General features: G+C 41.0%; 6 protein-coding genes and 1 pseudogene across 14 annotated transcripts; 4 read left to right on the forward strand and 3 right to left on the reverse strand.

Moving 5' to 3' along the window:
• The first annotated feature begins 667 nt into the window (after window positions 1-667).
• Window positions 668-57,970, forward strand: rnf103 (ring finger protein 103). Of its 4 annotated transcripts, XM_054791287.1 has the most exons (7): window positions 668-1,262; window positions 28,378-28,526; window positions 34,748-34,863; window positions 37,458-37,880; window positions 37,955-38,087; window positions 45,295-45,381; window positions 56,799-57,970. In XM_054791287.1, exons 1-7 carry the CDS (start codon window positions 1,037-1,039, stop codon window positions 57,738-57,740), a joined length of 2,076 nt encoding a protein of 691 aa, XP_054647262.1. In that variant the 5' UTR covers window positions 668-1,036; the 3' UTR covers window positions 57,741-57,970. The 4 variants fall into 4 exon arrangements, 3 of the variants coding, with proteins under 3 accessions (XP_054647262.1, XP_054647263.1, XP_054647264.1); XR_008572815.1 differs by lacking the exons at window positions 45,295-45,381; window positions 56,799-57,970 and adding an exon at window positions 44,290-45,285 and having other exon boundaries at window positions 37,955-42,505; XM_054791288.1 differs by lacking the exon at window positions 45,295-45,381.
• A 145-nt stretch (window positions 57,971-58,115) lies between these two features.
• On the forward strand, window positions 58,116-65,310 carry LOC129189526 (uncharacterized). The gene is made up of 2 exons (XM_054791286.1): window positions 58,116-60,117; window positions 60,488-65,310. The coding sequence occupies exon 2, from the start codon at window positions 63,087-63,089 to the stop codon at window positions 65,304-65,306; it is 2,220 nt and encodes a 739-aa protein (XP_054647261.1). The 5' UTR covers window positions 58,116-60,117; window positions 60,488-63,086; the 3' UTR covers window positions 65,307-65,310.
• LOC129189528 (uncharacterized) lies at window positions 65,310-66,522 on the forward strand (annotated as a pseudogene).
• Window positions 66,523-73,432: 6,910 nt separating this feature from the next.
• atoh8 (atonal bHLH transcription factor 8) lies at window positions 73,433-89,347 on the forward strand. 2 transcript variants are annotated; one of them, XM_054792375.1, is made up of 4 exons: window positions 73,433-74,946; window positions 75,102-75,257; window positions 78,232-78,423; window positions 78,857-83,622. In XM_054792375.1, the coding sequence occupies exons 1-4, from the start codon at window positions 74,389-74,391 to the stop codon at window positions 78,866-78,868; spliced, it is 918 nt and encodes a 305-aa protein (XP_054648350.1). In that variant the 5' UTR covers window positions 73,433-74,388; the 3' UTR covers window positions 78,869-83,622. The 2 variants fall into 2 exon arrangements, with proteins under 2 accessions (XP_054648350.1, XP_054648349.1); XM_054792374.1 differs by lacking the exon at window positions 78,857-83,622 and adding an exon at window positions 87,548-89,347 and having other exon boundaries at window positions 73,550-74,946.
• Window positions 88,850-98,450, reverse strand: tmem129 (transmembrane protein 129, E3 ubiquitin protein ligase). 2 transcript variants are annotated; one of them, XM_054792372.1, is made up of 7 exons: window positions 98,175-98,450; window positions 94,524-94,582; window positions 91,968-92,225; window positions 91,733-91,893; window positions 91,516-91,675; window positions 91,373-91,445; window positions 88,850-90,448 (listed from the first exon to the last, which is right to left on the reverse strand). In XM_054792372.1, exons 1-7 carry the CDS (start codon window positions 98,377-98,379, stop codon window positions 90,264-90,266), a joined length of 1,101 nt encoding a protein of 366 aa, XP_054648347.1. In that variant the 5' UTR covers window positions 98,380-98,450; the 3' UTR covers window positions 88,850-90,263. The 2 variants fall into 2 exon arrangements, with proteins under 2 accessions (XP_054648347.1, XP_054648348.1); XM_054792373.1 differs by lacking the exon at window positions 91,516-91,675 and having other exon boundaries at window positions 90,304-90,448.
• Window positions 98,451-107,484: 9,034 nt separating this feature from the next.
• LOC129190282 (magnesium transporter protein 1-like) lies at window positions 107,485-124,791 on the reverse strand. Its single transcript, XM_054792851.1, has 10 exons — window positions 124,663-124,791; window positions 119,031-119,200; window positions 118,655-118,772; window positions 113,819-113,959; window positions 113,267-113,407; window positions 112,045-112,134; window positions 111,913-111,976; window positions 111,730-111,804; window positions 109,253-109,343; window positions 107,485-109,172 (listed from the first exon to the last, which is right to left on the reverse strand). Exons 1-10 carry the CDS (start codon window positions 124,741-124,743, stop codon window positions 109,157-109,159), a joined length of 987 nt encoding a protein of 328 aa, XP_054648826.1. The 5' UTR covers window positions 124,744-124,791; the 3' UTR covers window positions 107,485-109,156.
• A 7,809-nt stretch (window positions 124,792-132,600) lies between these two features.
• Window positions 132,601-188,520, reverse strand: fbxo38 (F-box protein 38). Of its 4 annotated transcripts, none has more exons than XM_054791700.1 (21): window positions 188,246-188,517; window positions 184,432-184,652; window positions 175,802-175,935; window positions 175,045-175,208; window positions 170,815-170,980; window positions 170,104-170,196; window positions 166,442-166,535; window positions 166,107-166,237; window positions 165,431-165,601; window positions 163,337-163,479; window positions 162,843-163,044; window positions 158,414-158,563; window positions 157,688-157,843; window positions 152,088-152,750; window positions 149,706-149,806; window positions 143,121-143,223; window positions 141,345-141,511; window positions 139,675-139,820; window positions 136,301-136,404; window positions 133,519-133,632; window positions 132,601-133,434 (listed from the first exon to the last, which is right to left on the reverse strand). In XM_054791700.1, the coding sequence occupies exons 2-21, from the start codon at window positions 184,563-184,565 to the stop codon at window positions 133,256-133,258; spliced, it is 3,315 nt and encodes a 1,104-aa protein (XP_054647675.1). In that variant the 5' UTR covers window positions 184,566-184,652; window positions 188,246-188,517; the 3' UTR covers window positions 132,601-133,255. The 4 variants fall into 4 exon arrangements, 3 of the variants coding, with proteins under 3 accessions (XP_054647675.1, XP_054647674.1, XP_054647677.1); XM_054791699.1 differs by having other exon boundaries at window positions 170,104-170,379; XM_054791702.1 differs by lacking the exon at window positions 170,104-170,196 and having other exon boundaries at window positions 188,246-188,516.
• Between the last annotated feature and the right edge of the window lie 99,838 nt (window positions 188,521-288,358).

Consider the following 288,358-nt stretch of genomic DNA (forward strand, 5'->3'; position numbering starts at 1 on the left):
TGAGGAGAATGAGAAGTGGCAGAGTACACTTATTCTTTACGGTTATGTCGTTAAGACCATGATAACCTGGGTGTTAGGTGCGTGTGCTCTGTGAACCAGTACCCTCTTAACATACTCAGAAGGAGGTGAAACACATAGATCCCCTTTGGTGGGTCGATCCCGAAACGCAAATGGAAAAGACAAAGACAAAAGAGGAAAAGCGACGCCAAAATGGAAAAAACAAAGACAATACAGAAATCATTCTTTCGTCTTTGTCATTACTAAATGCAATGACAAAAAGCAAATGGAAAAGACAAATACAAAACAGGAAAAACAACGGCAAATTGGAAAAAACAAAGACAATACAGAAAAATAATGACAAAATGGAAAATAATATATAATATATAATATTTATTATTGACTCTCTTTGTATTTCCACACGTATTTCCTTTTAATTTTGGCACTCCTGTGATTCCATATGGTGATTTGGTGCAGTAAATAATAAAAAAGTTCATGGAGCGAAAGGGAACAGCACATAGAAATAATCATTTTTAAATACTTACTAAACTTATACTATTACAACTATGACACTTTTTTCTTGAAATTATTTTTTTAAATTAACACTATCTGATTTAATTACATCCTGTGTTTTATTTTGAAACGCGTTTATGCAACTGTGTCGCCACCATGACGTCACATTTCCAACGCCAGCTCATCAGAGCAATGTGGTATCTGTAATCGTACTGAGTTTATCGAACAGCTTTGGACCTTCTGTGTCGATCCCACTGCTGCATCTGTCACGTGACACTGCCGATTTGTTTTGGTTGTTACATCAGCTGGGCCTGAAATGATCTGGCGTGCTAAACTAATTGGCTAGCTGTTGACAGCGAACAGGCTTCGTGCTGCAGTGACTGCTGGCCAGGGAATATCGAGGCATAGTTGTCTTGAAGCTAATATTCCACTGCTCAAAGGAGGAATTGTAGCTCATGTCTGGAAGTCTACGCGATTTGACAGCGGAATTGTCTAGCTTTCAGCGCCATCGTCGTCCATCTGTGCGATGTGGCTCAAGTTGTTTTTTTTGCTCCTGTATTTCATCGTGTTGTTTATGCTAGCGAGGATATTTGAAGCGGTAGTTTGGTATGAGACTGGCGTGTTCGCAACACAGCTAGTCGACCCTGTGTCTCTCAGCTACAAGAAACTCAAGACCATCCTGGAGTGTCGAGGGCTGGCATACACTGGGCTGGCTGAGAAGAAGGATGTCAGCCAGCTGGTGGAGAAATCAGGTAACCATTCTTATGAGCTACTTCATGCATGAGTTGTGTACTCTCCCAACCACACATTTGACCAATCCTCCTCACCCCTTCAGGAGGAATTGTTTTTGGTCAGAAAATTATTATTTTTCATTAGCTTACTGATGAGTCAATATTGGAGGTTAGAGGCCGTTTTATTGTCTATGTTGCTGTCAGCTCACCACTTATTCAACTTTAACCTGATTATGCTGTGGAATTTCAGCAGCGACACAATGTCTATGCCGTGCTATTCTGACTTTAGCAAGCATTGTGTCCATGGAAATGATGTGTTATGAAGATTTGTATCAAAAATGCTGTATAGCAGAGATAGTGAGTGATGTTCATAAACCTGGCCAAAATGTAACATGAAGCACTCAATGTAAACTGTATGCAGGTTCGAAATAAATTAAACCATAACCATAAATAGGGAAATGCACCTTTTTATATTGTAATTAACACTGTGTTCTCGAGGTGTCACGAGATTAAAACGTGATGATATTTCTCATTGAAGAGAAAACCTGTACTGAGGGAACAGGGCAGGCACGTAATATGGAAGTGGCAGTGCGCAAATCAGGATTGGAATCGCAGATTAAGCGCTTTACGCACGCTATAAACCTTGCAACCCAACCTCCTCGGAATGCCTGTCACAATAACAAGTTATGTTGGACGACAATTGTCCTACTAATTATTGCTGCTAAATGATATTCTTAACATTATTTTTAGACCATTTTTTTTCATTAATGTAATGATAACATATGGCATAATAATGCGAGTGCACCATGTCAAAAGCAATAAACGTTAATTTCTCAAGAGTATTGAACATTGTCATTGGAATGTTCATGTTCACCAAACCCCCCCCCCCCCCCCCAAAAAAAAATGTGAAGAGCTTTTGAATAAAATAAATTAAAAACAAACATAATAACATAAAAAAAACAAAGAAAATAAAATGGACTGTCTCTTTTAGCAAAAAATGCGCTTAAAGAAAAATCAATCATAACCAAAAACAATAAAAAATAGACCTTGGGGGTATTCTGCAAAGTTAGTTTAGTGGGTTAGCAAGCTGTGTTGAGTGGAAAGCCGGACTTGCCTGCTGAGCGAAGGTAGCTCTCTTTTCAAGCAGCTGGATCACCATGGTAACGTAGGCTAAACTCATGACCTGGTCCTGACCAGGTTATGTCCAGGCTTTCATCTTAAAATCGGCTAAGTGCCACTGTTTCATTGTTTAACGAATTCGGAGATGGGGTCACCATTTATTTAGACCCTACGAGGTTGTAAATAAATACAAGGAGGAAAAAAAACAACATTCGCTGATGATATTGTCCATCTTGATGCGAGACAGATATGCTCACACAAGCACCAGGAATAAAATGCAATATGAAATATAAATAATAATAATGATAATTATTATTATAACAAATATGCCAATTTTAACAGATGTAAATGTCACAGCAGTCCTTGCGTGAGTACTCACGTCAACACTGCCATTGATTGGTCACATTGAGATACAATAAGAAGACATATTTCAAACATTACAAAAATAAGTTGTTGCTCCAATTTTTTATTTTGGAAATGGATAAGTGTTAAAATGTCAAAGTTGTGCAATGTTGAGCGTTGGTAAATGAAAAGACTAGTAGGGTATAGTTAGTATAATAAATCAGTGTTAACTTGCGCATTACATGCTCAGCATTAATCTGTCAGTGGTCGTCCCTTGCTCTATTGGCGGCAACAGTGTTGCTTTTAGCAGTCATAATCTTTTGGGAACTCCTCATCACGCTCCAGGATAATTACATTACATTACATTTTTCGTCAAATACACCAGCTGGGATGGCTACATGTTTGAGCGTAAGTCGAATAGTATGACATCATACACCCCCATTATTATTGAACACGCACATAGCACAAAGCCGAAAACCGGACTTGACAAAGTTAGTTGTGAACCACTGTTGCAGTACCATTTCATTCTGTTTGGGGAATTTGTTTTGTTGAGCTGCATCTTGAGCACAAAAGCTGGGTTGGTTGGGCAACTGTCGCAGAATACCACCCTTGTCTCTGTTAGGAAAAAAACACCTCAATAAAAACCACACACAACCATAAAAACAATAAATAAAAAGGGATATCAAGTGTGTGTAAACAAAATTGCACTTCAATGTAGTTGAAGTGTTGTTCAATGCATTGTTAGTTAGCACAAGAGTAACACTTCACCTTCAGTGGAAACATGATCTAAAACAATAGTTCCCCAAAGTATATTGATTGGAAAAAATTGATCAGGAAAAAATAGAAACATAGCGCATATCATGGACACTAGACCATTTTACTGATTTTTTAATTCGTGTCACTTTTGTTATTGTCTGAATATGGACAAAAAAACTGAGAAATAACTTGTCAGCTCATTTGCATATACACTTCCTTGATTTGCATGCAGCATTTGTGTGTGGAATACCCTGTTTAGATTTAATGAGATGTAACGTTTTGGTCAAACTACATGTTTTGGATGTAGCAAAATGCGTTTGGTGCACATTGAGGTGTTATACTTACATGAATCACGCAACTGAAACGTAAGTTCCACCGTTTTGTATTACTTATTTAATTGTCTATGTCACAAACATTATCATGTCACAAAATGACAATGGCTGAAATTGACATCAGATTGTGTTTATAACAGGCCTACGACACACACTCATTAGCGCCCCACCTCTCCCCACTGGGACAAAGAGACTGAATGACTGACAGGAGGGTCACTCACTCGTGTGGCTGCTTTTTTTTTTAACAGCTGCAGTGGTGTTAATATCCAAGCAAAATCTGTAGTAAGTTTACATTTGATCAGAATTACTTAACATTTGTCACATCAAAACACGATCACTGCATGTGACTCCTATCAAAACTTGATTAGTACCGTCTATTTTGGAAATTCACGGCTTCCTTTTAGGAACTGGAGTTCTTTTAGCATAAACAAAAACTCATCTACTGCAATCAGTTTTACATGTGTCTTTACTAGGGCTGTCTTTGACTAAGGATTTTCATAGTCAAATCTGATTCGTTAGATTTTGTTCATAGTCGGCTAAAATACGAATGGTCTTTTTCTTCTTTTTTTTTTAACAGCTAATGGAGATCCTTTTTCCACCTCAGAGAAACAGGCTAAAACATTCACATGAACAAATAAACATGGTAGGTGAGCAACAACAGTACCCTTATTTATGTAGTGATGCTGAAAGCAAGACAAACAAAACAGGAACATGGTCATTGCTGGCACACATCAGAAAAGTGCACAGAGAATAAGACAACATCGCTTGAAAAACAACAGCTTGCCAAAAACTCTGCCAGCAACTAGCAGCCTAGTTTCTTGCATTACAATTCACTGTCGGGATATAAAATTAAGTTTTTGAGGATGTTTTAAATGATATTCAATGATGTTCAATGTAGAGCTGCAACGATTAATCGATGATTCATCGATTATCCAATTAATCAACTATTTTGGTAATTGATTAATCATTTAATTAAAAAATGTACTGTAAATATCCTGAGTTCAGCCTCTCATATGTGACTATTTTTTAATTTCCTTAGTCATCCATGAAAGCAGACCTATTATCTTTGTGTTTCAGGTAAAAGTCACACACATCAGCTTTGACTTTGGAAAAGAGCAATCAACATTTTTGCCTCTTTCTGATATCTTGCAAAGCAAACCACTGCAGAGATGTACATAGAGCATGCATTAGCATGTGTAAGGATATTCCCACGCATTTATCCACTTGTACTTGTGCGTAGGAAAATGCATGCATTCATGCACAACTTTTACCATACGAAGATACAAAACTAGTAAAACTAGTAGTAAAACTATAAATAGCTATGGTTGTGCCTGTCCAGCGCAGGCCATATCATCTTCATCTACATCAGCTACGTGCTTCACAACTTGCACGTCAAACAAGGCACCACACTTCCCCCCAGAGCAGACGAGCAGATGCCAAACGCAAAGCCCGCTCCTAAAGTGTATTTATTTGTTATTTCTTATTTATTAATTGGTGATGCACATGTAGCAGTCTGTGCTGTGAGTGTTTGTGGTGTTTGTCAGTTGATTGTTTATACTTCTGTACTTAATTTTGGTGTCGGAGAAATTCCCCTTCCTCGCCCTTTTTGCAATGATTTTGGGGAGGGGAAAAAGTCCATTCATGCATTCAGGCGGAAATAAAAAATGTGGTGTTTTTTTACAAAATTTGATTCATTGATTAATCAAAACAATAATCTACCTATTAATCGGTTATTAAAATCATCGTTAGTTGCAGCCCTAGTTCAATGATGGTGATTGTTGTGTGACATGTAATAAGCTGCTGACACAAGTTACACTTCACTTTCTGAAATCATCTCTAACCTTTTCTTCCACACTTTGGATGTTTTTTTTAGTAGACATTATGAGCCAGTAAGTCAGTTGATGTCTTCCTAACATTCAAAGCTAGTGCTTGCATTGTGCCACTGAGCCACACAAGCGGGTGATTTTATGTAAGCGTGGTATGAATAAGTCTTCTGTTAAACACACACGTCACTTTCAATTGTTTATTAGCACAAATTCTGTTGTTTTTGTATCAAAATAGGCTGTAACAAAAACATTTTTTGTAAAAATGTATGCTCAGCAGCAGCCGTTGCACCCCCCCCCCCATGTAGTCAGTATGGGCTTGATCACATGACAATTTTATATGATTCGATTGCGAGAGTGATAGTCCACATAGTTAGTTGACTATTCTAAGACACCCCGAGTCTTTTTTTGTCACTTCAATTTCCACTGACATCTTTCCATCCATCCATCCATTTTCCATCCAGCCCATCCATCACGCAAACCTCCTCCACCATCGCAGTCCACCGCTCCTGTGGAGGGGCATCCCCACCCCCTCCCGACCCCCCTGCAATAGCCCCTTTGCCTGCCACCAACAGAATCCCCACCAGACATCCGTCCTTCTCCTGTACGTTCTCTGCATTTAGATTTCCCAAATATATAGTCGTGCAAGACAAAGGTATCGGATATCCAAGTACTTCCTTTGTATACCTGCCAACATTTTCCAAAATTGCAATATCTTATCACATTTCCAAAACATCTGTGAATGTTCTGCATCCATAGATCCACATCCCCTCCAACAAGGCACTGATATATGTTACTGCTTGCCCTTAACCATTGGTGTAACGAAAAAACGTATGATATTCTTCCAGGAGAACTCCCTGTAGGTCTGCGAACTGGTGGATGTACAGTATAGTGCGTTGTCAACATGCTTAACCACTCTTACTTTGCAGTTTTGATTTTAAATTCTTTTTCCCATTTCTCTTTTATATACTCAGCAGAGTGCCCATTGGCTGCTAATGCTCTGTATAGTTCAGAAATAATTCTAGTTCCGGCCTCTTTGTAGGATTTCGATATGATTCGTATCACACCAGTTGCTTCCCAGGAGGGGCCTACCTTCATCTCCTTTAAATATAGCCCCTGAGTTGCAGGTATCGCTGCCCCCCCTTCAACAGTAAACAGCACACTGTGATTCCATTAGTTACCCACCTTTTGAATCCTTCCTTTATCATATTTAATTGGTTTGAAACTACGATTGTATGCTATCCATCGTACCACTTTAATCCTTTCCTGTCCATACCCCTGCGGGTTCGGGGTGTAGAATAGGCCCGCTGTACTCCCAGCAGGTCGTAAGAGGCGACTAAGTGGGACGGTCTGTTTGCCGTGGACTGCGACTCGTGTCGGTGGAGAAAGGGATCCTGGTGATTGAGTGGATGGTGAGACTGCGGCCCTCCTGAAGCAACACATCACTTTGGCCCTGGATTCATCTAGTCGGGTGGTTATATAGGCCTGGATATAACCAACTGGCTGGTGGTGTTTAGCCCTAAAATACAACTAAAGTAACATAATTAATATTAATTAATATTTACATTACTTCGTAATCTACATAACTGTGAATTAACCATCTTTATCTAGATTTGTATTTTAGAAGGCAGCTGCTCAATCAGGTCAATCTGGGTGTAACTTATTACGTTCAGAGTATAGTACTGTTGTATCCCTGTCGTCAGTATAAGATGTTTTTCCTTATATATATGGCGTCCCCTTGTTGGGCTCGGTGGTGGGTGGGGAGCAATGGTACTGAATCCTAAATCATTCAATATGGCATCTAAAACAAAACAAATGAAGAGAAGTAGATCAAGTGACTCTAACGAGGACCAGAAATCTTTCCCAAGATTCCTGGTCATTCAGGGTAGCGATCCGAACCAGCCACTCTAATTGTCGCCTTTTGCGATTAACAAAGGCATTGAGGGGCTGGCCGGATCTGTTAGGACAATATCCTGCCTAAGATCTGGGGATATACTGGTGGAAGTGGACAGGATGGCACAAGCACATAATTTATCGAAGGTAGAGACATTTGTAAATATACCGGTAAAGGTGTCTACACACAAAACTCTGAACTCCTGTAAGGGAGTTATCCGTTGCCCTGAACTCGTAGACTGTGATAACGACGAAATTTTAGATGAGCTTTCAGACCAAGATGTTGCCGACGTTTTTAGAGTAACTACTAATCAGAGCGGCGTGAGGAAACCAACGAACACGCTGTGCTTGACATTTGGAAAACCAGATCTCCCAGCATTTATCAAAGTTGGGTATCTGAGAGTGAAAGTAGACCCATACATTCCAAATCCGATCCGGTGCTTCAAATGTCAAAGGTTTGGACATTTCAAAACATATTGTAAAAGTCCGGAGTGCTGTGTGAAATGTGGCGAAGAAGGACATGTGGCTTCCGACTGTAGAGGCCAACCTAAATGCGTAAACTGCGGTGAATCTCATTCGGCTGACACGAGAAATTGTGCAAAGTGGGTAGAGGAAAGAAAAATTCAAGAAATAAAGACCTTAAACCATCTTTCTTACCCCGAAGCTCGCAAGTGCCTTCAGACACAACACAATTGCGGCACCACCTATGCAGATAGGGCAGGGTTGGCCCCTCCAGTGGGACCCCAGAAAGTGACAGGTGGACCCCGTTCTGATACAGTTGCACAGACGGAGCTTACCTGGGTAACGGGTAGTACTCCGGTCCCGATCAAGAAAAACTCTTCTACAATTACTACAAAGGCCATTCCCCAAATTACAAACAGGGATCACCAAAAAAAAGGGACAGACGAAAACAAATGAAAATCGTAGAAGTTGAAGCCTGTCACGAGATCCTCCTGCCAGAAGTGCTTCTGGTAGTCGTGCAGCTCGCAATGGCCAACAAACGAAAAAGCAAACAGATAAAGTAAAAAGTGTTAAGCCAAAGCTTAATGTGCCACAAAGTTTAACGACTAAAAATAAATATGAAGTTCTATCAATTGAGGGGGAAGATGATATGGATGTGAATACCCCCACCACGCAGACGTCCAAAATACAAGTTGTCAAAAAGAAAGACAATACTTAAATGGGTAATGATAAAGAAATACCCGTCATTCAATGGAATTGCCATGGTCTGAAACCAAATTATGAGGAAATAGAGCGTCTTTTGTATGATCACAACCCTTCTGTTATTTGTTTACAGGAAACATTCCTGAGGTTATCTGACAATATATCATTTCAGAATTATAACATTTTTAACACCTTCAGTAATTCTGTGGTAGATGGTAGACCTATCGGAGGCTCATCTCTTTTAATAAAAAAGGGAATTCCACAAAGCAAAGCTGCGGGGGTGGACGAGTTTCGCCCTGAATTCCTCAAGGCTCTGGATGTTGCGGGACTGTCTTGACTGACACGTCTCTTCAACATTGCGTGGAAGTCTGGAACAGTACCTCTGGATTGACAGACTGGGGTGGTGCTCCCCCTTTTCAAGAAGGGTGACCGGAGGGTGTGTTCCAACTATAGGGGGATCACACTCCTCAGCCTCTCCGGGAAAGTCTATTCCAGGGTGCTGGAGAGAAGGGTACGACCGTTAATCGAACCTCGGCTACAGGAGGTGCAATGTGGTTTTCGTCCTGGTCGCGGAACACTGGACCAGCTCTACACCCTTGCAAGGGTCCTGGACGGTACTTGGGAGTTTGCCCAACCAGTCTACATGTGCTTTGTGGACCTGGAAAAGGCATTCGACCGTGTCCCTCGTGGTGTCCTGTGGGGGGTGCTCCGGGAGTATGGGATTGGTGGCGCGCTACTACGTGCCATTCAGTCCTTGTACAACCGGAGCAGGACCCTGGTTCGCATTGCCAGTAGTAAGTCAAGCCTGTTTCCGGTGAACGTTGGCCTCCGCCAAGGCTGCCCTTTGTCACCGATTCTGTTTATAATTTTCATGGACAGAATTTCTAGGCGCAGCCAAGGTGTCGAGGGAGTCCAGTTCGGGGGCACTAGGATCTCATCTCTGCTATTTGCAGACGATGTGGTCCTGATGGCCTCATTGGGCTGTGACCTGCAGCGTTTACTGGGACGGTTTGCATCTGAGTGTGAAGCTTCTGGGATGAGACTCAGCACCTCCAAATCGGAGGCCTTGGTTCTCAGTCGGAAAAGGGTGGATTGCTCCATCCGGGTTGGCAATGAGGTCCTGCCCCAGGTGGAGGAGTTCAAGTATCTCGGGGTCTTGTTCACGAGTGAGGGAAGGTTGAAGCGTGAGGTCGATAGGCGGATCGGCGCAGCGTCTGCAGTAATGCGGTTGCTGTACCGGACCGTCGTGGTGAAGAGAGAGCTGAGCCGGAAGGCAAAGCTCTCAATTTACCGTTCGATCTATGTTCCCACCCTCACCTATGGTCATGAGCTTTGGGTCATGACCGAAAGAACGAGATCGCGGATACAAGCGGCTGAAATGAGTTTTCTTCATAGGGTAGTGGGACTCACCCTAAGAAACAGGGTGAGGAGCTTGGTTATCTGGGAGGAGCTCAGAGTAGAGCCGCTGCTCCTTCACATTGAGAGGAGCCAGTTGAGGTGGCTCGGGCATCTAGTCCGGATGCCTCCCGGACGCCTCCCTGGTGAGGTGTTTCGGGCATGCCCAGCCGGGAGAAGGCCCCGGGGAAGACCTAGGACACGCTGGAGGGATTATGTCTCACAGCTGGCCTGGGAACGCCTTGGTGTCCTCCCGGTGGAGCTGGAGGAGGTGGTCGGGGACCGGGAAGTCTGGGCTTCCCTACTGAGACTGCTGCCCCCGTTACCCGGACCCGGATAAGCGGAGGAAAATGGAATGGAATTCCACATGAAATTGTGGATATTCAAAGCAATCTCCAAGCTATCACAGCTCAGGTAACACTGCATTGCACCTGTACTATATGTTCAGTGTATATTCCACCCAGATTTCAACTTTCTCAAACAGAAATGGATAGTCTGGTTGACCAGCTTTCAGAACCCTTTTTATTAGTTGGTGATTTTAATGCCCACAATCCCCTCTGGGGTAGTCAAAATGTAAACAGATTTGGTAATATTGTTGAACGGACGATTGAACATTTTGATTTATGCCTTTTGAACGATAAGTCTGCTACTTACTTCCACCCGGCCTCTGGCTCAATGACGGCTATTGATTTGTCTATTTGCTCTCCAACAATTTTTATGGATTTTCAGTGGAGTGTACATAGTGATCAATGTGGCAGTGATCACGTTCCTATTTTTATGAAACTAGTAAAGTGTTTACCAGGAGAAAGATTTCCAAATTGGCAACTCCACAGAGCCAACTGGAATGCTTTTTCAGAACAATGTTTACTAAATATAAATCATGACAAACTCAGAGATATAGAAGATCCACTTAACTTTCTTTCTCATTCATTACTTAACATAGCTACTAGCACAATACCAAAATCAAGTTGTTCCCCTCGTAGACACAATCCTTGGTTTAATACTGAATGCAAGGAAGCTGTAAAAAAACGTAAAAAAGCACTGAGGACATTTTAAAAAACACCCGAATAATGATAATTTACAAAAGTATAAGCGGATACGCGCTAAAGCTCGCAACATCATTAAAAAAGCAAAAAGACAGTCTTGGCAGAATTATATTTCTAAATTGAATATTCATACATCTATTCACAAAGTATGGGAAATGATTAGAAAAATAAGTGGAAAGTACATAAGTCATTCTGTTTCCTATTTAACAAAAGCAGATGGAAATAAATGTACAGAAAGGCCCGACATTGTGAATTTGCTAGCACAGGAATTTGAAAATAACTCATCAACTGACCACTATTCCCCAACATTTAGAATTTATAAGGATGAAGCTGAAAGTCAGGATCTTAATTTTCTATCAAACAATGAGGAAGATTACAACATCCCATTTAGCATTGCCGAATTGAGAGATTCAATCAAGAAATCTCACGATACGGCAACTGGTCCATATGATATTCATTATCAGTTTTTAAAGCATTTACCTGATGTGTCTCTTTCAGTTGTATTGGATATTTTTAATAGAATTTGGAGAACGGGTGTTTTTCCCGTTTCTTGGCGGGAGGCTATCATTATTCCAATCCCAAAGCCTGGAAAAGATGCATCAAAACCAACAAATTATCGGCCTATCTCTTTGACCAGCTGCCTCTGCAAGACAATGGAGAGAATGATCAATACTCGGTTGGTTTGGTTTTTAGAAAGGAAAAGATTACTAACCAAATTTCAGAGTGGCTTTTGACAAAATCGAAGTACTGTTGATCAGCTTATTCGACTAGAGACTTTTATTCGTAATGGCACTATTTGAGGTCATCATTTGGTGTCTGTCTTCTTTGATCTTGAGAAGGCATATGACACCACCTGGAAGTATGGTATTCTGAGAGATCTTCATAATGTTGGGTTAAGAGGCAGACTGTCGATTTTCATTAAAAACTTCCTCAGTAATAGAGTGTTCCGAGTTCGCCTTGGATCGAGCCTCTCAAAATTATACAATCAAGAAATGGGAGTTCCTCAGGGTAGCATACTTTCTGTTACTTTGTTTTTGTTAAAGATCAACAACATTGTGGATGTTGTCACTCCTCGGTTGGACAGATCATTGTTTGTGGACGACTTTTGTATTTCTTGCTCTTTGGAGAATATGCTGACCATAGAAACAATTTTACAAAACTGCCTAAATAGAATTGAAAAGTGGGCTGATGAAAATGGTTTTCGCTTCTCAAGAACAAAGACGGTATGCATTCACTTCTGCAATAAAAGGTCTTTACACTCTGATCTGGAAGTTAAAATAAGTGGTTCTGTCATCCTGGTTACTCAACAAACAAAATATCTTGGCCTGGTATTTGATAACAAGCTAACCTTTAAGGCTCATATTGATCATGTGAGACAAAAATGCCATAAAGCCTTAAACCTTTTAAAGGTAGTATCTAAAATGGATTGGGGTGCGGATCGCATTGTTCTGCTACGTCTCTATTGGTCTTTAGTCAGATCAAAACTTGATTATGGCTGTGCAGTTTATAGCTCTGCTCGAAAGTCCTACCTTGATAAGTTAAAAACAATAGAAAATCAAGGACTTAGAATTTGCCTTGGAGCTTTTCGTACTTCTCCAATGGAAAGCTTGTATGTGGAGGCAAATGAGCCTCCACTGCATTTAAGATATCAAAAACTATCTCTTAACTATGCAATCAAATTAAGAATAACCCATTAAATCCAACGTATGAACATACCTTCAGACCACAATACCGGGTTTTTTACGACCTTAAACCATCTTCCATCAAACTGTTTGGCTTTCGTGTTCGAGAAGCTCTAATGCAAGTTCTTGGTACCACTGATGTTTCTCCATCTTTAGTACCCAATATTCCTCCTTGGGTGATCAGCGAACCTTTAATAAACTTGACATTAGCAACATTCAAAAAGGGCGTTACAAGTGATCTGGTCTACCTGGATAGGTTTGGAGAAATAAGACACAAATATAGGAACTACTATGCTATCTATACAGATGTATCAAAAGATCACAATAAAGTAGGATCAGCCTGTATTAGTGGCACAATAAAAGAACAGGTTAGATTACCAGACAGTGCTTCCATATACACTGCCGAGTTGTTGGCTTTGAAAATGGCTTTGGGTATAATACAAAACACTGATGGAAAACAATTTGTTATTTTCACAAACTATCTATCTAATCTAGTGTCTTTACAATGTAGAGATCTTAAACATCCCTATATTGTACAGTTACTAGAATCATTATACAAAGTCGGTGTATTATCTAAACTGGCATTTTTTGTTTGGATACCAAGCCATATAGGTATCAAAGGGAATGAAAAAGCTGATATGTTAGCAAAAGAGGCACTTAATACGGCTGTAACAGAAATGAAGATACCCTATACAGACTTAAAACCAAAGATTAATGAATACATAAAAATAAAGTGGCAAATGTCATGAGATTTAAATCCCGGTAACAAACTCTACCAACATCAGCCTATAATCGAACCACATACTACAATCCCGTTATCTAAGCGACGGGAAGACGCTGTGCAAACTCGTATTTGAATTGGTCATTCTCGCTTATCACACTCCTATTTACTTGCAGCAGAAAATCCTCCCCGTTGTATATCATGTAATAGTACACTCTCAGTTAAACATATTCTTCTGGAATGCATTGAGTTTGCTCACATCCGTGTCAATTTTTATAATGTACCTGATCTGAAAACCTTGTTCAGCGAAGTTCCGCGATCATGCATCATAGAGTTTCTTAAAGAAACAAATCTTTTTATTAGGTTTTAGATAATGGAAAAAGGCCTTTTGGCAGGCCATTTTATTCAGTATCTAGTTTTACAGAGGAGACTTTAAGCCGCCGTCCCGTATAAAGAAAAGCCACACCATTTGAACATTAAAGAACCTACTTCACTGTTCGAAAAGAGTAGGGAATTTTTCCCGGTAAAGTAGATCACAGTTTCTATCTTACAAGCTCTACTCCATAATTAAATTGATAGATTACACTCCTGAGAAACAGGTTTTGTCATTAATAACTTCACATATTAAGGTCCAGACACTTACATGACACTTTGTGTTGATAGTGTCGTTAAACTTTAATCAATCAATCCTTTCCTGTCCAGTGTGAACCTTGTAATTTGATCAATTTGATTTTTGATCTCTTTGAATACCTCCTGGTCCCCCACAACACTCTTCACTGGGTACTCTCCACAGTATTTTTTCATCTCTTTATAGTTTGCAATATAATTTGGTTTATACCAACATACTAGAAATCTCAATTGTGCTGCGTGGTAATGCCTTTCCAGATCTGGGAGTCCCATCCCTCCATCTTCTTTCGGCAGCCGGAGAGTCTCTATCCTTACCCTAGGCCAGTGGTCACCAACGTTTTTCCTTGTGAGAGCTACTTTTACAAAATGAAAATTTTGCCAAAGCTACTCATTTTTGTAACATTTATTTTCAGAGCTTATTTTAAACCCAAACAAAGCGAATATGCTTGTTTTACCAGAACATTAACAAAATGCTGGTGTCCACAACTCACATTTTGTATTTCAGAATGCATTTCTTTCTACTGTTCTTTCATTATTAACTGAAAACCTGAATGAAAAGCAGGCTTGCGGGCACTCCGTGTAGTCGTGGGGGGCTACCTGGTGCCCGCGGGCACCACGTTGGTGACCCCTGCCCTAGGCCTTCTGCCATCCCATATAAACCTTGATATTGTTCTATTCCAGCTTACAAATTGGGCCTGTGGGACCTCTATTGGTAGGGACTGGAACAGGTACTGGAGCCTTGGTAGGATGTTCATCCTAATTATTTGAATTCCTGAACTCAAATCCAGTGTTAGCGTGGACCATCTATCGATATCTCTTTGTATGTCCTGATTTATCCTGCTATAATTTGCTTTCTATAACTTAGATATTCCCTTTGTAACCATAACCCCCAAATATTCAATTTTCTTATGTCCCCAGTCCAAGTTAAACATTTCTTGCATATCATGCGAGGGGCTATAGTTGATCCTCAGTATCTGTGTCTTTGTGACATTTATTTTATACGCTGACAAATTTCCAAACAATTCCAAAAGTTTTGTCAATAGGGGTAATGATTTATCTGGGTCGTTAAGATAGGCTATGACGTCATCCACCGAGTCCCAATTTATGTTCGGTACCGTTCACCTCCACTCCTCTAATCTCAGTATTTTGTCTCACTGCTTGCGTGACCGGTTCAATAAAGAGAGCGAATAAGGTGGGTGATAAGCAGCAGCCTTGTCTCATCGACCTCTGCGATGTTATTCTGTCTGTCAGGCTGCCATTAATTTTTATTCTTGCCGTTCGTTGTTGGTAGAGCGTCTTAATACACTGTACTGCCTTATTGTTGAATCCAAATCATTGTAAAACTGTGAATACAAATTTCCAATTAACACAGTCGAATGCTTTTTCGGCATCGACACTCAGAGGTATTTTATTGTTCTGGAAGGTCCCATTTGAAGGAGGTGAGGAGGACCGGAGTTAGCTCTTCTATAAACATCTTATACCACTCCGCTGGAAACCCATCACTTCCCGGTGACTTATGATTTTTTTGGGCATTTATTGCCTCTTTCACCTCCTTTGTTGTAATTTCAGCCGTAAGCCTATCATTCTGTCTGGTCCCTACTGAGGGTAGGTCTAGCCCCTCCAGAAAAACCTTCATTTCCTCTCCTTTTGCTGATGTGGGTTGTGTATATAACTCTTGATAGTACTCTTGGAAAATTCTTTCAATGTCTTCTGGAGTGGTTAGTATGTCTTCAGAGTGTGGGGCTTTAATTTTATTTATGTTGTTTTTTATTTGTTGTTTTCGTATACGTTTTGCCACTAATTTTGTGGCTTTTGGACCTACTTCGTAATAGCCCTGCTTAAAAAATGTGGTCCCTTTTTCGATTTCATCTAATAACATCATTAATTATACTCCTGGACTCTTTAATTTCTTGATATACCTTGGGATTTTGTGTCCTCTGATAGTCCTGTTCCAGTTCCCTTAATTTTTCGATATTTACTCTATACGCTTTAGCTTTAAGATTTTTTGCATGTGCTGTTTCAGCTATTAGTTTCCCTCTGAAACTGCCTTCATCGCATCCCAGAATATTGTTGGGTCTACCTCTCCGTTGTCGTTCTCCTCAATGTATCTTATTATCTCTGTTTTTACTTTAGCCTTTGTCTGATCATTGTTTAATATTCCCAAGTTAAGTCTCCATATTGTTTTCGTTTTCCTGTTGTTAAGATTTATTAACAGATAAACTTGGTTGTGATCAGATACATCTGCACCCCCAATCTGACATTCCTTCACTCTATAGTAGTCCTCCATGTTCATGAAAAAATTGTCGATTCTTGAGTGCACTTTGTGTACCGCTGAATAGTGTGTAAAATGTCTTTCGAGGGGGTGCATATTCCTCCATACATCTACCATCCCCATCTCTTCCAAAGATACGTTCAAAAACCTTGTAAGTTGCATTCTGTTTCCTTTAAGGGTGGTTGTATCTACTTTATGATCTCTAATGACATTCAGGTCTCCTCCACATATCAAAATACCGCACATTTCTGTTGCAATAGCATCAAATAGGCACTTGAAATTTTTTTTTATCACTCTCCGTTGGCATATATACACTTACTAATGTCAGCTGCTTATTTTCTAACTTCTCTCTTACTAAAACATACCTTCCCTCCTTGTCTCTAATTTTATTTCTCAAGTTCAAATTCAATCATGTTTGATACCAAGATTACCACTCCTCGTCTGCAACTTCCCCCAAAAGAGCTGTGGTACAATTTCCTGTAGCCATATTTTTTTAGTTTACCGTGCTCTGACTGCGACAGGTGGGTCTCCTGAAGTAAAATTATTTGTGCTTTCTCCTTTTTGATTTTTGTCATGACCTTATTTCTTTTTAGCGGGTTGTTTAGGCCATTAACATTCAGCGACATTATCCTAACATCATTCAACATTCTTGTATTTTACCATTCTTCGATCATGTTCTCCCAAACAAATCCTAACTAGGCACAAACATACAAAATGGCTTTCAACTGTGGTGTAGTTCAACCCTTCCCCACAAGGTGGTGGGTAGAGGAGAAATCCTCATCTCTAAGAGGGCTCTTCTCTAGACTTAAATTGGTTCCGGTTCTGGAAACTCTACAAAAGACCTAGGTATGTCCAACTGAATAATATACTAACATCAGCAGTCCCCAGCCGAGTAGAACTATTGTTTTGAATTACGTCTTTGTTAATGAACCCGTAAATCTGCCTCTCTCTTCCCGCACTCATTCAGATTCTCTTGACGAAGTCTTGTAGCTTTTCCCTCACCCGCATCACCATTCCGCATCAAGTGTTTCCCCTCCGGACAACCCGCCACTCAGCTGCTCCTTGCTCCTTTCCTGCCACCACCGTCACGCTGTCGTCTCCTGGGATGTCCACCGCGTAGCCACTCACTCTCATCTCCTGTGCTGCTGTCGTATGTCTTCATTCCATCACTCCAGTGGATTCGGTTTCTAGTCAATGGTATCAATGGTGGAACCGAATTCCTCTCTCCTTCAGCACCTTTTTAATGCTCATATAGGCTTTTCGTTTTTGGACGACTTCGGCTGGATAGTCGTGATAAAAAAAAAGACTTGCTTGTTTCCCATATACACCTTCCTCTTCCACGCCGTCTTCAAAATTACTTCTTTCGTCTCAAACTTAAGAAAGTTGACAATAATGGATCTGGGTGCGGCATTTTTTTGTGTGAGAGCACGGTGGGCTTGCTGGATATGCAGCTCGAGGTCCTCGGGTAGCTCTAGCTCTGTTTTTAGCCACTGTTCAATGAATCTGCCCGACGCCGAAGATACAGATGTTGTTCCTCCTGGATCTTCTTTCTATGTCAGTCAGTTTTTCTTGCATCCGATCCACTTGCTCAAACATTTCTATTATCGCCTCCCCGGCGCCTGTCTTCCACTCTGTTCATGTAGCTCGTTTCAGCTAGCTGTTAGCTTGCGCTCGATGTCGTGTTGTAGTGCACCAATTTCTTCCTTCATCTCCTGTTTTAGCGTGTGTATATCGTGCCGGAGGTATTTTATATCTTTGCTGATAGTGGCCAGCCCAGTTCGCACAGCCTCGTTGTGATTCTGCTCATCCATTCTTCCCGTGTTATCCTCGTGCTTGCTCGCGTGTTCGCTAGCTTCACTTTCGGTGTGTTCCCCGGATGCTGCACGGGTTCGGTTCTGCTCCTAGTTTGCTTTCCTGGTTCTTCTTTTGTTTCCCCCACCCATATCAATCCTTGTTGCCATTGAGTTAAGTCTTTTGGTGGGTTTAGTGATGCCCGGCCAGGGAGAGTTGACGACTACACGTCTGCTCTCGCCGCCATGTTACCGGAAGTCTGACACCCCTAGTCTTTACATAACTACACATCACAATAAATGATTAGTAGTAGCAGCTACAACTGCTGTTATTATTTTAATTTTAAGTTTTTGTTTTAATTTGTGGAAAGAAGTTCAGCAGTTAAAAGCATAATGCTTCGGTCATGCCTGCAGTTATAAAACATTTCAAAATTTACCTGCATCGTTTTGTGACTCAGTTAAATAAAAACATTTGTTTGTCCAGTCCTATATTTTGTCATTGTAGTTTTCTAAAAAGTATTTTAAAAATATCTCTTTGTCTTGTTTTCGTGAACCCAATATCAATATTGTCTCATGAGCTGAGTGTATCGTGACACCCCTACTTTGTTCACACTGCAGGGTATAATGTCAGATTTGGATTTTCAAATTTTATGTAGTTGTACGCATTACCAAAAAAGTAAATATGAACGCAATGCATCCAGGAAGTGACGTGCATTCGCACAAAACGCAACGTCACCGTGCTGTGTGCGTATGGAAGTTAACATGGCCCCTCCTGGCACATTTGTGGCAATTTAAAGGATTTTGTGCAACCGAAGTCAACATTTTCTGAACCAAATTACTTCACATAGGAGATTCAGAAGCAGGAGGGCAAGACTTTTGGCTATGGTACAGTAGTTTGTGTGGAACTTGCTTCGACGTCTGTTCCAAAGACCATTTGTGTGGGTGTATAATGGAGACGAGTGGTGGAACATCAACATGAGCCGCTTCACTGACACAGATTTTTAAAGTAATTTTCGGATGACAAGAAGAACTTTTGCCTATGTCTGTGAGTACCTTTCCAGCTGGCATACATAGGCCTTCAGGACAAAGGGGCTAATGCCTTCCCGGGGTGAAGTCTCTACAACTCTTTCCTCACCTGGTCAGCAATGATGTTAAGAATGGCTGTGCTGTCAGAGGGTGTGGCAGAATCACAATATGGAATAGAATAGAATACATTACAATACAAAAGTTTTAATTGTCATTGCACAGTTTGACACAACAAACTTGTGGGATACTCCTCCATGGCAGTGCACATTGATAAAATACAAAAACAGTCAGTTAAAAGGACCATGGTGAATAAAAAAAACACTTTAGGAAATCAAAAAGTCCAAATAAAAACAAATTTTGCAGCGTCACTAGCAGTGCAACACCAAAGAGGATGTGGATATCAACAGGAGAGAAAGGACAGGATAAATAGAAAGGGAAAAGGAAAGGAAACGGAGGAAAAAATGGGAAAAAAAACCTTTCTTTTTTTTTTTTTTAGCATTTGTGTACCTGTATATATGTGCGTACTTGTGTCGGTGCAGATGTAAGTGTATATATATGTATGCGAGTGTTCGTATGTACACACATGTATGTAGCAATTGATGTGCTACGAAGGGGGGGTAGGATTAAATAAGCTCTGCTTCTTCCTACTCCTTTTCGGACATATGCGTGTTCGAAATAAATTAAACCAAACCAAACCAAAGTCTACACACGACGGCTTCATTGATTGAAAAACGCAACTTTTTCGTGCATGAAGCTTCTACTTGAGTCGGTAATTTGGCCGCTATATGCGGTCAGATATTGACGAAGGGAGACAAAACGGGTGGCTGCTGGCCGCGTTAGACAGGTGACTGCTATACACAGGGTCTATAACGTGTAAATTTGCTGCGGGGGATTTTTCAGTGGCTGCTATAGGCAGGTGGCCTTTCTATAAAGGTGGCCGCTAAGACAGGTTTGACTGTACTTTTATTTCCTTATTTCCTTTCTGTTTTGCAGCAGCATGTTCTGACGCTATTTCATTCTGGGAATTTACTTGAAAGTGATGCCACATTTGCTGTATATGTATACTTTTGTCTAAATAAAAAATGTAAATAAAAAAAAAAAATCTAATCCGAAAAAAACAGCCATCTTCTGGTCCCTTCGGCATCACTCAGGCAAACTTGTCCTAACACTTTCTTTATTGGATAAGCCTGGCCTGCCGTCGCTGTGTCGTGCCTCTGCTGCGTCTGCCATTTAAAAAAAAAAAAAAAAAAAAAAAAAAAAAGTCTTATTTATTTACTTTTGGGGGGGTGCTTTTCTCAAAAAGCAACAGAACTGAACTAAACATTGCAAACTGTTTAATGGCAAAATTGGTGAGAGCACTTAAAGGAATCTAAAATGTCGAGCCTCAAGCTATACTGTATATGTATTAATATATATTCATTCATTCATTCAAAATTTGACTTAAAATTGTTTTCAAGTTTTAAAAAATTATTAATAATTTTAATATTATTTATAATAATATACTATTATTTTTAATAGTATTAATAATTTTTAAGGTGTAGTGGCTTTTATTTTGTAGTGGCAGGCCATCAAGATCAATTACATATAAGGAAACCCTGAAAAAGAAAAAATCTCACCCAGATTAAACTCTTGTTCTTCTGTTCCCACATATTCCGACAGCCAGTCCACCTTAAAGACTTAATTTAAGACTTAACTCCGCTGCACCAGTAGCTATACGCTAACCTGCAAAACAGCAGCAGGCACTACGTAACATGCTGTTAATGAATTGATTGGCTGCGTAAGTAAATATGTACCAACAGGATCTCATCATTGGATGGACAGGGTTCGTCATTGTGTTGTCGCCTGTCACTCGCAGAATTGCATTGCAAAGTAGTACAGAATAAATTGTTATGTGTTTATTTTTGATGTGGATTTTATTTTGTTCTGCTTCAAGGATTTGCTGTGCGCCGAGAACACAAGATCAGTGCGCGATTGCGCACGTGCGCAGTTCAGATGGAACGTTGAGTTGAAGTACACTCCTGATCAAAATCTTAAGTCTAGAATTTAGCTAGAATTTGCATTTTGAACATTTGGTTCTTAATGAGGTTTTAAGTAGAGCTACAATATGCAAAAGCAAGAAGGGGGAGTGAGACAAAAAACACTTTGAAAACGTAATTTTTTAAAAACAACAATTAAACTGAAATCGGCTGTTTATCAGCTGATCAAAACTTTAAGACCATCGCTCAAAAAATAACAAAAAATTCTCCAACTCTCTAACTCTCCAGTAATGAGTAGCTCCACCGTTCTTGTTAATCACTTCAAAAATTGCTTTGGGCATGCTTGATGCGAGTGTTCCCAGGAGGCTAGTGGGAACATTGGGCCTCATTCACGAATATCTTCTTAAAAGTCTTCTTAAGAAGTGTACTTAAGAAGGCGCGGGTTGGAAACTGCGCCGCATTCACGACACGTTCTTAAGTAGGGATAATCGTAATCGTGTTCTTAGGTTGATGAATGCCAACTGCGATGCCCGTGCATGTGAGCCCTAATTTGCATAGGTCACCGCCTATTATTTCCTATATAAGGTAAAAAATGTGCCGTGCGCAACAGGCAGCTGGAGGCGGAGATGGCAACGCGCAAGGGCAAGACTGAGGAGCAGCTGGACAACAAACGAAAGAAAAACTTCAATTCTACTGAAATAGAGGTGCTTTTACAAGGAGTGAGCGAACACAAGACCACCTTATTTTCACGTGTATCCACCGGTCATCAGGCCATCCAAAAAGAGTCGGCATGGAGCACCATTGCAGGAAACATAAATGCTGTTTCCACGGAGAAACGCACCACCGCAGACGTTAAAAAGAACTGTTTTGACTTAAAATAGACTCAAAAAAAGATTGGACTGCACCGGAGGGATCTGGAGGAAACGGGAGGTGGGCCATCAGTCAGAAACCAAACCATTTCGGAAACTCTAGAAAATATTTACACAATCATGATGGAAAAATAAAGTAAAAATACATAGTTTGTGTGTGACAATTTATTTTTTATGTGGTCACATTTGATTAGACGCTGCCTAATTAATACAGCAGCCCCGTGCTCTGGCTCAAGACGTGGCTGGGGGCGCATGTCGTTATCTGGGGGTGCTCCGTGCGCAATAGACACACTACGTTTCATTGCGATGTTATTCTGATGATCCTGAACACCTGCAAAAACAGAGAGGGAAGCCTGAAGCAGGACCTCAAATATTCGTGGCTTTCAGCAAATAAATCTACATGGTCCCTTTACATTCTCTCTCTGCGCACCGCACGTCCAGACAGCCTTTTTTTTTTTTTTTGATGAATTGGGATTTGAATATATATTTATCGATGGAGTATATTTTAGTTGTTTTGATGATAAATAATTGTTGGGATATTTTATTTGCACTACATTTTTTGGGATCAGGTTGCAAAATCCATCATGAGGGCGATTGCGCATTGAAAGTGCAAGCTTTGCTTGTGCGTAAGAGTCCTCCTGAGCGTTCGTAGAATTTGTTCTTAGATCTAAGAACTGTGAGTTAAGAACACATTTCATGAATGCCAAAAATCTTCGTAAGAAGGCTTTAAGAACAGATTTGTGCGTAAGAACGTTTCGTGAATGAGGCCCATTGCTCCTAGTGGTGAAGATGGCTTCACGAAGGACATCAACTGTCTGGAACTGATGGCCATTTTTATAAACTTCCTTTGCCATCCATCCGGTTTATATCGTAATCGGAAATTCAGAGTTGGACAATATTGGTTTTCGGCAAAAAAGCCAATATCGGAAATCCCTAGAAAAAACGTCTTCAAAGGCCTCGTCTCCTTCAACCACAAAATTGCCCATTTGGAATTTGCACAAGAGCACCAAACATGAGACTTTGTAAGGTGGAAGAAAGTTTTATTCTCTGATGAGGAAAAAAAATTAACCTTGATGGTCCTGATGGCTTCCAACATTACTGGCATGACAAGTTGATCCCACCTGAGATGTTTTACATACGGCACAGTGGAGGGGGTGCCGTCATGATCTGGGGTGCTTTTTCCTTCAATGGAACATGCTGGCTATGTGGAGATGTTGCAGGGGGCATTCCTCATGACTGAAGCCCCTCGTTTGTGTGGTAACAACTGGGTTTTTCAACAGGACAACAAAGCAGTTTACAGTGCTCGCCTGATAGGACGTCTTCTAGAGGAATAAGGTCACTCTTTTGGACCATCCTGTGTGTTCCTTTGAACTAAATCCAATTGCGAATATTTAAGGATGGATGGCAAGGGAAGTTTACAAAAATGGTGTTGACCATATTTGTAAACTCTTAGACAGTAGATGCTCTCTGTGATATTTCCACTACCTGGATTAACATTCCCACTAGCCTTCTGGAAACACTGGCAATAAGAATGGCACAGCTAGTCATTACTGAGTCCTTTTTTGAACATTTTATTTCTATATGAGGGGGTTTTCACGTTTTTTTTTGTTTTTTTTTTAGCTATAGTCTTCAACTTCTGATCAGCTAATAAACAGCCTATTTCAGTTGAATGGTTGTTTGCAATAATTGCTTACTCAAAAAATATTTTGCCTCACTCCCATTTCTTCTTTTTTGCAATTTTAAGCTCTATTTAGAACTTCCTTAAGATCCAGCCATCCATTTTCTGTGCCGCCTATCCTCACTAGGGTCGCGGATATGCTGTAGCCTATCCCAGCTGACTTCGGGCGAGAGGCCGGGTACCCCCTGGACTGGTCGCCATATAGACAAACAACCATTCACACTCACATTCATACCTGTGGACAGTTTTAGGGTCTCCAATTAACCTAACATGCATGTTTTTGGAATGTGGGAGGAAACCGGAGTACCCGGAGAAAACACACGCACGCACGGGGAGATGCCCAACGGCAATTCGAACTTCTTCCCGATCTCCTGACTGTGTGGCCAACATGCTAACAACTAGACCACCTTGCGGCCGTCCTTAAGATCCACCAGTGCAAAATGTAAATTCTTGCAATTTTTCAACTGGTCTTAAAATTTTAATCAGGAGTGTATTAATATCCATATACATGACATGTAAATATGTCAGATTCTATCCAAAGGCCGACTTCTGTCTGTTGTCCCTGGACAGGTTGATGTTGAAATACAGTAAGACATAGTTAAAACACTATAAAACACCAATCGTAAGTGTTGAATTGTAAAAATAGGTGGATTGAACAAATAAATATGTTGGATTGCATTGCACATGGCCCTTCCAACACAACACAAAAAAACTCAACCTGCCAACTTGTGCACATTTTTTGGACTTTAAATGCATTTTTATCCTTAATTTATGTTTGCACGCTTTGCTGCTCTCTAGTTAATCATTTTGTTGCATTTCACGCTTTCAGTTTGGAGTTGCCATGATAATGTGCGTGTACAGTAGTTGGAGTGACCAGCTCTTGGCGATTCAGAGCGGCCCCTCTATATTTGCCTCCTGCAGCTGCCACTCTTAGCAAGTGCTACGCGGGGTTCACTTCAATTCAATCAATGACTCAAAGCCAACAGGAAGTACCATCACCTCTGCTGATATTCGACTACATGTACATACCTTGTTGTCCATCAACACAAGCAGTATTTAAAAGGTAAAATGAAGATGATGTTTACCTGGCGGTGTTGTTAGCCACTTGTCAAAATCCCATTCATCTATTTGATGTGTGTGTTAAAGTATTGTACAGTCGCGCCCTGACAGTCACACAGAGACTGACATTCTTCAGTTTCAACACAGCATGCTGCTCAGCTTGCACACACACCTCTGCCTCACTCACAACAATGCAAGAGACACAACTCTCCCTATCCACCTGCAACATTCACAGGCGAGGTGTATTCACCAACACCACAAATGGTTGTTACAGGTTGTTGCAATGTGTAGTAGACTAACCTCCACGTTTCCCCAAGTCTGTAAGTTACATGTTACATGTGTTACGTGCCATGGCAAGACATGGCCATGGCTCATCATTTCCAGCGTGTCTAATCATTCATTCTGCATCGTGTACAATATTTGTTAAGTTAGCGTTCGCTGACATGGAACCCAGGAATCATTGCTTGTGCGCGTTATAAGGCGCCTAAACTCCAAAAAGCACAGGATTTCAACTAATGTAACAAAATTTTCTTTATTTTTTACATGACTGTGAATATTTTCATTTATCCAGGTCATTGTATTCTAAGAGCATTCGATCGATCTCGACTGGACTGTTGTCTTAGAAGATGTTTTGCCCCTCATCCGAGCAGGCTTCATCACTTGCAGTTAATACTCAAAGACTAGGTGGGACAGACACCTGTCAGACGAGATAGGACAGCTCTAGTCTAGTTTATGCTCAAAGACTAGGTGAGACACACACCAGTCAGACAAGATAGGTAAGCTCTATTCTGAGAACCTGGTGCAAGATCCAATTTAACCAAGTTTAATTTTTTAACATTGACAGTAATTTAGCAGTCCCCTCTAAAAAAAACCTCGCATACACATTCTCTACCTGCACAGTTGTTGAAAATGGAAAGTGTAGCAAAAGCGTAAAACTCAAGTGCAAGGAGACTTTGGATGTGCGAGTACATTGGTGGCACTTGGCGAACTCTGTGTCTTCCACTGGTGAGAAGGGCTGGTCATCTCGTCCGATTAATTCACCTTTTTTTCGGGTTATTAGCTTAGGATTCCGATTGTCACGCACATGTGCATGATTGTGTGCCACATGGCTGCGTTAGCTGCTGTTTCACTGATGATCACACGTGAGCCTCGAAAACTCACCATTCTCCGTCAGTTGTTTGTTCTTGGCATGTGTTGACAGTTTTCATGGGACCCAGAATTCCTGGCTGCATCCATGGTACTGGCTTGTTAGACATTACTTAGGTCAAGACACTACACTCCACGAAAGGATCGCAGCGAGGGCTGCAACAGTGCTACCACAGGTGATGGACTTTTGTGATCGGTGTTTTGAAGGCATGAAGGCATTTATCGGCATATGCTAATCTTGTAATTTTTCACGGAAATTGGCCGAGACTGATCGATGGCCGATCGATTGCCACACTCGTATAGAAATTACTAGGCTGGACGAAAATTAAAAATTATTGTCGATAATTGATATGATTGACAACATTTTTTGAGACAATTTTTTTCATTAATCATATGGCATAATAATGTGAGTACGTCTTATCAAAAGCAATAAACTTTAATTTCTCAAGATTTAACATTGTAACTGGAATGTCATTAGTGTTTAAATAAAATTAATTAAACAACATAATAAATTTAACAAACAAAAAGACAAAAAAAACAAATTAAAATAAAATGGACTCCGTCTCTTTTAGCAAAAATTGCACTTAAATAAAAATCACAATCATAACAACACAATTAAACACAATAAAAAAAAATAGACCGTGTCTCTGTTACGAAAAAAAATACTCACACACACACACACACACACACACAGAGTGTAGTGTATTGTGTATTTTTAAACGAATGTAGGGGTCATATTTGAGCTGGGTAAAATATCTGTGGTGGCGGTGGAGTAAAATGCAATGTTTCTGATGTCCTTCAACACGTCTTCTTTCACTCGGTTATACGGTTCAGGAATTGCTGTTTGTGACAAGTCACAAACAGCAATTCATACGTTCTCCCAGGCAATTCTTACTGTCTGTCAAACATTTATAACATTTCCTGAAATGTTGGCTTTTCAACCGTACTGAGGTTGCATTTCTTTTGCAGTGTAGTGAGCAACACTGTGAGCGTGGACCATTTTGCACTGTTTACAGTACTTTGCCGACCAAACGCCTCAGTAAGTGACGAAAGCTTTGCTGCACCTCTGCTGCTAACTTGCTGCTAGCACTCTGTGTATCCACTCACGAGTAGCCCCGCTTACACGTACTGGGACCAACAGGCTGAATGGGTGACAGGAGGGTTCACTTTCCCCGGTCATTCCACTATAGAACCAATGTACACAGACATATGCGGAGCGAGCCCTCTTGTCCTCCACCCTGTGTGGGTGCAGAGAGACGAGGAAAACAAACAGGCTTACATACACATGTCAATTTAATGAGGCCGGCAAAATTATCAACTTTTAATTATGGATATATTGATTTTCGCGACAGGCCTAACTTCAATTAATAATGAAATTTGGGTATTATTCCTTAACAGGTAAACAAAAAAGTGCAGAGTAGCCACAGGCCACATGCAAATCTGTAGCCACTTATTTTGACAGATTACAAGCAAGGAACACCAACATGTTGACGTTGTGCGGTTTAAGGCGGGATCTCTCTGGAGTAGCAATGTTACCAGTTGTGCTCAACATTCTCTCAGAGCTGGTGCTTGTTGCACAAGGAATTGATGTTTGTGACATGTACATTCTCTCAGGCAATTCGTACTGTCTGTCTAACATTTCCCGAAATGTTGGCTTTTCAACCGCATTGAAAGGTTGTATTTCTTTTGTGACACAATCTGTAAGCATGCGCCATTTTGCGCTGTTTGTTTATATTTACTTTGCCGACCAAACGCCTCAGTAAGCGTTGACTGTCGGAAAGAAGGCTCTGCTGCACCTCCATTTTTTTTTCCCCAGTTGTGAAAATTGGACAGGATGGTTGTGTTTGAGGTGTGCATACAAGTTGGTTGTATTGCCCTTCTACCTTGTCACTACTTTCGAACAAATGCGACATACCTTTTCTTCTGTGTTCATGTGCTCACCTTGTTCATTCTGTTTAAAACTGAAATATTCCCACACTGGGGCAATGACAGTCACCGTAGAAACCATCGCTTTTGTGCCTTCATTCACATTAGTCTATGCTCGCTCATGAGGGTAACTAGCTGCTACCACTCAGTAGTAGCCTCGCCTCCACCTACTGGGAAAAAGAGGCTAAATGTCTGAGAGGAGAGTTCACTTTCTGTTCATTCCACTGTTGCACCAACGCACACAGACAGATGCAGAGTGAACTCTCTTGTCATCCAGCCTGTGTGGTAAATGAGACGAGGAAAACAAACACGCATGCAAGCACATGTCAATTTATTGAGGCTAGCAAAATTATCCATTTCGTTTTTTTTATCGTTTGATTGATCCATTTATCGATTATCATGACAGGCCTAGATAATACAGTACATTTCAAAATGATTGTTTGTTTTCACACAAAGACATACTTCTCATACTTCTCATACTTCTCTCTCCAAAGGAGAGCTGACACATGGAGAGCTGTACTCTGCCATCAAGAAAGAGAAGGAGCAAACAGAGGCAGAAGAAGTCAGCAGCACACACTTCAGTGGAGAGACTCACTTCTATGAATTAGTGGAGGACACTAAAGATGGGATCTGGTTGGTTCAGGTAATCTTTCAATTGACTATTCACTCTTTTACAGGGTTGAGATAATATTTCTGTTGCATTGTCTTCAGGCCTTTAAATAATAGCACATGTACTATGGATGGATGGAAGGAAGGAAGTCCAGTGCAGTGAGGAATGCACCAAGATTTTACATTGGGGAAACTAAGCAGGCACATGGCGCAACACAGACGGGCTATCTCTTCAGGTCAAGACCTTTCTCCCACATACAGTGCTGCCCTTTCATCCCTTCCTAAAAGACTCAGTCATTTAGCCTCTAACAAATAAACAAGGCATAGCCACCTTGGTTTCAGATGGGTGTATGACCATCATTACATCTGAATGGGATGCTATCGAAGGTGATACCACCCATACGACCATTGTTGGTGGGCAGAGGCCCCACTCCATTGTATCCTAACAATCATCATTTGACACCACTAAAGAGCCACCCATTCCTGTCTGGACCTGCCTCTTCCTTTAGAGGATAAATACAGTAGATGGAATGTTGCACCAGGCTCTCCGACTAGAGCTGTTCTATCTAGTCTGTGTCTAGTCTGTGTGTGTGTGTCTCACCTAGTCCTTGCGCATGAAATGATGACGCCTGCTCGGATGAGAGGCGGAACGTCTTGACTGCCTGAACAATGACCTGAATAAATTAGAATATTCACAGGCAGATAGGTATACTTTATTCTTATCCGAGAGAAGAGGTAAGCCAACGTCGTCAGCAAAGACGACAAAGGAATCTGTCCATGCATAATTAACCTCTCTATTTTCTTCTTAAATGTTGATTGTTTTGGGCATTCATGACTTTCTTACCACGGGGGAAAATAGATGTCTCACTAGTAGATGACTGTATGCAAGCAGGCTTCCGCTCCCTTTACCACACTCATCCAATCACCACTCAGAACTCAGCCAGGATGCATTCACGGCTTTACGGAGAGTCGGATATTTAAAATTATTTTCAAAGTGATTTCCCCCTAAACCTAATAACTGGTTGGGCCACCCATAGCAGCAACACCTACTATCAAGCGTTAGCAATAACAATGCATTGAGTCTCCAACAGCGCTGTGGAGGAATTTTGGCCTGCTCATCTTTGCAGAATTGTTGTAATTCAGCCACATTGGAGGGTTTTCCGGCATGAAGCACCTTTTTAAGGTCCTGCCACAGCATCTCAATAGGACTCAAGTCAGGACGTTGACTAGGCCACTCCAAAGCCTTCATTTTGTTTTTCTTCAGCCATTCAGAGGTGGAATTGCTGGTGTGTTTTGGATCATTGTCCTGCTGCAGAACCCAAGTTGGTTTCAGCTTGAGATCCCGAAAAGAGGGCCGGATATTCTCCTTCAGGATTTTTTGGTATACAGCAAAATTCATGGTTCCATTTCTCACTGCAAGTCTTCCAGGTCCTAAAGCAGCAAAACAGCCCCAGACCACACTACCACCACCATATTTTACTTTTGATATCATGTTCTTTGTTTGAAATGCGGCGTTACTTTTACACCAGATGCAGTGGACACACAATTTTCAAAAAGTTCAACTTTTGTCTCGTCAGAGCATAAAGTATTTTCCCAAAGGTCTTGGGGATCATCCAGATGTTTTCTTGAAAATTTGAGATGAGCTTTAGGCTGAATCCCAATTATACCCGTTACCCCTTCCCCTCCGTCTTACCCCTTCCCCTACCCCTTAAAACTAGGAGTGTAAAGATTTGTTTTACTTATTATGTAATTCGTATGACGATTCGTGGTTGCCAATACGATTCAAGGACGAGATTGCTTTATTTAGTATGATGAGATCTGAAACGATCCAGAAATTTTAAATCAATTCAGTAACTTTTTAGCCAAAAATTCAACCAGTCTGACTTTAAATAAATACCTGGATGCTGGGTGGTGCAGGTGAAGTTTTTTAGATTCCCATTGTTTTTCGTTTTTGTTTTTTGTGAGAGAATCAGGTATAAATTGATTATGGATATAAGCAAACAAGTAAACAACGATTAATGGCAAATGCATTCACATTTTATTTAAATAAAGTGCAGGTTGAATTAAATCAAGTCTTCTATCTGATAAAATGACTTGAATTTGATTTGATTAATTTGATACCTCATTCATTTTTCTACCCCAAGTATTAAAGAAGTTAGAGCAAATTTCATGCCGCAGTGTAGCAGCACACTGTATTCGTTTCCATGGCACACTACAAATTGCATGCACACAATAATTCCGCGGCAAAATTAATATATTTCGCAACACCAGATTAAAATACAAAAATATTAATATAATAAAAAAATAAAATAAAATATAAACACAACACTTTTGTTTTTGGTCCCATTTTTTATGAGATGAACTCAAAGATCTAAAACTTTTTCCACATACACAATATCACCATTTCTCTCAAATATTGTTCACAAATCTGTCACAAAGTGAAGAAGCCACTAACAAATGGGACAACACTTGATTCTCATTTCATCATCACTCTTCACTGCTTTCTGACTGTGACATAGGCAGATGAGATAATTAAATGGTTCATAATAAATATTTCCTACCATAAAGTATGGCAACTTACATTTCTACATTATTTCAGTGTTATATAGCCTACCTCAGAACACCCTTTTACAAACTGTGACATTTATTACAAAACAACTCTTAATAGCACCTTACAACCAGGCCTGTAACAACTTTCATAACAAATAGAAAATGTGTCAAATATACATATGAAATAGAAATAACAAACATACACAATAACAAACATAATAACAAACTTTATCAACAAATGTACAAACCTTATCAAGCATCATTTCAAGGTTTAAAAACCTCTCTGTTTTGGCCTCGTTGTCCTGCTGTCGTTTATGTTCTCCCTCATATTCTTTTGTAAGGAAGTCCAGAATAATATTTTGTTGCATTTGACTTTTTCATACTCGGATTCCAGTTTTGAATGGTCCTGGAATGCTGTATTGTTTCTCAGAGGGCTGATTTCACTTGGCTCAGCATCTCTTGCAGGAGTAATTGATGGGATACAACTATTAACTCATTGTAAATACAATAATAATAGTAACAGTAGTATTGTATTAGTGTGCTGAAAACAAATATAGGGTGATGGTTAAAAAAATGGGATAATGTTCCAAAAGTTGATAAAAGTTATAATAATGCATATATAATAACAATGGTACCAGCAACGCATTCATTGGAGGACAAGCAGCACGAAAAGTGAATGGATGGCGCTCTGTCCACCAGAGGGAGCCCGAGCCCAGAGAGAGGCTGATGTCATTGCAGCACCCCAACTAATGTGTTGCTTAGATGCAATGCACTATGGGAAAAGGGGGGGATTTTGAACTCGTATTGGTACATGTTTATATATTTCCTATGTGGTGAGTTTAGTGTTATTTTTAAGATGACACCGTGAGCCAGACTGTTATATTGTTGTACTATTATATACAGACCCTTTTCAAAAAATTTGAATGTCATGGAAAAGTTGTTTAATTTCCATAATTCCATTCAAAAAGTTAAACTTTCATAGATTATGATTCAGGGCTCACAATTTAAACGATTTCAAGTATTTATTTGTTTATTTTTACATAATTTGGGCTTCCAGCTCATAAAACCCACGAAAACAGGAATTCCAAAAATTAGAATACTGTGAAGAAGTCAGCCCAAATTTTGCAGGGCATGAATGTTTTAAACTGAGTGTCACACACTAATCATCTACTAAACTCAAATCACCTGCACAGGCTTCCCCAGGTGTCATTAAATTGCTTCAGTTTGGTTCAATTGTCTCAGTTGGGTTCAATATGGGGAAGACTGCAGACATGACAACTGGCCAGAAGACCATCATTGATACCCTCCATAGGATGGGTAAGCCACAAAAGTTCAGAGCTAAGGAGGCTGGTTGTTCAGAGTGCTGTGTCCAAGCATATCAATGGAAAGTCTAGAGGAAGGGCAAAATGTGGCAGGAGAAGATGCACCAGCAAAAGAGATGACCGTGGGCTTCAGCGGATTATCAAACAGGGAAGATTCAAGAATCCGGCAGAGATCCAGAAAGAGTGGAATGAGGCATTCAGACGCATCCGGGAGATGGGCTACAACTGTCGAGTTCCTCGGGTCAAGCCACTTCTGAACCTGAGCCAACGTAGGAAGCGTCTCCACTGGGCCAAGGAGAAGGACTGGACTGTTGGCCAGTGGTCCAAGGTCCTTTTTCCGATGAAAGTAAAGTGTGCCTTTCATTTGGGAATCAAGGTCCAAGGGTTTGGAGGAAGACGGGTGAGGAACAGAACCCAAGCTGCCTGAGGTCCAGTGTGAAATATCCACAGTCCGTCATGATTTGGGGTGCAATGTCCGGTGCAGGTGTTGGTAAACTGTTTCTTAAATCCAAGGTCACCGCAACAGTCTACCAGAATGTTTTAGAGGATCTGTATGGAGATGCAGATTTCATCTTCCAGCAGGACCTGGCCCCTGCCCATACCGCCAGAAGCACCAAAACCTGGTTTGATGCCCATGCCATCACAGTGCTTGACTGGCCAGCCAACTCACCAGACCTAAACCCCATTGAGAATCTATGGGGTATTCTCAAGAGGAAAATGAGGGGCACCAGACCCAACAACAAAGAAGACTTGACAGCAAGCATCAAGGAAATCTGGGCTTCCATAACTCCCAGGCAATGCCACAGGCTGATTGCTTCAATGCCACGTCGCATCGAGGCAGTGATTAAGGCAAAGGGATTCCTAACCAAGGATTGAAGATTGACATATCGTTTTGAAAGTACCATATTTTGATTGATTTGATGTGATCCTAATTTCTTTCTTTTTTTTCCTGCAAAAACTGAGAAGTAAATGGTGATTTCTTCACAGTATTCAATTTTTTTTAATTCCTGTTTTCGTGGGTTTAATGAGCTGGAAGCCCAAATTACGTAAAAATAAACAAATAAACACTTGAAATCGTTTAAATTGTGGGCCCTGAATCTATAATCTATGAAAGTTTTACTTTTTGAATGGAATTATGGAAATTAAACAACTTTTCCTTGACATTCAAATTTTTTGGAAAGGGTCTGTATACTGACCTCCTGCAATTTCAAATGGGTTAACAAGCTTGTTCTGAGTGCACTGATAGCTTGTGATTCACTCCTGCCAAAGAAAGAGGTACCGTCGACTCGACTATGTATTTATCGACTCTTCTAAGACACCCCTACTGTATTTTATTCACAAAAAGATGACAAGACAGATAATGACAAGATCCGATATATATTTGTATTAACAGCTCCAAATGAAATGAAAATCATTTAAATCAAGCTAAAAGGTACCACATATATGTCTGAAAATCTATTTACTTATAGTAGCGGAACATTTTAGTCACACTTCAACCATGTTATTATGATTTGTCTGTGAGTGAGGGTTGTGTTCAAAGACACCTCTTAATTTAAGTTGAATTCCCATTTTGAGTGTATTTTCTGGGATTTTGAAGCACACTTAAATGCTGATAAGAATAGCCACTTTTTTTTTGCTTTGTTTATTTAGACCACACAAACACACATAATAAAGATGTTGTGATGTTCAGAGTGCGGTGTTTGTGAATGCACCTCGAGAATGACAAGTAAGGAACAGTTCCCAAGGCAAATGGTAGACGTGCTATTTGGAGATACATATATGGTGTCGGAAGTGCACTGCTGTTGGTTTGTTCAGGTCAAGAATAAAGTTATAGACTAGATTCTGTGTGACTGTGGGGACTGTACACTATGCCTCCGGCTGCCGTCATAAAAGAGAGGTGTGGGGTGCCATAATTCGCATGCGTTTATTCCACTAAAAATTTTACAGTAACTATTGAAATAAATTAGTTACCACCGTTAACACACATGATTTTTGACAGCCCTAATAAAACTACAATTACAATATGAGTTCGCTTTCACTTTCTACTACTTTTCGTACTTTTCGTTCCAACAGCTGGAAGCAGCTGCTGGAAGCACTGTAGTCCTCTGAGCTGTGTAGTTCTTTTGGGTTTCATTACAGTGACCCTATTGGAAAAACTACGTAATGGTGGTGCCTGTCCTATCTTTTTTTTTCTTTTTTTTTTTTCTTTTGGTTGGTTCCCGCTCCTGTTTGATCCCGGTAACTTTTTATCCTTTACCACCCCACGTGATGCGTAGTGTGTGGAATTCGCAAAGCAATGTCAGGCAATGTTAAGTACCAGATGTATAGTGCGTATAAGCCGTTTACCTCTTTGTCCCTGTCATATGTCTGTCTGTTGATGCAGGTCATTGCCCAGGACCGAGAAGCTCTGCTCGATAAGTCAAACTGGGGGAAGATGGTGCAGAAGGTATCTCAGTTTGGAATTCGAACTGGAACATTTAACTGCTCTCATGACAAAAGGTAGGAAAAAGGGCCTTTACTTATTACTGCAATACAAAAAATGTGCTGAGCTCTGACTGCATTTTGGATTACATTTTATGAAGAGTTAAATATAATATCACAATTCTGTTGAAAATGTTACACAGCTTCTTGAATGTTGAGGAAAGGAAGGAAACAACATGGCTACATAGGCATTTGGGGGGCGGGTGCTTGGCAGGGTGTGGTGAGTACGAGGCTCGTGATGTGATCATTGGTCAGGCGGCGGCTAAAGTAACCAAAATGCTGGACACTTGTGTGTGGGGGACCTGCTGGAGCGTGAGTTGTGCTCACATTCAAATTCTCCTTGGAGAAGGCACCTGATCCTCTAAGGTTCAACAGTGATTTTGAAGAAGTGTGTGTGTGTGTGTGTGTGTGTGTGTGTGTGTATATGCAGCAGCACACTGTATTTGTTTCCACGCCACACTAGAAATTGCATGTACACAGTAATCCCGGGGCAAAATGAACATGTTTCTCACCATCAGATTTTAATGAAGTTTGATCTGCAGATAGATATTAAAGTGAATTTACATCCTCCATACCTTTTATCTTGTCCCGAAGCGCCGATCCATAAGTTTGAAAGGCGTAAAGTTGGACTTGACTTTCGAAGCACTCGTATGACTCGATGTGGTCCAACATTCAGTATAAATCAGAAATGACGAATGAAAATACACTCAATATCATATGAAAAAGATGCATTTTCACAGACGTCCCCAAGCTAATCAAGCGTGCACGCACACTGTCAGATTTTACCGTCGCTTACTTTCGGGGGATTGTAACATTCCTACAACCGCACTGTAACCACAAGTCGCCTTTACATGATGTCATCCGTGCGCCCCACTCAACAGGCATGTCGAATCAGCGTAACGCAAAATCTAACTAATACAAGAGTAACGTTTAACGTCTTTATCATTAAAATTGCAAAAAACAACAAACACATCCAAGTATTAATGCAATCGATTGATTATCTTTTAAACTATGTTGGATCGATATATGTCGTCCGGGTTGGCAACTTAGATTGATGTAGTTGGGTCATACGAATTTAAATCGATGCCTCGATGTAGTGGATGAATTGTTACACCCCTAATATACAGTACATACTGTACATACATACATGATGCCTCCTACGTCCCTGAGTCCTGTGTCGGGGGTCGGGCACGGGGTGGCAGGCTGGGCTCAGGGGGTGGCGTGGGGGGGCTGGCGCTTCTGCTGTGGGCGGGCTCTATTTGCCCCCAAATGCTGCTATGTTCCCATTGACTCTTGACTGGTGCCTTTATCTTTTATGGGGTTCACATTGACCTTGGCTTAGTAATATACACTTTACTGTAACGGCGCTGACTAGTCTAGGGCAACTTCTTTGGTCGACCATGGAGAGGCCTGTTCTGAGTGGAACCTGTGATGTTAAACCGCTGTATGGTCTTGGCCACCGTGTTGCTGCTCAGTTTCAGAGTGTTGGCAATCTTCTTATAGCCTAAGCCATCTTCGTGTAGCGCAACAATTCTTTTTTTCAGATCTTTGCCATGAGGTGCCATGTTAAACTTCCAGTGACCAGTAGGAGAGAGTGTGAGAGTGATAAAACCAAATTTAACACACCTGTTCCCCATTCACACCTGAGACCTTGTAACACTAATGGGTCACATTACACTGGGGAAAGAAAATGGCTAATTGGGCCCAATTTGGACATTTTCACTTAGGGGTGTATTCACTTTTGTTGCCTGCAGTTTAGACATTAAGGTCTGTGTATTGAGTTATTTTGAGGGGACAGTAAATTTACACTGTTATACAAGCTGTACACTGACTACTTTACATTGTAGCAAAGTTTCATTTCTTCAGTGGTGTCCCATGAAAAGATATAATAAAATATTTGCAGAAATGTGAGGGGTGTACTCACTTTTGTGACATACTGTACATACTGTACATACATACATGGTGCCTCCTACGTCCCTGAGTCCTGTGTCGGGGGTCGGGCACGGGGTGGCAGGCTGGGCTCAGGGGGTGGCGTGGGGGGGCTGGCGCTTCTGCTGTGGGCGGGCTCCATTTGCCCCCAAATGCTGCTATGTTCCCTTTGACTCTTGACTGGTGCCTTTATCTTTTATGGGGTTCACATTGACCTTGGCTTAGTAATATACACTTTACTGTAACGGCGCTGACTAGTCTAGGGCAGGGGTCACCAACGTGGTGCCCACGGGCACCAGGTAGCCCCACACGACCACATGAGGCGCCCGCAAGCCTGCTTTTCATTCAGGTTTTTAGTTAATAATATAAGAACACTAGAAAGAAATGCATTCCGAAATACAAAATGTGAGTTGTGGCTACCAGCATTTTGATAATGTTAAAACAAGGGTAAAACAAGCATATTCGGTTTGTTTGGGTTGAAATAAGCTATGAAAATAAATGTTACAAAAATGATCTGCTCTTGGAATGATCTTAGGGGCAGTTCAGTAGAAGACAAAAATCTTCCTGATTATTACATTAGTAGGTCAGATAAAGTGCCATCAGATAAAGCACTTTTCTCTTTGTCTTTTCTCGACAAAGGGATGTATGTGAAGATAATGGTTGTTCTTTGGTCTTTCCACAAGGTTGTGTATCAGACGTGGCTGGGAACGTTCTACTCTCATCATGTCAGTTCCACAGACTTCTGCCTCGAAGGGCAAAGTGATGCTGAAAGAATACAATGGACGCCGCATTGAAACCGAACATATCTTCCGCTGGATGACCTCACATATGTCTCACCGCATCAAGACACTGTGTGATACTGAGAAACTACTGGAGGAATGGCACCCTGACCCACTTCACCCATTAAAGATGTTTCTTTTTGCCCCCTTGCCCCAGCCGCCAGTCTTCTTCTCATCACTCTCTGTTAAGTTCACTGGCAGGATTGAGTTCATCTTTGTGGATGTACGTCACTGGGACAACCAGAGCAGTCTATTAGAGATTGGTGTGACACAGAGCGCTGCCTACATCTTGAAGATGCCAGAGGGGCTCTATCATTATGGCAATAGGTGATTCAATAGGAAACTGATCGCATGTTATCATATACTGTATGTAATTTCTGTGTTATGTTCATTGTCTGCAGTACTGGCGAGTTCTTGTCTGTAGCAGCCATGGACACCTTTCTACGTTCAGTTCAGCCAGAGGTCAATGACCTTTTTGTCCTCAGTCTTGTTCTGATCAACTTGTTAGCGTGGATGGACCTCTTCATTACACAGGTCAAGTTCTACTCCTCTACATTTGGTTGTCTGTCTGTCGGGATATTTTATACTGTATATACCCTCCTGATCAAAATCAGTTGAAAAATTGCAAGAATTTACATTTTGCACTGTTTAATCTTAAGGGGGATCTAACTAGAGCTTCAAAATGCAAAAAGAAGAAATGGGAGTGAGACAAAAAAACATTTTGAGTAAGCAATTTATTGCAAACAAGCATTAAAATGAAATAGGCTCATCAGCTGATCAAAAGTTTAATATCACAGCCTATAAAAGCCAAAATCTTGACAAAAATGTGGATTCAATGTCATTTTCTGTTATGTATTCACACTGTCATGATCTCTTGATAGCAAAGGCAAAAAGGTTTCTCCCTTTGAACGCAGTCGGATTGTTGAGCTGCGTAAGCAAGACCTCTTGCAGCGTGCCATTGCTGCAGAGATTGGACGCAGTAAGACAGTTATTTGAAACTTCTTCAAACATCCTGATGGGTGTGTCTTTGGCCGTGAGCTGGAGGATCCGATTGGCTGTCCGTCAAGACACAGGACCATCCTCGTCCAATAACCATCAGACGGTATCTGCAAGTGAAGGGTTTTAAGAAAACCCTTGTCTTCATGTCTCCTTGAATGCCACAAAATTGCCTGTTTGGAATTTGCACAAGAGCACCACACAAGTTTTATTCTCTGTTGAAAAAAAAAAAAAAAAAAAAAAGAAACCTTGACGGCCCTGATGGCTTCCAATGTTACTGGCCTGACGAGGTGATCCCACTTGAGATGTTTTCCACACAGCACAGTGGAGGGGGCGCCATAATGAACCTCCAGTGGAATAATGGATCTTCAGGTTGTACAGGGGCGCCAAACAGCAGCCAGCTATGTGGAGATGTTGGGCATCCCTCATGACTGAAGGCTGTGTGATAATGACTGGCTTTTTCAACAGGACAACGCTGCACTTCACAATGCCCGCATTGCAGCGGAATAAGCTCACTCTTTTGGACCGTCCTGCGTGTTCTGATCTAAATCCAATTACAAATATTTGGGGATGTATGGCAAAGGAAGTTTACAAAAATGGACATCAGTTCCAGACAGGGGATAGCTTCCGTGAAGCCATCTTCACCACCTGGAGCAACATTCCCACTAACCTGGAAACACTGGCATCAAGCATACCCAAACCAATTGTTTAGATGATTAACAAGGATGGCGCAGCTACTCATTACTGAGTCCATTTTTGAACATTTTATTTCCATTTTAGGGGGGTTTCAGGGTTGTTGTTTTTTTTAGCTATAGTCTTAAACTTTTAATCACCTGATGAACAGCCTATTTCACTTTAATGCTTGTTTGCAATAAATTGCTGACTTTTTTTTTTTTTGTCTACTCCCATTTTGAAGGTCTACTTAGGAACACCATTAAGCTCCAACTGTGCAAAATGTACATTTTTGCAATTTTTCAACTGATCTTAAGATTTTGATCAGGAGTGTATGTTATACAGTGGTGTGGAAAAAGTGTTTGCCCCCTTCCTGATTTATTTTATTTTATCTTTTTGCTATTTTGTTTGTCACACTTGAATGTTTCGGATCATCAAACAAATTTAAATATTAGTCAGTGACAGCACAACTGAACACAAAATGCAATTTTTAAATGAAACGTTTTATTATTAAGGGAGGAAAAAATCCAAACTTACATGGCCCTGTGTGAAAAAGTGATTGCCCCCACCCTGTTAAAACATAACTTAACTGAGATTAATTGAGATCTGTCAGTCTGGAAAAGGTTAGAAAGCCATTTCAAAAGCTTTGGGACTCCAGCGAACCCCAGTGAGAGCCATTATTCACAAATGACGAAACCTGAAACTGTGGTGAACCTTGCCAGAAGTGGCCCTCCAACCACAATTACCCCAAGAGCACAGCGACGACTCATCCAAGAGGTTACAAAACACCCCCCAACAACATCCAAAGAACTGCAGGCCTCACTTGCCTTAGTTAAGGTCAGTGTTCATGACGCCACCATAAGAAAGACACTGGGCAAAAACGGGTTGCATGGCAGGGTTCCAAGACGAAAACCACTGCTGAACAGAAAGAACATTAAGGCTTGTCTCAATTTTGCCAGAAAAAACATCTTGATGAACTCCAAGAGCTTTGGGAAAATACTCTGAGACAAAAGTTGAACCTTTTGGAAGGTGTGTGTCCCACTACATCTGCTGTAAAAGCAACGCCGCATTTCAGAAAAAGAACATCATACCAGTAGTAAAATATGGTGGTGGCAGTGTGATGGTCTGGGGCTGTTTTGCTGCTTCAGGACCTGGAAGACTTGCTGTGATAAATGGAACCATGAATTCTGCTGTCTACCAAAAAATCCTGAAGGAGAATGTCCGGCCATCTATTGGTGACCTCAAGCTGAAACCAACTTGGGTTCTGCAGCAGGACAATGATCCAAAACACACCAGCAATTCCACCTCTGAATGACTGAAGAAAAACAAAATTGAGATATTGCTCCTCTACAGATACCTTTGGTTTGCACATGTGGACGTGTACGCTAATACAAATATGCACACATGCAGCGTGCTCTGAGTGTACTACAACTTCAACTCCACAGCTTCCATAATAGAAAGCGCTAGAAAGACTCTAAATTAGTCCCAAGAGTCAAAATAAAGACTTACCATTTAGCGATCGCTCCGCTGCACATGATAGAGTGCAGATGAGAAAAGCAGAAATGTTACACCGTCGTCAGTTTTACTGTACTTTTTGCATGCTTATTGCACGATCCCTCAACACTTTCAACATCTAAGAATTGTGCTGTGTGATAAAATGGTACATTTTAGAGTGGGCTTTTCCTGTGGCCGGACCTGTGCAATTATATGCCACACCTGTGAGGTGGTTGGATTGTCTCAGCAAAGGAGAAGTGCTCACTAACACAGATGTAGACACATAAGTCAACAATCTTTAAGGGAAATAAACCTTTCGTGCACATAGAGAAAGTTTTAATCTTGAGTTCAAAGATGGGAGCAAAAAACAAAAGTGAAATTACAAAACTCTCACAGTATACATAGCTGCTAGGTCGCTGGTCGTCTGAAAGTGACAGTAATAACTCAGCGGTGTGGTGGTCTTATTATTAACATAGAAAGGTTGCTAGTACTTTGGCTTTTATGTTTGTGTAACTGTTTCATTTCAACTAAATTCAGTTTTTGAGTTTAGTGTTTTATTACTGTATTTCATATGCTTTGTGAGTTCTGTGTACAGTGTAACTTTATTTCACTAATTTAATTTAGCTATAATTTAAGTGTAAGAGCCGACTTACATCAAAGCTCAACTTACATCACATTCTAGGAACGGAAGTCATACAGAACCCGAGGACTAACTACATAGTTTTAGTATTGCTGACGTCATATCCAGTTGCAGTCGTCTCAGGTTCAAGTAGATGGGGGCAAGACGTCATGGGAAATCAGAGCGAAAATGCAGAAATCTTTGAAATAGGATTTTGCAAAAGGTTAATCCTAAAATAGTCCATAATAAAGGGGAAACGAGTTCAAGAAACAACCAAAAATATTATACTAAAACCAAAGTTAAAATATTGTTTGAACTGGAAAATGCTATAAATCCAATTTATGACAGCAAAAAAAATGCTTGTCAGCAACAAAGCAAGACTTTAAAATATCTGCCAAGACTATAATCAACTCATCTTAACAAAAAAAGGAGGCTCGTCATTGCTTGCCATCTACCAAAATCTGAACATTTCCATTCAGTACAGTACTTACCGATGCATCAATCAGTCTAACATTTCCTTTTTCGGCCGTAAAACCTGATTCACGGTGCCTAGATGTAAACTAGATGTAAAGATGTTATGTCTCCCCATACTTTTGTAATTCTTTCATTCCTTGTGAGCGTATAAGTGAAATGTCTACTTCAATGATGATGTGAAAATAGTTTACGTCGTCAGAAAAGTCTTTTTTTCTTTTTAAGAGTTCATGCATCCACTCCATCTATTTTTGGATATATCTGGCCTGTATATCATCCCCACTCTCATGGAGTCGGAACCATTTTACTTTGGGACTTGGGAAGACCACATTGAGAAGGCAATGACTGGGGTCGTGTACGTAGAATCTTGGATAAGTGACAGCCTCTTCACCTTCAGATGTGGGGAACTCTGGTCACTCGAAGAAATGTCTGACTTCTGACCTCTCATGAGTCTCTCTACCAACTACTAGGGCTTAATCTCCAATCTAGCCCATACCCCTAGGTTTTGCGTGTTCATGAGAATCAAGTGGTGTCCCAAATATCCTTAAATCAAGGGGGCTAAGTGCTATGGGGTGCCAGCCCTAGAAACCAAGTGTTGACGGGGACCAGACTGAAGAATGAAGGGGAAGGCCGAGTTTACTCGGATACCACACTCCAGCTGAAAGGACGACGGAGCGGAGACCGAAAGAAGCATATAAATGTAAGTAATTAAGCATAATTATTGATTTTCACAGTAATGTCACTCATGTTTGATTCGATATTCAATCATTTGCTAATCCACGTAAATGTTTGCCATGTTTTGAATTGTTGGTTGTCGCGAGGCGGGTAACACCGATATATAATTTTACTGCAATCTACTGCATTTCATGAATGATTGGGATGAGCCGGATACTCGTCTAAAACAAGTATCCGTTACGGATAATGCATTTTTGCCGAGTACGAACATGAAACGAGTACAGCTTGTCATTATTCGTAATTGTGATGAAGGATTAATTGACTAATTGATTGGCCAGTCACACACAGCGACTGTCCGTCCCTAGAAAGGCTCCCTACAGCCAGAGAGAGGAGTACGCGGTGCATTTAACAAAACAGAGTTGAAAACGGCTAGTGTCGCGTTGGTCACTGCCTCCACTCCGGACGGGGGTTTTTTTCCGTCTGCTTGCTTCTAATTTGGCTGGTGATATAAAGTCAGTTGGAAAACTTTGCTCGTAGTACTGAATGCGGTAGTTTTTTAGGAAACTACAGTGAACAAGGCTGATTATTTCCCTGTTTGCCATTACTGGATGTTTGCATGACTCAACAACTTCACACAGATCATTAAAAAATAATTAAATGTCTTACAGATCATACACACACACACACAGAGTACACATACAGTTGAATAATAAACAATAAATACATGTATAGCAACTTCTCATTAATCCATGTCAATTTCAGACTGAAAATAATGTCCCAATTTAAGCCCCTCCCATTTTCCGTTAAACCACACCCACTGCTGGTTTATGCCCTGCCCACTCCAAGTACAGACAGGGATACAGATAATGGTCTACTCGCTCATCCCTAATAAGTGATTAGACTGTAGCGACCACATTAGCCTGTTAATTGTATGTTGTATTTTAAAATTGCTTGCTAGCATTTATATTACTGTACTGGACTGAGATGTTTATTGTATTAAGCATACAGTATTGATGGTCAGGAAGTCAGCTGCATAAAACTAGTGATGCTCCGATCGATTGGCCACCGATCAATATCAGACGATTTCCTTAAAAAACACATGATTGGTGCATGCTGATAAACGTTGCCTCACAGTTTTCACTGCATCCTGTGTTGAAACAGGGAGGTGACGTCGAAGTTTCATTTTTGTCCAGTTTTAAGTGTTTTTCAATAAAAAAAAAATGTGAAAAATCAGATACTTATAATTCCGACACCACCTTTCTTCCACAAACAATGCTGTCCTTTCATCCCTTCCTAAAAGATTCAGTCATTTAGCCTTGAACAAATAAACAAGGCACAACAGCCACCTTGGTTTCAAGCGGGTCCATGACTATCATTACATCTGAATGGGATGCTATCGAAGGTGATACCACCCAAACGACCATCGTTGGCAGGCAGAGGCCCCACTCCATTGTATCCTCATGATCATCATTTGACACCACTAAAGGGCCAACCATTAATGTCTGGAACTGCCTACTCCTTTTAAAGGATATATAGATTGGATCTTGCACTCTGTCTCAGAGCTTTCCCATCTAGTCTGACTAGTGTGTGTCCCATCTAGTTTTTGAGCATGAACTAATTAAACTTCCTCGGATGAGAGGCCAAACGTCTTCTATGACAACCTGAACATTCCAGTTGCAATTGATTAAATGCCTTGAGAATACAATGACCTGGATGAATGACAATATTCACAGGCATACTATGATTATTGTATTTACAATGAGTTAATAGTTGCACCCCATTAATAATGTATATGTATCATTCTCGCAGGAGATGCAAATGATGAGCCAACTGAAGTCAGCCCTCTGCTACATCACACAGCATTCCAGGACCATTCAAAAGCTGCAAACCCATTATGCACAAGTAAAATGCAACAAAATGCCATTCTGTGCTTTCTTACAAAAGAATCTGAGAGAGAGCTTCAACGACAGGAGGAGACCGAGGCCAAAACAAGGAGGTTTTTAAACCTCGAAATAATGCTTGATTAGGTTTATAATTTGTTGATGTTCATTAAGTTTGTTATATTGTTATTTCTATTTTGATACATTTTCTTTTTTTATAAATGTTGTTACAGTGCTGGTTGTAAGCTGTTTATTAGAGTTGTTTGTTGATTTGCAATAAATGTCACAGTTTGTAAATATCTTTTTTTTTTTTAAGTGTTCAGCGGTTAGGCTATATAACATTGAGATAATGTAGAAATATATGCATCTTACTTTATGGCGAGAAATATTTATTATGAACTATAAAATGATCTCATCTGCCTATGTCACAGCCAGGAAGCGGTGATGGGTAATGACGTAATGAGAATCAAGTGGTGTCCCATTTCTTAGTGGTTTCTTCTCCTTGGCCCACGGTTTTAAGGGGTATGGGTTAAACAAAGGGGCAAGGCTTAGGGGTGGAATTGGGATTCAGCCTAAGTCACATTGTGCTTAAAGTTCAAATATTTCACGTCACACTTCTGATTGAACAGCTTATATTATTGGCATGAAAATTGTGATTTAAATTTTTATGATTACAAGTTTCATTGGTTCATTGACTCCCAACCACATACACATACAGTGCCAAATGAACTACTGGTGCGTAACCCACACCCACCCCACACACGTAACACAACTCAACATTGACTCAACATTCCCCACATCAGCATGGATTGGAACATTGTATACTTATTGTAAAATGCAGAGAGTAGAGATCAATATTTTTTGTACTCAATGACCAGTGTCCATTTTAAATATATTTAATTTTCCATCTTTTTTTCCACATTTTCTTGGACAGGGAGCAACAGTGAAACGGTTTGTGGTTCTTATCCGAACACTTGGAACCTACAACTCCATCCTGCTGTTGTCTTGGCTTCCAATTCTGGTAGGAAGTGTTCCATTTTCTGCTAAAAATATCATGAATTGACCAACACTCACAATGCACCATACTTATCTGTAGGAGTGGGTATTTGCAAGGACTTTACAATACGATATGCATCGCCATACATTATTGCCATATTGTGATTTTGCCAGTATATTGCAATATTCTACATGGTTCACTGAGAAATTTAAAATGCAGCTTAAAGTACACGTTGTATGTATGTACGTAGATCAGATCACAGTCATTGGACAAGTTGAGTCAAAAAACATGTACCGTACTTTCACGACCATAAAGCGCACCGTATTAAAAGGCGCAGTCTCAGCTACAGGTGGTATTTTTGTATTTAATACATACACAAGGCGCACAGTGCTATTGGGCGCAGGTATGCACGGTAACACCTACCGGCTTAACAAGCCCACTTGAATTCAGGATGGTCATCACTCAACACAACAGTCTAAGTCATGGTGCTAAAAACATCACACAGCAACGCAAACACAGACAAGACATTACCTCTATTTTTGCAGAACAATAACTAACAACTATAGCTCAAACATTTAACTTTAAGAGCATTTGCACCAAAACACTACCGCAAGGCACTGGGGAACAGGAAGTGCTCCCCAGCGACGCGACAATACGCTAGCATGCTTGCTATTGTATATTTTTAAAAAGCCAGAGAGCAAAACTGAGTTGGGTTGTACTTTATTGAAGTATTTAACAATGTACTCACATTATTTTTTATCAATCCTCATTCACAAATCCATCAAAGTCCTCATCTTTTATATCCCGAATGAAGAGCAGGGCAAGTTCTCCATCAAACACGCCAGGTTCCCTGTCGTCATTGTCAATCCGTCTCGTTGCCGTGCGGCGCCTCAGAAATGATGCTGGCTTTTGTGAAAGCTCGAACAGTGCATCAGACACGTTAGCCCAAGCATCCACAATCCATTAGTGAAGCTGTGTTTGCTAGCTGTCATCCATTGCTCCCACGCCGCTCGCATTTCACTTTAAACGCCGTGTTTACACCGATGTCCAGCGGTTTGAGTTCCTTCATCAAGCCTCCCGGAATTATGTTAAGCTCCAAGTTCATTTGCTGCACTTGGTTTTTCACAGCGGCTGTAGTGACGCGTATGTAAATAAAACATCCGGTCTCTTTCCGTACACGTCACTCAGCCATTTTCTCCTCGTCCTTTTAGCCCGTTTGATTGGTCCGGCAAACATTTCTTAAGGCAGCGTCTTCCTCTTAAAAATCACCACAGGTAGCAGTTTCTGTTACCATGGCAACCAAGCACAACAGTAAAAGCCGACTTCTCGTGCCCCGTTGTGGTATCGCTGTTGGAAATAATGTAGTTCTACTGGAGCCACATACCGCCAGGAAACATTTTCAATTGGATTAACAATGTTTATTTTGCCACAATTGGGTTTGCCATGGTTCTAGACAAGAACAGAAAATAACATTCAGTCATATAAAGTATCAAAAGGTATTACATTTCAAATCAACTGAGTCATATTAGAGCAAATGAATGAAACAACAAATAAAGTATCACGTCAGCACATTGTAGATGTCACTTACATTGATGTGGTTTCAATAGACGCATGGCATTTCTTTGGAACCAAGGACAAAAGGATGATTGTTTGTTTGGATGGCCCCTTTATAGGAGGCATCCCAGGAAGTGGGCGGGTCCCACTGAGGCTGGTGCTGGGGATCTAAATGTTCAGTGCCTCCCTCTGGAGAGGAGGGCAAGTGCAGGGAATGAGTTTATTTCTGACAGCCGCTCCTGGATTTGTGCAGCAAATACATGTCCATTAGGTGTCCATTTCAGGGAGAGGGATTAACTTGGAGACAGGGTGTAGGTATTCGTTGCCTTCGATTGCCACTGTGACACTGCGAACATTACCATCCTTCCCAGGGGGAGTTTTGATTATTCTTCCAACAGGCCAGGATGCTCAGGGATATCGTGGATCCATGACCATCACCACCTGACCGGTGTCCAGGTTCTCCTGGTCACTTCCCCATTTATGCCTGGTTTGAAGGTTGGGGAGATAGCAGTGAAGGAAGGCAGTCCAGAAATGATCAGCCAAGATCTGGCTGCGACGCCATTTCCGTCTGCTGAGGAGGTCACTTTCACAGTAGATAGCCTGAGGAAGAGAAGCATCTGGCCGCCCCATGAGCAACATATTTGGTGTGACCGGGTCCGGGTCAGCAAGGTCAGAGGAGACATATCCCAGAGGTTTTGAATTCAAGATACCCTCCACCTCCACTAAGACTGTGTGCATGACAGTTTCTGATGTTGTTTGACTTCCTACAGCAGCACTGAGGGCCATCTTGATGGATTTGATCTCCCGTTCCCAGCTCCCACCGAAATGTGGGGCAGAGGGAGGATTGAACTTGAAATTTACTTGTGAGTGAGCTAATTGTTCTTGCACATCAGGTGCCATGGCCTGGAAAGCACTTTGTAGCTCTGCCTCTCCTGCTTTGAAATTGGTTCCACAATCAGAAAGGAGTTTGAAGGGTTTTCCTCAAGGTGAGACAAATCTCCTGAAGGCCATGAGGAATGTGTCTGCATCCATATGATCAAGCAGCTCAATGTGAATGCAGTGTGTTAGGCATTTGAAAAGAATACCCCACCTTTTCTCTATGCGTCGGCCAATTTTCACTGTGAAAGGCCCAAAACAGTCCATTTCTGTGGACCAGAAGGGCGGTTTGTAGAGCCTGAGACAGGCCGGAGGAAGGTCTGCCATTTTGGGAATGATTGGATTGGCTCTCCGTTGCCGACAGTCTTGACACTGGTATTGATGTTGCCGTATTGCTTGGCGGCCATGCAGGATCCAATACCTACGTCTCATTTCTGCCAGGACACGTTCAGGACGTGGGTGGAGGAGTTTTTCGTCATAGTGTTTGATAAGGAGTTTGGTTATGGGATGTTTTGGAGCTAGTATTATTGGATGGATATTGTCGTGTTCAAGACTGTCTGCTCTCCGGAGCCGAGCTCCAACTCTGATGAGTCCAAGATCTGAATCATATTCAGGAGAGAGGGGGAGCAGTTTACTGCTCTTTGATATGAGTTTATCATCTTTAAGGGCATTGAACTCCTCAGGGAAACTCTCAGATTGGGCATTTGTAGAATATGCCTTTCGGCGTTTATGAATCTTTGTGCTGCATTTGGACTTTGATCTGCCGCCCCATCAAGCAGTGTTACTGTCTCTTTCATCAATTCCTCCCAGCTGCCATGCTTTCTCAGGTCAGGGCTGTTCGTCTCACTTGATGCTGTTCCACAGAACATGGATTTTCAGAGCTCCTCAACTGGCTCTGTTGAAGCTGGCAGACATGGATTGGCAGGCCAGCAGTCAGGAGCCAAGAAGAGGAAAACAGGGCCTTGACTCCATCTGTTGTGCTGAGAGAGTTCTAGGAGGGTTTTGCTGCGTGTCAGGTCATCAGCTGGGTTGTTCTTTGAATCAACATATCTCTAGCTCTTTGCATCAGTCAGAGTCTGAATCTCAGCTACTCTTGTACCAACAAACACCTTAAAGTGGCAGGAGTCAGATGTGAGCCACAACAGAACTGTTGTTGAATCAGTCCAAAGGGTGACTGATTGTAAGAGAATGGTGAGTTCAGAGCTGAGAAGATTGGCCAACTGGGCACCAGAGAGGGCTGCACATAGCTCAAGGCGAGGGATAGATAGTTGGCGCTTGGGGGCTATGCGAGACCTGGCCATGATGAAGCTGACATGGGTGTTTATCTGTGCTCTGAAGGTATGCGACAGCTCCATACACACGTTCTGAGGCGTCACAGAATACATGCAGATGATAGTCTGAAGTGGCTGCATCAATAAACGGGGGAAGATAACAGCGAGGGAAGAGAATGTCAGGGAGATTCTGGAGCTCCATTTCCCAGGTTTGCCATTCCTCCAACAAGTTCTCATTTTTGATGATGTTGTCCCATCCTTTCTCCTGTTTACATAGGTCCTGCACCAAGATTTTTGCACGGGTTGTGAATGGGGTCAGAAAGCCCAGAGGATCATATTGGCTGGTCAGCACTTTGTAGATGTTCCTCATTGTAGGCTGATGGTAGGGAACTGACCTGTTCTTGTAAACCAGCATGTCTGTGGAGCAGTTCCATTGGAGGCCAAGTGTCAGCTCTTTGGGGTCTCCATGCTCTGAGAGCCACAGCTCAGTAGCTTTGGACTTGGCCTCTGGGGGGAGATGTTGAATTGTCTAATGTGAAATCCTCCCTTAGCCAGCAGGGTTCTCATTTTGTCAATGAGGGACTTGGCCTCGTCAGGGGAAGGGAAGCTCTGGAGGCAATTGTTTACATAAAAGCAATGGACAGATTTTAAGACCTCCTCATTGCCTTCAGAGTGATTTTGGATGTGTGTCTGAACTGCATAGGTGGCAATGCATTCAAGATTCAAGAGTTTTATTGTCATATGCATAGTAAAACAGGCAGTTATACAATGCAATGAAATTCTTATTCTGTTCATTCTCCCAAGAAAAGAAAGAAAATACAAGAAAGAATAAGAACATAAACATATATACCAATAAATTAAGCAACAACAACAGAAGAGACATTAATACAAATAAATAATAACATGCTATGAGTGTGTGCGTGTGTTGCGTGCAGCGTGTGTGAGTGCTTCGTTGAGAAGCCTGATGGCCTGCGGGTAAAAGCTGTTTGCCAGCCTTGTGGTCCTGGACTTCAAACTCCTGTAGCCTCTGCCTGACGGTAGGAGTGTGAATAATGAGTGTTGTGGATGTGTGCTGTCCTTGATGAGGTTGTTTGTTCTTCGTAGGACTCTAGTCCGCCAGGAGAGAGGGGCCAAGGACAGGGCCAGGCAAGAGAAATTTGTTCAGGGATAGTCCCATGTACTCAAAGGAGCAGTCAACCACAACTCGGGGTTTGTTGTTGTGTTCAACCATGTGATGTGGGAAGTACCAGGTTTCAGCTGGTTGGTCTACCTGCTCACTGGGAATTTTGTTGACAAATCCAGACTGTACAAGCTTATCCAGCTCTTCTTGGTACTGACCAGACATTTTGGGATCTTTGGACAGTCTCTCTGTAGCACAGAGACATGGTAGGACAGCTTCCTTTGGAGCATGAAGGACTGGAATGTTGGGAGCTCTGAGTAAAGGAGTGGCATTGCGCATTACACCGTCTACATCTACTCTGACTGTCTTAAGCTGGAGGACTTCAAGAGCCTGTTTGTCTTGTTTTGATCTTGTGACAGTTTTATCATTGATGTGGGGCAAGGTGTCAATCTGCCATAGTCTCTCTACATTCTTGAGCAGTTCACTCTTAAAGCAGGTAAGGGTGTAAGATATAGACATTTGCTGGGTTTGGACTAAGCTAGCTGGGCCTTGGAGAGTCCACACTATTCTGGTCTGTATGGCTACTGGACCACCACAGAGTCCCATAATCACTGGCTCTAGGGGTGTAATGAGATGGGCATAGTCTGAACCAATAAGAACAAGAGGGCATACGTGGTCAATACGTTCTAATGGGATACTGGGATACTGATCTTGTAGCTGTTTCACAGGGTATGTGTGCTCAGACAGTCCAAGGTTCTCAGTAGTGAATGCTCGACTGATGCCATGGATTTTGTCTGGTTGTTTGATAGGGGAAATGCCAAATGACACAGATGCTCCATCCAGTTGCACTACATCCTGTCTCACAGTGCGTAGGGAGATGGTTTCAGATTGGGTGTTGAGACGCAAGCACTGGACAACCTCAGGGAGCACAATAGATCTGTCTGCGCCATCATCAAGGATTGCATGGGTTGCAAGAGTCCTTCCCCCATTGTGAAGACATACATTAACAACTTTTAGCATGACCTTGTGGCAGCGGTTAGGATGATCCATGTACAGGAGCTCTGATGAAGAGGAAGCTACCATATATGTGGTTGTCTTGTTAGCATTAACGTCATGGAGAACAGTTAAGTGGAGCTGCTGTCACACATTACAGGGCTTCTTCAATGTGCATCTGTCTGCCTTGTGCATTCTCCCACACCAGTTACACCTATCCTTCTCTTTGGTCCATTTCAAAATGTCACTCTTAGGGAGTTTCGTGAACTGTACACATGCACCTAGGAAATGGTCTCTGATATTACAGTAGGGACAGTAAGGCTTAGGTAGGTTAGTATTTGCCAGTTCTTTAGTGGGAGGTCTTGGTGTGTGATCTGGCTGAGGCAGATGGACTGTTTGGTGGACTGGCGTTCCTTGACAGGACGTTGCCTCTCCTGTTTGTGGAGTTCAACGGCTCGCTCAGAGATGCATTTGGCTCTTGACTTTGACTGGAGCCAAATGGAAAGGTCATGAATGGAGTAGGTTTGGTTCGCCTGTCCAGTCAAAATGCCACGGTTGATACAGTACTCTACAAATGAGTCTCTATACTGTACACGGAGCTTGCTGAGGAGTCTATCAACATGAGAGCCACATTTTATCTCTGACCCGTTGGGGCCCTCTAAGGACAGCAGCATACCCACTAGAGAATGGACAGATAGGGAAAAATTATCAAAGGCCTCTACGTCACTTATGCGTATTACTGGGGAGTTCAGTATTGCCCCCATCTCACTCTGTACCAGTAGTCTGGGTTGACCAAATCTCTCTTGAAGTGCTAGGAGGGTGGTGGAGTATGGTCTTTGGTCATGCATGCTGGATGTTGAACATGCTCCAAGAGGATCTGATATTTATACTGCTCAGTGAGATGGGGGTGATTGTCAAGGAGATTATCTTCAGGAGGGCGAAATCACTTTCTCGTCCACTCATAAATATGGGAAGGGAAGGCCTTGGGATTCCATAGGCTGACCCTATGACCAGATCTATGATGTTGGTGGTCTGAACTGGTGAAGCCTGTGAGTAAACTGGCAGCTGCCGGGTTGATGTAGCTGTTATTGGAGTGTGGATAAATGACTAGAATGACTAGGAAGGGATGATGGTGATATATGGGATGATACATGGTGGCTGGGAAAGGTGACTTGGGCAGATACTTGGGGAGTGGACCATCGTTCAAAGGCAAAGGAGGGACCTGAAGAGGGCCTGAACTTGGCTGTATTGACTGAGAGATGGGGAGTTGAACTGAATGAGAGATTGGAGGTGATGCTGGAGGAATGGAGAATTGAACTGAATGAGACATGGGGGGTTGAGGTGCCTGAGGCCTGTGGAGTTGAGGTTGAAGCATGGAGAGTGGAGATGGCTGAGACATGAGCGTCCTTTGAGGGGCAGGAATGCCTATCCTGGGTGGAGGGAGAACATAAAGGGAAGAGTTGGCTACATCTCCATTAGAAGACTAGGGGATAGAAACAGTTCCAACCAGGTGATCTTTAGAGACTTCGGGAGTATTCTGGATGGTGAAACTAGTAATGAGCTTTGCTGTCTCTAGCTCCCTTTCCTTCATACGAATACGCCTGTCTAGGTCTCTGTCTAATAAGTCCCTCCCTTTCCCTGTTTGCTTCTTCCTGCATTCTCTGCGCATCTCTGGCCTTCATATCTATTAATGCACATTTCTCATCTAGTTCTTCTTCCTCCTGCCTTTGTTTCCTAAGCTCCTCCAACTCATCTTGCTTTGCCTTTTCTCCAAGGATGCAGTGCTGGGTGTCGCTCAACCTAGAGGTATGACTGTCACTCGACCTGCTGCTATGCTTGCTACCTGGATAGCTTAGGAGCTGACCTAGGGTCATATAGTTCCTCTGGGAACTATATGAACCATGGGATTTAGTGGATGCCGTCTGTGCCGGCGGGGGATATCCTAAGCGGTCAGGGGGGCGCGTATTTCTTTTAGGTCTGGCCCCTAGGTTATGGGTGATCTTTGGCTGAATTGACTTGGTTGGGAGTTCAGCCAATGGTTGCTGGTGCTCAACCGGTGGGTGTGGTAATATTGGATCAGGCGCAGATGAAGATGGTTTGTTTGAGGGGGCAATTGGAGACCCCTCCAACCTCTTTGATTTGGGCAGCCCTGGCTATGGTGGTTACTCCTTCGGCTCCACCAGCATCGGGCTTGGGTAAATTTGCTTCACTCTGAAGCTTGTCCTCTTTATCCATCTTGGAAGTGCCTGAGATAGTGCTTGAACTCATGGACTCACCAGGTGGCTTCTAGGGTTTGGCTAATTAGCAATTTAGGTCACTGGGGAATGTGGCTCAGCATCCGGCTCGAAGGACCATTTGTTGGAAATAATGTAGTTCTACTGGAGCTACATACATAAATGTTCAGTGCCTCCCTCTGGAGAGGAGGGCAAGTGCAGGGAATGAGTTTATTTCTGACAATCGCTGTATTGCTTCTCTACAGTATGGTTCACCAGGACGTCGAAAGTGAGTGGCACGTCGTCCATGTTGGTGATGTAGTTGGGTAGTAGTCTGCAATGTTTTCACTGCAGTAGGAGGGGAAGATGGCCAGCTTTCCTTGTAATCCGCTTGATTTACAAGTAGTCCTTGCCAGGATGGATAGATGGCGCCATTTCATAAAATATACTTATAGAACTACTGGGGCGTGCCTTTAGCGTCCTCAGTCACGTCCACCTTTCCTCTACTGTATATAAGCAGCATGTAGGCAGGAGACGCTCCCAGTCAGTCGAGCGGCGCGCTCATAAAAGTCACACAGCAACACTTACAGATTTTGGAACTCGGTACACACATACGGCACTCCGCATTATAAGGCGCCCCGGCCATTTTGGACAAAATTTAAGACTTAAGTGCGCCTTATGGTCGTGAAAATACGGTAATTGTGATTTTATGCTCTCTATACTTGGCATTATGAAATGTCCTAACTGATCTTTTTTGTAGCATGGTTAGCAAGTGGGGTGGGGGGCAAGCATAAGCTACGGCCGCTTACACGTTATGTATGTTTCAAGATTCAAGAGTTTTTATTGTCATATGCAAAGTAAAACAGGTAAAACAAGAACATCAGAAACATAAATACCAATAAATTAAGCAACAACAACAGAAGAGACATTAATACAAATAAATAAATAGTGCTATGAGTGTGTGGCGTGTGTGAGTGCTTCGTTGAGAAGCCTGATGGCCTGTGGGTAAAAGCTGTTCGCCAGTCTTGTGGTTTGTGCAATAGTTTGAAGATTAAAGCGAATAACAGTGCATGTTCTAACTTTCTAACAGGCAGGCCCCAGTCAGTCAGAGTCCACAATCGCACATCCAGCTCAAGAATTGTGAGCACTGGGACCCCACAGGGGTGTGTGCTGAGTCCGCTCCTCTACACGCTCTTCACCTATGATTGCGTGGCCTCCCAGAACAACACCAGCATCATTAAATTTGCAGATGACACTACAGTCATTGGCCTGATCACTGGTGGTGTTGAAACATCATACAGAAGAGAGGTGGCGGACCTCATAGCTTGGTGTCGTGATAACAATCTCCTTCTCAATACAGATAAGACTAAAGAGATGATCATCGACCCAAGAACAAGGGAAAAGGAGCCGCATAAACCCCTGTTTATTGATGAGACTGAGGTGGAGAGGGTGAAAACCTTCAAGTTCCTTGGCACACACATCAGCGAGGACCTCACCTGGTCTCACAACACCCAACAAATTCTGAAGAAGTCCCCAAAGGAGACTGTACTTCCTGAGAAGACTGAGGAAATTTGGCATCTCCACCACAATCCTGAGTTGCTTCTACAGATGCACTATCGAAAGTGTCCGTACCGCCTTCATCACTGTTTGGTACGGTAACTGTACAACACGTGATAGGAAGGCACTCCAGCGGGTGATCAAGACCTCACAGAACATTGTTGGGGCAGCCCTCCCCTCACTGCAAGACATTTATAAAACTAGAGTCCTACGAAGAACAAACAACCTCATCAAGGACAGCACACATCCACAACACTCATTATTCACACTCCTACCGTCAGGCAGACGCTACAGGAGTTTGAAGTCCAGGACCACAAGGCTGGCAAACAGCTTTTACCCACAGGCCATCAGGCTTCTCAACGAAGCACTCACACACGCAACACACGCGCACACTCATAGCACTTTATTTATTTATTTATTTGTACTATTTATCTGTATTAATGTCTCTTCTGTTGTTGTTGCTTAATTTATTGGTACATACATTTCTTATGTTCTTATTCTTTTTCTTGTGTTTTCTTCCTTGGGAGAATGAACAGAATAAGAATTTAATTTCATAGTATAACTGCCTGTTTTACTGTGCATATGACAATAAAACACTTGAATCTTGAATCTTGAATGTTGTTGAAATGATTTGCTCCAGTTGTGAGTGTACATGGTGTGATGCATGAAGACATAAAATAGTTTAAAACAAGCTGATGGAAAAGCAGTGAAAGCTGTCCTTCAGTGTCAGACATAATGTATTTTTGCGTTCTTACTAAGACTGTCAAAGTTAACGCATTAATAACGGGTTAACGGAACTTTCCTTTAACTGCACACATTTTTTTGACTCGCGATTAACACGTCCTGTTTCACCCTCGGCCCATTGAGGAAATGCAGCGGCACAGCAGCTGATGTGAAGCCAGAAGCGGGAACAAATATTGATCAGAAATGGGCAAACAAAAGACTATTTTGAATGTTAAGTTTAGCTTCACAGCCCTGGCAGATGCTTCTCTCGACAGGAGAAGTTACTGGTGCATTGCAGGTATTTTTTTGTCATTTACACAGTGGCACACTAGTGTCCCAACTAACAGGTGTTTTTTTTTTAGATGCGAGGCATCTCTTGGCTGAGTTTTACTTTGAACTGCTTGCTAAAATTTGGGCTGGATGCTACTAGTTACGGGCATGCATAGCCGAGGACAGCTATTTGGGGGCTTGTGTCAGTGACAATGGATCTAAATAGCATTAGCTCTTGCTAGCGTTAGTAGCGCGCTACCTGGTAATCGGGAAAGATTTTAAAGACACACGTACCATACGTACATCATAGCGATCGGATTGATCTTATTATGTATTGTGCAAAACTATGACAGTAACAACATCAAATCTCCAGCACTAAATGAGCCACCATCTGCCAGTATGAGCCTGTTTTTTTCAGAGAGGTGCACCAACAAATATGTACATTAACACGTAATAAGGTCATCAAATCTTACCTTTATGCATTCCCACATAGTATCAGCATTTGGACCAAATATGAGGTGAAAGAAAAACCAGATAACCACAGTAAAGTAGTCTTACCTGTACATTGTGTACATTGTGCATTGTGGGGGAAGATGCACTGTAAACTGGAGCGTGTCCATACTCGTCTCCACTCGACGAGAGCGACAGGCTTAGCAAATACATATACATATTTGAAAGGTTTTCACATGCGAGCACAGCACATGTGTGCGGCTTTTTTCCTCTGATTTTACATTTGACTTCGAGTTAGTAATACACATGTTTGCCTCCCCCATCTCTTTGAGGCGGAGCCGACAATAACCAGTTATGATGTCACATGAAACCCAGCAATTTCTCACTTACCAATGCTTTGCTCTCCCCACCCAGGCTCTCCTCCAGCTATCCTACCTGGAAAGTCTGTACGGGTACAGTCTGAAGCTGCTTCGTTATGCTGACACCACCACTCTCGCCAGCCTGGTGAGAACTGACTGGACTTTCTATTCATCACACCCAGCTCTGTTCTTATCTACCTACTTGGCTCATGGCCTGCTGGTTGATTACTTTGAGAAAAAGCGTCGCTGTGGCAACAGAACCCAAGAGGACAGTAGCACGAACTTGGAGTGGCTGGCCAGTTTGTGGGAATGGTACACGTCCTATCTGCTCCACCCAATCGCATCGCTCCAACAAGTGCCGTTAGACTGGGAGGATGACCCCAACCTTCTTTTTGAACGTTTGGCTTTCCCTGATCTGTGGCTTCGTCCATTAGTGAGCGTTGATTACATTAAAGCTTTACCGACCTGGAAGTTTAGATGTTGTGGTGCAGACCCACCTGATGGGAAGCTGGAAGAAGACACAGACAACAACCAGCTAACTGATCGCCTTCCATACAGACCTCCACAAAGCAGCAAACGGCAGGAGAGCACATACAATCATGATGGCAATATGCAGTCTGCCTGCAGAAATGTGGAGTTGCCGTGTACCGCGGAGGCATTGTTGCGCTCCGGTCACCTTGGCGACACAGACTCCCCATTAATTGATGGCATGTTGGAACAGGGGCGCCAAACCAAGGAAAGCATCTCTCAACATGAGCAGAGTGACTGGTCCGCTTGGCCATGCAACATGCTGCAGTGCTCAGAGTGTGTGGTGTGCTTGGAGAACTTTGTGAGTGAAGAATTACTGATGGGTCTCCCCTGCGGCCATGCCTTCCATCAGCAGTGCATTGTGGTGTGGTTAGCTGCTGGTCGACACTGTTGTCCAGTGTGTCGCTGGCCCAGCTGTAAAAAGAAAGAGCAGCCACTTGTGCATAGAAGTCATAGTGCGGACATTTAATAACCTTCCTGATGTCCACATCTTCTCTTTAGAGTCCTGCCTTTTGGGTTCACAACTCACTAGTGGTGAAGGTGCTCACCTTCACCACTAGTGAGATGGGAGAGATGACAAAGCTAACTTTTTCTGTCAGTGTGATCCCTAACTGCTGTTATGGAAAAAAATCAGTCTGCTGTTTCCATTTCTGTGCTGAAGATCATAATCCATCCGCGAATAAAAGTGTAACAGCCAGTCGTCACAGTGTCTCTTTTTAGTTAGTAGTAGGAGTAGCAAAGGAATACCATATTCATACTCATGCTGGGAACAGTTTGCCATTTTATCAGATGATGCTGGTTACTTAAATACACGGCTTGAATGTAATGTGTCTGTTGCTACCTGAGACCTACATGGCTTCATTCAATCATCTTTTATATACGATATCATGGCAAAAATCATGTTAAATATCATGTGCTATTACAGTAAAGTAACATATTGGATTCACAGGATTCCTGCACCAAGTAAAGGTTTAATAATGTTGGCACATCCACTGTATACAGTAGATACTGTATAATATTGATTTCATATTGTTTCATGAAATTCAATATATAAAAACATTCTGACCATAATTATAATGCTATTTTGATAAATTAATTAGAAAGGTATTAATCAGCAGGTATTCGTTTGAAGATGCAATTCATTTCACTGACTGCTCTTTCTAAGGTAACTAAAATATTACACAGTACCACAATAATAAACAACATATTGTTATGAATACATCTCTGACAATGTCACTTGAAGTTACTTTGTCACATGCATGAGTGGCATTCTCTGCATTGAACCTGAAACAGCCACAAGAACAGAATCTTGGTGTCGTGACAGCATCTTAGCTCACTGGAAATCAGCCTCCATGTTTTTGGTTGTTGGCAGGGGTGTCGAAGTGGGAATGTTGCACGATGCGCCCCCACGCTTCCCCCCACTTTGACACCCTTGACTTTACCTCGAACTGTTCAGCGTTAACATCCTTGCACTGCTACTTCACATGTACTTTTAAGGTTTGCCAGCAGTTACAAAATGACATTCATGCACTCAACCCCAGCTAAAAATCATGTTTAAAGCCAGAAAAAGTTACATGGTGAAATAAATGTTGTAAAAAATTTTAATTAATATTAAATAAATTAATTAAAGTAAATGAAAGTAAACCACGTGCTAGATGTATTGTGTAAATTACTGTATTCTACTTATGTGTATTTTTGTAAGGTTTGCCAGTCTTTGTAATTATCCAATAAATATTTCCTCCGCTGTAATAAATCATATTAGAGTCATTGATAATTTACAATTTATGGTGTCAAATAATTGTAAAGTCATTATTTAATTTAAGAAATTTTAGGAGGGCTTGAAGCTATTTGTAACTTTTGGTCATTGAATTTTCTTTTCATGAACGAGAGTTAAAAAGCAAAAACGACTGGCTCAATTGAATAACTACCTCTACATATAGATGTTGATTTTTAATGTATTTTTCATAAAGCAGAAAAAAAACATTTGGACACCGGAAGTTAATTTAAGGCAAGTCCGCAGACTGGCCTGTAGGTGGTGCTGTACCTTGCGGCAGAAAAAAGCACATACACTCCTGATCAAAATCTTAAGACCAGTTGAAAAATTGCTAGAAAACTTAAAACCTCATTAAGATCCAAATGTGCAAAACATTTGGATCTTAATGAGGTTTTAAGTAGAGCTACAATATGCAAAAGCAAGAAGGGGGAGTGAGACAAAAAGCACTTTGAAAACGTAATTTATTGAAAACAACAAACTGAAATAGGCTGAACAAAAGTTTAAAACCATCGCTCAAAAAATAACAAAAAACTCTCCAAACCAGAACAAAACGTGTTCTCAGCAGGACTCAGTAATGAGTAGCTCGTTCTTGTTAATGACCTCAAAAATTGCTTTGGGCATGCTTGATGCGAGTGTTTCCAGGAGGCTAGTGGGAACATTGGGCCTCATTCACGAAACGTTCTTACGCACAAATCTGTTCTTAAAGCCTTCTTACGAAGATTTTTGGCATTCACGAAACGTGTTCTTAACTCACAGTTCTTAGATCTAAGAACAAATTCTACGAACACTCAGGAGGACTCTTACGCACAAGCAAAGCTTGCACTTTCAATGCACAATCGCCCTCATGATGGATTTTGCAACCTGATCCCAAAAAATGTAGTGCAAATAAAATATCCCAACAATTATTTATCATCAAAACAACTAAAATATACTCTATGTGTTCCGCCCTGCGTAGTTCAGTCATTGTTTCTGTCGGACCTTTTTTGAGTGACGGACGTATCAGACGAACAGTAGTAAGGCAGTCAGTCACACGTGAGAGCTTCGTCACGAAAACGTGGTCAGATCTTTGTCTGTGAGTAAAATATAGTAAGATTGTATATTGTTCTGCATAGTATTTGCATATACAGTGATGTCTTTCATTATTTGTGATCGTGTTGTTCTAATTAGCTTGTTCTCGCGGTGAAATGTGTTGGCAATGTGTCATGTTTAATTCGTCCAGTAGAGGTCGACAGAGCTACGTTTTAATTGCAATTATGTCTGTTATGTCACGTTTGATGTATAGTGATTGTACTGTGAATGTTGTTTATTTGTATATGAGAGGAACAGGTGTAGTTTATTGTGCTAATGTGTGATATAATCAAAGCACTTAACTTTTCATATTTGTTTACATCGCACAAAGGATGTCACACTTTGTAATGTTTAGTTTGTGTTTGTATTTGCAGTCTTACAGTCTATAAAGGGAGGAAAAAGTGTAAAGAAATAAAACTGAGGACAAAAAAGGATCTAAAGAAGGAGCATCAGTCCTCAACCAAACTTCTGGAGCTTCCCTTCCTTCCTGTATGCTGCTATCTATCTGTCTAGCTGCACAGAGCTTAGTACGTGTTGTGAGGGCAGAATAGTAAGAAGACAGTAATACACCAACCTCTACATGAAGCGGTCCAACTCACACCCTGATTACGTCACTGCTTAACCATCAACCTCCAAACGGCAAAGATGGATGAACAACACAATAGAGAAGAAGTGCCGTCACTGGAGACTAGATCCCTAGCCCAATCCTCGAGGATATCGGGATGCACAAGTAGCAGATCATCAACGGCAAGCTCTGCTGCACGCAAAGCTCGAGCCAAAGCCGAAGCTGCTCGCACACAAGCTTCATTCGCTAAGAAGGAAGCGGAGATGATGGTTGAAGAAGCAGCTCTGCAAGCAGGAATGCACATTCTAAGGAAAGAAAAGGAAGCTGCTGCAGCTGCCGCAGAAGAAGCAGTGTTTGTAGCTGCTGTGGAAAACATAGAGATGGACTCTCATCATGGCATTAACTTACCCTTTCCGCCATCCAATGCTGCGCAACGGACGCACGAGTATGTTTTGCAACATAGTTCGGAAGCGACAGAACACATACCTGCGTGTCCAAGTTCACAATCTGCGGTGGAGAAAGTCAAACAAGAAGCGAGTAACCCCAAAATGCTTGAAAATGCTCACACACAAGTAAACTCTAAAGCTGTAAATTCCCGGCCAGCAGTGAATGCCACACAACATAAAACAAGACATTCAGACTTACATCCAAGCCCAACTTATGAGATCCAGTCTGCACCACGAAGACGGGACCCGGACGAAACCTCAAAGCAAACTGCAACAACATCTGATGTTGCAAAATACATCATGAGAAGAGAAGTTGTCACATCTGGTTTAATGGAGTTTGACGACCATCCTGAGAGTTACTGGGCATGGAAAGCTTCCTTTTGAGGTGTCATAGAGGAACTTGCTTTGAATCCAAGAGAAGAACTAGACCTCTTAGTTAAATGGCTTGGGCCAAATTCCAAAGAGCAAGCCAGAAGAATCAGAGCCATACACAGCCATAACTCAGTAGCAGGGCTAAACATGGTCTGGCAAAGACTAGAGGAGACCTATGGTACTGCAGAGGCAGTTGAACATTTGCTGTTGAAAAGAGTTGAGGAATTCCCTAAGATCTCAAACAGAGACAACATTAAATTAAGAGAGCTGGGAGACCTCTTGTTGGAACTTGAATATGCAAAAAATGGAGGATACCTCCCTGGATTGGCATATCTTGACACTTCACGTGGAGTGAACCCAATATTAGAAAAGCTCCCGTTTAGTCTCCAAGAGAAGTGGATTTCCCAAGGCTCGAAATACAAAGAACTGAACGGTGTCCCATTCCCACCTTTTACATTCTTTGCAAAGTTTGTTCGCTCTGAAGCTAAAACCAGAAATGATCCGAGCTTCATGATATTGTAAGCTAACTACTCAGGCCCCACCAAGACAGACAGGTCTACAAAATATACCATCAAAGTACCAGTGTCAGTGAGGAAAACCGGAGTGTTTTCTCAAACTACAGCAACTTCAACAAACTCTGCCGAAAAAGAAGTTTTTGATCCCGATCGTCTTTGCCCCCTCCATAACAAGCCTCATGCACTCAGAAAGTGCCGCACCTTCCGCAGTAAGCCGTTAGAAGAACGCAAGACCTACCTTAAAGAAAGGAATATTTGCTTTAGGTGCTGTGGTTCAACCAAACATAAAGCAAAATACTGTGACCAAGAAATAGAATGTAGAGAATGTGGCAGCAGAACTCACACATCAGCTCTACACCCGAGTCCAGCACCGTGGATAACAAGAGTACCAGCAGAGCACGGCGAGGAGGAGGAGGCACACGAGACTCATCCCGAAACTCCCCCTGCAGTGACATCAAAATGTACTGAGGTCTGTGGAGAAAACGCTAATGGCAGATCGTGCTGCAAGATATGTCTAGTTAACGTCTACCCTGAAGATCAGCCAGAAAAAGTAATTCAGACATATGCAGTGTTAGATGACCAGAGCAACCGTTCACTTGCACGTCCTGAGTTTTTTGACCACTTTGACCTCCATGAAAAAGCATCTCCCTACACATTAAAGACCTGTTCTGGCATTACCGAAACTACAGGGAGGAGAGCAACAGAATTCGTGGTGGAATCCTATGATGGAAAGATCAAGCTAAAACTCCCAACTCTTATTGAGTGTGAAACAATTCCAGACGACAGAGATGAGATTCCCACGCCTGAAATAGCCCAATACTTTCCCCATCTGAGACCTGTGGTAGACAAAATACCGCCACTCAATGGAGATGCTCAGATCCTCATCCTGTTAGGAAGAGACATTTTGCGAGTGCACAAGGTGAGACAACAGTACAACGGTGAACACAACGACCCTTATGCCCAACGCCTTGATCTCGGGTGGGTCATAGTGGGGAACGTTTGTCTGGACAGAACTCATAAATCCCCCAGTGTTAGCGTGTACAAGACACATACACTCCCTAACGGACGGACCTCCATGTTAAGTCCTTGTCCTAACAATATCCAAGTGAAAGAGACACTTAAAACAAAAAATACTCACCAACCAAGTGTTACCAACTACAGGTTACAAGGCGAGGAGGTTGAAGGACTTGGAGCTACAGTCTTCGACAGAACTCCCGAAGATGAAAAGATAGCTCTGTCAATTAATGATCAAGCCTTCCTGGACATCATGGACAGAGAGGTTTACAAAAACGACGCAAACAACTGGGTAGCGCCGCGACCGTTCTGCAAACCCCGTCGCCGCCTCCCTAACAATCGAGAGACAGCTCTTCGACGACTCTTATCCCTCAGACGGACACTAGATAAACGCCCGGGCATGAGAGAGCACTTCTTGGAATTTATGAAGAAAGTGTTTGACAACGATCAAGCTGAGCTAGCGCCAGAGCTAGAGGAACATCAAGAAAGGTGGTATTTGCCTCTATTCGGTGTCTATCATCCTCAAAAACCAAACCAGATCAGAGTGGTTTTTGATTCGAGTGCCAAACAAGATGGTGTGTCACTGAACGACGTGCTGCTCAGCGGGCCGGATCTAAACAATTCACTGCTAGGGGTCTTGCTGCGCTTCAGGAGGGAACTCATAGCAATCACTGCTGATATTCAGCAGATGTTCTATGCGTTTGTAGTCCATGAAGATCATCGTGAGTATCTACGGTTCCTTTGGTATAAGGACAACGACTTAAACAATGACATTACAGAATTCAGAATGAAAGTGCACATATTTGGCAACAGTCCATCACCATCAGTTGCTATCTATGGCATGAGAAGAGCAGCTCAAGAGCATCAAGAAGAATATGGCACAGACAGCAAAGAGTTCGTCACACGGAATTTCTATGTAGACGACGGTCTGATATCGCTGCCAACAGAAGAAGAGGCCATCGATCTTCTAACAAGGACTAAAAGAATGTTGTCAGAATCCAACTTAAAACTCCACAAGATTGCTTCCAACAGCAGCACAGTCATGAGAGCATTTTCCCCGGAGGACCTCGCAAAAGACTTGAAAGACCTTGACCTTGCTGTAGATCCTCTTCCACTCCAACGAAGCCTTGGACTGATATGGAATCTGGAGAGCGACAGTTTCAGCTTTCAAGTATCTCAAGAAGAAAAACCCTTCACAAAAAGAGGCATCCTATCCACCGTTCAGAGCCTCTATGATCCACTGGGCTTTGCTGCTCCCATCACAGTTCAGGGAAAACTTCTGGTCAGAGAGCTGTCGTCCAAAGTGTGCGAATGGGATGATCCGCTCCCATGGGATCAAGCAAGAGCCTGGAAACTGTGGAAAGAGTCTCTCTTGGAATTAGAGAAGCTGCACATAGACAGAAGATATGTGCCCATCTCTCTCACAACATCACAAAGCAGAGAACTCTGCATCTTTTCTGACGCCTCAACACAAGCCATTGCAGCAGTAGCCTACCTGTGTGTCACCGACAACAAGAACCAGCGCTACGTAGGATTTATCATGAGCAAGGCAAAGTTGGCGCCTCTTCCAGCTCATACAGTTCCACATTTGGAGCTGTGTGCAGCAGTCCTGGCAGCTGAAATGGCAGAGACAATCCTCAGCGAGATAGACATCGAGGTGCAAGCAGTGAGATTTTTCACCGATAGCAGGATTGTCCTCGGGTACATCCACAACGCCTCTCGAAGGTTTCATGTGTATGTGGCCAACCGAGTAAATCGCATTAGGAAATCAAGTCAACCACAACAATGGCAGTATGTGTCCACAGAGAAGAATCCGGCAGACCACGCCACAAGACCTGCGTCTATAGACGTCCTTAGACTCTCTAACTGGTTCACAGGTCCCAGATTCCTGCTACATACTGGTGAACCTCCGCAAGACAACACCTTTGAGCTTGTTAATCCAGAACAAGACGTTGAGGTTCGACCAGAGGTTGCTGTCAACTACCTCAAAGCTTCGGACACAGACAGGCAGTTCAGCTCAGCACACTTTGAACGTTTTTTGAGCTGGAAGAGACTACTGCGAGCCATCACAAAACGTATTCAAGTGACAAGAATGTTCGCCAAAACTCACAAAGATGAGGCGGTTGACGCACGATGGCAAGCAAAGAGAATCATCATTTGTTGTGTTCAGCGAGACTTCTTTGCAGAAGAAATAAACTGTTTGAAAAATGGGATTCAGCTCACGAAAAACAGCCAGCTGAGAAAGTTAAATCCATTCATTGACGAGGATGGACTCCTTTGAATTGGAGGATGCCTTACCCAGAGACTTACCCAGAGACGAGAAACATCCTGTGATACTGTCAAGAACTCATCACATTGCTACCTTAATTGTGAGACATTACCATGAAGAGGTTGTTCATCAAGGCCGTCACTTAACCGAAGGGGCCATTCGGTCAGCAGGAGTGTGCATAGTGGGAGGCAAAAGGTTGGTGTCTAGTGTCCTTCACAACTGTGTGACCTGCAAGAAACTGAGAGGGAGGTTAATGGAACAAAAAATGGCACCACTTCCAACTGACAGACTCGCCTCAGAGCCTCCTTTTACCCATGTCGGATTGGACGTTTTTGGGCCCTGGAACATTGTCACTCGCCGTACTCGAGGAGGAAGTGCCGAAAGCAAGCGATGGGCAGTGCTATTCACTTGTATGAGCACCAGAGCAACACACATTGAAGTTCTGGAATCAATGTCGGCCTCAAGTTTCATAAATGCCTTACGACGTTTTTTTGCAATTCGTGGTCCATCCAAGCAATTCCGATCCGACAGAGGCACAAACTTTATTGGAGCATGTAAGGAATTGAAATTCAACACCGGTGATCCAGAACTCCTAAGTTACCTCGACAATCAAGGCTGTACATGGACGTTCAATGCTCCCCATTCCTCGCATATGGGAGGCTGTTGGGAAAGACTTATAGGTGTAGCACGCAGGATACTGGATGGAATGTTGCTGCAGTCCGACACCAACCGACTCACACACGAAGTGTTGACAACATTAATGGCAGAAGTCATGGCCATTCTGAATGCTAGGCCGCTGATCCCAGTATCAACTGACCCTGACAACCCAAGTGTGCTAACCCCTGCAATGATTCTTACTCAAAAGATGATCCCAATCACAGCTCCTCCAGGTGACTTTGACAATTCGGAAATTCACAAAAACCAGTGGAAACAAGTGCAGTGCCTAGCAGAGAGATTCTGAAAAAGATGGAGACAGGAGTACCTAGTGACTCTCCAGAAACGTCACAAGTGGAATGGTGACAAGCCAAACCTTCAAGTGGATGACATAGTTCTGCTGAAGGACAGTCAAGCAAAACGGAATGACTGGCTTGGACTTGTGGTGAAGACACTGACGAGCAAGGACGACAAAGTTCGTAAGGTCGAAGTCAGAGTCACGAGGCAAGGAACGCCAAAGACCTTCATCAGACCCATCTCAGAGCTTGTTTTTCTGCTGTCGAAGGACTCTTAAGTGAGAGAGACATTTTGATTAAAAATAACTTGTTAATAGTTGTTTCTAGTAATTAGGTTATTTAATATTTGAATATTTAAAATGTTTATGGTGGTATAATTTTATACCAGGCGAGGAGTGTTCCGCCCTGCGTAGTTAAGTCATTGTTTCTGTCAGACCTTTTTTGAGTGACGGACGTATCAGACGAACAGTAGTAAGGCAGTCAGTCACACGTGAGAGCTTCGTCACGAAAACGTGGTCAGATCTTTGTGAGTAAAATATAGTAAGATTGTATATTGTTCTGCATAGTATTTGCATATACAGTGATGTCTTTCATTATTTGTGATCATGTTGTTCTAATTAGCTTGTTCTCGCGGTGAAATGTGTTGGCAATGTGTCATGTTTAATTCGTCCAGCAGAGGTCGACAGAGCTGCGTTTTAATTGCAATTATGTCTGTTATGTCACGTTTGATGTATAGTGATTGTACTGTGAATGTTGTTTATTTGTATATGAGAGGAACAGGTGTAGTTTATTGTGCTAATGTGTGATATAATCAAAGCACTTAACTTTTCATATTTGTTTACATCGCACAAAGGATGTCACACTTTGTAATGTTTAGTTTGTGTTTGTATTTGCAGTCTTACAGTCTATAAAGGGAGGAAAAAGTGTAAAGAAATAAAACTGAGGACAAAAAAGGATCTAAAGAAGGAGCATCGGTCCTCAACCAAACTTCTGGAGCTTCCCTTCCTTCCTGTATGCTGTTATCTATCTGTCTAGCTGCACAGAGCTTAGTACGTGTTGTGAGGGCAGAATACCATGGATAAATATATATTCAAATCCCAATTCATCAAAAAAAAAAGTAGCTGGCTGGACGTGCGCTGCGCAGAGAGAGAATGTAAAGGGACCATTAGATTTATTTGTTGAAAGCCACGAATATTTGATGTCCTGCTTCAGGCTTCAGGCTTCCCTCTCTGTTCTTGCAGGTGTGCAGGATCATGAGAATAACATCGCAATGAAACGTGGTGTGTCTATTGCGCACGTAGCACCCCCAGATAACGACATGCGCCCCCAGCCACGTCTTGAGCCAGAGCACGGGGCTGCTGTATTAATTAGGCAGCGTCTAATCAAATGTAACCACAGAAAAAATAAATTGTCACACACAAACTATGTATTTTGACTTTATTTTTCCATCATGATTGTGTAAATATTTTCTAGAGTTTCCGAAATGGTTTGGTTTCTGATTGATGGCCCACCTCCCGTTGACTCAAATGTATTTGAGTCTTGACACATCCAATATGGCGGCGACGATGACGTTTCGCAGCAGTGGACAAACCCACTGGCATCTTTCTATGTAAATGTATTTATTTACATAGAAAGCTTGCATGTGGAACACGCCTTGCCTGCTTGAGGCCACATAGGGAATTAAACAACAGGTGATTGTAATAATTTGCGTTCTTGCTTTGAAAATGAAAACTTTTTATGCCCAAATATGTTTTTGGTCTGTTTTTTCCTTTTGACTGATGCTTTATTATATGAATATACAGAACAAAGCAAACCGTTTTTTAGATGTAATTGCTTTTTGACACGAACTAAGATTTGTATTATGTTTTACTTTCTGTATTTCAAAATGAAATTCAAATAAACCAATTGTTTTTGTTCTTTAATTTCTTAAAGAAAATTCAGTGACCAAAAGTTCTTTAACTCTTGACACTGAACCCCTAGAAGAAAACATTACTCAGGATGAACGGAGATGACAAACGGAAAATTCTAAATGCCATTTTCATTGATGGTGTCATTTTACTGATGTCACCGCAAGATGGCGCTTAATCCTCACTGAGTCAACAGCAAAACGTGTTCTTCAATAAGAGCTGAACGTTTTGTGTCACTTGAGTTGTTTGCTGAACCGAGAGAAACCAGTCAGTTTAGTACAAGTTTAATGCTGCAATATCAGGAAGCATCCATCTTTAAGGTGTTACACGTCACGTGCGCCACATTTACACACTGAAATAGATTCAGAAGAAAAGCATTACAGTACTACAAGAGATGGTGGAACCTTAAATCTGTGTTCTTGTGTGTGTGTGTGTGCCATTCCCACCATTTTTTCAGAAATATATTTTTTTTTACAAACTACAATATATGTACAGTCTTGGCCGTAATACTTGACATGAATCCCATACAGCAGCGTATCTTAGGAATACTATTCCAAATCCTTTCTGCATCCCCATAGGAAGTTTTCACTGCTAGTAAATACGAATTTGCTTTCAGCTTTAACGGAAAAGTGCATTTTTTAAAAATTTTGCTCATCACCCACAATCCTTATGTGAGACATGAACACATATTCACTTTACTGTGTGTTCTAAATATATAACAACTAGGGATGTCCTATATTCGCTTTTTGCCGGAAACCGTTATGCTGATATTGTCCAACTCTCAATTTTCTACCGACACCGATATGTGTAACATCACATATACTTTTCTTGAGTAAAATTGCTAAGTGAACAATACTCGTGAGTACTGTTGTTTTGTTGGCTACTCCACTTAATGTATCAATGCACATTAATATTCCAATGATAATTAACAATTATCATTGATTATTAATACTAAATCCAATTATTTAGACTAGAATAGGTAATAATTACTCCAATTAATGTATTACACATACAATACATGCGTGTTTCTTGTGCCTTGATTTATGTTATTTTTGGAATGATTTAATTTATTTTTAGTTAAAGGGGTATCGTTTAAAATACATGAATTTACTGATTATTATTTTGATAACTTTCATGTTCTTATTTTGTATTCTTATTTTATTGCATTAAAGCAATTCTACATATATATTTAGATATATATACTGTGTATGTTTTTTCGGCACTACTTTGTGCTCTACAGCAATGTGATGCAATGTGAATTACTACTGTGTTGGATCAATAAAGTTCTTATCTTAGCCATCTGAGAAGATCAAATACATTGTTTTTGGTGCCTAACTGTTTCCCAAGCATATTAGTGCGTGTGTGAATGTGTAAACGAGAGGCATTAACTTAATTTCTTTGTTGAAAGGCGTTTTATGAAGGACATTTCTTTGTATTCACTTACAGCGCAGCCTTGCCACATCCAATATGGCGGCGACGCTGACGTACTGCTCAACGAAGCGGCGTCTACGTATAACGCTGTTAACAGCAGTGCTTTGCTGTATTGTTGTTGTAAATAGCCTTTAAGTTACATGTTTAGAGTGCACATAGTTGTCGGTTATTGTGCCTTATTCATTGGTAGTGTCTTGTCTGTTGTTATCTACCAATTACGTTGCTGTGTGATGTTCTTTTAAAGCGCTTTCTTTAAAAAAAAAAAAAAAAACAGCAACGTAGCGTGTGGAATGGTACCTGTGTACCTGTGGAACCCGTGATTTCGAAGTTCATTGTGCGTTGTTTTTACTCTTTTTGTTCAAATACCTTATTCCCGCAGACTTGTGAGCAGCACAGTATTAACTTCATGATGCAGCAACTTCAGCAGTGTTGCAAATTTGCATATCGGCTTTTATTGTAGGAAAAAAAAACGATACCAGCGTTGGCCGATGTCACCTTTTTATGCATCGGCCTGATAACTAATATCTGACATCCCTAATAAAAACAGATTTCAAAACAAAGACAACAGAGAGACACCTCATTACTGCACGTAATGGGACACACCTATTTGGCCTATAAAAGACTCCAATGAAAAAATAAAAGACTCTAAAAAAGACTCCAAAAAGCGCCAACAATGCCCCATTTACATATAGTGTGACTTGCATATTAACCAAGCTACAGCAACGTTGTTGTTATTATTATTAACATTGTTATACTGATCGAACAATGTTAGTGGGACATTGACACCTTGCCACACCACACCAGCTAGCTACTAGCCGGCTAGCGACTAGCTTCACCACACTGAGGTGGTGAAGCAATGCTCACAACGCCTCAGACCACTACCAAAAAGGTAAGGCCACATATTCCAGCTGCCACCACTGCTGCTGTGTTGTTATTTTTGAATTTGGAAAAGTTAATGCTCGTTAATGAATGAAAAGTAATGTTAGTTAATGCACACATTATGTTGCTGTGTGAAATCGTGTGTGAAATCAATGTGCCCAGGAAGGAAGTTTCGGTGATTTTAGGACCAAAATATGGCAAAATACAGGGTAAGAATTCAGTACAGGCCAAAAGTTCTCATTTAATAAGTTTTTATTTTTTTTATTTTTTATGACTATTTAAATTGTAGATTGTCAAAACTATGAATGAATTCGTGGAATTATGTAAAGAGTGTGAAAAAGTGATTGCCCCAGTCTGGATGGAAAATGTTATAAAGGCATTTCTAAAGCTTTGGGACTCCAGCGGACCACAGTGACCACAAATGGCAAAAACATGGAACAGTGGTGAACCTTCCCAGGAGTGGCCTGGCAACCAAAATTACCCTGAGAGCGCAGCAACGATTCAAGAGGTCACAAAAGACCCCACAACAACATCCAAAGAACTTCAGGCATCATTTGCCGCAGTTAAGGTCAGCGTTCATGACTCCACCATAAGAAAGACACTGGGCAAAAATTGCCTGCATGGCAGAGTTCCAAGACGAAGACCACTGCTGAACAAAAAGAACATTAAGGCTCGTCTCAAATTTTCCAGAAATCTTGATGGACAAAATATTCTGTGGTCTGACGTGACAAAAGTTGAACTTTTTGGAAAGTGTATGTCCCATTAGAGTGTTGTTTTGTTACCGCTTGTTGTCAACAAAAGTTGAACTTGTTGAACTTGAAGTGTGTGTCCTATTACATCAGGCGTAAAAGTAATGCAGCGTTTCAGAAAAAGAACATCATACCAACAGTAAAATATGGTGGTGGTAGTGTGATGTTCTGGGTCTGTTTTGCTGCTTCAGGACCTATAAATGGAATGATAAATGGAATCATGAATTCTGTAGTCTACTAAAAAATCTTGAAGGAGAAGTCTGGCCATCTGTTGGTGACCCCAAGTTGAAACCAGTTTGGGTTCTGCAGCAGGATTATGATCCAAAACACACCAGCAAGTCCACCTCTGAATGGCTGGAGAAAAACAGAATGAAGATTTTGGAGTGGCCTAGTCAAAGTCCTGACCTGAATCCTATTGAGATGCTGTGGACCTTAAAAAGGCAGTTCATGGCTGAATTACAACAATTCTGCAAAGATGAGGGGGATAAAATTCCTCCACAGCGCTGTAAGAGACTCATTGCAATCTATTGGAAATCCTTGATTGCAGTTGTTGCTGCTAAGGGTGGTTTTTGCACAAGGGCCATGTAGGTTTGGATTTATTTTGCTCCCTTGATAAAAAAAAAAAGTTTAATTTACGCTTCATTTTTGTCATCAGTAGATATGAGCATAATTTTAAATAGCTCATAGTTTTACAGTGAACAAGCACTGTGCCTTTTTACCCGGGTTTCCAATTAAACAACACTATCAACGTCATATGATGTCATAATCATATGACATTTTTTCATATGTCAGTTTTACTTGAACCATAGTAATTAACGAACATAACATAGCTAACTAAGTTTCAGTTTCAGTTGAGTTTTTCACCGACATCCAACAGCTTCAGGAAGGGCATCCAGCGTAAAAAAATAAGCCAAACCCATTGATGCAATTTGAGTGGTGATGCCTGACAGAAAAAAGCTGAAAGTGACAAAATTAGGGGATACCGGATACTGATATTTTTGCCTTGAAATTTTTCATGATATTTGAATAATTTTGTGATTTCCTTTAATTTGTTGATCATGATTGTAACCAAATTAAACACTGGACAAGGATTTTAAAAAATATCAACCAACGATTTGTGAACAATGTAAAAATGGTGTCAACACTTTTAACACAATAATTCCTTTTTTTACTTACAATTAAGTAAAATTACGTGCAACTGAGTAAAATAAAGTCATAAGTGAACAAAAGCAACAACTACTGTACAATTGGTATTGTCATTCAAATCTTTTGGCCTTTTGTCCCCAAAACCACCAACGTGTCCACCAACACCTCCGGGAGTGCCACAGTCACTGTAGGGTAGGGTGACCACATTTTCATGACCGAAAACCAGGACACTCAGCCTGGCAATAAGATACTCAAATGATACTGGAAAGATGCCTTATCATTTCCATACATTTCAAGTATCCCTCCTCTGCATGCATAGAAATGTATTATATTCCAAAATACTATCTATAACCAAAGACACAAATTCCAAAGGAAGAATGTTACGCATGACATCTGCAATTTTACCAGACTTCAACTCGGCAAACGTCAGAGGATTAGCACCATGCTTCCATTATGCTTTTTCTTTGGCTTTTTGGCAACACTAATTAAAAGAGCCACCCACACAGTGGTGTGGAGTGCCCTGATGTTGCTCAATTTAATGTCCCAATGAAAAACAATGAAAGCCAGGACATTTCACCTCTTTCTGACAAAACAAACCTGTTTTCCAATGAACTGGGAAAACAGGACGTTTGGTCACCCAAACGAAGTAAATGGTGCCATTCTAGAACTGCACTATTTGTAAAGTGCTTCGAGATGACCTGCATTGTGAACTGTACAAAAATCACAGCACAGATATTAGTGAAAATAAACATTGCCATACCCGAACAATATCGTGTCATCACGCCAGTATCGATCCAATACTGATGTTACCCTTTGTATTGATGCTAATCGACATTTTAAAATTAGTAGTTGTATTTGTACCGGTATGTAGTACAAGTAGTAGTATGTAGTACATACTACTACATACTACTACATACTACTACTAGTAGTAGTATGTAGTACAAATAGTTGTACTACATACTAATACATATACAACAATATGACTACACTGGTAATGTAGTACAAGTACTTAGTACAAGTAGTTGTATTAGAATGTACTTGCGAAGAAGCTCCTTTTAAATTGACGTAAATGACGCGTGACGCAATCAAAGAAAAAACAACAACAACAAAAAAATAAAACACAAGTCCAACTTTAAAAATTTAAAAACACAAAACAGAGAGCCGGTTCAGACAACCACGCGCGCGCGCGTGAGTGTCAAGGAGGGGGTTGTCCTCCAGCCAGTCAGACGCCACAGCTTCACCTTGTCTACATGCTGCTGCGTTGCTGCTTCTCCCGGTGGTCCTGGCTGGACGTTTTCTACGTGTGCGGATTGACAACAAACAGCTATGAAGGAGTTCTTGTAGCTATGAAGAAGTTGTGATGTTATTCCGTGGTTTGGGTCGTGCTGCCGTGGGGGACACCATCATTTCGAGCTAAGTTAACTTCTATGTCGTCTGACAGTCAGATAGCTTTGCAGCAGTTGCGACACTTTTCATGCTTTTGTTGTTAGTTTTTGAATATCGGAGCAGTTTTATTGAACAGATTGAGGTTTTCGTGCAGGTCATTTCAGCAGTTGCAGTTGTGTATTGCAGTGTGTAGTGTGCACAACAGTGTGGGTTATTCACAGTGCTGCTATGCAGACTGGCTGGAGCCACTCAGACAGATCCACTGGAGCTTGAGTCTTATGTTATAGATTCAAGCGCTCTCACAGAAAGCAACAAAAGCAAGCAGGCAGAAGAAGCGGCTCTCCACCCGTTGGGAGTGTGGTGGTGAGCACTCGTATGGAATGGCAGATGTTCCTCAGCTTTGGCTTATTCAGGATGCTGCTATGCAGACAGAGTGGAGCCACACAAAAGCTGCTGCTAAAGTTCAAGTAACGTGCATGACATAGCAAAGCAGGATCTTGTCTTTCATAGTTTGCAGCTGAAGCTTTTCTGTCAAGTTGTGTGTTTTGTGTGAAGTTGTATCTGCCAACACACTTTCTATACTGTGACACGTTTGCTATATTGATTGATTTCACCTTCTTAAGTCATTATGGTAATTGCTTGAAAAATGAAGGACCCTCACCCACTTACTAATAACTGGATTCAATCCAGCAAAGACTCGGTACTTATCTCCATGCAAGGTTCTCACAAGAAGTTCAAGAGAAAGTCCCGTGAACCTAAAAAGCTATTCAGTAGCTCTGAAGCTGATGGGATGAAAACCTACCCGGTAGATACGCCGGAAGGGGACATGCTGAAGGACGCTTGTAATGTCAGCAGGTTGGCTCCACTCCACAGACACCTGCTGGTGTCCCATGAGGCTATGCCACCACAAAGCCGTGCCATAGACATGACAATTGGGAGTACTGTCACTTCCAAACTGTCTCAGGTAGCCACTTCTCCATTCTCTCACGCAGAGATTGTCCACTGGCCTACAGCAATCTCTCAGCCCCTGTCCAACAGATTCAAACTGGGCCCCCGCTCTAGCATGCCCACTCACAGCCTTTCACCCAAGGAGCACACCTTCTCTGTGGACTCAGTGACATCACTGCTGGGCCAAACTACAACTCTGCCTCTCTCTACAACCTCCCATGAACACGTCGCAGAGCATCAGATCCACTCACCTCAGGTAACCATTTTACCAGTGTCCCCGAATCTTGCTAAATTGTTTGCATGATCAGCTCTTTTCCAGTGCATGAATAATCAATGATCACATGCACACAGAAACACAGACTGCTAAGGTCTTCCAGCTAATCTTTCCATTTTGATGTGACCTTCTGGTAGGAATGTTCTACAAAGCAAGTTGGAATGACAACAGACGGAGCTGGTCGTCTTCCAGAGGTCAAAGCCATCCAGCAGACCAGGAGGCTCTTAGCTAACGCCCGTGAGAGAACGCGTGTCCACACCATCAGTGCTGCATTTGAGGCCCTGAGGAAACAGGTCAGACTGACAGCACACAAAATACTCAAACATCCATAACTACTGTCAGCGGGTAGTAAAGTCAATGCACCCCGTTTCAGATTTTATTTAAAAACTTGAACAAATGGTGTGACCTGTAACCTGCACAATTCAATAAAATAAATTTAAAAAATAAGGCTGTCAAATGACTAATCACAGTTTTCAGATTAATCCTGATTAATCACCATTATTTTTGTCCACTTACTTTCATTTTGAATGCACTGATGTATTTTTTCTAAATTCATTAATAAAACCTGAATTTTCAGTTTCAAATTGTATTTGAATTTGAAAACTTTTGACCCTAATATAGCTCCATGCAGGACAGGATTATATATTATTCACAGCTACAAGTGAAGTGGAAATTTAAATCAAAGTAAAAGATAACACAAAGTCCTGAAAATATATAAATATAATGTATTTAATAGTAGCAGAACTAGGCCTGTCACGATAATAGATTAATCGAACAATGAAAAAAAAACAAAAAACAAAGTCGATAATTTTTCCGGCCTCGATAAATTCACATGTGTATGCATGCGCGTTTGTTTTTCTCGTCTCTCTTTACCACACAGGCTGGATGACAAGAGGGTTCACTCTGCATGTGTCTGTGCACATTGGTTCTATGGTGGAATGAACAGTATGGAGAGAGTGAACTCTCCTGTTGGTCATTAAGCCTCTTTGTCCCAGTACGTGAAGACCGGGCAACTAGACAGAGTGCTAGCAGCAAGTTAGTAAGCAAATGCTAATATGAATGAAGGCACAAAAGTGATGGTTTCGAAGCTGAATGCCACAGCCCCAGTGTGGAGGTGCAGCAGAGCCTTCATCCCAACAGTCAGCGCTTTCTGAGGTGTTTGGTCTAAATATAAATGAAACAGCGCAAAATGGACTCTCGCCCAAAGTCAGCATACCCCTATTGAGGATAAGTCCATATTTTACTGAACTGTATGACCGAGTGAAAGACATGTTGAAGGATGTCATTTTACTCCGCCACCACAGATATGTGGTACAGCTTAAATATGACGCCCGACATTAGTTTCAATACACTACATAACTGTGTGTGTGTGTGGTTTTTATTACAGTGTTTTTTTTTTCTTAAGAGAGAATCACAATCACAACCAGAAGGTTGTGATTGTGATTTTATTTAAGTGCAATTTTTGATAAATTTTATTTTCTTTCTTCTATTTTTATTTTATTTTGAGGCTTTTTGTCTTTTTTTGTTTGTTTAATTTATTATGTTACTTGTTTAATTTATTTAAAAGCTCTTGACATTTCAATTTCAATGTTAAACAAATCAGAAATTAAAGTCTATTGCATGATTATGCTATAGAATTAATAAAAAAATGTCTCAAAAATTTTGTCAATAATATCGATTATCAACAATAATTTGTAGGATGATTATCGTCCCGCAAAATTTGTTATCGTGACAGGCCTAAGCATAACATTTAAAAGAGAGATCGACTGGTATGATTTTTTCAGGGCCGATACAGATACCGTCAAGGAGGCCGATAACTGATATTTGGAGCGGATATTCATTTGCAATAAAAGTGAAAATATTTGCGACAAAATTTTGAATAATACACTCTTTACAAACTTTTAACTTACTTTAACTCTCCTTTAACTCCTTTAACTGAGGAGACTGAGGAAATTTGGCATGTCCACCACAACCCTGAGTTGCTTCTACAGATGCACTATCGAAAGTGTCCTTACCGCCTCCATCACTGTTTGGTACGGTAACTGTACAACACGTGATAGGAAGGCACTCCAGCGGGTGATCAAGACCTCACAGAACATTGTTGGGGCAGCCCTCCCCTCACTGCAAGACATTTATAAATCTAGAGTCCTACGCAGAACACACAACCTCATCAAGGACAGCACACATCCACAACACTCATTATTCACACTCCTACCGTCAGGCAGACGCTACAGGAGTTTGAAGTCCAGGACCACAAGACTTTTACCCACAGGCCATCAGGCTTCTCAACAAAGCCTCACACACGCTGCACGCAACACACGCACACACTCATAGCACTTTATTTATTTATTTATTTATTTGTTTGTTTGTTTTATTTATCTGTATTAATGTCTCTTCTGTTGTTGTTGCTTAATTTATTGTTATTAATGTTTCTTATGTTCTTATTCATTTTCTCTGTTTTTCTTTCTGTCTTTTTCTGGGAGAGTGAACAGAACAAGAATTTCATTGCATAGCAGAACCAACAGTTTTACTGTGCCTATGACAATAAAACTCTTGAATTGAACTCAAATTATTTTGCTTATTTCAGGCAGTACAGAGTACTGCCTAGGTTTAGGGGGCAATCACTGTTTCACACAAGGCCATGTAGGTTTGGACTTTTTCTCTACCGTAATAATAAAAAGTTTCATTTAAACCTACATTTTGTTTTCAGCATTTTTTCTTCCTTTTTTGTACCAAAAATGAACCGAACAGAGCCCTTCAAGAAACTGAAACGAACCAACATTACATTTTAGTGTACCATTACACCCCTAAATTATGTTGATTACAAACCTCAACTTCATTGTAACACATTGTTATACTGTCTTATCATTTGCTTATGTTATTTCAGAACTGGCAAAGGGCACATGTTGAATAGGAAGCGAACAAATGTATTAGCAATTGAGCTTTGCTTCTTCCTACTCCTTTTGAACATGTGAAATGGTATGATATTTAAATAATATCAAACACCCCAACTCAGTATGGTGATACTCAGAGGAGGGATATCACTCACTCCTCCTTTTCAGATAGGTTGAATTGTGTAAACGGGCCGTACGGTGGCCTAGTGGTTAGCATGTTGGCCACACAGTCAAGAGATCTGGGTTTAAATGTCCGTTGGACATCTCTGTGTGGAGTTTGCATGTTCTTCCCTTGCGTGTGATGTGACGTTTCTTAGTGTAACTTGTTAAGCATTTCCCAAAGAAGTAAAGCATGATCATGTTATTCTTCCAGGTACCTTGCTATTCCTATGGGCAGAAGCTATCCAAGTTAGCCATCTTGCGGATAGCTTGCAACTACATCCTGTCCCTGGCTCAGTTGGCTGAGTTGGACTACAGTTCGGACCACAGCAGTCAAAGCTTCTCTCAGTGTGTGGAACAATGCACTCGCACCCTGCAAGCTGAGGGTAGAAGCAAGAAGAGGAAGGTAAGGACACTTTTTCTGGAGTATGAAAGTTTGTGTTGCATTGCTCGGGTATGACCATGTACAAATTTACAAAATGTTGAACACAGTCTGTTCCAGAACGCTCCAGTTTGGTAGGATTTCAAAAAATGTTTCAAATAGGAAATTTCATAAAATATCAACATCGTAAAACCACCTGTATAGGCAGCATTTTTACTGTCAAGTGTAAAAATGAGTAACCAATAATACCAATGAAAACATCGACAAACAAATCGTGATGAACAAGTGTCAATGGAGACACCGTCATATTGCTTTGAATGTTAATGTCTGGACAGTACTAAGTTCAGGATCTCGTAGGGGTGTCATGACAAGAAATCTCGCAAGATTAAAAGTGACGATATTTCTCCATCCATCCATTTTCCTCTGCTTATGCTTATTCCTCTGCTTATCCGGGTAGCAGTCTCAGTAGGGAAGCCCAGACTTCCCAGTCCCCGGCCACCTCCTCCAGCTCCACCAGGAGGACACCAAGGCCAGCTGTGAGACATAATCCCACCAGCGTGTCCTACGTCTGCCCCGGGGCCATCTCCCGGCTGGACATGCCCAGGACACCTCACTAGGGAGGCGTCCAGGAGGCATCCAGACTAAATGCCCCAGCCACCTCAACTGGCTCCTCCCGATGTGAAGCCCCTCTCGAAGAGTTTGGTTCCAGAACCCAAACTGTGGGTCGAGGTGAGTCCGACTATGTGTAGTCGGAATGTCTCAACCTCTCGCGCAAGTTCAGGTTCCTTCCCCACCAAAGAAGTGACATTCCCAAGAACTAGATTTGGCCGCCAAAGACCAGGTCCCCCAGGCACCCGCCCTCGACCGCTACCCAAAACACAGGAGCCAGGCCCGGGGGAGGGGCTTGCAGGTGAGCGCCTGGTGGTCAGGCCTTCACCCAGGCCCAGCCCAAACAGGCCACACGGGATCTCCCCCCCCGTAACCCACCACCTGCAGGGGCAAGCATAAGGGTCCAGTGCAATGTGTTTTGAGTAGCGATATTTCTCTTGTGGGAACAGGGCAGCCGTAAGTCAAATCAGACTGTGAGCTATGGCATCGCTACTGTGAATGATAATACAGTAAATACATTCGTTCCTGTATTCAATATCAAGATATGGATTAGGATTCAATATTAATACATGGAATATTTTCATAGTAGCGCATGGAAAAGCTGTTTCTGCTTTCCAAATGCATCTTTTACCATTATTAGAGCTCGTATAGTCACTTTTACGCTCCTATTATTCTTTGTTTACACCACATTGCAAATGCGCAGGCTACAGGATGCAGGGACATAAGTGGCAGCCACGGCTCCAAGCATAGCATGCTAGTAAGCTAACAAATGGAGTGGAGCAAATGGAGTGGGGAAGGACAAAGTAAGAAGCCAAAAACTTACTACTTCCACACAGAATGAGACAATGTTTTTTCACTCTATCATGTTGGACATGCCATGACAGTAATGTAATGTCGATGTTTTTCATCATGACTGACATCTAGTGATCAGAATACTACATATGACTTGTCTTTCAATATTATTTTACTAATAATGGGCCATAGTCAACCACGAAACAGCAATCAAGTTAAAATAATGATAGCAGTTGTAGCTGCTACTACTAATTGTTTATGTTGATGTGTGTATGTAAAAATACATTGCAGATTGCAGTATAGTAGATTAGATTTAGGTTCACACACACAAAAAATACTTAGAGTGCCGAACAAGGAAGTAGTGAGTAGTGAGTAGTGCGACATCGGCGCTAGTATTACATGTTCCGATAGAAGCCATATACTGTACAGTCGTCCCTTATGAGACATCCATTCTTATTAGGTAGGGTAATGCCCTACCTTGCACTCGATGTAGCCAGCCATAGATGCAGAGTGAAAGGTTCCCCTCCCATTCCATGTGTAAGTGGTTAGTTTATGTCTTCTTACAAAGTCCGTCTTCTTTGAAACCCTTTCTTGAATTTAGAAGAAGCCAACTAGTTAGCTCGCTAGCTTGCTAGCTAGCAGCTAGAGTGTCTGTAGCATAATAGTTGTGCAATCAATGGTGGATCGGGATGTCGGGTGGTAGAATGGTTGTCTCCCAACGGGTTGCGGGTTCGAACCTCCCGTGATCATGTCCAAGTGTCCTTGGGCAAGATACAGTTGCTCCTGTTAGTGTGAAATCACTGCGAGTGCCTTGGAGGTGGAAAAGTGCTATACAAGTGAAAGACCTATGACCATTTAGCGATGCCATAGTTCAGAGTCTGATTGCTTTCTGGCCAGAGACAACTTTTCTCTAAATGAAAAATATTGTCATGTTTTAATCTTGCGAGATCTCGTCACAAGCCTAACATCAACAGTTAATGGGGAATGTGAGCTGGGATTAGACCGTCGTGAGACAGGTTAGTTTTACCCTACTGATGATGTGTTGTTGCAATAGTAATTCTGCATTTCTTTTGATCATGACTGCAAAATAAAGCCAAAATGGAGCTAAAAAAAGTTACAAGTGGCAGAATTTTGATAAAGAAGGTGAGAAACACTTGGATTCAAGAAGTAACTCCATAGCAAAACACCAAGGTGGTGTCCGTGTTGATCTCACTGCCACATCATGTCTTTGGGAACAATCACATCTTCATTAAAGGTAAAAGTAAGCTTAAATGTTAATTTATCCCTTTCATTCATCATTTATATGCATTTACAATTGTTTTATGCATGTAAAACTATAATTGTAAAACTATTGAAACATGTTATGTGTTAACATTTGTGAGACTTGTGGTTAGGTAGAAAGGAACTGCAGAGTCCACTGCTGATGACATCATAGAAGGGTGACAGAGCTGGCTTCCGCTTCCTGTTTCCATGTATTAGCAAGCTGATAGAATGCTAACAAGGATGTTTTGTGGTTAAAAATTACACAGTTGGACTCAGGCATTGTATTAATAACACGACAAGACGTGCTAACCAGAAAATTAAAGAAGAAAAGAAGAGACTTGTGGTTTAACTTTGTTGGTTAGTAATCGCTGATGATGGGCGACGGAGCTGGGGGGAACAATGACTTCCGGTTCTGGTTTCCAGTTGAGCGTGGCAAACAGGCAGGTGTTGTCATAAAGACAACACAGTGGGCTCATGCAGCACATGAATAACACCACAAGTCTGAGTCACCAATGCCTGGGATTCTTTGATTGGGCACTCAAGTTTGTGGACTGATGCGGGCAACAGTGCCCCCTTGGGTCTGATTAGTTTGGTACAATATGGTCAGGTTAAGGGTATTCCTTAAATCATTGCGGCTTGCCTTTCAAAACCTTGGTCCATGTGAACTTTGCTCTAGTGCCTGTTCCCTTCCTGCCCAGGTTGCAGCATTCCAACCATCCTGCTGACTCATTCTTCCTTGATCGTGTACCTCCTCCTGGAGCCACAGCCTCTTAGTGTTTCTTTTCTGATAGGCCCACTAGAACCACCACTTCTGTCCTCCAACACTGAGAGTTCTTTGTGCTGAAGTATTTTGGTACTACAATGGAAAATTTCAGAATGCTGAAGCTTTAGTTTGTTGTGCCTGAGCAAGGCAATGTTTTTGATAGTCAACAACCACACACACCTAAGGACAGTTTTTAGAGTCTCCAATGAAAGGAAAACTGCACTTTTTTTTGGAATATTTCCCATCATCCACAATTCTAATGTGAGACATGAACACGTCATCCTCGGAAAAAGTCTCGAAAAAGCACCAACAACGCTCCAGTTACATATTATGTGCATATTAACCATGTTTGTGTTCAAAATAATAACCATATTAACCATGTTTGTGTTCAAAATAACTTGAAAAGTTCTGAATGGATTTGGATGACATTTTCAGGAATTGTCAGAATTGGTGTATGGAAGAACTGCTTGAATTTTGGGGATTTTCCTGGATCACTGTCTGGATCCAGGAATTTTTTAAAAGGATTATTTAAATTGCACGAGAGGTGGTCAGAGACTTGGAAAATACAGGACAAGTTTCCAACGAGTTCTACAAAATATCAAAACCTGATCCAAAAAATGCAGGATTATTATTTTTGGTGTGAATCACAATATCACTATGGCGCTTGGCGGAGGTCTGCGTTCTAGAGTGCTTCTCTAGTTGTTATTATTATTACGCCGATCAAACTACATTACTGGCGTATTGACACTGGCTGTTTTTATATCTTTAAAATGCACAGGACAGAGAAAGACATATGTGTTTATGGCTCACACAAGGATTGTGGATGATGGGCAACATTTTTAAAAAAGGTGTAGTTTTCCTTTAACAGAGCAAGCATATCTTATCACCAGACTAACTGTAGGGGTGTTACTTCATGTCTACAGGGCTCTAATAATGAAAGAAAAGATCGTATTTAGAAAGTCATATCGAGGTTTTCTATACTCGAACTACAAAAATATTCCGTTATCAATATTGAATCCTACTTCACTGGAACCAATTAACTGCAATAAACGAGGGATGACTATCTTTTTTGGCTTGATTTGCATGTAGATTCACTAGTTTTTAGATTTATAAACTCGATGACAAGAAAGTAATATTTTATTGAAGTACACATTTAGCTTCCGTTTAATGAAAAATCTTAAATACAGAGACATGAGATGTGTTTTTCAGACACCTCAAATAAAATCATTGTTTTTACATGCTGCTGTTTGCACTCTGCTGCAAAATATAAATTGTGAGTAGTTTGTTTTTGTTTCACCCTACAGCCGTATCAAGATTATTGTTATTGTGAGACATGCATCGCAAATCGTATGGTATCGTGAGGTACTCTTGAGATATTTAACACGGCGGTGTTCCCACTCCCCTTTTACTAACTTTTTCAAACATTGTTCTATCTCATCATGGTCACACAGTTTCTCATCTGCTGTTCTCCCATGTACGGAGGAGTGAGCGATGACATTGATGAAATGATGACTCTTCTTATGTCGCAACATCTCGTGAGATTAAAACACTGTACTGCCACGTGCATGCGTGTCTGTTTACCTCGTCTCTCGCCTCCAAACAGGCAGGAAGAGAGTTCACTCTGTGCGTTGGTTCAGCCCATCAACACAAACGAGCAAGTATGCCAAATTTATTTCAAAGTGGTCGCAACAAAGGCAACAAAACAAACTTGCCCACCTCAAACATATCCGACCCGACCCACTTTTCCCACTTGGGACAAAAACTACACATCGAGATGCAGAGCCTTCATCGCGACAGTCAACACTCACTGAGACGTTTGGTCGACAAAGTAAATACAAACCGAACAGCGCAAAATTGTGTGCGTTCACAAAAGAAATGCTGCTCTTTAATACAGTTGAAAAGCCAGCATTTCAAGAAATGCTGCAAACGTTAGACAGTACAAATTCCCTGTGAGGAAATACATGTCTCAAACACCAATTCCACAACTTTACAGGGTGAGAGATGACACTTCTCTTTTCCACTGGACTCCTTCCAAGTTACAAAGTGAAACTTCAATGTATGATTGTTGTTTGGGTTGGGTTGTCTCTAATTTGTCCAAATTTTACTCATAGTAGATCATGGAAATAGAAATAATCCAATGAATTCATTCTTTCTTTTAACACACCTTGTGGAGGCAGAGCCAAGCCAAAGAAAAAGCTAAACCCACACACACAAAATAAGATGTCACACATGTAAGAAGTGTTGAAGTTCTGTGTGACTTTTCCTCCGACTGAATTGTACAACCTCTGTTGTGTTCAACATCAGAGATTCCATTGTTTGTGTTTTCAAAAATATCTTTTGATGTACTTATAGTCAATTTTTATACAATAGTAATCACAGTGCAACTGTAGAAGTCAACTCTTTTAGATGGAAACTCTCCGAGGGCTTTTTCACTTGTAGCAGACTCTCTCTCTACGTGCATGCCAGTGTGTGTGTGTGTGCATGTGTGTGTGTGTGCGTGCGTGTGTTCTCAAAGTCCCAGACACCAGATGTTTAGAGTGGAGGGGAAGTGGAGCTGGCGCCATGAAGGGCAGAGGGCAGTGAAAAGGCACGCGAACTGAAACCACACACACACACACACACACACATAAAGTGCACACACTTGGCACAGTCCCCAGGAGCCTCTCTGACACATTCCCCCACTCTGCCTCTCCAAGCCATCTGCTTCAGCATACTTTGAAACAAGAAGGGGAAAATACATCATCAGTTTGTCAGGCAGCAGCAGCTGCTCTGAAGACAGAAAAAAGGGGGTGGGGTGGGGTGGGGTGGGGGGTTAAGGTGTCAGCCAGCATGAAACAAAGACAAAAAAGAAACTGCAATTAAATCGCAGCTACATCAGACAATGAAAAACTCCAACTTGGTCAGCATTTAGCATCCCCCACACACATCATGCAAAAACATCCCAAGCTGTTGATCAGTGCAAAGCTTGCTTTGCTGAAAGACTAAACCGGATAACTGGATTCTGATGCTGCCAAAAATGATTGAGGATGGCCCGATACCACTTTTTTATGCCTGTATATCTATCGGCCGATACGATACCAACCTTACACTCACATCACAGTACACTCACATCACTTGGAATTTCACAGTTTCACTCAATTACGGTTTTTCAATCAAATTTTAATGAATAAATCATGCAGTTTTGTGGTTGAGTGCGGCCTATTATTAGTATAAAAAAAAAAAGAAAAAAATAGCATATTTAAACAAATGTTACATTTTTGCTTAAATTAAGCATTTTCAAGCATATAAATTGCTAAATGAAGTAAAATACAAATATAAGATGATATGGTAACTAGTTGTCAGTCACTGAAATGTTCCATGAGACACACAAGCACCAGACTTGATCGCCAGAACAACAGACCTTTATTGCAGGTTTGAATCACAACAGGCACAATAATCAGATATTTTGTGGATGAGATTGTCCCCATCCCTAGTTCAAACTTTGTAGCAAATATTCTGCTCCCGTGAAGGAGGACATCAACTTGCCGACCTTTTTACTGCTGCTGTTTATTTCAACTTTAAACACACAGCATTTTTGATTGGTCACCAAAACCTTTCAGTATAAAGTTCAATAAATTGAAACTTTGCGTAAAAGATTAAATATATAACAATACAACAATTTTGCTTGGTCTCATTGCTGCAGGCCAGTGTGATGCCGGTGTGGCAGGCGGAGTTGAGTTCATTTCCGACGTTCCTAAAGCCGCAAAATGAGGGCCAACTTGAACCGAAATGGACGTTAACCTGTTCCATTTTTCACATTACAAATAATGTAAATCCAATGAATCTGTTCCAGAAAGCCAAACATATTAACACAAAACACGTTCTTATAGTTTTACAGTTATAGTTTTACATGCATAAAACAATTCTAAACGCATACAAATGATGAATGAAAGCGATAAATGAATGATTTCAAGTTAAGGTAAAAGTAACTTACTATAGCCAAGCGAGATTAACACAGACACCACCTTCCTGTCTTGCTATGAGTTATTTCTTGAATGCAATCGTGTTTCTTGCCTTTTTCATCAGTGCTGCCACTTGCAACTCTTTTTGGCTCCATTTTGACTTATTTTGCAGCTGTGATCAAAAGAAAAGAAGGAGAGACTTGAGATGTTTCTCACCACAAGTCTCTGCTTTTCTTTTCATCCATCCATCCATCCATCCATCCATTTTCTAATCCTCACTAGTGTCGCGGGTACATTCACACTCACATTCATACCTATGGACAATTATAGTCGCCAATTAACTTAACATGCATGTTTTTGGAATGTAGAAGGAACCGCGTCTTAATGAAGCTAAAAGTAACCTTAAATGTTCATTTATCCTTTTCATTCATACATATATTTTTATGTATTTTGAATTCTTTTATGCATGTAAAAGTATTATTTTAAAACTATAAAAATGAGTTGTGTGTTAACATTTTTGATTGGATTTAAATTATTTCTTATGGGAAAAATTGATTCTGTAAGCGTTTGTTTTGGTTAGAGTCAGACCTTCTGGAATGGATGAATGACGCTAACCAAGGCTCAGTATATCCTTGGGTTTGAAATAAATCAATAAATGTGCCCTGTACTTTGCTCTGGTTTGCTGGGGGAGCAGCACCAGCAAAAACAACATAAACCGGTTGGACAAACTGATTCGGAAAGCCGAAGAAATTATCGGCGCTCAGTTGGAGGAACTTTGTAACAGTGAGAGACAGGAGGACACTGGACAATCATGGACAACCACTCTTTTTGGCTCCATTTTGGGTTATTTTGCAGCTGTGATCAAAAGAGGCCTTTGTAACAGTGAGAGACAGGAGGACACTGGACAATCATGGACAACCCCACCCACCCACTCCATCGGGGCCATGTCCCATGGGGCAGCGGAGGTCGTTTTCCAACAGACTCCTCCAGTTCCTTTCCTACAGTGAACGCGACAGGACTTCATTCATTCCGCACGCCATCCAGCTCTACAATACCTAATCTGTCTGTAAAATATAATTCACATTATTGCGCTGTAGCATCTGCTCTCCTTTGTATAAAGTGTACATTTAGTTGTATTTACTTATATTTTACACACTATTTATAAATATGCAAATCTTGTTTCTTATATTCCTTTTTTTTTCCTTTTTCCTTTTTTCCTTCATATTCCACTGCATTTTACTTAAGAGTGTTTCACTTTTTTCTATTTCTTCTGCAATTGAGCTACTGGAACCAAGCAATTTCCCTTGTGGATCAATAAAGTCTGTCTAAGTCTAAATTGCTCTGTTGTCTTGTATTTATTATGCTATGATTTCAAATTCACCAGCAAAATTAGCTGTACAGTATCAGTATACAGTGGTATACAGTGGTTATAGTGGTATCCCGATCACTGTAACTCACTAGAGTCCCTTGGACTCTATAACTAACCAACGTGTGACGCCCCCATGTGGCGTATCTGTGCAACAGCGTCCGTGTGACTTGATGTATTTGCAAACAAGGTTTACAGAAGATAATGGCGTTCAAACGAAAGATGACAACATGCGCACAACACAAGATCCTAATCTTATGAAGGTGATATTTTAGATTGACTCGTTTTTCACACGATATGAGATGCACAAGTTGATGCAGTAACATTTCCTCGTGTTCTTTATTCATGTTTTAGTGATCGATATTATCATATATTGATCTGTAAACCTAAGTGACTTTGCTTTTCTTTGAACAGGTTGGAAGGATGCCAGAGGATGAGTGATGCCGGAAATTTCTCTCCTCCACCGGAAGCATCAATTGCTGTTGCAGTGTTTCAAGTTTTCAGTCAAAAGAAAAATCCTTTGTATAGTCCAAATGCAATGGATGAAGATATAAACATGAGTACAGTGTTTTCAAGATGTCTAATATTTAGCAGTCATGTTTATATAACTTGTGTGTGTAGCTAGCGATAAGTGTGATAATACGTTTTTTTGTGGAAAATGACTTCAAACATTTTGGAATACAGTAATACAGACTAAACATTTTATTTTTAAACAAAGTAGAGCTGACAATGTTTACAGAAGAATACATTTTATACACCCCGTAATATTTGGGTTTTATCACATTAAGGAAAGCATCCTTGTTGGTTGCTCATACAAATTTAGAAATGTGAACTTTTAAAATGTATTCACAACAAATGTCAGTATTTTTCAATACAGTATGTGAAAAAGCTAAGCAAATAATAAAATGCGTAATTATTCATTGTTATTTTGACTTTCATTCTAGTGCGACTAAATGATGTCACGATGATGGGGGTGATGGGCAACTGCGCACTGATCCAGTGTTGCCAACTTGGCGACTTTGTTGCTAAATCTGGCGACATTCTAAACTCTTGGCAACGTATTTTCTCAAAAACGACTAGCAACAACTCTAGCGGCTTTTTCTGGTGTCATTGGAGTTTTCTGGTATTTTTTATTTAATAGTGAAATGACATTTTGATCTGCAGTTTCTCTTCTCACTGAGTAACAGGGCTGAGAGGTCCGCCCGCCCCAAAGCTGTCATAAGCCATCAGTGCACAATCAGCTCATTCAAACTCGGTCACTTAACTGTCAGAACGTGTGATGGAACGTTGTGTTATAAATGAAACAAGTAGTCCTAACTAAGATAAAAGGTGGAGGCTGGAGGTGAGTCTGGATGTAATTATTATGCTGTGTAGACTTTGAGAGACGCTGGCAGAGATAAAATATTAAAATTATTTTATTTTGATGAAATGATGGCCAAATTGAAATTAACAAACCAAGAATCAAGTTTATTTATAGTTCTAAAGTATTTAAGGTGTTTTACTCACTTTTTTGTCTCCTACGAGGTTATGCTTTTTTCCTACAGTATCAGTTACATCACATGCAAAAGATATGTCAATTTACCGATGACATCAAGTGACTTCTAGGATAGCCGATGGCTACTTTTCTTACTGAGGAATTGTCAACAGTGTACTGATCTTGTGTTCTCAGCGCACAGCAAATCCTTGCAGCGCAACAAAATAAAATCCAGCCTGAACTGAAAATAAATAAACACATTAAAATTTATTCTGTACCATTTTACAATGCAACTCTGACAGGCAACACCAAGCGGTAAACAACACAACCCAAAGGTCTTGGGGATCATCAAGATGTTTTCTGCCAAAACTGAGACGAGCCTTTTTGTTCAGCAGTGGTTTTCGTCTTGGAATGCTGTCATTCAGGCCATTTTTTCTCCAGTGTCTTTCTTAAGGTGGAGTCATGAACACTTAAATGAGGCAAGTGAGGCCTGCAGTTCTTTGGATGCTGTTGTGGGGTCTTTTGTGACCTCTTGGCTGAATCGTGGCTGCGCTCTTGGGGTAATTTTGGTTGGCCAGCCCCTCCTGGGAAGGTTCACCATTGTTCCATGTTTTCACCATTTGTGGATAATAGCTCTCACTGCAGCAAACCATGCTGGTGTCCCAAAGCTTTAGAATGGCTTTATAACCTTTTCCAGACTGATAGATCTCAATTACTTTCTTGGGGGTGGGTGAGGGATTGGGGAGTCTCTCCCTTAATAATAAAAACTTTGAATTAAAAACTGCATTTTGTGTTAGTTGTGTTGTTGCTAATATTTCAATTTGTTCTGAAACATGTAAGAGTGACAAACATGCAAAAAAAAACGGAAATCACAAAGGGGGAAAACACACATACATACATTTACATAAAACAGTTCCAGTTTTGATTGATGGCAGCAGATCAACCAACACTCAACAAAGTTACAACATTGGGAAGAAACTGGGTGAAGATCTAAGAATTGTAGCTTGAAACAAGTTGGGGAATTCTTTTGGAGCCATTTGAACCAAGCTCATCACTTCAAACAATTCAACCAAGTGATTTTGATGTGGAAGACGATGTGAACTCCAATGAATGGAAATTAGGACTGAAGCAATGAACTGCTCGAACCCCAGCGACACAGCAAAAAAAAAAACACTGGAGTGTAAGATTCAGAAACTGATTCAATGTAAATGACATTTTTAAGTTAGCTTCGGATACATGCAAAACGTTATCATCTTTGGTCAAATGATCAATGACTTAGTTGCTCAGACGCACGTGCGTCTGAGCAACTAAGATAGTAGTCAGGATACATGTTGGGACACATTTTCACCCTTTGGAGATAGTTACTCTACACCAGGACAAGGACCTCATGATTGTCCACACATACAGAGTGACGCATGTCGGCTGTTTAAAATGAAACTCTCTATAAAAATCATGGAAGACAGAAGTAATCTATTCCAGCTTGAAATACGTATTATATACATCCTATGCCAAAACAAGAATTTAAAACTGCATTGCAGATTTTTTAAATTCTCAATCATCACAGTCTCAATACAACATATGCTGATGCCAACTGAATTAGAAAATATAAGCTGAGGCTATTGTCCGTTTTGGACGATATGTGTGTGTGTGTATGCATCAGTGTACCACACAAACATCCAGTATGCAGAATTTGGCTCGACATGTGGGGCAGGGGACTATGCTGGACAACCAGGTCTCAGGTCTTTGCTGGTCTTGGCGGCTGGCGAACCATCGACCCACACAGGACAAACACCACATGGGTCTGCAGAAACACTGTTCGCACTCAGACTCTGTGTCAGCCCCTACACAAGAAGTACAACATGAACACAATTACATGCTGTATTTCACATCCCTCACATTTCCGCAAATATTTGATATTTTTTCATGGAACAAAACGACACTTAATTAGGCCCAATTAGCCGTTTTTCCTCCTCAGGATCATGTGATTCATGTTGAATTTCAGTGGGGAGCAGTGTTAAATTTGGTGTTATCGCTCTCAACACTCTCACTGGAACATCGCAAAGAACTCTGGGCCAAGGGTGGAAAGTGTGCAAAGGGCTGCCTGGGGACCAATGGCAGCCCGCGGCTGTTTTTTTTTATTGCAAAAAAAATTAAATTTAACAAGAAAAAAAAAAAACACACACACACAAAAAAACAACAAAAATGGAAAAATCTGCAGTAATTTTACAAGAATAAAGTCAAGATTTTAAGAGAAAAAAAATCTTATTCTAATGAGAAAAAAGTGCAATTTTCAGAAAATTAACTCAAAACATGCAGAAAATTTTGACAGCACGGAGGTGAAATATCAAATACAAAATACATAATTTTGTTAAAAGTCGCAATATGATGAGAAACAAACAATACAAAATAAAGTTGTCATTTTTGAAAAATTAGGTTCGGGGAAAACAATATTTTGCTGTATTTTTAAGTTGGGGAAAACTCTTTGCTGTTTTTTTTAATGTGGGCACACCATACCACTACTTTTTCAACAAGTTAACCCACATGCTGGTTGTTTTAGTGCTTTAAGTGGGAGTGCATTAAAGTAGGTGTCAGAAAAATGCCAAAGAAAAAGCAAAAGACAGTAAAAGCTGATGTCAGCTGATGATGATGGCGTCATGCCTAAATTGTTGCTGTATCTTTCTGGGTTTGAATTTGGAGCTTGTATTCTATCTGTCATTTGCGATAGGAAAAATGCTTTAGAATTGTCAAGACAGACACACTTTTACCTTCCAGGCAGCAGAGTCTGACTAGCTTGGTGTTTGCTGGAACCTGCATGCAGCCAATACAGGGCTCCACCTCCTGTGTAAACACAGCAAATATTCATGGAAATGTCACTTATCTTTCATTCTCCTGTAACAGCTACCTGTACCTGTCCACTGGGGAGCAGGTAGGGCTGGTTGAGCGCCACCTGAGCTCGGAATGTTTCCAGGAAAAGTTCGCTAATGGTTTGATGGATGACTACATTGGCTGAGTTCCTGATGGGAGCGTGCAGCTTCTCCCTGAGCTCTGCGTACTCTGTAGAGTTCAACCTGACAAAAACATGGAAGAAGAAATAGAAGTGGAAAGAGAATGTTTTGGACGTTTACCTGATATCAAAGGGTTCAATGGCAGGATTGATGCTGTGCACTCTCAATGTGAGCAGCTGTAAGGGAGAGGCGGAGTCAGGGCTCAGCTGGTGCTGGGTGGACTGGGTCACAGTGACATGACAGTCACTTTGTGCAGCCATGTACACGTGATAGGTGGTCACCTGCTCAAAATGATATTTTGTCTTTTACCTTTAAGAGCTGAATGCTTACACAACATGTAAATGAACAAACGCACCTTTAACACCCAGCTGTCTGTGACAATAACTCGGGCTCCAGGTGCCCCTGTGGCAAACTTATCGATGCGTCTGAACTCCGTGTTGATGCTGCTGGCCACCGAGCCCCAGTGAGCATGAGGAGGCCGGACATGGGCCTGCAGAGCTCTGCTCATCGGATGGTTGGACCAGTGATGGCGAGACCAGTAGATGATGAGCGTCCAGCTGCCCAGCAGGAGGCACACTGAGAGACTAAGAAACACTCTCCAGCCGTCACTCACCTTGAGAAACACAAACAACCATTTATTACAAGACCCCCTTCACAGCAATAACATGACGTCGCTGCTAATCAGATTGTGAAACAACTACCAACACATCGTTTGCAACAGGCCTTATGTGTCACACTCAAAGCCTGCAAAACCATTGAATTTATACAGTACAACCTTGGTTGTAACAGTATCACTGAAATGTACTCAAACCAAATCCATTTTTCCCATAAGAAATCATGTAAACCCAATTAATCCGTTCCAGAAAGCCAAAAATGTGAACATAAAACACTTTTTTCGAGTTTTACAATTACAGTAACCCCATCTATTTATTTATTTTTTACTTAATTTAACCATTTTTACGCTTGAAAATGCTGAATTTGGGGGAAAAAAATTAAGCTTAAAAAATGTGCTTAAACATGCACATTTGTTGACAAATAAGAGAAGTTGACTGACTATTTCACCGCGAAACAGCATGATTTTGATTGATATATTTCTGAAAAACCATAATAGTGTGGAAGCCGCAAAATTTGAACCGTGATGTGACAAGGGACGACTGTTTTACATGCATAAAACAATTCAAAATGCACATAAATACAGCATAGAAATGCTGAATAAAAGGGATAAATGAACATTTAAGATGACTTTTACCATCACTGAAGACAAGACACATTGTTGCCAAAAACACGATGTGGCAGTGAGATCAACATGGACATCATATCAAAAGCAATACATTTTAATTTCTCAGTATTTAACACAGTAATTGGTATGTCAAGAGCTTTTAAGTAAATAAAACAAACAAAAAAAAGACCAAAAAAACAGAATGAAAATAAAACGGACTCCAAGTCTCTTAGCAAAAATTGCACTTTAAAAAATCACAATCATAACCAAAAAAAACAAAACACTTCAACAAAAACTTAAAAAAAACCCGTTTGCAACATCACCATTGACACTGTCTGTTAGTGCGCACCATTTTTCCCTGTTTGTTTATATTTACTATGCTTAAGTACCCGTTGGTCTTATCCCTTCTTCCTCGTCACTACTTTCGAAAAAATGCAACATGATTTATTGATTAACGTGACAGGACTAGGCTGCAGCATACCCTAGTGAGGACAAGCGGCATAGAAAATGGATGGATGGATAGATATTTTCACAGTATCAAACAAACAAAACTTGTGCTCATGTGTGTTGATGTATTCCCTTGACAGGTGTAACAGGTGGACAGGAAGTGACATCAGGGGTTCAGAGTTGAGTTTTTATTAGTTGAGTAGCCTAGTTTTTATTAAGGATTATTGTGCCTGTTGTGAGATCATTCAAACCTGTAATAAAAGCCTGCTGTTCTGGTGATCAAGTCTGGTGCTTGTGTGACTCACCCAACATTACAGTAACATTACTGACACCTGTGACCAGTGTAGAATTACGTCTTTGATTTGCATTTTTATGCTTGAAAATACTTCAGACAAAAAATCCGTAACATTTGCTTAAATATGCATATACAGTAGACGCCCCACAATGAAAATAATCCGTTCCGAGAACGTTTATGTTATAGGGTTTCCATGTTATACGAAGCGTAAAATATATGTAAATAGCCTAATCCGTTCCAAGATCTTCCCAAACTCACCACCTTTGGCCCTTCAAAATATTCAAAGTCCACCAAATATGGTGGGAAAATATAAGAAAACGTTAGCATAGACATAGTAGAGTAACATTCCAATATAAAATAAGGTAATAAATAAGATTACTGTAAATGAATACAACTGAAAAACAAAAACAATCAACTAAATTAAGGGCGACTACTGGATAAGTCAGCCAATGAGATTAGAGCTTAGGCGGTGCCCCGATAATCAGCCAATGAGATAAGAGCGTAGGCGGTGCCTTGATAATCAGCCGATGAGAGCGTGAAGCGTCAGAAGGTGTCACCAAGTGTACTCTGTTAGTCATGGAAAATGTTTCCCTCTCTGTCACACGAGCTATTCACATCGAATTTCTGAACTTGCACCGACTTGACACTTTTCATTATATGGAATGTCTTACGTAATACGATGCAAAAACTTTACATAAATTCTTTATGTTCAGTGGAATTTACGTAAAAGGAGGTTTACGTTATGCGAGGTACTACTGTATTTTGACTAAAAACAGGCCATATTCAACCACAAAACAGCGAAGATTTTGTAATATACTTTTGAAAAAACATGAGTGAAGCCACACAATTTGAAGCGCAAAGTGGTGACAAATTTACTAAGCTTACTATGCTCAAAACAATACCAGACCCACCCCGACAACTGTCTTATTAAATGTTCAGATGTTTCTAACCTGGTGAACATACGTCAGGTGTTTCTCTGGAGCAGCGATACACATGCCCATATAGTAACCTGCAGAGATGGACAGAGATGATAAACAATGAAAGTAATGACACAGAGATTTTCAGTGTTGCATGAACTGTATAACATAAGGTATAACATAGAGTATGTGTAGGTATGTGTGGCCATTTTCAAGCCGAGAACAACTTTCACTCTTATGGGTTGCGATTTTGGAGTGTAATTTTCTCCATCAATCCAGAAGTCGTTAATAATGGCAGGTAATCTCACAATGATAAGACTTCCCCACACTCTTCTCACTAAACCCAAGTGTACCAATAACAGACCAACAAGTCTAGTATTTTTTGATTGATTGAAATCAAAGGATACAGGGGCCACATTGATATTTTACCAGGGATGCTCCGGTCATCAGCCACCTATCAGTATTCCGTAGATTGGCATATGCCAATCACCTGTGATTTATACTATTACAGCCTGCAGAGATCCCCGTGTGCAGTGTAGTGTCCCCCCTCCCCTTCACACTGTGCAGGTGAGCGGCGGCAAAGCCAAACAAACATGTCTGCTGTGTGGAACTTATGTGGCATTTGTGAGACATGCCATTAAAATGCTGCGGTGGTAGCATGCTTTAATTTAACATTTGGGCATTTGCAGAACAAACACTGCACAGAGTATAGTTAGTTAACGTTGTCATTGCTGGCAACATTCGCCCACATGTGCGTGGCAGTCTGAAGGCTCAGCAAATAATCAGAAAAATAATTGAATTCATTGAACTAGATGAGCAGCCTTTCTCGTGGGTGGAAGACACCGGGTTCCACCGAATGCTCTTTTACTTGGAGCCCCGCTACTCTACCTAGAAGTCCTGCCAGAGTTCCACCAGACGATGTACTCTCACAAGGAAAGAGGGGGAATGAGCCAGAATGCCATCGGAATGACAATTCCTGGTTTATTCCTGATTATTCTGAGTGCATTGCAAATATTCGGGCCCATTCTTGTGGCCGGCCCAAAGGTTTTGCTCATGCTCAAAACTTTCGAGGTTCATTCAAAGTGGAAAACTATCGAATGGCATTTCAAAGGTATTCTAACTGCACTCTAAATACTCTTACGATATTCCAACAGGATTCCAAACGCTCTGATCGCCTTCACGGGAGAACCTGAACGTCAAACCAAATCCTGCCAGAATGTCTCCAAATCTGGGCTGTACAAAATTCAGTATTGAATTGAGAATTAACTTAAAATTCCAATTAAATTCTTGAATTTGAATTGCAGTTGCAAACAGGAAGCAGAATTGCAATTCAAATTGCAAGAAGTAGAACTGAAATTCCATGAAATTCATGATGCATAATTAAGATCTATGTAAATATGAAGCTTTACAGTATATTTTTAAAACATTCATTTTATTAACATATTATTGTATGGACTTTATGTGCATAGTACTTTATTTTAGTAGATAGTTAAGTATAGTGATTGCTTTTTAACAAACTGAAAACCTACTCAGATAAACTGATCATTAAAATTGTGAAAACTTTCAAATTGTTGGAAAGGAGGATAGAACAGCACTTCATCTCCCAGAATACCTTGGTACAAGGTACAACTGCTAATTCCGCCTTTACAAAAATGATAAGGCTGGTGGAGGTGTTGATTGAATATGATGACAGTTTCAGAAGAAGCGTAAAGTCTAATCTGGCTGTTTTTTACATTTCATTATTAACAGTGGTTCACTTTTTTTTACGCTTATATGACAATTAAATATGTCAAAATAATGACAATAAGCCTTTGTCAACTGTTTTAAAATTTGTTCTATTGTTTTAAGGTTTTCATCTGAACAGTATTTAGCAACATGGCAATTAACAATGTCCAAAAATGATGTGGCACATTTGTCTATTGTCTTAAAAATGGCTTAAAAATTCAAAATCGGCTATTGTATTGTTTTTATGTTTTAATATTAACAGTGGTTAACTTATTTTTACCCTGGTATGACAATTGAGTATGATTTAAAAAACGACAGGAAGCTTTTGCCATTTTTTTAAAGGTTTTTATATTAACAATATTTAATTCAGGGGTTTATTTAATTTAAGTGTGGCCCGGGGGCTATTTGCAGCCCATTTTTTATTAGCCACAGCACACTGTAAAAAAATAAAATAATAATAATCATAATAATAATAAAATAGAGCAAAAAGTCACAATGTAAATAAATGAATGTGAAAAGCTGATGCTAATAGCTAATAACAACGCAATGCTTTGTCTCTGTTAATTTACAAATAATTTCCTCAGCCTTTTTGCAAAATGTAAAAATATATCAAAGTGAAAACATACTTTAATTTTTCAGTATGCGGCCCTTGGTGGAAAAAAAAAATTTGGATACCCCTGATCGAACTTATTTTTTACACTTTTAACACAATTAAGTAGGGATGTCACAAGCTCTCATGAGATTAAAACTTCACAGGATATCTCATTCAGAAAGAAAACTGTCTTGTGGGCACTAGGCCTGAGGTGATAATTGCTTTATCCAAGTCTTTAAAATGGCTGTCCAAACATTTGGAATACAATAGTGAAATAAATTGATGAGAATGATGAATAATTGAAGACCAAAGCTGGTTTATACTTTTTCTCATGAATTGCTAAACTTTCCAACATTAAGGAATATACTTAATAATAGTGTCTGTTCATTTTGAAGAAAAATGGATGTTAAACGTATGGAATTCTCACTGATATGTTATGAGAATCAATGCAATGCCACTTCCTGTAATTCAAATTCAATTCAACATCAATTCAAATCCAAATTCAGATTCATCCACTGAATTGAAGTGAATTCTGAAATTCTGAATTTTGCACAGGCCTGTTCCAAATGTGCCTCGAGTTTGCCAGAATGCAGCTCGAATGCATCTCAATTGCTGCTAGAATATTCATTTGATATTAAAATAATTCGGTTGGAATGCACTTTGAATGTCGTTATAATCTTTCGATTGCCGCACAAATGTGCCTCGAATGCAGTCGAAATGTCCCGATTGTCTCTCGAACAATCCGGATGTAATTTGGAACACTCCATAATCATATAAAAGTTGCCACTGAAACGCCACTCGCCATTGAAGTGTTGCCTTATTCACATCACGTCATGACGCCAAGGAACTCCAGAGGTGCTGCAACCCAGGAAGCCCCTGAAGAGCCATTCGTATTCCTGATTATGCTGACCCTTCCGACCAGACTTCAGGCAGCAATCAAATGGCACCCGTACGTCATTCAAAGTGCTTTCTAAATACTGACTGCATTCTAACAGTATTCTTAATATTCCTACGGTGCTCCAACTACAGTCGAGTTGAGTGTGCAAGAATGATTCGAGACTGGTTTGAAATGTAATCTAAGTATCTGAACGCCATTCTTACGAAGTAGTAATTCTCTCCTTGAATGTGGAGCCAACTTTGAAAACTTTTAATTCCGGCTGGTTCTGTTGGATTCGTGCTGATTCTGAATAAGTGTGTGTGTGTATATAGCAGGGACCACTCGTCAGAAGACACAATAGGGAGTATTTCTGTTGAATTAAACTCCTCACACTAAATACAATACATACAGTATTGTACATGTGATGCAACAGAATGTATTGACATATTTAACATGTGTATTGGACATTATATGTATTGGCAAACAGTACCGAGTGGCAGTGCAGAGTGGACCAGCAGGGTGACGCTGCTCCTCCTGACGTGATACTGGATGAAGCCCACGTCCTCGCTTCCCAGCCAGGAGGAAAAAAGGTTCTGGATAGTCAAACCTGCCGAACGGAACTCGTTGGGCGTAAATACGAAACAGAGAGAGAAAACGGTGTAGGCTAAAGTAAATGTTAACTCCGGACTCTCCATATTTAGTCCAGACGAAAAGTTCACAACAATGCTAGTCTTGTTGAAGGTAACAGGCTCTACTTCCTGCTGAAATTCTTCTTCGTTGAGTGATTGATGTAGAAAAGTGGCGGTTTAGCTCATACTGTCCCCTCTCGACGCTTTTTGGTAGTACTCAAACAAACCAAAACCGCTGCAAATAATTCAAAAGTAGTATACACACACACACACATTGCATTCATACATGATAGGGTTTGAAAGGCAGGAGGGAAATGCTGTTATAAGCATCTCAGGAATGTAAAAACGTAACATGCTAAGGCCAGCGTCTCAGAATTAGTCATGAAAACACAGCAGTCAGTAGTAAGAGATTAATTTAAAAGAAATTAAGGAAACATTATTTTAATTAATAGACTCTTTTCTGTGTACGTGAGATGAAATCTGAAGCAGCGCACTAGTCCCAGCTAACACATAACGAAAAAAGAACGTTAGTTTATGATTCAAAATAAACGTTGCGCTGTGAGTGTAGCTCTTACACAACATTGGTTTGGTCGTGACGTCAAAACGTTTCCTTTCCGCTTTCAGTTATCTAAAGGTGATGTATCGACCAGTGTGTGACGTGTGCATATTGTCCCAATGTCCAAAGTCCCCGCCTAGGGGTGGAGCTCGTTTTTTGCTGGCCAGTCATCAAAAAGAAGGAAAAAAAACACCGCACATAAAATATCACATATACAGACCCTTTCCAAAAAATTAGAATGTCATGGAAAAGTTGTTTAATTTCCATAATTCCATTCAAAAAGTTAAACTTTCATAGATTATAGATTCAGGGCCCACAATTTAAACGATTTCAAGTATTTATTTGTTTATTTTTACATAATTTGGGCTTCCAGCTCATTAAACCCACGAAAACAGGAATTCAAAAAATTAGAATACTGTGAAGAAATCAGCCCAAATTTTGCAGGGCATGAATGTTTTAAACTGAGTGTCACACACTAATCATCTACTAAACTCAAATCACCTGCACAGGCTTCCCCAGGTGTCATTAAATTGCTTCAGTTTGGTTCAATTGTCTCAGTTGGGTTCAATATGGGGAAGACTGCAGACATGACAACTGGCCAGAAGACCATCATTGATACCCTCCATAGGATGGGTAAGCCACAAAAGTTCAGAGCTAAGGAGGCTGGTTGTTCAGAGTGCTGTGTCCAAGCATATCAATGGAAAGTCTAGAGAAGGGCAAAATGTGGCAGGAGAAGATGCACCAGCAAAAGAGATGACCGTGGGCTTCAGCGGATTATCAAACAGGGAAGATTCAGAATCTGGCAGAGATCCAGAAAGAGTGGAATGAGGCGGGAGTCACAGCTTCAAAAAACACCACATTCAGACGTATCCGGGAGATGGGCTACAACTGTCGGGTTCCTCGGGTCAAGCCACTTCTGAACCTGAGCCAACGTAGGAAGCGTCTCCACTGGGCCAAGGAGAAGAAGGACTGGACTGTTGGCCAGTGGTCCAAGGTCCTCTTTTCCGATGAAAGTAAAGTGTGCCTTTCATTTGGGAATCAAGGTTCAAGGGTTTGGAGGAAGACGGGTGAGGAACAGAACCCAAGCTGCCTGAGGTCCAGTGTGAAATATCCACAGTCCGTCATGATTTGGGGTGCAATGTCCGGTGCAGGTGTTGGTAAACTCTGCTTTCTTAAATCCAAAGTCACCGCAACGGTCTACCAGAATGTTTTAGAGGACTTCATGATTCCTTCTGCTGAGGATCTGTATGGAGATGCAGATTTCATCTTCCAGCAGGACCTGGCCCCTGCCCATACCGCCAGAAGCACCAAAACCTGGTTTGATGCCCATGCCATCACAGTGCTTGACTGGCCAGCCAACTCACCGGACCTAAACCCCATTGAGAATCTATGGGGTATTCTCAAGAGGAAAATGAGGGGCACCAGACCCAACAATAAAGAAGAGCTGACAGCAAGCATCAAGGAAATCTGGGCTTCCATAACTCCCAGGCAATGCCACAGGCTGATTGCTTCAAGGCCACGTGGCATCGAGGCAGTGATTAAGGCAAAGGGATTCCCAACCAAGTTTTGAAGATTAACATCGTTTTGAAAGTACCATATTTTGATTGATTTGATGTGATCCTAATTTCTTTCTTTTTTTTCCTGCAAAAACTGAGAATTAAATGGTGATTTCTTCAAAGTATTCTAATTTTTTTAAATTCCTGTTTTCGTGGGTTTTATGAGCTGGAAGCCCAAATTACGTAAAAATAAACACTTGAAATCGTTTAAATTGTGGGCCCTGAATCTATAATCTATGAAAGTTTTACTTTTTGAATGGAATTATGGAAATTAAACAACTTTTCCATGACATTCAAATTTTTTGGAAAGGGTCTGTACATGGCCTGCATCAGCACATTATGGAGGTATCAGTAACGTTACATTTGCCATCTCAAGTACAGTAATAAAAAAGGAGGGAATTTAAAAAAAAACAAGGAACTCTCCCAAACGCCAAAATATCATGCCTTATTTTTGCGTTTTATTATGAACACAAAGGTGAAGAATATCAAATTAAGTGGCTGCCCCATCCTTTCATTTTTATATATGCAGCCCTTGATGCAACAAGTTTGGACACCCTGATGCAAACAAAAGGACATACTTTTCCCTAACCTAACGCTGACCCTGTGATTGGCTGGTGATTGGTCCTGGTCAGTGGACACCACTCTCCCAAAGTCAGCTGGGATCGGCTCCAGCACATCTGTGACGCTGCTTGGACAAGCAGACATATTTCAGACATATTTGAAACAATGTTTCAAAACACCTGAAGTGCATTTTCACATATGACATACTGTAAATGACAAGGTGGACCATGGCAAGCAAGACTACTTAAAACCGGTGGAAACGGCATACAAACAAGCTTACAACATATTACATAAAACAAAAACCTATCATCGCTGTAATATTCTGAAAAAAACATTTAATAAGCTTGGAAAATATGCAGGCCCTGGGATTGGCTGCCAACTAGTGATGGGTCCAGCGACACAGATGCGCAGATGCGTTCGCCAAGCTCCCAGGGCAAACGTCGTGTCGGTGCGCGAACCGCTTTAAGATAGTCACGTGACCACTACCCGAACTGTGTCGCAACCGCAGTCGTACATTTTCTGGTGTTTAAGGTATTTATATCGATCTCCTCATTTTACCCACTTCTTGTCATATTTTCCAAATATTCTGTTCTAGTTAGTTCTGTTCATATTATTTTTTTGCAGGTAAAATGCCGCATTTGTGCGGCAGTTTCTATGCACACCAGCATCTTCTGCAAGCCCGTAACCAGGGGGGGTTCGAACGAACCCCCCCGCGGGCGACCAAAGGTCCGCTTGGTTTAAAAAAAAAAAGCTGCTATCAAGGTGTGCAATTGTAACCGAGTGTATGTGCTGTGATAAATGATGGCAGACGTGTTGCAACAGCGCCTGTTGCTGGTGAATAGTGGCATTGTATGTGTAGTACTTTATTAATCCCACAGCAGGGAAATTTACTTGTTACAGAAGCAAGCAAGATACGCATGTAAAGAATACATAGTGACACATGGTTCAGGTGGTGCAGGTGTTGTAGAGCCTGACAGCGGTCGATATGAAGGACCTGCGGAACCTCTCCTTCTTACACCGTGGGTGTAACAGTCTGCTGCTGAAGGAGCTGCTAAGGGAACCCACAGTGTCATGTAGGGGGTGAGAGGTGTTGTCCATGATGGATGTCAGCTTAGCCAACATCCATGCATGCATCCAGCATGTGCAAATTGCTGCAGGAAGTTGTTAACTGTTAGGAATGAGCACTGGGAATGAGACACGTTTTTGCACTGTAGGGGATATTTGGTGATGTAATGTTTACTGTGTGTTTATATTTTGTCATATACAATGTAATGTGCATTTGATAGTGTTCACTAATTGGAAAGAGCCAGTCTGCACTTTGAGTTAAGTTTTATAGACTTTAGTGCAGTTTCTTTGTTGAACTAACTTGGAATCATTTATGTGCAATGTAGATTATCATCTGTCATTCCTCTGTAAAACTGTTGTTACAGCTAATTTTCTATGTCATTGTGACGATGTTGTTCTCAATATGCTGTTTCTACTTGTTGCTACTTTGCTAATGCTAATTGCTGGGCCTCATTTAGTATTGCACGCTGTGCAGCAGCAGCTATGTTGGCCATGTGAGATGTGTTCAGGGACATCATGCAAAAGAAGTTTGAATGTGTTAACTTGTCCTCCATCCATCCATCTTCTAACTCTTATCCGAGATCGGGTCGCGAGGGCAACAGCCTAAGCAGGGAGGCCCAGATTTTCCTCTCCCCGGCCACTTCGTCCAGCTTCTCCCGGCGGATCCCGAGGCGTTCCCAGGCCAGTTGGGAAACATAGTCTCTCCAACATGTCCTGGGTCTTCCCCGAGGCCTTCTACCGGTCGGACTTGCCCTGAACACCTCCCCAGGGAGGCGTCCGGGAGGCATCCTGACCAGATGCCCAAGCCACCTCATCTGGCTCCTCTCAATGCGGAGGAGCAGCGGTTCTACTCCGAGTCTCTCCTGGATGACAGTGCTTCTCACCCTAACTCTAAGGGAGAGCCCAGCCACCCTACGGGGAAAACTAATTTCGGCCGCTTGTACCCACGATCTTGTCCTTTCGGTCATTACCCAAAGCTCATGACCATAGGTGAGGGTAGGAACGTAGATAGACCAGTAAATTGAGAGCTTTGCCTTTTGGCTTACCTCTCTCTTCACCACAACAGACCGATGTAGAGTCTGTATCACTGCAGAAGCCGCACCAATTCGCTTATCGATCTCGCGTTCCATCCTTCCCTCACTCGTGAATAAGACCCCAAGATACCTAAACTCCTTCACTTGGGGCAGGATCTCATCCCCGACCTGGAGATGGCATTCACCCTTTTCCGGGCGAGAAGCATGGATTCGGATTTGGAGGTGCTGATAATCATCCCGGCCGCTTCGCACTCGGCTGCGAACCGATCCAGTGAAAGTTGAAGTTCACGGCTTGATGAAGCCAACAGGACCACATCATCTGCAAAAAGCAGAGACTCAATCCTGCAGCCACCAAACCGGAACCCCTCAACGCCCTGGCTGCGCCCAGAAATTCTGTTCATAAAAATAATGAACAGAATTGGTGACAAAGGACAGCCCTGGCGGAGTCCAACCCTCACTGGAAACGGGTCCGACTTACTGCCGGCAATGCGAACCAAACTCTGACACCGGTCATACAGGGAACGAACAGCTTGAATTAGCTGGTCCGATACCCCATACTCCCGGAGTACTCCCCACAAAATTCCTCAAGGAACACGGTCGAATGCCTTCTCCAAGTCCACAAAACACATGTAGACTGGTTGGGCAAACTCCCATGCACCCTCAAGGACCCTGCTGAGTGTGTAGAGCTGGTCCACAGTTCCACGACCAGGACGAAAATCACACTGCTCCTCCTGAATCTGAGATTCAACTATCCGGCGGATTCTCCTCTGCAGAACCCCTGAATAGACCTTACCAGGGAGGCTGAGGAGTGTGATTCCACGATAGTTGGAACACACCCTCCGGTCCCCCTTCTTAAAAAGGGGAACCACCACCCCGGTCTGCCAATCCAGAGGCACCGCCCCCGATGTCCACGCGATGCTGCAAAGTCGTGTCAACCAAGACATGCCTACAGCATCCATGGCCTTAAGGAACTCTGGGCGGATCTCATCCACCCCTGGGGCCCTGCCACCGAGGAGCTTTTTGACAACCTCAGCAACCTCAGCCCCAGAGAGAGGAAAGCCCACCGTGGAGTCCCCAGGCTCTGCTTCCTCATATGAAGACGTGTCGGTGGGATTGAGGAGGTCTTCGAAGTATTCTTTCCACCGATCCACAACATCCCGAGTCGAGGTCAGCAGCACACCATCCCCACCATACACGGTGTTGACTGTGCACTGCTTCCCCCTCCTGAGACGCCGAATGGTGGTCCAGAATCTCTTCGAAGCCGTCCGGAAGTCGTTCTCCATGGCTTCTCCAAATTCCTCCCATGTCCGAGTTTTTGCCTCAGCGACTGCCAGAGCCGCAGACCGCTTGGCCTGCTGATACCTGTCAGCTGCTTCCGGAGTCCCATGAGCCAAAAAGGCCCGATAGGACTCCTTCATCTTGGCGGCATCCCTCACCACTGGTGTCCACCAACGGGTTCTGGGATTACCGCCACGACAGGCACCAACAACCTTACGGCCACAGCTCCAATCAGCTGCCTCGACAATAGAGGCACGGAACATGGCCCATTCAGACTCAATGTCCGCCACCTCCATCGGAACTGCCAGTCGTTCCCAGCAGACCCTCACAATACGTTTGGGCCTGCCAGGTCTGACCGGCATCCTCCCCCACCATCGGAGCCAACTTGTGATCAGTTGACAGCTCCGCCCCTCTCTTCACCCGAGTGTCCAAAACATATGGCCGCAAGTCCGATGATACAACCACAAAGTCAATCATGGAAGTGCGGCCTAGGGTGTCCTGGTGCCAAGTGCACATGTGGACACCCTTATGCTTGAACATTGTGTTTGTTATCGACAATCTGTGACGAGCACAGAAGTCCAATAACAAAGCACTGCTCGGGGTCAGATCAGGGGGGGGCCGTTCCTCCCAATCACGCCTCTCCAGGTCTCACTGTCGCTGCCAACGTGAGCATTGAAGTCCCCCAGCAGAACAAGGGAATCGCCTGAGGGAGCACTCTCCAGTACTTCCTCTAGAAACTCCAAAAAAGCTAGGTATTCTGAACTGTATGTATGTATGTACTTTATTTATCCCACAGCGAGGAAATTTACTAATTTGCTGTTTGGCGCATAAGCACAAACAACAGTCAGGACCCGTCCCCCCACTCGAAGGCGGAGGGAAACTACCCTCTTGTTCACCGGGTTAAACTCCAACATGCCGGCCACAACCTGGGGTGCAACAAGAATTTCCACCCCTGCCAGAGTGGAACAAGGTCCAACCCCTCTCAAGAGGACTGGTTCCAGAGCCCTTGCTGTGCGTTGAGGTGAGTCCGACTATATCTAGCCGGAACTTCTCAACCTCATGCACCAGCTCAGGCTCTTTCCCTACCAGAGAGGTGACATTCCATGTCCCTAGAGCTAGTTTCTGTAGCTGAGGATTGGACCGCCAAGGTCCCCGCCTTCGGCTGTCACCCAGCTCACTTTGCACCCGACCCCTTTGGCCCCTCCCATGAGTGGTGAGGTCATTGGAGGGGGGACCCATGTCACCTCTTCGGGCTGTGCCCGGCTGGGCCCTATGGCCGTAGGCCCGGCCACCAGACGCTCGCCATCGTGCCCCTCCTCCAGGCCTGGCTCCAGAGGGGGGCCCCGGCAACCCGCGTCCGGGCAAGGGAAAACGTGGTCCAATGTTTTTTGTCATCATAGAGGTCTATTGAGCTACTTTGTCTGGTCCCTCACCTAGGACCTGTTTGTCGTGGGTGACCCTACCAGGGGCAGAGAAACCCCTGACAACTTAGCTCCTAGGATCATCGGGACACGCAAACTCCCCCACCACGATAAGGTGGTAGCTCAGGGAGGAGGTTAACTTGTCCTGTATTGTAAATTGGAAATTGGATTACAAAATATTTCATAGTATTAATATCAGCGCACCTGTGAGACAAATGATAAAATGTGAAGACAATTTTAAGGGGAATTAGAAAGGGTTAGCCAACCAATGTACTATACCATCACAATCAATTGGAACACTTTTTGTTTTGTAAAATGGAATCCAAATTGCTGTAGAAAGTGCTGAGAACTACATTTCTCATCACTAAAATCTGACCAGAACTGGGCTCACGGGACGAAGTTCAAGTAAGTCACTGTTGGACTACACTGCTGATGGGGATGTCATACAACTTCATGTCAAAAAATCCAAACTACCCCTTTAATGTGGATTAATCTGATAAAAAAAAAATTGAACACAATTAACTCATATGCAATATGCCTGAAAAGTCTTTGGCAGTGCATTTCGGACACTGTGTGCAAGTAGTGCTACTGTTGCACTACCACAAATGGGCAGTTGCTGTGGTAGTGACAGCCTGCAGAACCAAACAACTGCAGAACCATGTTGGCCTTCTTGATGGGAGTACCAAAAACCATGGCGGAGCAGTTGACTGACATTAAGTATTATGCACATTCTGCAGGAAGGCGTTTTCTTCTCACCAAGCACTTCCACCTTAAAATACCACATTAACGCCAAGCGTACACTAGTTGGGGATTCTGCTAGCACTTTTGGCTCACGGGTTGCCCAGCCTGCTGCAGCAAAACCCCCACAGAACTTCCAGTTGTGTTTTACCGCTTTTAAGTAAGCGAGCATTTTACAATGCCCACTGATGTCGTGCAAGGTCTTGAGTGAAAAAAGACAAGAGCACGTTTATTCTTGCACCCAGGTCGTCTTAATAGTAAATGTTTTCAACACACACGATACACCTCCGACCTTCAAAATAACTGTTTGCCACATCTTGTCTAATTGTGTAAAGAAAATAATGGTGTAATCAAAAACATCCTATACTAATAACGCAACTGGAATTGCATGATTGACTACATCTTCCTTAAAGACAAGCACAGGCATTAGTTTGTTGAGGATTTTGTGGCAGAATATGTAAAACAACAAAAAAAATGTTATCTAACAAGGAAATCATATTAGGAAAAATACCGTCATTTTAGTAGCAGAGGCAGATATCCCATACATCCATTTCTCTATTATCACAAAAAATTGGCCAATTATGTATTGCATCAATAAATGTAAAGATTTTTGCATTTAGTTAACATTTTATTCAGTAACCCCAAAAGCACACACTCTGTGCTTGTAAAAAGGCAAAAAGACAAACTCAAAACAGAAAAAACTGAATTTGGAAAAAAACCCAACAGAATTTGTCAAAAAATAAAACAGATTTTATAAGGCTCAGTGTAAAGGTGACTGTAAGGTGTGTTATTTCATGTCTAGAGGGCTCCTATAAAGTGAGAAGGTCGTAAATAGTTTTCTGTGCTCCAACTAGGAAAATATTCCATTTTAAAATGAGGAATCCTACTTCACGGAACCAATTAACAGCCTGAACGAGGGATTACTACAGTATATATCTTGTGTATGTTTTGTTAGATTTGAGTTTCAGATTTCAAATTGCTTTAATACCTACAGTTGTATATAGTTTCCCTGCCACAATAAACTGCATAGTTACTGAATGTGCGCTGTACATGTTTTTCTCTATTTTATGTGGTAATCTAAAAGACAAAAAAAAAAAACCCTGAGCACTGAATTGTTGCCGTCTCGAGTAAAATAATTTTTACATATACAGTATGAGACACGTTAAAGTTTTCTAGCAAAACCTATTCTCTCTCACACACACACACACACACACACACACACACACATTGAAACCAGCGTTAACATTACATTAACATTACATTAGAGATTAGACAGTTCTTATATTTCCTTTCAAATGTGATCATATATGTAACTGCTTCATTTGCCGGCTGACTCTTTAAAGCAGGGGTGTCCAAACGTTTTCCAGTGAGAGACACATCCTAAGAAGTTATATATATTTCAAGAAAAAACAAGTTTCTCAGCTTTGTTGTATAGGTAAAAAAGCCTATCAACTGCACTCTTTGCTTCCCTCACTTTTTTCCCCATCCTAATTTTCCAAAAATGACTATTTTGTTTTTTCCTCACATTATGACTTTTTATAATTTTTTTTCTTTATTATTTCAACTCTATGCTACTAAAATGACATTTCCTCCCCTAAAATTCAGAGTTCATGTTCATAAAACGGTGACTACTTCTTTTGGAATAAAACTTTTTTCTCTTAATATGTGACGTTATTCTCACAAAATACAGCTTTCTATTTCTATTTTTTTATTTTTCCAACTATTTCAACTTCTTTTAAATTTTCTTCCCGTAATTATGACTTTATTCCCAGATTTTTTACTTTACTCTCATAGTATTATCACACTTAAAAAAATAATGTTTTTAATATTTCAACTTTATGCTACAAAAATGACATTTTTCCTAATATTATAAAACTTTTTTTGTACGTATTCTGACTTTATTCTTATAAATGTACTTCTGATTTTTCAATTTTTGCAGCTGTTTTCTTGTTAACTTTTAGAATGTGCTGCGGGCCAATAAAAAAAAAAAAAGCCGCAGGCTGCAAATGGCCCCCTCGAAAACACTTTGGGCACCCCTGCTTTAAAGGTTCCTGCACTGCTGAAAGCTGGTGGGTTTATAGTGTGTAAGTCTGTATTGTAAATGAATTTGTCGATGATCTTATGACACGTCCACAGGGCATCATTTTACCACACCGCTCACAAGTATCAAACAGCGACTATTGTGTTCATCATCTGTGAAGATTAATCAGTGAACTAAGTTCATATTTATGTCATTTGGCAACCCTAGTTTTCAAACAATCATCAGGTTTCATAAACTGCACATTATTACTTCTGTTGTACTTCCAACAGTCTGTTTTTTAAACTTTGATATAGCTTTTGTAAATTAAAATAGCCTCAGTTTTCTAGGCCTAATTTTTGTACCAAACTGCTTCTGTGTCGCTTTCCCAGGAAAAGACAACGTACACAATCAAGCGATAACTGCATCTTTGTTGTCCTGCTAGAATACTTTTAGGTCTTTGCAGAGCATGATGTGTAAAGGTTTGGCTCAGCGGATCAGAAGACAAATAATGTCTTCCAGGAAGAACAATGTGACAATAATGATGGCATGATGGAGGCACTTTGGGTACTCCAGGCTAAACCTGGCTGAAAACAGGAGGAGGATGCTGATCAGCTCTAACTCATCAGGAAGCTGAAAAAGAGGCAGAGGAAATTTTAGCATATGCTACAAAAAGGACAATGTTAATGACTTCAGGTGCAAATGTTGCCTACCTATACGGGTATCCCTGATACTTTGCTCTGAAAATGGACAACAGCCAGCTGAAGAATAGCATCACCAGAACAATCCCTGCGACACACATAACTGACACACACATACAAATCCATAAATCATGGTGTTGGATTATCAGATAATACAGTGAAACCTTGGTTAGTGGCATTAATCCCTTTCAGAAAGTCCAACTCCAACCCAATCCATTTGTCCCATAAATATTATTTGTCAATCAAATTAATCCCTTTAAGAAAGTCAAAAAACACAAAACACGTTTACAGTTTTACCATTCACAGTGTATTAACACAACAAGACGTGCGGCATATTGTACTATAACCGGGAAACGTACGCAAATCAAGGCAACATTTTGGTGTAAATTTTCGACATAAACTGCCAAATACGCAAAGCGGGGTGTACGCTACCCGCAGTTCCACTGTAATAGAAAAGACATTGAAATACAAAATAGAGCACACAGACAACTATTTCCCTTGTGTGGTTCCTTCATTAAAAAAAAAAAAAAAAAATAGGCTCACGTACAAGTAAAAACAAACAAAAAATCCTTTTCTAAAAAGGTGTTTTTGCGACTGCATTAAAAACATTCTACGGGTCTCAACAAGTCTCTGCAGGGATCAACAAGTCCAATTTAAGATTTTTTTAAGGACTTTTTTTTAAGACCATAATGAAATACAATTTAAGTCTCATATCACATACTGGCAAAAAAGTCCAAAAGCCATGAAGGAAAATGCGAGTGTGTACACAGAAGACAAGCTGGGTGTGCTGGATCAGTTGTGAGCGGGCTGCACAACTACCAGCCCTTTAGTTGTAACACCCCATTGTCAACTTTAGTTCTGTTTTGAGGTTATATTATGGCATCTGCAAAAATGGAAACACTGACAAGAAAGACTGAAGTTTATGCATTTAAAAAAAAATAAAAGCAACATTAATACATATTTAAGACCTTTCAAATTCATATGTAAGACATTTTATGACCTTTTAAGAGAATTTACAACATTTTAAACCCTTAAATTCAAATTATTGGATTTGAGACTTTTTAAGACCCAGAGGATACACTGTTGTCAGCCAAAATATTGCATTTATTTTCCTAATGTACTTTTTTGTAACATTTACAATCAGCCCTCCTTTTGGACTAGGAGCACATAGATGTGCAACAAATATGTAAGATAAAAAAACAACAGTACCCTGGCCATGAATCAGTAGAAACCAGTAGTAATCACTGCACCATTGTGCTTATCAAGCTGTTCAAGCAGTTTGGAGCCATGCCGTGTTTTGTGTTAAATTGACAGGGGAATTTAAGGAAAACAAAACATTTTAGACGAGGCTACTGTGTTTATGTGAGACAGAAAATGTAATGTCCCACCACTTCACTAAAATCTTTCCTTTTTGCACAAATTTTACTTATTTATATTACACAATAACCAAGTAGTGTCTTTGTGCAAGAACAGTTGAAAAACTGAAAGAATTTACATTCACATTTCAGATCTTGGCAGAGCTTAAAAATGAAAAAAGAAGAAATAGTGAAATTTGAATTAGAATTTTTTTGAGTAGGGAATTTATTGCAAACAAGCGTTAAAGTGAAACTGGCTGTTCATTAGCTGAACAAAAGTTTAAGACCACAGCCTTTAAAATAAAATCTATATAAAAATCAATGCCACTTTCTGTCATGTATTCACACTGTCATGATCTCTTGATTGAAAGTTAAAAACGTTCTCTCTTTGAACATGGTTGCATTGTTGAGCTGCACATAGTTGCTTGCGCTCTGCTACTCCCTCCCTCTCTCGCTCAACCTTTTTGCTAGCACCCGGGGCGGGGTTCGGTGTACGAGATGAGCCGGCGTACTAGTGTACCTGCCGAGTTTTGGGAACTGGGCTCCTTGCTGGAGCTTGTGGGTTACTCTCTGGATGGTGGTGAAGCGTAAGGCGTGTTCAGTGGACAAAATGCGCGCTTGTCGGGCGCTCTGCAGGAGGTGAGGGCACTGAAGTCATAATATTAATCATTATATTATATTATCATATCATTATATTAATAATTTTTTTCAAATGTTCTCGCCATCGACCGGCAAACTCCCAAAGATCGACTAGTAGCTCACCACCAAGGGGTTGGCGACTCCTGATCCAAATGAACATTTGGGAGGTCAGAAGCTGCTGATCTTGGACCTGAGAGAGTCCCTGCTATCTCTCCATCTCTGTTCTACTGTAGGTCATCTCTAAAGTGTTTAATGGGCCTGAGGTCAAGGTTCTGTCCAAGTTCTTCCTCACCAAATTCATCCAAGGATGCCTTTATGGAACTTGCTTTGTGTGTTTGGTGAAAACCTGCTGCAAAGCCTTCCCTAACAGACCATTCCAGGTCAAATACTGCTGCCGAAGGTGGAATAGTGCCAGCGTGGCGCACTACCACTATGTTAGTGATATTGTACTGAATAGACAAAATCTGAGGCTTATAGACAAGCATGTGTACGTACGCTTTCTTTTTCCAATGTCCATGTCAGAGTGAGCAGCTTCACACAGCAGCACTATTCCCATGGTCACAGCAGCATCTTATCAGGTGGTCAAGGTTTCATCCGTAATCTCCATTGTCTGTCATCTTTTCACAAGATGATTGTATCAAACAGCAAATATCCCAAGAGAGTATGCGCAAAGGATACTGAAAAGTAAGATGATATGAGTCTCAGCCACAAACTGGGCCTGACTGCTGCCGTGGATGTAACTCTGAAAAAAACAAAATCCAATTATTTGATGCACAATTGATTATTTTAAATGACAGTCATTTGTCTTACAATTTGGCCAGTGTTAGGGTTCTTGTGTGCATATGGTGGTCCTCTGATGTGGTTCCACATCTGGCCAGAGGTCATAAACAGGACAAAGCACTGAAATAAAGTGGAGAAAAAACAGCTGAAGCACATTGATGCATTGTGGGGAGGGAGAATTGTGTGTGTAGTCCAACAAATCTGACATGATCTGGTAATTATTTCTTATACTTGCAGTTTCACTAGCTTTGCCATTCATTTATTCTTTCTTTTCTCTTCGCACTCAGATGACACTTTAGATGTGTTTATGTGCAAAGACGGCAATCATTTTAATATTTCATTTGAAGACTTTGATTTTGGGGCCACACGATGGCCGAGTGGTTAGCATTTTGGCCACACAGTCAGGAGATCGGGATCTGGGTTCGAATCTCTGTGTGGAGTTTGCACGTTCTTCCCATGCGTGCGTGCGTGGGTTTTCTCCAGGTACTGCGGTTTCCTCCCACATTCCAAAAACATGCATGTCAGGTTAACTGGCAACTCTAAATTGTCCATAGGTATGAATGTGAGTGTCAATGTTTGTCTATATGTGCCCTATGATTGACTGGCGACCAGTCCAGGGTGTACCCCACCTCTCGCCCGAAGTCAGCTGGCATAGGCTCCAGCATACCCACAACCCTAGTTAGGATAAGCAACATAGGAAATGGATGGACTTTGATTTTGAGGTGCATCTATACAGACCCAGAAACATTGATTTTTTTTGTTTCATTTGAAATTACATGCCATACTTATAGATAACATAGATGCTAAATAAGGCATCAAATGGATTGTTTTCAAAGACAATGAACTGCAAGACATGTTTTCCATTGTAAGTGCAGCCTAGGTGCATACACCACTTTGTATTGGTGCCACTATTATCCTGGTAGAGGTACGGTTGTTGGAATGACTGATTTCATTTGTGTTCTCTTTTACATTGTTGTGAAGGCAAAATAATAATGTTGTGTTTATTCCACAATAATAACCTAGTCTTAATTGTAGTTGCAGCTGAATTATCAAAAAAATATTTTAGCACTGTACTACAGACTAAAGAAATATGTGTTCAAATTTAATACAGAGTATGTATATGACAGAGCTTGCAAGTGTAGAACTATATATTTTATGTTTCTCTACTTATTGAGAAGCGCGTGTGTTAATAGAATTTTGCAAACTACCAGTTCCCTAAAAGGTCTTATTTTATGAGTTGTTTTGTAGCTACCAATGCAGAGAAGGCCCAGACATTGCTGTTAAAGAGAAACTCCAAATTGTTCCTCCGTAGATATGCCAGTCCTCCAATAACAGCCAGAAGGAAGCCAAGGAGGAGCGGCCCAGCATAGTTCGGAGGACGAATGACTCGTATCTAAAAACACAATAGTCAACATTGAAATAAAAACACAAATAAAATAAGCAAGACCAATGTGGCAACAGCTTTTAAGATTAATACCAGAAATCACAATTTGGTTTGTATCACAGTTTTGAAGTAGGGAATTTATCTACATTTCCTGCCTGCAAGCCAGTGGACGCAATCAACTACACTTAAGCAGCTATTTTGAGCTGGTTGGAGTCCACTGCAGACAAAAATACATTGCAACCATTTGTTGAAAACATGTAGTCTGTCCAGGTGCACTTGAGCAAGGCACCCCTCTGTGAGAAATCACCTCTTTTATATAGTTCAATTGTATTTATATGGGAATGTCAAGTTCATCAATTTACTTGGGTTTTTCAGCATCCAAACACAAGCTTTGAGGATCATTTCAGGTTCAACGGCTACCTGCACACCAGTCCTGTCTGCTACCCATCTTGCCAGCTGCTCAGCTGCAAACCCTTTGACCTGGAGCTCATGGGTATCAGACTTGCGGGGTTTTCCTTTGGCAGGGAAGTGGAGGAATGTCGGAGCAGAGTTCATATTGAGCTGCAACAAAAAACAAAAATACATTTTCACACCTATTGGACAGGAATGCTGCCATTCAAACTCATCGTATGTGTGAAGCAAATCAAAAACCTTTGCAAACCTTGAAGTTAAATGGGAAACTCACTAAATCCACCCAACGTATCTTTCCATTGTCATTTCATTCAACAATTCATACACGATGGGTAAATGTGGTTGGGATCCATAAACCAAAGTGTTTCTATGCATAAAATCTGAAGGACTTCCTGCTTGCAGTCTTCCTTATATGCATCACACTCCACCTGGAGATGTGCACTCTCACTCTTTGGAACTGCAGCTTTTTGTGTAAAACAGGAACTTTCACTGAGCAGGTATATACAGTACTGTACTTTGCTAGGCTTGGGTTACATATTACTGTATACCTGTGCCAAAAAAGTGCCTTTTATTTTTACTGAATTTTGGGACATGAAAGTTAAACAGAATGGTAATTTAAGCACTTGAATCATTTCATAGAATAAAATAATCAAATATTATATTCACAAATATGTAATGACAACCACCACAAATTTTCATAATTATCACAGTAAAACCAAAAACAATACACAACACAGGAAATGTGCAAGATTTGATGTACATGTGGTACTGGCATGCATTTATTTTGATGGCTGGATGTAACGGATACAAGAAGTGTTATGCCGAGTTTACCCGAATGATGCCAACTGGAAGGTGGTTGTTTTTTGGGTTGACATTTTTTTTAATAATGATGCTTGATGAGGTTTATACATTTGCTGATTGTTCATAAAGTATGTTATATTGTTATTTCTATTTCATATGTATATTTGATACATTTTCTCTTTTTAGAAATGTTGTTTCAGTGCTGGTTGTAAACTGAATTGTTGTTTTGCAATAAATATCAGTTTGTAAAAATTAGTTTCTTTTATTGAAAAAATAGGTTCTGAGGTAGGCTATGTAACATTGAAATAACGTAGAAATATATGCATTTTACTTTATAGTAGGAAATATTTATTATGAACAATTTAATTATCTCATCTGCCTATGTCACAACCTGTGACAGGTGATGATGTAATAAGAAACAAGTGATGTTCCATTTCTTAGTGGTTTCTTCTTGACCCTTGGTTTTAAGGGTAGGGGAAAGGGTATGACAAGGTTTAAGATAAAGGGGGAGGGCTAAGGGGCAGAATTGAGATTAATTACCTTAATCCGACATGCAAGAGTCATGTATTCATTGAGAAAAATAAAATTCCTATCACTATGAAACACAATTCACCAAGCATTGGACTGTTAACCCACTACTACGAAACATGGGATTAGACCATTAGCTTTACCCTACTATGATGCGTTGTTGCAATAGTAATTCTGCTCTGGATGGCAATAAAGTTGATAGAGAGTCAGCCTCTGTGTTGCTTTGTGTTCTTGAAAGGCGCTTACAAATAATTATCATTATTATATAAGCCACACCCAACTATAAGAAATGCATGTCCATGTCATAAAATGGCATATTGTGGCACACACAAGCCCATTCTTTATTTGACAGGAGCCAATCATGAGCTTTGAGAAAACTCATGAGTCAACCCATTGGAAATCACAGGAGGTCATTACTCAGTCTGACTCACGGTGTCATCTTCGATAGACTCACGGTGTTATCTTTGACAAAAGGCTAAAATCATCATATAGCAATTTAACACTCAAAAACAAACCCCAGAAATATACAAGACAAGTACCAATACAAGGGCCGTACGGTGGTCTAGTGGTTAGCATGTTGGCCAACACAGGAACAGCCTGGAGATCAATTCTCCCTTGGGCATTTCTGTGTGGAGTTTGCATGTTCTCCCCGTGTGAGCGTGGGTTCTCCGGGTACTCCGGCTTCCTCCCACATTCCCAAAAACATACAGGACTCTAAATTGTCTAAATTGTCCATAGGTATGAATGTGAGTGTGAATGGTTGTTTGTCTATATGTGCCCTGTGATTGGCTGGCGACCAGTCCAGGGTGTACCCCGCCTGTTGCCCGAAGTCAGCTGGGATAGGCTCCAGCTAGGCTCCAGCCAGACCCTAATGAGGATTAAGCGGTATAGAAAATGGATGGAAGTACCAATACGAGTTCCGCCATCTCCTGGTGTAAAATGGTAACTACATGAGGCATCATATTTGTTTCAATGGCTTGTTAAATTCAGCAACTTTGATTGTCGCAATTTTGTGACTTCGTATCTTAATGCAGTGGTCCACAACCTTTTTGGGCCCACAGCCCGGCTCGTGTTCCCACAAATCTGCGTGGACCAGGGTTGTGGTGGTAGTAGTGGTGGTGGTGGGGGTCGTATAGCGATGTAATTTATCTCATTTAGTATGTATTGTGTAAAACTATGAAAGGAACAACATCAAATTAAAAGCACAAAGTGAATACAGACCCACCATCCACCGCTATAAGCTGAGTTTGTTTTTCAGAGAGAGGATTATAGTGCCGCTGCTTGACGTGCATGCTAACAGGCAGTGTGCTAGCATGAATTAACTTGAAGCTGTGCACACAAATATACACATTAGCGCTCAATAACGTTATCAAACTTTACCTTTATGCATTCCCAGTATCAGCATTTGGGAGCAAAACCCAAATAAAAATACAGTAGTTGACAGTCTGTGCAGCGTGGGAGAAGGCTAGCGCACGTACAATGATGCATTCAAGGACTGTCAAACAAAGTGGAACACTCGCAACAAACAACATAAACATGCAAAAACTTCAAACTATATTATTTTTTGAATAAAATAATGGCCCATATTTCCAAAATTGATATGCATTTACTTAAAATTGTATTTAGTTATTTACAAAAGGTTTTTTTGTGTGTGTGTGTATTTTTTTTATCATTGCGCCTGAAAGGTTTCCTCAGCCCAGTTCGGCCCTGCCCATGGACTGGTACTGGGCCCTGGCCCGGTGGTTGGGGAGCCCTGGCTTAAAGGGTTAAAATTATTTTGTGTGTTTGTGTGAAACATGCTGCTCCCTTCAACCTCTATTCCTCATCGTAGTCTTCCTTAAACTAACTTATAAACAATTAAGTTAAGTTACAAATTAAAATTTTGCACACAGCATTATCGTGTAGTGCGTGTGTGAGACCAGCTGACTCTTAGACTCTGAGTCGCGTTTCGACTCAGGCTAGTACTCCTCCTCCTCCCCCCTCACTCTCCACTTGCGTGCTCCTGATCAAGGCATCTCGTGAACGGTAAGATTGTTTTTGTTTTTCTGTTTTATTCATTTACAGTAATCTTATTTATTACCTTATTTATATTGAAATGTTATTGTATTATGTTTATGCTAACGTTTTATTACGTATATTTTCCCACCATATTTGGTGGGCCAAAGGGGTGAGTCTGGGACGATCTTGGAACGGATTAGGCTATTTACATGTATTTTACGCTTCGTATAACATAAAAACCCTGTAACATAAAGGTTCTCGGAACGGATTATTTACTTTGTAGGGGCGTCTACTGTACAGTAATTAACATCCATCAGCATTGCCTTCTGAGAGAGGCAGTGTGTTGGTGGTGGAGGAGTGGCTCTCACTTTACTCGAAGAGGCTTTAGGTTCACTCGGACACTCCGGGCAATCACTCCTGGCAGCGCTAGTACTGGCTTGTGGTTCGTCAGGTTCGTCAGCACCTTCTTCAGCCTCTTCATTGTCGTTATCGGACAAGATTTGATCGTACATATAGATATCGTATTTGATCGTAGATCCTGATCATATTAGTGTCTAAACTCACTGTATTTTTCCTGCAATCAGCAATCCACAATGCCAATGCAGATTCCATTTTCACAATCCTCTTATTACGGGAAGTTACCACACGTTTCGCTTCCATATTGAAGGTTACTGAAGCGGCATTGTAAGGGCTTAACTAATCAAAACAAGTTATCGCGAACACAACACCAAGATACAGTATGCTAGCCAGTCAACAGCGTGGATGAGACTGGTGAGACACAACAACGGAAGATGCTAGGTGATGCTGCGATGACGCGCAACCAATCAGCTTACGGGATAAATCCACTCGTGCTTTCATTGGTGGATGTCACGCCGGAAACCAATCTCGCGCCTTGTCTGAGTGCCTGTGGCATGTACAGTACAGTACAGTACAGTACAGGCATGTACAAAGCCTCTGAGTCAACTCATCTCTGTTTGGCACGAAGGGAAACCTTTTCTCTTACGCAGCAACATGAAACAACGCCTTTTTCCGCAATATGGCTGCCGATATGGCTGTATTTTTTCCATTTTTATTTTTTGATGATTGTTTTTTTTTTGAATATTTTAGAAAAACCCGCGAAGCACTGAAGCCGCAAAATGTGAAGCGTGAAGTGGCGAGAGATTACTGTATATTACTTTTTCCGCAACCTAATTTCCCAAAAATTACAACTTGTTTTGTTTTTCATTTTCTGACTCTTAAAATGTTCTTTAATATTTCAGCTTTATGCTACTAAAATGACATTTTCCCTCATATGATTTTATTCTCATAAAATGACAACTTTTTCTTGTAAGATGGTAACGTTTGGTAATGTGGTAATGTTGTTTTTTTCTTAGTTTTCTTGTTAAATCATATTTTTAGAATGTGCCGCGGCAAAAAAAAAAAAAAAAAAAAAAAAAAAAAAAAAACAGTGGTGGGGTCAAAATGGCCCTTGGGCTGCACTTTGGTTGGACATCCCTGGTTTAAAGTGTCTTGGCTCACCATCTGAAAAACGTCCGATCCCTCATCGAAATCCACAGATGCAAAGAAGACCTTGTTTGTAAAAGCAGAGGAATAACGCCAGGAGTTAGCCAGCACCTGAAACTCTTCATCGGCTTGTCTGAAATGAAAACATGCATTTGAACACAAAGATAACACCCACTTTATTGTGTGATTTGCTATTCATAAGCTATGTTGCCTGTGATGGCTTTATGGGCTATGCTAACATCAAAATGAATTTACTTTGACCTCCTTTCACCTGAGTAATACACATGCTTGGCCAGCCGTGGAGCAAACCATTGTTTCATGTGACAAATGCAAAACTTTGAAACAAGTACAATGTATACACAAAGGGCACATCAAGTCGTCTGATTCTCACCTGCAGATCCCACACTGCCTCTGAGGTTGCAGTGCTGTAAACATGATGATCACTGAGTAATTTCTGGGGGGAGCCTTCACAAAGCGGCGGAATTTATCCCCATTCATTTTAATGACTGAACGCTTGGAGGTCCAATCCATCATCTGGGTTACCTTCTCTGAAAGGAGAGTCTACATGGGACAAAAACAGACAGGAGCAGACATTCAGCTCAGTGACTGTGAACCATCCCCTGGGGGGTAGTCAGAAAGCAGGTTAAGGGAAAACTCTTGAGTATGCAAACTCTGGATTTTCCATTTAAGACAGAGAGGTAATCAAACTACTGTGGAAGTTAGTTACCATGGTAACAGACTTGATTTTGAGTCTTGTTTTATAGTCATCCCTCGCTATATCGTGGTTCGAACATCATGCCCTCACACACACATATTTATACACTCCTGATCAAAATATTAAGACCAGTTGGAAAAATTGCTACAATTTGCATTTTGCACATTTGGATCTTAATGAGGTTTTAAGTAGAGCTACAATAAGAAAAAGCTAGAAGGGGGAGTGAGACAAAAACATTTGGAACTTGCAATTTAAACAAAACAACAAAAAAACTGAAATAGGTTGTTTTTAATCACCTGATCAAATGTTTAAGACCACAGGCTATAAAAGCCTAAAATCTACTCAAAATTTTCATTTTCTGTCAAGGCATTCACACTGTCATGCCCTCCAGATGGCTAAAGCTAAGAAGCTTTCTCTTTTTGAATGTGGTCGGATTGTCGAGCTGCATAAGCAAGGCCGCTCGCAGTGTGCCATTGCTGCTGAGGTTGGTTCATTTAATTATGCGTGCAGTCAACTATTCAAAACCTTTTTTGTCTTAATTTAGATTTTTATTGCATACAGCTCATGAAAACCCCCAAATCCATGTGTCATAATATTAGAATATTCTGCAAGTACTCAGTTACTCAGTCTCAAAGAACTCAGTTTGCTAATTGAAAAATCAGCTAATCAACTGAAAACACCCTGAGCCTATAAAAACTTGTCAGCCTGGTTCAGATCACAAAACCACAACCGTGGGGAAGGCTTCTGACTGGACTGATAAGCAGAAGACCGCTTTGACATCCTCCATCAGGAGGGCAAGTAACAAAAAGAAATTTCAGAAACAGGTGGCTGTTCACAAAGTGCTGTTTCAAAGCACATAAGAGGAAAACATGTTGGAAGATCTAAATGTGGTAGGAAACGCTGCACAAGCAGTAAAGATGTCCGAAAGCTTAAGAAAATTGTGAAGCAGAGCCGCTTCAAAAATTTGACTGAGCTCACAAAGAGGCTGGAGTGGGGACCTCTAGGAAAACAGTCCACAGACGTATACTACAAATGGGCTACAGAAGCCAGGTGCCCGGGGTCAAGCCACTCCTGACCCCAAAACAAAAAATGAAACGTCTCTCCTGGGCTTTGGATAAAAACGATTGGACTGTTGGCCAGTCGTCCAAGGTCCTGTTCCCTGACGAAAGCAAATGTTGTCACTCATTTGGAAATCAAGGTCCTAGGGTCTGGAGGAAGACTGGAGAGGCACAGGACAGAAGTTGCCTGAAGTCCAGTGTGAAGTTTCCTCAGTCTGTGATGATTTGGGGTGCCATGTCATCTGCTGGTGTTAATGCACTCCGTTTCATCAAGTGCAGAGTCAATGCAGCAGTCTACCAGGAGATCTTGCAGCACTTCATGCTTCCATCTGCTGAAAACCTTTTTGGAGATGCCGACTTCATATTCCAACATGACCTGGCACCTGCCCACAGTGCCAAAACCACTAGTCACTTGTTTACTGACAACGGTATTACTGTGCTGGACTGGCCTGCAAATTCACCTGACCTGAACCCCATAGAGAATCTGTGGGGTTCAACAGAGATGAGCTGAAGGCCGCTATTGAAGCATCTTGGGCCTCCGTAACACCTCAATAGTGCCACCGGCTGATTGCCTCCATGCCAGACCAAATTAAAGCAGTTATTTGAGCTAAAGGAGCCACAACAAAGTATTAAATACAGTAATTAAACATAATTTTCAGTGGATTGAAATTTCTGTATTATAAATCCCATTTTTTTTTATTTTTTTGATTAAATATTCACATTTTTTGACACATGGATTTTTGGTTTTCATGAGCTGAACGGTATAAACATCAGGATTTAACAAATAAAAGGCTTGAAACAATTCAGTTGATGTGTAATAAATCTAGGATACATGGAGGTTGTTTTTTTTTAATGACATTATGGAAGACAATTAACTTTTACACAATATTCAAATTTTTTGACATGGCTCCGTACACACACACATATATACAGTATACAGATATCACACATACACACACAAACATTTATTTGTGTAAAGCTGAAAGTATCTCCAATTTTACTGCATATTACTTACAATAAGCAAACTGGGGTAACAAAGAAGAACAAGAAATATCTTGCAAAAAAGAAAACTAAACAAAACTTTAGATCTTGCTTAGATTTAATTTTTGAAATACAGTGAAGCGTCAATTGGTGTACGCCCCCGTTAACGTGTTTTTCAGTTAAGGTAGAAAATGTATGCCCAAATTTAGTCTTGGTTGGCATACATTTTCCGGTTAGTGTGCGTCTTGTTGTGTTATGAATACACTGCGCGAGTGCAACTGTGTTCTTACTAAGGGTGTAACGATTCATCCACTACATCGATGCATTGATTTATATTCCTATGATCCAACTACATCAGGATTGCCATTTATCATTTATTCTTCAGTATGTCATAGGGGTGTAATGATCCGTTTCAGTAACGATTCAATTCGTATCACGATACGTGGATTCAATTCAAGAATAATATCGGTAAAAAATGAGTTAGCAATGCAATACAAAATCAGAATGAACAGAAGTTGGTATAACTTGCCACAATTAATTATTTACTTCAAATAGTGCAATCCAAACTTGCACTTTGCATTATACGGTGAGGGACACTATGCAAATACCTCAGCAAATGAATGTGGTATGGTATCCTCAATTAGGTGTTGGAACTTTCTCACCTGTGCGGCCGATGGAAGCAGGGACTTTTTTTGGCCTGATAATCCTCCTATCAGAGCAGCCATTTGAAAGAAGGATGCAGCAACTAGTACACAAATGACACACGTTTTGCAGCACACGTGTTTTGACCTGAACACGCCACGCTGGATGATGACATCACTAATCGTCACTGCTACTGGACCGTAAACTACTGTCTAGAGGCGCAAAACATCCTTACTTTGCATATTGTCCCATAAATATCACTTAAAAGGAGTTCAAACACTTAAAAGGAGTTTCAAAGTAAGTATACACTAAGAATATGCTGCCAACGCACATGTATGTTAGGAATGTTCCACAATATTGAACTATGTCAAATCAAGTCTGTGATTAATTCTGTCTGATAAAACATGACGAACTTTAATTTGATACCTCATTCCCTTATTTAACCTAAGTATTAAAGACGTTAAAGCAAATTTCATTCCGGAAAATACTGCTTTGGTTCCCATTGCTTTAACATTGAGTCAAGGCAAAAGCTGTGATCGACCCACGGACCTTGGCAAGTACAACCGTACTACAAAATATATCATAACTTAGGCTGTGACATTTGTTTTAAAAGTCAGCAGAGTAGCCATTTACAAGTGCAGGAAAGAAAATCAAGTGTAATAATGCAGAAGCAGCATGCTGTATTCGTTTCCACGCCACACTACTAACTGCAAGTACACAGTAGTTCCAGGGCAAAATTAACATATTACGCACGATCAGATTTTAATGACATTTAATCTGCAGATAAATATTAAAGTGAATTTATATCCTACATACCTTTTATCTTGTCCCCACAAACTCTCTTTATCAAGCGCGCACACAGTGCTAGATTTTTGCATCGCTAAAATACGGGGACTGTATTTGTAACATGAACCCTTGAGAACCTAGATTGATGTAGTTGAACCGTAGGAATATAATATGCATCGATATAGTGAATGAATTGTTACACCACTAGTACGTCAGCTTTATTAATAATTTATAACTGATTCCCTTACAAAAATGAACGGAATATAAGAAACTTCACCTGCACTGTCCAGTATCCAGGTATTTATTTCACAGTCACACTGGTTCAACTTTTGGCTAAAAACTTACTGAATCCTTTCGGATCGTATCATTCTAAATTAACCAACATCGTCCTTGATTCATATCGGCAACCATGAATCGTGTTACGAATCGACTTGTAATAAAAACAAATCATTACACCCCTAGTTCTTAATGTATTTTATCACAAATGTTAGAATCTGTTGCTTGTTAACAAAATGGAAACCAGAAGTGAAATTCAGCTACGTTGCCCGTCTATGATGTCATCAGAGGTGGATTCTCCAAAATGTTCACAGAAAAACACGTTTTCATGAATTTACAAATATAGTTTTACATGCATAAAACAATTGTAAATGCATATAAATGATGAATGACCTTCATGGACGACTATTGTTCCCAAAGACACGATGTGGCAGCGAGACACCGGATGGAGACAATCTTCCTGTTTTGCTAAGAGTTATTTCTTGAATTCAATATTCTCACCTTTATCAAAATGCTGCCACTTGCAACATTCTTTGGCTCTATTTTGGATTATTGTGGTGAGAAACACCACTGAATTGAAATAACTCATAGCAAAACACAAAGGTGGTGATGGAAGAGGTGTTGTCTTACTGCCATGTCACGTCACAGTCACGTCAATAAACACGTCTTCAATGAAGGTAAAAGTTAACTTAAATGTCTTATTTACCCCTTTCATTCATCATTTTTATGTATTATGCATTTAAAATTGTTTTCTGCATGTCAAACTATAATTGTAAAAATATAAAAGCCTGTTTTGTGTAAACATTAACGTATTACTTGGATTGACATTATTTGTTGTGGAAAAAATGTAGTGAATAGCGCCTGTTTCCGGTTACAGTTGAACGCATTCATGATGCTAACAAAGGTTCCAGTCTACTTAGAACATGCCAATTATTTTCTTTTTCTCATTATTGTAAATATAACCAAAATATGAGCTACATTACATAGCTTTGACATCAAAGTCAAACTTGGTAAAAAAGTTCGTTTGTACTTACGAATCTTGGCGCCGTTTAGGCAGTTGGAAAAATAAAGCATAAAAGACATTCTGGAACGTTCAGCACCACTTGTTATTTTGATCTTATAACTCGCACACTGTGTAAATGAGAGAAAAATAAACGAAAATTTGAAATCTTGTTTTTAAAAAGACCTGACGATGTGAACGCTGTATTATCGTTTTATTCCGACAAAAACAAAGGTTCTAATACAACAACTGAATATGACTTTCAAGTGCATGAAAATATCTGACCGGAAGTGTGTTTCAACCTGCAGTGTTTGCTGTCAAGGGACGGTAAATGAAGCATGATTGAAAACTGACCACACAACACAAGTTGGGTTCTGTCAGCATAACAAAAATATTTTGTGCGAAAGAATCATCGCCTTTCATAAATAATCTAAAAATCAGCTCTGCTCTAGTTAGCTTAGCTGCTGAATACAGGAAGCCCGTCAGAAAAGTTTATAAGGCCAATAAATTGCCAAACATATTATAACATAACAACCCCTGTCTGGTATCAATAAAGATAAAATACCTCCTTTTTCTTCTGTGCGTCAACATGGTCCTGGTGAAATATAAAAAGGATAAAGCACGATAACAAAAGTTTTCCAAACATTCTGCAACACTTCGTTCGGCAGACTCTTGTCAATTTCCTATTGGTGAAATCTCTCGCTCGACTAGTCATCAACCCAAACTTCATGTTTGCTTATTGGACGCATTACCGCCACCTTTTGGGTGGAGATCGAATGACATTCATTTTGATTTTATTGCGAAGGGAAACATGTTACCTTACTGTGCATATAACAATAAACCCTCTTGAGATACACAGCTAAAAAAAATTAAGGGAACTTTAAAATAACACACCTAGATCTGAACGAATGACATATTCTTATTAAATACTTGGTTTTTTACATAGTTGAATGTGCTGACAACAAAATCACACAAAAAATATCAATGGAAATCAAATCTATTATCATTATTATTTTTTTTTATTATTGGGGGTGCCTTGCTGTCCACGTGTTGTCTCTTCCGTTTGCACAACAGCATGTGAAATTGATTGTCAATCTATGTTTGATTTCACAGAAGTGCAATTGAAATTGTGATTAAGTGTCCCCTTTATTTTTTGAGCAGTTTATAGTATAGTATAGAATGTATAGTATTAATATTATATAATACTATACATTCTATATATACACTCCTGATCCAAATCTTAAGACGGGTTGAAAGATTGCTCGAATTTGCATTTTGCACATTTGGATCTTAATTAGATACACTCCTGATCAAGATCTTAAGACCAGTGGAAAAATTGCTAGAATTTGCACATTTGGATCTTAATGAGGTTTTAAGTAGAGCTACAATATGCAAAAGCAAGAAGGGGGAGTGAGACAAAAAGCATTTTGAAAAAGTAATTTATTGAAAACAATTAAACTGAAATAGGCTGTTTATCAGCTGATCAAAAGTTTAAGACCACAGGCTATAAAAGCCTAAATCTGCTAAAAATTGTCATTTTCTGTCAGGCATTCACACTGTCATGACCTCCTGATGGCTAAAGCTAAGAAGCTTTCTCTTTTTGAACATGGTCGGATTGTCGAGCTGCATAAGCAAGGCCTCTTGCTGCGTGCCATTGCTGCTGAGGTTGGGTGCAGTAAATCAGTCATTCTAATTTTTTTTGACAGATCCTGAGCATTATGGAACAAAAAAGTCAAGTGGTAGACCCAAAAAAATCACACCTGCGCTGAGCCGGAGGATCCAATTGGCTGTCCATCAAGACACAGGGCGGTCTTCGACCCACATTAAGGCCCTTACTTGTGCCGACTACAGCGCAATAACCATCAGACGGCATTTTGGGATGGATGGCAAGAGAAGTTTATAAAAACGGCCATCAGTTTCAGACAGTTGATGCCCTTTGTGAAGCCATCTTCACTACTTGGAGCAATGTTCCCACTAGCCTCCTGGAAACACTTGGATCAAGCATGCCCAAACCAATTTTTGAATTGAACAAGAACGGTGGAGCTACTCATTACTGAGCCCTACTGAGAACATTTTTTGTTCTGGTTTGGAGAGTTCTTCATTCTTTTTTGAGCGATGGTCTTAAACTTTTGATCAGCTGATAAACAGCCTATTTCAGTGTAATTGTTGTTTTCAGTAAATTACTTTTTCAAAATGCTTTTTGTCTCACTCACCCTTCTTGATTTGCATATTGTAGCTCTACTTAAAACCTCATTAAGATCCAAATGTGCAAAATGCAAATTCTAGCAATTTTTCACCTGGTCTTAAGATTTTGATCAGGACTGTATAATATGTATATACAGTGGGTTGAAAAAGTATTCATACCTATGAGCAACACTCAATTTCTCAGCACAGAACAAAGGAAAAGTGTGTTTCTCCCGTTTGCATGAAAGGAAATAGCATAAACATGACAATGTGTCTGTCACGAGTGGGAGTAGCCACCAGTAAAGGGGTGGATCCCAACGCAGAGAAGAAGTCCAAAAATAGATACAAAAGATATTTAATACCAAAAGGTGACCCGAAGATAGGAGTACAACACAATGCAAAAAGTACTAAACCAAAAGCATAAACAGAAAACGCTGTCAGCAGAAAGCTGACAGGGAAATTAACTATAATACAACTAAGAATACTACAGCCAAATCTGAGCAGGAAACAACGGTAAGTTTAGCAGGCAATAGCACTGGAGCGGGTAGTAGCAGAGGTGAGCCAGAAAGCAGGGCAAAGGGTAAGAAGCCGGATGAAATGGTGCAGGTAGCAGGGGTTGGCAAGGAGTACAATCTGGCACAGGTGTCTGCTGCTGCTGAGTATAAAGAAGGGGCCAGAGGTAATAGTCTGCAGGTGTGCGCTGGGGACTCCACCCACACGGGCTGAGGTTGCACTGCAAGCATAAACACAGCAGGCAGCAGCAGAGCAACAAACACCATCGTAACAGTATCACCGTTTTTGTTCATAAGCACTCTTTACTATAGATAGATTGCATAAGTCTGTATTTCATTGTTGCAAAAGTATTCATACCATTGCACCGAAGTTGTCATTTTTTAGTCGAAAATGATTGCACACCAAATACTATTGCATCACAGTGTCACAAGCCTGCATTTACACACCTGTGACTCATATAGGCTTCATTACTCCCTAAAAATTGTGCCCAATAGTCACCTGTCCACAGTCATCCCATGCTTGTCAGCAGACAACAGTCATGAAGTCGAAGGAGCTGTCAGAAGACCTCAGAAAGAAAGTTCTAGAGAAGCATAGAGATGGACAAAGCTATGCAGCCATTGCAGGTTCACTCAATGTGCCAAAAAGTGCTGTTGCATCACTGGTCCGCAAGTGGAAGCGCCATGTTACCACTGTGAACCTCCGAAGAACAGGGCGTCCCTCCAAGATCACGGCAAAAGGCAAGAGGAAACTGCTCAGGGAAGCAAGAGCAAAACTCTCTGTAACTCTTGAAGACCTGAAGCAGTCTCTCTAGGTTGCTGGGACTAATGTACACGAGTCCACTATATCCCGCACTTTACACAAGGAAGGTCTCTATGGGCGTGCTGCAAAGAAGAAGCCATACCTGAAGAAACAACATCTCAAGGCTGGTTTGCAGTATGCTACCACACATCTGAAAGACACTCCAGAGAAGTGGGAAAGAGTGATCTGGTCAGATGAAACAAAAATTTAGCTTTTTGGCCTGAACACCAGGAAGTATGTTTGGCGCAAAGCCAACACAACTGATGATCGGTCGCTCATACCATTCCTCCTGTGAAACATGCAGGTGGGAACATAATGCTATGGGGCTCTTTTTCTTCCTCCGGTCCTGGTGAGCTTACAAGGGACTATGAAAAGTGCGAAATACATTGACATCCTGGAGAAGAACCTCTTGAAGTCTGCAAAAAGCCTGAACCTTGGGGGGAGGTTTATCTTTCAGCAGGATAATGATCCAAAACATGCAGCTCGAGTGACACAAGAATGGCTCAGGAAGAAGAAAGTGAAGCATCTAGACGGGCCGAGTCAGAGCCCGGATCTCAACCCAACAGAAAACCTGTGGCGAGATCTGAAGATTGCCGTCCACCGAAGATTACCAAGGAACCTGACTAAACTGGAGCGGTATTGCCAAGACGAGTGGGCGAAACTGTCCAAACAGCATTGCACAAAATTCATTGCTGGCTATTCAAAGTGATTGGAAGCTGTTCTTGCTGCCAAAGGAGCTGCAACCAAGTACTGACTATGACTTGATAACTTGGTGTGAATACTTTTACAACAATGAAATACAGACTTATGCAATTTATCTGTTAGGTTTCGCAGGACAGGAGCGAATTCTTCCTGTCCTGTGCCTTTTATTTTGAAGAGTTGTACTTCCTGCGTGGTGGCGGAGACAGCCACTTCACGCTTGGTGGCCAGACAGCTGTGGCCAATTGTCATTTGTATATGACAGGGGAGTCCAACCTTATTTCTTCTGGGAGCTCCTTTTTGTAACATTCATTTTCAGAACTTATTTCAACCCAAACAAAGTAAATAAGCTTTATGCTTGTTTTGCAAGAACATTGCCAAAGTGTCGGTATCCACAGCTCACATTTTGTATGAAAACATTGACAAAAACAATTTAGTTCATCTAGATATTGTATTATTATTTCAGCAATTATTTCTAGTCTTTGTCCAGCTTCCGTCACTATTGGTCTACTTTTGCAAAGAGGAATTGGCAACATTTCCAATGTATTTTATTTACAAAACAGTGTGTTCATTGTCTTTATGCTATTTTGTGGTCATTTGTCATGAAATATATGCATCATGTCTGAATGGAACACTCATTTACGATGATATGAAGCAAATATTCTTTCATCTTTTAGTGAGCTACTCCACATTAGGTGGCTAGCTACTGTTAGCTCCTGAGCCCCCTGGTGGGAGACCCTGCTGTATGGTATGGTTTAGTGTGGTATGGTATGGTTTAGTAGTTTCAGACATTGTAAACAAGTTACATTTAGCAATATCACGTGCTTCATGTCTTCACATGAACAACTACTCACTCAGTGTGCAAATATTCGTAATAAGAAGATGCTATCATAGTTGGAGACTACGGTAGTAGTACGGTACAAAGATGCTATGGTAATTATCACCCCCAAACATCGAGATGGAACACAGGCAAAGAACTACCATCAGAATCCCTTTACAAATTCCGTTGCACATTAACAGTGATATAAAGACATACAGTATAAATTACATATAGATACACATCCAGTACACACACATATATATGCTGTATATACACATAAACACATACATCTATATACACACACACAATGCATGTATATACTGTAGATGTACAGTGGTGTGAAAAAGTGTTTGCTCCCTTCCTGATTTCTTTTTTTTTTGCATGTTTGTCACACTTAAATGTTTCAGATCATCAAACAAATTTAAGTATTAGTCAATGACAACACCATTGAACACAAAATGCAGCTTTTAAATCAAACTTGTTTTTATTAAGGGAGAAAAAAAAATCCTAACCTACATGGCCCTGTGTGAAAAAGTGTTTGCCCCCTGTTAAAACATAACTTAACTGTGGTTCACCACATCTGCGTTCAAGTGAAAAAGGTTATAAAGTCATTTCTAAAGGTTTGGGACACCATCCAACAACAGTGAGAGCCATTAGCCGCAAATGGCGAAAACATGGAACAGTGGTGAACCTTCCCAGGAGTGGCCGGTCAACCAAAATTACCCCGAGAGCGCGGCAACGATTCATTCAAGAGGTCACAAAAGACCCCACAACAACATCCAAAGAACTTCAGGCATCATTTGCCGCAGTTAAGGTCAGCGTTCATGACTCCGCCATAAGAAAGACACTGGGCAAAAATGGCCTGCATGGCAGAGTTCCAAGACGAAGACCACTGCTGAACAAAAAGAACATTAAGGCTCGTGTCAATTTTTCTAGAAAACATCTTGATGGACAAAATACTCTGTGGTCTGATGTGACAAATGTTGAACTTTTTGAAAAGTGTATGTCCCATTACAGTGTTACAGTGTTGTGTTGTTACCACTTGTCAACAAAAGTTGAACTTTTTGGAAAGTGTGTGTCCTATTACATCAGGTGTAAAAGTAACATAGCATTTTAGAAAAAGAACATCATACCAACAGTAAAAGTAGTGTAATGTTCTGGGTCTGTTTTGCTGCTTCAGGACCTTTAAGACTTGCTGTGATAAATAGAACCATGAATTCTGCTGTCTACCAAAAAATCCTGAAGGAGAATGTTCGGCCATCTGCTTGTGACCTCAAGGTGAAACCAACATGGGTTCTGCAGCAGGACAATGATCCAAAACCGACCAGCAAGTCCCCCTTTTGAATGGCTGACAAAAAACAAAATGAAGATTTTGGAGTGTACTGGTCAAGGTCCTGATTTTAATCCTATTGAGATGCTGTGGCATGACAGCGGTTCATCCTCAAAAAACCTTCAAACATTCAAACCTATAAACGAGACAGATTTTCAGACGAGGCAATATGCTAGATATGCACACACAAGCACCAGGAATTTAATGCAATATGAAATTAGGCCAATTTTAGCAGATAATATCACGGCAGTCCTGAGTACTCACGTCAACACTGCCATCTAGTGGTGATGAGATACAAGAAGACATAGCTTTTGCTCCAATTCTTTAATTCATTTTGTAAATGGGTAAGTGTAAAAATGACAAAGTTGTGCAATGTTGAGCATAAAAGATAAATTGAGATAAATGAAAAGACTAGTAGGGTATAGATAGTATAATAAAACAGTGTTAACTTGCCCATTACGTTACGTCAGCATTATTTTGTCAGCGGTCTTTCCTCCCTCTATTAGCGGCGACAGTGTTGCTTTTAGCAGTCATAATCTTTTGGGAACTTCACATAACGCTCTATAATATTTCCATACGAATTTCTTTGTAAAATATACTGGCTGGGGTCGCTTCACTTTTCAGAAGTAAAATAATATGACGTCAAACGGCCCCTTTCATGTGAAAGCGCACTTAGCACAAAAACGAAAACCGGACTTGACAAAGTCGATAACCACCGTTGCAGGCCCAATTAAGTCTGATTGCGGATGTTAGGTTTTGTTGAGTTGCATCTTGATCACAAAGCCTGAGTTTGTTGAGCCACTTTCGCCTTATATCCTCCTCATCCCACTTTGTCATTGAGCATAAACTGATGAAGCCTGCTAGGATAAATCCTCTTTGATATTTTTATATATATTTTTTACTTTGTAAAATGGCTAATAAAAATGTTAGTCAAACCTTGGTTTGTTATTAATCTGTACCAAAAGGTGAAGATGAAAACAAACCTACAAAAACCGAGGCAAGGAAATAATGTAAATCCAATGAATCCTTTCCAGACACCCAAAAACACACACAAAAAATATACGCTCATTATACTTTTACATACAGAAAACAATGCAATGTATGGTTCCATGTTTAGGCTGTTGATTTTGTGGAATGATACAGAACAGAGCAAACTTACTAACTTGTTACATGCATTTAGTACAAAAAAAGTCAATATTTGGTGAAAATGTTCAATGAAAATCAAATCATACAAATCTTGGGGTGTACAAAAACCGAGGTTTGACTGTATACATTTTTATATGTAAAGACAAAGCTTTGCGTTATTAGCTATTTCAGCTTTTTCTCTTTACATTGTGCCTTGTTTTGGTTTAATTTTATTTGTACAATGTGCCACAGGGCAATAAAAAATGAACTGCACGTCGCAAATGGCCTACAGGCCACACTTTGGACACCCCTGGTCTAGGGCGTAACCGATTAATGAATGGAAACAATAAGCTTCATTAATTGACTAAGGAAATAATTGTTAGTTGCATTAAATAATGGAAATAATTAATTATTTTCATTAATTAATTATGGAAATAATTAATTATTTTCATTATTGTGAATGTGTATGCAATTGTATAATTTCCAGATTATGGTTAATGTAGCTTTTTGTTTTTTTTTGTCCAGTCATTAGGGCAGCTTGTATTTTTGGTCTAAATGCCCTTACATGCACAACAGATTTGGTCTGCCAGGGAAAAGTGTGGTATACACTCCCCTGTTATACAGAATTTATTAGACTTTGATGCCGGACCGAAACAGGAGGGGATAGAGAAGAAGCGAAAAGAAAATGGTGGGGTTGGGGGGGGAGGCTCCCAAGAGCCAGCCCACAAATGCCCCCTCCCACGGGAAGACCAGCAAGGGAAATAGGGCACTTGCAGGCCTGGAAGACAGCCAACTCCCGAGACCGGCGAGAAATCACACCCCAGGGGCCACACACCAGCAGGTCCAGAGCCGACACCCCCACCGGAAATGAGCCCGCCCAATCCAATTCTTCAACATATTTTTTGAAGATGGAAAATACTGATATAGGACACCAACAAAATATATATATATATATATATATATATATATATATATATATATATATATATATATATATATATATATATATATATAAACATAAAAATATATAAGTATATGTTTGACGGGAGCGGAATGAAGTCATGTGACAGACATTTCCTGCTGAGTTTTATTTTTCATTATGCGAACTACTCTTCTTATAAACATATCAACAGCATGGAAACACATGACTATCCACAACATCTGTACAATTGGTGATCAACAACAAAAAAAAATCCTCATACTTTCAAACGTTCCATTTGTTCATCTTGTTCCTCCCCGCCCAAAAACAACTTACACAGGTGAAGTCCTGCAGGCACCATGGAGCATGATGGAACTACTGTTGCTTGTATTGATATGCGTTTACAAGCATTGAAATACAACTAAAACAATATGACAAGGTTATTTCCACATGTACTTACAGGCTGTTCAATGCCTAAATCCCAAATCTAGCATATTCAAAACATGTGGAAGCCAGCATTATAATACTTGCATGTATTTCTAAATATATTCGTTGGAGGTGTTACGTAATACTGAGGCCCTAATGAGACTGCAAAAAAATCTTATGTGAAAAACCATTATGTTCTTACTTTTCAAAGGAAAGGTAAAAAGATAATAAAAGTATATTTGGAGGGCCAACTGTAGTCCTTTCTTCTGCTCCACTGTGCACTGCAGCTGTAATCAAATCTGACAAAGTAAAAGTGAACACTGAAAAGAGTCTTACAGAAGATTTTAAATGTAGTCGTCATCAACAGGTTCTCCTGGTGTGTCACAGTGATGGAGAAAGAGGACCACAACTCTCTGAAACACTCCTCTTTTGCTCTGTCGCCGCTCGGAAATCTCCTCCCCGATGGTTTCCATGCAGATGTCGGCTGACAGCTGTCCTTTACGCCGTGGGGCATAAATGGTGGCTAGCAAGAGTGAGCAGGAAACAAGTGCTGCTATGAGCAGGTCCTGGTCACTCACACACACCAGATGTACAACATGACACTCACTGCTCTCGTCGTCCTCAAAGTCATAGCGGGCGTAGCCGTTGGGATCAGCTGCTCTCAGGGTCCTGAGCCAGGGGAAGTCAGTTATCATGCTGTAAGGGGCGCCATCCAACAATCCTGAGGATGAGCGCACATCAGAACTATGATTAACACTTAAAAATGCTAAACTAAATTGCAATCACCATTTCTGATTGGCGTGCAGAGTAAGGTAAGGGATTTGGAACAACACTTCCTGCCTCATGAACTAGGTACACACTTTACACAGTACACAGTTTACATAGTGCATTCATCCCTTACATTTATTGGCAGTACAATGCTATAGCTATTCATGTAAGAACTTGAATGAAGTGATTTTGGTTATTATGAAGAAAACAATGGAAGTTGCTACATATCAGCTCTTAAATTAAACTCTTATGAGCTATATTTGTTATCATTATATTTATCCAAACAAATGTATCTTTAGTTATACCAGGCATTAAAATTGATCAATAAACTGAAGAAACAAGGGTGGTCTAATAGTTTTTTTCCATGGCTGTGTTTGTAGGTGATCTGTAAGATTATTAGGGCTGTCAAAAATAATGCGTTAACGGCAGTAACTCATTTATTTCATTCGTTACGTAATTTTTTTTTGCATATTTAACACATATGCATCATGGCAAGCTACTGCTCTCTAATATGACGACAGACAGCGGCACAGTGCAGCTCTGAACAGAGTCTGCTGTCTGTCACCAGCAGTGCAATTCAAACACCAAAAATGTATTACCAACTCGAAACAAACTAAATAAATGTCTCTAATCCACTTCCTTGTTCTCATTAGTGTCTTTATAATGCCTGTATGTGTGGTCTAAATCGTGTCACCAACACGGTGTCCACCGGCACCAGGTGGCCACTCAGGACCACGAGTCGTGCGCCAGCCTGTTCTAAAGATATCTCAAACAGTGCCACTTACCTGCGAGCTGCATAAACTTTTTTTGTTGCTACTCTTGTTTAAATCACACACACATGTAAACAAGAAATGACAATATATATAAAAAAAAAAAAAAAACACTTTAAAAAAATTGTACAAAAGACTGTTTTAGTAATGCCTGTTCTCTTTTGTTCCTTTAAGTTGAGAGTTGCTGTAACACAGACCTTGTTTTTGATGTTCAACTAACAGTGTGTGTCTATAAATGTGAGCAACCATCCGTTCAATGCTAGATGCTGTTTGCACTGTGATATTGTATTGTATTGTGTGCCTTAAGCATCCAGCCGCCGAGCTGGTTAATAACTGAGTTATGTTAGCCTCGTCAGCATTGCCACCAATTCATTATATTGTTAGCATGCTATTTACTATGGGTTTTCATACCATGGCTACCTAAGCAGAAATCGCTGCTCACTGGTCTTGTATCTTGCAGTCTGATCTGTCAGCGTCAATCACTGCCAGTCAAACAACATACCTGTTGTGTGTGTGATATCATACTCATCACAACACAATATCAGTGAAGGATATTATTGTGCTACTGTTGTGAATATGTCACGTTCTAGGCTTTGCCACAGTCTTTTCGGCGTGATGTCATAGCCAAGATGGTGATGTTCGGAAAACTCCCTTTTGATAAGCAAAACTTCATTTTACTCGTACACTCCTGATGAAAATCTTAAGACCAGTCGAAAAATTGCTAGAATTTTCATTTTGCACATTTGGATCTTAATAAGGTTTTAAGTAGAGCTACAATATGCAAAAACAAGAAGGGGGAGTGAGACAAAAAGCATTTTGAAAAAGGCATTTATTGAAAACAACAATTAAACTAAAATAGGCTGCTTATCAGCTGATCAAAAGTTTAAGACCATCGCTTAAAAAATAACAAAAAACTCTCCAAACCAGAACAAAACGTGTTCTCAGCAGGACTCAGTAATGAGTAGCTCCACCATTCTTGTTAATCACTTCAGAAATTGTGGGTCGAAGACTGCCCTGTGTCTTGATGGACAGCCAATTGGATCCTCCGGCTCATCACAGATGTCATTTTTTTGAATCTAACACTTGACTTTTTTGTTCCCTAATGCTCAGGATCTTTCAAAAAAATTTGAATTAGTGATTTACTGCTCCCAACCCCAGCAGCAATGGCACACAGCAAGAGGCCTTGCTTATGCAGCTCGACAATCCGACCACATTCAAAAAGAGAAAGCTTGTTAGCTTTAGCCATCAGGAGGTCATGACAGTGTGAATGCCCGACAGAAAATGAAAATTTTGAGCAGATTTTGGCTTTTGTACCGTGTGGTCTTAAACTTTTGACCATCTGATAAACAACCTATTTCAGTTTAATTGTTGTTTTCAATAAATTACTTTTTCAAAATGCTTTTTGTCTCACTCCCCCTTCTTGCTTTTGCATATTGTAGCTCAACTTAAAACCTCATTAAGATCCAAATGTGCAAAATGGAAATTCTAGCAATTTTTCAACTGGTCTGAACATTTTGATCAGGAGTGTATTTTATAGTTGTTTACTCACGGATGACGGCAGTATGACAAAAACCTTTTATTGAGTGCGTACTTTCATTTTGTTATTGTTTTTTTCAATTTTTTTTTTGGTTTCATGAGCACTTTAAAAAATCATATTGAGGTTCCTTGTTATTTCGTGGTTGACTATATACAAAAATACGCATATTTAAGCCAACTGTACTTTTGGCTGTTTTATACAATAAGGGTGTTATTTCATTTCTAGAGGGCTCTAATAATGTTAAAAAAAGTGTACATAGAAGGTTGTAAACAAGTCACCAATGTAAAATGTGTGTGTGTGTGTGTATGTTTTACCCTCGAGCGTGTAAATGTCTCGGCCCCAGGGGTATTTGGGATACATCTTCACATCTTCTTCAGTCCTGCTGGACTCTGGGAAGAACTCATACTTGATCAATTCCCTGCAAGACAGATGCACAAACACTGGAATAATGCCTACTTCAAGTTAGATGCTGTCGTAACTTGATACTTAATCCAATTACAACACATGAAACACATACATGAGATTAGATTTCTCTGCTCCTGTTGAACAAATGTGGTCAGCGCTTGTATGTCAGATTTCCTGTACAGCAGGTGTGTCAAAGTCTCGGTCAACATATTACTCAACATACACATGTGGACAAAATTTTTTTGGTACACTTCCTTCAATGAAAGAAAAACTCCATGTTGAGTGTGATACACACCACGTCACCAAACAGCACAGTGACTGACTGTGGTCTATCTATAGGCCCACTGACTGATTACAAGATTGTAGACACCTGTAATGCTAGTTAGTGGACACACTTTGAATTAACATGTCCCTTTGGTAACATTATTTTCAGTCTTTTCTAGGGGTACCATCATTTTTGTCCAGGCCTGTTTGAGGAGTTTATTTTTTTCAATAATTCTGTTGAAGCTTAGTTGAAAAGCAATGTCTGACGTTCATTGGTTAAATTTCATAGAATTTTTATTTATTATTACATTTTTCAGATTCAAGTTATTTCTGTGACCATGTTTAAGACCATCACTCAAAAAATAACAAAAAATTCTCCAAACCAGAACAAAAAATGTTCTCAGTAGGACTCAGTAATGAGTAGCTCCACCGTTCTTGTTAATCACTTAAAACATTTGTTTGGGCATACTTGATGCGAGTGTTTCCAGGAGGGAACATTGCTCCAAGTGGTGAAGATGGCTTCAACTGTCTGGAACTGATGGCCATTTTTATAAACTTCCCTTGCCATCCATCCCCAAATGTTCTCTATGGGATTTAAATCGGGGGAACATGCAGGAAGGTCCAAAAGAGTGATGTTATTCTTTTCAGTTTTGTGGCATTGAAGGAGGATGACACCATCCGTAGTCTCATTAGCAGCACGCCCCGACATTGTCGGGCATGCGTACAAGCACGTGGGAGCCACACAAACCACTGAGAATCATTTTGAGTTGCTACAATGACATTTTAGCAAAATGGACCAGTGTGCTGCATCATTTTTTCACTTTCATTTTTGGGGTGTCTTTGATTTTCTCCCTCTGTAGGGTGATCATTTTCATTTCTATCAAATTATGTGGCATCATTTTGTTACTAATACATCACCTACTTATTATCAGGAAAGATATTCAAGATCATTTTCCCCCCAGTTTAGATCTGATGTGTTTTCGAAGTGTTCCTCTAATTTTTTTGAGCAGTATATACAGTGTATATATATATACACACAATTTTTTTTTGGTCTTACTGTTATTTATTATGTATTATTATTCTGATTATCATAGAAAACATGGCATGGAATGCAGGAAGTGAACAACAGGTGTTGTACTAGATGTGGTATAGATTGGGGGTAGGATTAAATAAGCTTTGCTTCTTCCTACTCCTTTTGGACATATGGTACTGTGAAAGAATGATTCATGAGATGTATTCCATTGTAACCTTCATGTTCAAATAAACTAAACCAAACCAAATTCTCATTCTCAACCATCCCAGGTTTTGTGCTCAAGATGCAACTTAACAAAATCTAAATTCGCCAAACAGAATTGAACGGTACTACGACAGTGGTTATCAACTTACTTTGTCAAGTCCGGTTTTCGGCTGTGTGCTGTTGCTACGTGCGCGTTCACATGAAAGGGGGCGCTGACATCATATTATTCTACTTGCACTGAAAAGTGAAGCGACCCCAGCCAGTCTATTTTACACATGAGCAAGTAATTATTATGGAGCATTATGAGGAGTTCCCAAAAGATAATGACTGCTCAAGGCATAGAGTGAGGGAGGACTGCTGGCATGCCAGCATTCAGCATGTGAATGCGCAAGTTAACACTGATCACTAGTCTACAAATTTTCAAAACATTCTGATACTGAGATAAAACATATCACCCTTGGTCAATTTTGGGCTGCTGAACAAGAATATGACCATCAAAAAATCTGATTGGCTAAAGTTTTAAAGATATGCGAGGTTCTTTATTACATAGTAACGTATAGGAAGTAATATACAACGTCGTATGTCTCCATACACTTTATGTGCATACAGTTACAAGATTATGAATATACAGGTAGGCTCTCTACTCAACATTATGCAGCTTACCTTTACTGCCTATTGCGGACATATGGTATACCACAGGGGTGGTGTATCTTTAAAACGAGCTAATGAGCATTTTTATACATCACTTTCATACCCAGTGACCCAAAGTTAGCCAAGATTGACTACTTCCATTTCAGTACCATTTTGAGTGTAGACCAGTGTTATTATACTAACTATACTCTACTAGTCTTTTCATTTATCAACGCTGAACACTGCACAACTTTGACATATTAACAGGCTGAGTACTCACGCAAGGACTGCTGTGACATTTACTGTATATTTGCTCACATTGGCCTAATTAGTAATATTTCATATTGCATTGTATTCCTGGTGCTCGCCTCAAAAAGTGAGCATGTCTAGCGTATTCCATCGGTTGAAAATCTATCTCGCTCTTTTTCAATTTTTTTTTCTCCATGTCCCCTCAGGAACCTCATAGGTTCTCAATAAATGGTGACACCATCTCTGAATTAGTTTAGCCACTCATTCAGGTTATGAGTTTGGCGTAAGTTACCATGGTGATACAGCTACTTTAAAGGAGAGCTACCTTCGCTAAACAGGCAAGTCCGGATTTACACTCAACAGAGTTATCATACAGTCAGAATCTCATACATAGTCACCTATAACAGAAAGCTGAAAAAAATGTGGGCTGAAAAATATTTACCTACATACATTTAACTATTAAATATATTTAACTACATTGCATTGATTTTTAGCAGGTCCTTCAAGTAAAAAAAGCTGAAGGATTAAATGAAGTGGCTCGCACATACTTTTTCAGTTTATGTCCCCTGGACACCCTTGCTGTAAAGGAATGTGGTGCAAAGATTTATTTTTGTAAATGCAGTGTCTGCAGTGCAGGACGTGCATCTACTTGCTGTCTGCTAAAGTTGACACTAACGCTAACAGGGTGGAAGTAGCTCAGGTCAGACGGACTTGGACTTCTCGGCTGCAACAAAAAGAAATTGCGACGAGCTGCTGGAGAGATGCTAGTCTGCTTGTGGATTACTGTCAAGGCACCCTTGAGCAAGGTACCAAATGCCAATGCAACCCCAAAAAACAGACACTGACTCCCTCTTCAGGGTGATATCCTGCTCATGCTGAAATAGTATCTCACACACTACTCACTGGCTGATGTTGGCGATGGTGTCCATCCAGCTGCGAATGCGCACCTTGTTGCGTATATTTGGAGGGTTGCTGAATTCATGCACTATGGCGATGTGGTAAGGATAGGGACCCTGGAAAAGCTGACGTTCCAATGCTACAGAGTCAATCTAAAAGAAAAGAGGAAAGGTTGAATAACATTAGCAATAAAAAAATTCCCAACCTTTATTAAGCCAAAGGCACATATTATTTATAATAATAATAATAATAATAATAATAATAATAATAATAATAATAATACATACGTACATACCCAAAGTGCTTTACACTAAAAAACATAATTTCATTTACTCCACAGTCACACTGATGGTAAGCTAAATCTGGACCACAGCTCTTCTGGGGTAGACTCACATAAATGTAAGATGCTGGATACATAGTCTGTACTTTATTCTTGTGTGTGTTTCCAGACAGTATATTTGTCTTTTTAAGAACACTGAGGATTTAAAAATGAGATGGGTGGGAGGGATGTGATTTTGGTCCTTGGCGGACACATACGATTTCCCAGCTCGTTTTGCAGGAACCCTGTGTTTAACAGACTGAGGTTGACTTGACGCACTGACCCGAGCATGTTTGTCATTTGCACTCATATATATATATATATCTATAAATAAATGTATATCATAAATGTGAGTCTAAAGTTAAACCCAGATGCGCTTAACTTAAAAATGGTCATATTGTATTCTGCAACAAATGAAGATAAACGTTTTACAAATTAAAAGAAGCAAGCAATTTATGAGCGACACAAATACAAATGTTTTTGGTTGAAAATATTGTACTCCGCACCAGCTGTTAATAGTTTGGAGAAATACTTGCCTTTAAAGTAAGAGTCTTAGGGTTCAACCTAATATTGGTGCCAATATGATAATGTGTGTAATATTCATGCTATTCATGTATAAATGACACATGACAAATATTTAGTTAAAAAAATACAATCTCGTGACGCCGATAAAGCCTCAAATAGCTCGATGTACAATCATTCCATCAAAATAGTTTTTCTTAAACATGACTAAGTTCAATAAAATACTTTCCTTTAAAATCTAGACAGTTAAAAGCATGTTTTTCTGTCTTGCATGACAGTACGGCATCACGAAGGCAGCGTTAGCCGTGAACTCCATCTTGAGAGTTAACCACCTGTTAAAGTTAGCGGTCCTCCTTAGGTGGACAAGTTAACAGCCGGTTAAAGTTAATGGAGTTTTGGACAACAAGATAATGGGGCCGTTAAAGTTAATGGTTGGTTAAGTCTACTTAACCAGTGGTTAAATAAATAACCGAGTTTTGAACAACCGGGCCCTGGATTTTTTGGTAGACAGCAGAATTCATGGTTCCACTTATCACAACAAGTCCTCCAGGTCCTGAAGCAACAAAACAGCCCCAGACCATCACAATACCACCACCATATTTTACTGTTGGCATAATGCAATCACTTTTTCCACACAAGGTCATGTAGGTTTGGATTGTTTTTTTCCCTTAATAATAAAACGTTTCATTCAAAAACTGCATTTTGTTTTCAGTTGTGTTGTCATTCACTAATATTTAAATTTGATTGATATGCATATAATAAAGTATACAGCTACTAATAGTAATGGTCACATCAGGGTGAAGAGTTTTAAGCTCTACAGAGACAATGTACCAACCTGGTGCATAGGACGCATGTAGATGATGCGATTGCGCTCTGGAGGGATCCTCAGTATCTGATCCAGGACTTGTTCCATGTTCAGCTTCTTACATTGTGCATAATCGAACCTGTTCACAATAGGCGCATTTTCCACTCGCAGCTGCTTCAACACCCGGCATCTAGTAGCTTTACCCAAGGTAGGGAGGGAAAGTACATTCACTCACTTTGGGATTAAACATGAATAAAATGATTAAATGATGAATTAGGCCTGGTGAAATTAGTGGCATTCACAATAAGAAAAATTCCTGAGTAATTGATGTCAAAGTCTTTGACAATATTATCGAGTCCAAAGCCATCAAAATTATGCCCCGAGTCTGACTCTAGTCCACACCTCTGACTTACACTGAATACTTTTGTTAACAAAGTAAGCCTTCTTTCTGTTCAGAACATTTGTAAATGTGAACAGACTTTGGAGCCATACAAAATGTCTTCATTATATTAAATTCCTCTCTGAAAATATACATTTTAAACATAACACTGTATTGGAACAATGAAAACTGATATTCTGTTGTTATCAGATTATCATAATGGCATTGCACTGCTTCACATGAAGATGTGCTTTTAAAATGTTAGTAAATGTAGAAACTAGGGATGCTCCGATCCGGATTTTTTGCTGCCGATTCCGATATCAATGATCCATGATTTAAATCAGCCGATACTGATCACAATCACATGGATTAATTATACCTTTTCAATCTATTTATGATGAGTGTCATTAGCCAGGGGTGCTGTAAAAAGGGGAAATTTCAGGACAATTCCAAGGTCCCTTGACTGTGGGGGGCTCATGACTACTAAAATGAGAAATTAATTCATGAGGGTAGGGCCCACGTGATTTTTTTTTTCATGTTTTTTTTCAGAATTCTTGGCTGCACCCCTGCTACTGGCTATATGATATGAAAAAAGGAACCATAAAATGACCTTAATTTAGACAAAAACGTACTTACAAAAACAACACATATCACTTGTGAAACTTCCAGAGGATGACACCTTCTTTAGGGAGACTTCGGCGAACCCGGTGTCATTCACCGCTGAGAAAGGCTGCTCTCGTCCAATGAATTCAATTATTTTTGTGGTTATTAGCTTAGCCGTAAGACTGTCACACACATACGAGTGAGGGTTAGCAACATGGCTGCGTTAGCTGGCGTTTGCCTGATGATCACACCGTGAGGCTCCAAAATGATGGATTGATTGTTTTTGTTGTGAAGGAAAATGGGGGGGGGGCGACGATTCCCAGGACGTGAGCTAGAGCAAGACACTGCACTGCACGAAAGGGTCGATGCGGACTGCAATAGTGCTAGCCACAGGTGATCGACTTGTGTGTTCAGCATTGAAAGGCACTGATTAGTGGCCGATCGCTCGGAGCATCCCTAGTAGTAAAAGCTCCAAGTATGAAGTAAGTGCAGTTCACACCACAACACTAATAATAAACCAAAAATAAAAAAAACTAAACAAGCAGTATCTTCATAAAAGCAGAGTCCACCTATCCATTTTCTATGCCGCTTATCCTAATTAGAGTCGCGGGGGCATACTGGAGCCTATCCCAGCTGACTTTGGGTGTGAGGTGGGGTACACCTTGGACAGTTCGCCAGCCAATCGCAGGGTAAAAGCAGAGTTAAAAAAAAAATACATAGAAGAGGCGCAACCTAATTGAATCTGTCGCTCAAGCCACAGCATTTGCAAAGGTGAGTGCCTCATGTTTCAGCTTCAGTCAAAGTCTTGCAAAAAAATACTTTACCATGAATGAACATCATCTTCGGGCAGTCTTTAAGGATCAGGTCAGTGATTCCACAGTTGGTCAGAGTGATTCCCACCAGGTTCTTGCTCTTCAGGGACAAAACCTGAAATAGGTGAAACAATATGTACAATAATGGCTGTAATAATGGGAAAGAAGCTAGGTTACATTGTGTATTTTGTATGTTCTTATACTTCATATGATTCTTACTGTCCCCTCACAAAAGTCTAAAGTCTATTATATCAAATCATATTAATGCTTGTATACACTCTGTCACACAACACTTAACATGTCAGTCACCACTTTGGTGAAAAGATGAAGAGGAGGATTGAGAAGGACGGAGCTACGGCCACGAGTGGAGCTGGCACATGCACGAAAGAGTGTTGCTTACTTGGCTAGCGCCCGGGCATCCATTGATGGAAAAGAAATTTCCAAAATGTATAATTCAAGTAGTTCGGGTATATTAACACCTGGCCATCTGAACAGTGCTGGCCTTGGACGAGAACCCCCCCCCCCACCACAAGCCACTCCTGGTCCCCCCATTGGCCCGTGCTCACACTGACTATTCTTGCGACGACCCGTTTATTGCCCCTTCACTTCTATTCTTGGAGGGTGGGTGCTTCCGTCGCGTGCAGGCGTGTCTTTGCTTGCTCCTGCTTAGTTATGTCGCTTACTGCTTTTTTTCCCCCTCACTTTGAAATCATTCTACTTTCTCCCAAGTTTGAGATTATTTAATTAATTTTCTTTTAAGTAAACACAGGCTTTTTGAATCTTTTTTTTCATTTTTCCAACACATCTGACGAGCCAGCGACTCTCTCAAAAGGCCGGAGGAGTAATCCAAACAAAGTCTCCTTGTGAAAGCTGTCGGAGATATCGGCAAGAAATTTGTGTGCTACAAGCAAGGATTTTTGCCTTGGAAACCGAAAAAGGACCCCATGAAACGCTCCCAGTGCAATCCAGTGGTAAGATGTCCACATTTACCTCCAAAGGAAAGGGTGATAAAATTGTCCTAAACGATACTGTGTCATTTTCAAGACTCTGTAAAGACACTTATAATAGACCTGGGGCTAAGTCGAAATGTTGGTATCTACGGAGATTTATCATCACCAGAAATAAAGCTAACTAACAGATTTTTACCACTGTCAGAGCCAAATGTGTTTCTAATAAAACAAAGAAAACTGTCACCATGGAGTCAGCATAAAGCGGCACCCAGACAGAAAAACTGTGCCAATTGCCAAGGCCAAAGATACTCTGGTGCTTGGAGACGCAGCCATATCTCACATAAACAAACAGAATTGTTACTTCCAGCTATCCTAGTGCCACTGTCTCTGACATCACTAAACTGATAACATGAGGAACTGGCAAAACACCAAGGCGTGAAACATCTGATTGTTCATGTGGGTGAAGTGGATGTCATAATGCAACAGTCTGAAACCTTAAAAATACTTTAATGAACTATTTGAGAGTCTTCATAAAGTGGCAATACCATCGTTCATCAGTGGACCTCTCCCAAACATCGACTGGAGGGTGAAGAAATTCAGCCGGCTTGTAGTAGAACAAGGAAAAATTATTTTTCTGAAATCATCACCAACAGTAATAACAACTCTCGTGTACTGTTTGCTCCAGTGAACAAATTAACAAACACTCCTGTTTCACTGCCCTTACAACTCATTTCTACATCTAAGTGCAATAAGTTTGCAACATTCTTTCACGACAAAGTTCATGGCATAAAAAAATTCAATCATTTCGACAACACATAACTATTCTGCAGCCAGCTAGACATCTCAAGCTGACACGTTTCACACCAGTCATTGACAAAACAGTTGAAGAAATCATCTGAAGTCTGGGTCCATCAATGTGCTCCCACTAGATTTCTAAAGTCTGTGCTGAGCAGTTTGCTACAACTCACACATCTACTGTACTTAACATCTCAATTCAGACTGGAACATTTCCAAAGGCCCTAAGAACTGCTGTCATTAAGCCTCTTTTGAAGAAGAGCAGTCTTGATGCCACAGTACTGAACAATTATCGGCCCATATCAAACCTGCCATTCCTGACAAAAATGTTGGAAAAGGTTGCATACCAACAGTTTACTGACTTTCTCCTCTCTAACAATGTGTTTGATATTTTCCAGTCAGCTTTAAGGCCCCACCACAGCACTGAGACAGCTCTGATCAAGGTGACAAAAGATATCCGTCTGAAAACAGATGCAGGTAAAGTCTCAGTTTTAATTCTGCTGGACCTGAGCGCTGCCTTTGACACAGTTGATCACGTGATTTTATTACAGAGGTTTGAAAATTGGGTGGGAATCTCTGGTACTGGTCTAAACTGGTTCACGTCCCATCTGGAGGACAGGAAGTACTTTGTTGGAATTGGTAACTGTGTCTCAGCAATTAGGCTATGACCTGTGGGGTTCCCCAGGTCAGAAGATTGCTCAATCTGTACATGCTCCCTCTAGGCTAGCTAACAAGCAGCTACAATATGTCCTACCACAACTATGCAGACGACAAACAGATCTACATGTCACTGAACACATCTACGTGAACATGGTCCTGCAGATTTATCTTGTCACTGCATCAAACAGATCAGTGTGTGGATGCAAAACAACTTTCTCCAGCTAAACTCAAACTGAAATCATTGTTTTTGGCCCACAGAAACAGAGAGAAAGTGTTATCAGTCACCTTGAGATTCTTTCTCTAAAACCTCTGCACTGCAAGGTCTCTGCAATGGCTTCCTGTTGCTCAGAGAATAGACTTTAAAACAGCTCTGCTTGTGTACAAGTCTTTTCATGGTGTTGCGCCAAAGTACATCTGACATGTTCGAGCCACATAAACCATCTCAAGCTCTGAGAAGCTCAGGGAGTGGTCGCCTGCGGGTGCCCAGAGTAAGTACTAAACACGGTGAGACTGCATTTCAGTTTTATACTGCCAAAATCTGGAACAATCTTCTAGAAGATGTGTGACAATCCTCAACTTTGGCAATGTTCCAACAACCCAGGCTGAAAACACTTCTATTCAACTGTGCATATGGCAACTGAAAGTATTGCCATATGCACAGTTTCACAAATAAGGTGAAAAATCAAGAGTGTAGACACTCTTGATTTTTCACCTTATTTGTTTTATGAATGATTTATGGAATTTTATGTAATGATTTTTATGTGATGTTAGTGATTTTACTCATGTGTATGAATTGTGCTCTCTGAATAAACTTGCCTTGCCTATTCTGCTGGAGTAATGCAACTTCTCTGACTTTGGATTAATTGCAGTCTTTCTTGAGCAGCTCTGATTATTTCTTATTGCCAAGTGGTAACTGTCATTTATTCCTTGATGGAGGAACCATTGTATTAATTAAGGAACACTAATTTAGACGCACTATGCCGTGCTTGGGCGCAGATCAGCACGCTCACACTCGCCAAATGTGGCATGAAGGCAAGGTATGATTGGCTAGTGAAGTGGATGCTCTCACCATTTGTGGCTATGTTTTGGTACCTTCTCTTCCCCTAACCCTTCACCAATTTTCCCTACTCAGGCTCTAGTCACAGTCAATGATGAGACCTAACGCTGTCTTTTCTGTCTTTCTTCTTTATCATCCCTCTAAACATGTTCTGTTTGGTGGTTTTAACAGTACATTTGTAATGCCACTAGAACAGGAGTTTTTGCCAAAACAATCATGCAGTTTACTCATATTGCATGTCTAAGCTGCTCAACAGGGCAGGTTTATCAAAAAAACAAAAAAAAACAAGATGCACATCATATGTACAGTGCATTGCGAAAGTATTCAGCCCTCTTGAACTTTTGGACCTTTTGCCACATTTCAGGCTTCAAACAAAGATATAAAATTGGAATATTTTGTGAAGAATCAACACTAAGCCGGACACAATCGTGAAATGGAACAAAATTTAAACAATATTTTTAACTTCTATTTTTTTAGAAATAAAAAACAGAAAGTGGGGCGTGTGATATTATTAGGCCCCTTTACTGTCAGTGCAGCCAAGTCACTCCAGAAGTTCTCTGAGGATTTCTGAATGATCCAATTTTGACCTAAATGACTGATGATGATAGAGTCCACCTGTGTGTAATCAAGTTTCAGTATAAATGCACTGGCTCTGCTCTGCTCTCAGAGGTCTGTTTAAAGCGCAAACAGCATCATGAAGAGCAAAGAACACACCAGACAGTTCCGAGATACTGCCTGGTGTGTTCTATCTGGTGTAGATAGAAATTTAAAGCAGGATTAAGATATAAAAAGATTTCACAAGCTTTAAAGATCTCGGTGCACTGTTCAAACAATCATTTTGAAATGGAAAAAGTATCAGACCACTGCAAACCTATCTAAGCCACCCCTCTAAACCTTTAGCCCAAACAAGGAGAGCACTGATCAGAGATGCAGCCAAGAGGCCCGTGATCACTCTGACTGAACTGCAGAGTTCCACAGCTGAGGTGGGGGAAACAATCCATCGGACAACTATTAGTCGCACACTGTACAAATCTGGCCTTTATGGAAAAGTGGCAAGAAGAAAACCATTTCTGAAAGAAATCCATAAAAGTCTTGCTTAAAATTTGTCATCAGCCACCTGGGAGACACACCAAACAAGTGAAAGAAGGTGCTGTGGTCAGATGAAACCAAAATTGAACTTTTTGGGCAAAATGCAAAACGTTATGTTTGGCGTAAAAGTAACACTGCACATCACCCTGAACACACCGTCCCACTGTCAAACATGGTGGGGGCAGCATCATGGTCTGGAACTGCTTTATTTCAGCAGGGACAGGGAAGATGGTTAAAATTGAGATGGATGGAGCCAAATACAGGGCCATTTTGGAGGAAAACCTGTTGGAATCTGCAAAAGACCTGACAATGGGGAGGAGGGTTACCTTCTAGCCCACATGTGTCAAACTCGTGCCCTGGAGGGCCGAGACGCTGCAGGTTTTCTCTCCAACCAGTTTCTTCAGCAGATGATTTAATTGATGAGCTCCTTCCCACAAACTGAGGTGTTGATCATTAAAATCACCTGCTTTAGTGACTGGCTGGAAAGAAAACCTGCAGTGTCTCGGCCCTCCATTGCATGAGTTTGACACCCCTGTTCTAGCCAGAACATAACGCAAAATCTACAATGGAATGGTTCAAAACTAAACCTATCCAGGTGTTCGAAGGGCCAAGTCAAAGTCTAGACATGAATCCAATTGACAATCTGTGGAAAGATCTGAAAACTGCTGTTCACAAACACTCACCATCTAACCTTACTGAGCTTGAGCTGTTTTGCAAGGAAAAATGGGCGAAAATCAGTCTCGAGATGTGCAAAACAGATGGAGACATACCCCAAAAGACTTACAGCTGTAATTGCAACAAAAGGTGGTTCTACAAAAGTATTAATTCAGGGGGTCAGAATAATTTTGCATGCCCCACTTTTCAGTTTTTTATTTGTTAAAGTTTAAAATATCCAATAAATTTTGTTCCACTTCACAATTTTGTCCCACTTGGGCGTTGATTCTTCACAAAAATTCCAATTTCATATCTTTATGTTTGAAGCCTGAATTTCATTGCATAGTATAACTGCCTGTTTTACTATGCATATGACAATAAAACTCTTGAATCTTGAAATGTGGCAAAAGGTCAAAAAGTTCAAGGGGGTCGAATACTTTCGCAAGGCACTCTACAGTTGGACTGTACGGGTCCAAGCATGATAACTTGCAAGGGCAACTGTTGCATTTGTTTTATAAGAAGCCATATGCCATAAATATAATTCAAAGTAATTTTAGGTAAGCTATAAATATGAATAAACATGCTCCATTTTGAAATAAATGAAAGTGCATTGAAGGCTCAATTCAACATCAGATTCAAATGCGACACCCAGTGGCTTCAAAAAATAACATATTGGTTCCACGACTAATACAAATCCTACTAATTTTCTTACTGCACAAGTTACTGATTTAAGACTGACGTATTTATCTCATCCACCTCCACACTCCATTTTTTCTGTTAGAGAAAAGGCAAAATATGGTACAATAAATGTGTTTCGATGATCCACCAAATAAACAATGATGTGGAAACAAGTTGAGTAAATCCTACTGTACGTACGGCCGGTCTACGTGCAAAAAAAACAAGAAGCACACGGAAGACACGCGCGTGACGTGTTGATTTTTCGAGCCGAAGACCGGCTGCAGAGGTTCTTTGTCATGTCAAACAAACTCTACTCACACATTTCGTATGTCTTTGTGCGTCGTCTGTATGGCCAACATGTGTCTTTTGGACATTTTGCTGGTGTCAGGTTTGGGCAAAATGTCAACTTTTTCGTACCTCGCACTTGCGGACTTTTATGTGTGATGTGCACCACACGTGCACCCGACATACGTAATTAGTGCGGCCAACGCACGTTCAGAAATGTAATCAGTCCTCCATGCTTATTGAGATCTTATTCCTTCACGGTCACCACAACTACTTTCTCCATGCACAAAAAAAAAAAAAACTGAGCCATTTGGGGAATGCCAAAAAACTCATACATCCGGCCGATTGTGACCTAGGCTTAAACACGTACATTCCATTGATCAAATGATATGATAGAAAAAGTGTCAGTGTCAAAGTGCTGGATGGTACCTGTTCATGGTCGTCTTCTGTAACCGGGTCTGAAGTACTGGTTGATTTGTCAGCCATTCTTTTCCTCCTTGACGTTACACGGGGCCTGGCTCTTGGAAGATCTAGCCATAGACATAAGTGTTCAAATTCATTTAAACAAACATGTTTTTGTGTTTATGAATGGAAATCATTTTTTTCATTAGCGTTACTGGAAACACCTACACAACCTTAGAGCACATTTCTATCTTCATTTGTCCAGTAATAATGATGAATATTGGCAAGAAAGGACACAAACTTTGGAATGAACTCTAATGTACTGTACAGTTGTGGGGGGAAAAAAAAAACACCCCATGGTGTCTTCATTTTTTCTTGACTGTAATAACATGTAGCACACCCTTTGAGTTGTTGGAACACAGGCTAGCACACATGGTATACAGATATCCTCAGATTTCAAATAATTAGATAAATGCTAATTATGTAAGGTCAATTAGTTGCTCTATACCACATGTCATTTTGGTTGATGTTTTGGGGTTTGACTTTATGGGCTCAAACTTTGGGATTTAATAACAGTGCCACAATGGGTTTATTTGTCAGAGAAATGCCAGTGCCACAATGGGTTTATTTGTCAGAGAAATAATGGAACAGCAGGGGTGCACCTTGTAGCAAATTTTCACTCATTTGTGTGCAGCGCTTAGAAAAGTTACATGGCAGGGTGTCCTTTTGTCACAGGACTGTAGATTCCTGTATTTCGGTTCATCACCATTACAGAGGTACCTTCAAGCAGCATCTTGGTACCTGCCCCAAGTCGTGTTGGTTGGTAAGCAATATTACACAACATGATTAGTAAAATGATTTCCACTGGGTAAAGGGTTGGCACATTATCTAAGCAATGAATCATTACATCTGTGTAAATTTGTGCGTAGAGAAATGGTAGCCATAGTAGCCAATAGGGATGTAACGGTACACAGTAAAACTGTGTACTTTTCAGTACGCCCTGTACAGGACAATCCTCCTTGTGTGTGTGTGTGTGTGTGTGTGTGTGTGTGGTCTGTCCAGGCTGGCGAAAAGCCCTCACTGTGACATAATATTCCATTTTCCATACTGTACATCAGGGGTCTCCAAACTTTTCCCAGTAAGGGCCACATAGTGAAAAATGAATGGATGCAAGGACCACTTTCATATTTTGTAAAGCAACACATGTACTGTAGATATGCTAAGAAACTATATATTCTAAAATACTAATTAAAAAAATTCATCTCAGCTTTGTAATATAGGTGGAAAAGCCTTTTATTTTTTTTATTATTCTTTTGGTAATATTATGACGCTATTCTCATAATATTTTGACTTCACTCCCATAATATTATAACTTCTTCGCCAACCTAGTTGTTCAAAAATTACATTTGTTTTGTTTTGTTTGTTTGGAGATTATTTAATTTCTTTTCTTTTAAGTAAACCCAGTCTTCCAACACATATGATGACCCAGCGACTCTCTCAAAATGCCGGAGGAGTAATCCAAACAAAGTCTCCTTGTGAAAGCTGTTGGAGATATTGGCAAGAAATTTGTGTGCTACAAGAAAGGATTTTAATATATATTTTTAGATTTTTTTCATATTTATATTTTTTCTTTAATATTTCAACTTTATGGCACTGAAATTATTTTTTTCCTCATATTATTACAAGTTTATTCGTGTAAAATTCTCTTTTTATTCTCATTAGAATACAACTTGTAAAATTACTGTTGATGTCTCCATTTTTGCACTTTTTTTTTTTTAGTTTACTTAAATTATATTTTTAGAATGTGCCGCAGGCCGCAAAAGGCCCTCGCGCCGCACTTTGGATGCCCCCGCTGTACATCTTTCCAGTGAGGGTCAGTTTGCCTAAAAGCAGACGAAAAGGCACTAATTTGCTTTGTCACCTATACCACAAAGCTTATATATATATCTTATAGTACAATACACTGACCTACAGTTAATGTACACATCAAAGTGGCAACCACATCCTTCCATTTTTCTGTATGCGTTATCAATTTTTTTTTTGAGAATCTTTATTGGAGAATTACCTGCAGGTAAATTGCAATTCCATTTTCAAGCTTCATTTGACAAATAATGTAATGTAATGATAAATAATAAAAAGAGAATTTTGGGAGAAAAGTTGTTCTCTTTACGCACCAAAAATATACCGAGACAAAGCCGAAAACTTAGCCCAATTACCGAGATACGGACTGTACCGTGGGTTACCTGTGCTGTTGCACCCCTAATATTCAGCAAAATAATTTTGTGATGGAAGTTTACTGCCATCTTGTGACTGCAGTGAGTAATACTACATAAGTTCAAGCATTAGTTTGACTTGTGTTTCTAGACTGAAAGCTTTTTCCCCATTATTGATATCGTCAGTGAACATTACCTGTCTCAGGTACCAGACACACAGCAGACATTCGAGTGCAAGACCGGGTCAAAGGTCGTCTGGGTATGGAGTCCTCATTTCTGTTCAGACCTCGCTTTGAACTTGACCGATGAGCAACAGGGAGTGGTCGTCTGTTCCCCTGACCAGCCAGTTGCCGTGAAGTCTGATTTGAAGCAGAACCAACAGGTTCCAGATGTTCTGCATCAACAGTGCCGGAGGTCTGCCTTACCCCAGATTCCCTTGTGCCACTGTTGCAAGAGTGACTTTCTGCACTCTCTCTAGTTCTGCCACTTTCCGCAGCACTGTCCATAGATATGGTTTCTCTGTGGGTACTCCTACTACCCACCCCCTCATGTCCGGGTCCAGCCCCGGCCACACATTCAGTCGCCGGTCTCTCTGCTGCCCCACAGACACCAGAACCCTGCACTGTGCAAGGGTCTGCTCTTGCTGAGGTCTCCCCTCCTTCTGTGTTGACTCCTTTACTGCTCGTTCTACGGCTGTTATCAGACGCAGCCTTCATGTCCGCCTTGATCTGTTCACTGGTCACCTGACAGCTCTTTTCACAGCTGCCCACAGATGTAGGAGGCTTCCCATCTCCATTCAGGGAGACTGTCGCTGATGCAGGCACATTGGTGCTCCTCCGCAGAGGAGTCTTCCCTTTACCTGGAAACATATTGAAGTCATACATGATATTCTCCAGTATACACAATCAACGTGTCACACACACACACACACACACACACACACACATACACACGCAGTTTGGGAAATCATTATTCCATTGCCTTTACTCGCTTCCAAAATACATGACGAATCCAGAATTTGATGGCATTGTGGTATGGTTTATATTAAAAGGGCAACAAAGGAGCGAAGTCAAGAAAAAGCACATTAGATTTATGGAGAGGCCAAACCAGTCTGCAGACTTTAATCCTATAGAAAATATGTAAAGTGGACATTTTGAGATGCAAAGCAATGTTTTGGGATGGGGGGGCGATTCATTTGATCACGGCTGCAAAATAAGCCAAAAGAGAGCCAGACAAATTGTAAGTGGAAGCATTTTGATAAAGGTGAGCAACACTATTGAATTCAAGAAATTACTCATAACAAAACATCAAGGTGGTGTCCGTGTTGATCTCGCTGCCACATTGTGTCTTTGGCAATAATCACATCTTCAATGAAGGTCAAAGTAACCTTAAATGTTCACTTATCCCTTTTATTCATCATCGATATGCATTTCTAATTGTTTTCTGCATGCAAATCTATAATTGTAAAACTATAAAAACTAATTTTATCTTAATATTTTTGGCTTTCTGGAACAGATTGATACCACTATGAGGGCTGTCAAATTAATCACGATTTTCAAATATCACAATGTCACACTATGTCTGAAATATGATAATTTTTCTGTATTTTATTGAAACATAGATCAATGACGGCAGGATTATATACAGTGGTGTGAACAAGTGTTTGCCCCCTCCTGATTTCTTTTTTATGAAAACACTGGTTTCTTTCATAGCAGAATATTTGAATCAGACTTTAACTGTGTTATTGTGAGCAATGAGGAGTTGCGTTCAAAAACACCATGTCATTTAAGTTGATTTGACATTTTGAGTGAATTTTCTGGGATTTCTGAGCATACTCAAATGCAGCAAATTGTACATCCTCATTAAGAGTTACAAAGTGAGTGATATCAACTTATTGTTATTCTTTGCATTTCCGTTTATTTAGGCCACACATACGCGCGTTAATAAAGCTGTTGTGTTAATAAAGCTGAGTGTCCATGAATGCATCTCGCGGTCTGTCTAGTGACAATGAGGAAGTGTTGTCGTTGCAATGACAAATGGACTACAGACGTGTTTGTTTGTTTGCTGTTTCATGGTTGACTACAGCCTAATATTAGTCAAAAAATATTTTAAAAGACAAGTCATATGTGGTATTGTGGTCACTACGTGTCAGTAATTACGCAAAACAATGTGACATGACAATATATTGCCTTCAAGGAAAACTGCACTTTTCGAATTTTGCCCAACATCCACAATCTTTATGTGAAACATTGCCGCATATTTCTTTCCCTTTCTGTGCGTTGTAAAGACAGAAAACAAGTTAGTTTGAGGGCTCTAACAGTGCACGTCATGGGACACACGTACAGTATTTCAACAATAAAGCCCTCTAAAAAAAACCTCTAACAAAATTTTTATCATTTTATCTACATGCTGTGATCATACATTAACAAGTACATTCATGATCAAATGTAATACTTACAGTTTTTGCCTTATTTTTTTATCATTTTAAACATTACCAAAACTTCTTTCCAAGGCGCATTGATTTCACAGAGGTGATAGGCGCTAATGCTACTTCCGTCAACATAGCAGCATACAAACAGCATGTCTGTGGTTTTACTAATGATGGACGACTACTTTTGGACAAATGAGGAACCAGAACCTTATCTTTTAAGCCTGAATATAGGCAGGATAAGCTACAGGTTATCACCTTAGCTCCTCTTCACGCTTTGCGCTAAGCGTTTCATTGATAACAGTATAATGAAAACAGTCACTTACAATGTCTGCTCTCATTGGGATGGCTGTGTCTTTCAGCATAAGACTTGCTCCCGTAGAGCTTGTACACAGTCCTTGGGTAAAAAATGCTGACAAGAACCTAGCATCTTGTTGAGTCTTCGTAGCAAAGCGTCTGTGTAGGCTCTCAGTCGTACAGCAGTTGTCCAACGAGGGAAAGGCTTCTTGAGACGTCATCTGTACTTCTGTGAAGAAGGTGTCGGACGTTTCGCTCCTCATCCGAAGAGCTTCGTCAGCGAGCTAATAAGTGCTGGTAGCCTAGGCCTTAAATACAGTATTACTGTATTCTTTAAATACAGCCTTAAATAGGCTGTATTTAAGGTAGCCTAGGCCTTAAATACAGTACCTTAAATACAGTAATACTGTATTTAAGGCCTAGGCTACCAGCACTTATTAGTTCGCTGACGAAGCTCTTCGGATGAGGAGCGAAACGTCCGACACCTTCTTCACAAAAGTACAGATGACGTCTCAAGAAGCCTTTCCCTCTTCGTAGCAAAGTTGAGAACCAGTAGTATCCACTCTTCTCTCCTGTCTTGTGGTTTAGTTGGAAGCGTGTGGAATCTCAAAGTTCATCAACTTTTCGGCTTATTCCCATAAACGTCTACAATACACGTGCGAGGTATGATTTAGAACCTAGCGTTAACTTTTCAAAACTCACAAACAACACAGCTGCTAGCTGAACTAGGTAGTATACCAATCGGCAGTGGCTTGAGGCGTTGTGAGTGACGCTGAGACTGACGAGACATTGTGCTACGCCGCAAGATAAATAATAGTTCTTCTTTTTAGCTGCTACAATAATGCTGTGGTTTGGTTAATATACAGGTCACTTATGTAAATGGACATTGTTGGTGTTTTTTTTTTTTTTTTAGTTTTTCTTTTTAGGGCTTTATCGTCAAAATAGGTGTGTCCATTGTTAGCACGCTCATGTTAACTACTTTTTGCCTTTAGAATGCACAGAAAAGGAAAAGAAATATATGTTCATGTTTCACATCAGGATTATGGATGATGGGCAAAATAATAATAAAAAAGTGCAGTTTTCCTTTAACACTGCAAGTAGTGCAGCCATGGCATATCCGACATGATTGAGTGGGGGAAAAAAAGTGGTAGGTTTTTGAAAAGCTTGAAACCTTTCCTAAAGATCAGAATAAATAAATTGCAAGCTAACTAGTTAGCTCGCTAGAATGCTACGTTTAAAGCCGTGGCTGTCTCTTGTGTCCCTGCAGTGATCAGAGCAAAAATGTTCAACAAGATAATTGCTAACTGAGGTGGAGGATGTATTTTACTTAAAAGGTTTTATACTTGTCACATTTGGCTGAGTGCCACCTTTACAAGCAACGGTGTATTTCCGATTACCCAATCACTAACTCTACGAGCTACAAGCAGTAATGCAAGTCAGGTGTATTGGTGACTATGTATTACAATATATGGGGACTTACATTGGTAAAATATTGTAGTTTGGGAAATCTTACTACGATCGTGGTTATCCTACTTACTGTGTTGCAGTTCCCTCTAAACGTCTGTATAGTGTATCACTTTCGTGTTTATTGCTCTACATGGGAGACTGTGATTCGAAACCCATGGCACATAATAACTATCAGCATTGCAGTGCATCTTACCGCTGAGTTGGTTTATCCATAATCAGAATAATAACCTCGACTGAACTGGAGACATCTGTTCACCACCTACTTTACCGCGGAGGTGTAACGGCGAGCTTCATGTCAGCTGACTGATCTCATGTGACATCTCCAAAGTGACGTTTACAATGTGGGTGACACATGCGATCAACCCACACTACATTCGTGATGGACGTCCTGATATATAAAGTCTTTTTGGGAAGAACAGAGGCCAGATGTTTCTTAGGTTTCTCACCAGGGTTGCGCACACATCTCAGGAAGGATTTGGGTTAGAGAGACATCACCAAAGCAGAATGTTTCCACCTCCATGTTTGACAGTAGAGATGCTTTTGTTGCTGAGTCCACTTGATTCATGCAAAAAGCTCTATTTTGGTCCTTGTGTGAGTGTTTTCATGTCAAACGTTCAAACGGGTCTGTACATGTCTTCATGTGTCTTGAGCAGGGTGGCCTTGCGGGCACTTCAGGATCTCAATCCATTACAGCAAAGTGTCTTACTAATGCTTTTCTTGCTGACTGTGCTTCAAACTCCCTCGTCATCATTTACCAGCTCTTCCCTTGTCATTGTGGGCTGCTCCGTCACGTTTCTGTCAATCACCTTTACCCCACCAGCTGACATCTTGCATGGAGCTCCAGAGCCTTCCATTTATTAATGATTGCACCAATAGTGCGCCTTCTTTCCCAGCATCTTCTTCATGCTGAGTTGATTTAAGATTAGGAGTACTTTGAAAAAGGGACAGGACTAATGTGTGTGCTTCACATGGGTACATAACCAGCTTTATAAGTTGCTTTTTACATTTTATCTCTCTGTATTACAATAAACCTGCCATAAAGTTTGAGACTTTTCACATCTTTGTAAGGATGTGAACTTAATAGCTTAATAACTAACATAACATCATTTTCTATTCCATTTAAAAAAGGTCCAATATTGTGTCAATCCTAGAAGAATCTTCCTAATAATTTGATAAAGCCAAACTATACACCTTCATCATTTGGACATTCATGCAGTGTCAGGCTCAATAGATATCTACTCCCCTAGTACAGTATTACAACCATGGATTCTTTGGGTTATTTTTGCATGCACACAAATGACAATACTAGTATCCCTGCACCATTTCTTGGTGGCTTTTGTTACTTTCAGTGTAGCTTTCATTTGGTGATACAAATGAAGCTCATCTTAAGCGAGTCACCAACTTATCAGTGGGAACCCAAAAAGATCCTACTAACGATGAAAGTATTGGACTAGCATGCACTGGCTGTGGCAAGAGAATACATGGAGTACATACGGACAATGAAGGGCGCATTCTTAATAATGAATTGTTAGTATTTTTCCTTAATGTTTCCCAGTTGACAGACATCCATCACAGCAACAAATAACCTTAAGCCATGTACACACCTTCTGTAGTAGAAATAGGTTGCTGTGAACAGGAAGCTGGTGTTAATCTTGAAGTAAGGCCTTCCTCCTCCTCACTGTCCGAATCAGAGAGGACCGGTGGGGGCTTTGGAATGGTAACACCAGGCGGTCTACACTGCTGGACCAAACCACTGGGCCCTAGGGAAAGACATAACACTTGCTAATTTGCATTTGCTAATGGAAATTAATAATTCATTAAATGGTTAAATAGTAGGTGTGTCACGAGACACACAGTTCACAAGGCGAGACGATACACAAGATGGGGTTTACGAGAACAAGATGAGATTTTAACGTTACTTTTAAGAGAAGTACAATGAAGAAATATAAAAAATAGATGACAATATATTGTAATCTACTGTAAACAATGATAAATTCTACTGTAACACTCTTCTGCACTGTGTGTAGAAGAAGACGACAATGTATGACTCACAAAAGCGCTCACTCTGTTCATGCCTTTGTTCTATGGAAAAAACGCGGCATGGTTTTGAAACCAATGCACAGAGTGAACCCTCAATGTTGTCACATTTTAATTTTGAGAGATCTTTTGACCCGAGATCCCGACACCCCTATTAAATAGTAAAGAAAATAAATCATAACATGAACAATCATTAAATATCATTATACATTAAATACAAATCAATGCATATAACTTGACTTTTGATATATAAACTGCATGTTCCCATTTATGCCAAAAAAAAAAATTCATACCTGCTTGCTCTTCGTCATCCTCAGGAGGTTGTGGTGAAGCATTGGGACGACTGGGCCCTGTAACGTCATCAGCTACCGCCCGCTCTGCTCCTTTCACGTCCACCCCAACGTTCTCCTCTTCATCCTCTACACCATTGACCTCTGCTGGTGCTGAGGAGAAAACACTCAATCATGTTTTCAAATCTCACTTTCATTAGAAGCTTGGGCAACAACTTAACGCCAGTATGGATGAACACAGTACAGTCTTTCATTATTCTATTTGCTTGTGCAAATGATGGCAAAAATCTGAAACAGAAACTTGGAAAACAGTTCAGTTCTTTTTGTGTGTGTATACCAATTCACCGGGGTATCCATACTGCATAGTAGGGCTGGGCGATATGACCTCAAATCAATATCACGATAAATTGGGCAGTTTTACCTCGATAACGATAAATACATGATAAATCCCCGACCAATATATAGTGTGTCTTTGCCATCTGAAAAGAATTGCAGGAAATGCAAATTAACTGCTTTTCGTTGATTTATTGACCAACTGGCACACATTACTTTCAATGAAATATAATGCACGTAACGGGAGGCACCTATTCCGCTACCACGGAGTGGATATTGAAAGAGTGAAAAAACATTTTTTTCTGGGGATCATAATAGACGAAAAAATGAGTTGGAAATCTCATATAAAAAAATATACAACAAAAGGTGGCAAGAAATACTTAAATACTGAATAAAGCAAAATTTGTTCTTAATCAAAAATCACTCTGCATAGTTTACTGTTCTTTGGTATTACCATATCTAACTTATTGTGTGGAGATATGGAGCAATAATTATAAAAGCAATCTTCACTCACTCAATGTACTGCAAAAAAGATCGGTGAGGATAATTCATAATGCCGCGTATAGAGAACATACAAACCCTTTATTTTTAAAATCACAGATATTAAAATTTGCTGATTTAGTAAATTTTCAAACTACTAAAATAATGCATAAAGTTAACAATAACTTGTTACCCAAAAACGTCATAGTCTTTCTCTATAACAGAGGAGAAATATGATTTTATAGGAAAATTAAGCTTAAAACACTTATATGTGAGAACAACGCTGAAAACCCACAGCACTTCAGTATGCGGAATTAAATTAGGGAACAGATTAAGTAAGGAAATCAAACAATGTACCGAGATGAGCAAATTAAAAAACAATACTACAAGCAGTTGATGTTTGCTAAATATAAGGCAGAAGAGTCTTGATTATTATACTTATTGTTCTTGCTTGTTTATATTTTTATTATTTATTTTTATCAGACTGATTATTATATGGAAAAATATTACATGGAATGCAGGAAGTGAATAATATGTACTGCAACCATCATGCATGTTCAAAAAAATTTAACCAAACCAAACCAAAGCCTTCTGAAATAAACCTCCAAAAGGCGCCAACAATGCTACATTTAAATAATGTGCTTTGGGGGGTTACGACAGTTTTCATGCTGACTTTACATTTCGTGTTCTTTTGCTCAACATCATCTTTGTGGAACCCAAAATAAATCTCCCTGGGACTGCAGTCCACAAATATGAATGTATCGTACATACCCTAGCATACTACATCCTGTACACACGTACTAAGCTACACATACAGCCACATAACATGACTGGCATCACATCTAATGCAATTACATTACTAATGGCCACTTACCACACTGCACAATAAGAACGGCATTGATAACAACCCAACCTGCCACAACCATGTCAGGTAATATATTCCAATAATAATAATACCATTTATAAATATAGTGACTTTCTAATGCGAGTGCCATGTTGGCTTTAGAAACCGGATACATAACCATCAGCAAAATTTCCATCATCAAAACCATTTACAAAATGAAAACAAAATTTCACATGTTCTTATAGCAATGTGACCATTTATTAGTGACATCAAATAAAGCATGGAATCCTTAAAACCTGCTACCAACAGCAAACTAATCATGGTTTCCTATAGAGACGCTTTTGGATCCTTCAATTTTATCAAATTATCAGCCCATTTCTAAACTACCTTTTATCTCAAAGATTTTAGAAAGAAGTGTTCTTGAACAGATGCAGCCTTTTTTAGGTGAAAATGGGATTTTAGACACCTTCCAGTCAGGTTACAGGGCCTTTCATAGCACTGAGTCTGCACTTTAAAGGTTTTTAATGACCTGTTTTTAATGACTGACACTGGTGGTTCAGCCATCTTAGTGCTTTTAGACCTGACTGCTGCCTTCGACACAGTGGACCATACTATTCTTTTATCTCGCTTGGAAAACTGTGTGTGTCTCATGGGGACTGCCCTTGAGTGGTTCAGGTCCTATTTGTCGGGAGATGCCTTGCTGTGGGACTTGGTGACTCCACCTCGTCAACTGCCCCCTGGACTGTGGAGTCCCCCAGGGATCAATCCTGGGGCCCATCCTATTTGCTCTCTACCTTAGCCCACTTAGTACAATTTTTAGAACGCATGGCTTCTCCTATCACTTTTATGCAGATGACTGCCAGATCTACCTACCTTTTACAAGAAAAAAACATGCTCCCCTGTCACCCCTTCTTGAGTGCTTAAGTGACGTCAAGGTCTGGTTGGCTCAAAATTTTCTAAAGCTCAGTGAGGGGAAAACAGAAGTTATCGTCCTTAATAATAATGACCCCCTCTTGGACTTGGGCCCCGTCAAGAATCAAGTCAGTTCCACAGCCACCAGCCTTGGCGTCATAATTGATAGTGATTTTAAACTTAATAAACAAATCAACGCCGTTGTAAAATCTTGTTTTTATCATCTTCGGCTTTTATCCAAAGTCAAATCATTTTTATCATTGCAACATTTTGAACAAGCCATGCATGCTTTTATTTGGTCACGTCTGGACTACTGTAATGCGCTTTACTCGGGAATAAACCATAAATTACTCTCTCGCTTACAGTTAGTCCAGAACTCTGCAGCACGGCTTTTAACAGGAACCAAAAAGAGGGAGCATATTACCCTAATTTTAGCCTCCCTGCACTGGTTGCCTGTGAGTTTTAGGATTGATTTTAAGATTTTATTGTTTGTTGTTAAGGCTTTGAATGGGCTGGCCCCTCAGTACATCTCGAACTTCATCCAAATTTACACTCCAGCGCGCACATTGAGGTCCGAAGGCCAGCTACAACTGGTGGTGCCTAAAACCAGACTTAAGACCAGGGGAGACCGGGCCTTTTCCGTAGTTGGCCCAAAGCTGTGGAACACGCTCCCCCCTCATGTAAAAACGGCCCCCACAATTGAAAGCTTTAAGTCTCGTCTTAAAACCCACTTTTATTCTCTGGCTTTTAACTCGGCGTGAGTCGTGTGGTCCTCTGTGTCTTTTACTTTTTTTTTAGTTTTAATTGTTTTAGTTATTTTAGTTTTTAATTCAATGTACTTTTTTTTTTTTTTACCTACTTCTTGGAATGTTTTGCTTTTATTGTTTTTACTTCCGGTTTAAATATTTTACTGTTGTACGTTTCTTTGTTTTTATTTATTGGATTTTTTAGTTTTTACTGTAGTGATTTTTACTTTTTATTTACACTTACATTTACATTCCCTTATTTTATTATTATTTGTGGTTTTGCTAGTCTGTGCAGCACTTTGGAAACAGTGTTTATAAAATGTGCTCTATAAATAAAGTGGATTGGATTGGATTATAATGTTTTTCTTATCTTGTTCTTTATTTGTGAATTGTCAATTTTGCATAATTGGTCATGATACATGTTTATTGATTTTTTTAAAGACTTTACAAATCCATATATTTCAAGTAAAATATTTGTGTATCATTCGGAGTGACGTTACGATGAAAGCACTATTGTACACAGAGAGCAGTCATTTCCAGCAGCACGCCAGTATCCAACTATTAACATAGCTAGTTAGCTACGTCAGCGAGTGCAACTTGTACGGCTGAGATGTAACGGCGAGTCAACGTGAGTTGTCGATGTGAGCCAAGAAAAGTTGGAGACTTTTATATACAGATGAGCCAAAATGTTACTCTACTTTGATTCCCTTTGTATGGACTTATTTCAGGAGCAAAAGGCAAAAAAATAAAAAAGGGAGCACACGCGCAACTCCGTTTTTCAACACCAAATTTATCGACATGGGCAAAATGACGTTGGTTATCATAGTAAATTTCGGTAACGAAACATTTTTGGTTTATCGCCCAGGCCTACTGTATAGCTCATTTTTGCACTTACAGGACAACCAACTATGCTGAAATGTAGCTTCAAACATGTACACAAGTGTACAGAATGTCACATTTTTACAGTGGTGAAAGTATTTTTCCTGTATAATTATTTTGAATGACGGGAAGAACAAATTGTGTTTTGTTTTTCAAGGGGCCCCTATATAGTACAATAAATAAGCATGTAAAAAGGTTCTGAGTGCTGCTGCTAAGTTGGGATGGAGATGGAACTTGCCATTGTGTTGCTGCTGTTGTCTTTGGTTGTTGTTAACAGGTGGAGGGGGAGGAGAAGGAGGCAGATTAGCTTCATTATGGTGGTGGTGGTGGTGGTGGTGGTTGTTGTTGTTGTTGTTGTCGTTGTTGGCGTTCTGGTTACTGACCAGGGCAGAAGAGACGCCAATACCAGTTCCAGCACTTAGGCCCACTCTGGCACAGCCCTGGGACAAAAACAAATGATCAAGAAGACATTAAAACATCTATTATGTTATTTCTCCAATGTCTTTACTCATTCCATTTATCATGCAGTGACATTTTAAAAACACAAGCACTGATTAATTTTAATTACCTGCACGTTTTATAAATAACAGATTACCTACATTCAGAACTGGTTCATTTGTGCTTGTAAAACAGTTTTTGACATGGCAAAAACCTGTTTATGATGCCACATGTGTGTGGAATAGAGAAAGAAATCATTCTCTACTTACATCTGAATGTAAACAAACTGGTTACCTTGGGTGGTTCTCGAAACATCTGGTCCAGGCATATGAACTCTAAACTGGGTAGTGCTTCTATGAACTGGGAGAAGGACTCCAGTTTGATAGCATGACAGCGAACCAGTGTCAGATCAACCAGTCGGTTCCATCTGGACTGATCTGAGAACACAAAATGCAGCACATAATGATTTACTCATACAAACTAACGGATATGAATTAGGGATGGTACAGTACATGTTCAGTCCACCCTGCATGGGAAAATCCACCTTAAGGATTGTGGGCTTTTGCGGTACATTTTACACTGTTTTTTGTGTGTGCCCTCCCATGCGACATAAAGTCCTATTTCCCACACTGCACAGATTTGTCAGTGAACATGATCCCTGCTGAGCTCTTATCAAATGCACTTCTGCCACCTTGTGACCATTTTTATAGCTTCAAAACGCTCTGAAGTGTTAATGCATTAGTGGAGAGTTGTGTCATCACCTCTTTTCCTCTTGAGCAAAAAAACCCCGTAAAAGACATACAGGTACTACCCAAAAAATTTGAATATCAAGTAAAAGTTCTTTTATTTTGGCAATTTAACATAAAAGATTACACCAACAAATTTTACTGAGCCGTTACACACAAATTGACATTTCTCAAGCAGTTCCTTGTTGTAATTTTGCTGATTAAGATTTTCAGCTTATTAAAACCACAAACCCACAAACTCAGAAAATAGACTGTGAAAAGCTTCAGTTCTGTAGGTTCAAAGAGTCAAATTCTGATCAGGCAAGTAATCCAAAACACCTGCAAAAAAGTCCTGAGCCTTGAAAAAGTCTGTCTTAGGTTGGCTCAGAAGACTTCAGACATTGGGGGGGGGGGGGGGGGGGGAACGACGACTCCTGATCTGACAGTTGTGCAGAAAACTCTCATTGACTTGAGAGTCAATGAGAATTGAGAGTTGAGAGTAGACAGTCAAGTGGAAGGAAGAAGTGTGGAAGAAAACGGTGTACAAGCCAGAGAGATGACCACAAGCTGGAGAGGGTTGTCAGGAAAGGGCCATTCAAAAGTGTGTGGGAGTGTCATAAGGAGTGAACCGATGCTGGAGTTGTTGCTTCAAGAGAAACAACACGCAGGCGGATGCTGGACATGGGCTTCAATTGTCGAATTCCTGTTGTCAAACTTCTCCTCAATAGTAATCAGCACCAGAGGCGCCTTTCCTGGGCAAGAGAAATGAAGGACTGGTCTGTTGCCCAGTGGTCAAAAGTCCTCTTTTCTGATGAGAGCAAGTTTTGCATCTCATTTGGCAACAAAGGTCACATGTCAGCTGCTGGTGTTGGTCGTCTGTGCTTCATGAAGTCAAACATAACCGTAACCATCTACCAGAACAATTTAGAGCACTTTATGTTGGCTTCAGTTAAACAGCTTTATGGAGATGCAGACTTCATCTTCCAGCAGGACTTGGCACCTGCTCATACTGGTAAAAGTACAAAGTCCTGGTTCAACGACCATGGGTCAACATGTTTGATTGGCCTGCAAACTCACCTGACCTGAACCCCATAGAAAATCTGTGGGTCATTGTCAAGAGAAAACTGTACGAGAAGAGACCAAACAATAAAGAACAGCTAAAGGCCACAATTGAAGTATGCTGGTCTTCCATAACCCCTGAGATATGCCACAAACTGGTAGCATCCATGCCACGCCGGATAAAGGCTGTTATTCAGGCAAAAGGGGCCTCAACCAAGTACTAAATACAGGTGCAAGAGTTTAGTTTTGGAGGACTTGCATTTTTGTATTTAAAACCCTTTTTTACATTGACTTTATGTAATATTCAAATTTTCTGAGTTTTTGAATTTGAGTTTTTTTAAGCTGCTAGACCTGATCAGCAAAATCCAAAGAAATAAAAACTCAAAATATATTGATTTGCATATTATTTGTTTATATGTCAAATATAACTAATAGTAACTAATAGAGAATTTTGGGACAAAAAGTTGTTCTTTACGCACAAAAAAACTGGACCAAAATCGTAGCCCAAATACCAAGGTACGGACCGTACTGTTACACCCCTAATATGAAGATAACATACAAACACAGTGTATGTAAGTGAAGTGTGTGAAGTAACAGTGATCACCTGTAATCCAGTGGTGGGGGTTATGAAGGTGAGGACAATTGTAGATGAGAAGGTATTTTATATTCGAGAACACCTCATTCACCACTTTGATTCCAATATCAGTGATGATTCCTGGGTTCTCTACCACATCAGCAAGACCATTCTTCACCAGCTCCGAATGACTCATCTTACCTACATTTCAACAAACGCAAAAACATGACACTAAGGTTCACCCATAGGTGCGTACATTGATGCGACTGTATGCAACTTCTCCAACACCACCAGCGGATAGCATATGTTACCAATAGTGGTTTATTATTTAACCTTTATTTATCCAGGTACGTTCATTCAGAGCAGATTCTCATTTGCAATGCCAACTTGGCCAAGAAGCAGCAGACAACAGAGTAAAAGAATGGATTGTACAAAAAATGTATAGATTTTTTTACAATTAAATATTAAACGGCATAAAAATTATCAGAACATTTCCGTTTGGCTCGAATAAAATAATTGCGGTTCATGAATCTCACTCACGCACAAAAGCAGTCTCAGAAAAGCCACCAACAACTATATGTTGTTACGAGAAAAAGTGTAGTAAAAGTGTTGTAAAAAGTGTTTTTACTTTCAAGTCATGCCTTACAAATCGGATCAAATAATCATCCACATCTAAGAGGTCAGCATGACGAGTGTGTCAACTCACATTGTAACAGAAACTCATCCACATATCCAAGATGAAGGGTATCAAACTGAGGAAACTCTAGTTCAGCCATCTTGAGAGCTGAGAAGACTCCATCTTTAGTCAGTGACGGCTGGATACGGAGTTCATGAAGCCTGAGGAAACAGTCAATATTTCATCATTACTCCCTCGCACCCATATTTACAGTTTTAGCACTTTTAATGCCTGTAACAAGGGACCTCATATTGTGGCTAAAAAAGATTTTTGAAAATGTGTGTACTGTGTAGCCTAAGTGCCTGTATTTGAGGTGCTGCTGAATGTCTACTCTTTTAGCTGTACTGTGAAGGTGTAATAAGCACCTGCGAGCAGCAGTGATGACAAGGTAACCCAAGTCCACTTCCAGGGCATTTTTACAGGCTCCAAACACAATGGTGTGGAGGTTCCGAAATCCTCCTGCAATGACAAAGCAATCAGCTTTATGGTGTCACGCGAGTACATTGTGTGTGCATCATATACAGAGGCTATTTTGACAGATGTGCGGGGGAACACTGACTTATCAGCTAGTTCTTCTGAGAAAACTATCTTTCATGTCATCACATTCATGTATTCATATTGAGCAAGTTTACCGTTTGTCGCATTAAAATAATGACAATCCTTAGATCTACTCAGCCCTTTTTGGCAAACTTGCAATGTTCTTTGCAAAGGTTTAGTATGTGGAGTGTAACAGTACACCATTCCAATTCCATTCCATACAATTCCTGAATTTCAAGACCTGAAGACCTAAATCCAACAATACCTCAGTTTTAAGGACAAGGTTCGGTTTGGTACAGTAAAGCAACAAAATGCAAAACATGCGACGTAACAGTTTAAAGAGTTTTCTTTTTTATGAAATTAGGGTTCCCTGTTGGTTAAAGTGTAGTGTTTATAATTCCATCTGTAGCCTCATTCCCTATCTAAACTAAAAAATTCCAGCATACTGCTTTCCACTTTGCTCTTTTACGTATTTCACTGAAAACGCAACGTCATCACAAACAGGAGACTAACCACGGAAGACAGTTTTCAAGCTCTGGCTTCCCCTGCTACTGTTGCTAGCCATGACTTGCACTAGACACTAGGGCTGCACTGGATTTGTTCACAGAGTAGACATACGACTATAAGGCCATGCAGTTACACTTCCTGTCCCTCACTCAGCGTGTTCCCTGTGGCAACTTGTACCAAAAAATGGCATTATAAATTCATTTATAAAACACTTACAATACAGTACACTCATGTAATGTACAATATGATCGTTCCTGGAGCTATGTACAAGTGTTTCACTAACATAAAAATATACAGGGACAAATGACCACCATCAGTATATGATGTTTTTGTCAAGACCTGGAGAACTCAAAAGCAAAAAAAAAATGCTTTGTTTGCCCACATTGTTTCCACTTAGATGAATCATGCATCCATGTAAAAAAAAAAAAAAAAAAAACCACTAACAAAACTACAAATGCATGGTCATTGATCACCACAATGGATGGCCAAGGTCGTCCGCCTTGTTTAGGATACTCTCAATGTGTTTACATACACTCATCATGGGCTTGAATGGCTTATTAATTTTGGTCAATATACAGCTTCAATGATTTTTAAAACAAGAACTAGGTGCACCATTTTGTATTTATTTTGGAATTCCTCTAATTTGCAAAGAGATTGAATTGAATAGTATAAATAATATATAGTAATATATATCCATTCATGCATCTTTTATGCCGCTTATCCTCACTCCGGTCGCAGGGGTATGATGAAGCCTATCCCAGCTAACTTTTGGAGAGGCGGGGTACACCCTGGACTGGTCGCCAGCCAATCGCAGGGCAAACTATTCACACTTACATTCACACCTATGGACAAATTAGAGTTGCCAAATAACCTAACATGCATGTTTTTGGAATGTGGGAGGAAACCAGAGTACCCGGAGAAAACAAGCACGCAATCAACATGCACGCATCCATTAATGTCAAAATATCAGGCAACTAAAGTGAATACAAATGTATGTTAAACTGTACAACTTTGGCACAATTAGACATTTTTCTCAGTAGAAGGTCTCACGAGTGCATGGGGAGCAGGTTTGTTAAATTTGGTGTCATCACTCGCACATTCTTTCATACTGGTCAGTGAAAGTTCAACATGGTACTTCATGGCAAAGAACTCTGTCAGGATGAGAAAAAAAGAATAGTTTCTCTTCATAAAGATGTGTTGGGCTATAAGAAGACTCCCGACACCTTCAAAGTGAGCTGTAGCATGGTGGCCAAGACCATACAGCGCTTTAACAGGATAGCTTCCATTCAGAACAGGCCTCCCGTGGTCAACTTATTTTGAGGGGACAGTACATTTAAACAGTTATACAAGCCGTGCCCTGACTACTTTACATTGTATGAAAGTGTAATTTCTTTATTGTTGTCCCATGAAAAGATATAAAATATTTGAAGAAATGAGGTGTACTCACTTTTGTGAGATATTGTATGATTTAGATTCAACAGCGAGTTTATCAAAACACACTCTTAACTTGTGTTGTTAATGCAGCCCATTATATCCATCCATTCATCTTCTATGCCGCTTATCCTCAACAGGGTCGTGGGTCAGCCCATTATATTATAAACAAAATTCCAGAGTGACATGACATAACAAACCAGTGTATTCTAAACATTGTTATCTCTTTGTTGCTTTAGAGGGGGAAGGAAGAGCTAGAAGCAGAAGTGCAAAAACAAGTGATGAAACATCATCAGTACCAGTCCACCCAAGAGCAGACGGGGGCAACCATCATAATTGAAGACAAAAAAATCCAAATGACAAAAGATATCCCAACATGTGCCTTGCTGATGGTCATAGTATCCAGTATGCTCTGAACCCAGACTACTGTAAAAAAATTAAATATACCTTTTACATTTTTCAAAAGTTGTTTCTTGAACTTGATGGACTGAAAATGGGTGAAAAAGTAATGAGTCTCACCAATAGTATTGTTTAAAATGTTTTTCCAAGTTAAGTGTAATGTTAAGTGTGATAGCTTTTTTTTCATGTACATTTTTGAAGCACTTTGAAGTTGTATTTGTTTAAATTATAGACAAACGCAGATGTTCATTACATTAGGCACTTGTTTTGTAATACAAAAGGGCACTTGTGCCAGCTGTGGTGTAATTGCATGTTGATGCTGAATATTGTTTATTCAAATTAAAAACGGTTTAGAAAAGTCAATTGGCTATTTTATTGTGAATGCATTTTGATTAAGATTTGATTAACTTAATTCATACACTGATGTCGATTTAAAAATAAATGGCAATAGCTGTGCCATTTAAGTACATGTTACTTTAAAAATCCATGCATCTATTAATCTTCTATGCCGTTTATCCTCACTCGGGTTGCGGTGGTATGCTGGAGCCTATCCCAACTGACTTCCGGCGAGAGGTGGGGTACACCCTGGACTGGTCGCCAGACAATCGCAGGCACACAAACAACCATTCACACTCACATTCAAACTGTACCTATGGACCCTTTAGAGTCGCCAATTCACCTAACAGGTGTGTTTTTGGAGTTTTCATAGAACACACACAGAGCCATGAAGAAGTCTTATCTGTCTCCTTCCGTCTTCTAATAAGCACAGTGCACTGTACACTGGTGAGGCGTTCAAGAGCACTGCGTATTCTGAGCGTCAGAAAAATCTGCATGTTTTTAAAATTTTAATTGAGCTGCAAAGAAAGTTGCAAGTGCCAGACCTTTGATAAAGAAGGTGAGAAACACTACTGAATTCAATAAATAACTCATTGCAAGTATGAAGGTAGCGTCTGTTACAATAGGATTGTAATGTAAAGGTAGGAAACTTTAACAGGTTGCAGAGGGAACGATTTAAGCGCAACACATTACTACAGGGGATCATATTATTATTTGCCCCGCTGTGTGTACACTTCTGACTGGAAGTGAATAAGAGACGTTCAACAAGCTGAAATTAAAGAGACAGAATCATGGCCCACAAACATCTATCTCTCACCTGATCTCCAGCTGTCCTCCACCACATGTTGGATGAGACCTCCAAGGAAGGGAACTCTCACCAGCTCAAGCTGCTCGAGATTTCGGGCTGAAGCTAAACCGGTAACCAAGGGAACATATTTGAGGGAGTTGGTTGGACCTGCACAGTTCCGCATGACAAAGGATCTCAAGCTCACACAGAGGAAATCTTTAAATGGCTGAGGTTTGGTGAGACGGACCCACTTCAAGTAAAGGTGGCGCAGCATGGACACACAAGGTATCTCTGGGACATTTACACCTGCAACCGGCAAAGCAAATATGAAACCAACACACTAATGCAACTATGGGATTATTATAGGTGAAATACTGTGATCGCCTTTATGCTGCTTGTGCACTCAACGGGACTTTTTTGTGTATTCAAAATGGATAAAAAAAAATCATTATGTATAAATAATATCAAACAACAATGGTGGACCATAAAGATGCATTTAGGATGCTTCTCCAGCAGTCTGTAAATGTGGTAAGCCCATGGGGATGTCCTCATTTTTTCACATGACTGTACATACAGGTATGTCAAATTTTGAACCCATACACACATACACAAACATCAAAAGGATAAGATAGGTATGAGTGAACAGACATCAATATGCAAAATTGAAAATACATCTAGAACATTGTTGCACCATTATAGCATTCTAGTGTGTTGAGCTACAGTGCAGAGGGGTTGACTCACCCACAAGGTGAAGAGTCTGGATTTTAGCAGTGATGGGAATGGTTAGTTTGTTCTCGGGAGGAATTGGAAACGCCCCATTACGGTTGCGGAACTTCCCAAGTATATGGACCTGGGGCATATAGTTCCAAACTGCTTCTACCAGCTCCAGGTGAGATGTCTCAACACCCTGAAAGACAGTTCAATAGCCTAATTTCAGAACAGCTTATCCTACAAATGTTGCCAGTGCATTGTCCTTCTGCTTTGATCATGTCTTCTGATCTTCCACTGCATAACCCTTTACAAAAAGCACTTTATCAACTGGGGATTTGAAGAGAAGTGGTCTTAAAAGGAAAACTGCACTTTTTTTCACCCAATCCTTATGTGAAAGATGACCACAGTTCTTTCTCTTTTCTGAGCATTCTAAAGAGAGGAAAACAGCTAAAAAAAACCAGCTAACAATGCATATAATGGGACACACTTATTTAGACTATAAAGCCCTAAAAAAAAAAAACAAAACTTGGTAATGTAATATTTAAATTACATCCAAAATATAGTAAGTATTAAATATCATGAATGGAGCTGTTACTGCATGGTCACAGCATGTATATAACACAAAACATTGTTGGAGGGTTTTTTTTAAGGCTTTATAAGCATCCTCCTCTGTGAGTAACAAGAAATGGTGCAAGACCAGCTTGTGAAACTAATGTTATCAATGAGTCAACACCCAGCTGGCAGACTGGGGCGCAAGAGGCTGCGGAGCCAAAGCTGCGGAGCCATTCTCCTCCAGGAGACACACAGACAGTGATAACGTCGCCAAACTGTCTGGTTTCCAACTTGCTGGGTTCATGTGCAGCAAACAGCATGGACTTGCAACTTTTGTCAGGAATGACATTAACTGGACAGCCACTGGCCATCTCCAGCAGCCTCGAACATCGAGTGGCTGTCGACTAAAGTGCAAAAAACACTGGTAATTGTCAATGTCTATAAGCCCCCATCATCAACGCTGACCATGGCATCTCTCCCACTGGCACCCACGCTTGCGATCTATGCAGGGGACTGCCTAATGCCAACACACAGGGACTATTTCCATACAACACCAAAAAGGAGAGGCACTAAGCCAATGGGCCTCCACCACCAATGCATTGCTGCTGTTTGACGTGAAAGAACCCCCAAGCGTCTCACACTGGAATATCTACACCAACCCAGACTTCGCCTTCGCAGTGTGTCACAGTAGGGGCCCAAAGCCAGAGAAGCGGGTTCTGGAAAAGTTCCCTCATTCACACCATTGACCGTCCATCATAAAGGTCCCATCTCTGATGCAGCCACTAGCAGGGAAACCTGTCAGGGGATGGAACTTCCGAAAGGCAAACTGGCAGTCGTTTTCTGAGGGGACAGAAAGACGATCAGTCTGCCTCCCAGACCCAGATACTGCCTATATAGACATGGACTATGCAGCCTACTGAAAAGTGCTCCTTAGGGCAGCAAGGAAAACCCCGTGGCTACAATGCAATGCAACCAACATCCCAGGATGGGATGAAGAGTGCAGCCACCTCCTACATGCCTATCAGCAGGCCAGCTCCAGGGAAGCAGCAGACAAGTCTGCAACACCACTTCAGCAGAAGCTGGATGCCACCTGACAAGGTCAAGATCTTGGAGAGGTGGATCCATGAGGCAGTGGTGGACCCCAACTTCCACGAGAACAGGCCGGCTTCCATCAGGGCCGGTCAACAGTGGACCAGGTGACACTACTCACTCATTGAGGACAGCTTTCAAGAGAACGAGAAGGCTGGAGCAGTGTTCCTGGACCTCACAGCGGCCTATGACACTGTCTGGCACTGTGGACTTCACCTGAAGTTGCTAAAGACCATACCAGACCTGCATATGGTGAAATTCATCATGGAGATGCTGTCAAACAGCAGCTTCACCTTAAAAACAAGTGATGGATAACGCAGCAGGCTTCAGAGGCTCAGAAACGGCATTCCAAAGGGGTCTGTCCTCGCTCCAATGTTGCTCAACATCGACATCCCCGACCTACCAGAGACAATATCACGGAAATCTGGCTATGCTGACGACCTGGCCATTGTGATGCAACGACCAATATGGGAAGGAACGGAAGATGCCGTAGATCAGGACACGGGTATCCTCGATGCCTATCTACGCAGCTTGTATCTACAACTCAGCATTGGCAAGACAATAACAGCAGCCTACCATCTCATAAACCATGAAGCAAGTTCCAGAAAGCCCCAAGATACCTCAGCGTAAGTTTGGACAGAACACTCTCCTTCAAACAACATCTTGAAGAGGTGATGGCCAAAGTGTCTTCAAGGGTTTCACTAATCCGACGTCTCACGGGCACCTAGTTGGGGTGCCTCTGCCAAGGTGCTGCGAATCTCCATGCAAGCACTGGTCTTCTCTGCAGCTGAATACCGTGCTGCAGTCTGGTGTAGAAGCCCCCATGTCAAGAAGGGTGACATTCGTATAAAACAACACCCTTCGGACCATAACTTGCTGCCATGAGCCCTCTAGCACCTGCCAGTACTAGAGGGAGGCTCCAACGGGAGGCTGCTACCCTTGCCCTAGCCAGGAAGGTACAACTGGCACATTTTGCACAATACCACCATGACAGTGTCGCCCCCAAGCAGACTCTAATCCCGTCGTCCTCACAACAAGGCGACACAAGCTTTTTAGTGCCATCTCTGAGGACCTGTCGACAGATGCATGGCTGGCGACATCCTGGAAGCTCGAGTAGGAGTCGGCAGGGTCCACACCTATCCATCGCTACACCCAAGACTCGGGAGTCGGCATCTAATGAGATGACCTGCCCTGTCAGCAGAGGACCATGCTGAACCTGCAAACTGGGATTGGATGCTTCAAAGCATCGCTGATGAACAAGCTGCATCTGAATGCGGGGAGCCTGACCAGACTGCAGACCACATTATCACCACCTGCCCCCATCTACAAACCACCCTCAGAAGTTGGCCTCTCCAATGTGGGACCCGAGACGAGGATGTGGCTGAACGCTACTGAGCTGGATATTTGATTTGATGATGACACACAAAAGAAGCATAGTCAAAATACTGTAGGTGTGTTGCATGACGTACATTGTTAGCTCCCTCAAGCTAACTTTTTCTCTCTTTAGAATGCAAAGAAAAGGCAAACACATGTGTGCTCATGTTTCACATAAGGATTGTGGATGATGAGCAAAATAAAAAAAAAAGTGCAGTTTCCTTCACGCCAACCTTTAAGTTTGGTCTTCCCTTATTAAAATAAACAAACAAACATTATCCTGTGTAGGCATGGGCCGGTATACCACGGCATGAAAAGGTCACGGTTTCAAAACCACTAAAATAGCTTGTACTATATGAGAGCAAGGAGGTCCAACGTGGCCACTGCGTGGAAATACTTTGTCATGTCCTGTGTTATTCCTCGCAGTCAAAACTTTGATGTGTTGAAACCACAGGCGTGTGCTGTGTTGCCATACGTTGGGCGTAGATAGCACAGGCGTTGTTAGCTGCCTCGTTAGCATTGAGCGTGCTGTTGTCGCCATTGTGGGTCAACATATTACTAATGTAGAGGGTCACCAAATGTGGAGGTGTGGTTGAGAAGAAGACAGGAGTAGAGGATAAGTGGTATAAAGCATTTACTCTCCACCAACAAGCAACAACCGCTTAATGTCTCAGTTGCTAACAACAATCACACGACCCAGAAACAGAAGTTTGTGGAATAGTGTGACCTGCCATTATTTATGTTGTGACCTTCTTGGGTCACTTAATTGCATTCTGCTTTGTGTATTTTTTTTTTTTTAACTAAAGAAAATATCTGTTGTTTTATGACTTGAGTTGCAGGATTAGCCACAGTTGACCACACTGAGAACTGCATTTTATTTATTTAGAAAGAATTCAGTTAGTTTTTGTTATTTTAAATACTGTACATACTGTATGTTCCCCTTTCAGCGTTATATTATATGGTTTACAAAGAACTGTTTTAACTTGATTTTGTTTCCTCTTTTCAAAAAAGATATTTAAAAATAACACATTTTAGAGCTGTAATTATAATAGAGGGAAACCGCCAAACTGTGATATATTTTTCCCCAAGGCTACCATACCGTCAGAATCTCATACCGACTTGTGTCTAATCCTGTGCAGTCCTAACAGATACGTGGATCACACATATTCTCTTTTAAGTTCTCTTACAGTATATCAGTACTAGGACTTGGCTTTGACTAGGCATCATTTATACGCTGCTACTCACCAGAAGACTAGGACAGGCTTGCAATGCCTCCAGGACACCAGGTATACTGAAAGCCTCATAGCCTCGAATTCGTCTCCTTTCAAGGTGTCGGGGGTGGAGGCCATATAGCTGCTCTAGGTCGGGCATCTTTTTCAAAAGTAGCGAAAAGCTGCTATCTGTAAAACCTGAAGCAGAAAAAAACACTGAATCTTTTCTCATGTTCTTATTATTTCAGAGTTTTAGTAATGACTTTTATGCAATGTACTCTGTATACAATCCACGATTACCTACTTTGGCTCCCCACTGCAGCTCACATTCAATTCAGAAGCAAGGTAAAATAAGATTGGAACATTGAAGTTGAATGCTGTCAGTTATTTTTAAAAATTGGTATTGGCCAAAATCGAAATCAGCAGGTCAGGCTTTTTAAAGACAAGTGATTGGCCAGAAAATTATAATCTGTGCACCCCCAGATACACGTATGGATTCTTTCCTAATACACTGAGTATTAAGTTTAGAATGTCCTGAGAGCTTGTGTTGTTTCTTTGGAATATTATATTCATGCAATATTTATATGCTGACACACCCACACACAAAGTGTTTAGATTACATTTAGCATTTGATTTGCATTCAGGTTTAAATAAATGCTTAGGAGAAACACTACAGTAATAATAATGCTGTATTTGTGTTGCACAAGGGTGAGTGCCATTAAAAAGAACTCCAACATTCCTTCAATTTCACTTCTAACATTAGATAATTGTGGTTATTGTTATTCATTTACCTGAGGGCATATATTCCCACCAGCGACCAGCACAAAGATCCACCACTTTGATCACTCGCAGGTAGAGGGTTACAGCTTCTCTCAACTTCCTGGACAGACACTCCATACATATGATGTCCTTCATGGGAAGGTACCTACAAAATAAATCATATCATGTCCATTAACAAGGATCTCAATTTTTTTTTTTTTAAATCATGAACATGGCAGCTTACTGTTATTTTTAGGGTTGTCAAATTATTAAAAATTTTCATCAAATTAATCACAGTTTTGAAATTAATTAATCATGATTAGTCACTATTTGCCAATATCTGCTAAATATGCCCATTTTTGCTGTGTTTTATGAAGAAAGATAAATGACACAACATATTATATATATATATATATATATATATATATACACACACACACACACACACATATACAGTCAAACTTGTCTATAGCGGCCACTAGAGGGAGTCTGCAAAAGTGGCCGCTATAGACAGGTGGCCTCTATAGACAGGTTGGCGTCCAGTTTGAATGTTGACCAGTAGAGGAAAAAAAAATAATAATAATGTTGACCAGTAGAGGGCACTGCGGACAAAAGTTGTACAGCACTACTAGGCTTGTTATTATCATGGTTCATGGTTTTAATCCTGAACATGCATGAGTCAAACAGTAGCACATCACATAGTACAATTCACAATTTTGCATATCCAAAAAAGGAGTAGGAAGAAGCAAAGCTTATTTAATCCTACCCCTCATCAGTTTCACATCAGTTGCAATACATTTATTCACCTCTTGTTCTTCCAAGTGTACTTTGTAGGTCTACATGACAATGTAGTGCAGTCATAGCCAAGGTTTTTACTAACTAAAAGGAAGCTAGAGGCTTAATAATAACTGATAGAATATATCCACGACCCACAGAACAAAGCTGTGCTAGTAATGTCTTACGCTTGTTTTTTATATTTGACTTTTTATACGGCAGAGTGTCATTGCATCTTTAGTTCATCAGGAAGTGACGAGAAGTGACGGTGGGCGTCCCGAGCAAGAGAGCTAGGCTCAGTGCTAGCTGTGAGTTTCGAGAGAGTTGGGAAGTGTGTTTGTGACTTTGATGGATTTGTGGATGAGGATTGATGAAAAATAACGTGAGTACATTCTAAAATACTTCAATTAAGTACATCTGAACTCAGTTTTGCTCCCGCTGCCGCATGCATGCTAGCGTATGTTTTTTTTTTTTTTATTGTAGCGTCGCTGGGAGCACGTCCTGTTCCCAGCGTAATTTGCGGTAATGTTTTGGTGCAAATGCTCTTAAAGTTACATGTTTGACCAGGAAATAGCAAGCTCAAAAGAAGACGGCTTTTTTATGTGGAACAACTGACAGTTTGTGTGGATCTTGTGAATGATTGTGACTGAGCTAGGACTCAGTAATTAAAGTCTACACACGACGCCTTCATTGATTGAAAAACAAACTTTTTCGTGCATGAAGCTTCTACTTGAGTTGGTAATTTGGCCGCTATTTGCAGTCAGATATTGCGGGCCCTCAGGCCACCCTCATGGAGCCTGTTTCTGATTGTTTGGTCAGAAACAGTCACACCAGTGGCCTGCTGGAGGTCATTTTGTAGGGCTCCTTGCACAAAGGAGCAGATACCGATCCTGCTGAGGGTTGAAGGACCTTCTACGGCCCTGTCCAGCTCTCCTGGAGTAACTACCTGTCTCCTGGAATCTCCTCCATGCGTCCAGGTACCACAATGATGCCCTGGTCCAGATCTGGGAGGAGATCCCCCAGGACACCATCCGTAGTCTCATTAGGAGCATGCCCCAACGTTGTCAGGCATGCGTACAAGCACGTGTACAAGCACAAACTACTGAGAATCATTCTGAGTTGCTACAATGACATTTTAGCAAAATGGACCAGTGTGCTGCATCATTTTTTCACTTTCATTTTTGGGGTGTCTTTGATTTCCCCCCTCTAAGGGTGATCATTTTCATTTCTATCAAATGATGTGGCATCATTTTGTTACTAATACATCACCCACTTATTATCAGAAAAGATATTCAAGATCATTTTTCCCCCAGTTTTGATCTGATATGTTTTCCAAGTGTTCCTCAAATTTTTTTGATTAGTGTGTATATATATATATATATATATATATATATATATATATATATATATATATATATATATATATGTGTGTGTGTGTGTGTGTGTGTGTGTGTGTGTGTATATGTGTGTGTAATAACAGCTCCAAATGTACAGGGTGGGCCAAAAGGAGTTACCCATCGCATATCTCTATCGTGTTCGCTTAGGTTTTGTCCTAGAAGCTTAAAATTTTGGATAGTTTCTCTCAAAAGGTATAGCTTTTGATGTACCAAAGTTCAGTTGTTTACTCCTAATGAGTGTCGAGTATGGCATCGAAGGGTAAGCGTGACCAGATTGTGGCCTTGAAGGAGGCTGGACTGACAACAAAGGAAATCATGAAAAAGGTGAATGTTTGTCGTAAGACTGTCTACAATGTCATGAAACGATACAAGGAGACTGGCGAGACCACCAGCAAGCCAATCCCTGGAAGAAAACGTTCAGTCCGAACCAAAAGGGTTGTTGAGATGGTGAGGAAGAGAGTCCAAAGGAATCCTCGCAGGAGCATGAGGGCAACAGCAAAGGAAGTGAACATCTCAAGAACTTCATTGAGAAGAATTGTCAAACAGGATCTTAGACTGAAAGCACTAAAAATGCAACACAGACAACTAATTTCAGCCGCTTCAAAGAAAAAACGGCTTCACAGGGGGAAAATGATGCTGCAGGAGATCCAGAGTGCCGCAAACAAAGTCCTGGTTTGGTCTGATGAGAAGATCTTCACCGTTCAGGCAGTGGTCAATTCCCAGAATGACAGGGTTTATGCACATAGTACACAGCACCTACCAGAAGGCTGCAGAACTCATTTCCGTCGTCAGAAGCCAGCTGGAGTCATGGTGTGGGCTGCTGTTGCATCTGATGGCTCAAAATCTCCTTTGGTCTTCATTCAGGAGGGTGTGAAAGTGAACAGCCAGGTCTACATTCAAATGCTTGAAGAAAACGTGTTGCCATGGTGTACCAATGCGTTTGGAAACCAGTATATTTTCACACAAGATGGTGCACCCGCTCACACATCCAATGTCACACAAACCTGGTGCAAGGAGCACTTTCCTGGCTTCTGGGACAAGAACATGTGGCCTCCATCAAGTCCGGACATCAACCCAATGGACTTTGCGATCTGGTCTATCCTGGAGAGGGAGGTCTCAAGAGTATATCACAGCAGTGTCACCGCTTTGAAGAAAGCTTTGATGACATCATAGTCAAAACTTGATGCAGAGATAGTGCGGCGCTCATGCCAGGCAGTGCCAGGTCGTCTCCAGGCTATGATAAAGGCAAAGGGTGGCCATATTGAGATGTAAATCTTTTTGGTGGTTGACAATAAAGTATGGAAACTGTGTTCAATGTGTGTCATGTTTGTCTGCAAGCATTTTTGAATAGTGCAGAAAAAACGATGGGTAACTCCTTTTGGCCCACCCTGTACTAAGTAAGTAAGTTTAAATCCAGCTAAAAGATGGCACACACAATAGCGGAATCACACTTTAATTGCGTTATGATCCATGCAGGGTCGCATTCAAAGACGCCACGTTATTTAAGATGAATTTCCATGTTTTGAGTGTAGATGTACAGAACTGATCAAAATCGTAAGACCAGTTGAAAAATTGGTAGAATTTTCATTTTGCACATTTGGATCTTAATGAGGTTTTAAGTAGGGCTACAATATGCTAAAGCAAGAAGGGGGAGTGAGACAAGAAGCACTTTGAAAAAGTAATTTATTGAAAACAACAATTAAACTGAAATAGGCTGTTTATCAGCTGATCAAAAGTTGAAGCCCATCGCTCAAAAATAACAAAAAACTCTCCAAACCAGAACAAAACCTTTTCTCAGCAGGACTCAGTCATGAATAGCTACACTGTTCTTGTTAATCACTTCAAAAATGTTTCCAGGAGGCTAGTGGGAACATTGCTCCAAGTGGTGAAGATGGCTTCACGAAGGGCATCAACTGTCTGGAACTGATGGCCATTTTTATAAACTTCCCTTGCCATCCATCCCCAAATTTCTCTATGGGATTTAAATGAGGGGAACATGCAGGATGGTCCAAAAGAGTGATGTTATTCTCCCTGAAGAAGTCCTTGGTCAAACGAGCATTGTGAACTGCAGCGTTGTCCTGTTGAAAAATCCAGCTGTTACCACACAGACGAGGGCCCTCGGTCATGAGGGATGCCCGCTGCAACACCTGCACGTAATCAGCCGCCGTTTGACCACCCTGCACCACATGAAGCTCCAGTGTTCCACTGAATGAAAAAGCACCCCAGACCACAATGGACCCCCTCCACTGTGCCAGGTAGAAAACCTCTCAGGTGGGATCTCCTTGTCATGCCAGTAATGTTGGAGGTTACATTTTTTCTTCATCAGAGAATAGAACTTTTTTCCCACCTTTCAATTTCCCATGTTTGAGTCTAAACAGGCAGTTTAGTGTTGAAGGAGACGAGGTCTTTGAATTTGTTTTATTGTTTTTTAAACCCTTTTCCCGCAGATGCCGTCTGATAGTTATTGTGCTGCAGTCGGCACCAGTAAGGGCCTTAATGTGGGTCGAAGACCGCCCTGTGTCTTGATGGACAGCCAATCGGGTCCTCCGGCGCAGCACAGGTGTTTATTTTTTTGGGTCTACCACTTGACTTTTTTGTTCCATAATGCTCAGGAGTACTACTCCCCTCCGTGAATCACCACCTTACCGTGGTGGAGGGGTTTGTGTGCCCGAGTGATCCTAGGAGCTATGTTGTCTGGGGCTATATGCCCCTGGTAGCGTCTCCCAAGTCAAACAGGTCCTGGGTGATCCAGGACCTGGGTGATCCTGGGTGATCCAAATGTGCAAAATGCAAATTCTAGCATTTTTTCACCTTGTCTTAAGATTTTGATCAGGAGTGTGTATACAATCCAACCAGTAAACCTTGAAAATACTAGGGCTGGGTGATATATCAATATTTTTAATATATCGATATTTACTTCAAGCACAATATCAAAAACAACCACTCGTTCATATTTGTGGTCGACTGATTATCGGCTGGGCCGATCATTGGGGCCGATATTTGGTATTTTGACGTATATCGGTATCCGCCTTTATTTAAATCCGACGGGCCGGTTATCAAGAAATCAATTTAAAACTGGGTTATTTCGGCTCAGATGTGCCTCTATCTCCTGCCGGCTGCGACTCCTGCCTCCAGCATTGTTCCACTCATGGCGCCATCAGATTGGTTATGCAAGCCACAGAACACGTTAGTGGCAGAGCCAATCTGAAGCGGACGCCGTCCTCACACACACGGCTGAGAGGGAAGTTTTCACATGCGCAAAAAGTCCTGAGAGCAAACACACACGTCAAGGTAAACGCAGAAAACTCTCAAAATATCTCAGTGCTCTACATCTCACAACAACTACGAACGTTACAGTGAGCAGCAGAATAACGTAAGAGCGGAGTAAACATTAGCGGCAGCTCAGCTCTCCTTGTAGTACCTCCCGACATGTCTGTGAATTACTTGAAAGAAGGCTGCTGATAATGTAGACAGTCTTAAACAGCCCGTGAAGCATGTGTGTAATTGAGAGAGAGTGTGTAACAAACTCAATTCACTTGTTTTATTGGAGGGAAGCACGCCAAGATGGAGGCTGGTTAGCGTACCATAAGGTTAGTTTGCTGGCTCTAAGGCTCTAAGGCTCAGGAGACTATCGATGAGCAATGGGGAGAATGTATGTTACGTCGACAAGAGTGTGTGTTTGCGTGAAAGTTACATGAAAAACTCTACTCTACCACAATAACGTAACGTTAAGACAGTAAACAGAAGTGGCAGCTTTGCTAGCTTGTAGTACCTCCCGATATGCCTGTGATCACTTTAAACAATGCTGTTGGTAATATCAATGTGGAAACAGCCCATGATTGTATAAGCCTTTGTGTGTGATTGTGCGAGGCAGTAAGAAATTCAATTCAGTCTTGTTTCGTTGCAGAGAAGTACGCTAAGATGAAGGCTGAAAAAAATAGGGGAGCTATTATATAAGTTTTTATTTAACTTTACAAGAGTTGCTGCTGAGCTTGTCAACTCCCTGTACTATTGAACCTAAAACAAAGATAAGTTATCTATAAATATTACTTTATTTACTGTGGAAACATTTCATAGCTATTTATTCAAGGTTTTATTCAACTTCTAAGAGATGTTTCTGAGTCTAGGAACTCCATGCTCTTTTGGAGCTATTTTTCTATTTGTTTGGTTAAATAAACATGTTTTTAGGCAGTTAAACAAAGCTAAGTGTTTGTATTTTTCAACATTTCTACACCAATTTTTACTGCAAATGAATATCAGCTCCAAATATCGGCCTGCTTAACTACTAATAATTGGTGTCAGTCCTGTAAAACCCACATCGGTCAATCTCTACTTCATGTCAATATAAACTGGATTTGCGCTGTATCGCCCTCATCTCTCTGCACTGTGCGTGAGCACCTGGCACGGCCCCCTCCTTGCATGCAAGAGGAGTGAAGAGGGGTGGAGCAGAAGCCCGGCTCAGTCAAAGCGACAGCGTCTGCGGTGGAAGAATTAGTCAGCCCTAATACTCCGTCGTAGCTCAATAATTTGGTGGTACTTCGAATTCAGAACATAAAAAACATATTTTTCACCACGTTAAAACTTGCCACAAACTCCAATACGAGGAATGTGTGAAGCTGCGCGCTGGCTGCACAACTATCACATTGTCCTATCACATTGCTAAAGATATGGTCCCCTTTGCAACAGTGGAAAAAAGTATTTTAAAAACCTGCTGAAAACAATGGACTCCCCAAGTCCAGCGAGCTTCACAGTCACTTTTAATTTAGCACGAAAAGCTGTACCACAGATGTACAAGGAAGTCAGACAGTTGCTAAGCCTGATGCAGTTGACAAGTTGGTGTTCCTGGCACAAAACAGGGACATGTTTGTGCCTTCTAAAAATGTTTACTTAAAAAATACCACTGTTCAATTTAAAGTGTACGTTAGTTCCTGACATTTTAAAATTTCCTCTTAAACCGGGCAGTCCTTCATATTTTGTTCTTTTGTGCTTTGTTGTTAGCTGAGGATTTGAGTATAGCTACAGGTTTGTTATTAAAAAAATATATATTTGACTTATTCTGTGTTTATTTCAAAAAGAGAATGGCCCACATTATTTTAGTGGCTATTTTTTAAAGATTTTTTAAATGTGAATCTTGCATGAAGCTTTAAAACTTCAAAAAAAACATCCTCATGTTTATTTTAATAAAACAACTTGACACGCATATTTGGTTTTGATTTAGTCTGAACTCATTTCGCGGAAAAAATATTGGAATGTATATCGCATATTGATATTCTACCTAAATATAATTGGGATATGAATTTTGGTCCATATCGCCCAGCCCGAGAAACTAACATACTAAATACTAATGATTAGTATTTCACATTCACAGTTTCAAAGTTTATGGGGAAAGAGAGCTCTGATGCAATGTTTCATCAATGAAATCCAAAGAAAAACACAGAAAAAAATTACATTAATTTACAATTTGTTGGTGTATTGCATTGGTACAGCTTGAAATAACTATCACTTTTTATCTGAGCAAGTTCCATGCAAGTGTATTTTTAGTGTATTTTGATTGTTTGGTTTGTTTCTTACAAATGTTGAGTTTAAATCGGCATTAATTTAATTTTTGAAGTGTATGTAATGGAGCAACAAAAAAAGAAACATGACAAAAACAGAAGCATCTCAAAGCAAAAGTGCAAAATGATATGTGCATGGCTCAGATCAAGGGTACCCTTTGCTGTCTTCAACTTCACTTGAGTAGTATTTAAAATTGTTGTTCTAACAATGTGTACTATCCCTATCACTCTGACGTTTATAGAGTGAGGAAGCTTACCAAACCATAAATTAAGCCTGTTCATGTTTCGATTTTGCGCTAGCACGGCTATGTTGTAAAAAAGTGTCAATATTTGGACATTGGAATGTTACATGTAAAGCATTTCTACTTTTGTTGTGAAATAAACAATATTTTCTCTGATCATTTTGTCATGATTTCTACTTAGAATTAAAGAATGATGTCTGAAATTGGTTTCTAATGTGTTTTATTCAAATATTCTCAGTGTAAAAAAAAAAAAACTGTCGTGTAATCATTAGTGAAAAGTACATAACCTTCGTGTCCGCCTGCTGATGAAAATTTTGAAGAACATAATTCCATGGAAAAACAAACCCCATGATGATTACAATGGTATATATTCATGGATTAATTACTCAACTCTGCAACTAAAGTGATTTTTTTGTGTATGAAAGAGTAAAATAAGATTATTTGAACAAAAGTCTAACACTGAGTGGACACCGAGTTATGTACTTTACATTTAAGAAAGAGTGAACTTCGGAGGGTTGCTATGGGAAATGGAAGATGTCTCGAGCTCTGGTATGTTGGGTGTGTGAGTTTTGCAATGTTTGAAGTTTGTGTTGATAACATTACCAAGGTCTATCCACGAGTTTGAAATTTTAAATGTAACACTTTGGTACCCTTGATCTGAGCCATGCACCTATCACTGATATTGGATGCCTACCTGAATATATGACAGAGAACTTCATGGGACAGTTCGTTGATGCAGTCTTTTGGCTCATTCGGCCTCTGTCCAACTTCCCCTCCACCAGTACCCCCTGAAGGTTGGAGTTTAGAGGCCTTCCTCCTCGGACCCATTTCTTCCACGTTACTTGTAAGTCTCAGAGCATTTAATTTGATTCCTTCCTCATCCTGGAGATTATTTCTCAGGCATGACTCCAGGTTCTAAACACCAAATCACAGACAAACAAAAGTAAACGAGTAAAGATGACACAGATTGAACACTTCTTTTGCCCTATTAAATAATGAACATTTCAAAAGGCAACCCCCGCACATTCAACATTCAAGGTTTTAAAAACATACACACTGCATTGGAGGTGAGACCCTTTAATACAATGATTGGATTAGAGCTTGCAAAATACTCGCTTTGTCTCAATCCCTTACTGTAGTTCTAATATATCATTTATATGGGTGCAGGGCTCCAGACTGCGACAAAATGGTTGTATTTTGGGATTAAAATGAGAGATCAGATTTTTAATCTACTTGCACATGGGTGACCAGATCAAAGTACGCTCATTGACAAGGGAGGCACTTTGTCCCTTATTTCCATGAGAATGAAAGATAGTGAATTGGGGAGGAACTGATGACAGCTTGTCACAGTCTAAGCTTATCCATGCCAGCGTGTGTGATCATTCACATTCCATCAACTTTTCTACCATCTTCGTTTACACGTTTTGCCTAGCTCTCCTATTCTTCTCTCTCTCTCTGGCGGCAGCTAGCTAGCTAGAGTTATCTAACTAGCATTTGGTCCACAGACTCCAAATTTGACTTTTTTTTTTTTTTTTTTTTTTACCACGGTGACATATTGTCTTTAAAACAAAAAAGCAATGCGGTTCATTTGGTGCTTGTTTTTGTACCACAGGGAAGCTTGGATGGCTGTTAAATTCACGGGGTACATGCTAACTGTCACTTCACAACCATGCTCTCTGCTCTACGATGTTGAGTAGCTCACCAAAAATTATTTGCGTCAACTCTTGGTATTTATTACAACTTAAATTCAGACATGATGCCTGTATTTAATGACAAATGGGCACAAAATAGTATACAGACAATGAACACACTGGTTGAGTGGATTTGTGCTTTGTAAATAAAGTGCAATGAATCTAGAGAGAGAAAAAGACAACATCTAGATCAGGGGTCACCAACGTTTTTCCTTGTGAGAGCTACTTTTACAAAACGGAAATGGCCAAGAGCCACTCATTTTTGTAACATTTATTTTCAGAGCTTATCTTAAACCCAAACAAAGCGAATATGCTTGTTTTATCAGAACATTAACAAAATGCTGGTGTCCACAACTCACATTTTGTATTTCAGAATGCATTTCTTTCTACTGTTCTTTCATTATTAACAGAAAACCTGAATGAAAAACAGGCTTGCGGGCGCCTCATGTGGTCGTGGGGGGCTACCTGGCGCCCGCGGGCACCACGTTGGTGACCCTTGATCTACACAGACTAACGATACTGTCAAAGCACACGTCCAAAAAACGGAAATGACTCATAACTAGGAATGAGCTTGATATTTTACTTTTTTTTTTTGTTAAGAAGAGTATCCATTACGGATAATGCGTTTTTGCCGAGAACGAGCATCACACGAGTACAGCTCGTCCTTATCCGTAATCATGATGAAGGAAAATCTTCATTGGGTACCGTAAATCATGGTGTATAAACCGCACTTTTTTTCCCACCGGTAAGGACACGATCATATAGTTGACGTCTCAAAAGTATCACTATTCTGATTTCAGAATCAACTTTAGAACATGAAGGAGCTGGTATCGAAGTATCAATATTTCGGTATTGCTTGCGTGCTCTCCTTAACGTGTTTGTGGCAATTTCAAAAATTTTGTGCAACGAGAGTCAACATTTTCTCAACCAAATGATTCCGTTTAGGAGAGTAAGAAGAAAGTGGGCAAGAATTTTGGCTATGGCAGTTTGTAGACAACTTGCTGCCGCGTCTGTTCCAAAGTGCGTGTGGGGGGCAGGAGTGGTGAGACACTGACAAGAGCTGCTACGCTAACACCTTTTAAAATAATTTTCGGATGAGAAGAACTTTTGCCTCCATTGGTGAGTACCTTTATCCAAGTTTTGCACAATAAACCACACCTTTCGATGACTGCCTACATACATCCTTGAGTACCTTTAAAGTCGGCAATACGCGCCTTTCGATGACGTATACGGCGGATATATGCGACCTGACCGTCCAGACTGCAGTCGCATTGCATACATATCGTATTTATATCCACATACAAATGAGGCCAGAGCCACATTTGAAAAAAACCTTAATTGTGCTGTTCACACTGACATGTAAAAAATCAGATACAGATCACATATGAGCACAAAAAAAAAAAAAAAATCTGAATTGACCTGCACAATGTAACTGAGGGTCTTATAAAGAAATACACAACTGACTTTGTTAAAGATTCACATGAGGAAAGTACGACAGCCATGGCACCCGTCTTCCCGTCACACATTACAGCCGTCAAAAGCTCAAACATCAACATTACACTTCCGGCCTTTACAATAAAAGCACTGTTTCATCCTGTCTAAGTAAGTAACTAAGTAACGGTCTCAGAAAAGTAGCTTCCAACAACATGAAATAAAAGTACAAAACAAATACAGACTCACATTAGTACGAGCCTGGAGTTTGTCTTTCAAAGAGAAGATGATCACATGGTTGTTTGATGTGTAGGTGACATGCAGTGCACTATCATGACTTCACTTGAGGTCATGGACTAAACACACGCAAACTAGCACTTAACACACACATAACAACTTCATCAAAGCTCACCTTAATGCATTCACACACAGCACCAGCATTTAGGAACGATGAAAGGGAAAAATGTAAGTCTATTTGTGGCAGCATCAGAGAATCTTACACTTGCAGCACACACCTATGCTGCGTTCAAGGACCGCCAAAACAAAGTGGGAATAAATGCTCAGTAAAACATAATGAAATAAAACGACATTTAAACATGCAAAAACGATGAGCTTTCCAACAGTGTATTATTTTATTTATACAACAAAATGATAGCCCCTATTTCCAAAATTGATGTGTTTAGACCCGTACTGGGTCGGGGCCAAATGGTTGGGGACCTCTAGTGTAAACCACTGAGTGCCAAAACTGCATTGGGCGGCCATTTGCTACACAGAAAGACATTGCTAAGATTTCATTGATGAAAAAATACCGATTTTGAATTTCAAGGTCTAAGTATGTATCGTAAAGACACCAAAGTGAAATTTCTAATAAATCCCCGACTCCTAATTAAATAAGAGATCGGGAAATGTGGTGTGTTCTTTCTCAAACCAACATATTTGATAACATTGTCGCTGCTCCATTTGTCAGGATTCCAAAACTGTGCGTTTGGTGATTTGGAGTCCTCACAAAATCCTATTTCTGACACTTTTTACCAATGTTTAGTTGAAATGCTAACGTATAAGGATGAAGTCGATACGTTAACACACGTTCATGCATATCTAAGCTGTGCATTCCAAACATCAAAAGTCTTACCTGTAAACGTTAGCCAAAGCTACAACTTCTAGTGCAACATACACGCAGTAATCACCGTCGATACAATGCTGGGAACAACACTGCATGGAGAATGTTTGTAATTCAGGTAACTGTCAATGTAATTATTGTTATCTATCCAAAATCAGCCTCGGTCTTTGTCAAAGCTAGCTTACTAGTTAGCATACCCGCAGCTAAACATGCACACAGACAAAACAAAGTTGTCCTGTACCACGTTTACATTTTTGATGCCATACCTGTTTTGTTTGGATCCTTTCTGCGGCTATATTGCTCTTCAGTCATCACGTCATCATATCAAAGATACTTGACACATGAGACACACTGTTACCGCTGGCGAATTCATGCTCAACTTAACTTGCAATGCTACTTAGGGCAGGGCGGATCGCGGTTGTCATTTCCTGTATGTGTGTCACGTGGGAGTTATCGCGCCCCGCCTCTCCTCAGTCAATTCCACAGTACATGTACTGCTTAGTTTATCCTGTCCACATGGAAATGCTCTTCTTATTAGTATTATTTTGAAGATTTTTCGAAAAGTTATCCGTCCACATGGAAATACTCAAACGACTGAAAGGGGTGTAGTCACTGGTGCCAACACCTCAGTAAGAAAAGTAACTATTGGCTGTCCGAGAACTCGCAGGATGACGCAATCGGCTAATTTGCTTATTATTTGCATATGATGTTGTAACAGATACTGTAGGAAAAAAACAACCTTGTAGGAGAAACACAAAAGTGAGTGAAAACACTTTAATTGCGTTTACAAACAAAATAATTGTAATCTTTTATCTCAGCCAGCGCCCTCTCAAAGTCTAGACAATAATAGTATGTAATACTATTATCCTGCTTTAATTTAATATTTAAGGAGAGTGTGGGAGTAGACCAACAACTGACTGCATGGGTTATAGACTACCTCACCAACAGACCACAGTATGTGAGGCTCCATCACTGCGTGTCTGACATGGTACTCTGCAGCACAGGTGCCCCTCAGGGTACGGTGCTCTCCCCTTTCCTCTTCACCCTCTACACCTCGGACTTCATACACAACTCCACACAGTGTCACATCCAGAAGGTCTCCGACGACACAGCCATTGTGGGTTGTGTTTCAGAGGGGAATGATCTGGAATACAGGATGGTCATCAGGGATTTTGTCAGCTGGAGTGAGCTTAACCAGCTGCAACTCAACACCAGCAAGACAAAGGAGATGATCATTAACTTCCAGAGGAAAACATCTCACTTCACACCGGTGAACATCCAGAAAGCGGACATAGAGTTGGTAGACAGCTACAAATTCCTGGGTGTTCACCTTAACAACAAACTGGACTGGTCCGTCAACACTCACGCCCTCTACAAGAAGGGCCAGAGTTGCCTCCACCTGCTGAGGAGACTGAGGTCCTTTGGTGTGTGCAGGACTCTTTTACGGACCTTTTATGACTCTGTGGTGGCCTCAGCCATCTTCTATGCTGTGGGCTGCTGGAGAGGGGGCAGCATGGACAGGGACAGGAGCAGGATCAATAGGCTGATCAGGAGAGCGAGCTCTGTCCTGGACGGTCCTCTGGACTCCGTGGAGGAAGTGGGGGAGAGAAGGATGTTGGCTAAGCTGACATCCATCATGGACAACACCTCTCACCCGCTACATAACACTGTGGGTTCCCTTAGCAGCTCCTTCAGCAGCAGACTGTTACACCCACGGTGTAAGAAGGAGAGGTTCCGCAGGTCCTTCATACCGACCGCTGTCAGGCTCTACAACACCTGTACCACCTGAACCATGTTGTAGTCAATATGTATTCTTTACACTGTATTCTTTACTTGCATATCTTGCTTGCTGCTGTAACAAGTGAATTTCCCCGCTGTGGGATAAATAAAGTACAAATACAAATACAAATAATTACATATGTACTTGCCTCCAGCCTCCACCCTTTACCTTGAAGCAAGGAATACTTGTTTAACTTGTCACGCATCGTTCTCCCATCTCACGTTCTGACATACTGACAGGTAAGTGAGTGAGTCCGAATGAGGCCTGAGTATAATGAGTAGTAATTTAATGAAGATTAAGAAACATTTAGATCCCGCTCTGTAAAACAGGGATCGCGCATGTGTGATTCATGGATGCATGGAGATCCACTATGCTCTCAGTGTGCAGCGGGAGCTGACAGTCCACAGCTTGTGAGTGCTTTGGGGGTGGGGCGGACCTCTAAGGAGCACTTCTTGCTGCTCAGTGAGAACACAAACTGCAGATCAATACGTGCTTTCACTTTTAAGTCTCCAAATACAAGAAAACTCTCCAGCGAGGACATAAAAAGTAGCTAGATTTATCGCTGGTTGCTTTTGAGAAAATATGTCGCCAAGAGGGTTTGGAATGTCACCAGATTTAGCGGCCAAGTTGGCAACACTGGATGTAGTGCATGTCACTATGCGATCTGTACCGGAAATGCAATCGGTTCTACACATGCGCAAGACTACAGTACGTCTCTTCCTCCATTCGCAAACTTTTAGTACACCACTTCTGTGACGTCCCGTGTTGTGTTATGTATTACTGTATTATTTTTTTAAATTTCTGAACATCGTTGATCAATAACCATACTTCAAATATGTAATATACTGGGTTGTTATTTTCTTAGTGATTCTTATTAAAAGACTATCGTCTTTCTTCACCAAGCGTGACCCTACGTAAAAACTAACGCAATACACAATACGCATGCGCAGATATGCCACTGACGTAAACGTCATATCCGGTTACGTATAATATACTCAAATACAATACAACATAAAAGAACACATAAAATGCAGTGATATTTGAATGTAAACAAACATCAGCAGAATGCAATGATGGATTAATCTAGAGGATTCATCTACAGTTTTTTTCTAAACAGAGAAATACCATCTATCTAAACATATCTTGCAAGCAAATGCCTTTGTATTTTTCCAGTGGTGAAAAAAAATTATTAATTTGCTTATTAATTATTAATAATTAATCTATAATTTATGGAACTAAGAAAAGAGGGCTTATAATTTATCAATTTGCACCATGGATATGATATAAGAAGAAAAGAATGATTATGTTGCAATTTCTAAATCTTATGTTTTTGGGAGCGGGAGAAGGAGGGGGTGGCATCTTGCACATGCATGGTAGGAATGGTGTTGCCTGATGTTTACATCTGTAACTGCTGTAAAATAGATTGAGGGGTGACGTAGATTACTGTCATTATGCAATCCATACCGACAACGCAATTGCTTCTACGCATGTGCAGAACTCATCTACATCCAATAAACCTATTTTTCGGCTGTCACGTGTTAGGCATGTGTAATCCACGTCATACCTTGAGCTATTTTACTGCAGTTACAGAGCATAAATGTCTGGCAACAAGCTTTCTACTACGCATGTGCAATAGATTTTTCACCCCCCCAGAAAAATCTTTACTAAGATTTGAGAAATTACAACAGAGGCAATATTTTTTTTCTTTTATCATGTCCATAGTGCTAGTGGATAAATTATAATACCTCTTTTCTTGGTTCCATAAATTTAATTTTTTTTCTCCAATGAAAAAATACTGACAAAAGCATTTGCTAGTAAGATATGTTTGGATGGATGGTATTTCTCAGTTAAAAAAAAAAAAAAGTTGAATCCGCACTCTTTGTGGTTGTTTACATTCAAATATCACTGCATTTTATGTGTTCTCTTATGATACTGTATTTATTGATATTATACTTAACCAGATATGACCTTTACGTCTTAGAAACATCCGCATGCATGCTGCATGTCTTTTAATAAGAGCCACTAATAAAAGAATCCCCCCAATATATTACATGTATGAAGCACTGAAGCACATAGGTCTCGCGCATGCACAAAACCAATCACATTTCTGGCACGGATTTCACAGCGACAATTACACATGCCTAACATGTGACTGCTGAAAAATCGGCCGACCTGAGGTAGACGCGTTCTGCACATGCGTAGAACCGACTGCGTTTCCGGTACAGATTGCGTAGTGACAATGCATACGCCAGCCTGATGCATGCTACCACAGAAGACACGGAACGCGCGTGGTGTGCAAATTCTAACCAAACGAAGAAGACGACAGCCACAACAAGGGGTGGGCGATACTGATGATGTTATTACTGATCTCATACCAAGTAAATACAAGGACAGTGTTGCCGGTACAGACACCAATACTTTTTACTTGAAAATGTTCAAGATCATTGAATGAGAACCATATCAAATACTCAGACAATTATTTGTCCACCCAAAAGATAAAACAGAGCTGGAACAAAAACGGACCGTCATATACGAAATACCCTGCATGTCGTGCAATCAAACATACATTGGGGAAACAGTGAGGGAATTCAATAAAAGGAAAAAAGAACATAGGACAGAATGTGAGAAGCCAAACACATAAGAACAACTCAAATCTGCCATTCTTACTATTGCAAAAGAGAGAACCACATTATGGATTGGAATGGAGCATCTTTGGCTGGATTAAGGAGGTAATTCAAATACAGGCCCACAGGACCATAAACCAGGACAAGGGGGGCTGTTTACGCTCACACACCTGGGATGTGGTCCTAAAGAAGTCGGACAGCAGATGGCGCTGTCGCCCTGCCTTCACTGGCAGGAAGCAAGAGACAATATCTGTATAAATCAGCTGACAAGACAAATGGATGATCTATCGAAGCTGCTGAATGAATGTAGGACTGGCTGCCAGGTTGGTGATATTACCATAAACCAACTGATGTATGCTGACGATCTAGTGATTTTCTGTCCATACAGTGCTGGCCTACAGCAGTTGTTAAGGGTTTGTTCACAGTATGGCCTAGACTTTGATATTAAATATAATTCAGAAAAGAGCAACATCATGATTGTCAGGAGTAAAGAGGACATGAAACTAACTTTCTCTGACTTCTCACTGGCAGACAACATCCTCAAAGTCTATGATGAGATGAAATATTTGGGCCATTACATATCCGCTGACCTGACAAGAGGATAGAGACTTTTCTAGACAATGTTGTATGCAATATGCACAAGCTAACATGCTTGTTCGTAAGTTTTCTATGTGCTCAGTATCTGTTAAAACGGCACTTTTTAAAGCATATTGTACTCCTATGTATACTGCCCACTTGTGGCAGCATTATAAAAAAAAGCAGTATACATAAACTTCAGGTGGCATACAACGATGGCATGAGGATGCTGCTTAAGGTGCCCCGCTGGACCAGTGCCAGTCAAATGTTTGTTCAGGCTGCTGTACCAACTTGTGCTGCCGTGTTACGGAACCTCATGTACAGATGTGCACTGTATGTGTAGGCTAACATGCTCTGTAAAAACAGCATTATATGTGTGCTGACTAAGCTCAGTCAGGTTCTTTTCTAGTTTGTGGAAACACTGGCGCCTTAATCTATATAGCAAGAGATAGCCATCTTTTATTGTGTGTGTTTTTTATATATAATGTTCTATGGACCATGCATGTGTCTGAAATAAAGTTGATGATGATGATGGTGATGAAATCACAGGATCACCACGTGACCATCCTGGAGCAAACTGCAAGTGAGCAGTCGAAATTGTCTGTTATGAAAAAGTATCTAACTCTTGTCTGTACAAAAGAACTGTTAAGAATGTATTCATGAACAAATGAACCTCATTGGATTACAGGACAACTATTTTAGGCAAAACATACAAAATATTCTCAGCAAATTATGACAATTTAACAAAATATAGCATTCAGTATGAGACATGTAACAATCCCAACTAAATAAAATTATTCACTCATTCCCTTGTGTGACATACAATCGTTTTGAGCAAAATACAGTATAGTACAAAATAAGTCAACAAAAGCAAAATCTACAATCGCTCTCATTATTTTAGATGTTTGTCCTCGAAACCTTCCTCTGTCCAACTTTGTGTTTGTAATCAATATAGAAATATAACAATATCTATGTAATATATAACAATATAAACAACAAAACAAAAAGAAAGGCGTCCTTTCAGTCAGCTGATGCGGGTCAGGTGGGTCCTTATGGTCCATTTCGGATGTAAATAACAATAGTGGAAAGGTGGTTAGAATCATTAATTTGTTCCAGAAATTCCAACTCAAACCCAAATGAAGATTAACTGAATAAAATTTTCCCATGAAAAAATATGTAAATCCATACTTTCCAGAAAGCCAAAGATGTAAACACAAAACACATTTTTACAGTTTTACAATTATAGTTATACATGCATAGAACAATTCTAAATACATATAAATGACAAATGAAAGGGAAAAATGAACATTTAAGCTTACTTTTACCTTCATTGAAGACGTGGTTCTTGATGTGACTGAAAAGAAGAAGGTGGTGTTCATGTTAATCTCGCTGTCACACTGTGTCTTTGGGAATAGTCACGTTTTCAATGAAGGTACAAGTAAGTTTAAATGCTCATTTACCCCTAAAAAAAAGTGATTGCCCCCTCAACTTAATAACTGGTTGGGCCACCCTTAGCAGCAACAACTACAATCAAGTGTTTGCGATAACTTGCAATGAGTGTCTTACAGCGCTGTGGAGGAATTTGGGCCCACTCATCTTTGCAGAATTGTTGTAATTCAGCTACATTCGAGGGTTTTTTCGAGCATGAACCGCCTTTTAAGGTCATGCCACAGTATCTCAATAGGATTCGGGTCAGGACATTGATTAGGCCACTCCAAAGTCTTCATTTTCTTTGTATTCAGCCATTCAGAGGTGGACTTACTGGTGTGGATTTTGGATCATTGTTCTAAAGTTGGTTTCAGCTTAAGGTCACGAAAAGATGGCCGGACATTCTCCTTCAGGATTTTTTGGTAGACAGCAGAATTCATGGTTCCATTTATCACAGCAAGTCTTCCAGGTTGTAGTGTTCTGTGTGCTGCGTTGCTGCCCTCTGCTGTGCTCTCGTTGCAGTACACCATTCACACCACCCTGAGGAGCAGAGTGGCAACACCTGTGGATGATTGACAGCAGGACTATATCAGTCTCAAGCATTCTACACCTGCTGCCAGATCGTTGCCAGTCCTCCACGACTCAGGCTCTTGTGGTTTCATTAGCTGTTGCCTAATACTAGCTGTACTCGCTATTTTTGTTCCCTGCCCGGCTTACTCCGGCAGCGTAAGGACATTGCTAGTTTTCTCCTGCTTGATTTGTTCAGCAGTGTTTTGTGTTTCCTGGCTCTACCCTTTTGGTAGCTCTTTTATTTCTCGTTGTTTTCCCGTGTACCATCCGGGTCACCTTTTGTTGTACACCCCTTTGTTGTACCCTTTTTCTTGTGTTGTACTTTTTTCCCTTCATGGTTTGGAATTAAACTCTTCTCCAAACCCCAACGTTGACTCCCGCGTCTTGGGATCCAACCCGCGGCACGCACCGTTCCCTAACACAGGTCCTGACGCAGCAAAATAGCCCCAGACCATCACACTACAACCATCACATTTTTCTGTTGGTATGATGTTCTTTTTCTGAAATGCAGCGTTGCTTTTACGCCAGATGTAATGGGACACACACCTTCCAAAAAGTTAAACTTTTGTCTCGTCAGATCACAGAGTATTTTCCCAAAGGTCTTGGGGATCATCAAGATGTTTTCTGGCAAAATTGAGACGAGCCTTAATGTTCTTTTTGTTCAGCAGTGGATTTCATCTTGGAACTCTGCCATGCAGGCCGTTTTTGCCCAGTGACTTTCTTATGGGTGAGTCATGAACACTGACCTTAACTGAGGCAAGTGTGGCCAGCAGTTCTTTGGATGTTGTTGTGGGGGTCGTTTGTGACCTCTTGGCTGAGTCGTAGCTGCGCTCTTGGGGTCTTGGTTGGCCGGCCACTCCTGGGAAGGTTTACCACTGTTCCATGTTTTTCCATTTGTGGATAATGGCTCTCACTGTGGTTTGCTGGAATCCCAAAGCTTTAGAAATGGCTTTATAACCTTTTCCAGACTAATAGATCTCAATTAATCTCAGTTATGTTTTAACAGGGAGGGCAATTACTTTTTCACACAGGGCCATGTACTGTACATGTGGATTTTTTTCTCCCTTAATAATAAAAAGTTTCATTAAAAAAAAATGCATTTTGTGTTCAGTTGTGTTGTTCATTGTCAGTACTCACCTATTATTACAACTAAGTGCAGTTACTGTATGTCTTTAAACTGATTATTTATTTACTGTTATACTAATTATGTGATTATTATTTATTATAATTGAAGAAAGACCTTGACAATTATATTACAGTAGACGCCCCTACAACGTAAATAATCCGTTCTGAGAACCTTTATGTTATAGGGTTTTTATGTTATACGAAGTGTAAAATACATGTAAATAGTCTAATCCGTTCCAAGATCTTCCCAAACTCACCCCTTTGGCACTTCAAAATATTCAAAGTCCACCAAATATGGTGGGAAAATAAAAGAAAACGTTAATTTAAACATAATACAATAACATTCCAATATAAAATAAGGTAATAAATAAGATTACTGTAAATGAATAAAACCGAAAAACAAAAACAATCTTACCGTTCACGAGATGTCTTGATCAGGAGCACGCAAGTGGAGGCAGGAAGGAGGAGGAAGACTAGCCTGAGTCGAAACGCGACTCAAAGAGTCTAAGAGTCAGCTGGTCTCACAGACAAACGCACACGCACTACACGATAATGCTGTGTGCAAAATTTTAATTTGTAACTTAACTTAATTGTTTAAGTTAGTTTCAGGGCGACTACGATGAGGAAGGAGGTTGAAGGGACAAGCCTGTCTCTCACACAAACTCACGTACGTGCTGTATAAATCAGCCAATGAGATGAGAGCATAGGCGGTGCCCCGAAAATCAGCCAATGAGAGCGTGATGCGTCAGAAGGCGTGACCAAGTGTTAGTCTGAACGTGCACCGACTTGAGGCATTAATAAAGTTGATTGAAAAAAAAAAAAGACTTGCACTGACTAGACGCTTTGTTATATGGAATTTCTTCTGTAATACGAAGCAAAAACTTCACATAAATTCTTTATGTTCAGTGGAATTTATGTAAAAGGAGGTTTATGTTATGCGAGGTACTACTGTACTATATTGTTACATTACCTTATCATTTTCCATTGTATCATTTTCCCATGTATCAACTGGCAAAGACTACATCAGAATACAGGAAGTGAATAAATGTATTGCAATTGACGAGGTGTAGGACTTAATAAGCTTTGCTTCTTCCTACTCCTTTTGGACATGTGGATCTGCGAATTGAACTATGTAATGTATAACTTGTATGCATGTTCAAATAAAATTAAACCATTACCATGCCACAATTAGTGCATTGTTAGTCAAATTGACATACACCTGTCCAAGGAATGTATATAAGTACTGTTTGCAAGTCAGAATCTTCATTATGCATTGTGTGGCCAAACTGGAACAATTCTGCAATATGATGATCCAAAGTTGATACAAAGTCGTCTGGTACAGTTCTCCACCTACTAGTCTGTCCATTCTCGGTGTCCCATGTCTATAGCCATACTATCAGGCTATATTAAAATATGATATATTGTTTTTTTTTTATCACTTATTGGTTACAAATTTTTACTATAAATTTTATTTTGCATAAACAATCTTGTTATCTTGTATTAAATATTAATATATTTTTTTTGCCTAAAGTTTTTAACCATATTTTATTGTGATTCTAATCATCAACAACTATTTTGCAAAAATCATAAAACCATTCAATGATTGAAAAATGTCCAAATAAAATGTATGGTATCAGTATCAGTATCAGTATATGTGATACTGGCCCTTACTTCAAAATTTTTAAGTATTGCCCACCTCTACTTGTGAAGATTGCAATTCCTGTCTTTTGTAATAAAATATGTACATGGAATTGTTGGTACCAAGTGTGCTTGGATAATATCTTACCATCATCATTATCTTATTATCTTATCATTCTAGCGTTCAATCAAGAGCCTTATGGTGCAGCCAGTGTGTGCTTGTTTAAATCCATGTCTCCAAGTGTCCAGCAGAGGGAAACATTTGTCTGCATCTTCCATCCATCCATCCATCTTGTATGCTGCTTATCCTACTAGGGTCGCTGGGGTATGCTGCAGCTGAGTTCAGGCAGAGGTGGGGTACACCCTGGACTGATATCTGCATCTTCCAACTGCTAGTATAGTAACAACCTTCATGTTGTCTTGATTATTCATTGATGGGAGTTGGTGAATGAACGCCTACTCATCATTTCTACTGATAAAACTAACAATTCAACTTGGATGAATCAAAGTTGAGAGTGAGTAGAGAATACATTTTCAGTCTGTGTGCTGATTGATCACGTCTTGCTGTTCAGTCTCATTTGCTTTACTAGAGCTGTGTCATACGATGTGTTTGCAGCATTTCTTGTTAAAGAAAAGAACATTTAGAAGCAGTGAGGTATGAAATGAGATCAGCAAGCTGGTAGTGTGATGCATGCATCGCCTTTTGCTGCACACAGGAGGACAACACAAGAGTTCCTGAGGATTGACAGTTCCAACTTCTCCTCACGTCTGGTCCACATCCTGGTGAACAAGGGGTCCCAGGTGCACGAGTGCATATGAGTGACAAGTGATACGCTGCTTACTAAACAACCTGCCTCCTCAAGTCACAAACTATTTGTTCACACTGTTCAGACACCTGTTCTTTTCCAGCAATAGAGTTGCAGATGTCTGAAGGTCAGACAGAGGAGACGCCTCCTGGTAGACAAACTTGTTTTGTACATGCTTATAAACTCTTCACCCTCTTAATTTCCTGCAGAGGTAGATACTGCAGTAGAGGATGATGGGAAATGGAGTCACAACAGACAGTCTCAGCATCGGCATCTTTTGAAGCATGTTCCCATGTAGCTTTTTGATAAATGATGTGACGTTAACCAAGAAGTTAAGAGAGGAAGCTTTGGATGGTCTCAGTCTCAACACCAAACAGGGTCCAAGAGGGCTGCGTACAGAAAATAGGATGGGAGTCCAGGGTATTTGGAGCATTTTGATGTACTTTTGTGCTTACGTCTGTATCTCACCTTAAAAAGTCTTTATCCTTTCCTCAGTTGGTTTCTTTTTTCCTGTACAGCCTCGCGTGTGACTGTACAATTGTTTTACATTTTGGCATAGTGTATTAACACACTGCACCTCAAATCAGCCAAAAACCTGAAATCCAAGTCAGGAAAATGTAATTTTTTTACGTGTGTAAAAATGTAACCTTTCTTATAACTTAGAATGAAAATATAATTAACGGCTGGAATTGAAAAACTCTTGTACAAATTGAGCAAACAACCAGATAAATGTAGTCAAATAGTTATAAGCGAGGCAAACTCAGTGATGACGGTGATGATAGTTCACAAACAGGAGCAAAAAATATAGTCTTTTCAATAAGTCCACACAAAAGCAAAGTAGCAACTAGCACTGTCAGGAAAAATTGTTTGTTTTGTACTTATGTTTTGTTTCCATTATTTCATTTGATTTGACTAATATTAGTTATAATTCCACACTAACAAACATATTATGCACATTAATGACACACTGACTTGCTATGACTATTTGCTGGAGGTCAGAGGCCTGTTGTCTCCACGTGCTTATCACCTGACTCAAATAACCTTGGGTGACAAGGCATGTGAGTCTGCCCTTCATTGTCTCTGTCCTTCACAGGAGTAGATCACTGCTCCCCTCGCTTATATGGTTTCCTATATGATCTAATATTTTAGCATGAATAGTCAGACATTTTCTCTAGAAGCCGTCTCTTCAGGTTGGATTGATTTGTCTCCTGACATGCATATTATAAAATGTTACCAAAGAACTTGCGTCGTCTTTTGTCTATTCTATCTATACAAGCACATAAAACAAACCTAGAACAAGACAACAGGAGGCGAGAAGGACAGAAAGGACAAAAGCCAAAAAAATAACCATCAAAGGATACAAACTACGAAGTCCTGAGAAGGAAGCACAGAGTGTTTGACATCTTTGCCTTGTGTTGAAAAAGAAGCAGCTGGCTTAAGAAACCCTGACCTCAAATCCACGACAGGTGCGCCTCCTGGTTCCGCGCCTCGCCAGACATCAGGCATTTCAACGAAGCGGAAGAATTATTAACATTAAACCAAAACCTAGCAGACCAAATATCAAAATAAGCAACACAGGTGAATAAATAACCAGCAAAGAAGAGCGAGGCCTCTTAACGTGGGTAACCTTAATGTGGGTAAGAAAACAAAAATGCACGGTGAAAGGAATTAGCTGAATTAGCTCTCCTGGCTTTTTTTCAAAGTTGTAATAAGAGAAAACCCGCAAAACTAAATAAAGTTGTCATTTTCCGAAAATTAGTTTGGGAAGAATGTTATAATATGGGAATAACGTCAAAATGTTATGGGACAAAGTCACAATATTACAAAAAATAAATGTATGAAAATTATTTGAAAAGAAAGTTGAAAATTTGAAAATTAAAAAAAAAAACAGCAAAAATGGGGAAAAAAGAGCAAAGTCGATACTAATAATAGGCTTTTTCACCAGTATGACAAAGCTGAGATGCATTTTTTTCTTGAAATATACAGTATATAACTTCTTAGCATATCTACATGTGTTGCTTTCGAGCTGTGTGTCATGTTGAAGCATAATACACGTTCCTGGCCCAGCACGGTTGGAAGAGGTGGGCTTGGATCCAGTAAACTCCGTGCATGTGCCCAACCTAAATGTGACGTTTAATCCTTACACTCGTTCATCTCCCCAGTGTCAAGATAACTACCACCTTGCATAATAGAAATAAACAGAGAGAAATTCCTGTAGTGCAAATTTGCACACAAATTTACACTGCAATCTGTTAATGTAGTTTTTGTATTCTTCTTGCAATAAACAATATGCTTTCCTTCTTGCTGGGGATAATAAAAGTCCCATGCGGGTGATAAGAATAACAAAACATGGCAGTATACTCAGCCATTAGATTAGATTTATTCAGAATATGGTAGGTATGTGCTGCTTAAACGAGCGACTCCTCCCAACACCTGCTGGGTGATCCTGCCACTCACATTGGCACCGTCATTATAACATGTCCCAGGGATAATTGTGTGCTGGCTGGATAGATGAGTTTGTGGTGATTGACAGCTCCACTCTGCTGCTCGGCTCACCTCTTCTGTGACTTCTTGTATAAAGGAAGTGTCGGAGAGTTAAATGGCAGATACGGTGCCAAGGCCCTCACAGACCAGAGGGATTTCTGCATGAAAGAAATTTGGCTATAAAGACAATTAAGACTTCAACACTACCTTGTTCACCAGAATTATATTCAACCCCAAAAGTATTTAACTTCTTTTGTTATGCCCTGCCATCATGTTTTGCCACTCACAGCATGTTTGTTTTAAAGTTGAAGTGTATTTAAGGAATGTTTTAAAAAAATGTCTAAAACAGATCCACAGACTATTTTTAAATCTCTGTATAAATTCCGCCATGTATTGTACTCCATAGTAACACCAGAGATTAGATGTACAGCGGAACCTTGGTTAGCGTCATTAATTTGTTCCAGAAGGTTTGACTCTAACCGAAACGGACGCTAACCGAATACATTTTTCCCACAAGAAATCATGTAAATCCAACGAATGCATTCCAGAAAAATGTTAACACAAAACACATTGTAATTTTACAATTTTAGTTTTACATGCATAAAACAATTCAAATTGCATATAAATGATGAATGAAAGGGATAAATGAACATTTAAGGTGACTTTTACTTTTGGTTTGGTTTGGTTTAATTTGATTTGAACATGCATGCAAGTTACAACTGAATACATCACATGATTCATTTCACAATTCCAAAAGGAGCAGGAAGAAGCAAAGCTTATTTAATCCTACCCCCCATCGTTCCACATCTTGTTCAGTACATATTATTCACTTCCTGTATTCCATATGTGATTTTTAATACATAGAATAATAATAAGGTAATGTAACAATATGTTGATGGAATTATTACGATTTTTCAGGATTAATATAATCATCAGTTGTCATGAGTGAGTGTGCTGCTCTGCCGCCACCTAATGGGTATTTCTGTTACAGCGCACTCAGCTATCAGAGGTGGAGCACGCACACCTGTGTCCAATTAGGCTGGACTATTTCCACCGTGCATCTCCGTTTGATGATAGTGATTTTTTGTTCCCCCCTTTTTTCCCTGCTATTTGTGTTTGCAGTGTTTTTTGTTAGTACTGAGTTTTTCCTTTTTCCTGTGACTTGAGCCGGTGATTTTGTGTTGTGTACCTTTTTTCATGGACATTGATATCTTGTTTATTTATACTTTAATAAATCCTTTTTTGTTACACGGAACTCTTGTGTTGTGCTGTCTGCCTTGGAATCCATTACAAACACTCGCCACCTCGTGACACAGTATAATGATAAATAAATAATAGAAACAAGCATAACAGAACAATAAATATCAGTATATTAATAGTATAATCAGTATAAGAAATAAAATAAAGACAAGCATAATAAAGCAAGTTCAAGACTCTTCTGCTTTGTATTTAGCAAACATCAACTGCTTGTATTGTTTTTTTGAATTCACTCATCTTGGTGCATGGTTTGAGTTCCTTGCTCAATCCATTCCATAATTTAATTCGGCATACTGAGATGGTGTGGGTTTTTAGCGTTGTTCTCGCATATAAGTGTTTTAAGTTTAGTTTTTCCCTAAGATCATATTTCTCCTCTCTAATAGAGAAGTATTGTATGACATTTTTGGGTAGCAAGTTGTTAACTTTATGCATTATTTTAGCGGTTTGAAAATTTACTAAATCAACAAATTTTAATATTTGTGATTTTAAAAATAAAGGCTGTGTATGTTCTCTATATTATTATTTTATATTATGGATTATCCTCACTGATCTTTTTTGCAGTACACTAAGTCCCCAACTAACGAACACAATTGGTTCCAGACGACTGTTCTTAAGTCGAATTGTTCTTAAGTCGTGTAAAAGGTAATATTACCAATGATATAGGTACTACATGTACGTGTATACATATACAGTATATGCATATATATGTAAATATGAGTTTGGATGTAGTAGTAATATTAAACGAGGATAATTAATGAAAAAAACAATAATAAAAATGATATAATACGTAATGACAAATGTTATTTACCTTTGAAGAGGAGTGGTCAGCATACGCCGTTGTGGTGGAGGAAGAGGAGGAGATATTGAAAAAAAGGACAAATGGTTGTCGTCATTAGACTCTTCTAAAAGAGGTAGTGTTCTGTGGGTGGTGTAGAATTAAGCAGGCCTATTAACTCTTCATAAACTTTAATCACACGCTCTGTCCGGGTTGTATCATAAAACTCTTCCTCTCTCCTCTTCCTGTTGGTCCCATTAGCAGTGTCACAGTGCCCTCTGCTGGTCAAGCATGTACCAGTATAAATATTGACTTATAAGGCAAAACACATGAAAAAATACACCAGTCGGCTTGTGTTCGTATCTCCGAATGTTCGCACGTCGGATGTTCGGTAGTAGGGGACTTAGTGTACATTTATTGAGTGAAGGTTGCTTTCATAATTATTAACCCATATCTCCACACAATAAGTTAGATAAGGTAATACCAAAGTACATTAAAGAGTGGGGAATGATTTTTGATCAAGAACAAATTTTGCTTTATTCAATATTGAAGTATTTCTCGCCACCTTTTGTTGTATATTTTTGATGTGAGATTTCCAGCTAATTTTTTCTTCTATTATGATAAATTAGTTTTCATTCACCCTTTCAATGTCCACTCCGTCTATTTGTATTTGGTCGTACGTGTCCTTTCTGCTATTGCCAAATAGCGTTATTTTAGTTTTACTTGAGTTCAAGGATAATCTGTTTTTATCAAACCATGTCTTTAATATGGCCATTTTGTCATCATGTGTATTCTTCTAACTTTACAAATTGCTTCCTGTTTGCTAGGTAGCTTTTAACCCAATTCAAAACTAATCCTCTGATTCTGTACCTTTCTAATTTTGTTGTTAAAATGTTGTGATTAGTTGTATCGAAGGCTTTTGTAAGATCAATGAATACTGCGGCTGCACACTTTCTGTGGTCTATAGTGTTAGTAATTTCCTCCGTGATTTCAATCAGTGCCATGGAGGTTGAAATATTAGCTCTGTACAGTATCTGTATTGACTATCTGCTAGTAATTAATTCTTATTAATACATTTGTCTAACCTGTTATTAAATAACGTCTCGATAATTTTAGAAAATTGTGGTAATAAGGAAACTGGTCGGTAATTTGTAAATTGATTTTTGTCTGAATCTTATTTTTTAACGGTTCTACAATCTCATTGATAACCCTTTTTATTGTTTCCATTTGATCCAGTTGATGTTTTGTTTTAAAATTAATACTGAAGATGTAATCCTTGATGTGAGTGTCCCCAAGACACGGTGTGGCAGCGAGATCAAACACCACCACCTTCCTGTTGTGACATGAGTTGTTTCTTGAATTCAATAGTGTTGCTCACCTTGGTATGCAGCCCAAAATTGAGCCAAAAAGTCCCAGCATTTTGATAAAGACGGTGAGAAACACTATTGAATTCAAGAAATAATTGTAAAACAATAAAAACCACCATCTAGACATGAAATAACACCTTTACATTTGTACTGTATGACCCAATATAGTAGATAAACTCAAAGAAAATAGGCGATTTAAGACAGTTTACCTTGTAGGGGAGCAGAATCGATGGACGGACAGGAAGTGATGTCAGGGGTTCAGAGTTGAGCTTTAGCTTGTTGTGGGCTATGGCCACAACAGTAAACAGTTTTATTATGATTATTATCATTATGATATTATTGTTGTGCCTGTTGTAAGATAATTTAAACTTGCAATAAAAGGTGTTGTACAAGGACTGAATGGCACGTAGTAGGGTGCCACCAATCCCGTAAATGCGGCGCACCCCCCACAGCACACCGCGAGCGACACTGTCGAATGCCTTTTATAAGTCCACAAAGCACATGTAGATCGGTTATGCAAACACCCTTTTACCCTTCAGCACCATTGCTAGGATGTAGAGCTGGTCCAGTGTTCCGCCACCAGGACGGAAATCACATTGCACCTCCTGTAGCTGAGGTTCAACTAACGGTCGTACCCTTCTTCTGGAATCGACTTTCCCAGGGAAGCTGAGGAGTGTGATCCCCCTTAGTTGGAACACACCCTTTACCCTTCTTGAAAAGGGGGACCACCACCCCAGTCTGCCAATACAGAGGTACTGTTACCGACTTCCATGCAATGTTGGAGACACATGTCAGCCAAGACAGTCCCTCAACATCCAGAGTCTTGTACAACCGGAGAAGGAGCCTGCTTCGAACAGCCAGTGCTAAGTCAAGCCGGTGAACTTTGGCCTCCACCAAGGCTGCCCTTTGTCACCGATTCTGCTCATAATTTTCATGGACAGAATTTCTACGCGCTGCTAAGGTGTCTAGGGAGTTCTGATGTGACCTTCAGCGTTGACTGGGGAGGTTTTCAGCTGATTGTGAAGCTTCTGGGATGAGACTCCAAATTCGAAGCCATGGTTCTCAGTCGGAAACGGGTGGATGCACCCTCCGGGTTGGGAATGAGGTCCTTTCCCAGGTGGAGGAGTTCAAGTATCTCGGGGTCTTCTTCACGAGTGAGGGAAGGTTGGGGTGTGAGGTTGACAGGCGGATCGGTGTAGCGGACGCAGTACCAGACCGTCGTGGTAAAGAGAGAGCTGCGCCAGCAGGCAAAGCTCTCAATTCATCGGTCGATCTATGTTCCCACCCTCCCCTATGGTCATGAGCTTTTGGTCATGACCGAAAAAACGAGATCCGCATACTCTAGGGTGGCTGGACTTAGGGTGAGGAGCTTGGTCATCCGGGAGGGGCTAGGAGTAGAGCTGCTGCTCCTTCACATCGAGAGGAGCCAGTTGAGGTGGCTCGGGCATCTAGTCCGGATGCCTCCCAGATGCCTCCCTGATGAGGTTTTCCAGGGCTGCTCAGCCGGGAGATGGACCGGGGGCAGACCGAGGACACGCTAGAGGGATTATGTTTCACAGCTGGCCTGGGTACGCCTTGGTGTTCTCCCGGTGGAACTGGAAGAGGTGGCCGGGGACCGGGAAGTCTGGACTTCCCTACTGTGACTGCTGCCCCAGCGACTCGGAGGTGGCTAAGCGGAAGAAAATGGCTGGATGGATGGGTGGCTGGACTCACTCTAAGAGATAGGGTGAGGAGCTCGGTCATATCAAGATAGAGCCGCTGCTCCTTCACATCGAGAGGAGCCAGTTGAGGTGGTCATCAAGTCCGGATGCCTCCCGGACGCCTCCCTGGTGAGGTATTCTGGACATGCCCATTGGGCACACATAAAATACGCTTTGGCCAAGGCTTGGAACAGTGGTGAACTTTCCCAGGAATGGTCAGCCAACCAAAATTACCCCAAGAGCGCAGCAACGACTAATCCAAGAGACCAAGAGACTAATCCAAAAGACCCCACAACAACAGCCAAAGAACTGCAGGCCTTACTTGCTTCAGTTAAAGTCAGTATTCATGACTCCACCACAAGAAAGACACTGGGCAAAAATGGCCTGCATGGCAGAGTTCCAAATCGAAAACTACTGCTGAACAAAAAGAACATTAAGGCTCATCTCAATTTTGCCAGAAAACATCTGGACCTTTGTCAAAATACTCTGTGGTCTGAAGAGACAAAAGTTGAACTTTTTTTTTACATCTAGCGTAAAAGTAATGCCGCATTTCAGAATAAGAACGTCACACCAGTAGTAAAACATTGTGGTGGCAGTGTGATGGTGTGGGGTTGTTTTGTTGCTTCAGGATCTGGAAGACTTGCTGTGATAAATGGAACCATGAATTCTGCTGTCTACCAAAAAATCCTGAAGGAGAATGTCCGGCCATCTGCTTGTGACCTCAAGCTGAAACCAACATGGGTTCTGCAGCAAGACAATCCAGATCCAGAACACACCAGCAAGTCCACCTCTGAATGGCTGAAGAAAAACAAAATAAAGACGTTGGAGTGGACTAGTAAAAGTGGTATGTTTTTGCCTGCTTATTTTGTCCTTCTAAATCACTCAGTTTCAAACCCATTCTTACATTTAGTAAATTTTATAAATTGGAGGCTAACTAGTTAGCTCGGTATGCAGTATTGCCATGTTTATAGTGGTGTCTGTCTCACAAGCGGTGCGCAATATGATGTAAACAAAGTTAGTAGTGTTGGAGTGTCTGTCTATGTATGGCAGATGCATGTCAGACTGGCATGAATATATCAATCAAATTACAAATGTCATAGTGAGATTGGGTCATAGTGAGAATGGATAATAGGCTGATGGCGATCTTGTTTTTTCATGACATGTGATCGACCCACATTACATTTGAGATACAGTACTACAACAACAAGGACCTCTACTATGTTGGGTAAAACAAGTATAAAGATGACTATAGGGGTGTTATTTCATGTTTACAGGGCTCTAATAATGTTAAAAAGGTCATATTTAGAATGTCATAAACAGGTTCTCTATGCTATAACTACAATAATATTTGACTTATTAATATTGAATCCTACCTCACTTTTTGCAGTCAGGTCTGGAACCAATTGACCATGATAAATGAGGGATGACTGCATCTTTTTTCCTTGTCCCTCAGTGACTTTATGTAGATTTGACAGCGATACAGCAACAAATGAATTAAGTCAAGTCCGCCGCGTTTTTTTTTTTTTTTTTTTTTACGGCCTCCAGTGTCTCCCGTGTTTGCAAGATGTTGCATCAATCTCCTTTCATGCCATCCAAGCACATTCGTCCGCTGGAAATGGGAAGAGGAGGAGTGATCTATTTATGTTGCTGATTTGCATCTTTGATCCTCCATGTTGGAAACTTTTCATCTGTCATTTAGTTATGTCGACCAGAAACTTGTATTTTGAGCACAGTCGTTCTCTTTTGTCCTGAACTTGTCTTGAAAGCCTGGAGGCAAACTTCAGTCTGCTTTTGGGTCAGGTCTCTGATTGTCTTGATGAAAGAAAATGTATTTAATTAATACTTTCTTGTCATCAAAGGCAACTTCCTTAAGGTAGGTGGATATTTTCAGTTTTTAAATATATTTTCTTGTATTTCTGTCAGTCAACCATTGGTAACACTTTTTTAGGGATGCTCTAATGAGGGTTTTATGCTGCTGATTCCGATCATCCATGACATGAAATTTTTCAAGTGTCTGAGCTATGCGCACCTTCAGCACACTTTTAGTATGACACCTTTCCAAAACGTGAGAACTTGAGGTCGTCCAACTTTCATTCTGTGGTATTTTGTATATGAGTGGGTTCAAAAATATACTTGAAAGTTCTGCCACATTTGCTGTATGTGTTTACTTTTGTCTAAATAAAAAATGAAAATAAAAAATAAAAACTTCCTTCTGGTCCCTTCGGCATCACTTGCGCAAACTCTGCGTAACATCAAAATAAAAGCATACTCCAGTACCACATGCACAGTTAAGCCAATCATTTAGTCCACACTTTTCACTTAGTCAGCCAGTTTCAGAGCAACCTTTTCTCAATCGAAAAACAAAAAAATCTCACCCATATTCTACTCTTGTTTCTTTTTGTCATCATTGGCTGGACAGTGTTCGTCACTGTGTTGTTTCCGCTCGTTGTCCCGTCACTCACAGAGTTGCACTGCAAAATGGTACAGAATATTGCTATGTGTTTGATTTACAGTTCAGTTCAGTGCTGTGCACTGAAAAAACAAGATCAGTGCACGATTAAGCAGCTTAGAGGGAACGTTGTCCATGAGTGAGATCGATCGATACCGATCACATGGATTAATTGTACTTTTTTTTATGATGAGTGCTATTGGTCAGGGGCACCGTGAGACAATTCCAAGGGCCCCTGACTAATAAATAAATATTTAAAAACTCTTGGTCGGATTGTCTTTTTGCCTTTATTTGTGTAAAACAAATTTGATAGAAACCTGAATTTAATTTGATGCATGTTATGGAATAATGCGAATATATGGGAAATAAACTGTTAAATACTTATTTTTTAGCTAAGTGTGTAAACAAAGATGCAAGAATAATCGAATAGAGATAGTTTTGGTAAGGGAGGGATCAAACACGCTGGCTTTGATTGGCGGAGCCTGTGACAAGCTCAATAGGAGACATATCATTTTGCTGACAACCCTACGTGACACAGCAGACATGTTTGTGATCGGTTTTGAAAGGCGTGGGCTCATCAAAAAGGGCCCAAAAAGGGTCCTTCACTGAGCCGCGTAGCATGCATTTAATTTTTTCCAGTTTCAGGTCATTAGCACATCCTTTATCCAGTGAGAAATTGTGGGTGGGGCAGCCCCCTGTCTGCCAAGTTCTTTTAGACTTTACACCAGCCTGAACTCGAAAGGGCCGAGAATATTGTATAGGACGCTTTATCAAATCAACTCCAGTAGATTTTCTTGAGTTTTATTCCACACTTCAACTATTTACAGGAGTACAGGTTAGGTTGATAACCTTTGAATCAGGGAGGAATAGCATCAAATTATTACTCGTTACTATACAGTTTGTAACTAATGAACAACAAAAGCCGTCACATACCAGTGGTCTCTCCGGTCTTCTCATGTTACAGTCATTTGAATGGTCCTGACCAATGTTCCGGCTAATTTTTCAAGTGTCTGAGCATACAAACAAACGACCTGAGCATTCCTTGGATCTTTGTGAGCGCCATCAGACGTGCACACTTGTAATGTCACACCCGTCCAAAACCTGAGAACTCGAGGCAGTGCAACTTCCATTCTGTGGTATTTTGCATATGAGTGGGTTCAAAAGGTCAACAAGGCGCATTTCACAAAGTAGCTTTCGTTTTGGTCCACCTCAGACAAAACAAGCCGTGGAACTATCTCATCCAATGAATGATCTAAATCAGGAAACACCTAGTTTATCATTTTATTTTCCATTTATTTTCTTTTTTTTACCATTTATTTTGTTAATTATGTCTACTGCTGTTATTTCCTTATTTTCTTTCTGTTTTGCAGCCGCCTGTTCTGGTACTATTTCATTCTGGAAATGTACTTGAAAGTGATGACACATTTGCTGTATGTGTTTTAGTCTAAATAAAAAATGAAAATAATAATAAAAAAAAAAAACCTCAACTGAAAGAAACAACTACCTTCTGGTCCCTTCGGCATCATCCGTGCAAACTTGGCGTAACACTTCCTGTATCCTGTAAGTTCGGCCATCAAAATAAAAGCACACCAGTACCACATGCACGGTTAAGTCACTTATTTAGTCCACACTTTTCACTCAGAAAACTGGCTCAGAGCAGCCCTCATTTGAAAAAGAAAAAATCTCATCCCCATTCAACTCTTGTTCTTTTGTTCCCACATACTCAGACAGCCAGTACACCTTAAGAGGACTTAAAAAAATTTTTTTTAGCTTGGTGCTTGACTGTGGCACTGTCCGTTTGTTTCCGCTATTATACGGGGTTAGCAAGCAGCATTTACCTCCTCTGCTCCAGTAGCTATACGCTAACCTGCAAAACAGCGGCTTGTACTACAGTCAGTAACACACTGTTAATGAATTGATTGGCTGCGTAAGTAAATACTGGCTGGACAGTGTTCGTCTTTGTGTTGTTCCCGCTTGTAGTCGCATGTCATTCACGGAGTTGCATTGCAAAATGTTACAGATTAAATTATGTCTTTATTTTATTTACATTTCAGGTTGTATTTTATTTTGTCGCACAGCAAGGATTTCTTGTGCGCTGAGAACACAAGATCAGTGCGCAATTGCGCACGCGCGCAGCTTAGAGGGAGCGTTGGTCCTGACAAAGATACTCAAATGATACTTGACTCTTTGTATTTTCATTTGTCCACTATTTGTCTACTTTGTACAATCATCTTAATAATGTGTAATAATGCATCATGGTTCTGTCACAAAGGTATCACAATTAATCACAATTGACACATAACTTGTATCAGGGGTTTAAAAGACACGTGCCTTTAGCATCATAATTGTCACGAGGATTGTTACATTCTTTGATGACTCCACGTACAGTCATGTGACGCTTATGTTAACAATATTCGCAAATACGCCAAATTTTGACAGAACACCTCCCTCCACCTAAGCATAATCAGGCAACTCGCCAGAAGGGACTATCCTATGGCCACCAGGGGGCAGATACAACCCTTTTGATCAGGGGTCTCAAACTCAATTTCACTGGGGGCTACTGGAGGTAGAGTCTGGGTGAGGCTGGGCCGCATCAATTATTGGGAGTAGGGCTGGGAATCTTAGGGTACCTCAAGATACGATACAATTCACAATACATGGCTCACAATAATGCTAAAGGGCCACCCCTCCCCCGGTCCATGTGATAACACCAGTTAGTTCAGTGTTGGTGTTTACTTGCCCCTGTAAGTACGTAAGTAACACTGAGCTTGTCCGGATGTTGCAGGCTGCAGTTACACTACTCTTTGATGTTCAGTCGCGGGCCCCAAGATACAATTTGGTGGGCCGCAAATGGCCCACGGGCCGCAAGTTTGAGACTCCTGCTTTTGGTGTGACCCCGAACAACAGCATCAAAGGATCTGGAGCAATTCTAGTTCCAAAAACAGTTGAAAAGGCATAAAAAATGCCACTCCAAAATCGACTCCAAAATCCAATGCTTTAATTCCAAATGAAATGAATTAAAGCATGTCGGGCACACATTAATGTTGAGTGCACCCCCTCCAAAACCTTGGTCCACACTTCATCATCAAGTGAGAGGTGAAGATCTTAACGTTCTGATTTTAGAAAGGGAGGGGGAGTCTACATTGGATATCCAACCAAGAATGCGCAAAATTGTCATCTTCCCTGTTGGGTCAAGATACATTAATGGTGTCCATAACCGTCGATGGAGGTTTATTTGGGAATTGTAGTGATATATTTCTAACATAATTTCAGAATTGTAAATACCTGAAGTGGTGTGTACTGGAAATATTAAATGTTTCACCTAATTGTGGGAGAGAGGCAAAAACATTATTTACAAAAGTTTATTAAAATTTTTAAGGCTTAAGAATACGCAGTGAATGATTAACGCAGTGAATGGTTAACTACTGGGTTCATTTTAAATGCATTTATAGTTAAAGGCAGAGACGCCCCAAGATGAGCGGATAACTGTTACGTTTGCGCGTGCGGCGGACCACAAAGTGCAGCAGCAAGGTGAGTGGTGACAAATTTTAATCGTCTTTGGCAGGAGCAAACAGAAAGCGCTGGAGTCTTGGAGTACTTGTACTACCAGGGAAAAGGTAGACATACAAAAACAGGTATGCAAAAAAGGCAGTTCAGAGGGACAACTGGAGCACCCAGCTGTAGAGAAGCCGAAGCTTGAGAAGGTTAGTGTAGCGATGCCGTGAGAGCTCTGCTCAGCAGTTAGGAAGGAACCGGCGTCTCACAGCTGCTCCTACTCAGGTATAAGTAGGAGGAAGGATAATTAACTGCCGGTGTGTCCAGTTGTCCCTGCTCCTGCTGTGCACCCAGCTGTGGGAGAGAGAGAGAGAGAGAACGAGGCGCAGCAGCAGATGACCGTCACAGTATCCCCCCCCTTAACGTGCGTCTCCTGGCCGCTTACCTGGTTTGTCGGGGAACCTGAGATAAAACTCGGTGAGGAGACGTGGGTCGAAGATGAGCGCTCTCGAGACCCAAGAACGTTCCTCGGGGCCGTACCCTTCCCAGTCCACCAGGTACTGGAAACCCCTGCCCCTACTTCTCACGTCCAAAATAGCCTTGACCGTAAAAGCCGGGTGACCGTCGACCAGCCGAGGAGGAGGAGGAGGCACCTCTGGAGGGCTGAGGGGGCTGAGGGTGACTGGCTTGATACGGGAGACGTGGAAGACCGGGTTACAGTGGAGTGAGTCCGGGAGGCGCAATTTGACTGCGACCCGGTTGATAATTTTGGTTATGGGGTACGGGCTGACAAATCTGGGTGAGACTTTTTTGGAGTCCACCGCCAAGGGGAGGTCACGGGAGGACAGTCACACCTTCTGGCCCACCTGGTAGCGAGGTGTGGGCATGCGGTGGAGGTTGGCCACCCTCTGGTTCCGCTCGGAGGTCCTGGAGAGGGCAGCCCTGGTGTTACGCCAGGCCCGGCGCGCTCGGCGTACGTGTGCTGTCACTGATGGTACTCTGGATTCCAGGTCTTGGGAGGGAAATGCGGGTGGCTGGAATCCGTGAGCGGCGTGGAAGGGGGATAGTCCAGTGGCGGAGCAGATGAGGGAATTGTGTGCGTATTCGATCCATGGAAGATCCGATGACCATGTGGTGGGCTGTTGGTGGCATACGCACCGGATTGCTGCCTCCAGGTCTTCGTTCGTTTGTTCTGTCCGTTGCTCTGGGGGTGGTATCCTGAGGATAAGCAGGGGGTAGCACCCAGGGTCTTGCAAAAGGCCGACCAAACCGCCAACGTGAACTGGGGGCCCCTGTCTGACACAACCTCCGCGGGTATGCCATGGAGGCGGAATACGTGGCAAACAAAGAGTTGTGCTGTCTCCAAGGCAGAAGGTAATTTTGGCAGGGCTACGAAGTGTGCCATCTTGGAGAATCTGTCAACCACTGTGAGGATGGTGGATTTTCCCCGGGAGGGGGGCAAGCCGGTTATAAAGTCTAGAGCAATGTGTGACCAAGGCTGGGGTGGAATGGGCAGGGGGTGGAGGAGCCCAGCCGGCGGTTGGTGAGAAGCCTTGTTCCTGGCGCAGATTGTGCAGGCGGCCACGAACCTCCTGGTGTCCCCTAGGAGCGTGGGCCACCAGAACCGTTGTCTGAGTAGGAAGGCTGTGCGGTTCACGCCTGAGTGACAGGCCAGCTTGGACTCATGAGACCAGCGCAGTACCTCAGAGCGGAGTTTGGGGATGACGAAAAGGCGTCCCGGGGGGCATCCGTTGGGGGGTGTGACTGTCTGAAGGGACTCTTTCACCCGCTTCTCTATGTCCCATTGGAGAGACCCGATGATGTGTGCACCCGGGACGATGGGTTCTCGGTGGGTGGGCTCAGTGGGAGGGGCGTGGATGTGAGAGAGCATCTGGCTTGATGTTCCAGGACCCAGGACGGAAGGTGATTATGAATTTAAATCGGGTGAAGAGCAAGGCCCACCTGGCTTGACGGGGGTTGAGCCTCTGTGCAGAGCGTAGGTAGGCCAAGTTTTTGTGGTCCGTTAGTACGGTGAATGGAAGTTCCGTCCCCTCCAGCCAGTGCCTCTACTCCAGAAGGGCCAGGACGACAGCCAGGAGTTCCCTATTGCCAATGTCGTAATTCCTTTCTGCCGGGGTCAGGCATCTAGAGAAGAAGGCGCAGGGGTGCAGCCTCTGGTCGGTGGCCGAACGCTGGGAAAGGACGGCCCCCAATTCAGTATCGGAGGCATCCACCTCGACAAAAAACGGGACAGAGGGGTTAGGGTGAATTAGGACCGGTGCAGAAGTGAAGAGGGATTTGAGTTTATTGAAGGCGGACTCAGCCTCTGGGGTCCAGGAAAAGGGAATTTTAGGAGATGTGAGCTTAGTCAAAGGTTCTGCGACTCGACTGAAGTTCCAGATGAAACGGCAATAGAAGTTAACGAATCCCAGGAACCTTTGTAGATGCTTCCTTGATATAGGAGCAGGCCTGTCGACCACAGCCTGAATCTTGGCAGGGTCGGCTCTGAGCTGGCCTCTCTCCACTATGAACCCCAGAAAAGGAATGAACGACGAGTGGAACGAGCATTTTTCGGCTTTGACAAACAATCTGTTCTCTAGTAGTCTTTGGAGGACCAGGCGGACATGTTGGATATGCTCCTCCAGGGAGGCAGAAAAAATTAGAATGTCATCAAGGTAAATGAATATAAAGCGGCCTAGCATGTCCCGTAGGACGTCGTTGACGAGGTTTTGGAAGACGGCAGGGGCGTTGGTAAGCCCAAACGGCATTACTAGATATTCAAATTGCCCTAGTGGTGTGTTGAATGCCGTCTTCCATTCATCTCCCTCACAGATGCGCACGAGGTGGCGTTACGGAGATCTAATTTTGAAAAAATTTTGGCGGTGTGCAGTGGAGTGAAAGCTGAGTCCAAAAGGGGTAATGGGTATTTATTTTTAACTGTAATTTGATTAAGTGCTCGGAAATCTATGCATGGGCGTAATGATTTGTCTTTTTTCTTAACGAAAAAACCCCCCGCGGCAACAGGAGACGAAGAGGAGCGGATGAGACCGGAGGATACAGAGGACTAAATATATTCCTCGAGTGCTTTGAGCTCAGATTTGGAGATGTTGTATAAACGAGAGGATGGCAACGCTGCCCCTGGCAGGAGGTCTATGCTGCAGTCATATGGGCGGTGGGGGGGGGAAGAGACAGCGCATTATCTTTGCTAAAAACAGCTTTGAAATCATAGTAGGCGGAGGGAACTGAGGTGAGATCAATTAATTCGGGCTGGAGAGTGCGCGTGTGGGAGGGGCTAGGGGCGGAGCGGAGACAGTGCGTGTGGCAGGTGACGCTCCAGTTAATTATGGCAGAACGGTGCCAGTCTATGTGGGGGTTGTGTTTAGCAAGCCAGGTGAGCCCGAGGACGACGGGTGCCGAACGGGAGGGAATGATAAACAATTTTAGCAGCTCGAGGTGGTTGCCAGATAGTTTGGGCTCAAGCGGAGTAGTCTGGTGAGTAATGCGAGCCAGGAGATTACCGTCAAGGGAGCGTACAATCTTGGGCTCGGGGAGTTCAATGGTGGGAAATGACAGACGTTTAACCAGGTTCATGTCTATGAAATTATCGTCAGCACCAGAGTCAATACAAGTAAATGCTTGAATATTAATGTGTTTGTCTTTCCATGACAGCGTACCTTGCCAGGGGCGAGGATGAGCGACTTCTCCTAGGAGCGGCCGTGGTAGGCGAACGGGGGCGTACACTCCGTCGAGGGCCCGGGGAGGGGGGGCGAATGGGGGAGCTGTGGAGTGCGTGGCCCGGCTCGCCGCAGTAGATGCACAGATGCAGGCGCCGCGGTCTCTCCCTCTCTGCCGCCGTGAGTCTGCCTCCTCCCAACTGCATGGGCTCCTCCGTAGTCCAGGTGGGCGTGGCGATGGTCACGGCGTGTGGGCTGGGATGGTTAGTGTGGCTCCCTGGCGTGGTTCTCTGGAGGGGTATCTCGGCGAGTCTACGGCGTTGGTCAAGCTCCTCCCCATGGTCGCTGAGGCGCTTGTCGATCCGTGTCGCTAGTTCAATGAAGTCATCTAAGTTTGACGGCATTGCCAGTGGAATCATATGTATCCTGATGTGCTCCGACAGTCCGAGAAAAAACGCGTCCAGGAGTGCGGACGCGTTCCAGTCGCTCTCCGCGGCCAGGGTGTGGAATTCGATGGCGTAGTCAGATACTGTGCGCGGCCCCTGGCACAGCGTGAGGAGAGCCCAAGTTGCCTCTCTGCCTCGTAGGGTGCGTTGGAATACTCACTGCAGTGCTTTTGCAAAGGCGGGGTAGGTCGTGCTGGAGGGAGCGCAGCGATTCCACTTCGCCGTAGCCCATGCGCTGGCTCGGCCTGTGAGATGTGAAATGGCGAAGGCCACCTTGGCGCGTTCCGTGATGAAGGTGGCAGCGTGCAGCTCGAAGTGCAGCTCGCACTGCGTGAGGAAAGGGCGGACGTCACCTGAGTCTCCCGAGAATCTCTCCGGTCTGGACAACGGCGTGCCGGAAGCGAGGGCAGCGTGGCCGGTTCCTTCTGTTACGTTTGCGTGTGCGGCGGACCACAAAGTGCAGCAGCAAGGTGAGTGGTGACAAATTTGAATCGTCTTTGGCAGGAGCAAACAGAAAGCGCTGGAGTCAGTAGCTAGCTGAACTCCAGCGAAAAGGTAGACATACAAAAACAGGTATGCAAAAAAGGCAGTTCAGAGGGACAACTGGAGCACCCAGCTGTAGAGATGCCGAAGCTTGAGAAGGTTAGTGTAGCGATGCCCTGAGAGCTCTGCTCAGCAGTTAGGAAGGAACCGGCGTCTCACAGCTGCTCCTACTCAGGTATAAGTAGGAGGAAGGATAATTAACTGCCGGTGTGTGAAGTTGTCCCTGCTCCTGCTGTGCGCCCAGCTGTGGGAGAGAGAGAGAGAGAGAACGAGGCGCAGCAGCAGATGACCGTCACAATAACGACAGAAAAAGACTGGAGATTGCCTTTATTTTAACCCAAATGGGGCAGTTCGTCTCCAGATGATAACGTGACCAATCCATCCATGCATTTTCTATGCCGCTTATCCTCATTAGGGTCGCAGGGGCATGCTGGATCCCAGCTGACTTCGGGCCGCAGGCGGGGTACACCCTGGACTGGTCGCCAGCCAATTGCAGGGCACATACAGTATAAACAAACAATCACACTCACATTCATACTTTGGACAATTTTGAGTCTCCAATTAACCTGACATGCATGTTTTTTTGGAATGTGGGAGGAAACCGGAGTAGCCGGAGAAAACCCACGCACGCACGAGCATGCAAACTCCACATATAAAGGGAGAATCAAACCCAGGTCTTCCCGATCTCCAGACTGTGACTGTGTGGCCAACATGCTAACCACTAGACCACCGTGCGGCCCTTATGCGACCAATATGACATGCAATTTATGTTGGCAGCCTACTACAATGTAATATAGCCAAAGGTTGGGAAGGGCCATCCCTCCTTTCTGTCTTGATCTATGGAATAATTTTTACATAGGTGTGGCTCTTATTATTTCACATATAAGATGATATGATTGAAGCTAATTTCTTTAAATATGTTCCGGGAACAAAAAAAGGTAGGCTTTGAAAAAGGTAAAAATATTTTGGAAGCACTGTCATCGTGATCGAATTCACCCTAGCCATAAGTGTGCAGGCCTTGCTAGCCAACCAGTTAAACAGTTCCCAAAAGGAGATGACAGAAGCAGGTTTATCTTCTTTAGCCTTTATAGGATTTTGTGAAACTGTAATACAATACAGAATTTAAATCAGAACAGCACAAAGGTTGGCTACATGTAGAATTAGTTAACAACAGGAATAAAAATTAAAGTTCCATAGGCAAAAATACAAAGAAAAAGCTAGCTTAGCCTACTAGGGCTACACCAGCTACCATTACACAAGACTGCTTCATATTAAAAAACACAAACTGCACTTACAGACGTTGCTTTAGCTGTAGGAACAAGGAAAGAACTGGAAACCGAACATGAAAAGCAGGAGTGGAAGTGTTCAGTGAGAAAAAGTCAATGAAAGCAGCGATAGGAATAAACGACTGACGAGTCACGTTAATGTAGTGTTTGTTGAGAAAGAAGGAAAACGACCCGTATGTACAATAGTGACCATTGCTTAATACGTCCACAAGGGGGTGCCATTACACAAGAAAACATAGGCTCTGCTCAGGAGCCTGAACAATAAGCGAGATGGGCAGTAAGGACCAGCTAGCCAAGTCCTTTTTCGTTCTACTAAATAGCTGTCCAAAGTTTTGCTCTGAGAGTGCTTTGTATTGTTAAGTCACAGTTATTCCCAGGTAGCAAAAACTGTCTCCAGTCACGGAAAAACTTATTAGACCACCCTTGTTTTTTCAGTTTCTTGTTCATTGTAATGCCCAATACAACTAAAAGTACCTTTGTCTGGACAAATACAACAATGACAACAAAAATAGCTCATAAGAGTTAAATTTTTTTGGTAGCACAATGCTATGGCTATTGATGTCAGAACGTGAGTGATTTTGTTTTTTATCAAGAAAAACTTGGAAGTTGGTAGATATCAGCTCTTAAATTAAATTCTTATGAGCTATTTTTGTTATCATCATTATATTTGTCCAAACAAATGGACCTTTAGTTGCACCATGCATTAAAACGGATCAGTAATAATAATCAATTCCATGACTGTATGTTTATTTTAAAAGTCAGCCCAATACCCCCAATTACCAAAGCACCCAGATTTAAGGGCATCAACTCACTTTTGTGGAGGTTTAGCTTGTAGCCAGAAAATTTGCCGAATCGCTATAGTAAATTGAGCACTGGTGGAATTGACTTGGCTGTGTTAGATATATAAAGAAGTAATCAGCATACAAGGATACTTTGTGTTCCATGCCTCCTCTATTTAGACCGGATATAGACACATCAGATCTAATGGCCACCGTCAAGGGCTCTATCACTACAACAAACAAAAGGGGGCTAAGAGGGCAACTCTGGCGTGTCCCATGGTGCAGATCAAACTTGTTAGAGAATACATTATTAGTCAAAACTATGGCTATGGGTCTGGAATACAATAATCAGATCCAAGAAACAAATCAAATTCAAATTTCCCTAGAGCTTCAAACAAATAGCCCTATTCAACTCTGTCATATGCCTTCTCCACATCCACAGACAGAACACACTCGGAGTCAAATTGGCAAGGAGTATATATTATATTGAACAGGCACCGTATGTTAAAAAATTAGCGTCTATATCGCATCTTCAGTGAAGGTAAACATAACTTTAAAAGATCATTTATCCCTTTCATTCATCATTTATACTGTATGTATTGATATACATTACAAATTGTTTTCTGCATGTTAAGCTAGAATTGTAAAACTATAAAAATGTGTTTTGTGTGAACATTTTTGGCTTTCTGGAATGGATTAATTGGATTTACATGATTTCTTATGGGAAAAATGGATTTGTTTCAAGTCGGTTTCAATTAGAGACCTTCTGGAACAAATTAAAGATGGTAACTTTTATCTTAACTTAATTAAGGTCATATTTACAGGAACTGATCAAACAAAAAAACTATTCAAAGACCTCGTCTCCTTCAACACCAAAAAACTGCCTGTTTAGACTTTACCAGGGAGCATCAAACACAGGACATTGAAAAGTGGAAAACATTTTTATTCTCTGATGAGAAAAATGTAACCTTGACGGTCCAGATGGCTTCCAACGTTACTGGCATGACAAGGAGATCCCACCTGAGATCTTTTCTACCTGGAGGACCATCATGGTCTGGGGTGCTTTTTCATTCAGTGGAACACTGGAGCTTCAGGTGGTGCAGGGTCATCAAACGTCAGCTGCTTACGTGCACATGTCGCAGTGGGCTCCCTCATGACTGAGGGCCCTCGTCTGTGTGGTAACAGCTGGGTTTTTCAACAGGACAACGCTGCAGTTCACAATGCTCGCTTGACCAAGGACTTCTTCAGGGAGAATAACATCACTCTTTTGGACCATCCTGCATGTTCCCCTCATTTAAATCAAACATCCAACATTTGGGGATGGATGGCAAGGGAAGTTTATAAAAATGGCCAACAGTTCCAGACAGTTGATGCCCTTCGTGAAGCCATCTTCACCACTTGGAAACATTTTCCCACGAGCCTCCTGGAAACACTTCCATCAAGCATGCCCAAAGCAATTTTTGAAGTGATTAACAAGAACGGTGGAGCTACTTATTACTGAGTCCTACTGAGAACATTTTTTGTTCTGGTTTGGAGAGTTTTTTGTTATTTTTGAGCAATGGTCTTAAACTTTTGATCAGCTGATAAACAGCCTATTTAATTGTTGTTTTCAATAAATTACTTTTTCAAAGTGCTTTTTGACTCACTCCCCCTTCTTGCTTTTGTATATTGTAGCGCTACTTAAAACCTCATTAAGATCCAAATGTGCAAAATGCTAATTCTAGGAATTTTTCAACTGGTCTTAAGATTTTGATCAGGAGTGTAAAGGAAGCTTCAGGGAATACCTTAGCGACAACTCACTCCAGTACTATGGACACTGCTGACCCTGTGTCGAGTATTAGGTGAATATTGTGAACTTCTGACCCTGTGGTGCTGGCTTTAACTGTACACATCATGCTATCAGAGCAACTACTTTTCACATTCAGAATAGTCACTTCAAGGACAACTACGATCTCACGTGTTTGCTTCCACTACGGACATGAGCATTTGTAACATGTCTTCCTTTGTGTTGGCTGTGATGTTAATTACAGTTTCTGCAATCCTCTCCTCTCTTAAACCTCCCGTGTTGTTGTTGAGCCTGGTAAACAGCATACACATCGCAGTCTGGCGTTCCCTTGCGCATGGCTTTAGCCTCCGTCGCAGCAGTTTCAATTTGGCGCGCTATTGACAAAGTCTTGGCGAGAGTGAGGGGTCTTTCCAGCAGCAAACACTCCCTGATGTGTGCTGAAATCCACATCAAAATATGACTAACGACAGGAAAGTGTGACTGGAAAGCACAAGACACAAAAGACACAATTTAATTTGATAAACAACATTATGTAAAGCACTGTCATTTCAAACATTTCATAAGTGATTTTCAGTAATCCAACATGACATCCCCATTTTTCTGAAACCCCTTTTTAACCAAAATCACAGGATGGAAATAGTTGAAGTGCTGCACAGAAAAGCCACAAAGTACCTACTTGTACAGATCGTACAGCAACTTATTCCTTATTCATCAGAACTAGTGAGAGAATGTGTGGCGATGTGGGGGAGGTGATTAACGTGATTGTAGATTTGAAAGAGAAGATTGCAGAGATGGCTTGATATTTAAAGGGCAGCAGCTATTAGGTGCTAAGTCCTGCAGAAAGTTAATTGGATAAGTGATGGTGAAATAAAGGTCAGCATGTGAAAATATGCGTAATTCCGAGCTGGGATTCCTCAATGGTAAATGCCATATTTTTATGAAACCTATTGAATGAAAGCTGAAAGTGGATTGGGAAATGGGATGGGAAATTTTGATTGGTTGAAATGATTCGTGTCTAATACTTACAGTTCTAAGTGTATGTATACAGGTATTGTATCATTGTACTGATAACTGTCTGAGGAAGATCCTCTGTCCTCCTGCTTACAATATTGTCTTACCTAAAGGCCCTCACACCTTGACGAATTAGCCAGCCTACACCAACGTATGAAAAATTTGGCCAATACGCTGGTGTACGTCGAAAGAGTTATGGGTGAGTTTTGTATAAGTTAAGAGCACGCTGAAGCACGCCAGCATGTCGTAGTACGTCCAAGTCGTCCAAAAATTTTGTGCATGCACAAAACTTTTCACGTATGTCAACGTATGATTCATACGTCCCGCATACGTGGGCAATAAGTTATGCAATCGTTGACGCCCGTTCACACACGTTATTTGTAAGTTCCGCACAAGTCGTAATACGCCAACATACCTGTTCTGTGGGTGGTGTAGAATAAGCAGGCCAAGTAACTCTTTACAACTTTAATCACCAGCTCTGCCGGGTAGCATCGTACGCTACAACTTAGCCTTCCTTCACTTCTCTCTCACTCACTCTCTCCACCGTCTTCCTCCCCTGTTGGTTCCATTCCTAATGTCACAGTGCCCTCTACTGGTCAAGCATGTAGCAGTATAAATATGGAGTTACTACAAGGCACAGCATAATGTATCTGCAAACACAACAATACCTTGAGACAAAACTGTGTCTTCTTGACTCTCTTCTTGGCAAGGTTGGCTGAGAGGAGACGCAGGCCACTGGGGAAGCAGCTTCCGATACCATTGACGATGCCTGAGAGGCGTTAGAACCTGCGTCATCTCCATCAGAGTGAGAGAGGGCTGTGTGTGGTGATGGATCCCTCCGTCACTGCCCTGATACTTCTCGGCAGCGGTCTTCGAAATTTTCTTCGGCATGATGGTGACGTTGACACTGCGATGTCTAGTCAACTTCTGATTTGAGTCATCAAGTGGCAGCCTTTTTATAGGCTATGGCACGTGATCGTCGGCCATACGCTGCCGTGCGGTTTGCATAAGTTAGACTGGCGTTGGGTAGTGAACGCCGGCAACACACTACGCATTCGTTGGTATAAGTTGTCTATAAGTTATAGAAACGTTCTCTATAAGTTACTAATAAGTCATGTATACGTCGAAGTTGTTATGAATACGCTATGTATACGCTCAAAATTGAAAAAAACGTCCACAGTTCAACGTATGCCATCAAAATGATCACGTTGGACATGCGCTGGCTAAATCGTCAAGGTGTGACAGGGCCTTAAGCTTGATCCACACATGTTTTCATTTCACATTATCACATTCTCATCTATTACCATTACAGTACAGTAAACTCTCCACCTAAACACACTGGCTGCTTTATTTCTAATTGATTGCAAGGTTTATTGAGGCAAAATCCCTTTCACTGTCCGTGTTCTTCTGTGTTTCTGCTTCTGACTGAGTGTCTGTGAACAAGCAATACACATACATTGTATAGAGGACACTTCCTTCTCCTTTTCCCAAAGACGCGTGTGCAAGCTCATCCCCACCTTTCCCCCTCCCTCTGTACACAAAGACTCACAACATGAACCTTGCCTCTCAGACTCAAGACTCCCGGTGTCACCGAGAGCCCCAGGAGGCCAAGAAGACAGCACAGGCTGTTTTTTGTCTTAAAGCCTTTTTTGTTCCCTCTGGGACAAGGGACTTACTGAAGGGGGGTATTGTTTATGTGTTTACTGTTACTTTTGCTTTAAATGCTGTGTTTATGGTAGTAGGGTACCTGGGAAGTGCGTGTACAGTGTGCGACATCTGTGGCAGGATGTATTGAAAAATAAGATGTAGAAAATATTATGTAAGTAGAGAGGAAAAGTACCACAAGAGCAGGGAAACTGAAGGGAAGATATGAATTGTCACAATGAAGACCTTGGATTCATCATGAATTTCTTCTTCTACTCATTCTTTTTCTACTTTTGGCTTGTCCAGCGGATCACAGTTTCTTTAGGTTGCTCAGCAGGGTTGCACACATCTCAAGAGGGATTTTGGTAAGAGAAACATCCTCAAAGCAGAATGTTTCGACCTCCGTGTTATTAGTCATGACATTGGGAATGCTGTTGTTGGACTCATATTCACCATTTCTCTGCAGAGTCCACTTGATGCATGCATTTTGGTTTCATGTGAGCACATCACATTCTCCCAAGCCTTGTATGAGTCGTTAATGTGTTTTCATTTGGGATGTTACGGATAATGCCTTTTGCCAAGTACGAGCATGAAACAAGTACATCTCGTCATCTCGTAAAATGGTGGCACTTCCCACTGCCTCCACTATTTTGGTTTGCATCTAAAGTTACGTGGTAAACTTGTTTCGTACAGTACTCGGTGCATTTGACAAGACAGCGCGGTGCAGGCTTGTGTTGCATCAGTCACTGATGCAACTCAATTGAGGTAGCATGACCACTTTTTTCCTTGAAATATCTTTTTGTCTTATTCCATGACGCCATCATAAGACAGGCATGCTACCGACGATATAAGAATTTTGTTAATTTTTCAGTTGGCAGTACACAGACAGTGGTAATAGTAACCTGTATTGACTGGCCACAACACCTGCACAGTCCAAGAGTTGCATCAACCATTCTGCCTGTATGACCATCATACTACATTATACACATAAGCGTAGTAAAATATTATACCTCTCTCAATATGTTGCAATACGCATGTCACAGTCAAACTTGTTTCGTAACGTATGCAATATATTTCACAAGACAGTTGTATACGGCTCGTACATCAGTGACTGCCAATTTTTTTTTTCATCTGCTTGCTTAGAATTTGGCTGGTGATATAAAGTCAGTTGGAAAACTTTGCTTGTAGTACTGAACGCTGTGCTTTTGAGAAAAATACTGTGAACAAGGCTGACAGATTATTTTCCTTTGCCATCAGTGGATGTTTGCATGAATAACCAACTTCACACAGATCATTAAAAAATAATTAAATAATAAAGTCTGACAGGTCACTTACACACATACACAGTACACATACAGTACTGTATAGCTGAATAATAAACAAGAAATATTGCAACTTCTGATAGATCCATGTAATTTCAGACTTAAAAGAATGTACCGATTTACGCCCCACCCATTTCCAGTTAAACCACGGCCACCAAGGAAGCATCCAAGAGGCATCCGGACTAGATGCCCGATCCACTTCAACTGGCTTCTCTCGTTGTGAAGGAGCAGCTGCTTTACTCTGAGACCCTTCCGGATGACTGAGCTCCTCACCCTCTCTCTTAGGGCAGTGATCCCAAACCCCCGGGCCACGGCCCGGTACCGGGCCGCGGGTCATTTGGTACCGCGCCGCAAAGAAAGAAAAAATAATTTCCATTATGTTTTATTTTGAAAAGTGTCCGGATTCTCTCTGTTATAGCCGTCTCACTTGACGCATGTCCATTGTGCGTGCGCCAACGTTCTCTCTACTGCTGCTGTATTTTTAGCATTTTTCTTTCACCTCATATTTGGTCTCAAATGCTGATACTATGTGGGAATGCATGAAGGTAAGATTTGATGACTTATCGAGTGCACATTTGTATCAAGTTAATTCATGCTAGCACACTGCCTTGTACCACACACGTCAAACAGCGATGTAATAATCTCTCTGGAAAAACTCCAGGCTTGAACTGGTGGATGGTGGGTCGGCATTCATTTTGTGCTTTTAATGTGATGTTGTTTATGTCTTCATTTTTATACAATACATAATAAATAAGATAAATTAGATTGCTATAATGTACGAACCCCCCTTCCGGCTCAGCTCTCTCTTCACCACAACAATCTGGTACAGCAACCGCATTACTGTAGATGCTGATCTGCCTGTCGACCTCACGCTCACCTTCCCTCACTCATGAACCCAGACCCTGAGATACTTAAACTCTTCCCTGTGGGCAAGACCTCACGTCCAACCCGGAGGGTGTAATCCACCCTTTTCAGACTTGAGCACCATGGCCTCAGATTTGGAGGTGCTGAGTCTCATCCCAGAAGCTTCACATTCACCTGCAGGCAGCAGTAAATGCTGAAGGTCACAGCCTGATGAGGCCATCAAGACCATATGGTCTGCGAATAGCAGAGACGAGATCATAAGGTCCCCAAATTGGATCGACCCCCTCAACGCCTAGCTGCACCTAGACATTCTGTCCATAAAAATTCTGCACAGAATCAGTGACAAAGGGCAGCCTTGGCAGAGGCCAAACGTTCACCGGGAACAGGCTCGACTTACTACTGTAAATGCGAACCAAGCTCCTGCTCCGGTTGGACAAGGACCGAATGGCATGTAGTAGCGTGCAACCCATTCTGCATCCCCGGAGGACCACAGGACACTGCAAGGAACATGGTCCAATGCCTTTTCCAAGTCTACAAAGAGCATGTAGACTGGTTGGGCAAACTCCCATGTACCCTCTAGCACCCTTGCAAGGGTCTAGAGCTGGTCCCGTGACGAAAACCACACTGCAGCCCCTGTAGCCGAGGTTCGACTAACAGTCATATCCTTCTCTCCAGCATCCTGGAATAGACTTTCCCAGGGAGGCTGAGAAGTGTGATCCCCCTATAATTGGAACACACCCTCCCGTCACCCTTCTTCAAAAGGGGACCACCACCCCAGTCTGCCAATTCAGGGGTACTGTTCCCGACTTCCATACAATGTTGAAGAGACTTGTCAGTCAAGATAGTCCCTTAACACCCAGAGCCTTGAAGAATTGAGGGCAAAACTCGTCCACCCCTGGAGCTTTGCTACTGAGGAGGTTTTTGACTACTTCAGACAAGAACTCATTTAGGACTCATTTAGGACCTTTATTTAATGCTTTGTTTCCTAACTAAAAAGGTCAAGGATGAACTGGTCATATTAAAGTCATGGTTTGATAAAAACAGATTATCCTTGAATCTAAGTAAAACTAAAATAATGCTATTTGGAAACAGCAGAAAGGATACAAATACAAATAGACGGGGTGGATATTGAAAGAGTGAAAGAAAATACATTTCTGGGGATCATAACCAACGAAAAAATGAGTTGGAAATCTCATATCAAATATATACAACAAAAGGTGGCGAGAAATGCTTCAATATTGAATAAAGCAAAATATGTTCTTGATCAAAAATCACTCCACACTCTTTACTGTTCTTTAGTATTACCATATCTAACTTATTGTGTGGAGATATGGGGAAATAATTGAAAAAGTAATCTTCACTCACTCACTGTACTGCAAAAAAGATTGGTGAGGATAATTCATAATGCCGCGTATAGAGAACATACAAACCCTTTATTTTTAAAATCACAGATACTAAAATTAGCTGATTTAGTACATTTTCAAACTGCTAAAATAATGCATAAAGTTAACAATAACTTGTTACCCAAAAACCTCATACAGTATTTCTCTATAAAAGAGAAATATGATCTGAGAGGAAAATTAAACTTAAAACACTTATATGCGAGAACAACGCTGAAAACCCACAGCATTTCAGTATGTGGAATTGAATTATGGAACGGATTGAGTAAGGAACTCAAACAAAGTACAGAGATGAGCAAATTCAAAAAACAATACAAGCAGTTGATGTTTGCTAAATACAAGGCAGAAGAGTCTTGATCACTACACTGATTGTTCTGTCATGCTTGTTTTATTTATTTATTATTACACTGATTATTATATCTAAAATATTACATGGAACGCAGGAAGTGAATAATATGTACTGTAGAAGATGTGGAATGGATGGGGGGGTAGTGTTAAATAAGCTTTGCTTCTTCCTGCTCTTTTTGGACATGTGGAACTGTGAAAGGATGATTCATGCGATGTGTTCCATAGTAACCTTCATGCATGTTCAAATAAAATTAAATCAAACCAAACCAACATATAAAGCTGCAAAACCATCAAATAATGATTATCTCCTCTGTATAAATATGGATATAATGCAGTACTCCATGTTTACATATTTCTGAATATTAGTAATTGTTTTCATTTTGTGGAATTGTGTGTGTGTGTGTGGGGTGTGTGTGTGTGTGTGTGTGTGTGTGTGTGTGTGTGCGTGTGTGTGTGTGTGTCTGTGTGTGTGTGTGTTTGTGTGTGTGTGTCTGTGTGTGTTTTGAAGCATCTTTTAAATGGGGTTCAGTTGACTTGTATGGTAAATGCTGAGGGGCTTTTGAGCAAGGAACAGAATGTCCAAGCAGTGCAAGCTGCTCACACTGACATTCTGACTTCAGTGCACTCTGCTTTCTGTTTATGCCTGGTGTCTGTGTGTTCACAGTCATAGAAATTATCTACCCATCTATGTCATTTCTGCTGCTTATCCTGTCCATCATTACGGGTGAGCGTGAGTCAACCTAAGGAAATATGATATAAAGATTTAAAGATAAAGGTTGTTCAATACAGTCAAACCTGTCTTAGCGGCCACCTGTATAGAACGGCCACCTGCCTATAGCGGCCACTGAAAAAATCCCCTGCAGAAAATGTATGTGTTATAGACCCTGTGTATAGCGGTCACCTGTCTAACGCGGCCAGCGGCCACCCATTTTGTATCCCTTGGTCAATATCTGACCACATATGGCGGCCAAAATGCCGACTCAAGCAGAAGCTTCATGCCTGGTGGCCGCGCAGCTGCGGTCAATTAACATTTGTGGCGGATAAAAGGCCAGCGCCGTCGAATGTGCGCCGCTGGTTCATTGTTGTTATTGATATTACTAGTTTCCTCATCGGAGCTGTTAGCTAGATTTACCTACCTGTTTATGTGTCAACAAAGCGTTTTCCCCTATGTCTCTTGGTTTTGCTCCAGTCTTTTTGTGAATACATGTTAATATGTGTGCGCACAAATTGAAAATGGCCACCAACCTGTCTATAGCGGCCACCTGTCTATAGTGGCCACTTTTGCCGTTTTCCTTCAGTGGCCACTATAGACAGGTTTGACTGTATGTCAGTAACTTCTGCCCAATCAGAGTTTTGTCCCCCTTAATCGTGCCGGCTTGGCATAATTGTCCTGTTGACAATATGTAGAAGGAGGAGTTCACTAACAATAATAATTAAAAACCTGAAGTGTGTTCTCTCATACTACTGTAAAAATGTAGTCCATTGAAAAGTGGATATGTCTCATCCGATAGCACTCTTATTTGTGCTTCTCTGACTTTTAAATTATAACAAAGTAAAACCATATTTTTCACAAAGCTCATGATGTTATCATTACATCGACTTTATATTTGACATTGATATCAGCATACAGTAATCCCTTGTTCATGGTGGTTAATTGGTTCCAGACCTGACTGTGATAAGTGAATTTCCACGAAGTAGAATTACTTATAAACTGAGTATTTTGGTCGTTAGAGCACAGAAAACCTGTTTACGACCTTCTAAATACCATACATCCATTTTCTATGCAGTTTATCCTCATTAGGGTCGCGTTCTTTCCAAGTTTTATTGCCAACATTAATGTCAATAGGAGTGCTCAGTTCCAACACAGAACACAGATTAGCTCACACACTTGTCTCCTCCTCGCTCTCTCTCACAACCACAACACTTCCTCCTTATCCACCAATAACGTTAACAGCGAGGTGTGTTCAGAATCAGAATTTAGAACATAAACATCTACTTCGTGAACAATGTAAAACACTGCACATCAATTGTCTTTCAAAGCATTTTCTGAATGTCTTATATTTGTATTTTAGTTCGTTTTCATATTTAAAAATGCTTCATTTATAGGTTTTATAGGCGTTCATTTGTACATTGGGTTCACTAGAACAAGATTGTGAGGGCTTTTGGTGCACGTGTCTGGATCCCAGTATGCAGAGGCCAAAACAAGTGTGAGCAGAACAGTCTTTTATTGGCTTCTGTTAGCAAAACAGCAACGTAAAACTACGATGCCAAGGAAACCAAAAGGGCATCACGGAAAAACGGAATCATAAGTCATTTCAACAACCACAAAACCGGTCAGGCGGAGCTACACACGTACTGCAGAGGAACCAGGCTGGACTGGATGGCACCGGGGACGAGCGACTGCAGAATGGACAGTACATGGCATGGAGGCTCAGCCAGGAATGTCATGTTCTGTGTTGTTGCTCTGCTGCCGCCTGTCTACTTTGTCTTGAAGTGCACGTGACAGCACTGATGAGCTATTTGATGAGCTGATGAGGGACACCTGTTGCCAATTAACCGACACTTTATATGCTGCTGCCAGACTACCTTGCTTTGCCAGTTATTCCCTTGCCAACCCTGCTTCCTGTTCTTCCTTACCTTGGCTCCCAGCTGGTCCTCCTTTTCCTGTGTACTACTTGCCATTTATGATTTTTGCTACTTGCTACTTACCTGCTCTGCAACCCTTTTTTTCCTGCAGCTCTTTTCGTTCCGTGAGTACCTTTTTCCTGCATAGCAATGTTTTTCTTTTGCGTGTTTTTGGCTCTAGCCCTGAGTTCCTTAGTTTTCCTTTTTGTATTACTTTTGTTTTTTTTCCTTGTACTTTATCACCTTGAGTAATAAATTGTATTTTTTACAAGCATTACGGGTTCCAACACTTGGCGAAAGCCACCTTGTGACAAGGAAACTCACCGAGTCCCATCCAGTCGCCACAGGTGGGTATAAAAAAGGTGATGAAAATGTGGGACAGCTGCGCACGTCCTGTAGTGCTGCCCAACTCGAGAACCCCGGGATCTGAACAGTTGTTTCACATTGAAACAACAAAAAAAAATAGTTAAAATAATGGTGGCAATTGTATCTGCTACTACCAATCATTTATGTTGATGTGTAGTTATATAAGGACACATGTAAAATAGATTGCAGTGGCAGTAGATTAGTTTCATGTTTACTTTAAAAGAATGACTGGATCCACGATGCTGAACCAAGTAGAAGACTATCACATGTCTGCAGCGATCGCATTTTGATCTGACTAATCTGAAGTTTAATCAAAAGTAGAATTACTACGGCTGCTGCTTGGACATTAACACTGATGGAAAAAAATCAGCCACACGTCGCAAGCAAACGAGTGGCGCAGGTAACACTGAGGCTAGCTTAGGATGAAAGGTTTATAGTGGGCAGAAAGCACTTAATGTGCAGTTCCAACCCTGCCTCACACACTGCCACTTCCATATTACGTGTATTATCATTAAAAGTAGCGATGCCGTAGCTCACAGTCTGATAGACTTCTGGATGACCTGTATCTTGTGACACAATATTTCATGACACACCCCTATTCATTTAAGCCAAAGATACATCAAATTTGCTTAAACATGCATATTTTTGACTAGGGTTGGGCGATCATTTTTATATACCGCTATACCGGTCCAATGATAAGAAAATGACATATACCGGTATAAATGATAAACGGAAACAAGCAGAGTTGATGACTGCGCGTTGCGGCGCACAGTATTGACGCATTGGCGCCTCACGTGTACCACAGCATGTAGGGCCCTATGATTTCCGTGTTAATGGAACCGCGGAATTGGCCAATAAAAACTAAATTTACAGTTAAACGCGGAAATTGACCTAATCTGAATGAAATGCCGTCATCGTGAGAAGAAACGTTCGTGTGTGAAAGTATTTACACGACGGACCGCTCACTCGTGGCACAAAACACTAAACCGCCTCCTACCGAATTAAACAGGTTGAAATGGCAATAAACACCGGCCAAGGTGGGCGGAACCTCCTCGTAAATGGAAGCCAGCGGGTATAGCTTAGTTTAGCATGCTAGTGCGGTTGTGTGTGTGTGTGCGACTTGGGCTGAGTGAGTATATTTTCACCACGTTGTGTTTTGCCGCTTTAGTGTAAGTGATAAAAGACAAGAAGCACGTTTATTCTTGCACCCAGCTTGTCTTACAGACATTCTCAACACACACAGGACACACTTCCAGCCTTCAAAATAAGATGGCCATTTGCCCCGTGTCGTCTAAACGTGTAAACAAAATAAGAGTGTCATAAAAAATCTTACATATGCAGTTGGAATGGGCCGCACAGTGGTCTAGCGGTTAGCATGTTGGCCACACAGTCACACAAGAGGCTTCGCATCCCTATTTTTGACTAATAATAGGCCACATTCAACCATGAAACAGCATGATTTATTCATTAATATAGTTTGAAAGACATAATAGAGTAAACCCCTGAAATTTGAGGAGCATTGCGGCGAGCAACGACTGTATTTCATAGTTTTTTTCTTTGTCAAAACAGAACGTACACATCGGTGAGGAGCAAACACAAAGTAATAAGACATGTTCATTATTGCAGTTATTGCAGTGGAACTTCGGTCTTTCAAACGCCCCAGGTTTGAGTAGTCTATCATTCTGTGGAACTGAGTACCCAAACAAAGCACCCTATATGTTGCTGACTCACTGTCTGTACATTTTTGAGACTGGTAAATAACCTGCCATGGAGCCAAAGAAAGTTGCGAGTGCCAGCAGTTTGATAAAAAAGGTGACATTAATAATAATCTGGCACAGTATGAAGGCAAATTTTTTTTCAACCCAAATAGAAATATTAAAAGCATTATTTTCATTATCTCTGATATGGAAGATAAGCTTTCATTGTACTTTCATTGTTAGTGTAGACCTGCCAACATGTACAAATTTATCATACTGTACATGCAGTCTGACTCTTGAATATGCTTGTACGCCAGCTCTCCATTTTGTTACATTTTCCTGGTTTCAGTTTCTGTACAGTAAAGATCAATAAATAGATATTATCAGTTTATCAGTAGTATTCCAATTGGGGCGACCGTGAAAACATTTGACAGAAATAACTGAAAAGCACTGCCTTAGGTCATGTGTTTGAAACCCAGCAATAAAGGTAAAAGTGAGGCTAAATGTTCTTTTATCTATTCATTGGTTATTTATAAGTATTTTGCATTGTTTTCTGTGAAATGTATTTTTATTAACATTTTTGGTTGTCTGGAACTGATTAGTTGGATTTACACAATTTCCTTGGAGAAGAATCACTTCGTTTTAAGTAAATTTTCAGTTTTCGTCTGACCTTTTGGAATGAATTAATGTTGAAAACCAAGATTTTAAATATTTATTCAGGAAGCTCAGTGCCCTTCTGACAGGGCCAAAGGAGGTATGGCACTCAGATTGAACTGCTGCACTTCTGACTTCTTTTTTGTAGTCGGATTTCATTCGACGAGACAAGTTTCATCAGGTAAAATTGCAAATGATCCAAGACCTCTAAATCCTGCCAGGTCTCCCTGTTTCAGCACATTGCTTTGTCCATCGGTATGAATGTGAGTGGGAATGGTTGTTTGTCTGTATGTGCCCTGCCACTGGCTGGTCACCAGCCGAGGGTGTCACCTGGGAGTCACGTGGGATAAGCTCCAGCATACCCGTGACCCTAGTGAGGATAAGCGGGACAGAACTCAGACTTTTTCTGTCTAGATTACAACTTTGTTTCTCAATATTTTTACTTTATACTTATGCTATTATACTTTATGCTGTTATATGCTTTATTAATTCTTGATGCTATTTTTTTTGTTTTCTTCTTAAATTATATTTTTACAATGTGCCACGGGGTAGTAAAAAAACAGCCGCGGGCCGCAAATGACCCCCAGACCGCACTTTGGACATCTCTGGACACTGCTCTAAAGCAATAGCCTGCTTCATAGTGATGCCCAATTCCTGTTATTTATGGAGGTGACCAGGATCAGCAGCTATCCCTTTATGTTTCAAATGTCTTTATTGATTTTGGGATTCGTGATAATGACCATCTTGGTCCCAAGCTGCCCGCAGAGCACGGAGCTCTCAGGACCATAAGCCTCTTGTATTTGTATCTGCCAGATGAAGTGAGCTGCTGGCTTCATTGCATTCGTTATGAGTAAGACAGTCACACGCACCCTCAGTGAATGTACCTGTTAGCCTTGAGTATTTTGGAAGAGCACACCTAGGGTCACGATATGGCTGAATCACACTTGGACGAGCACACACATTTGGTTTTGCAGTGTCAGGAAATCATCAACATTGTGTTGTACTGTATTTGAACAAACTCATGTTAACTTCATGTCATGTCCTTTCAGTCACACGAGTGCTTGCACAAACAGGCAGCAACATAATAGTGCCAAACATTATGTTACAAACAATAGTTTTGGGAGTGGGGGTGGGGTGGCTGTTCATTGGAGGGGCCACAGTGCATCTCATCATTTGTCATGGAGATTTCTTCTAAAACCTGGTGAACAAGAGCAGTGTTGGCTAGAAAAGACTGACAACTGATCCATTAAACATATTGAAAACAACATTTTTTGTAACGTAAGCGTTGGCAATGATATGTCATCAAAATGTCTATCCTTTTTCTGTGAAGCATTCGGAGAGTGATTTGGAAAAGTGACTGCAACTTATGAGGACAGTAAATTCTGTCTAGAAAGTGCATACAGGAAGAAAGAACATTTCTGTTGTTTTTATGCAATACTCACTGATTTACTGTATGTCGTTGAAAAGGTTCCCATGGATTGCCATCAGGCCTTCTTTATTGTGTTTCTGTTTGCATTTCCTCTGTAACAGAAAATACCCACAACTCACAAAAACTGAGGCTATACAGTAGGAAACCTCGGTTAGCCAACGGCCACGTTAGCGTGTTTTTTGGTTAACGGAGAAAATGTAAGCCAAAATTTTGCCTTGGTGCGCACATTCTCTGGTTAGTGTACAACATGGCACGCGTCTTGTTGCATTATTAAACAGGAAACAGGAAGCAAAAGTCAGTTCTGTCACCCGTTTGCTAACTAACGCAGTCATGCTACAAGTCTCTGATTTTCTAATTGATCACGGCTGCAAAATACTGTAAGTCAAAATGGAGCCAAAGTTGAATGTGGCAGCATTTTGATAAAGAAGGCGAGCAACACTATTGAATTCAAGAAATAACACATAGCAAAACATCACGGTGGCGATCGTGTTGATCTCGCTGCCACATCGTGTCTTTGGCAACAATCACATCTTCAGTGGAGGTAAAAGCAACCTTAAATGTTCATTGATCCCTTTCATTCATCATTTATACGCATTTAGAATGGTTTTGTGCATGTAAAACTAGAATTGTAAAACTATAAAAATCTGTTTTGTGTTAATATTTTTGGACTTTTTTTTGCTTTCCGGAAGGGATTAATTGGATTTACATTATTTCTTCTGAGAAAAATTTATTCGTTTAGAGTACGTTTCCGTTGGAAACCGAGATTCCAGATGTTCTGGAATGGACGGAATCACGGTTCCACTCTATTAAAAAAGGGATATATAGATATGTGTGTATATATATATATATATATATATATATATATATATATATATATATATATATATATACACACACAGTATATATATGTGTGTATATATATATATATATACTGCTCAAAGAAATTAGAGGAACACTTCAGATCTTTCATCACTTCAGATGATCACCCTATAGAGGGGGGAAATCAAAGACAGGGATATGCCTCCCCAGACCATCACTGACCCACCACCAAACTGGTCATGCTGAAGGATGTTGCAGGCAGCATAACGTTCTCCACGGCATCTCCAGACCCTTTCACGTCTGTCGCATGTGCTCAGGTTGAACTTGCTCTCATCAGGGAAGAGCACAGGACACCAGTGGTGTAGTTGCCAATTCTGGTGGTCTATGGCAAATGCCAATCGAGCTCTACGGTGCTGGGCAGTGAGCACAGGGCCCACTACAGGATGTCGGGCCCTCAGGCCACCCTCATGGAGCCTGTTTCTGATTGTTTGGTCAGAAACATTCACACCAGTGGCCTGCTGGAGGTCATTTTGTAGGGCTCTGGCAGTGCTCATCCTGTTCCTCCTTGCACAAAGGAGCAGATACCGATCTTGCTGAGGGTTGAAGGACCTTCTACGGCCCTGTCCAGCTCTCCTGGAGTAACTACCTGTCTCCTGGAATCTCCTCCATGCGTCCAGGTACCGCAGTGATTCCCTGGTCCAGATCTGGGAGGAGATCCCCCAGGACACCATCCGTAGTCTCATTAGGAGCATGCCCCGATGTTGTCAGGCATGCGTACAAGCACGTGGGGGCCACACAAACTACTGAGAATCATTTTGAGTTGCTACAATGACATTTTAGCAAAATGGACCAGTGTGCTGCATCATTTTTTCACTTTCATTTTTGGGGTGTCTTTGATTTCCCCCCTCTATAGGGTGATCATTTTCATTTCTATCAAACTATGTGGCATCATTTTGTTACTAATACATCACCCACTTATTATCAGGAAAGATATTCAAGATCATTTTTCCCCCAGTTTAGATCTGATGTGTTTTTGAAGTGTTCCTCTAATTTCTTTGAGCAACCTTACAAAAGGTTAGAGACTTTTCCAGTCTTTCTCTTGCAACCTGCTGATGCACTGTCACACTCTAAGCTCAGTGGCCCTCAGTGTTCAGCACTCCCTCCGAGAACATCCTGTTTGAAAACTGGCAATGGTGAGCTACTCTTGGTCAATGGTTAGGTGTGGTCTGGTCTTGGTCTCAAGATGCCAGACATACACCCGCATGCACGCATGCACACACACGGTATGATTCTTGTGTTCCATCGGCCTTCCTGTGTGAACTGAAATGTTCATAGCCACATGGGGGCAGTATCGCATTCCACATCTGCTTTCAGTCTGACTTGTTGGCACGTGTGATGTTTGAGGGATTCCATTCCATCTAAATAAGCAAGGCTTCCTGTAAAATCAGCAGGAATTAATAATCAGTAAAATAAAGTAGTTCACCCTCATGCATGGACTGAAGATGTAATCCAATAGAACAACCCAATCAAATACAGTAACATAGAAGGAGAAAATAATCAGTTTTAACTGATTACCAGTGTATTTCCACCCTAAAGGCTGCGCACAAATCAATTAGCTTCCCATTAAAATTACTCTCTATCCCTTTCTATATAGACCGGTATTTTTTAGCTGCAGGATTTGTGAGCTGCTCACAGATGTGCTGCTGAAGTGTCCTGTAAAATATGAAGTCCAACTAATGTTTCCCAACAAGGTTGATTAGTTGTGCATGGGCGGGCCAGTCCTTAACATTTGCCAGAGAACACTAAGATTGGCAAATTTACTGCGGGCGCCGTGTGCTCTTCACAGATGAAAGCAGGTTCACACTGAGCACATGTGACAGACGTGACAGAGTCTGGAGACACCATGTTCTGATGCATGTTCTGAACATCCTCCAACATGACCGGTTGTGGGTCAGTAATAGCGTGGGGTGGCATTTCTTTTAGGGGGCTGCACTACCCTCCATGTGTTCGCCAGAGGTAGCCTGACTGCCATTAGGTACCGAGATGAGATCCTCAGACTCCTTGTGAGATCATGCGCTGGGGCGGTTGGACCTGGGTTCCTCCTAATGCAAGAGAACGCTAGACCTCATGTGGCTGGAGTGTGTCAGCAGTTCCTGCAAGTTGAAAGCATTGATGCTGTGGACTGGCCCACCCGTTCCCCAGACATTTATCCATTTGAGCACATCAGGGACATCATGTCTCGCTCCACCAACACAACGTTGCACCACACAATGTCCAGGAGTTGGCGGATGCTTTAGTCCAGGTCTGGGAGGAGATCCCTCTGGAGACCATTCGCCACCTCATTACGGGCATGCCCAGGTGTTGTAGGGATGCCATACAGGCATGTGGAGGCTACAGACACTGCTCAGCCTCATTTTGACTTGTTTTAAGGACATTACTGTTGTCAAGCGGGTGCTTCACCCCTGCTTTGCAGAGACAGGAGGCCGAAATGTACATAAATATATTTTAATAACAAAACAAAAACACTACTCACAGTAGTACAGGAAAAACGGAACAAAAGGTGACAGAGAAAAAACCTCTCTGACAACAAGCCTCTGGAATGATAACGGGGTCGTGAAATGTTCAGGTGACACCACAGACGAAGAGCAACAAGTCAATGAGCCAACGCCGTACCTGCAACGACGCTGGGCTTTCAACCGCCACAAATTGCGATGGTAAACAGCTGTGTACGACTTCACTGGGGTAAAGTGGCTGCAACTTCCCCCCAGCAGGAAGTTCAGCACTTCAAAATAAGAGCGTACATGACAATTCCATCAAAGTTGGATCAGCCTGTATTGTGTTTTTCCACTTTAATTCTGAGTGTGACTTCCAAGGGTTAATACATTTTTGTGTGATTTTTTTTCCTGCACATTCAGCAAAGTATTCAATAAGAATATTTCATTCATTCAGATCTAGGATGTGTTATTTTAGTGTTCGCTTTATTTTTTTGAGCAGTGTATTTACATTACATGGTTGAAATGACACAATTCTACTTTTTTTCAATGTGGACTCTTGAGACCTCATTCACACATGGATGGAAAAAAGATGCCGTGTGGGAAAGGGGTCAAACTGGATAATCCTATAAGACAAACGTTTGTGCCTGGCAGTTTCTTAATGATAACTTCATGATAGAAATAAACTCACTCGAAAGACCCCAAAAGGCAAAGCCATGGCACACGCGCTCCGTCGCCACTGCGTTCATGTGTTTAATAAAGATCTGTCATATCATTAATGCAGTGTTCTCAGTTATTTCCTGTCATGCTCCCCCTAGGGGACAGAAATGACTATTTGAAATACTATTGACAACGTGATAATATTTATCTTTCTGTACTATACAGACCGAGCCCAGCGATTGGCTGGCGACCAGTCAGCTGGGATAGGCTCCAGCATACCCTCATGACCCTAACTAGGATAAGCGGCATAGAAAATAGATGGATGGATGGATGGACATACAGACTGAACTTTGACCGAACTTGAAACTGAAATCATGAAGTGCAACATAATGCGTACCTGGAGAGCAGCAAAGCCTACAAGCATATTCAAGCGTCAAAATGTATGCAAAATGTGTACAAAACATTCATACATGCTAGTAATATTGGCAGTCCCCCAGCCTCTCACGCCCCCCCCACCCCACTCGCAGCACGCCCCACTATTTGAGAAGCCAACACAGTAGAAATGATTAGAAGAAATAATGCACTAAACCAGATACATTGTGGTAATACAGTCTTGTACAAGTGGCATAAAGACAAATGTGCTTAGTGTGAGCACAGGCAAAGAGAGGGAGGGGGGATCGTGCCCAGGTCCGGCACAGTATAAATGGCTGAGTGAAGGCATGTGCCAACTATGGCCCGCCCAACTTTTCCAAATGATTTATTCAAAACCCTTTCACACCCAAGATGTCACCAGCAACAGGATTTACAATAGTATTTTGGAAACGACCATTAGGCTTGAACCATTTGCACTATAAAATAAATCCAAAGTTGAAACGAGAAGTTCAGCGATATACGGGTCATCACGGTAGACCAAGGGACTGTTACAGCAGCTCCCAGAAGACATACAAAGCAGAGTGGGGGTTTGTTTCCCAAGGAGCACGATGCTGTATGACACGGCGGGGCTGAGCAGCAAGCTTCATATACTGTAGCAAAGTTCTTCAGAAAAGTGATCAAAAATGTGTGTTTTTTACCGTTTTTTTTTGTGTTTCACCGTGTTATTTGGGAGTGTTTTTGTATGATTTCGGACATGTTGAGGAGGTGGTCTGGGAGCAATGTTCCCTCTAAGCTGCGCGCCTGCGCAATCGCGCACTGCTCCAACGTTCTCAGCGCACAGCAAATTTATGCAAAGCACGAACGGTAACAACATATAACACAATGACGAACGCAGCAAATCAATGCATTAAACAGCACGTTATGTAGTATATGCCGCAGCGGCAGGCTGGAGGCTGCTTGCTAACACGTCTTATGGCAAAAAGAACGGGCAGTACCACATCTACACACCAAGCCAAAGCAGTTCTTTTTAGGTGGACTGGAAGAGGAGAATCTGGCTGAGAGTTGTTCTTTTTTTTTCTTTTTCAAATGAGAAAGGGCTGCTCCGAAAAATGTGCTGCAAAGCTTAGGCAGAAAGTGTGGATTGAATGTCATGTGTAGTTTAACCGTGCATGTGGTTCTAGCGTGCTTTTATTTTGATGGCCGAATTTACGAGAAACAGGAAGTGTTACGCTGAGTTTTTCCGAGTGTTGCAGAAGAGACGGGAAGATGGCTTTTTTTTTCAGTTGACATTTAATTCATTTTTTTAATTTAGAGAAAAGTAAACAACAAATATGGCATAAATTTCAAGTAAATTTCCAGGATGAAATAGTGCCACAACAGGATGTTGCAAAACACAAAGGAAATTAAAGTACACATAATTAACAAAATAAATGGTAAACAAGAAAAAAGTGGAAAATGGAATTATAAACTTGGGGTTTCCTACAAGAATCAGATCATTCATTGGATGAGATAGTTCTATGGCTTGCTTTGTCTGAGGGTGACAAAAAAGAAAGCTACATTTTTAAATACGCCTTGCCCTTCTTTTGAACCCACTCATATACAAAATACCACAGAATGGAAGTTGGACTACCTCAGGTTCTAAGGTTTTGGATGCTACAGGTGTGATGCTACGAGCGTGTGCATCTGATTCCGCTCATAGAGATCCAAGGAGTGCTCAGGTCGTTTTTATGTATGCTCAGACACAGAGGGAACATTGTTTGGGAGGAAAACAACACACAGCATCTGAATCCCAGTAAGCACTAAAGCTCATTAACTACTTTCCTGTTTAACTTTCTCTATTTTGCTTTTAAAATTCATTTCAAGTCTGAAATACAACACTAAAGTAGTCCCTCGCCACTTCGCACATTGAATTTTGCGACTTGACTATGTCACGGTTTTTAAAAAAGGAACTGATAAATCATGCTGTTTCGTTGTTGAATACGGCCTACAATTCGTCAAAAAAATATGCATAATTAAGCAAATGTTATATTCCATATAAGTGAAGCATTTTCAAGCATAAAAATGTCTCAATATAGAAAATATAAATACATTCGTCCCTCGTTTATCACTGTTAATTTGTTCCAGTCCCGACCGCAATAAGTGAATTTCTGAGAAGTAGGATTCTAAATTAATAAAGAAAATATTTTCGTATTTAGAGCATAGAAAACCTTTTTTTGACATGCCAAATATGGTTTTTACCATTTTTAGAGCAATATAGACATGAAATAACACCCAATGAGTCACCTTTTCTCTCCTATTATTCTATGTTTACACCACATTGCGCAACACTAATGCACAGGCTACGGGATCACTGCAGGGACATAAGAGACGCCTGCCGCTCAGTACATATAACAAGCTACTTGTTAACTAGTTAGTTTATTAGTTCTAAACTTAAGAAAGTGTTTCAAACAGATTGGGGAATGGTAAATGCTCTTTCACTTTTCCTTGGAGATCCAAGGCCCTCAAAGTGGGAACAAGTCAAAAGTAAGTCGCCAAAAACGTACCACTTCCACACAGAATCAGAGTAGAAGTCCTTTTCACTCGATCATGTCGGACATGCCATGGCTGACTCCATGCAGTGTTATGTTAATGTCATCTAATTCAATGTCTCATCAATGTAACATTACTGACGGCTAGTGACCAGAATACTACATATGACTTGTCTTTCAATGTTTTTTTTCAATCAGCAATCATTTATTGATTAATTTTCACGATAGAGAAAGGGAACGATATTCAAATGAAGATGTAGTGAGGGACGACTGCATTCAGAAGACATGTAGTATTCTACACTGGGTCACTAAGTGTCAGAAGGTTATGTTATGTTGGGTGAGACACACAAGCGCCTGACCTGGTCACCAGAACAGCAGGCTTTTACTGCAGTTTTAAATGATCTCTCAACAGGCACAAACATGTCACATGAAATATTACCCTTTTTTCTTGTCTCATTTATTTACTTGCTTCTTCTGAAGTCATCTTGTCTTTATTGAGATTATAGACAGTGTTATATTTACACAGCGATTCACACCTACAGTTATTTTAACATTTTTAGTAAGCTCTCAAGTTTAAACATGTCTTAATGTGCTGGTTATATGTACTGTCATTCACAGGGAAGCTCTCGTGTCACACAACAAAGCTCCAGACAAAATAATCTTCAATTAAAACCAGACCAAACTAATCACAGTCAAGGCAACTCTGACTTTGATTTGCAGCGTGTGTTCATACTCATTACAGTCAATCATTCAAAAGCTAATCACAATCTGATGTTTTGTGATAATGAGGGTTGGGCATCGAGTCTCCAACATCGATGGGAACCAAGGCAAACATTGCAATTCTCCTGGGATCGTTCACATTTTTCATTTCGATTCCTAGTTTCAATGCTCACTTCACCCACCGGTAAAAACACCAACGAAGAAGAAGCCGGCGCATCACCAACGGAGAAGTGGCTAAAAAGTTAGGCTTAACTTTGTAAAAAAGAGAGGTCTGCTCAGTGCAACATTTAGTGCATGTTTACGTGTCTGAGCGTCACACGCTAACACATAAACAACAGCATATGTGGAAATCTTTTTTAAGAACTTTTTGTCAAAGTGTACTCCTGTAGAAAGAAACTTAATAACGTTTATATTTAAGTTGAATGGTTTGATATTCAACCAGTATATACCAGTTTTTGACCAGTTGAAAATAGCCCTGTGAGAAATTCATAGTAAAGTCGAGAAAAAGTTCATATAATTAAAAAAAAAAAATGGAGAAGTTCAGATATTTCATCCAAAAAGAATGCTGGTTAGCGCCCTCATTTAAACCATGTAAACATTTACGACCCTGCCTCTTAAAAGCATTGGAATCGAAAATCGTTAGGAACCGGAATCAAAACTCACAATTCAAATTATACCCAACGCTAGTGATAACGGTATAAATTGTTGTACAAAAAAATATTCAAAAAAATCTATTAAATAAATTAAGGCTGTATATTAAATGTCATCATAAAAGACACCAAGGAAGCATCAACATGTTCTATTTCCCTGCCTTTGATTTCAGGTATGACTTGACTTGTGATATTAAAAAGCCAGTGAACCATTTCACTTCTATCAGATCGTGTGGGTCCTTGGTTCCCAAAGTGGGGTACGTATACCCCAAGGGTTACGCCATTTGTAATCGGGGGTACGTGAATAAAAATGAAGCACCTCACAATTCCGAATGCCTCACAGTGCAAGGAGAACAGAGCAGAAAGAAGACAGAGAAGTTGTTCATTGCTCTGTGTGCATCATATGAACAAATAAGCAAGCTTGATGATTATTTTGTGCATTAATAGTGTTTCATCTTGGAGATTTCCTTTATATTGGTGTTCCAATCCCTGCATGGCACAGCGGTGAAAATCTCTCACTGAGTGGGGGTTCCCCCAAAACGAGGCTTTATTGTTGGTTTTATGTATTTTTGTACATCGGATACTGCTTCGGATTCAGATTTATTGATGGATAGCCCCTTGAGATGAATCATCTCGTTTTCAAGGGGGGCCAACATAAAACATAAAATACACAATACAATACAACAATACAATCACAAACAGCATACTAGCTACCATCCCACCCCCACAAAGCCAGTGAACCATCCACCAACCGTCCACAGAACAACAAAATCAATAATATACTGTACAATAAACAATAATATGCCACAATTAGTAACGGCAACAGCAACCAAAATAAAACACAACATCACAACCATTAAAAGTAGTTACATGATGTTTTAAGAAAACAAAATATGGAATTCTTGAAAATACGAAATTAATTGATTAGACGTATATTGTTAGTTCAGGAGTTCCAATCTGAATTTTTTTATTAGTTTTAGGGACAAAGAAAAAAGTTTGCTGGGAGTGTCTGAGATGGTATGGTGAGGTAAATGAGATTAAATATCCTTTTAAATAAGAGGGACAGTTAAAGTGAATGCATTTGAAAGTAAATTGGAGCTGCATAGAATGTCTTCTTCTCTTGAGAAGTAACCAGTTCAAAGATTCATACATGGGGCAGGGATGAGTTTGCAATGGGCACCTTAAAATAAATCTGCATAGACTGTTGTAAATAACATTTAGGGGTTGGAGATATTTTTATTTATATAGTTTCAAAGGTGTTGTGATAAACAATGTCAGCATAGTCCAGAATAGGAAGTAATAATAATTGAGTAACAATTCTTTTTCTGATCTGGTAAAGGTAAAACAATGGTAGAGTGTGACTCGGTTACAACTTAATTTCTCTGTGATGGATTCAATATGATACTCAAAAGAAAGCGAAGGATCAATTCAGAGGCCAAGATATTTAAATGATGTAACTTGCGCAAGTGGTGAGCCATCAGTAAAAGAAAGTGTCACCAAGACCTGGTCTAGTACCAAACAACATAAAACATGATTTATTTTTGTTCATAATGAACTTCGTTCATGAGAACCACCTCTGAACTGAGGCGAACTCATGTTGCAAAGTGTTTTCAATGATAGATTTATTGACACTAGATGAATAAATTACGACGTCGTCAGCATATGCATGGCAATTGGAGCATATTTCTGGCAGATCGTTAATGAAAATAGAAAAAAGAAGTGGTCTAAGGATGAGCCTTGTGGTACTCCCTTCATAAGAATTGCATAATCAGAGTTATGCCCATTAAAATGAATACACTGTCATCTATTATGAAGATATGAGTTAAACCAAAAGCTATTTTAAGAGACACTGATAGATTAAAGTTTGTCAAGTAATAAGTAATGGTCAACAATATCAAATGCCTTATTTAGGTCAAGAAATATTGCGCCAGTGAGTTTGCTGTATTCAGAGGAATTATACACATCATTAGTGACATTTAGCAGAGCTGTGCTTGTTGAAAAATTGGGTTTGCAACCAGATTGGCATGGAGATAAAATATTGTAATCAGTTATATATTGTGATAGTTGATTGAAAATTATTATTTTTTTAAATTTTGCAAAAGAATTAAGAATGGAAATCTTAGTAGCTATTGACGGAATTTATTGATATCATGTGGGTCTCCTCCCTTATTTAGTATTAAATGAATATGCAGACTTAAACCAAAGCCATTGAGAGTGGACAAAAAAAGGGAAGCTCAAATTCAACCCATTCAAAAGGAAGGATGCCATCAGACTGGAATAGAATATATGCAGGCTGATTACTTATCTACTTATCAGTGCTCATGTGAAACTTTATTAAAATGTGACCATGCAAAATACACATTCTTGACCTGGTATCAAATGAATTAACCAATTATGTTCAATATTTCAAGTTTAATTAAGAAAATAAGGTTTATGTGTTTTGTGTTTATGTGTTATGTGTTTTTAAGTGTTCAGGAGTGGGGGGTATATGGCTTCAGGTCTGCTGAAGGGGTACACGACTGTAAAAAGTTTGGGAACCACTGATGTAGGCGATCACTCAGTGAATGTCACCCAGGACGTTTTCATCCAAATGTGATTTGGAATTTGAAAAAGGAAAGAGCATTTGCAAAAATGTTGTCTTAATTGAAAAGTGTAATGCAAATATATTGTTACATAAAATATAACATTTTCCATGTTCTTGATAGCATTTCGTCTGGTCTTGTAGCCTGCCAAATGTCCCAGTTAAGTCAATGACATCAGAGCAAGGGCACTTAAGCAGCAGCAGATGAGGAGTTATGTTGAAAGTGCTTCAGTCTTTCTCCAGTAGATCTAATGTTTTGCAGACAAGTGCCATTGTTTACTTCACTGTTTGACTGAGATGAATACATAAAAACAACAGGCCGTTTATGTTCAGTGCACACGCTGTATTTTGCCTCTTGCCCCGGGCACTAATAGCCCTTGTTCCTAAGTGATCCACAATGAGAGGCTGCGTGTTGTGGATTTAAATCAAAGTGTTTAGAGTGCAATAAAGAGAGGGGGCATTGATTTGTGACTGTCTTGTGTGTTGTGTGGAGCCATCTTCTCCCTGCATATGGTGTTCATAAAGCCATGTATGCCTCACCTGTACCTGATGCACCTTGTCAAACACCTCCAGCCTTCAGCTGCATGTGTACGGCATCCCAACAGGCTGACCTTTATCACGGTCGCGTTTGTTCTGGTGCTTTGTCGTACCTCACAGCAATCAGACATTCTGAAATCCAATATGCATTTTGCCATGTCTGGTGGGAACAAGCGAGACTTGTCACTTTAAACCAAGAACACTTTCTAGCCTGGTCACCATTTTGTTTTGCTGTAAAACAAAAAAGAGGTCTCCATGGAGGAATTTGGAGACTAGTCTGCTGCATAAGAAGTTGCAGACGTTGCTTATCCTTCCTGCTGTGCATCAGCTTAAGTGATAGAGATGCCTGCAACACTGAGCCATGTCTCAACTGAGTTAATCAAACCAAGGCAGGGGTCGGCAACCTTTAGCATCAAAAGAGCCATTTTGCCTCCCCTTCCAGTAAAAAAAAATTGTCTGGAGCCGCAAAACAACAAGCTTATAAATTCAACAAATAAAAGTGCAGCAAGCATGTGGAGGCCTACTCTGAAATATTTTCAACGCCTTTTTCAGTGCTTCCCGTATTTGTTTAAAATGAAAACAAAATGTAGCTTTAACATAAAAAAGATCATCAGAGCTCACATTTTTGCATATGAGTGTTGTTTGCTCAATAGCGTTTATGCCTGTGCTGAATTGCCATCAATAACCTTCTATTGAGCCTGTCCTTGAGAGGGAGGCTTTCATTTTCTGAATCATTTCTTGTTAATTTTTTAATTCAAACAATAGATGCTCTGAATGCTTTTTATGAACGATTCTTTCACGTATCGGTGAACGGCTTCCCCCTCCTTACGATCTCATGTGCAGCCCAGTGTTGCCAACATGGCCATTTTCTCTTTCCAAACCCTCTTGGTGACAAATGTTGGGACTGTTTTTGGAATGTGGGAGAAAACCAGAACACCCGGAGAAAACGGGGAGAACATGTAAACGCCACACAGAGAAGCCTGATGGAGATTCAAACCCAGATCTTCCCATTCTCCTGACTGTGTGGCCAACATGCTAACCACTAGGCCTATTTAGAGACGTAAAAGTGAAAAAAAAGCATTGTTCTGCCCTGCCTCACAGTAGTCACAAGCGGGGTGACACCATCAGCTCCCGCAGCACACTATCCTGTTCTCCCGGCGTCACCACTGTCAATTAGCATGTCACAGACTCCGAACACACAGTCTATAGTTTCATTTACTGTGCTTGCTTCAGACTCAACTCCAAATTCCTTTGCTTATCTAATGAGCAGTCAGAACGCAGTCTAGATGCATTCACGGACTTGCGGTGAGTTAGATATTTCAAATTGCACTTTCCCCTGCTTTGGTGTTAAAAAAAATCACCAAGCTCAACAAGGAGGCTGAAGAGCTGCATGCGGCTCCGGAGCCGAGGGTTGCCGACCCCTGGTCTATACAGTAGACCAGAGGTCTACTGTATAGACCCTGCGATTGACTGGCGACCAGTCCAGGGTGTACCCTGCCTCTCGCCAGAAGTCAGCTGGGATAGGCTCCAGCATACCCCCCGCGGCAGCCCCAGGATGCAAAAGATGAGACCCGATTGCAGGTAAAATGTTGTTTTTTATTATAAATGCTGCAGTGAAGTGGCAGGGAGCCACAAAAGAGCAGTAACATATACAATGCCTCAACAAAGGACGAAGCGCGCGCCTGAACTAAATAGAGGTGTGACTGAAAGTAGAAACATGTGCGAGTGAACAGGGCAAAGCAGGAAGTAAATACAAAATAAGAGCATCAAAACAGGAACTAAGGCATAAAAAGGGAACATAAATGACCTGCCACGGTGGCTAACCCACAGAGCGTGAATTTTTTTGTTTAATTTTATTCATACAATGTGCCGCGGCCAATAAAAAACAAACTGCAGGCCGCAAATGGCATCTACACATGTTTGCCCTTTTAAGAACTTCAGTATTGGGGACTTTGTCTTGTCACTTAATATGAAAGATCTAATGGAGATGGCGGTACTATAGGCTTGTCAGGTGCCTGATATCCCTATTGTAAGCTTCTCGGGCATTGAGCAAGGTACATATAATTAATCCATTCTAAAAATAGCATTTAACAAGAAAACACTCCGGGAGTGGACAACTTTCTCCCTGAATTCCTCAAGGCTCTGGATGTTGAGAGAATGTCTTGGCTAACAGATCTCTTCAACATTGCGTGGAAGTCGAGGACAGTACCTCTGGATTGGCAGACTGGGGTGGTGGTCCCCCTTTTGAAGAATGGAGACCGGAGGGTGTGTTCCAACTATAGGGGGATCACACTCCTTAGCCTCCCTGGGAAAGTCTATTCCAGGGTGCTGGAGAGAAGGGTACGACCGTTAGTCGAACCTCGGCTACAGGAGGTACAATGTAGTTTTTGTCCTGGTCGCGGAACACTGGACCAGCTCTACACCCTTGCAAGGGTACTGGAGGGTACTTGGGAGTTTGACCAACCGGTGTACATGTGCTTTGTGGACTTGGAAAAGGCATTCTACCGTGTCCCTCGCGGTGTCCTGTATAGGGGGTGCTCCGGGAGAATGGGATTGGTGGCGCGCTACTACGTGCCATTCAGTCCTTGTACAACCGGAGCAGGAGCCTGGTTTGCATTGCCAGCAGTAAGTCAAGCCTGTTTCTGGTGAACGTTGGCCTTCACCAAGGCTGCCCTTTGTCACCGATTCTGTTCATAATTTTCATGGACAGAATTTCTGGGCACAGCCAAGGTGTAGAGGGAGTCCAGTTCGGGGGCTTAGGAGCTTATCTCTGCTATTTGCAGACAATGTGGTCCTGATGGCCTCATCGGGCTGTGACCTGCAGCGTTTACTGGGACGGTTTGCATTTGAGTGTGAAGCTTCTGGGATGAGACTCAGCACCTCCAAATCCGAGGCCATGGTTCTCAGTCGGAAAAGTGTGGATTGCTCCCTCCGAGTTGGGAATGAGATCCTGCCCCGAGTGGAGGAGTTCAAGTATCTTGGGGTCTTGTTCACAAGTGAGGGAAGGCTGGAGCGTGAGGTCGATAGGCGGATCGGCGCAGCATCTGCAGCAATGAGGTCGCTGTACCGGACCGTCGTGGTGAAGAGAGGGCTGAGCTGGAAGGCAAAGCTCTCAATTTAGCAATCGATTTATGTTCTCACTGGGAACGCCTTGGTGTCCTCCCGGTGGAGCTGGAGGAGGTGGCTGGGGACCGGGAAGTCTGTGCTTCCCTAGTGAGACTGCTGCCCCCTTGACCCGGATAAGCAGAGGAAAATGGAATGGAACAAAAATTAACAAGAATAAAGTCAAAATATCTATCCATCCATTATGCCGGGGTATGCTGGAGCCTATCCCAAAATATTAAGAGAAAAAAGTTGTAACATAATGAGTAGAGGAACGAGGAAATTACATTTTTAGTAACACCAACATCAGACTCCACTATCTCCTGCGACTTGAAGTCCATCCTTCCATGCCGCTTATCCTCACTAGTGTCGTGGGGGTATGCTGGACCCTATCCAAGCTGACTTTGGATGAGAGGCAAGTTATACGCTGGACTGGTCACCAGCCAATCGCAGGGCACATATAGACAAACAATCATTCACATTCATACCTAAGGACAGTTTAGAGTTGCCAATTAACTTAACATGCATGTTTTTGGAATGTGGGAGGAAACTGGAATAGAGAAAACCCACGCACACACGGGGAGAACATGCAAACTCCACACAGAGATGCCCAAGCGAAGATTCAAACCCAGGGCACCCAGGTCTTCCTCATCTCTTGACTGCGTGGCCAACATACTAACCACTCAAACCACTTGAAGTGGTTCTCCCAAATAGACACGATTCGGAAAATGGCACAGCAGAGGATGTCAACCTTACAATAATACAGTCTGTTGTTTGCATCTCCATCACAGTTTGGCTTGGCTCTGCTACCAAACTGGACAAGAGCAGATTGCAATGGACAATCAGGTCCGGAGGAAAAAAACATCGGGACCAGCCTGCTCACTACCTACTAACTATATACAAGTACTCGGCAGTGCACTATGGAAGGCAAAAGCCTGTGAGTTAACGGCGGCTTTGTGAAAAAAGAAGGCACTGTTGTCTCAACAGACAATTGCAAGGGGAGTTAACATCTGTAACGTAAAGTTTTTCACAGTGAAAAAGGTACATCCTATTACAGTGAAGCTAAGTGGCTATACTACACATTCATATCAGTGAATAATAATGTGTATTTGTAATTGTTTTTGGAACTCAAAACACGTAAACACATTACAATTATAGTTTCACATGCAGAAAACAATTTGTATTTATAAAACAATGCATATAAATACATATAAATGATTCATGAAAAAAGTAAATGAACATTTAAGTTAACTTTTGCCTTCAGTGAAGATGTGATCCTTGATGTGACAAAGGACAGGAAGGTGGTGGTGGTTGATCTCACTGCCACATCGTGTCTTTGGGTACAGTCACATCTTCAATGAAGGTAAAAGTAACCTGAAATCGTAATGGTTTAATTTAATTTAAACATGCATACAAGTTACAACGGAATACATCACATTGTACAATTCGCAGTTCCACATGTCCAAAAGGAGTAGGAAGAAGCAAAGCGTATTTAATCCTACATCCCATCCGTTTTACATCTGTTGCAGTACATTTATTCACTTCCTGTATTTCATGTGATCTTTTGTGGTACTATAAATGTCAGGGTTTTTCCCCAATCATAATAAATACAAATCATATATAATGATCTGTATCATAATAAATAAATAATAATGAACACAGACATAACAGAAGTTCAAGACTTTTCTTCCTTGTATTTTAATAAAAATAAAAATCTCGACTGTGAAAGTTATGTTGTGTGTCCTCATCTTAACAAGATGTCTAAATGTACGAAAAGTATGTCCTAACTTGGCCCTCTATTACACATTGTTTTATAAACCGTCAGGCCCACTTAATCCCAGAGATTGTTTGCCTGTTGTGTTTCACAAAGATGACGCATACACACACACACATACCCTCACTTTTACCCCGTCATTGTCCACTCTCTATGCCAAATGAATCGCTATTATCTCCACGGTGCTCTTCAGTAACTCCCTCATGTGTGTCCTGCTTATATCCTCTCTCTGTCCAGCCATCACACAATCTTGCACAATAACAAGACAATGGAGGGGTCAGGCAAACAGGAAAGAGGCAGGGAATGTTGACAAAGAGTGCAACATTTTGTGCAAACTAGAAATACAAATGGCAGGTGGTCACAAAGAGTCGACATCACATCTCCACATCACAGCAATACCACTGATTTGATTATGAATAAATTCACAAACATGTTTATCTTGTCAGATTCTATAAAACTATGAAACGCTGTGTGCAATGTACAGCTGGAAAATATATGACCCCAAAAGGTACAATTCCATGTTTGTTCTCAGCAGAAAAATTGTCAAGAACGGCGTGAGCCGGTATCTGGAACCCACGATGCAGAGAGAGACAGCAGTGAACAAAAAATATTTTATATAACAAAAGGTGACCTCAGCAGTGGAAAAAAGTACAACCAAGGGAAAAATCAACAGTCCAAAAATACAACAAAAAAATCACTACAACACACAAAGAACAAAAAACACTGCCGAAAAGACAGGCAGGAAAAAGACAAACTGAAAACGCTGCAGTAGAAGACTAGCAGGAAATCCTCACAACACGGTACAAAACTATAAGCCAGAAAGCAGGGAGTAGAAGGTGGCAAAACACGGAGCTGAGCTGAGCGGAGGGTGTGAGAAGCATGAGGGACAATCTGGCAAAGAGTCACTCCTGCTGCCATGCTTAAAAAGGACAGATGAGAGATTGTTCACAGGTGTGCAGGTAACTCCACCTACTGCAGGACTGCAGTGGACTGCAAGACAAAGCAGACAGGCGGCAGCAGGGCAACAACAAATAACATAATCCCCCCCCTTATACGACGTCCCCTGGCGGCCTACCTGGCTTATCAGGGTGGACTGAGTGGAAGTCACCCGGACCTGGATAAGTGGAAGAAAATGAATGAATTATCATTGCGTCAACGTTATGATCTGTGCATGACATTGTTGGGCTTCGGTGTAAGTCAGTAGACACATTTAGTGTCATGCAATCTAACCATCAGCTCTGAGAGTACACTTCAATTCCAAACAGTACATGATCTTGGCATTTCCAATATGCACGTTTGGGTTACTGTAGTACAGAGCCAAGTTCATTATCTCTCTCTGGTTCAGGGGTCGGCAACCCGCAGCTCTGGAGTTGAATGTGGCTTTTCAGCCTCCTTGTTGCTGCTTCCTTTGCTGAGCTCTGTGATTTTTTTTTTTTAACACCGAAGTAGGGGAAAGTGCATTTTTGAAAAGAATTTGAAATATCCGACTCACCACAAGTCCGTGAATTCATCTAGACTGCATTTTGACTGCTGATTGGATTAGCAAGGGAAGGGGAGGTAGGCTGGCGTTTGCGGTGAGTCTCACTGGAGAGAAAAAACGTGAAAGAATCGTTCATAAAAATATTTTAGCGCATCTATTCTCCAAATTAAAAAATAAACAGGAAATGATTCAGAAAATGAATGAAAGCCTCTCTCTGCAAAGGCATTCAAGGACAGGACCAATAGAAGGGTTATTGATGAAAATTCAGCACAGGTGTAAATGCTATTCAGCAAACAACACCCAATGCAGATATGTGAACTCTGATGGGCTTTTTTATGTTGAATTTTGTTGTAACAGGTAACATTTAAAATAGAGTACAATTTTAGTTTATAAACTGTGTAATTTTTTGCGGCTCCAGACTATTTTTGTTAACTGGAATATGAGGCAAAATGGCTCTTTTGATGATAAAGGTTGCCGACCCCTGGATTAGGCCGTTAATCGAAACAATAGACTTCAGATTAACCAAGAAAGAAACTAAATTGTTGCAGCCGTGGAATAATTGGGAAAGAGAATAGCCAACATTGAATGATTTGGACATTTTGAGGTTGAAATAGGTTGAGAAATGTGGAAGTAGTAAGAACTGTGAAAATTTCTGGAAAACTAGAATTATGGAAAGAGTAGGAATGCAATATAGAGAGTTTACACTATACTATGTAAATATACTATATGCAGTTCAACATGAGAACAGCTAAAATGCTAACAGCATGCTAGTACCTGGCAAGATAGCACTAAGTACCGAAATAGATTGGGCAGATCTAAAGTGATTTTACATAATGTCAAAAAGACATATACTCAAATGCTTAAAATACTGTGGCAGGTGTGCCAGGGCCAGCAATGCCTTCTCTGCTGGCCTAAACACTGTCAGAAGGTCTGACCTACATTTACATCTTCAATTCTAGTATTTGTTTCATGAAATGTTATTAATTTATTCCCGAAAGTCTATTATCTTCATTTAGTAGCGTGTTTCTTGGCGTATGTGTATGTTAGATAGATGTTTGTCCTATCAGATTTCAGCTTCTCTGTGTTGCCATATCAATGCACAAAGAAATCTTCCCAGGGCTTTCAGAATCAGGAGTGCTGACGCATGTCACTTACACACTATTAGCAAGTGGGTTGTTTTCTTAACCTATCACAGGGCCAGCTAGCAGGCCCAGAATAATGTCAAAAGTGTTCCCTCCTCTGATTGGTTGATCAGAGCAAAACAAAACAAAAGTTTGACAAGCAGAAGTTGGCGGTATTGGACAACAAAATTTGCTTGCCAACTGCCAATAAACACCGGAAGAAGAAAAGGTCTGTAGTGCTTTGCCACGTCCAGTGATGGAGGAGTAGAAGAAATTGACTTGGTGTTGGATGTTCTTTTGAATCCACCAGTGCTTATGAGTGAGTGGTGAGTGTGATGTATTTTGTTTCATTTTTTATGTTTTTGTCATGTAATTAGATAAATATTGATATTGAACCACAACAGATCATGTTGTAGTGTCATTGTTTGGAGTTGTTTGGAGATGATGTATGGGAAGATAAAGGGTTAACTGGTTTTCTTGCTTTCGTGATAATGGTATTTATCTCCAATTCTGTAATGCCACGCATTGTTATATTGCCTTTTGTATATTATTGATGCTTTGTATAATTGTGATGTGATAGTGGTGGTAGGTGGACTGTGTCGCTGAAGTCCCTACTGAAGTCCCAGGTGCCAAATGCACTGCCTGCCACTAGCAAAATAAGAGCTTGAGTAAAACTTGTTAATGCTGATGAACATTTTGGTTTCATCATCGCACATCAAAGTGAAAAGGTCTGAGGGAAATGTGGCACAGTGAAGTTTTTGATCAGCATGGCCTCAATTGACTGTTGTGGAATCTGAAGGACTGCTTAGCTGTCTGAAAATGAACTGCACCCATGCTCTCTGTTCAAAGCAGACATTCTGTAAAGAGTAGAAAAAGGACATTTTTACCATGGTGAAAAGAAAAATAGGCTTTCTTCCAGAAAGGGACAAAACATTATTGTATGTATTATTATTTGCATGTTTACAGACAGCACTCACATTAATTGTATATTTAATCATTTTATTTTTGTATAAGTGTTCCTACTAAAGAGCTGTTAGTATGTTTTGGCATGTCACATTCCACCATATATTGTTAAGCCTGCATGTTTTTTTTTTTCTCTATAGCAAGTCTTGCATCATGTTGTTGTGTGGGTGTGTGTACTTCAACACTAATGTGAAACTCTTGTTGCCCTTTTGCAGCAAAGCATTTGTTCATACACTTGAACAGTATTCTTGTCTGTAATGTGGGTTCTAGGCTTAGTAAATAATAAATCACCTGACCCCAGCTATACAAGATATCTTTGGTTCACTGCGAAACACAAATCACCATCTCACATATGATCGTTTTTTGGCAACTCAACTGTCATTTTTATGGTCAGAAAAATGCTGAAAAGCCTTGAGGCTGCTCTTCCAGCTATCGATTTTTTGTAACACTGGTGAGTTAAGAATGGACACTTATTCTGCTTTCAGGGCCTGCTATGTTTCCAAACTTTTTCCAGCAAGGACCACATACTGAAAAATGAAAGGATGCAAAGGGCACTAAGAAGTTATATAGTTGTACTGTATATCTATTTTTTTTAACTGCATCTCAGCTTTGTGATATAGGTAAAAAAAAGTGTCTTATTTATATGTACATTGCTCTATACGGTTCTTTTTTGTCATCCTTCATAACATTGTGGTTCGAATATCGTTCTCGTGTTTTTTCTAAAATGTATTAATTAATAAATGATTTCTGTTTTATGGTTGGCTATGGCCTATTATTAGTCAAAAAATATTGAAAGACAAGTCATCTGTAGTATTCTGGTCACTACTAGGCATCAGTAATGTTACATTGATTAGACATTACTTGAATTAAGTCAGCCATGGATGAATAGTGCAACATGACGTGGTGAAAAAAAGTTCTCCTCTCATTCCGTGTGGCAGCGGTATGTTTTTGGCTTCTTACTTTGTCTTTCTTCCCAACTCAGTTTTCAACCTATTAAGTTTTGAATAAATAAATTGGAGGCTAACTAGTTAGCTCAGTAGATTGCTACAGTATTGTTAAAGCGGCGGCCGTATGTTGTTTGACTTATCCTGTGCATAAGCGGTACGCAATGTGGTGTAAACAAAGCTAGCAGCATTGTCAGAGTGTACATCTAAAGCAGATTAATGTTAGACTGGCTATCCTGTACATCAATCAAGTGACAAACGTCAGTCATCCACTGAGGATGGATGATAGGCTGATGTCAATCTTATTTTTTAATGCCATGCGATCAACCCACACTACGTTTGAGATACTACAGCAAGGAACTTTGACAATGTTAATGATGGGTTTTGTCTTACTATTGCTTGTCATGTCTACTACATCAGGTAATACCAGCATAAAGGTATGGTATGGAATGGTATGGTTTCATTTATTTCAAACATGCATGCAGGTTACATTGGAATACTTCACATTACAATTCACAATTCCACATGTCTGAAAAGGAGTAGGAAGAAGCAGAGCTTGTTTAATCCTACCCTCTCTCCGTTTCACATCAATTGCTAATAGGTGGCTATAGGGGGTGTTATAGGGCAGTTACTTTGAAACCCGTCGCCACACATCACCACAGCTTCAAGATGACTGATGCATACATTGGTAACTATCATGCCCCACGTATCTGCTGTAAATTAATTCAGGGATTGATCCTCCTAGTCCTGAAACAGAACTTAAAGGGATAGCTTGGATTTTTTGACATGAAGTTGTATGACATCAGCAGTGTAGCGCATGAACAGTGACTTTCATTACTGATACAATATTATAAGCAGGTATTGATAATATACTCCTCATTTACTTTCCCACAGTTGTTTGTTATTCTCATAGAAAGGAGACTGCTGGAACTGCCTCCTGCTCATTTCCTTCAATTTCCCCTGCTCTCTCTGGTAGGGCAGTAGATGTACTTCCTTGTGTGGATGTGGGGGATGTTTGGACCCTGCCTCACTTCCATTTTACACAACCTGCACTTTCACCCATAGGGATTGAAGATTCCTCTCTTTCCCTCTTGTGCTGCCGTCTTTCCCCCACACTCTTTTTCGTGGCACCCACACACACATATCTTGGTGTGGACTTTTTTGGACAGAGGTCGTTGTTACTGCTGATGCTGATGTTGCTGTTTCTCCAGGATGCCTCCTGAGTGACAGCTGTGGTCAGAGTATGAGCAGATGGTGGGGGTACCCCATGGCTGCGGATGAGCATACATTTTTACATAGAATGTTTTTGTTTTTGTTATAAATAGCCTCTTTAGACACAACCTTAGACACATGTCACCCCACACGTCACATTTTCCGCGACACAGCAACATAGCATATAGCCATATGCTACATTACCCCCCCTTTTTAAACTACTAAACACAACACAATAAGACCTAACTAGGTAACTGGGTTGCCTACCGGATTACCTAGCCTTGTGGGTTATTCTGCCTCATGACAGGCTAGGCACTAACTTAGGACACCAACTTCCCTTTTAAAAGTCAGTAATATAGTCCTTCAGGTAGTGACGCCCTCACAGGACGGAGCCCAGGTCACAGAGGATTATGCTGCACATCTGGTGCAGGTCGATCAGTTGGCACAGGTGGCTGCACATCAGGGCACTCCCAGTCACCCTCTGTGTGGCATGGATCCACTTCAGCAGCCTGGTCTGAAGCAGACAGAGGTGGCACTCGTCTAAGGTGGCTGGCGTGCCACCGTGAGCCGTCGGCTAGGGGGAAGGTGGCTGGTCCCAGCTGTGCAGTGATCTGACGAGGCGTTGACCAAAATTAAAGCAGCATGTGGGCCCGGTTGGGACGACGGATTCGGACCCAGTCTGACACGGTGAGTGCAGGGCGTTTCGCACGATGCTTCCGGTCGAATTGCTGCTTCATTTGGCGTTGCTGCTGGGCCACTCTGTCACCCAGGGAGGGCGTTGCCACCGGGGTCCCTCCTTTTAGGGGCCGCAAACGGTCCAGGGGAGCCACAAGTCACGTCCAAGCATCAGGAGGGCTGGAGAACTGCCAGTAGTCTCATGCGTTGTTGCCCTGTAGTGCAGGAGGGTTCTCTGAAGCGCTGATGCAAATGAGAAGGCATCCACCAGGTGTGCTCTGAGGCCATTTTTTAGGGTCTGGTTAAACCTTTCCACGCCACCGTTCGCCCGAGGGTGGTACAGGGCAGTTTTAATATGTTTGACGCCCCTCTTTTCCAAGAAGGTTGTAAAATTGGCTGAGATGAACTGAGGGCCGTTGTCATTTGTGATGGTGTCAGGCACTCCCCAGCGGGCAAACAGTGAGGAGAGGAAGTCAGTGACCACGTTGGTGGTGACAGTCCCTACGGGCAGCACCTCATGCCATTTGGAATGGAGGTCGTAGGCCACCAGGAGGAAGCGCTGATGCTGGGGTGCCGTAAAGCTCCACACAAATGTCAGGCTGGATGTGGGACCACGGTGCTGACGGCAAAGGCAGAGGCTGCAAAGGTGGAGCCAAGGGTGGGCCCGTCTTTCCGCTGGTGAGGCATGCTGCACAGTCCTTCACTAGACCCTCTAAGTCACTGTCGATGCCCGGCCACCAGACGAGGCCCCTGCAGCATTGTTTGACCTTCACAATGCCCAGGTGGCCCTCGTGTAACATGGCCAGGACTCGTGCCCTCAAAGTGCTGGGAATTACAGTGCACAGTCCTCTTTCCACACAGTCATCATTCTAGCATGAGAGGTCACGCTTGATGTGATGAAAGGGCCCTAGGTCTTCTGGGACTCTGGTGGGCCAGCCCCCCCGATGAATGCACGCAGCTGGGTTTAATACGGGGTCCTGAACCGACGCAGCTTGGAGCGACTGGAGGGAAATAGCTGCGTGGAGGGGTGCATGCAGCATGAGCACCAGCTCATGCTCAGAGGGGTCATCGGTGGTGTCTGGTGCGGAACTGGGTGTGGCGTAAATTGTGTGGTGAAGTTATACTCCTGCAGTCGCTCAGACCACCTGTAGAGGCGCAGTTGTTTGTGACCCGAGCTGGTCGTAGCCAGTAGGGCTGTGAGGACCTGGTGGTCCATCCGCAGTCACCCGGGGAGCACTGGGGACGAAGTGAGTTGTGCCTTCAGTCGGCGGACAGCAGCAGAGCACTCGTGTGTCCAGGTCCAGGGTGTGTCCTGCTTGAAAACAGCACGTAGCAGTACGGTGGTTTCAGTGTAGCAGGGCAGGAATCGCAGGTACAGTAGAATGTGGTCATCCCCAAGAATGAGGAAAGCTGTGCGGGGTAGGTCGGCTCAGGCAGGCGCAGGACATTTGAGTGGAGCGGGCTCAGACCAGCTGCGGTGAAACGGAACCCCACAAACTTGATGACGGGTGCCGCAAAAACAAACTTGTCACTATTTAAAGTAAGGTTGTGGTGGGGGAACACGTCAAACACCCTGGAGAGACGGTCATGGTGTGGGTCACAAAGACAGGGAGGTTGCGGCTGTCAAGGTGCAGGTGAACCTGTAGGTAGCCTTGGCGGAGGTCCAGCTTGGTGAAGACTGTAGCGTGGAACTTAGCAGACAGCTCCTCTGTGGTGGGAAGCGGGTACTTCACTGCTCTGTTTACTTTCCGCAGGTCTACACAGTGCAGGCTACCATCTGTTTTTTTCACCAACACAAGGTTGGAAATCCAGAGCGAGGCATCGATATGCTCAATTACGTCAGCGTCCAACAGCAGCTCAGCTGTGATGTCATCATGCAAGGTGAGTGGCAGCCGGCGCAGAGGTTGAATGACAGGGGACACAGCTGGGTCGATGAGCGGCTGATGGATGAAGTGAAGAACGATGGCCAGCTGCGTGGCCAAAGCGTGGACACAGTCAATATGGTGGAGCCCGTATTGTCCATAATGGAGAAGCCCAGAGCGCAGAACAGGTCGAGGTCTAGCAGATTAGCATTGCGGCGACACACTGGAAAGGTGAACGCTGGGAGGGCTCTGGAGCCATAGCACAAAGAGAGGGTGGCGGTGGCCACCATTCCAATTCTGGCGTGCCCATAGCCGTACAGCTCCTCAGCATCACCCTTGATGGAGTGTCGAGGAAAGAGCTGCCTGACGGTGGTTTCATTCAGCAGGGACCTGGAGGTAGCCGTGTCCAACAGCAGCAGCAAGCAGACACCATCCAGCTCCACAGTATGGCTTGGCGCAGGAGCCCACTGAGTGGATGGTGGTTGGACCCGACAGGTTAGATGAGTGGGGCCGGGAATCAGTGGAGGTGGGAGCAGAGCGGCACACCTTAGAAAGGTGATTTAATTTACCACAGCGTTGACATCTTTACCCTGTGGCCGGGCAGGTTGGTGCATGTGTCAGGTGGGAGGAAGAACCACAATTTCCGGCATGCCGCATGATGAGACGAGCGGTCAGAGGGCTAAGCATCCGCGGCCACTGTTTGTGCCAGCGAGGTAGAGTGAGTGTCCATGGTCTTCCAGTTTCTGCCATACTGTACACTTTTTTTAGTCTGTTCTTTTTGTGCCATTTATTCTTTCCACTAAGCCTGCCCTGTGTAGACGGTAGGAACAGTGATGCTTTAGCTGTATGCCTAGATTTTGACCCGTCTTTTCGACTATTTTGTTAACAAAATGACTTCCTTTGGTATTCCATATCGTGGCTTTGGCTACTGTAATAGCATCTGGGTGTTCAGTTGGAACTATCTCAACCCATTTTGAAAAAGCATCAATCAATACCACTCCCTTGAAAGGGATACTGTGGTTGTGGGAATTGCCCTCTTTTAGGTCAAGCAAGACAAAAAGTATGGAAACCATAGGGAGTAAAGTATTGTTCTACGATCTGTTGTCATTGTTAGCTGCTGCAAACACATGTAATATTGAAAATGCATATTGACTATCAGTCCAGATTGTTACTCTTTTTCCCTTCATTATTTTGCATGCCTCTGTTAATTCTACTAATTCAGCTGCTTGAGGTGAGTAATGTGATGGCAGTTGTCCTGCTTTTAGGATTGTGTCTTATGTTATGACAGCGTAACCAGTAGCATTTGTACCATCGGGTCTTTTTTTGTGACGAGCTGTCAACAAAAATATGCAATGAATCCTCCAGGGGCAGGTCCTTAAGATCAGCCCGTGGCAGACCCACAGCTTGGCTTTCCTCCAAACAGTCATGTTCTGAGCCATCTCGTAATGTCGGTAGCAGAGTAGCTGGATTTAATGTTGTGCACCTTTCCAATGTGAGGTGTGGTTGTGACAACAACACAGCTGTGCATGCCAATTGCCTGGCTAGAGACAAAAATGTCATTTTATTTTGCAAGAGAAGAACAGAAACAGCGTGGGGAACCTTGAGTGTCAGCTGGTGAAACAACACTATGTCTGCTGACTACAGCTTGCACACAAGATGGTGTCGCTCATGCCACTTCATCTAGTTTGGATGAATAATAATTTCGTACCATGTTTTTGTAGCAGTACTGAGGTCATGTGTCCATTTTTACAGTCTACTGTTTGTTCAAATGGTTTTTCATAGTAATGCTAGGTTCTCCTCAACTCACAGAACGCTTTTTCACCTTCCTCTATCCATGTGATTTTACTTGACATTGTCATTGGTGTGTCATATATTACATTTTGCAATAGTGTGGTTATTTCTACATAATTTGCTACCCAACTTCTGCAATAATTGCACAGCACCAAAAATAACATCACTTGACGTTTTAGTTTCGGGCTTTGGAGCTGATAAGATGGCTGCTTTTCTTTTCGGATCCACGTGTCTTCCTTCACTGGTCAGCATGTGTCCCAAGTATTTCACTTGTGGTACACAGAACTGTAGTTTGTCTCGATTTACTTTACTGCCAGTATTGGCTAAATGTTTCAAAAAGGCCAATGCGTCTTTTTTGCACTCTCGTTCATTTTGTGATGCTACAAGTAGATCATCTACATAAATCAGAATATGGCTACCACATGGTGGCTCAAATGAGACCAAGCAAGTGTTGATTGCTTGGGAGAATATTGTGGGACTTACACAATATCCTTGAGGTAAAGCATAAGTAAACGCAAACCAAAATTGTCTGTTTGGGTGTAACGGAATCGATAAAAATGCATTGCTCAGATCCACTACAGAAAATACTTTTGCTTTGCATCCAAGTTATTCAACAGCATATGTGGATGTGGTACGTTTGGTGCTCTCGCAATAACTGCATTGTTTACTGCTTGTAAATCGTGACCCATCCTCCATCCTGTTGATGGGGGTGCCTTTTTTTTTTTACTGGAAATATCGATATGTTACATGGTGACTCTGAACATTTGATCAAAACTCCTGCTTTTAGTAGATCATCAATCACTGCTTTTATGCCTTCTTTGGCATCTTGTTTTAACGGGTACTGTTTCTGGCACAGCCTAGATTCATTTTTTGCTTTTAATTACCGAAGATGTATAGATGTGATACATTCTTGCACTCTTCCTACGTGTCTGCTTTGTGCTTCGGCTGCCCTTTTAGTGGCAGCTTTTATTTCTCGATCTAATTTTACCTTTTTCTTCTTTTAAGTTCTCGACCAAATTAGATGTTCCAGTTAGAGTGAGTTTACCATTAAAGTCATGCTTCTTCTTCCATCTCAGCTTGAACTCAGGAGAGCCATCGCTCTGCTTTTTTTTTTCATGAATTTTACATCTCCTGTGATATCTTCTTCTGTTTTAGTTTTACAACAACAACTAGCCATTGTAACTATGACAACGTTGCAGCAAACAGAGTGAAAATCTCTCCTTGGAACAAGTTTGACCTTGTTACGGGTCTCACTTGTTTTAGATTCACCTTTTGACTGCAAAAATCCAACTCGTCACTGTTAACCTACTTCAACTGATCAGACAACCTTGTGTTAGCACCGTTAGGTCTCCAGTTGTCCCGCTGCTTCAGTTTTGGTGACTCGTTGCAAACACACTCACACACACACTCACAAACACACAGGTCTCACAAAGTCAGTAGTTTTCCACTTGCTTTCATATGTAATTACTAAGTGACATTTAGTGTCAACTATACTACTAATAAAAGTGAGATTAAACAAGACATACACAATATTGAAGTGGAATTGCATAAATGTGTTTTCATGTGAAAACATGATATAAAAGTGTAAGACTTATAAAATGCAAGAAGGAATATTCTAGTAATTTACGAGATAAGAATAAAATAACATGAGAGCAACTTGGGGCATCTTAAATACTATTATAAAGAAAGCAGACTACCCTCATTATTTTATGGTTGGAAACACTAATGAGGATGATATGAATGAGGTAGTTGAAATGTTCAACAATTTTTTTGTAAATATTACACCAAAACTGGAAGAAGAAATTCCAAAACTGTGGACAATGTACGAATGGAATGAAACTATCGATAGGAATCTCAATTCCATGTTTGTCACTGTTGTAACTAAAAAGGAAATCACTGACATTGTCAAAGGTTTTAAGGCAAAAACATCAACTGATTGTAATGGAATCAAAATGGAAACAATTAAAAGGGTTATCAATGAGATTGTACAGTAGAACCGTTAACATATATTAGCAACTTATCATTTCAGACTGGAAAATTTCCTAACAAAATGAAAATAGCTAAAGTTGTTCCAGTTTTCAAAAATGGAGATAAACATCAATTTACAAATTACCAACCAGTTTCCTTATTACCCCAAATTTCAAAAATTATCGGAAAGATATTTAATAACAGGTTGGACAAATTTATTAACAAAAAATTACTAGCAGGTAGTCAATACGGATACAGAGCTGACATTTCAACTTCTATGGCACTGATAGAAATCACGGAGGAAATTACTAATGCTATACACAACAGAAAGTGTGCAGTTGTAGTATTTATGGATCTTACAAAAGCCTTCGATACAATTAATCACAATATTTTAACAAAAAAATGACAGCGGTACGGTAAATACTTCAATATTGAATAAAGCAAAATTTGTTCTTGATCAAAAATCACTCCACACTCTTTACTGTTCTTTGATTTTACCTTATCTAATGTATTGTGTAGAAATATGTGGCAATAATTATAAAAGCAATTTTCACTTCACTCAATTCATAATTTGCGTATAGAGAACATACAAACCCTTTATTTTTAAAATCACAGATATTAAAATTTGCTGATTTAGTACATTTTCAAACTGCTAAAATAATGCATAACGTTAACAATAACTTGTTACCCAAAAACATCATACAGTATTTCTCTATGAGAGAGGAGAAATATGATCTTAGAGGAAAAGTAAACTTAAAACGCTTATATGTGAGAACAACGCTGAAAACCCACAGCATTTCTGTATGCAGACTTAAATTATGGAACGGATTGAGTAAGGAGCTCAAACAATGTACAGAGATTAGCAAATTAAAAAAACAATACAAGCAGTTGATGTTTGCTAAATATAAGGCAGACGAGTCTTAATATAACATATAATTAATATATTGTCCTGTCATGCTTGTTTTTATTTTATTTTTTACTATTTATTTATTATTATACTGATTATTATATTGAAAAATATAACATACAAATAAACATAGAATGCAGAAAGTGAATAATATGTACTGTACAAGATGTGGAATGGATGGGGGGTAGGACTACTCCATTTGGACATGTGGAACTGTGAAATGATTCATGAAATGTATTCCATTGTAACCTTCATGCATGTTTAAATAAAATTAAACCAAACCAAATCAAACTTAGTAAATTTTTCCATCAGGCGTGGCTGGAGTGAGTATGGCTTGCATATCTGGATCAGTGGACACAGACACGAGGGGTCTTGCGTTGATGATTGCCATTACCTCTGCCATAAAATCACTAGTGCTTCATGTGTGAGAGGCGTTGGACCCATTTGAAGGAGCATGACATTTAGAATTTGTCTTATTATTCGAATGAGCCTTTCCTAGCCGCCTCCCATGTAGGAAGCATGAGGGGGATTAAACAATCAACAGCATCCTCTCCTTTGTCGGTGGGCCTTGACTTTCGTTTCCTTTGAGGCTAGCTACAGCTCCTTATATGCACCCACAAAGTTGATTCCTCTGTCAGACCTCAGAAGTTTCGCTGGACCTCGGATGGCAAAAAACTTTCTCAGGGCATCAATGAAACTGTCAGTTGACAGGGCTTCGACCAACTCAATATGGGCAACTCTGGTAACCAAACACTTAAAGAGCACAGCCCAACGTTTACTGTTGGCCGCTCCTGCTCTTGTCTGACGTGTTGTAATGACCAATGGTCCAAATATGTCAAGGCCGACAGAGGTGAATGGAGGTTCAGGACTGAGTCTGGCAAAACTGCCATTTTCTGGTCTTCCAACCGCCCTCTCAGTTTGACACACGTGTAGATGACAGTGGAAACCAAATGCTTACCGCCGATTATCCAGTATCCCCCTGCTCTTATGGCTCCATCTGTAAAGTGTTGTCCTTGGTGAGCTACTTGCTCATGAAAGTGTCTCACAAGTAGCGTGGAAATATGATGCGTGTGTGGAATGATTATAGGGTGTTGTTCCTCTTTTGTCAGGTCAGCAGAGGACAAACGACCAACACGGAGCAGACCATCTTCACCCGCAATTTGGTTGACTTTCTTGAGTTTACGCTGCCTTGGCATAGCATGACTGCTCTTGAGTTATCTTAGCTCTTCCCTGAAGGCTTCATTCTGGGCAGAACCAATGATTACGACTTTACCTTGTGAAAGTTTGCTTTGGGAAGGTGTCTCTTTGAAACATTTCCATCTTTTCTTGCATCCATTTTCTGATATTCTTTTAAAGGAAGATGCAACATGAATGAGCTTGGCTATTGTTCGACAGATTGCCCTCCAGTCTGAACCTCTTTCAAAATGTTATGCACCAAACGAGATATTTGATGCCTTGCTTGCCTCAGGATGGATCTCAACATCAGCTTCTGGCTCAACAAGTGAGCAGACGGTTCACGTGCCTCTGCTGGGCTGTTATGATACATGAAGGCTAGGCCTGTAAACCAGTTACTGTGCTGTAGCTGGACTGCTGGTATTGGCCTCATGGCATGGTCAGCAGGGTTTAGGTGTGTTGGTACGTAGTGCCAGAGGTCAGGCTCGGTGGATCTTCTAATTCGGGTGACCAAATTTGCAACGTACAAATAAGACCTTGTGAAGCTGTGAATGTAGGAGCCAGTTTTGATTTTGCCATGACAAGACCCACATAGCACTGGCCATCTGTGCCAGTAGCTCTCCGGTAATCTACTGCTCCAACAGCAACCATGGAAGCGTCTGAAAAGATGTACAGCTCTTTACTTTGCGTTGATGACAGGGAAACTGGGATGAGGCACCTCTGAATGTAAGATCTTCGAGAGGCTGTAACGAGTCCTTCCATGATTTCCATTGTGGTTCCTTCTCTGGGAGGAGATTTCCATCCCACTCTGTCTGTCCAGTAGACAGATCTTGTACCAGTGCGTTTCCTTGTGTTGTTACAGGTGCCAGAAAACCCAAGGGGTCGAATAGGCTGTTGACAGTAGACAACACACCTCTTTGTGTAAAAGGCTTCTCCTCGCAAGGCACCAGGTAGGTGAAGCTGTTTCTTGCCAAGTCCCAATATAGCCCTTTGTAGAGGTAGAATGTCTACTCGAAGGTTCAAATCCTTCAAGTCCTTGGCACGGTCCTCTGTTGAGAAGGCTTCCATTACTTGGCTACTGTTGGATGCCACCTTGTCGCAAGTTGGATTCTGCCAACATCTCTTGAGTTCGGGTGAGGAGGTCTATAGCCTCCTCAGATGTGGCAACTGAAGTTAGACAATCATCAACATACTGTCTCTCAACAAATTGCCCTGCATCGGATCCATGCTCTTGTTCACCCTTTTTGGCTGCTCGTCTCATGCTATAGATGGCTACAGCAAGGGAAGGGCTTTTTCCGAATACATGAACCTTCATCCTGTATTCACTTATGTTCTTGTTGGTATTGTTGCCTTCATACCATAGATACAGAAGATAGTCCCTGTGGTCCTCAAAAACAACAAAGCAATGAGCCTGTTTCATCTCCGCAAATCTCCCTATACTTGGAGGTGACAGAAGTTGATGAGCGTTCACTTTGTCCCCTGCTGCCATCTTCATTGTTCGTAGCACCTTGCGTAACCTCAGAAGGCGGATCTGGGTGTACAGCTGCGATGTGTCATTGCACTCCATACATTTCACAACCAGCTTGCAGTCTTTTGCCATGTGTTGAGTAGCTCCACAGCATCATACATATGTGGTACCCTCGAACGTATGCCTTGCGTTCTTGTAGTGGTTTGTTTCTGAGCTTGCATTTTATCAGCGGGTGGGGTTTTTTGTGTATTTGACACTGGCGATCTGGTTCAATCAATGTTTTTGGTAGTGGAGTTATGGTTAGCGATATTGCCAAGGAGAAGCTAAAGACCCTCTTCCGTCGTCTTAGTCTCCCAACACTTGGACTTCCCGGTGAATCGTAAAAGAACAAAGACAAGTGAATAAGATGAAAGAAGTGCGCCGCCATTGTTCAGTAGAAAAGCAGGAACTATTAACTACACTTCAGGCAATAAGGAACTTTAATTTTCTAAAAATAAAACAATAATTCAGACCATCCAAACTGTTACTGTTGCACTTGCTGCATCGTTGCACAGAGATCGCATTTTCTTACTTTATATTGGCCTTCAGCATATTGTAAAAAATAAAATGAATTCATTGTTAATGTGATATATTATTAGGTATTACATTAATATGTCACTTGAAACACAAAGCTAAGATGTGAATATTCAGATAGTTTAACATACTGTATTTTGACCATCTTTAATGCACAAAATGGATCAAAGTGTCCTTGCATCTTTCAAGTTTTATGTGTGCTGGACATATTTTGCACCCCCGTGTCTTAAATAGTCGCATTGCAAATCTCTCATTACTGATTTCACGCTCCTTTCACAATCTAATAATAATTAGTACTTTTTTGTCAAACTATGGACAGTGACAAGAGATAACATATTTGCAAAGTTGGAAAGTGCCCTACAATATTGTACTCAAGTTAAAGTACAGTTGCTTTGCTGACTTTTACTTGCTTTAGGTACAAGTAAAAAATCTACACTAGTACAAGTAAGAAGGAACAAATTTAAATAAGTTGTCCCAAACTAGTTTTTTTAATGAAGCGACACCCTTATAACTGAAGTACAAGTATAAAATAAATCATTTAACGTCAGACATTATTGAGTCAAATAACAAAATATCAACCAAAGAAAATGGATGAAGACCCTCACAAATCAAATATCAGTTTGCCACCCTTATCATTTCTTTTTGATTGTTTGGTGGTTCCAGGATAATTGAAGGCTTGGAGTTTTATTGGATTTCCTTTGCGAAAATGATTTTAAAATAGAAATAGTTTATTAATCCATTGATTAAAGAAGGTCACTATTCATCAGGTATCTTCTAAAAGTCTCCATTAAGCCCATCAACCGTCAAACATCTTATGTGTTTGTCTTGTCCATCTCCATCAGAATCATTCGTTACTGTTTCCAGGTGATTTTTTTGCTTGTTTTTAGTTGTATTTTTCAAACACAACCCAAGTTAAACAATCTTGAGAGTGTGCAACGGGGAATATTATAGTAATTTACTAGATAAAAATAAAAATAACATTACAACAACTAGGGGTATCTTAAATAGTATTCTAAGTAACAGCACTAAGAAAGCAGACTACCCTCACTCAATGTGCAAATCGGTATGCCTCTCTATCCAACCGAAAGTTCTGTACTGAAATGAAGAATCAGGAATACATGTACTGTCACGCTACTAATAGCCTCTTATCTGACTTTTTTATTGCTGCCTGAATTTGTAATGCTCTCATCATTTTATTTTTGGAATAAGCCGCAGGCAACTAAAAAAATATGGAACCTGGGCCTTTAAGAACACTGGTTTAGACAGTGCAGTGTTTTGTTTTGCTTTTTCTGCCTTGTCTACAAGCTACTATTGTGAGCAACATCAGTCACATGAAACACTCTTTTATTAAAGTTTTTATAAACCCGAATGCCAAATTCCAAAGACGTAGTTATATACGTCTTTTACGCTTTTAGCGTGAGAGGCAAAAAGAGGTGATAATGCAACTGCACAGTAAAAGATGTGACTTCTAAAGCAGGTTTAAACCATAAAGACTGGAAGTGGAAGAGCGTGGAGGAGTGTAGCATGCAGAAGGTTACGCATTGTAGGGAAATTTAAGCACACGTGCACACACACACAGTTTAGTTCCAAACGTGAAATAATGTAAATAGTTCATGGTGTTATATTTGTAAATAAATTGCTATTTTCATGTAAAACAACTTTTTTTGTATTGTTTATGTTGTGGTGCAGTTGTTTAGATATTTGAACTGTCACAAAAGCAAAAAAAAATGTGTCATAGTGAAAGTTATGCTTGTAATGTATCTTTTCACAAAAATAGAACAGTTCTTTTTCTCCCTTTTCTTGTATAACTGATATTTTCCTGAAACTTACCCATGTTCTACTGCTGATTACTAAGAACGGAAACAAACTTTTTTTTCTGATGAAAGACAAGAATCCAATCTTTCTTTTGGTAGGTTTCCTAGAACACAGAACAGCCATAGAACACAATATTCTGTGTGCCATGAAAAATCGGTGAAAATCGTCTAAAAAGACGGTACTTAAGGGGTTGTCTTTTGAAAAATGGCTGGGATTGAATGAGTTAAACAAGCTGTTATCGGATGAGATAGATATGTTGGATAACTGCATTGTTGCTGTCAAGTTTGAAACAAAAACAAGACAAACACAAAATCAGGGAATTTTTGAAGTATAAAGATTTTTGGGGGTCCTGAGGCAGGAGTTTTATGGCAGCTCATCGTTGGTAAATAGCTTCCAATTTGTGACACCCATCCCGACAGCTTTCAAGGATCCAACAAAAAGAAGCGTCGAAAATGCTTTTTTGTCACAGTGGATTTCTGGTGATGCTGTATTGTTTGAAGTCATGCTGTATTGTTTGAAATGGGTACAAAGAAGCTTTTGACTGACAATGTGTTTATCCTTCAGACCATCCTGAGGACATTTGAACAAGTACAGCATGTCCCTCTGTCGCTCAAGGCATCGTCTTTTCAATGATTTGTAACATCAAGGCCAAGTCAGTTCAAAGAGTGAAGAACTTTTATATTACTTTCAAACGTCTCTTGTGGGTTTAGTGAGTGACGTAAAATGAGTGCACAAGCAGCAGTGAGGAACATTTTTTTCTTCTGTCAAAATGAAATAAAAATCGATGTACAGGCTAAACAATAACAATAAACAATCATGCAAACAATATCAACAATGTAAAAATATGAACACAACGCATAAAAAAACTGAAAAATATTGATCCTATCACGCCAGTATTGACCCAATACTTGACACTACTCTTGGTATTGATCAATATTGATCAATCAATATTTGAATCAACTTGGCTGTGGCGTCCCGTGATAGGAGAAGTTGAACTACTGATGTAGCCTAGTAAATGATCCTGTTCCAGACATGGACAAAACGGTTGCTAAATGGTTGTTAAATGTAACCCAGGTTAACAGGATGCTCAAAGTAAAAGCATGTCAACAAAAATAGCAATAAATACTTTGTATACAAAGCCAATATATGAGTCAATATGGTTATATAATGTTTAAATACGTGCATAATATTCTGTTGTTTAAAAAACGGTTAAAATGTGGAACGGATGTAAATTTATTTGTTGTTATTGTAATTTATGGTTGAATTACTGTAATGTGTTTACTCTTATTTTGAAAGTGTATGCATGTGACTAGCTCTGTTTCCAGTGTGAAGGAGGAGAAAGTTACGCAGTCAGCATGTAGTATACAGCAGAAGGAGAAGAACAGGAAACCTGCCAGAAAAATATAAAAACTAAATACTATCTAAATACTATACTACTAAATACTACTATAGTCTAAATACTACTTTTTCTACCATGTTCCTGTTTTGGACATGTTTAATTTTGCTAGATGGGACTTGGTGAGTGAAAGAAATGTATTTTATGTCATTTCAATTGTAATTGTGCAAAGTGATGTTAGATAATACAGTATGTTTATGTTTTATGGTGAAGCTTATGGTGTATTTTCAACTGTTTGAGACACTGTTGCAAGTGTATTTGACACGCCTCAAGGTAAGTGGGATCCCAAATAATGCAGTAAGCAGATAGAGTTGAACAGAAAGAGTCCTTTTATTGGTCGTTCCAACAGTACACAGCGACCACGAAGGTAATTGGGCACAAACAGAAGACTATGGTGCAAAAAAGTAACAAAAACAACCTAAAACAACCAAAGGCACCACGAAAAAACGATCAAACTATACAGAACAAGGTAGAAACTAACTGGCTACATACTGGGAGAAGCTACCTGCCTGGCAGGAAGGCGACGAGTAGCAAAAGGTCAAGTCCTCTATCTTAAAAGGTAGGAACTGGCAGGCTACCTGAAGCCGGTAGCGTGCATCCATGTAGAGCAGGGGTGTCAAACTCGTGTCACGGAGGGCCGAGACACTGCAGGTTTTCTTTCCAGCCTGTCACTAAAGCAGGTGTTTTTAATAATCAACACCTCCTTCAATTTGAGTGAAGGATCTCATCAATTAAATCACCTGCTGGAGAAAGTGGTTGGAGAGAACACCTGCAGCGTCTCAGCCCTCCATGGCACGAGTTTGACACATGTGATGTAGAGCAATCAAACGACGACCTCCTGCCACCACAGGTGTGCCTAAAAAGGTGTTGCGAAGATAGGAAACACCTGTGGCTAGTTAGGTAACTCCTCCCATCAGGACAGCCCAGGGTGTGAAACGAGAACATCAAACCATAAACAAAAGAATGAACACTAAACCATAAACAACCAAAGAGAAACTAATAGGCAGCTCACCTGAAGCAGCCAACAGGTGTCAATGCAGGGCGTGCCAGTATTGTTCCTCTCGTCATTCAACGACGGCACTTGTTAACGAGCACTAATTAAGAGACAAAGGTGACGTTTAGACGATATTCGTTTAAGTTTAGAGGAGTATCCTTCATGGGTAATGTGTTTTTGCCGAGTACCAGCCTGAAATGAGTACAGCTCGTCATTATCTGTAATTGCGATGAAGGAAATTCCTCATTGGTTAACTACTTATGTATTCACCGTTCTCACACTGTGATTGTCCAGTCACACACAGCGACCACCCCTCCCTGGACAGACTGCCTACAGGGTTTTTTTTTAGGTCTTCATCAGCTCAGCTCATATCTAAAATTACCTGGTAAACTTGTTTCGTTAAGTACACGGTGTCTGCTTGCTTCTAATTTGGCTGGTGATATGAAGTCAGTTGGAAAACATAGCTCGTAGTATTGAATGTGGCGCTTTTGAGAAAACTACAGTAAACAAGGCTGACGGATTATATCCCTGTTTGCCATCACTTGATGTTTGCATGAATCACCAACTTCACACAGTTCATTAAAAAATAAGGACATAATCTTACAGATCATTTACACACATACACAGTACACACATAGCTAAATAATAATAAATACGGCAACTTCTGATCAATCCATGTCAGTTTCAGACTTAAAATAATGTACCGATTTGGCTCCACCCACTCCAAGGACAGATACGGATACAGATAATTTAGATGAGTGAACAGATACAGATACAGATAGTGGTGTACTCGCTCATCCCTACTAAGGAGTTAACTTGAAAATAGATTAAGAACTAACGTGAACTAAACAAAAGGTCACAACCGTATAATAAACCAACAGCAAAACAAAACATTTACCATAATACCAAATCGAGTGTTCAACTAAATCCCTTAAATCAAAATAAGGTTTAAACAGAAAAAAGGTAGAAAGGTTGAACTAAACTTGAAGTACAGTCAAACTTGTCTATAGCGGCCACTAGAGGGAGTCTGCAAAAGTGGCCGCTATAGACAGGTGGCCTCTATAGACAGGTTGGCGTCCGGTTTGAATGTTGACCAGTAAAGGGAAAAAAAAGAAAAAAAGGGGGAAAAAAATTAATAATAATGTTGACCAGTAGAGGGCACTGCGGACTGTGGATAAAAGTTGTACAGCACTACTAGGCTTGTTATTATCATGGTTCATGGTTTTAATCCTGAACATGCATGAGTCAAACAGTAGCACATCACATAGTACAATTCACAATTTTGCATGTCCAAAAAGGAGTAGGAAGAAGCAAAGCTTATTTAATCCTACCCCTCATCAGTTTCACATCAGTTGCAATACATTTATTCACCTCTTGTTCTTCCAAGTGTACTTTGTAGGTCTACATGACAATGTAGTGCAATCATAGCCAAGGTTTTTACTTACTAAAAGGAAGCTAGAGGCTTAATAATAACTGATAGAATATATCCACGACCCACAGAACAAAGCTGTGCTAGTAATGTCTTACGCTTGTTTTTAATATTTTACTTTTTATACGGCAGAGTTGTCATTACAGCTTTAGTTCATCAGGAAGTGACAGGAAGTGACGGGAAGTGACGGTGGGTGTCCTGAGCAGGAGAGCTAGGCTCAGTGCTAGCTGTGAGTTTGGAGAGAGTTGGGAAGTGTGTTTATGTTGGCGTGGATGTAAAGTCCTGCAGTGTTCTCCGCTGTTAATAAAGCCATTAAAGTGCATCGGCGACGTGAGTCTCTCCTTCCCCACAACAAGCGGCATTACAGTATTGACCAGTGCACACCAGGAAATAAACGGTGTCATTTCTTACAGGCATTGGCTGGACAGCTATGTAGTGGGGCTTGTTTAACCTTTGCCTTGTGGGCAAGCAGGAAGGAGAGACGATGCTGAGAGATGTGTGTGTGTTCTGAGCTGCTGTCTGGTGGCCGCGTTCAATAAATAAAGTTGGCAGAAGCAACAGGAGAAGTTTCCTTCTTTGCTTCAGAGCTGAATAACACTGACAAGTTAACAGACTAGTAGCGAACGGAAAAGAAGACGGCTTTGTTTGTGTCGAATACAGAAGATGAGGACTTTGATGGATTTGTGGATGAGGATTGATGAAAAATAACGTGAGTACATTCTAAAACACTTAAATTAAGTACAACCGAACTCAGTTTTGCTCCCGCTGCCGCATGCATGCTAGCGTATGTTTGTTTTTTTATTGTAGCGTCGCTGGGAGCACGTCCTGTTCCCAGCCTACTTTGCGGTAATGTTTTGGTGCAAATGCTCTTAAAGTTACATGTTTGACCAGGAAATAGCAAGCTCAAAAGAAGATCTTGTGAATGATTGTGACTGAGCTAGGACTCAGTAATTAAAGTCTACACACGACGGCTTCATTGAATGAAAAACAAAACTTTTTCGTGCATGAAGCTTCTACTTGAGTTGGTAATTTGGCCGCTATATGCAGTCAGATATTGACCAAGGGAGACAAAATGGGTGGCCGCTGGCCGCGTTGGACAGGCGACTGCTATACACAGGGTCTATAACATGTAAATTTGCTGCGGGGGATTTTTCAGTGGCTGCTATAGACAGGTGGCCGTTCTATGAAAGTGGCCGCTAAGACAGGTTTGACTATGTTATATGTTGTATTTTAAATGTTGTGAATGTTTTCTGTCCATAAGTATATCTTTCAATAACAAGCCTCAAACTTATTCTTGTTCCGTGGTCTTTATTTCTGCTTAAGCCAAAAAAATTATTGGTACCTGTACTGGTCCATTGTATCGCCTTGTCCCCTTATCCCCTTGCTATGACCCTGTAATCACCACACGTAAGTGTTCCAGAATGAAAGACACACCTGTAATGGTCACTGACATAATTGACAAAAGTAACAACAATTTTAAAATGTTGGAATTTTCCAAAATACATATCGACAAGCCACAAAGCTTCTGGGAGACAGGCTTCTCGATGAAAAATAAGCTCACACAGAAGAGAATACTGTACTTACTATGAAACATGGAGGAGGCTCGGTTTCTGCATCTGGGACAGTGTGTCTTAAATCTGTGTGAAAAATGCTCTCCACAGTGTGAGACAGCTCTTGCTCCAGTTTTTTTGTCGGGTTGAAAAAAAATCACTGTCGCTAACAGTGTCAATGTAGTCACGTGCAAACAAGAATGGATCATTGGGTGAAAACAATGTATTACATAAGGCAAACCTACATGTGTGCCACACAGGTCACGGCGACGGGGCAGTGTCGTCATTGCTAAGGAAGTAGTGTTTTGCTTGCCCACTTTGGAAGCCGTTTTTTTTAAAATAGTGTTTCAGGGCACCCAGGACTGCGTTGCCGTGTGGATTCTTGGAAGGAAATGAATGTCCTGAATGAGTGGAACATGTTGATGCTGGAATGGTTTGAAACATTTGAGAAATGTGGTTGAAAAGTAATTAAGCATCAATAAATGAGCAGAATAAGAATAATACAAAAGAGAATTGTGGTGCAAAATAACGCACGTTTGTGTGTACAGTATATACAGGTATGTGTGTATAGATACAGTCGTCTCTCGCAATATCACGGTTTGATTATCGCTCCCTCGCTATATTGCAATTTTCCAGAAATTCATTAATGATGGCTGTTTCGTCGTAGACTATATGGTCTGTTAGTGTAAACATATTGAGCTACAATTGATACGTTGGTCACGAGGCAGCAGTAATGACACAAAACATTGAGGCATTGTCTTTACCTTAAAATTACCTTAAATAAGAGACCTTACAGTCCATTACATTAACAATGCATGTTGTCATGAAATCAGCCATAGCATGTCCGACATGATAGAAAAAAAGTTATCCTCCCATTCCTAGTGGAAGTGGTAAGTTTTTGGCTTCTTAAGTTTAGAAGAAATAAATTAGAGGCAAACTGGTTAGCTCGATAGCTAATAGCCGCCTCGATTCCCCGTAAACAAAGAATAATGGGAGTGTAAAAGTGACGAGAGCGGTGTTATTTCATGTTGAGGGTGGGTCTGGAAAGAATTAACTGCCATAAACAAGGGACAACTGTGTATACTGTATACATATACTGTATATATATATATGAAACTGCTGAAATTTGCAGATGACACCACTGTCATTGGTCTCATTAGCGACAGTGATGAATCTGCTTATAGACGTGAGGTGAATCAGCTGGTCTCCTGGTGTGGTTGCAACAACCTAAAACTGAATCCGCTTAAGACTGTGGAGATGACAATGGACTTCAGCCGATCCCCTCGCCCTCTCCCCACCTTCACAATCCTCAACAACACAGTGTCTACAGTAGTCTCCTTCAGGTCCCTGGGCTCCACCATCTACTAGGACTTGAAGTGGTCCTCCCACATAGACACGATTCGGAAAAAGGCACAGCAGGAGGTTGTACTTCTTGAGACTGCTGAAGAAGTTCAACGTGCTGGAGAAACTGCTAACAACCTTCTCCAATGCAGTAATACAGTCTGTTCTCTGCACCTCCAATGTACCGTACTGCTGATAGGGATGTCATACACCTTCATGTCAAAAAATCCAAACTGTCCCTTAAAGAGGTAAAGTTATGGGGAGACAGGGCTGCTGCTGACTCATTTGTTGTTAAATAGTCTGGTAAATGGGGGAGTTCCAACTGCATAGATGTACCCAAATGTATAGTTGGATAAATATTATGCTGTGTGACTGTGTTAATATTATCAATTTCATGTAAACATATACAGTGTATTGTGACATTGCATGGGCACTGGAAATATAGCAAAAAATGTCATAGAGAACGTTATTTTATATAATAAAATAATAATTACAATGTTGTCCCCATGTGTTCGTGGGTTTCCTCCCACATTCCAAAAAATATACATTTTAGGTTAATTGGAGAGTCTAAATTGTCCATAGGTATAAATGTGAGTGTGAATGGTTGTTGAATGGTTATCTGAATTATTGTCAAATGAATCATAGAAACGCAAAAATTATCTGAAGCAGTAAATAGTATCTATTTTTACATAATCAGCTCATAAATAGAGTAATTGCTTTTAAAGTATCTTTAAGAGATGTCAGAGGCAGGTTATACAGTATAAACTCTAGAATATGGCAATCTCGCATACCATCCTTCCCTCCCTCGTGTACAAGACCCTGAGCTACTTAAACTCCTCCACTTGGGGCAGGATCTAATCTCCACCCTTTTCCGTGCGAGAACCATGGACTCGGACTTAGAGGTTCTGATTCTCATCTCAGTGGCCTCACACCCTGCTGCGAACCGATCCATGGAGAGTTGAAGGTCACGGCCCGATGAGGCCAGCAGGACCACACCATCTGCAAAAAGCAGAGACCCTCAATGCCCTGGCTGTTCCTAGAAATTCTGTCCATAAAAGTAATGAACAGAATCGGTGACAAAGGGCAGCACTAGCAGAGTCCAACCCTCACTGGGCTAATGAGCTAATGAAACTTATTGCCAGGGAGTGAACCACCTGAATTAGGTGGCCCGGTACCCCGTACTCCACACACAATTCCTCCAGGAACACAATCAAATGCCTTCTCCAAGTCGACAAAACACACGTGGACCGGTTGGGCAAAATCCCATGCACCCTCAACGACTCTGCTAAGAGTGTAGAGTTGGTCCACAGTTCCACAACCACCCCCTTGGATTCTACTGTCTGGCGGAGCCTCCTCTCCAGAACCCCTGAATAGACCTTAACAGGAAGGCTGAGGAGTGTGATCCCCTCAATAGTTGGAGCAAACCCTCCGGTCCACCTTCTTAAAAAGGGGGACCACCACCCCTTCATTCAATAGCTTGCATAAATATTAACACCCTTTAAAGTGACTGAGATAATTCAGCAAAGATGCAGATAGTTGATGCTTGTAGTGTTAGTGAAATGGAGGTCACCCGAGTTCAGTTCATACGTGATTGGAGCATAAAAACACCTGCGTCCAATAACAATTTCTGTGATGTGATGCATTATCATATCAATTCTTTGACGTGTTTAGGTTTTAATTTTTTCCTGTCGTCATGCTGTTTAGCGCCTTGCTATTTACCGAGTTCTCCTCCCTCATTTTGTTACCCTCCTTGTGAATGTTTGAGCTCTCCTTGCACATGTCATTCACTATCACCATTATCCCCCCTAGAGTATCTTCTACAGCCTCCTCCTCTGGATTTGAGGCCATTTTTCCACGCATTTCTTTGGTGGTCAATGCTGGTTTGTCTTGCTAGCAATTATTGGCGATGTAACTCACTCCAGATGTTATTCAAACCAGTGGTGTCATCAACCAGCTGTATAATTATGGTCGTGTGTGTGCCAAAACTCTGCAATCAACGCAGAGCTCCATCGGTAGGAAAAAAAAGGTGTCAGGGCAAATTAATACAGCTTAATAGTAGTGAATTCATTTTATTTTTAGGATTAAGTCAAGGGCCAGTCAAAAATGAGTTGTGGGCCAAAATTGGTCCCCTCTATACTGAACGGAAGGTTCTGTATTGAAACATTTGATTATGAATACCATTACACAAGTACCGTTACACCCTTAATGTACACTTTTAATATATTTATATTCCATTTCCAATGGGAAACATGTTTCACAAACAAACAAATAGGACAAAAAGGGTTGACCAGCTTCCCAGAAAGGATTGTGTCCGACCTTAGAGATATTATTGTATTTTGCTTGTTTTTAAGGCAGCATCTATTTCTATCAAACCAACAAAAATAAATATGCCAAATTCCCTTAACCTCACTAAGCAAGTGCACGTTTTGTCCAGTAATGGTGCACAGAGAGCAAGCCTATGAGATGTGGGATGAGGCCAGGCAGCCATGGTGCGTTCCCAGAGCTCTCATTATTGCTCAAGGCCCACAGGGAAGTTGGGGGTCAAGGTTGTCTTGTGTCCCCATTATTCTGACATGCTAGGTAAAAAGAAAGGGACGTGATAACCTGAGGTACAAATGTGTGTTTAACCTGAAAGTGATTTCAAAGGATAGTCCCCGAGCAACACGTTCCCATGATGAAAGCTCTGATTATGTTTCTGTCTTGGAATATTAACTACTGACATACTGTGGCATTTTTACAGTTAGTGGGTCCTTAGAAGGTATAATGAGCAATAGTCAGAAGAATTTAACCTTTGGAAAAGTTAACCTCTTGTCCCTTATGAGCCACTGTTATTAAATGTGTATTTGTTATGCACTCTCAGCAAGATGTGTGGTATCCCTTCATTAGAAACGCATACACTCTTATGTGCTGGGTTTTGTGTTGTGTGAGTTGTGTTGTTTTTGTTCCTTGTACTCATCTTTTGTTTCTTTGTGGCCTACATGACCTGAGTGCAGACGAGGGTAGCACCAGGAGACAAATTTGTAGCCAGTTACCTTTCTTGCGGAAGTGTTTTCAGCACATGGCTAGTGCTCCTATGTCTCCTTGCCTGCCTATTTGGATTTTCCTGCCTCCAAGCCTTCTAGTTTGTAGTGATGACACCACCAACAGACAGTTTTTTTCTCAGTGCCCATGAACCCAACAGTTTTCCATTTTGGGGAATGTTACTATTTTGTTCACTGATGCCAGGTAATTTTCGATTGACAGCCCACTTCTTATGCTTTTGACCAGGCTAGGGTGGCATACATGAGAGCCTTAGGCTGGTAAATCGCTACTGGCTAACCAATCATTAGCAGGCTTTTTATGTGAACTACAGTTTTTACCTGTGCGTGGTAGAGAGGTCAATGACAGGCTCATCACTATTTGACAAGGAAAAATGTCAATTACATTCCAGATTCTTGCTGCAGACAATGGATGGGACAAGTATGCTCTCAGTGTCGTGTTTCATTCCGTCTTCAAACACCAGAATGAGCTGGCCCCTGCGATGACTCACGATCCTTGGAGGGACTTATCAAGCCGGAGTGAGCATCATTGATCCAATTCCTGCCCTACGCCTTAACGCCGTCTGCTGCCGCCAGTGTGTTATCCTCCCTTGTTGCGGTGGGTGGCAACTGCCTCCTAATGGCAGAGAGGAGTCACCGTCTCAAGCTACGGCTCTGCTTGTACTGTGGGCAGGCTGGACATCCTGTTGGTCACTGTCCGCTTGACACCTTCATCTGGAAGATATTGTACTGTGGTAGGGGGACTGTGGTAAGGGGAATTTCTTGCCTTATTAATAGGGTTGGGACCATTAGTTGTGTAGTGTGTGTCCAAACGTTTGGCCTGTACTGTATAAGCCACAACGGACTATAAGACGCACATGTCCACGTCATGAAAAAACTCACGAGAGAGTGTCAACCCATTTGAAATTGCAGGAGGTCATTACTCAATATAACAGTCTGTCTCACGGTGTTATCTTACAAAGAACGATAAAATCACCACACAGCAACTTTACACTCAAAAGGTAGCTAAGAAATATACACGTACCAATACGAGTTTAAAATAAAAAACAACTATTCTAGCTTTTTCCCCCTAATGCATTTTGTCCCAGCATTTCATTCAAAGCATTTCAAAGCTTATTCATTCAGCTACCTCTGTCCACCAGAGGGAGCCAGAGGAGCCTCGTGAGTTCACTTTATAGATGAAAAAAAATGTAACTCATTTCGTCTTACTACGTATGTGGTGAAATATTGAACGGAAAAAAAACTGTCTAATAGCTCAGTGGAATGTCAATCTAATAACTTCTCATAGGGATTTTCAGGACACACACACTCACCCTCCATGATGCGCAACACGTAACACTCACCTAGCACAATCAGAGTTGCTTAATATACTGTATGACTCGTAGAAAATTACTGGGAGACACACAATTGATGCATTGTTCCCATTCATGCCAGCTTGACTCCCACTTTGACAAAGACTCGGCTTTCGTGGGCACACAAGCTTAGGTTTCACACAAGCTTAGGTTTCACTTTCTAGAGGGCCTCGGCTATATAGATTTTGTGAACTTCATTCTGCGTTCTTTCCTCAATATTTCTCATTGATGCTAAGAGTCCAGAGCTGTAACCAAATTATTGGTCTTATTTTTAATGCAGTTTGAAAACCTTTCCAAGTGTGTGAATATTGACTACTTCTCCGATAGCAAGAAATAGTATTTACAATACAAGCAGACAAGACCAAGCTAAAAACAAAAAGCAACAGCAACATAAGGTTGCTGCAATACAAAAGTAAAGTTTAACTCAAAACTACATAAACCAAAAGTAGGGCAAAGCCACTCAAACATCAAACAAAAGCTAAAGACAAAGAACTAGCAAGGCAGAAGGCAAAAATATAAGGAATTTGGACCATAGATTGGAACAAGAAGACAATCCAGCATCTGAGTGCAGCAAAGACATAGATTATCAAGGCCTGATTGGGAACACAAAACACAAAACTCCAAAAAAGACAATGCACAGAGAGAAGAAAAAAAGAGGCGCATCACAACGAAACAAGCAGGATCATGACAAATACAAGTACAGGACACAATGTGCCGTTTTATGTACAAGTAAAATTATTTAATCAACACAAGTGAAAGACATTAAGCGTCACAAACATATACTGTTTGTCCATCTCTTGGAAAGACAATACAATCCCAACTTAACATCTATAGAAAGACCAACAACTACAAAGGAACAAAGCAAACAGTTTATACAGATTCCCAGTGGCATTTAAATGTGTTCTTTGCTCAAGCTATAACAAAAAAGCAGGTTGCGCTGTCAGTGGCTATGAAACACGTTTTATTAAAACATTTTCTTGCTGTGCTATGTGGAACATACCAATTGCATTTGCTATGTTAATAAATCTAAAACTGTTTTTCCCTGAACTTGCTTGTTCACTGATATCTGCCTTCTGCAGATTGATTACATATGTGAATTCAGGTATTTGTGTACTTAAGCGTTGATGTGCAGGGGGCTGCTAATAAGGCTTGTAGCTCATTTTCACAGGCAGCACCTGTCACCGTGTGCCTGTTTACGAGTGAGCAAACATGGCACATGTAGATAAACAACCATAAATTTGTGTGTGTGTTCCAGTAGTCACAAGATATACATTGTTATTTCTATCAGCTCCCTGTCTTTCTTTTAATGCGCCTCAGCTCTTTCTAATCAATCATCTATACCGTCCTGGTCTTCTTTCAGTGTACAGATTGGCACATATTGCAAGGGTTTCAAAAGTGCAGTATGTTTATGGAAAATATATACATAGATGCATTTTCTCCCGGGGGTGGAGGAGTGGTGGAATGGTTGGACTTTGACAGTGGAAAAAATATACTGCTTATGTCTAAAGCTACAAGGGAGGAGCTGCGGTGTTTGAAAGATTAGCAAGTGAAAATGATTTGTTGTTAATAGTGACGTAAGGACAGCTAATGTCATCTAATTCAGAGTGCTGTGGGTTGTACATGTTTTTGTCAATTGAGGGCGCCTTGGATACAGGAGGCGCCAGATTGTTCTAGAAGCTGCTCATTAATTGACGGCATCAATGAAGATGATGAAGTTCTCCAGTACCTTCCTCTCTATTGTTCTTGACTTGGGGAATACTTACCCGAGGTCTCTGTTTGAACACAACATGGAAGAAGACGGAAGAATGGATAAAAAGGTATCCGTAATCGGTATTGGCTTGAAAAAAACGTATCGTGCATCCCTAAGAGATTCAACACATTGAAACAGTTCTCAGAGAAAGAAGTAATGTGCACAGACTTATAATTGAAAAAAAACAGCTAACATCAGGAAAACAAACCATCACAAAACTCCTGACATCCAACCAACCAAACCAAGTCAGAACCCCCCCCCCCCATTAAAAATGTGTCATTTGAGACTGAAAGCAGACAATATTATTCTTCGTTATGGACTCATCAAATATGGCATTGGATGACCAACCATTTTTCCTCATTTTGCACTTTATTTTGGTAAGAGGCTCAAATCAGGTCTGCAGTGTAACCCGAGGATGAAAAATTTATAGGATTGTCCACTCGGCATCCACTCCCGTAGTACACCCTGTGCGAGTTTAGCCACCATGATGGTAAGCAGAATGAAATATCGCATTGTGAGCCAGGGTTGGATTGGCCATCGGGAGTACCAGCGTTTTTCCGGTTGTTTATTTATTTATTTATTACTGCACCTTACTGTTATGCTATATTAAATGGAAATTGATACGTGCCAGGCGGTAAGATCAAGCGGAAAACGCCCACTCAAGTTGAAGACTGCTGACGAGCTAAACGACTGGCTCTTTCCGTATCTTGCTCACGTGTGATTGGCCGTCACTCCATGAGCGCTTGGAGGTTCACACAGGCGTTGTGTCATTGGCGAGGTGTTTGTGTTCATCTGCCTCTGTAAATTGTTAACATGGTGGCTGTTTGTTCTGCCTGGGTCATAATGTTAATATCAGAGCTTTTATTGACATTAGTTTGAATCTGTGTGTGTCTGTGTGTTTCGTGGGGAAAACAGAGATGCCACTGTAATGGCTCAGAAAAATCGTTTATGTCTATGAACAGTCTATGAACTTTACTTGACATAATACATAGCAAACATGGGGTGGTGTGTTACAACTTAATCTAGCATACTATACTGATTCATTTGAGTTTATGAAGCACTTAAGTGATACTTTAATCCAAGGGTCGGGAACTTTTGGCTAAGACAGCCATGAAAGCCACATATTTTACTATGTATTTCTATGAGAGCCATATAGTATATTTTACCATTGTATACCATAAATGCGTGCATTTTTATGCTAGACCAACCCTTCTAGGAGGCTTTGGCTCTGGCCATCTGCACTGCAGTAGAAAATGCATGGATGGATTAAAATGCATATGAAAGTTTGATATTTTGAACGTTATTTTTAACACTGTGACAAGTTAAAATAAATATATTTTATCGTGTTAAGGCATGTCTGAGAGCCCTACCCCTGCTTTTATCAAAAGGATGCCACATTGCACATCTCCAAGCTTACAAGTCACATGTTGCAATGTGAGGTGTTCTGAGTATGTACATGTGCTATTTTTACACTTCATAATCATTTCTACCTATGACATCCTCCCAATCATGTCGCCTGCGGAGTTCTAAAAGTTTAAAGTGTCAATATGCACCTTTTTTAGTGCACACAGTTCAATTTGCATCATGACAGACAGTGGTGTAACAATTTAAACAATATGCTTTACATAGTTTTTCACTCAGTGTTTATGTTTTTTTTGTCCTTTCAACAGTTTTACTTATACACTATACACTTACAATGACTACAACATTACTGTAACAATAATAAAATAAAATCTGATTTTTATATTATTGTTTTCTATACATTAGCCAATTAGTCAGAGTTCTGATTGCATGCAGACTATTTTGTGTGATGTTCAGAACTATTCCACATTATTCCTCTACTTTTCATGGCCCAATTTGTGATCTCCTGTGCACATGATATCACCAGAGACCCAAACAGCCGAGTGAGCGCGCCCATAAATTATTTCACTCTCATTTATGTATTCTCAGCTCCAGAATACAGAGGGATATTGTTTAGTATAGTGGCGTTATTAAGGGCTTGTGTGTCTGTATGTACATCAATGGGGCGAGTTGGCACAGTTTATGTGCGCAGACTGTAGTGGGCTGGTCTGAACCAAAAAAATCAAGGCCAATTTTTTTCCTCAGTCCATCCCTGTTGTGAATGTACTCGCCATTAATTGCACCAATAGAAGGTCCAAAAGAGTAGATTTGTCATTTTTCAGGTTCAGAATTTTTTTCAGGATTTTCTCTGCCGTCGTATCATTTCGCGCTCCCGCCTGTCCACTCCTTCACCTGTAAACATGTCTGACTATGAAACATGTGATGATGACATTCTAAACTGAAGCTGGACCTGTGGCTTTGAGAGACAGGGAGACCGACATTGGACAATATGCAGGGTTCAAGGAATCTAAAGAAGCACTGCTTTTGTTTTAGATGTTTCAAACAAATGTTTTATTGGACATTTGTGTTATATTGACAAATTTGACCAAAAACTATTTCTTTAATGGTATTTTGTATTAAAAAAACACACACAAAAAGAAATACACCACATATGTAGGTTTGTTTTTTTCAGTCCTGTTCAATAAAAGTAAGTTTGCCATGACACTTGATGTGATGATATTATTACACATAAAATATTATGAATAGCAGCAGTCAGAAAGCCTTTTGTTGGCATGCTTGCACATATATCTAGAAAATGCCAACATGGCCTGAAAAAAATTGTTTTGGTAAATGTACAAAAACAAAACAATGATTTTCCTAATCAATACTAGCAGCTTCATCCATCCATTTTCTATGCTGCTTGTCCTCACTACACATGCGGGCGTATGCTGGAGCCTATTCCAGCTTGACTTTGAGCGGGAGGCGGGGTACACCCTGAACTGGTGGCAGCAGCTTTGTCATCTGCATGTTTTTTTGGAAAACGTGATGCATGTTGTGCCACTCAACATGAAAATAGAAAGTTCCATTGTGACAGTGTCATACAATATATGCCTGAAATTCTAATGTCCAGTGGTTGGACAGTTGAAGTGAATTCTAATTTGTTTTCTCTGGGGACTCACAACTCCTAAGAGTTGAAAAGTATTGATTTATCCAGTGAAAGCATGGTGTGACACATGGTGTATAATATAGTATTTACTGTAACTAACTGTATTTGAACTAGTGAAATGTGTGTTATGACTTTCACCATGACAGTCCATTTGAGTTCAGCTTAGATGGGAATCTAAGTCAATAAATGAGTTACTATGATAGGACAGTAGCACCAGATGTTGCAGACACAACTAGTATTACTTTGACTATATTATACCTCCACATTTGATTATATTATACCTAACATAAAGCTGTATTTTGGTGAAAATGTTATTTTTGGCGTGCGTGTACTCTGTAAGATAGTCATTTCCATGATGGCCTGTGTCTTTCATAATTATCAGACTGAGTGCAGTCATGCAGACGGCCAACATTGTGGTTGTGGTCAATCACGCTAAGTTGGAGTTGCCTGCATGCTAACGTATGTGAGGTGCCGCCTCGTCTCTGCGTACTTCAGCATAGAGCTGTGGAATGCTTCAAGGGCCCCTAAAAACAGGAAGAATATAATTACAGATTTTAAACTTTATATGTCTGTAACACAGACTGGAATTATTATTATTACTGCTGTGATTACTATTTCTAATGCTATGAGGAAAAAAGTACATATTTGTCTAACTTTCATATTGCACATTTTTCTCTAAGTGGTGTTCTGATTCATTGATGTCACCTTCAGTTACGAGTCATCGAGCCGCAAGATATGAGTCTGAAATTTAGGGATACATGTGATCAACATAATGCTCATAAGATTATTTAAGTTAACTTGTATCACTGTTTTTGTTCATAAGCACTCTATACTATACTGTAAAGCAGGTGTCACCAACGTGGTGCCCGTGGGCACCAGGTATTCCCCCAAGACCACATGAGGTGCCCGCAAGCCTGCTTTTCATTCAGGTTTTCAGTTAATAATGAAAGAACAGTAGAAAGAAATGCATTCTGAAATACAAAATGTGAGTTGTGGACGCCAGCATTTTGTTAATGTTCTGATAAAACAAGCATATTCGCTTTGTTTGGGTTTAAAATAAGCTCTGAAAATAAATATTCCAAAAATGAGTAGCTCTTGGCCATTTTCATTTTGTAAAAGTAACTCTCACAAGGAAAAACCTTGGTGACCCCCGCTGTAGAGCGATTGCATAAGTCTGTATTTCATTGTTGCAAAAGTATTCACACCAAGTCATCCAGTCATAGTCAGTACTTGGTTGCAGCTCCTTTGGCAGCAATTACAGCTTCCAATCGCTTTGGATAGCCAGCAAGGAGTTTTGCGCAATGTTTGGACAGTTTCGCCCACTCCTCTTTGCAATACCGCAAAGTCAGGTTCCTTGGTAATCTTCGGTGGACGGCAATCTTCAGATCCCGCCACAGGTTTTCTATTGGGTTGAGATCCGGGCTCTGACTTGGCCCGTCTAGATGCTTCACTTTCTTCTTCCTGAGCCATTCTTCTGTCACTTGAGCTGCATGTTTTGGATCATTATCCTGCTGAAAGATAAACCTCCTCAAGGTTCAGGCTTTTTGCAGACTTCAAGAGGTTCTTCTCCAGGATGTCAATGTATTTTGCACTATTCATAGTCCCTTGTACATGGGCAAGCTCACCAGGACCGGAGGAATAGAAACAGCCCCATAGCATTATGTTCCCACCTCCAGGTTTCACGGTAGCGATGGAATGAGCCAGATCATCAGCTGTGTTCCTGGTGTTCAGGCCAAAAAGTTCAACCTTCATTCCATCTGACCAGATCACTCTTTCCCACTTCTCTGGAGTGTCTTTCAGATGTGTGGTAGCATACTGCAAACCAGCCTTGAGATGTTGTTTCTTCAGGTATGGCTTCTTCTTTGCAGCACGCCCATAGAGACCTTCCTTGTGTAAAGTGCGGGATATAGTGGACTCGTGTACATTAGTCCCAGCAACCTAGAGAGACTGCTTCAGGTCTTCAAGAGTTACAGAGAGTTTTGCTCTTGCTTCCCTGAGCAGTTTCCTCTTGCCTTTTGCCGTGATCTTGGAGGGACGCCCTGTTCTTCGGAGGTTCACAGTGGTAACATGGCGCTTCCACTTGTGGACCAGTGATGCAACAGCACTTTTTGGCACATTGAGTGAACCTGCAATGGCTGCATAGCTTTGTCCATCTCTATGCTTCTCTAGAACTTTCTTTCTGAGGTCTTCTGACAGCTTCTTCGACTTCATGACTGTTGTCTGCTGACAAGCATGGGATGACTGTGGACAGGTGACTATTTGGCACAATTTATAGGGAGTAATGAAGCCTATATGAGTCACAGGTGTGTAAATGCAGGCTTGTGACACTGTGATGCAATAGTATTTGGTGTGCAATCATTTTTGACTAAAAATGACAACTTCGGTGCAATGGTATGAATACTTTTGCAACAGTGAAATCTTATGCAATCTATCTATAGTAAATGTAATGTTGGAGTAATAGTAATGTTTGTGCTATTTCCTTTCATGCAAACAGGAGAAACACACTTTTCCTTTCTTCTGTGCCGAGAAATTGAGTGTTGCTCATGGGTATGAATACTTTTGCAACCCACTGTGCGATAAAGGATGGAGGTCCACCAGCGTCTCATTTCTTATTGTTTGAGGAAATTTAGACGCTGTTTAGCAAATTTCACAAAGCAATTGTTTGCCACATGATTTCATCTAATGATAAACACCAGCAATTAGATTACCATCACCTACTAAGGCCCAACAGAGTTGCAAGTAAATAATAATAACCATGCAAATGTTATTCTGAATATAACTTTTGACAAGGAATAGCATAACTATGAAACAACTTGGCTGTCACATCTTGTATTTTGGCATGGCGACGATGACCCCAGTATGCAGAAAGCAGGAACCAATTGCAGGAAAAACTTATCTTTTAATAATAGCTGCAGTGCAGCAGCAGGAACTCAACATCTCAAGACTCCCTTCATGATCTTCCATATTGATGGAGCCCGGTCAGTGGTAACAACATCAACACTAAGTCCAATTCCAGCAGACGATCCAGGCGCGTCCGGAAACCAGCCTCCATTTCCGGTGAACTTGAAGCCTCCGATACCTTTATTGTTTATTGTTGCACAGAAGAAAAAAAGAACACATACAGAGACCCATAAAAGCAGAAAAAATACAAAAAAAACCCCACTAAATGACTTACTCCACAATAACATATTTATATTTTACCTGGACTACATTGGACATGATTACCTGCTTTGATATGTCATCCATAAAGCTGTAACAAGTGTACCTAGCACTGTAGCCTGGGGAAGACCAAGTGGGGAGTGAGTCACTGTTGACGGACTTCACTACTTATGGGGATGTCATACAACTTCATGTCAAAAAATCCAACCTTTCACTTTAAGAATGGTTGTGAATTTCGTTCTATATACACTAATATTGTTAAGTAACTTCTAAAATCAAAATGCCAGAAGAGTAGTTTATACCGGAGGAATCGCTTACTCAGATCGCTGTAAGCACTTGATGAGGTCCGCGAGGCGGGCCAACTCAATGCTATTTTCTGAACAGTTCCACGGACCGGATTTGATTTGAGTTTGATACATGTGCTTTAATGTGTAGTCCCACACAATGTAGCTTCAAGCTACTTTGTTTCTCTGGGTGATTAGTTGGATTAATGAGTGATGTCAGTGATGATGATTTAGGTAGCTGTGTCTGCTCATCCTGGCTTGGTCTTTGTGCAAGCAATTACGCCAAGACACTCTTGTTTTGGATTGTTTGAACTCAGGTCAGTTTACCCTGGATGTCTGCATCCTACTTTTGTGCAATGGGCCCCTGTTGTGCAATTTTGTTTGCTTTTAAAATGCCTGGTGCAAGTGTGTCTCATCGAACATTACAGTAACATTACTGACACCCAGTGTAGAATTCTATCTATCTCTTCTCTTCTCGTTGATAATAATGATATCATCACGTCTTTGAATGCATTTTTGTGCTTGACTTGAGGCAAAAAATGCATACAGTTTGCTAAAATATGCATTTTTTAACTTACAATAGACCTTATTCAACCATGAAATACTGTAGCATGATTTATTAATTAATATAGTTTGGAAAAAGCTGTGATCGAGTGAAGCTGTGAAATTCAAACCACCATGTGGCGAGGGAATACTGTATACCATTATGACATACAACTTTCCAATACTTTCAATTGCTCTTGATGTAGTATGCTATTTCTTTTCAGAATCTCCTGTTTCTACCCTCTGCCCATATCTGTTAGCCATCACTACTCTTCTCTGCTTTGTTAAATGTCAGCGAACACCGAGCAGGCCATCGGCTACTACTGGCATTCACTATATAAAGAATGTACAAATACACAAATTCTTCAAAAACAAACCTACTGAGGAACAAGAACACCCTG

Source organism: Dunckerocampus dactyliophorus, chromosome 11 (genome assembly GCF_027744805.1).
Source record: "Dunckerocampus dactyliophorus isolate RoL2022-P2 chromosome 11, RoL_Ddac_1.1, whole genome shotgun sequence".
Lineage (NCBI taxonomy): Eukaryota > Metazoa > Chordata > Actinopteri > Syngnathiformes > Syngnathidae > Dunckerocampus > Dunckerocampus dactyliophorus.

Coding starts and splice junctions, on each gene's coding strand:
- rnf103 (XM_054791287.1), top strand. CDS start 1,037: ATGTGGCTCAAGTTGTTTTTTTTGCTCCTGTATTTCATCGTGTTGTTT. Junction 28,527..34,747: donor ATGGGATCTGGTTGGTTCAG/GTAATCTTTCAA, acceptor CTGTTGATGCAG/GTCATTGCCCAGGACCGAGA. Junction 34,864..37,457: donor AACTGCTCTCATGACAAAAG/GTAGGAAAAAGG, acceptor TCTTTCCACAAG/GTTGTGTATCAGACGTGGCT.
- LOC129189526 (XM_054791286.1), top strand. CDS start 63,087: ATGTTAAGTCCTTGTCCTAACAATATCCAAGTGAAAGAGACACTTAAA.
- atoh8 (XM_054792374.1), top strand. CDS start 74,389: ATGAAGGACCCTCACCCACTTACTAATAACTGGATTCAATCCAGCAAA. Junction 74,947..75,101: donor ATCAGATCCACTCACCTCAG/GTAACCATTTTA, acceptor ACCTTCTGGTAG/GAATGTTCTACAAAGCAAGT. Junction 78,424..87,547: donor GTAGAAGCAAGAAGAGGAAG/GTAAGGACACTT, acceptor TTCTTTGAACAG/GTTGGAAGGATGCCAGAGGA.
- tmem129 (XM_054792372.1), bottom strand. CDS start 98,379: ATGGAGAGTCCGGAGTTAACATTTACTTTAGCCTACACCGTTTTCTCT. Junction 92,226..94,523: donor ACCTGACGTATGTTCACCAG/GTTAGAAACATC, acceptor GTGTTTCTCAAG/GTGAGTGACGGCTGGAGAGT. Junction 90,449..91,372: donor CAGACTCTGCTGCCTGGAAG/GTAAAAGTGTGT, acceptor CTTCTTGTGTAG/GGGCTGACACAGAGTCTGAG.
- LOC129190282 (XM_054792851.1), bottom strand. CDS start 124,743: ATGTTTGGAAAACTTTTGTTATCGTGCTTTATCCTTTTTATATTTCAC. Junction 119,201..124,662: donor ACGCACAGAAGAAAAAGGAG/GTATTTTATCTT, acceptor TGTCCCATGTAG/ACTCTCCTTTCAGAGAAGGT. Junction 111,977..112,044: donor ACCCTAACACTGGCCAAATT/GTAAGACAAATG, acceptor TGTTTTTTTCAG/AGTTACATCCACGGCAGCAG.
- fbxo38 (XM_054791699.1), bottom strand. CDS start 184,565: ATGGGTCCGAGGAGGAAGGCCTCTAAACTCCAACCTTCAGGGGGTACT. Junction 170,380..170,814: donor CCAGACTCTTCACCTTGTGG/GTGAGTCAACCC, acceptor TGCCGGTTGCAG/GTGTAAATGTCCCAGAGATA. Junction 149,807..152,087: donor GTGTCTGGTACCTGAGACAG/GTAATGTTCACT, acceptor GTCTATGGCTAG/ATCTTCCAAGAGCCAGGCCC.